This window comes from Elephas maximus, chromosome 2, assembly GCF_024166365.1.
Source record: "Elephas maximus indicus isolate mEleMax1 chromosome 2, mEleMax1 primary haplotype, whole genome shotgun sequence".
Taxonomy (NCBI): domain Eukaryota; kingdom Metazoa; phylum Chordata; class Mammalia; order Proboscidea; family Elephantidae; genus Elephas; species Elephas maximus.
Window position 1 is genome coordinate 165,360,806 of NC_064820.1, and position 207,638 is coordinate 165,568,443.

The 207,638-nt window shown below is 50.3% G+C and overlaps 4 protein-coding genes across 4 annotated transcripts; 2 read left to right on the top strand and 2 right to left on the bottom strand.

Annotated features, from left to right (window-relative positions):
* The first annotated feature begins 1,376 nt into the window (after positions 1 to 1,376).
* On the top strand, positions 1,377 to 20,028 carry CDX1 (caudal type homeobox 1). The gene is made up of 3 exons (XM_049858594.1): positions 1,377 to 1,821; positions 18,572 to 18,717; positions 19,822 to 20,028. The coding sequence occupies exons 1-3, from the start codon at positions 1,377 to 1,379 to the stop codon at positions 20,026 to 20,028; spliced, it is 798 nt and encodes a 265-aa protein (XP_049714551.1).
* An 8,310-nt stretch (positions 20,029 to 28,338) lies between these two features.
* Positions 28,339 to 52,883, top strand: SLC6A7 (solute carrier family 6 member 7). The gene is made up of 14 exons (XM_049858608.1): positions 28,339 to 28,630; positions 37,111 to 37,294; positions 39,127 to 39,258; positions 39,439 to 39,673; positions 41,339 to 41,477; positions 43,167 to 43,301; positions 44,412 to 44,515; positions 44,639 to 44,763; positions 45,670 to 45,782; positions 45,951 to 46,082; positions 46,571 to 46,670; positions 46,859 to 46,959; positions 47,485 to 47,652; positions 52,131 to 52,883. Exons 1-14 carry the CDS (start codon positions 28,598 to 28,600, stop codon positions 52,338 to 52,340), a joined length of 1,911 nt encoding a protein of 636 aa, XP_049714565.1. The 5' UTR covers positions 28,339 to 28,597; the 3' UTR covers positions 52,341 to 52,883.
* An 11,710-nt stretch (positions 52,884 to 64,593) lies between these two features.
* Positions 64,594 to 140,144, bottom strand: CAMK2A (calcium/calmodulin dependent protein kinase II alpha). The gene is made up of 18 exons (XM_049874067.1): positions 139,910 to 140,144; positions 122,899 to 122,993; positions 115,075 to 115,134; positions 108,046 to 108,100; positions 107,253 to 107,318; positions 107,098 to 107,170; positions 103,845 to 103,947; positions 101,882 to 101,965; positions 101,644 to 101,738; positions 100,323 to 100,445; positions 99,876 to 99,959; positions 97,261 to 97,303; positions 93,824 to 93,864; positions 88,304 to 88,352; positions 76,904 to 76,979; positions 74,070 to 74,164; positions 65,816 to 66,044; positions 64,594 to 65,522 (listed from the first exon to the last, which is right to left on the bottom strand). Exons 1-18 carry the CDS (start codon positions 139,969 to 139,971, stop codon positions 65,519 to 65,521), a joined length of 1,437 nt encoding a protein of 478 aa, XP_049730024.1. The 5' UTR covers positions 139,972 to 140,144; the 3' UTR covers positions 64,594 to 65,518.
* A 6,849-nt stretch (positions 140,145 to 146,993) lies between these two features.
* ARSI (arylsulfatase family member I) lies at positions 146,994 to 154,099 on the bottom strand. Its single transcript, XM_049858624.1, has 2 exons — positions 153,193 to 154,099; positions 146,994 to 149,263 (listed from the first exon to the last, which is right to left on the bottom strand). Exons 1-2 carry the CDS (start codon positions 153,507 to 153,509, stop codon positions 147,859 to 147,861), a joined length of 1,722 nt encoding a protein of 573 aa, XP_049714581.1. The 5' UTR covers positions 153,510 to 154,099; the 3' UTR covers positions 146,994 to 147,858.
* Positions 154,100 to 207,638: the final 53,539 nt, after the last annotated feature.

Consider the following 207,638-nt stretch of genomic DNA (forward strand, 5'->3'; position numbering starts at 1 on the left):
AGAGCCCTGTCCTTCAAGAAGGTGTCCCCCAAACCCCTCAACATTACTCCCCCTTCCCTGGTGATTGATTTCCCCTCTTAACAGGTTACCCTTCCACTTGGGTAATTGTGAAATGTTTGGGGGGAAGCAGCACACTGTGTATTTAAGCTATCAAGGGGGCCTCAGGTATAATAAATGGATCAGGGTTTTTGGATGAATTTTAATTCAAATGAACCAATTGTTTAAAAAGACATTTTTGAGTCAATTGGAGTATTCCGAATGCAAACTGTGTGTTAGCTAATATTCAGGAATTTGTGTTGATTTTGTTAGATGTGATAATGGCATGTTAGGTAAGAAAAGGTCTGTGCGTTTTAGAGACGCACACTGCGTAAGCAGGGATAAAACGACATGACTTCTGAAGTTTATTTAAAAATCCTTTAGCAAAAGAAGGAGTAGATGAAACAAGTGTGACAAAGTCTTGACAATTGTAGAAGCTGGGTGATAGGTATACTGAAATTTATTATTCAATTCTACTTTTGTGTAGGTTTGAAACTTCTGATTTAAAAAAAGAGGGTGGGAGTCTGTGAGAATTTGTGTAAAGTTGCCCCAGAACGTTCCCAGAAGATGCTTCTACCCCACGCCTTTCAGAACTTTTCTTCTGGAACCCCCTCGGGCAATCCCTGGGCCCTCCGACTCCATGCAGACTCGTGTATGTGCATATGTACATTTTCCCGGGGAAAAGCAACCACAGCTTTCATCGGAGGCTCCGTTGGGTCGGAACCCGCCCTCTCCTCCAAAAACAAAAAAAGACTAAGGGCTCCACTGCCTTACCACGGAGCCGTGTTTGAAGTCTGCGTTGCCCCCTCACCTCAAGCCGGTCTCTGCGGAGTGCGCCACAGGCCAGGTTTGGCCATGCGACGCTGGCCCGGGGTTCCCCAGCCTCTCGAGCCCGTTTCTCCACTTGCAAAATGAGGTCGAGCGGCGATCCACGCGGCCGCGGGCGGGAAGGGCGAGGTTTTCGGTAGCAAAGTCGCCCGCCTCGCAGGAGATTCCCACTCGTACAGGAGCCTCGACCCTCGCCCAGGACTCACCCTCGCGCCCCCCACCCTCTGCAGACCCCGGTCCATCCACCTCCCGCTTGGGGCGGCAATTTGTCTCCTTTTGAACCCCCCGCCCCCGACGGATTTCCCCCCTTTGATTCGCGGCCCGGAGGCTTCACCCCGCTTTGAAATGCAAACCAGCCTCGGCTGGGGCCGCAGCCCGCCCGGAGCTATAAAAGGTCTGGGTGGGGCTGGCACCGCGGCAGGGCCGGCGAGTTCAGGTGAGCAGTTGCTCGTCGGGGCGGCCGGCGGCGGCGGCTCCCAGGCCCAGTATGCGCGGGGGGCCCCGCAGCCACCATGTACGTGGGCTATGTGCTGGACAAGGATTCTCCTGTGTACCCTGGCCCAGCCAGGCCCGCGGGTCTTGGCATCGGCCCACAAGCCTATGGGCCCCCGCCGCCGCCCTCCGCGCCTCCGCAGTACCCCGACTTCACTGGCTATTCTCACGTGGAGCCGGGCCCGGCACCCCCTACGGCCTGGAGCGCGCCCTTCCATGGGCCCAAGGACGACTGGGCTGCAGCCTATGGCCCGGGTCCCGCGGCCTCCTCCGCCAGCCCAGCCCCGTTGGCATTCGGGCCCCCTCCGGACTTTAGCCCGGTGCCTGCACCGCCTGGGCCCGGCCCGGGCCTCCTGGCGCAGCCCCTCGGCGGACCGGGCGCACCGTCCTCGCCTGGAGCGCAAAGGCGAACACCCTACGAGTGGATGCGGCGCAGCGTGGCGGACGGAGGAGGCAGTGGTGGCGGTAAGGACCCCTCCCTCGCCCTGCTTCTCCAGACGGTTCCTCTAGGCACCAGCAGGTGTTAGGGAGCGGCTCCGGCTGCTTCATGTTTGACCTCTGCCCTGGCCTTGTTTCGGTTCTGGGGAGAGTGCCCCCCTCCCCCCACCACCACGCTTGACCTAGGGGACTGTTCTCTCACCTTCCTTTTTCCCCAGGCCGACTCTCTGCTTTCAGAATCCCAGCTTGAGGGAGCCTTGGTAAGCACAACCCAACCTTCTTTCTTATAGATAGGGAAACTGAGGCCCGCGAAGTGAAGACACGCGCCTTGTGGCTGCATTAGCAGAGCCGGAACTAGAACCGCAAACCCCTAGACTTTCATCCTAGAGTTCTTTTAGCAACACTGGCTCTGGTCTTCCTGCGTTTCTTCCACTCCCTGTCCCAGCCCCAAGCAGAGGCTGAAAACCTAACCCAGTAGGGATGAGCCGCTGACTGTGTGAACATGAGCAGGTCCCGTTCCTTTCCAGGTCTCAGTCTCCGCATCTGTACAGTGAAGAGATTGATGGGTCATATCCTGTGGGCTCAAAAAGAGTTCTCTCTGGTTAGATTGGGGGGCCTTACCTTACCTCCCCAGGGCCTTCCCTGAACTCTTGACCCTGGGGGAGGGGAAAGCAGGAGCAGTTGGGAAGGTGGCTACTGTTTGGCTCCTGAGCCTGTGAACCTCCTGCCCCCAGGCAGGCCTCTGATCCACCCTCTTCAAAGGCAGGAGAGGGGGCAAGACAAAAGCCCAGCTTTAATGAGGGGTGGCCTGACCTTCTTTATGGACCCCCCCCCTTTGTCATGTAATACGCTGCGCCTTGACTCGCTAGTGACTCCTGTTGGCCGGAAAGAACACGACGCCCTATTGTGCCGACCGTGTGCGGCCTGTCCTGACAAAGGCCACCTGGCCTTGGGGGCGGGAAGCTGGCCTGCCCACCCTTTGATGTCCGGCCCCTCCTCCCCTTCCCCCAGCTGGGAGTGAGCCTGGGATTTGCCCCACCTCTTTTCTCCCCCTCCCCCATTTCCCCCTTACACACCCAGCCCACCCCAGGGGCAGATGCTGGGGAGGGGTTGACCAGTAGCTACAGGTCTGGGTGTAATTATATGTCCTTCTTGGGAGTCACAGGGACACAGACCTCCTATTTCCTGCAGGCCTCAGGGAACTGGGGTTTATGCTGCAGCTCTGCCACTTGCTTCTGTGACCTTGGCTACATAATACCAGCTAATGTCTATGGACAAGTCCCTGGGTGGCTCAAGTGGTTAATCGCTCAACTACCAGCCGAAAGGTTGGCAGTTCGAACCCACACAGAGGAGCCTTGGAAGAAAGGCCTGGAGATCTTCTTCCGAAAGCTCACAGCCTTGAAAACCCTAGGGAGTAGTTCTACTCTGCACGCATGGGGTCTCCATGAGTTGGAATCAAGTCATGGCAACCAACAGCAATAACAATGTTCATGGAACACTTGCCAGTGGACCAGGCACTGACCTGGGGTATTGCATGTGTTAACCCATTTAACTCTTGTAACAACCCACTTAGTAGGTACTGTTATCTCCATTTTTAAGATGAAGGAATTATAGCATGGAGAGGTTAAATAATGCCCAAAGCCATGTAACTGGTAAGTGGTGAGCTGAAATTTGAACCCAGGCAGGCTCACCACACACTTCTCTTAAATCAGTCATCTTTTCTGGGTCCCAGTTTTCCTATCTGTGAAATAAGAGGCAAGGGAAGTTATGCAGTGGTTTGTACCCTTGTTTGGGTTGCAAAATTAAGGAGTCCTGGTGGTGCAATGGTTAAGCTCTTGGCTGCTAACCAAAAGGTTGGTGGTTCAAATGCACCAGCTGCTCCGCAGGAGGAAAATGTGACAGCCTGGTTCCATAAAGACTGAAGATTCCAAACCCGTTACCGTTGAGTTGACTCCGACTCATAGAGACCCCACAGGACAGAGTAGAACTGCCTCGTTCAAACTGCCACCCTTTTGGTTAGCAGCTGAGCCCTTAACCACTGTGTCAGCAGGGCTTCCTTAAAGATTACAGCCTTGGAAACCCTATGGGGCAGTTCTACTCTGTCCTATAGCGTCCCTGTGAGTTGGAATCGACTCAACAGCAGTAGATTTGGTTTAGTGGGTTTGGTTTGGGGTTACGAAATGATCCCTTTGCAAAATCTGATGGAAAATACAAATCTCCCTAGGAAAAAAAATGTTGTGTAGTTGGATGGACAATTTCAGGGCCTTTGGAGACCCCCAGAAGCCGTATCCATGAATCCCGAGTTAAGAATACTACATTAGATTACATGAGAGGAGGTGTCTGGGGCCACTGACCCTTGGGATCCTGCAGTTCTGCGTCTGGGAGACGCTGGAGAAGGAAGCTCCCTTTTCCTGCTCCTCAATTCCAGTTGCTGCTTCCAGCTCATCAGACACTTTGGAGACGGATGGGGAGCTTCCCCGTGGACGAGGACTTGGCGAGAAATCACCACTGCATGAGGGGGAAAGGATGGACCGGTGGGAATTAAAGGGCTGGCCTGAGCCCTAGGGAAGCTTCTAGCATGTGTGATGGGCCTCACCTGGTCTCTGTGGGCACAAGAGCTGCTGAGCCAACTCAGTCTCTGGTCTTGAAACTCATTTGTAAGCTGTTGTCCCCAAGCAGATAGAGGGCTCCTGACTGACTCTACCCAAAAGCAAAGCTTTTCCCCCTTTATTCCCAGAGAGTAGAAGGAAGGGTTACGGGAGGTTTGGGAGCTCTGAAGGCTCCAGGAAAGGGACTGCCTGAGCAGCTGGATTAGATCAGTTTTGTGGAGGACGTAGGCGCCTTGGCCTTCTTGAAGCCAGTAGCTCTGCCTGTCTGTTCAGGGCATCTGACTCTAACCAGTGCTCCAGAGGTGGGGGCAGAGTTGGGATGGCGTGCAGACCCTCCCTTGGAGAGAGGCCAAGACCTGCCCTTCCTTGGCCTAGGTTTCTCCATCTGGGCAATGAAGCACAGGTCTCTGAGCGCATTTCCGTGTAATTCTATTGTCTGGGTTGTCTGGGACAGCAGAGGGAAGGTCGGTGCGTGCCCCCCACCCCATCACTGACCACCAAGTCTTAGGTCTTCAGCCTGCCATCCTTCTTGGCCAGCCCCTTCTTCCCCTTTTCTGAGCCGCCAGCATTCTAGAATTTCTGAATTGGACAGCTACAGACCGGTCACGGAGATGGGGAAAATGAGGCCCAGGGCTTGTGAGGACTGTTCAGTTCCACACAAGTGGAGGCTGAGCTGGGATAGATGTCAGATGAGTCCGTTTACAAGTTTCCAATGGTTTCCATCATAAAAACAAGATAAAATCCGTACTCCTTCTTGTGCAGCCCGTGGCCTCTGCCTGCCTCCCTGACCTTCCTCAGGCCACTCTCCCCTTGGCCACGAAGCTCCAGCCACTCCAGCCTTCTTTCACTTCCTCAGGCTTGCCAAGTCCTACTTCAGCTCTTGTGTGTATGCTGATCCCTCTTCCTGGGAAGCTTTTCTCCCTGATTCTTTGCAAGCCTGGCTCCTTCTCACCTTTCAGGTTTTACCTTAATGGTCACCTCCTGAGAGAGGCCCTCCTGTGATTGCCCTAATTAGGCTTCCTCCACAATAAGCAAATAAATAAAGTTGCCATTGAGGCAATTCCGACTCATGGTGACCCCAAGTGTTTCAGAGAAGAACTGTGATCCATAGGATTTTCAATGACTATTTTTTCAGAAGTAGATTGCCAGGCCTTTCTTCTAAGGTACCTCTAGGTGGGTTCGAACTGTTAGCCTTCTGGTTTGTATCTGGTTTGTCTGCTTAACCGTTTGTGCTACCCAGGAACTCATCAATAATCTTTGCCATGTTTCCTTCAGAGAAGTAATCCCAATTTCAGTTTACTCACTTACTTACAAGTGTGTTTGTCCATTGTCTCTTCCCCATCCACCCACTGAGGTAAACTCTTATGAGATTCATTTTACCCACCATTCCTAGCACCCAGCTCAGTGCCTGGCACTTAGTAAGTGCTCAATAAATTTTGTTCAATGAGTGAATGGGGGAAGTGTGGGGGCAGTTAGACCCTGGGAAAAGCAGGGATGGGTGAGGGTCTTGGCTTTGACAGTTTTCTGAGGTCCTGGCTGTGGGATTGGAACACACGACTGTCCAGCCTTCCCTCCTCCTGGCTCAGACAGTGCTCTGGACTCACCTGGAGAGCTGGAGTAGCTGAGGCCCCCGACTAACTCCCTTTTTATTCCAAAGAGGGGGCGATGAAATTGGGGAAGATGAAGGACAGGCTATTAGGTTTTAATCTATAAACAAAATATTAATCAATTCCCGGTGATTAGTAACACTTGACTGTGGCTGGGATTGGAAATAGCTATAAGCAGTTCTACTTTTTTTTTAAATCTTCACTCATTGCATCTATAAATATCAGCATTTTCATTAGGAGAGTTATAAATCATCTTTCTGTCGGAAAAAAAACTAACAGCCCCTAATTCCTTATGAATAAATAAAAAGCCAGTTAATGGCCCATTAGGTGGCTGAGACCCCACACAAAAAGGAGGTGTTCACTCAGGTGATGAAACTGTTGGAGCAATGTTCAGATCTTGATCCAGATCCTTCAGCTTTCAGATGGGTAACCTGAGGCCCACAGAGGGGATGAATCCTTCCCCTACCACATTTTAGGCTCTCTCCCTTGGCCCACGGCCACAGCTACCAACTTCTCATCTTCAGCTTCTCTCTGCTGTCCCATCTGTCTTCTAAACCATTGCCAACTTTGCCTTCTCAAGGCACATCTCTTGCACAAGAGCGTTCCATGGTTCCCCATGGCCATAAAATAAAAACCAGTCTCCTTACTGTGGCATTCAGACCCCTCCCAAGATCTGGCCCCAAACCACTGTTGCAGCCACCACCTACCATCTGTTTTCCCCTCAAGAACCAGCCTTTGTTCTATCCTTCTTACTCTGCCTTGCCTATAATGGGAGTGCATGATAAGGCTAACTGTGGTGTTTGCTGAGTCGTTACCATGTGCCAAGCACCGTGCCAAAGAGCTTTGCATGCCTGATCTCACTTAAGCCTCATGACAACACTAAGAGGTGTAAGGACCTATTATTGGGCTCATTTTACAGATAATGTCAATGAGCCTCAGAGAGGGTAAGGTAGCTTGTCAAGCTCACACAGCTAGGATGTGGCAGCACAGGGCTCAAGCCCAGCCTATCACTTTATACAGCCCCTCAGGTATCTGTCAAATACAGCAACACGCTCAGGAACAGGAGCCTGAGGCCTTCCCCATGAGCCTCCCAGCCCAGGTGGTGGAACAGGAGGCCAGTCAGGAATCAGCTATGAGAGGCTGAGGGGGCGGGGGAGGGGGCGGGTGGTGTGCACAGTGGGGGCCAGGCTGTTTAAAACTGGTTCTCCAGGCAGAAGCCACGTTTGACACCTTGTCTCTCAGATGTAGCTGGGAAGGGGAATGACCCAGTTAGGAGATGGCAGAAGGCTTTTTTTGGTTGAGTGTTTTTTTCCCCCCCTACTTTGGCAGATATTGCTGCTTAGAGCTTGGGGAATAATTCTAAAGGTCCAAAATGGCTTTGTTAGCAGCTCAGTCTAGTTTGTCAGTAGGAAGTTATCTTAATGGGCTGGTTTCACAAGTTCATGTCCTAGAACTTCTGTGATTTGCAAACAATATTGATGTCTGGAGTCAGGTTCATTTTCATGTTAACATGCTAAACCCTCCCCACCCCTGCTGTGCTCACCCCTTAAGCTTATAGGAGGCACCTCAGCATCCACAGAGAAATGGACAAGGCAGTAGTGAAAGCCGAGGTTATCGCTCCGGGCCTAGCAACCCTCCATGACTTCCCCCTTGCTCTCGGGGCAAATTCAAACCCCTGACCCCGGCGCTCAAGGCCCTGCTGAGCTGTCCCACCTCATCTGGTGCATTTCCCATTTGCTCATTCATTCATTCAGGCAGTGATATTCTCTGAGTGTCTCTTCTGTGCCAAATGCTCTTTTAGGTGCTGGAGATACAGCCTGGACACTGCAGCTGGAATCCACCCTTAGGGAGCTGACACTTTCTGCCCATCTCTGTGCACAGGCTGTTCTCTCTCCCAGAATATAATCTCCCCTGGTCTTGACGTGGAAACCTCCTTCTCAACCTTCAGGTCTTGGCTTAAATGTCACCTCCTCCAGGAGACTTCTTCGAAGCTAAGTAAAGAATGGTTTCTCCTCCCTGCTCCCCACTTAGTCTAGCTCCCTGCTCATTTTCCTTCATACAACTGATGACAATCTGTAATGATCTCTTTTGCTGGTTTGTTTTTAATCTGCCCTCCTCCAATGAAAAGGGGGAATGAATGATTTATAAATAAGTACTGAGCATCTACCATAGGAAACCCTGGTGACGTAGTGGTTAAGAGCTACTGCTGCTAACCAAAAGGTCAGCAGTTTGAATCCGCCAGGCGCTCCTTGGAAACTCTATGGGGCAGTTCTACTCTGTCCTATAGGGTTGCTATGAGTCAGAATCAACTCGACGACAATGAGTTTGGAGTGTCTACCATGGTAATAATAATAATATGAACTAACATCTATTGAGCACTCCTCATATGCTCTGCATTTTTTCAAAGGCAGGTATTTCTGACCCCAGGACAGCACATTTCTTCATTAGATTGGTAGCTGGGACTAAGGCTGTAGACACAGTGGAGACGAACAGAGGATGTCTTTTAGAGTTGAGCTGACCAGACCAATGGATTGGATGTGGGAAGTAAGAAAAGAGTTCCTCAGAGGGGCTGCCTAGGCTCTTGGCCTGAATGGCTGGAAGATGGGAGGTGCTACTTACCAAGATGAGGAAGACAAGAAAATAGTAGGTGTGTGTTATATATTCAGCAAGGATTCACCAAGTATTCACTGTGTGCCAGGCACGGTAGTAGGCAAAGGGACTAGTCCCTCCCGATAACATGTCCAATGTATGTGAGACATAGTCTCACCATACTTGCTTCTAAGGAGCATTCTGGCTGTACTTCTTGCTCATTCTTTTGGAAGTCCATTGTATATTCAATATTCTTCGCTAACACCATAATTCAAAGGCATCGATTCTTCTTCAGTCTTCCTTATTCATTGTCCAGCTCTCCCATGCATATGAGGCGATAGAAAACACCATGGCTTGGGTCAGGCATACCTTAGTCTTCAAGGTGACATCTTTGCCTTTAATACTTTAAAGAGATCTTTTGCAGCAGATTTGCTCAATGCAACGCATCTTTTGATTTCTTGACTGCTGCTTCCATGGCTATTGATTGTGGATACAAGTAAAATGAAATCATTGACAACTTCAGCATTTTCTCTGTTTATCATAATGTTGCTTATTGGTCCAATTGTGAGGATTTTTGTTTTCTTTATGTTGAGGCGAAACCCTGGTGGTGTAGTGGTTAAGTGCTACGGCTGCTAACCAAAGGGTCGGCAGTTCGAATCCACCAGGACCTCCTTGGAAACTATGGGACAGTTCTACTCTGTCCTATAGGGTCACTATGAGTCGGAATCGACTCGAAGGCACTGGGTTTGGTTTGGGTTTTGGTTTATGTTGAGGTGTAATCCATACCGAAGGCTGTGGTCTTTGATTGTCATCAGTAAGTGCCTGAAGTCCACTTTCAGCAAGCAAGGTTGTGTTATATGCATAACACAGGTTGTTAATGAGTCTTGCTCCAATCCTGATGCCCGTTCTTCCTCATGTAGTACAGTTTCTTGGATTATTTGTTCAGCATAAAGATTGAATAAGTACGGTGAAAGGATACAATCCCGAGGTACACCCTTCCTGACTTTAAACCTTGTACTCCCCTTTGCTCTGTTCAAACAACTGCCTCTTGATCTATGTGCAGGTTCCTCATGAGCACAATTAAGTGTCCTGGAATTCCCATTCTTCGCAATGTTATCCATAATTTGTTATGACCCACACAGTTGAATGCCTTTGCATAATCAATAAAACACAGGTAAACATCTTTTAGTACATGTGGCTGGGGCTGTCATATTGGACAGTGCAGGAAAATCCTTCTCAAGGGTTCCTGAAATGGTAACCTGTTCCAGATGGGCTCCTTGTTCTCTGTTGAAGAATCTCTCCTGGCTCTTCTGGCTCCTTCGTCTCTGCAGTCATTTTCACCATCATCAGCATATTCATGGTCATCAGTATCACAGCTAGCTTTTATTAATACCCACCTTGTTAAACAGATTATCATATCAATTTAATTATTTAAACTGTACAAAGGAAGCATTCATGTCTTCATTGTATAGATGAATAAATAGACTGAGATTCAAAGAGGTTCAATGATTTGCCCGGGGTCAAACCATGGCTGGGCTGGGTTAGAGCCCTCAGGTCTATCTGTCCTTAAAGTCTCCATCCTCTTCGCTGCTTTCCAAAACCAGGTCAGATAGTTGACCTCATTGGAGAAGATAGGGCAGAGATGATGCAAAGGTGGCCCAGGAGGAGGAGGGTGCAACGCTGACTGAGAACTGAGTAGGAAGGAGCACGACAGTGGGGGAAAGAGGCCTGGCTAAGACTGCAGGGCTCCTGCATGTATTTGGCCTGGCCATTCCCCACTCCTCTCCCTCTCCCGCCAGCCTCATGCCTGCTCCAGGGCTTGAGTGAGGAATCAGGATAGAGTAGCCTGGGGCAGGGCCTAGGAAAGGACCAAACCAGCCAGGGCAAGGCTCCAGTAGGAGGCCCAGCGGAGAGCCTCATGGTCCCAGAAAGGGCTCCAGCACTGGCCCACCATGGAAGTGGGAGGACAGGCTGCCACAGCAGAGGTCCCACCCCCTGGCAGTTGGAATGTGTCCAGGCTGGGATCACATGTCCAGCTGGTGGCCGATCCAGATCACCCCACTCCCAGGCCAGTGTGTTTTTTCCCCTGTGGATCCCCATTAGGTGACATTCCTTCCTTTCCCAAGGGAGCCCTCCAACATCTGCATCCGCAAATAGCTCAGTTCTCCTTTTCGTCTCTGTAGCTCTTTGCCCTTTACAAATTGCTTTCACGTCCATTCTGATCCTCAGGGGGAAGGGAAGCCCAGAGAAATTCAGTGGCTCAGTAATCCTCCAGCTAAGGGTGGCCAGGCTGGATGACACTCAGGCCTCTGGCTCTGGAAAAAGTCTGGGAACTCAGCTGCTGTACCCTGGGCTTTTCCCAAATCTCAGGAGAGTTTAAAACTGCTAGGAAGTCCACCCCCTGCCACCTTTGCAGCCCTCTTACGTATGGTATCTGGATAACACCTCACTGATTTTATATTAAAGTCACTTGCATGCTTAACTCTTTGCAGCTCTTTGCTTATCATCATATACTTTAAAAATGCCTACTATCCTTTCAATGAAGTACATCTCTCATCCCTTCCTCACTCCAGTTTCTGTGCTTTCTTATCTCTCTCACAGCAGGCCAGAACGCAAGTCATGCTCTCCATTGGACAGATGGGGGCACTGAGGCCCACAGCAGGGAATGGGCTCGCCAAGGTCCCACCTGGAGTCAGGGGGCAGGCTGGGACAAGAATTCAAGACTTCCACCTCTAAAGCCCAATGTTTTCCCCTGGGGCACTCCCTCAGTCTCCTTCAGGTTCCGGAGGGAGGCAAGGGCCAGAAGATACCCAGACTCCAGGGGTGCAGGAGGGGAGACCCATCCTCCGGCACCTCCTGAGTGGCTCTTCTGTTTTCCCATTCCTTCTTTTGTCTGTTGGCCCTGCAGCTACCCTCAGCAAGTGACTAACAACTTCTCTGCATCTATTTTCTCATTGCGGAAAAGAAGGACTCAGAGGTAGAAATTTCTGATGACCCTATTCACCTCCCTTCCCTGGGCTCCCAAAGGCCCATAGTTGGCTATTCTCTTTGTCACCCCTAGTCTGACACCACAGACATGGCAAGCACCCTGTCTCCTCCTACTCCACTGATGTGGGTCTCTGGGGCACTGAGCTGGAGGATGCCCTCCCCACGGGTGCTGCCAGAGGTGGTCCTTAGGTGGGTCCAGAGGGCCTCAGAGGGGGCACCCCAACCCTCTCCTGGTGCACAAAGGGAAATTGAGGCCAAGAAAAAGGAAGAGCCCTATTGAAGGCTACACAGCCAAATGACACAGAGCTGGGACCAGAACCTGCTCATGCTAGCTGGGGGTCCAGCATGTCCTGGGAGGAGATTAGGATGCAGCAGACCCTGGGTAAGGCTGAGAACATGTATTTTTAGCACGCTCCTGCTTGCGTGTGAGTGTGCGTGTGCGTGCGTGTGTGTGCTGGAGAGGATTTTGATGCATAGCTGGTAGGGGCTGACCACCCAGTGAGAGGTCAGGGAGGGTTTGGAGCTGGATTTGTGTTCCAGGTTCTGAGGACCAGAGCTGGCTGTGTCATTCCTCAGGGCCACAAACCGAGCAGGAAGAGGGCAAAGGAAGTGCTGACCCAGAGGCCAATTTGTTTTTCCTGTAGCCACTGCCCCACCCTGTCCTTGCCTGGCCCTGGCTGGATGGGAGGCCCTGCGCACTGCAGGCCGCCATGGCCCGGGCCCCATCCTCCCGCTGAGCAGGCAGAGTCTAGACGCTCAGACTGGGAAATCGGTCATAGAATTCTTCAGCAACAATAACAAACACAATCAGAGAATCAACAAACATTGGGAGCTTTAGGTTTCCAAGTTGGAAGGGGCCTTATAAATAAGCGGTCTCGTCCAACACACCGCCAGTTGCTCAGATCCATTTTCTGCTTTCCTGCCAGATGGCCATGGCTCCACTATTGGGAACGAATAAGAGCTGCCCTTGCCTGCACACCTACTACGTGCCAGGTCCCCGTCTCAAGCGATCCCCCATATACCTGAGGGCTAGAGGTAATTAGACCTTGCACAGTGTGATAGGTTTTAGCGCTGTTTCTGAGGTCAGGCAGACTGCTTTTGAATCCTGTCTGCCAAACTTGTGAGCCTCTCTGAGCCTTGGTTTTCTCCTCTGTAAAATAGAGAAAACAGTTGCACAACCTCATGGGTTGTTGAGAGATGTAAATAAAGTCTGGGGCATGCGCTAAGTGCTCAGAACTCATTGGCCATTCTTATACTAACAATTATCCCCATTTTACAGATAGAGAAAATGAGGCTCAGAGAGGTGAGATGGCTGTCATAGGTTGCCCAGCCAACTGAGAAGCTGTACTGCACAACCCCAGAGGTCAGGGTCATCAGGAGAATGTTTCAAACGTCAAATCCCTGAGGCCCGTTCCTGCCCCATTGAATCTGAGTTTCTGGGACCAGAAATCTGTTCTTTTCAAAAGTTCCCCAGGCAGTTCTGAGGCTGCTGGTCAGGCATATGGAGCCAACAGCCTGAGGTTTCCAGAGCTTCTACCACACAGCTTTAGGGGTTGGGGAGGTTGCTATCTCCCATGCAACCTGATCACCGGGATCATCCCACATGTCCCAAAGCCAGAGCAGAGAGAAAGCCTCTCATTTGGGTGAGTTATCCAGAGCTTCCTCACCTGTGCTCACCTCTGACGAGCTGGGGGGTTCCCCCTCCCTCCCACTTGATCACACTGGCATCTGGCCAGGAGGGTTACTCATTAGGTGGCTGGGAGTGGTTGGCCCTTCACCAGACACCTGTTACAAGAGCCTGGACTTCCCCCTTATCCCAGTGTCCCAGGAGCCTGTAAATCATTCATCCCGGGCCCTCTCCCCACCCCTCCGCTCTCACACACCTCCCTGTGCCCTCCCTCCCTGGCTGTAGCCATAGCATGGGTGCTCACGGGAGCGGGGAGGGGAGGATGGCTTGGGAAGGCCAGTGTGCAGTTCTGGCCCAGAGCTGGCACTGGAGCCCAGTGCACCTGACGGTCATTGAAAATGCAGTCATGTCTGCATATGGTAAAAATTTAAACACCCCAAAGTCTCCCTCTTATGTCTGGCCCTTCAGCCAGAGGCAGCCCCTATTTAATGACAGGTGTATCCGTTCAGAAGGAACTCTGGGTGCCTGGGTGCATGCGTGCGTGTGTGTGTGTGTGTGTGTGTGTGTAAGCCTGCCCCCCATTTTAATACAAAAAATGGTAACACTGTTCAATGTCTTGCTTTACTTCACTTAACAGTGTATCCTAGAAATTGCTCCCTCTTGGTACCTATGGAGCTTTATCGTATCTTTTTAATGACTGCATAATACTTCTGTCCGTGGATGTACCCTAGCTCGTTTAACCAGTTCTCCTCCGGTAGACACTTCTATTGTTTTTGTTGTTGTTAAGTGCCATCGCCTCAGTTCCAATTCACAGTGACACTATGTAAAACAGAACGAAATACTGCCGGGTCCTCTGAGCCATCCTCACAATCGTTGCTATGTTTAAGCCCCTTGTTGTAGCCACTGTGTCAGTCCATCTCATTGAGGGTCTTCCTCTTTTTCCCTGACCTTCTACTTTACCAGAAACCCTGGTGGTGTAGTGGTTAAGAGCTACAGCTGCTAACCAAATGGTCAGCAGTTCAAATCCACCAGGTGTTCCTTGGAAACTCTATGGGGCAGTTCTACTCTGTTCCATAGGGTCGCTATGAGTTGGAATTGACTCGATGGCGCTGGGTTTGGTTTTTTTTTTGTTGTTTTCTACTTTACCAAGCATGATGTCCTTCTCCAGGGACTGATCCCTCCAGACAACATGTCCAAAGTACGTGAGATGAAGTCTCGCCATCTTTGCTTTTAAGGAGCGTTCTGGCTCTACTTCTTCCAAGACAGATTTGTTTGTTCTTCTGGCAGTCCATGGTACAGTCAATATTCTTCATCAACACCATAATTCAAAAGTGTTAATTCTTCTTTGGTCTTCCTTATTCATTGTTCAGGTTTTGCACGCACATGAGGCGATTGAAAACACCAAGGCTTGGGTCAGGCGCACCTTAGTCCTTAAAGTGATGTCTTTGCTTTTGAACACTTCAAAGAGGTCTTTTGCAGCAGATTTGCCCAATGCAATGCATCTTTTGATTTCTTGACTGCTGCTTCCATGGCTGTTGATTGTGAATCCAAGTAAAATGAAATCCTTGCTTATTGGTCTAGTTGTGAGGATTTTTGTTTTCTTTATGTTGAGGTGTAATCCATACTGAAGGCTGTGGTCTTTGATCTTCATCAATAAGTGATTCAAGTTCTCTTCACGTTCAGCAAGAAAGGTTGTGTCATCTGCATATTGCAGGTTGTTAATGCGTCTTCCTCCAATCATGATGCCTCGTTCTTCTTCATATAGTCCAGTTTCTTTGATTATTTGTTCAGCATACAGATTGAATAAGTGTGGTAAAAGGACACGTTGCTTTTAGTTTTCTGCTGTTAGAAACAGCTGTGGCTTTGGGCATTTATCTGTGTGCTCAATTTCTGGAAATGGTATTAATGGGTCAAAAGGTATGTGCATCTTACATGAGGCTAGAGAGCACCAAGGTGGGCCCCATGGAGGATGCTCTAGTCATCACTCCTGGCCAGCATGTGGGATTCTCTGGTTCCAGGGCCACACAGTGTGACATCAAGCATTATGTTCTTTGGCAGAGTCATTCTCTTAGCGATAAAACTGTGTACTTCGAGCAGCTCTCCCAGAAAGACGTTGGCCGGTGAGTTCCTAAACCACCAACCCCTCCCCATGGCCCAGAGAGGGTGATGGGACCTGGACTAAACCAGCCGCCACGCAGGACAGAAAGCAACAATTGTGCAGCTAAAGCCCCACTCCCATCTAGTCCCCCAATCCACTGTGGGAAGAACCCGGGCCACAGGTCAGGAGACCTGGGTCCTAGCTCATACCATCATCAGGCAGATGACCCTCAGCAAGTGCCCCTTTCTGAGTCTCACTTCCCTGCCTATGACATGGCTGTAATGGGCTCTGCACTCACTCATCAGAAAGGATGGGATAAAAGCTGGGTGCCGGAGGGAAAGGGTGTCTCCATATCACTGGTTATTACCTCTAAGACTGAGGTTTGGGTAGGCAGGGAGCCTCATCCCTCGTCTCAGGCCCATCCTCCTCCTGGGGGTGGCTTCGAGTCTCCTGGGCATTTTAAAGGACCTCTGCCTGCCCCAGCCCAGCCTTCAGGGGCCTACCCTCCCCATGGCTGGTCCCCCCTTCCCAGAAGTAGAAGTTGGCGGGGGCTGCTATTTGAGCTTCTGTCACCAGTATTTAGCGAGAGCTCCATGGTGGGCTCTGTGGGCCTGATGTAGGGAAGATTTGTGCACTGCAGGAGACAGCAAGAGCTTTAGACCAGGTGGCATAACTGCCTGGGGCTTTGGTGACCTGACTATACAGGGAGGTTGGCATAAATGAATTCACATTGGCAGCTTCTGCTGAGCCACTCCAACTCATGGCAACCCCATGTATGTCAGAGTAGACCTACGCTCCATAGGGTTTCCAGAGGCCGATTTTTTGGAAGTAGATCACCATGCCTGTCTTCTGCAGCATCTCTGGGTAGACTTGAACCTCCAACCTTTCCAGTTAGCAGCAGAGTGCATTAACGGTTTGCATTACCCAAGGACTCCAATGGACTCAACAGCCATCTTTTATTTGGACCTCAGACTGCCGCGTAACCTTCCTGAACTACAATTTCTTCATTTCTAAATTGGGAGGAGACTAAACTGCCAAGACTCCTTATGGCCTCAGCCCAGTGACCCAGTAGGGCTGTGGATTCAGAGTTCTGCTGGGCTCTGCTGGTGGTGGCATTAGGCAGAGCTGTTTTCGAGCCCGACGTTGAATTTTCTAGGCCAAGGAGGGACCCTGTCTGGAGTCAAGGCCTCTGCAGCCACTCCCTTGGCTCATGCCTGGGCTCGGCCTGGCCAAGGACCAAGGCTGTCCTGTGCTGCATCGGGTAGCCGGGCTGAGGTCAGTGGTATGGTCGCGTCCAGTTTGGTTCCGCCGCTTTGGCAGAAAACCCAGGGAAAAGCAGCCCAGGAACATCTGCTGTCTCCTGTTCTCCACAAAACCATTTGGCTCATGGAGAGCCCAGTGGCAGTTCTGCCAAACTGCGTGGGCTTGGTGGAGGGGGCAGAGGTGGGATAGGGGGAGTTAGTGCTGGGGAGCTGAGGGATAAGCAGGGCCAGAGCCGTGACCCAGGGAGGTGGCAGCCAGGCTGTTGTGGTGGTACTTTGATGGTGTGGGATGGGGGTCAGTGGTTATTCAGAGACCCGCACTGCCTGGTGGGATGCGTGTGTGGGTCTGGAAGTGCTTGCGTGTGCCTCTTATTTATAGCCACATGCTCAGCATCTTACAAAGGAAACTGGGTTTAGCCAGGCCCCCACACCAGCCGAGGCCAAGCATGACTCTTAATATTCTCTCCAGACGGACCTCTGATCCCAGCCCCAAAGAGAGCCCTGACATTAACCCTGGATGGTCCTCAAACCCAGCCTTTGTCCTGAGGCTGAGCCCCACCAGTTGGACTAAAAACCCTACCCCTTGCTCACTACCCCCAGCCTCCTCGATGGTCCTCGGACATGGCAGACATGCTCTCACCTCAGGGCCTTTGCACTTGCTGTTCGCTCTGCCTGGGGCTCTCTTCCCCTCCCAGGTCTCTTTTAGATCTTTGCTCAAATGTCCCCTTCCCAGTAAGGCTGTCACTGACTATTTGAAATCACAAGCTCGCCTCTCTAAATTTTCAGTTCTCCTTCCCTGCTTTCTTTTCTCTGAAATACTTATCACCCATGAATGTACCAAATGTTTTCCACATTTATTTTGTTTTTGTCTGCCTCCCTCCACTAAAGCCTAAGCGTCACGAGGGCAAGGAGTTTATTCAGCTCCTGCTGTACCCCAATCCCTGGCTCACAGCAGAGCTCAGTTAATATCTGTAGAGTGAGCTGAGTCACTCCTGCTCTGTGCCTCCCTGGTTCCCATGGGGCACAGATGGGAGTGGATGGCAGGGAGTGGGTGCAGCCCCAGCTCAGGGCCTGGTATCTGGGACTAGGGCCTCTTGCAGTTCCTGATGGGTCCTGGGGGTCTAGCAGCAGCCACCAGCCATTCCACAGGAACTGGGGAGCCTGCACCTCAGAACAGTGCCTGCAGTGGCTCTTCCCTGCTCTCCTTCTCATGCACAGCAGAAGGAGCAGCTATCGGCTCATTGGTCTGAACCTCGCCTTGCCCGCCTGCTGTCCCCTCCACGTCACTGGTATTCAACCCCCAGGTCTGAGAACTCCCAAATCAGAACTACCTTGGGAGCTTGTTGGAGTCCCTGGGTGGTGCGAACAGTTAATGTACTCAGCTGCCAACTGAAAGGCTGGAGGTTCGAGTCCACAACATGGAAAGGCCTGGTGATCTACTTCCGAAACATCAGCCATTGAAAACCCTATGGAGCACAGTTCTACTCTAATACACATGGGGTCACCATGAGTGGCAATTGACTTGATGGCAGCTGGTTGGGGAGCTTGTTAAAATGCAGATTCCAGGCTCCACTCCCAGACTGTCTCCTTCAAATAGTCAGGGATGCCCTGGAGGGAGCCCATTGCACGGCCACCTCTGGGAACCGCTGGTTTAAAGCTGGTGGAGCTGGCCATCAGCTTAGGGCTCTGGGTCAGTGGGCTGAAGCCCCTACTCCATCAGCAACTTGCTGTGTAACCCTGAGCAAGTCGCTTCCCTTCTCCGAGCCTCAGCACCTCCTTCATAAATGGGTGTGAGAGCAGTACTTAACCTCCCAGGTTGTCAGTCTCCAAGCCTGAGCCTGGGGGAGTGAGTCAGAGAGCTGGGGTTTATGTCCCTCCCCACCTTGGGGTCCTCCTTCAGGGGTGCCTGTATTGTTCTTTCTCCTGGGGGTCTTGACCAGGCCATTTGCAGGTCCCTCTCCCCCTCATCTCCCCTCCTTGTCCCCTCTGCTTCTCAGGTAAGACCCGGACCAAGGACAAGTACCGCGTGGTGTACACAGACCACCAGCGCCTGGAGCTGGAGAAAGAGTTTCATTACAGCCGTTACATCACCATCCGGCGGAAGTCAGAGCTGGCTGCCAATCTGGGGCTCACTGAGCGGCAGGTGTGTGGGCCCTCCTACCTCAGCCACAGGAGCAGTGGGGGAGTCTGGCCTCCAGGTTGCTAGACAGATCAGGGAGCTTAGTCAAGGGAGGAGGGCAGAGAGGCTGAGTATCCTAGCCATGGTCACACAGCACAGCAGAAACCTAGCTGATGCCACCCCTCACTCAACCCAGTCCCTGCCCCCAAACGGGTGGATTATCCAATAAGCAAGGTAAGCACAGGCTTATCTGTGCTTACTAACCTGTAGTGAACAATTTCACATTTTTTTTCACCACACCAAAGATTCTGCTTCTAAGTATGGCTGGCATGTCTCTTTCCCAACCCCACAGCACCTTCTTACAGAATCAAAGCCTGTTTTCAAATTTACAGTCCCTGATAGGAACGGATGACTCAGTAAGCAAGGTAAGCATGGGCTTACTTGTGCTTACTTACTAACCTGTACCAAATAATTTCACATGGGTTTCACTTTGATGTGAAATGGTGAAACCATATGAAATTGTTCACTACAGATTAGTAAGTAAGCACAAGTAAGCCCATGCTTACCTAGTTTATTGGATAATCTGCCCCTGCCCCCAAACAGGGGAATCAGGGGATCCAAGTAGCCATAGGCTACCAAAACCAAACCAAACTCATTGATGTTGAGTCGATACCGACAGAGAGGAACTGCTTCATAAGATTTCCAAGGAGCAGCTGGTGGACTCGAACTGCTGACCTTTTGGTTAGCAGCCTGAGTTCTTAACCACTGTGCCACCAGGGCTCCAGCTATAAGCTATAGCAAGCTGTAATAAGTACTGTAAGAGGTAATTGCTGATTAAATCTAGAGGAGGTAGCAGTTATAGGGAGAGCAGGGAAGGCTTTCTGGAGGAGGAGGTATTAGAACATGGTTTAGAAGATGGGAAGGAAGAAGACTACAAAGAAGGGTGGAGGGTAGGGGAGTAGAGAAAGCAAGGTCTAGAGCGGGGAGAGTGTGTTCATCATCCCTGAGATCTGGTGACTGGAGGGAGGCCTCGCATGTCACATTGATGAATATGAGTCTCAACCATCCTCCCTCTTCTCCCCTTTCACTGTCACTGTATCTCACCATTTCTGCTCTCTGTTCCCACAGGTGAAAATCTGGTTCCAAAACCGGCGGGCAAAGGAGCGCAAAGTAAACAAGAAGAAGCAGCAGCAGCAACCCCCACAGCCACCACCACCCACCCTGGAAGTCACCTCCGCCCCAGCCGGGCCACCGTTGGAGGGCCTGTGCTCCGGTTCCACCAGCCTCCTGGGCACCTCCTCCCCCATACCTGTCAAGGAGGAGTATCTGCCATAGCCCCTACCCAGCCTCACCAGCCTGGGGACCTGAGGACTCAGTGCTGGAACTGTGGCTCCAGCTGCGGGCCTAGGAGGTCTGGTCTGAGTCCCAGCCCAGCCCAGCCACCACTGACTGTACAGGTGACCTTGGACCAGTCACCCACCCAGCCCCTGCATCCATTGGCCCATCTGTGCAGTGAGCCTCTGGATAAGGAGCTCTTCCAGCCCCTGGGTTCTAGGCCTTGGGAATAGCGGAGCCCAGGGAGGGGGTCTGTCTCCTGGGGGGCACTCAAGCCCCAAGGGGCTGGTCTCAAGGCCCCAGAGCCCATTTCCTTCTCCATTGGTTCAAGGAGTAGGGTGGGTGGCCAGACTAGGAAGCAAACAGGCCCTGAAGAAAGGGGATGGGGCTGAGAGAAGATGAAATACTTGCAGACCTGACCTGAAGGAGGAGGAAGAGTATGGTCTGCTTACACATGCCTCTTCACCCACCCCGATGGTGAAATGCCCTGAAACCTTTCCAGGTGGGTGCTGAGCATAAAGCCCACAGGAATAGGGCTGAGGAGGAGGCCCTGATTGCCCCTTCTCTGGGCTGTGGCACCATCTCCCCTCCCTCCCGTTCTCAGCGGGGCCTCCAGGTAGGGAAGGAGGAGCCTGGAGGGAGAACAGGGGACAAAATCCACCCTGCCAGGTGCCTGCCACCCCACCAGGTTGACCATCAGGGCCCAGTCTCAGGGATCCCCAGAGAACTTTCTCTGGACCAAGCAGAGCTCACAGCCGGACAAGTGTACATAGAGTGGGATCGCTCGAATGCAGCTCCAAGAATAAATTGTTTTTCTTCTTTTAAAAAATGTATTGCATAAAAATCATTATACGTAGCATTAAAGACAAATTTTAAAGAAGACTAAATCCTCCTCACCCTTCCCTAGAGAACTGCTTATTCCCTTGTAGTCTGTGTAGGCCTACAACAAGGTCATCTTAAAATGCATTTGAAAGATCAAAACAGGACATTGTTAGAGTAAGTCTATTAGACTGAAAAATTATGAGTCTATTTTATGAGTGGAATCATCACACTCAATATATCAGTGCTTTGAATTTTTTGAATACCTTCAGTTCGGGTTTTTCTTTCAACAGACAATATCCACTGGGTATTCCCATGTGCCAGGCACAACTGGGCCTGGGGAGTTCACAGTCCTTGGCCCCCAGAAGTTCCCAGTCCAGTGGGGAGATTGCCTGGTACATAGATGACACTGCTACAACAGGAGAAGGGCCAAGTAGAGCATCAGAGGAGGACAGGGAGGGCTCCTAGCTTATCCTGGAGGGTCTGGAAGTTTCTTGGAGGAGCTGATGCTTGAACTAGGCCCTGAAGGACTAATGAGCCGTGGTCTGGCCAAGAAGGGAAGAAAGGTTAAAAAATATAGGCAATATGAACTTAAGCAATAATTTTTTTTAGAACTTCTGGGGGAAGCTGCTGTCTTCAACTGCTTTTCAGAGGTGTCTGCACCCTGGGTCCTCCTCTCCCTAGAGGGCTCCCCATGCCAGCTGCCTGCCTCTCTGTTTACTGTTCTGGGAGGTGGCCAGGCCATAAAAATTGCACAGCCTGCCTGCCATTGCCCTTTGCCCTTGGGATGACAACACATGAGATGGATCCAATCTTGGCACAAGCGGCGTGGCGCTTCTCTCTCTCCTCCTACCAGTAGCTGGGGGACACCCATGGCTTCTCCTTCACTAAGGCATGGGAACCAGTTGGTACTAGAGAGAGGGACCAGGGGTGTCAAGAGGAGACAGAGAAGGGTTGGTGGAAGGGTATCTGGTAGTGAATGAATATAGTTTTTTAATCTTCAGAAACATTTGCTGTGTGACCCTTGGGTAATTGCTTCCCCTCTCAGGGTCTCTGTTTCCCCATCTGTGAAGCTAGGGAGTAGGTCTATTAAAAAGAAATGGTCTACTGTTGTGGGAACTCTGGAAATGGTTTGGATAGGGAGGGGGGTATTCTTTGATGGTTGTGGGGGCCGGGGGGAGAGAAGCGGAGGGGTGTTCACTGGTTGGGTGGTGGACGGGAGCTGTTTTGGGGGGGAATGGCATGCGGTGCAGGGGAAGTCCTCATGGCTAGGCTAGGCCAGGGGCAGGGGGCTTTCCTGGATGGACTGGGGACTTCAAGGACCAGCGTGGCGGGGACAGGGGTTTGGGGACTGTGGTTTCTGGATACGTCTGGGTCAATTGGCATAAAGGGGTCTGTTGAGATAGTATTCTGCATCCCACTTTGGAGGGTGGCGTTTGGGGTCTTGGGCACTGGCACGCGGCAATCTGGGATGCATTGGTTGGTCTCGGCCCACTTGGAGTGGGGGAGAGTGGGGAGCACCAAAGATACAGGGTAATTGTGGGCCCGGGAGACAGGGGGCTACGTGCACTGGGGACTGCACCAGCCTGAGACCAGAGGGGCTGGATGGTGCCCAGCTGCAGCCAGCTGGTAGCTGCCCTGATGGGGAATGTGGCGGAGGGCCCCTGGGGGAGCAGGGGAGTGGTGGGATGTAGACCTTGGTTTCTCGTAAAGGGACCAGACTTGGTGGCCTGACTGGGACTGGGGGGACCCCAGAGGTCGTGGTCCCCGAACCTTCTGTTGGCCCAGAATAGGTGCCATTCCCAGGGCCAGCTCTTCAGACAGGGATTGGACTGGACTATGGGATGGAGGATGATGCTGGCGGGGAGTGAGCTTCTTGGATTGAGTGGACGTGTGAGACTGTGTGGGCAGCTCCTGTCTGAATGGGAGATGGTGGGGGAGGGGGTTGGGGGCTGGCCAGATGGACACGAAGGTAGGGGGTGGAGGGGGGCAGTGTGCTGTCTCATGTGGGGGAGAGCGGCTAGGAGTGTATAGTGGGGTGTGTATCCGTTTATGTGTGGGAGACTGACTTGATTTATAGACTTTCACTTAAAGCACAATGGAAGTTAAAAAAAAGGAAGAAATGGTCTGGTCAAGTAAGTTTGGGAAGCCCTGCAGATTCAACTCTTCTGGGATAGTCACAGTGGTGCATTAGCACATCGAAGGCTGTGACAAGTCTTGCTGCAAAGAAACTCCTTGAATTTTCTTTAATCCAGCTTTCTCCACACTTCTCTATCCTGGAGTCCCTACTGATGTCTACTAGCATCCAACTGAAATCCACCCACTCCTCAATGCTCTGAGCTAGAGGGCTGTACCTTCAGTGGTGACTCAGTGTTTAGTAGGAGGTTTTGTTGTCAGATGGCCTGGGTTTCTACTTCCAAGCTGTGAGACTTCAGGCAACTTACTTAGCCTCTCTGAGCCTCAGTCTCCTCATTTACAAAATGGAAACAAAATACTCTGAGCTGTGTTCAGGACAGGGCCTAGCACATAGTATTTGCGTTTTACCCACCTGCTCATGGGGCTGTTGTGTCCTAGCGTGGCAATGCTGGCAGGCCCGACTGATATTCTAACTACTCCCCATCCCCAGTGCTGAGGACAGATGGTGCCTGCAAAGATTTGAGGCAGGACCAGGCTGTCCCCAGCCACAGGAAGATCTCCACCTGGCAGGAGGTCAGTGGCCAGGCCTGGCAGGTGAGATGAACGGCAGCCGATGCCCACATGGGAGGTCAGGGGACTGGGAGGGGCCACGGGTTAGTTTGATGATACCTGTCAATTACAGTTTGAGCTCCACAAAAAGAGAATCTACCTAAGAGAACTTCCAAACAGTGCAATGGACTGCCTTGTGAGGTAGTGAGTTCTCTGACATCCAGAGAGTTCTACCAGAGGCTAGGGTATTATAATGGCTCAGAAAAGCAACCCCTCAGGTCCCATCAGACCCTGCAGTGGCTTGAGTATTAAGAGGTGTTCCAGTCCTATCAGGAATGGCCAATGCTGCTTTGCATATAGTGATTTTATTCTTTCCTCTTCTTTTGCCAATAAACATGGTAGAATCAGATAGGAAACAAAGGTGAGAATAAACGAGAGGCCTCCGTTGTTTGAGTTCTGATACAGTAGAGCCAGTATTCCCTGGGCACCAGTTGGGTGCAGGCCCCACACTGGTGCTGGAGATGGGAGATGCAGAAGAAGATCAGATCTGACCTGGCCTGGTCTTCGAAGGCCCACATCCTGGCCATGGCCCTAGCAAAGCAGAAGCTACACATCAGCCCTATGTTTTGCATGCAATTTCAGGCTCCAGAGATGGCCAAAACCCCACTTTGAGAACCCATGGAAGACCCAACCCCATCAGTGCCAAGGATTTGCTGTGGATCAAGCGGAGCAGGCCAATATCAACTCTGGGGATGAGGCTGAGGGTCAAGAGTAGAGTGCTCTCACAGAGCCTCTGTGTGTGTGCGTGTGTGTGTGCGTGTGTGTGTGTGTGTGTGTGTGTGTTGACTGGGCTGTAATGGGGGTGGATGGGAGGACCGTGGAGCTCGAGGAAACCAGTCTGGCCATGGCATGGGTGGCTGAGATGCTCAGAGAGTGGGATGCAGAACTGGGGAGCACAGCTTGGGTGGGGGAGGCTTTGAGCAGGGCGGCTTTGGAGGGTAATCCCCTTCCAGCAAGCTTGCTCCGGAACCACTTTTTCTGAATCGCACCAGATGGACTAGCAGCCTGGAACCTCATTTTTCACAGTCACCACTTGCTGGTGTAGCAAAACACATGCTCCACAGTGACAAAATCTCAGCATTTAAGCAAATTAAAAATGTTTATTTATATGCATCTAAAAATATCTCCCTATATAATAAAAGAAAGTACATTTTCATCTAACACTTCCTTTAAATTATCACGCATCTTCATTTCACTCCTGGTCTGATGTGAGCCCAGGAGAAACAGAGAAGGGGGAAAGGGAGATTGTGCACCGATCTGGATTACTAGTGGTGGTTTCGCCAAGTAGTACCCCAGTTCCCTCTGGGATGGGGCAGAGAGGACGATGTAGCGATTGTCAAACATGCTTGGTAACTGAACTCACGGCCAGTTGTGGGATTGTAAGGGGCTTCAGTGTGTAGATTGCTTTATGCGGGCAGTGTGCTGTGATAAGTAGGTTCTAGAACATCTCGGCGTTTTGTTTGTTTTATGGAAATGCAGACTTTCCCAACAAGATGAGAGAGGGCGGCAGAAAGGTGTGATCTGGAGAGCATAGCTGGGTGGGCTCAGGCTCCTGGATTCCAGGCCAGACCCCGCCTCTTCTTTTTTTTTTAAATAATTTACTTTTTGTTGTTGAGAATATACACAGCAGAACACACGTCAATTGAACAGTTTCTACACCTACAATTCAGTGACACTGATTACACTCTTCAAGTGGTGCAACCATTCTCACCCTCCTTTTCTGAGTTGTTCCTCACCTATTAACACAAACTTACTACCCCTTAAGGTTCCTGTCTAATCTTTCAAGTTGTTGTTGTCAATTTCATCCCATTAAAAGAGCACAGTGCTTAAGGTGGACAGTCTTTACTAGTTAAGCTAAACTATTATTTGATTTTAAGAAGACTTCAGGGAATATTTTTGGTTTAATGTTTAAAGATTATCTCAGGGCAATAGTTTTAGGGGTTCATATAGCCCATGTGGCTCCAGAAAGTCTGGATTCCATGAGAGTATGAGATTCTATTCTACATTTTCCCCCTTTTGATCAGGATTCTTATATAGAATCTTTGATCACCTTGCAAGTTCCACCTCCTCCTCTGGGCCTCAGTTTTCCCATCTAGAAGGCATAGGCCTGGACCCACTTGTACCTCACAGCCCCAGTGACAGCCACTTATGCTCCGTGGTCATTGCATGATGTGTTTGCTCAAGGAAGGCTAAAGTCCCAGCCCTGCTCCCTGCCCCCCCAGGGTTGCACTTTTCCAGGACTGGGTCTTCTAGGTAGAGAGAGCAGGTGCTGCTGGGAGGGGACCATAAAGAGGACAGTCTTCTTGGGCTCCTGGGGCAACTACCTCAACCCTACCCCCTGTTCCTGTGGTTCTCTATGCCTTCCAAAGGGTTTAATAAAGCCCAAGTGCTGTGGGAGGGGGTGGCTCAGAAGGGCAGCCACATCTTCTGTGAGGGATGTGGTGACAGACCCTGTGGCAGCCCTGGGGGAGGGGCAGGGCGGGTATTCAGGAACCCTAGCTTCTGCTTCTCCCCAGGCATGGCCCATAGCCCCTCTTGGCTTCAACACAGAGACTCAGTACTCTGTGTGACCTTGAGCATGTGACTTCATCCCTTTGAGACAGTTTCCTCAGGTGTAAAATGGGGATGCTCATACTTGTCTTCCTGGGCTGTTGGAAAGAATTATGAATTCCACATTGGATGGAAAAGGCCATCACAATGCACACAGTAGGATTCAATAAAAGCTCCTTCCCTTCCTAGCTCCCATATCTAGGTGGAGGAGTCCCTGTGGGGCCAGGCTTAAAAGGAGAAGCAACTGCACAGGACCTTGGGAGAACAGATGAGAACGGAACACCCCAGCCTTTGATTAAAAACCTCGCCACCTCCTCCCAAGCTCCAAGGAGAACCCCGGGACTGAGAAGCAGCAGCCCCTCATCCTCACCACTTCCCAAAGGCCTCATCATGTCTCCTGATGGTACAGTGACTGTCTTAGGCTGGGTTCTCTAGAGAAGCAAAACCAGTAAAGTGTATAAATATATATAGAGAGAGATTTATATCAAGGAAATGGCTCACGCGGTTGTAGAGGCTGAAGCGTTCAAATCTGTGGGTCAGCATAGAGGCTTCTCCTAATTCACGTAGCCGCATAGCCTGGCGAACTCAAGATCTGCAGGTCAGAGAGCAGGGCTCTTGCTCACAGGCTGTGAAGATCTATGAATCCCAAGATCAGCAGGCAAAACCGCAGATAAGCTGCTAGTTCAAGTCCCAAGAACCTGGACAAACAGGAGCCAGCTCCAGGACTCACTGTGAGCAAATGCCCATGAGCCTTGCCAGAATGTCTACATATATTCGATGCAGGCCACACGGCCAAGGAAACTCCCTTTCAACTGATTGGCTACTCACAGCAAATCCCATCATGGAGGTGATCACAGTATAACAAATCTCATCATGGAGGTGATCACAACATCATACAATTGTCAAACCACTGAGAATCATGACCCAGCCAAGTTGACACACAACCTTAACCATCACAGGGACCATATGATTTAATCTCTAGACTGGGGCCCCTTTGAGAGTGAGGGGAACACCAACTTCGATGATGCAGGGTCCACTAACATGCAGTGGTGCCTACAGTCACTCTAGCTAACAATTTCTCATCCTCATCATATGCTCATTGGACCCTCACAACACTCTGAGAGATCAACCAAGCAGGCACTGGCTGTTGGCCCATTTTACAGAAGAGTCACAGTGACTTTCCCAAGGTCACAATGCTGGTGGACAGGAACTCAGGGGCTGACCATCTAAGTTACAGTGGAGCTTGCCCTGTCTTTTCCCCTCACCCAAACATCCTCCCCAATTCGCTATCATCCCTGGTAAAGGAGGGATGTCAAAGACGATCACTAGCCTGAAAGGTCCATCATGTCTGGCTCTGTCACTGGTGTTACTCACGACCTCTGGAACCTTGGATAAGTAGCTTAACCTCTTTCTGCCTTCATTTCCTCATCCGTAAGATGAGATGGATTGACCTAGTGGTTGCAACAATGGGCTCAAGTGTAACAATGATTGTGAGGATGGTGCAGGTCCAGGCAGTATTATGTTCTGTTGTACAAAGTGTCCCTAAGAGTCAGAACTGACTCAATGGCACCTAACAACAACAAAATCAGGTCACTGTATCCAGTAAATAAGACACCTAGCTTGTGATTTGGCACACTTTAAGTGCTCAACAAATATGGACTGAGTGGTTGGATAGGTATCTGACTAATGACCGCTGGTCTTTCCTTGGTGTGTGGGGGCAACCTACGTTTGGCCAATAAATGTTAGCTGAGCACCCACTATGTGCCAGGCCCCTTGCTAAATGCTCTCTATGCACAATGTCCACGAATTCTTCACACCTTTGTGAGGGAAGTTAGATTTTTATCCCTATTTTACAGACTAAGAAGCGGCAGCACAGAGAGCTTAAGTAACTTTGACAAGGTCACACGGCAAGGAAGAGGAGGCGCTGGGATGCCGGGCCGGAGCCCAAGGCCAGGTCCATGAGCGTTGCTTGGCATCCCTTGTCCAGTTAGGGAAAAAGAGGCCTAGAGAGCGCAGGTTACTTGTTCAAGGTCACACAGGAGACGGTGACTAAGGCCAGCAAATCTGAGAAGTTCTCCGCCGCGGACCCCCGCCCCCCTCCTCAGCCCCGGCCTCTCCAATCCGCGGCTCTGCGTGCGGGGGCGCGCTCATCCCCTCGCCGTCCGTCCGTCAGCCAGTCTGTCTGGGTACCTACGCGGGCGCAGCCGTGCACCCCTCCTCAGCCTCCGGCGCTGCGCACGGAGAAGCAGGTCGTCCGCAGCGCCAGCCCGCGCCCCGCTCTAGCAGCCGACAGAAGGCAGTGTCCGCGCCCGCGCCCGCGCCCTTCCCAGCAGGTGTGCGGAGCCCGCCGGGGCAAAGGCGCGGTGGCCGGCCGGCGGCACCATCTCTCGGCGTCGCTCGCTCCCTGCGCTCAGGGGCAGGCAAGCAGGGAAGCCCCAGCAACCGGTCCTCCAAAATGAAGACGCTGCAAGGAGCTCACCTCCGCAAGGTAGGGTCCGAGGGCGGGGGCGCACCTGAGGGGGATCTGGAGAGGCCCGCCTCCATCGAGGCTCCTGCGGAGGGTCCGAGAGGGCACCTGGACCGGCTCAGGGCCCCGGGGAAGGCCGGCTAAACTGGATTACGGACAGGGGCGGGGGTACGACCTGGCTTCCCACCCCACCCCCCATCTAGGGGTCGGGTTGTAGTAGGGTGGGACCCCGGGTTCGCTGGGCCAGGCCCTGCGAACAGGTGTGTGCAGTCCCAGGAGGCGCGGGGCAGGGGCTGGCTGGGGCCAGACCCCAGCCCCTTCCCATTCCCCTGCCTATTTCCTCCAGGGGCTGATTGGGGGTGGTGATGTTAGAATAGCCAAGTGCCAGCCCTGAGCTGGACTAATTTGGGGAGTTAGAGTGTGGACCTGGCTTCCATCTGTGTACTTAACACTGAAGCAGCTCCTTGGGCCTGCAGGGAACCCCCACTCCTGCCTGCCCAGCTCCTGTCCTGCGGGGCCCACCACCTGCTTCCTCGCCGCCCCCTTCATTCTCCTGGCAGCTTTAGCTTCCTCTGCTGGGACCCCAGGCTGCCTCGCAGCAGGGTTGAAGGTGGCACAGGCAGGGAGGGGGAAATGGGAGACCTCAGGGAAATGGGGGGCTGTGCTATAAGCAACCAAACCTACGCGTTCCTGGCGCCCTGGGCCCAGAAGGCAGCCTCTCCCTGCTTTGTTCTGTGGAGACTGGACTTCACAGACAAGTTGTTTGTGTGTTGGGGGGGGGGAGGGGGATATTGGGGAAGTTTTCTGGCTTTTGGTTTAAAAGTCACAGTCCTAGCCAAGGAGTTAGACTCCTGGGTGCAGTTTCTGCTGCTCCTACTTACCCTGTGACTTTTGGGCAAGCCTATTTTCTAATCTGAACTTCCACTGGCCCATCCTCAGAGTGGGGGCACCAAAGCAAGCCCCACTCTCCTGGGGGGTGTTGTGAACTCGAGGGGGTGGTAGATGTGAGAGGACTGTTCCCTGGGGCTGGTGTTAATGGATATCCCCCCTGTCCACCCCCCACCCCACCCCACCCCCCCGCCACACTCATTCAAGCTTTCTGCCCTTGGGCAGCTGAGCGCAGAGGCACTGTGGTGAGTGTGGGTTGTTTTTTATTGGCAGATACGAATGGCTTATTGGGGCCATTTGTGGGTAAATCTCTTGGAGCCTGCCCTCATTCATTCTTTCCCACTCTCTTTCTCTCCGCTTTGCTCTTCTTCCCCATAAAAGCCCTATCCCCTCATTGTCTTAGTCCAAACATTATGTTAATAGCTCTGTCCTGTGAAGAACTGGCTGGATACAGGCTGAGAGTTTAGCAAGCCCCATCTCATTTAATCCTCTGGTAATTCTGGGGCTAGGTCTTATTATCCCCACTTTATAGACAAGGAAGTTGAGGTACGGAGGGGGTGTAGCTCACTGCTTTCCCAAAGATGGGCTAAGCATTCTAGAGCCAATAGGGCAGGGATAGGACCACCTCCCTTCAGGGTCCCCTTCCTTGGCTTTCAAGGAGAAGGGGACAGGGAGTGAGAAAATGCTAGATATCGGCAAAGGGGCAGCATTGTTCAGAGATGAGCACAGACTGGAAGGCAGGGGCTCAACCTGCTGTTTTGACCTTGGGCTCATTCCTTCTCCTGAAACTCAATTTCCCCATCTGCACGATGATAAAGTTGGAGACCAGATTCCTATTGAAGGTTAGAGAGCCTAGGGCTTGGGCAGCCCCTTTCCCAGCCCCTGCCACTGGCGGTGACCTATATCTGCTGGTCCCTAAAAGAGTGACGGCAAGTCTGGCGAGCTCAGGCAAATGTTTCTGTGTGACAGTGGGGTGGGGGATCAGGAGTGGGAGCCTCACACCCAGGCAGAGTGTGAAGCCACTCATTAAGCTTCCAGCCCTGCCTCATTTATTTGGTCACTTCCCTTTATCTCCGAACCAGTCCCATCCTTATTGTGCCAGCCTCTTGGGATTTGTCCTGCAGTGGACTGGGGGGCCCAGGTGGGCTCCTGATTGGCTCAGCTTTGGGAGACCCCATCCCTTGTCCCTGGAGTAGGAACAGGCTTCCGTCTGATTGGGGGAGGAGGGGGATGAGCTGCCAGCATCCTGCTCTTGGAACTCTTGTCACCATGGAAACGGAGAGCCAGGACCCGCTCTGTGAGCATAGAAAGGGCAGCTTCTCTGGAGGGATCAGAGGAGCCTCATTACCAGGCCCCCCTGCCAGCTGGCCTAATGGGGCCAGGTGGGTGTCAGGGTGACAGGCCTGCCTCACCACCCAAAGCCAGGGGCTAGCTAGCATCACCTGGCTGTTCTCCCATTCCCCCTGGATCTTACCTGGGTGGGAGTGGTTCCAGAGGGCTGAAGCTCACGCATCTGGAGAGGAAGTCTTGGGGAAACGGGGCATTAGATGGAGAGGAAGCAGGTTTCAGATAGGTCTCAGAGGTGTAGCTACCCTCACCCCAGCATGTGTGAGATCTCAACTAAAGAACCACCAGGCACATATTTGTTTTAAGCCTTGGAGCTCAGTTACTTTAAAAACAGCTCTATCATGCTCTTCATCTCTGTCACCGTCACTCATAACCATGCCAGGCTGTCCCCATCACCACTGCCCTGTGGCCCTCAGGCAAGATCGCCACCATTGTCATCAGTATCACTGAGTCAACCCAGCACTATTACCCCAATTCTGTCACCCGAGCCCATTGCCCCAACCCTGTCGCCATGCCAGACACTTCAGTCCTGTAACACAATGTCACCCCTCCCCCCCTTTCACCATCATCATCTGGGCTGTGCTCATATGACTAGTCCCAGTGACACCACTTCTGTCACCGCCTGATTTGTGTGTAGACACACACTTGGTCTGGTGCCAGGAAGGGCAACTTTTGGGGAAAGAACAAATCTGGTCAGTAGGTATTTACTGAGTCCCTGTCTTAGGTTCTGACCTAGTCCTCAGCCACCTCAGGTGTCTCCAGTGAAGTCTGTTTGGTGAATCCTGCCTCAGATCATCAGGGCCAGAAGGCTCATTAAAGATGGCTGCGACCTGCATTCCCGGAATGCTTGCTCCTTGAGATGCTTTGCTGAAATAGAATTTGAGAATACTGCCTATTCTAGCCCTTAGTTGGAGGGTCACAATGCATATTAGTCCATTAAAGGATCTGACAAGTCGTGCAGTAAAGAAACCTATTTTACTTTGTTTTAATGCAGTTTTTCCCAAACATTTTTGACCCCACAACCCTTTTCTGCCAAACACCAATGAACATCCCAAAGGATATGCTTTTGGAAACACTGATCTATCCAATGCCCTAATTACCCAGGTGTGAAAACTGAGGCTCCGAAGACACTTTCCTAAAGTCACACAGTAAATTGGCACAGACCTAGAATCAAGGTCTTCTGACTCCCAGCCCAGTGGTATCACTGTTTTCCTACAAGCATTCCTTAGCAGGAAGCAGGAGGTCCTTTCTCCTCTCTGGAAACCACGGACTTTATTTGATAATCAGTTTCCTTCACAGTTCCATCCTTCTCTGACGTAGGGTGTGAATCTCAGAGACAGCCAGAAAGATGCAACTGCTCCTTTCCCCCAACCCATCCCTGGGGCCACTTGTTGGGAACTGCTGTCTGAATTTCAGACAGTTGTCCTGGTATCTTTGGCCTTCCTTCCTAGCCGTAAGCCCAGGTAACTCATGGACACTCTAACTTGTATCCCTCGGGGCTAGGATCCCAAGTGACTGAGGAAGGCCTCCATCTCCCAGCCCCAGCCCAAAGTGAGAGTGCCCAGTGGACCTTCTCCCTCTCCTCGAATCATGGAAAGTGATCTGAGAGACAGCTGGCCTCTGTTCCCCTCCATGCACTCATCTCTTCAACAGTGACAGGAAGATCACAACTTTCTGAAGCAGACTGGGCTTAAGTAGCTTTTCCTGCTGCTGAGCCAAAATTTACCCAGCGCCTGATAAAAAAAAAAAAAAAATAGCGCCTGATAGGCCCCTTTAAGTCACAGAGCATAAATCTAATCCCTCCCTCAGGGCAGCCCGTGTGCCCTCCAAGTCCTCCTCTTTCTATGCTAAGGGCTCCAGCTTCTTCCCCTTGTCCTCCTCTGACCTCTTTTCCTGAACATCCTCCAGCCTGGTCACCTACCCTTTGGACATGTTCCAAATTGCCTAGTCTTTCTTAAAATATGGTGCCTAGAGTGGAGTAACAACACTTGGCACTGGCAGTTGAGGACATGGACTTTAACATCAAGAAGACCTGAGCTCGAGCCCCCATTCTCCGCTAACCAACTTTGTAAAAACCTTAGGTGTGTCATGATACCTCTCTGAGACTAGGTTTTCTCAAAATTACAATGGAGCTAAGAAGAGTATACTCTACCACTCATCTGTTATGTCTGTCAGTTTGTCTTACTGTGGTAGCTTTCATGTAGCTGTGATGCTGGAAGCTATGCTACCGGTATTTCAAATACCAGCAGGCTTACCCATGGTGAACAGGTTTCAGTGGAGAGTCCAGACTAAGACAGGCTAGGAAGAAAGACATGGCACTCTACTTCTAAAAAAATTTGCCAGTGAAAATCTTAGACATAGCAGCGGAACGTTGTGTGATATAATGTGGGAAGATGAGCCCTTTGGGTTTGAAGGCACTCAAAATACAACTAGCTCCTCAAAGTAGAGTCGACCTTAATCATGTGAATGGAGTAATGCATTCCGGACCTGCATTTGCTGATGTGGCATGACTCAAAACAAGAAGAAACAGCTGCAAACATCCATTAAATTGGAACGTGAAACGTAAGAAGTATGAATCTAGGAAAATTGGAAGATGGCAAAAATGAAATGGAATGCTTGAAGATAGATACCCTAGGCATTAGTGAGCTGAAATGGACTGGTATTGGCCATTTTGAATTCGACAATCATAGGGTCTACTATGCCAGGCATGACAAATTGAAGAGGAATGGCATCTCATTCATTGTCAAAAAGAGCATTTTAAGGTATATCCTGAAGTATAATGCTGTCAGTGATAGGATAATATTCAAATGCGTACGAGGAAGATCGGTTAATATAATTATTATTCAAATTTATGCACCAATCACTAAGGCCAAAGATGAAGAAATTGAAGATTTTTATCAACTTCTGCAGTCTGAAATTGATCAAACATGTAATCAAGTTTCATTGATAATTACTGGTGATTGGAAACAAAGAAGAAGTATTTGGAATATGTAGCCTTGGTGATAGAAACAACACAGGAGATCACAAGGTAGAATTTTGTAAGACCAGTGACCCAACAGCAACAACATGCACTCACTGCACTAAACATTTGACTCATGTTCCCGGATTTCATTCTCCAAACAACCATATGACTTAAGTACTCTTGTTGTTGTTGTTGTTAGGTGCCTTTGAGTCGGTTCCGACTCATAGTGATGCTGTGTACAACATAACGAAATGCTGTCCAGTCCTGAGCCATCCTTACAATCATTGCTGTATGTGAGCCCATTTTGCAGCCACTGTGTCAGTTCATCTCATTGAGAGTCTTCCTCTTTTTCACTGACCCTCTACTTTACCAAGCATGGTATCCTTCTCCAGGGACAGGTCCCTCCTGATAACATGGTCAAAGTATGTGAAATGAAGTCTCTCCATCCTCGATTCTAAGGAGCATTCTGGCCATACAAGTCAGATTTGTTCGTTCTTCTGGCAGTCCATAGTATGTTCTGTATTCTTCACCACCACCATAATTGAAATGCATCAGTTCTTCTTCGGTCTGCCTTATTCCTTGTCCAGCTTTCCCGTGCATATGAGGCAATTGAAAATACCATGGCTTGGGTCCCAGGAATGCCTTAATCTTCAAAGTGACATCGTTGCTTTTTAACACTTTAAAGAGGTCTTTTGTAGCAGATTTGCCCAACGCAATAAGTCATTTGATTTCTTGATGCTGCTTCCAAGGGCATTGATTGTACAGCAAAGTAAAAAGAAATCCTTGACAACTTCAATCTTTTCTCCATTTATCATGATGTTGTTTATTGGTCCAGTTCTGAGGGTTTTTGTTTTCTTTATGCTGAGATGTAATCCATACTGAAGGCTGTAGTTTTTGATCATCATCAGTAAGTGCTTCAAGTCCTCTTCACTTTCAGCAAGCAAGGTTGTGTCATCTGCATAATACAGGTTGTTAATGAGTCTTCCTCCAATCCTGATGCCATGTTCTTCTTCATACAGTCCAGCTTCTTGAATTACTTGCCCAGCATACAGATTGAGTACAGGGTTAGTAGAAAAGAGGAAGACCCTCAATGAGATGGATTGACACAGTGGCTGCAACAATGGGCTCAAGCATAACAACTATTGTAAGGATGGCACAGGTCCAGGCAGTGTTTCGTTTTGTGGTACATAAGGTCACTCTGAGTCGGAACTGACTCAATGGCACCTAACAAAAACATACAGATTGAATAAGTATGGTGAAAAGATACAACCTTGACACACACCTTGCCTGATTTTAAACCATGCAGCATCCCCTTGTTCTGTTCGAACAACTCCCTCTTGGTCTGTGTACAGGTTCCTCGTGAGCACAATTAAGTGTTCTGAAATTCCCATTCTTCACAATATTATGCATAATTTGTTAGGATCCACACAGCCAATTGCCTTTGCATAGTCAATAAAACACAAGTAAACATCTTTCTGGTATTTTTTGCTTTCAGCCAAGATCCATCTGACATCAGCAATGATGTCCCTCGCTGTAAGTCCTCTTCTGAATGGGCTTGAATTCCCCTGTCGATGTATTGCTGCAACTGTTTTTGAATTATCTTCAGAAAATTTTTATTTGCATGTGACATTAATGGTATTTTTGGATAATTTCTGCATTTTGTTGGAAATTTCACCTTTATTTAGAATGGAAACCCTGGTGGCGTAGTGGTTAAGTGCTACGGCTGCTAACCAGAGGGTCAACAGTTCGAATCCGCCAGGCGCTCATTGGAAACTTTATGGGGCAGTTCTAATCTGTCCTATAGGGTCGCTATGAGTCAGAATCGACTTGACGGCACTGGATTTGGTTTTTGGTTTTTTTTTTAGAGTGGGCACAAAGACGGATCTCTTCTTGTCAGTTGGCTAGGTAGCTGTCTTCCAAATTTCTTGGCATAGGCAAGTGAGCACTTCCAGCACTGCATCCATTTGTTGAAACATTTCAGTTGGTATTCCATCAGTTCCTGGAGCCTTGTTTTTTGTCAACACCTTCAGTGCAACTTAGACTTCTTCCTTCAGTACCATCGGTTCTTGGCTATATGCTACCTCCTGAAATGGCTGAATGTCAACCAATCCTTTTTGGTACAGTGACTCTATGTATTCTTTTTATCTTCTTTACATTATTACAACTCGAGACTTGAATTTTTCTTCAGTTCTTTCAGTCTGAGAAATGCTGAGCATGTTCTTCCCTTTTGGTTGTCTAACTCCAGGTCTTTGCACATGTCATTATAATACTTTGTCTTCTTGAGCTCTTTTACTTCATCATTACTTCCATTTGCTTTAGCTACTCTACTTTCAACAGCAAGTTTCAGTGAACACAGGGCAAGTGTTTAATAAAGGGTAGCTGTTATTAAGATTGAGGAGCCCTGGTGGTGCAGTAGTTAAGCACATGGCTGCTAACCAAGAGGCCAGTGATTGGAAACCACCAGCCACTAGGAGGGAGAAAGATGTAGAAGTCTGTTTCCTTGAAGATTAACCCTTTGCCATCAAGTCTTTTCCAACTCATTGCAACCCTATAGAACAGAGTAGAACTGCCTCACATGGTTTCCAAGAACTGGGTGGTGGATTCGAACTACTGACCTTTTGGTTAGCAGCCGAACTCTTAATCACTTTGCCACCAGGGCTCCTCTGTAAAGATTGCAGCTTGGAAAGCCTATGGGGGCAGTTCTACTCTGTTTTGTAGGGTCTCTATGAGTCGGAATTGGCTTGATGACAATGCAGTTTCTTTTTTCTTTTTTTGGTTATTAAGACCATTATCATCATCATCACCATCAAAATAGGACCAGCCCTTGATTTGGCCTCTGCATTAGCCAAGCTAAGGTGAAGGTAGCTTTCTCAATTTCTGAACTACCCTGTTGGTCCAGTAATTTTGTAGTCAGTGCAGATGAGAGCAATTGATTATCTGAACCAATACAGTGTCTTTACCTTTAAAAAAAAAAAAAAGAAAGAAAAGAAAAAAACCAAACTTGTTGCCATCAAGTTGATTCCAACTCATGGTGACTCCATGTGTTTCAGAGTAGAACTATACTCCATAGGGCTTTCATTGGCTGATTTTTTGGAAGTAGACCACCAGGCTTTTCTTCTGAGGTGTCTCTAGATGGATCTGAACTGCCAACTTTTTGGTCAGTAGTCAAGCACTAACTGTTTGCACTACCTAGGGACTACTGTCTTTACCATTAGCTCTGCTCGATTTCATACTCTTGTTTTAGGGTTACAGTTCCAGCCTGGTCTCACCCTTCTCCCTCACCTCTCTTGTCTCTCACTGGCAGCCCATCACCCCGGACCTGCTGATGACCCCCAGTGACCAGGGTGATGTAGACCTGGATGTGGACTTTGCTGCTGATCGGGGGAACTGGACGGGCAAGCTGGACTTCCTGCTATCCTGCATCGGCTACTGCGTGGGCCTGGGGAATGTCTGGCGGTTCCCCTATCGAGCCTACACCAACGGGGGAGGTATGGGCCTGAGGTCCTGCCTGAGGGTGACCAGGGTGATGGGCAAGGCTCTGGGAGCGAGGTTTATCTCCTTGCCATGACCTTGGGCAGAATTAGTTGAAAGTGGTTTATAATGACCTGGGGCTGGGAAGAGGGAGCGCACCCTGCCTTGTTTGATTTTATCTCCCAAGCCCCTCCTCCCCCTCTGTCACCCCCGGGATAGACAGCCTGCATAGTTTTCTCCCTAAGGCTAGGTCCAGAAGGGGCTGCCTCTGCTCATGATACAGGGCTGTGTCTGCCTGCCGACGATGACTGTGCTCTTAATGTCCCCCATCCCCCTCCTCTACAGCCTTGTTCATCAATCATTTGGTCTCCCTTTAATCTTCAATCTTTCTTCTTCTCCCGGTTCCTTCCACTTAGACTACAAACGCTACGTCCCTCCCATCTTAACAGAATTCTCTTTTATCCTAATTTCTCCATCCAGCTACAGTTGAGTCTCATTAACAGTAGCTAGGTTTGAGCACTTGCCATATGCCAGGCCCCAGGCTTGGTGCTTTCCATGCCCCTTCTCATTTAACTCTGAAGACAATCCTCCTGGGCAAGTACCTTTATGATGACAGGCCACTGGGGCTTGGAGAGGCCTGATACCTTATCCAAGGTGACACAGTGGCAGACCCAAAATTCCAACCCAGGACTGTCCTCTCCAGAGCCATCGTGCTCTTGCCAGGAAGCGATATCTCCTCTCATCTCTACCAAACACATTAAACAACTCCATACTGGTAAAGTGACAGAAACCCAAATAAAACTAGACTAAACACAGAAAAGGTGAATTTATACGACCAGAAAGTGCAGCCCTGGAGCTGGCCTCTGAAGCTCCAGGAACCCAATAATGGCCACAGTTCTCTCTCGACGCTCTCCCTCCCCATTTCTGAACTCTATTTGTCTGTGTGCTGACCTCATTCTGTCCTGAGACAGCAGCCCTCCTGCTGTGGGGAGGGGCCGTGGCCACAGACAACTTTGGAATGACCTCATCGTCATCCATGCTTAGTAACCCCAGTGGAAGGCCAGAGCTCCTTTCTCTAAATGGATCTATGTATTGCAGGGAAGGTCTCCAGTTGGCCTGGCTTAGGCTCCGTGCCCTCAGGGAGCTGGTTGGTGTGACTGCCAGCCCTTCCAGAGCCATATAGGGTATATGGTGGGCAGTGCACTAAAGGAGGTGGGAGCCAATGTGACAAGAAAAGGGGAAGGGGTGTTGGGCCAGTGAAACCACAAGTAGCGTGGGGAGGGGGTGGAGGACAGGTAGATTGGAGCCAGATTCCGAAGGGCATTGATTTCTATACTGAGGAGTTCGCATTTTCTTCAGTGGAAAATTCACCCATACATTCACTCATTTGTTCATCCCCTCACTCAGTGGGTATTTCTCCAGGGCTCTAAGCTCTACCCTGTTCTGGGCACTGGGGCTACCAAAAAACAAAAAAAAACCACTGCCGTCGAGTCAATTCCGACTCATAGTGACCCTAGAAGACAGAGTAGAACTGCCCCATAGAGTTTCCAAGGAGCACCTGGTGGATTCGAACTGCTGACCTTTTGGTTAGCAGCCATAGCACTTAACCACTACACTACCAGGGTTTCCACTGGGACTACAGAGGTGAGTAAACCTTCCCCACCCTCTTGGGTCCTCAGTGATCTCCAGGTGTAAAAGAGAAGACAGACCTGCATGCACAGTCCCAGTCCAGAGAAGAGGTGTGCCATCAGGGCCCCAGGTGGTCTCTGTGGATCAGGGAAGGGGCAGAGCTTGAGTTGGGGTGTGGGGAGAGCTGACCTGCCTGAGGCCCGCCACCCTTTCTCTGCAGGCGCTTTCCTTGTGCCCTACTTCCTCATGTTGGCCATCTGTGGCATCCCCCTCTTCTTTCTGGAGCTCTCTCTGGGCCAGTTCTCCAGCCTGGGACCCCTGGCTGTCTGGAAAATCAGCCCCCTCTTCAAAGGTGAGGCCTCAGTGCTCCCAGGGTGGGGTTGGACCTGGGGGAGGCTGAAACGTTGCCCCTCACTATCCTCAAGGCGAGAGGGAGACCTAGAAAGATCACCAAGGCTTTCCAGAGGCCACCCAGCCTGGCCCAGAAGAGGGCCTGACCGAGCAGCCCAGTAGCCTCTCTGCCCTCCCCCAGGTGCCGGCGCTGCCATGCTGCTCATTGTAGGCCTGGTGGCCATCTACTACAACATGATCATCGCCTACGTCCTCTTCTACCTCTTCGCCTCCCTCACCAGTAATCTGCCCTGGGAGCACTGCGGCAACTGGTGGAACACAGACCTCTGCCTGGAGCACAGAGGTTCCAAGGGCGGCAACGGGGTCCTGCCCCTCAACCTCACCAGCACCGTCAGCCCCAGCGAGGAGTACTGGAGGTCAGGCCCCAGGCCTTGGTGATAGCGACACCCACCCTCCTGCACTGCTAAGGGTGGGCTAAGGGAAGGAGTGAGTTGGCATCCCAAGGGGCTCACCATGGACCTTGAAGGCCAAGTTCATGTGCTAGTGTTAGGTGGACTCTTGGTTCTAATCCCAGCTCTTCAACTAACCAGCTGTGTGACCTTTAACGATTTATTTGGCTCCCATTGCTCTATCTTTAAAACGGGGGCGGGGGAGATAATAGGAGCTATTTCAGAGGTTGTTGTGTGGATTAAAAGAAAGAATCCATATAAATTATACAGTTCAGCCTGGTGGATACTAAGTGCTCACTAAATGCTAGCTGATGATGATGATGATGACAGCAGTAACAGTAACCTTCCAGAGCTTCAGTTTCCTCCTCTATAAAAGGGCATAGTATTGGTTCCTACATCTTACGATGTTTTTCAACAAGTCACTCACTCACTCATTCGTTCTTTCAGTAAATGTTTATTGGGCACCTTCTATATGAATAGGTAAAGCCCTTAGCATAGGGCCTGAACCATACATAGTAAGGACTATCTCCAATTCATCCACTAGGAGAGATAATGCTGTAACACAGTAATTGATCGTTGTGAGGATTAAACAGGTAATGCAGGTAAAGAGTTTTGCAGTGAACACTGCCAGCCCCCTGACTGTGAGTGTTGGAAGGACATCCCTGACCATCCAACCCATCCTGTCCCCTACTTCACAGCTGAGAAAACAAGGTCCAGAGGCTTGCTTAGTAGCTAGTGGCAGTGGCAGGGACAGGGAGCCTAAGACTCTAGATTCTGATCCTGTTCTAGAATAATCCAGAGTAACCTGGTCCCTAGGTAAGGGCCATTGGCTGTCCACAGGACAAAGACCAGATACCCCCAACCCTTTACCTGCAAAGGGCCGCTGTTAGGAATTTCCCCTCTGTGGGCCCATGTCTTGATCTCCAACCTGCCTTTATTACTTAGTACATTCATTTGTCCATTCAAAATCCATCCGAGTGCCTGCACCTGCTGAAGAGCATGTCTGACCAGAAAGAAGGACCAGCTTAGGTCTGCAGCTTAAAGTCAAAGAACAAGACATGGTCATTGGCAGCTGCTGGAGGCTGCATGGAAATACCATAGCGGACTGCTTCTATCAGGGTGCAGGCAGGAAGCAGATGGCACTCTCAAAGGGTCTAACTAAAGAGAGTTTAATGAAGGACCTTTACAGAAGTTAAGGAGATCAACAAGGAAAGGTGAGGCACCAGGGATTAGCTATTCCCTCCCTTAAACCAAAGAGGCAAGAGTAGGAAACTGTGTTACTGGAACCAGGTGAGAACTGGAGCCTTGGAAGAGGGCCTGCCCAACAGGAGCCATGGCTACAGAAGAATGAAACCATGTCCAGAACTTGGATGGTGTGTGTATACACGTGTGCACGTAAATACCCCAGCCCCTTACTCCTCCCACCCTCCAGTCTCCTGCTGATGCCTGCCATTGGCCAAACCCCCATGGAAGCCAAAGAGGCAGGGAATCTGGGTGGTATAGAGGCCAGCCGCCTGGGCACAGAGCTGGTTGGAGAAGGATAGAGAGGAATCGGGAGGGATGGCACATGGAGAATCGCCAGTACAGCCTCGCAGGCCAGACACAGATTTACTCCACATGTGTCTCCCACAGCCGATACGTCCTCCACATCCAAGGGAGCCAGGGTATCGGGAGACCCGGGGAGATCCGCTGGAACCTCTGCCTCTGCCTGCTGCTCGCCTGGCTCATCGTGTTCCTCTGCATCCTCAAGGGAGTCAAGTCTTCAGGCAAGGTGAAGCCTAGGAGGCCCCAGAGGTCTGGGGTGGGGGCTTCATGGAGGAGGTGGTGCATGAACTGGCCTGAGAGGGTGAACAGATTTCAACTGAAAAGAGGGGAAGGGAGAGGGCATCAAGATTGAAAGGAGGAGTGCTGCCTGAGGAAAGATGTGGAGGTGAGGATGTATGGTGGGCAAGGCTGGTTGACTAGACTAGAAATTTGCCAAGTCCAGGACCCATGTGTTATTCAAGTTTGTTTCCTTACCCAGTGCTTGGCACTTTGGAAAAACCAGAAAAACCAAACCTAGTGCCGTCGAGTCGATTCCAACTCATAGTGACCTTATAGGACAGAGTAGAACTGCCCCATAGAGTTTCCAAGGAGCGCCTGGCGGATTTGAACTGCCGACCTCTTGGTTAGCAGCTGTAGCACTTAACCGCTATGCCACCAGGGTTTCTGGCACTTTGGAGGGGCCTAGCAAATATACATTGAGTGCTTGGAGGGTAGGTATGTGAGTCAGGGCTCTTTGAGATACAAGTGACTGGAACCGAATTGTCACAGTCAATTGGGAAGTCCAAAGGTCGTGCTTCAGGCATAGCTAGCCGTAGGTGTTCAGGGGATATTATTAGGAATTTGACTCTCATAGTCTCTCAGTAATGCTTTCTCTAGGTTGGTTTCTTCTCAGGCTGCATTTCTCCACGTGGTTGGAGAAAAGCCCTTAGATTGCATTTTATCTGCTTAATGAAGAATTCTCTTCCCCCATATTTGAAAATGCCCCAGAGTTGAGTCTCATTGTGTAGACTGGGTCATGTACCCATTCCTGAACCAATCACTGTAGACAGGAGAGTGGAGTGATCTGATTGGCTGGGCCTGGGCCATGTGCCCACCCTTGGAGCTGGAGATAGAGTTAGCCCCATCTAAAGGAAGTTGGGGTACGGTTATTTGAAGAAGGTGAACTAGATGCTGGAAGGGCAAAGCCACAGATGTCCACTTTAGGTTATGAAGGAGCAAGAAAGAGTTAAAACTATTTCTGGAAGGCTTGGGTTTACTCAATCATTTATAAATTAGAACTTGTCCGTCCACAAAGTGCTGAGAAGTGTTATCCAAGAGGAACAGAGCCATTAAAAGGAAGACTGAAAAGACAGAGTAGAAACCATTTAGAGAGGAGAGGTAATCATGGCTGAGCCAAGCGAAGATGTTGAGACTTGATAGTGTCTTTATGGATGGGGAGTGGCTGGAGCTATGGGAAAAGAAGGAGAAGGGGCAGAGGGGAGTTTGGGAATATTGACTGTCTGATGACCATTAGAACTAGGTTTGCAAGGGCTGCGTGGGGGCGGGGAGGGGGGAGAGTAGACATAGGGGAGAGGGACCACAAGAAGGCTCCTATAGTCATTCAGGCAAGTGATGATGGTGGCCTGGACCAGGCCCGCAGGAAGATGGAGTGGAAGGATTTGGGATGGCCTTTGGAAGCAGAGTGACAGGACTTTGCTGATGGGTTGGATATGTGGAAGGAAAGAAGGATGGAGGGCGGGAGGAAGGGAGAGAGGAAGGGAGGGAGGGAGGGATAGAGAAGCATCATGGATGACGGCTGATTCTCAGCTTGGGTGAGACGAAGAGTAGAGAGGTGAATAACCAAGATGTGGATTTCAGGAGGAGGAGCGGGGTAGAAGGAAGGTCACACTGCCCTCGCTCCCACCCATGGTCTCAGGTGGTGTATTTCACGGCCACATTCCCCTACCTCATCCTGCTCATGCTGCTGGTCCGAGGAGTCACCCTTCCAGGAGCCTGGAAGGGCATCCAGTTCTATCTCACCCCCCAGTTCCACCACCTGCTGTCTTCTAAGGTGAGGCCCTTAGGGCTAAGGTGGGGGAGGGAGTGGGAAAGGAGGGAGCAGGTGCAAAGGGTAGGAATTGTTCATGTGGTGAGCACCTAGTGCTAGGCACTTCCTATGTGTCTTTTTCATATATTATTCTTAACACCCCCATGATGTAGACATAATTTTCCCTGTTGTACAGATGAAGGCACTGAGGCCAGCTCAGTTAGTGATAAGGCTAAGGTCACACAGCTAGGGACTGGCAGAGCTGGGATTTCAAACCACATCTCTCTGCTCCAAAACCCCATGAGACCACTAATAGTAATAATGGTAACGATAATGGTAATGACAGCTCACATTTATTATGTATTGACCATGACTCTGTGCCTGACCCTGCTCTACTGGTTTACAGATATGTAGTAACTTAATCCTTACTACCACCCTGTGAGAGGCCCTGGGTGGTACAAATGGTTTCCACGATAGCCACAACTGAAATGTTGGAATTTTGAGTTCACCCAGGGGTGCCTTGGAAGAAAGGCCTGGCAACCTACTTCCAAAAACTCAGCCCTTGAAAACCCTATGGAGCACAGTTCCTGCTCTGACACACATGGGGTTCCTATGAGTCAGAATTGACTTGACAGCAACTGTACCACCCTATGAGGTAGGTACTGGTACTATCCTCCTGCTACAGAGGAGGGACCTGAGGTCCAGAGTGGCAATGCAGCTTGTCTGAGTTATACAGCTAGTGAGTGGTGAAGCTGGGTTCCAAGTCTAGGTCCCTCTGACTCCAGGGAGAAAGTAAAGGGGCTACATGGTATTATGGTCAGTATGAATCTACTGTAAAATTTACATTAAACAATACTTCCTTCAGAACTGGGCCAAGCTTAGAGATCATTCTCTAGACCCTGGATGGGGAAACTGAGGCCTAGAAAGGGGAAGATACTTGTCCAATTCCTGCAGTGTAAGTGTTGGAGCAGGCGCTTGCTCCCAGTGGTGTGACTTGTGAGCCAGACTCTTCCCTTGCCATCTCACATCCACTGTTTCTCACCCTACCCGCTCTCTTTTCTTTCTTTGGCCCCATGGGCACCACTACATACCGACTCATCGTTTGTCCTTCCTCTCCATCCTTCCTCGGCACAGGTGTGGATTGAGGCTGCCCTTCAGATCTTCTACTCCCTGGGTGTGGGCTTTGGGGGTCTCCTCACCTTTGCCTCCTACAACACGTTTCACCAGAACATTTATAGGTCAGTGCCTGCAGCCTCCCAGACCCCAGGGGTGAGAGGGGTAGAGGACCGTGGCTGGGAGGGCCCCATAGGGTGAGGATGGGGCTGGCTCACCCTGGCCTGTGCCTGGACTTCTGCTGGCAGAGACACCTTCATCGTCACGCTGGGCAATGCCATCACCAGCATTCTGGCTGGCTTCGCCATCTTCTCTGTGCTGGGCTACATGTCTCAGGAGCTGGGCGTGCCTGTGGACCAAGTAGCCAAAGCAGGTGGGCAAACTGCCAGGGCCTGGTGGGGTGAAGGTGTGTGTTGGGGCACAGCCAGGGCTGGGCAAGTGAGCATATATGTGTGGACCAGCAAGGTTGTGATGAGCGTGCCATGGTTGTGTGTGTGCATGTGTGCATATTTGCACACACATGCATGTGCAAAACCTAGTGCGTCTCAGCTAGTCTCTGGGTGTCCATGTGCAAAAGGTCTAGATGTGCAAATGAATGTCCATCAGCCTGTGTGAGGGGGTAAACAGTTTGTATATGAGATTGTCTTAAGTTTTTCGCCTTGTTCGTCCAGGTGAGTCCTATCCTGTGTCAGGATGTCTATGTGCAGATCAATGGAGGGTGCAAAGGATCTTGTGAATCAGTGTGTCTCGTGGCTTTGCCCAAGGATGTATATAAGTATACGTGTTAGTGGAATTGTTTGTGCAAATGATTGTGTACATTCAAAAAAAAAAAAGTTGCCTTCGAGTCAATTCTGATTCATAGCGACCCTATAGGACAGAGTAAAACTGCCCCATAGGGTTTCCAAGGAATGACTGGTGGATTCAAACTGCTGACCTTTTGGTTAGCAGCCATAGCTCTTAACCACTGCACCACCAGGGATACTGCATAAATTATTGTGTATGTAAATGGGTTCAAATGAGGTTCTAGATTTGGGTCTTGTGTTTATTCATGTGCTCATTATTAATTCATTTATTCTACCAACCTCTGTTTATCAAGCGCCTACAATCTGCCAGCCTGTGTCCTAGGAGTTAAAGTGTAGAAAGTGTGTGTTGCGTGTACATCTCTGGGTTGGTTAAACGAGTGTGCCCAAGTGGGTGTAAGTGAGTGTGCATGTGTGAGTGTGAATGTGGGGGCCGCCACGTGCCCCAGGCTGCTGACCCCTTGTGCCCTTGGCCCCAGGCCCCGGCCTGGCCTTTGTTGTCTACCCGCAGGCCATGACCATGCTGCCTCTGTCGCCCTTCTGGTCCTTCCTCTTCTTCTTCATGCTTCTGACTCTCGGCTTGGACAGCCAGGTGAGCCTTGTGGGCATCTCGGGGTATATATAGTGTGTTTGCATATGAGTGTGTGTACGTGCAAATGCGAGTCGCTACGTGAAAAAAGTGCACGTGTGAGTGTGCATGTGTGTGTGTGAGTGCGTGTGTGTCTGGCAGAGCTGTGACCCCCAATCCATCCCCCCGTAGTTTGCCTTCCTGGAGACCATCGTGACGGCTGTGACTGACGAGTTCCCTTACTACCTGCGGCCTAAGAAGGCTGTGTTCTCCGGGCTCATCTGTGTGGCCATGTACCTGATGGGGCTGATCCTAACCACGGATGTGAGTGGTGCTGCAGGGGGTGGCCAGCCAGGGCGAGGCTGGGGCAGATGCCTGGAGCAGTGTCTCTGGCCGGGCTGAGCGAACATTGAACCACCTACATCTTCCTGTTTGGGAGACCCCTACCCCACCCCAGGCCCCATCTCCCAAGGAGGGGCTGACAGCCTGGCCTTATGATTACAAGTCTGAGCTTTGCAGTCTGAAAGACTTGGATAGAAACTTTGCTCCTGCACTTGCTGAGTGACTGCAGGACAAGTGACTTAATGTCTCTGAGCCTGTTTTTCCCCATCAATAAAATGAGGATTCAGTGTATAGGTCGTTGTGCAAGTCGAATAAGATGGAGCATGTAAAGCTGTCAGCTGTCATACCGGCATCATCTTGCTCTCCCAGCGGACCTAGCTGCTTGCCTGGTCACTTCCTGCTTGGAGAAGGGGGCTGCAGCAGAGAGTGCGGCCGGGTGAGAGACCCCAGAGCTGTGACTTGTGTTCCAGGGAGGCATGTACTGGCTGGTCCTTCTGGATGACTACAGCGCCAGCTTCGGGCTAATGGTGGTGGTGATCACCACGTGCCTTGCCGTCACCCGGGTGTATGGTGAGAGAGGCTGTGGGAGGTGGTGCCAAGGTTCCCCATAGTAGGGGAGTAGGATTCTCCCCTGGAGTCCCTCTGGAACCGGGTCCCTGAGGCCAGGGTTTCTGGCCGGGGCAACTGGGATGGAAGAGGGGCTGCTGGTGCTTGTGGGGCTGTGGGTGGGGCCATTCCTCCTCCCCTCCCCTGTGCAGGTATCCAGAGATTCTGCCGCGACATCCACATGATGCTGGGCTTCAAGCCCGGCCTCTACTTCAGGGCCTGCTGGCTGTTCCTGTCCCCAGCCACGCTCCTGGTAATTGGGGTGGGAGGGAAGGTTGCTGGCTGGGGCTCCAGGACTAAGAGCAGGGGTTCCCTCTGGGCATTCAGCCTGGTAGGGCTGCCTTGGCGTGAGTGGAGCCTCTTTCAGGGCTGAGGGGTGGGTGGGTGCCAGAATGGTAGCTGTGCTGGGGTTAGCCTCGTGGTTGGCAAAAATGGGTGGGGCTTTCTCAGGCCTCAGGACTGGGACCCTGGGGCTGCACTTTCTTGGATCTTGGGGTGGGAACAGCTCAGGGATAGGATATCTTGGGCATCTAGGTTATTCAGAGCTGGGCCATCTCAAGCCTTGCAAAGGCTCTAGGACCGGACCATCTCAGGTTCTGGTGCAGCCTAGGACTGGGCCTTCTCGGACACTGGGTAGCTCTGGGTTAAGCTCTCTCAGGTCTTGGGATGGTCCTAGGCTGGGCTATTTCAGGCCTTAAGTTAGCTCAGACCTGGGCTATCCCAAGCCCTAGGGCCTGCCTGTGGCCCATCGTGATGCTGTGAGCCCCCCACCCCACAGGCCCTGCTGGTGTATAGCATCGTCAAGTACCAGCCCTCAGAGTATGGCAGCTACCGCTTCCCAGCCTGGGCGGAGCTGCTGGGTATCCTCATGGGCCTGCTGTCCTGTCTCATGATCCCAGCCGGCATGCTGGTGGCTGTGCTTCGAGAGGAGGGCTCCCTCTGGGAGGTGAGTCTGCCCCACCCTCTCTACACCTGGCCTCCCTGACCTGTGGTCCTGCCCTGGGCCCACCCAATGGAACAGAAAACATCTGGACCAACACCTTCCCTGGGCCTTTGCAAACTTCCTTTAGCCCGAACCATTTTTTCTAACCAGTAGCCTGAGCTATCAATCAACTCAGACCTGCTTGGGCTTAGGCAGTCTCAAAGGCTGGAGTCCTGCCCTGTAGTCCCTCACACCACATGGGGCCTCTGAGGGAGGGCACAATTCAAAGACCACTGATGTTAGTCAATCTCCACAAGTCTTGGGGAAACCTGCAAGGACGAAGGACTTGCCCAAGGTCCCACAGTGAGTGGGGTAGGGATCAGGATTCATATTTGGGTCACCAGCCCAGAGTTCCCTTTGGGACTCAACATTGAGGGACCCCAGGGAGTAGGCTGTCACCCTTGTGCTGCCCAGGAGCCCTGCTGTGACCCATGTGTGGCCTGGGATGGTATGATGGTGTAATCCCTGCCTATGGCCAGGGATTTGTGGAGAGACCCAGAAAGCTTAGAGAGCAAGCTGTTTGGCACGGGGATCTGCAGGGCTCAGAAGATGGGCATAGTGACCCTTTGTGAGCCAGCTGACATGCTGCGTGGCCACCTCAAGATCCTGCCCCTATCTGAGCCTCCTGAAAGTGGGGTGAGGGGTGCTCTCTGTACAGTCTTCCACTTCTGCTGCCTTGAGCATAGAGCCCTCTGGTGGCAAGAGGCTGTCATGGTACGCGGTCCTGGAGTAAGCCTCCTGGAACCTGGAGAGAGCTTGGGAAGCCCTAGATGTGGAGCTAACTGATAATTATTCAGGAATGTTGTGAGTAGTTAAACCATGGATAGCATGAAATTGACCACAGTGGGGATATTTACACCATGGACATCGGCAAGTACAAATCAGATCCTCATTTGGCTCACCATTCCTGATACAGCTCCACTGCCCCTCGGCTGTCCCTCTCCCCACCTTCTTGTCCCCACTCAGAGAGAAGCTTAGAGCTCCTCCCTGGCCCTGGCAGAAGTGGCTGTGGCCACGTCTCCCAGTCCACACTCTGAATTCAGCCATTGCCCTGTCTCCAACTGCTGCTTGACGTGGGGAAACCCTTATCTGAGCCTCAGGAGCCCCACCTGTGTTACTTAATGTGGGGTTTGTCTCCTCCCTCGAGAGCCAGGGTGTCCGTAAAGCGAAGGAGGAGAGGGTGTCCTGGTGTCCTGGGGGTGGAGGGAGTTGCCCAGGGAGGAAGGCCCCAGCTCCCAGGAGGCTAATGATCCTCAAGCCTTGCTAGGGAGCTGTCGGGAATGCTGGGCTCCCCAGCAGCCACAGGGCATGTTGATGAGGGTGTGGGGTGAGCACTGCAGTCACTGCCATCTCAGGAGTGCTGCCTTCCCAGCCCAGGGCTGCCAGCACCGACTCACTAGGATCTGCATCCAGGTTCTGCCATTTGCAGCAGCTTGACTCTAGGCAACTTACAGCGCCTCTCTGAACTTCAGTTTCTCCATCTTTAAAATGGGGGCAGTGATATCTACCGATAGAGTTGCTGTGAGAAGAAAATGAGCTCCTCAACGTACCCAGCACTGTGGGAGGTAGAAAAGCAGAATATTTCAAAAGTCCAGGATGAGGTCAGACTGCATGGGTTCAAGTCCCAATGCCACCACTTCCCACTCTGTGTGACCTTGGCCGATTTAACTAAACTCTCTGAGCTTTACTTTTAGATAATATCTGTGGAGGGGGAGGGTAAAAGTAATAATACCCCTAACATAAGGATATAGAGTCCCTGGGTGGTCAAATAGTTAACATGCTTGGCTCCTCAGAAGAAAGGCCTGGCAGTCTACTTCTGAAAAATCAGCCACTAAAAACCCTAAGAAGCACTGTCTGCTCTGACACACATGGGATCACCACGACCCGGAATGAGCTGAATGGCAATTGGTTGCGTAGGGGGCATGTAGAGATTAAATAAGTCAGAGCTTAGCTCAGAATGGAACATGGTGAGGACTCAATTCTAGCCCAGGAGCTCTCGCTGGCGGTGATTCTACCCCCAGAGGACATTTGGCGTTGTCTGGAGACATTTTTAGTTGTCATGGGGAGGGCAGGATGAGGTATGCTACTGACTTCCAGTGCACAAAATAGCCCCCACGACAGAATTATCCAGCCCAAAATGTGAGTGGTGCACAGGTTGAGAAGCCGTGGTCGAGGCTCTAGTGTTCGGTTCAGCTGGAAACAAAGACAAGTGCTTGCTCTTGAGGAGCTTGCATTTTAATGCAGGAGACAGGCAATAAACAAATTAATGCATAAAGGTAGTGGTAAGTGCTATATTAATTAAAAAAAAAAAAAGGCAAAGCAGAGTATAGAAATAGAGTGATGGAGGATGGTATTTCAGCAAAGCTGACCAGGGAAGGCCTCTCTGAGGGAGTGACAGACTTGACTAAATGGACGGGATGATCCATGTGGATATCCAGGAGGAGAGCATTCTAGGCAGGAGGACCAACCTGTGCAAAGGCCCTGAGGCAGGAGGAACTGGCTGCTTGAGAACAGCAAGGAAGCCAGTGTGACTGAAGCAGAGTGAGTGGAGGGAGAGAAGTGGGGGCTGAGGTCAGGGCAGTAGCCATGCGCCAGGCCATGTAGGCCATGTAAGCACTTTGGATTTTATTCCAGGTGAGTTGAGAAGTCCCTGGTGGGTTTCTGAGCAGTGGAGTGGCATGCTGTCAATACATTTTAATAAATACTACCATGCTTTGAGTACAAGCTGCGCTAGACCCTGACTAAGGGCATTACCCACATTATGTCTCTTGCAGCCCGTACCCAGTAGGGCTCCACTTAATGTTAGCTGCCTCCCTAATTTAAGGGTCTGAGAGCTCTCCTCCCTGGCAGGGCAGGCAGTGGGCTTTGGGAATGTGGTTTGAGGTTTCAGAAAGAGGAAATCCTAGAATGTCCAGGATTAGTCGTCATCTTAGTCAGCTCCCTACTTCCATGGAAACTGGGGCTTGGAGACGGGAAGGTCAGACCTCGGAGTCAGAACGAGACAGAATGCCAGGGCTGGAAGGGACCTAGAGGCCAGCTGCTGTCCCCATCTCAGTTCTCCCAGTCCAGGGTTCTTTCCCAAAAGCCCCAGCCCCTTCCAGAAAAACCAAACCCACTGCCGTCAAGTCGATTCTGACTCATAGTGACCCTGCCCCCAAAGAGTTTCCAAGGCTGTAAATCTTTATGGAAGTAGACTGCCACATCTTTCTCCAGTGGAGCAGCTGTTGGGTTTGAAGCAATGACCTTCTGATTAGTAGCCAAGCAGTTAACCACTGCGCCACCAGGGCTCCCTCCCCAGCCCCTTAGGACTCACCATTTAGGAGAAGGGGCCCAGAGTAAGCTCCTGGATTGACCTTCTGATGCTCAGAGAAGTGGTCCACAGTGCAGTCACGACAAAACCCACTCTTTATCAGGCTCCTACCCTGTTCCGAGGCCCTGGTGGCACAGTGGTTAACAGCAATGGATGCTAACCAAAAGGTCAACAGTTCAACTCCAGCAGCCACTTCCGCTCCTTGGAAACCCTGTGGGGCAATTCTACCCTGTCCTATAGAGTTGCTAGGAGTTGGAATCAACTTGATGGCAACGGGTTGGGTAATTTTGGTTGTTCACCACTGTTCCAGTGGGGCAGTGGTGGTTTAGTGGTAGAATTCTTGCCTTCCATGCAGGAGACGCAGGCTCAATTCCCAGTCAGTGCACCGCATGTGCAGCCATCACCTGTTAGTGGAGGTGTGTGTGTTGCTATGATGCTAAACGGGCTGCAGCAGAACTTCCAGAATGAGATGGACCAGGAAGAAAGGCCTAGCAGCCTACTTTCAAAAGTCAGCCAGTGAAAACCCTATGGATCCTAAGAGTCCAATCCCATTGTGCGTGGGTGGTCATGAGTTAGGGACTGACTCGATGGCAGCTAACAACAACAACTCAGGCACTGTGCTGAGTGCATCACCTCATTGTCCTCGCAACAGCCCTGTGTTGTTGTTAGTTGTTGTCAAGTTGATTTGAACTCATGGTGACCCCGTGTGTGCAGAGTAGAACCACATGCCATGGATTTTCAAGCCTGTGACGTTTCAGAAGCAGATTGTCAGGACTTACTTCCAAGGTGCCTCTGGGTGGGTTTGAACTGCCAACCTTTCAATCAGCAGTCAAGTGCTTAACCATCTGTGCCACCCAGGGACTCCTATACGGCCCCATGAGGGGATCATTATTCCCAAGTTAAAGAGGAAGCAGAGCACTGAGGACTTCTGTGTTGTGCCCGAGGGCCATTTAACTTGTAAGTGGCAGAGTAGAATTCACATCAAGGGGTGAGCTCGAATCACTCCCTAGGGAAGTAATAGGGCCGCCTCCAGCCCCCCTGAGTTGCTGTAAGAACTCAATCAGGTGGTCAGGTCTTGGCAGGATGCTTCCAAATGCTGCCGTTCTCACCGCTGTCGTTGCTGTGCCCACAGCGGCTCCAGCAAGCCAGCCGGCCAGCCATGGACTGGGGCCCATCACTGGAGGAGAACCGGACGGGCATGTACGTGGCCACGCTGGCCGGGAGCCAGTCGCCCAAACCGCTGATGGTCCACATGCGCAAGTACGGAGGCATCACCAGCTTTGAGAACACAGCCATCGAGGTGGACCGCGAGATTGCTGAGGAAGAGGAGTCCATGATGTGAGGCGGCAGGCCATTGCCTCCGGGCAGACGAAGGCTCCAGCCGGGCCTGGCAGTCCTGTCCTGGGGCTGCGCGTGGCAGCTGTGCCCTCCGGTGTTTGGAGAGGCCAGAGGCTGTGGGAGGTTGCTGTGTCCCCCAGTGCCAGTTCTTCCTATGGTCTCTGCCTCTCCTCAAATCTCTGTCACCCCTCTCCACACACACACACACACACACACATACACACACACACACACATACACACACTCACCATTCAAAGCCAAGATGATCCAGTCCAACCCTCACCCTACAGATGGGCAAACTGAGGCTGGAGAGAGGGGACTTGCCCAAGGTCACAAGGCAGAGAGGACTTGACGCCAGACCTTTTGCCCAGCCAGCTCCCCTTCCCATGTGGCAGCCAACAACACAACCCATCTCTGTTCAGGGAAGAGCGCACTCTTTTTTCTGGGGAGCCTGTCCCCACACAGGTCAACACAACCAGAGCTGGGGCGGGGAGATTCAGGGCGACCAGAGGCCCTGGCCATCGAGGGTTAGTTAAGTGGGGAGAAAGCACCTGGGGTCCGTGTGCACAGCCCAGGTTGAAGGAGGTGGGGCCTGGCAGGGCCCTGGAAGAGGGGAAGGTTTGGAGAGAGGAGGAGGGTGGGTGGGAAGCCAGGCCCCACAGAAGTGACCTGTCTGGGCAGAGTGGCTGGAGGAGTAGGTGTTACCAGCTTACAAGATTCTTTTCATCTGGTGAAGAATGGGTGGGAGTAGGGACCTGGGGGTGGGCAGGGAGGGTATTTGCATGATCTGGTTGTGTTTTAGGTAGAATGTTGTTCTGGGTCTGTGTGCTGGGTGGATTAGCTGGGGCAGAGGGAAGTGGGAGTTCTGTGGGGGAACAGTAAGAGGTGCTATTGGCCTGAGCTGGGGTATAGGGTGAGGGTGAGGACCCACCTTCACTCACTGGATCACAGCCCTGGGTGGCGGGCAGGGAGCCCTGGGCCATGTTTAGGAAGGGGACAGGTGCCTCGCTGCACAAGCTATGGAGGTGAGAATGAGGGGTCATTGTCAAGTCCCAGGGCCCCTCTCCTCTCTGCTCCCGTGTCCTGGCCCTCGTCCCCGTCCTCGCTCCCTCCTCCAACTCCAGGGCTGCCAGGAAACTGGCTTTGCCTGTAAATGGCAAAGGTGGGCATCTAAGAGACTCTGACATGGTCCCCCCACATGGCTGTCTATCCGATGCTGCCCACCCTGGGCTCATGCATGGAGGTGGAGGCAGAGAGAAGAGGGTAGCCAGCATCCCAGGCCTGTGGCCAGTCCTTGGCACCTTCAACCCCCAGGTGTGTGTGGGGGGGGTCTGCCCTTGGGTACCTTTTTCCCTAAGAGAGGACAGTGAGAGTGGGCCTGGCCAGGCCTCTCACACGAAGCATCCTCCCAGGGGGCAGGGCACCCTCTCAGCTGTGGCCTATGGGTCCTGCCCCGACTCTGCACCTGTCTCTCTCCTTTTGTCTCCCCACCCTCCAACCCCCACATCCGTGCTCTGTTGCTTCACTGTTAATAAACACCAAACAAGGTCATCCTCCTTGCCCTGTCTCCTCGGAGCCTCACCTTGGAGGGCCATGAGGTGGGCAGCATAGGGCTTTCCAGCTCCCACTGGACAAATGAGGAAATGGAGGTTCACCTACCTCCCTTCTCTGCTCTTCTGGCTTCTAATGTTTGTTCTGCAGTTTCCCATGGCAGCGGTGGGTGGGTGGGACTAAGGAAGGAAGACAAACTCTAGGCCCTTAGAGGCCACCTACCAAAAAACCAAACTTGTTGCCATCAAGTTGATTTGGACTCATGGCGACCCCATGTGTTACACAGGAGAACTGTTCCATAGGGTTTTCTTAGCTGTAATCCTTATGAAAGCAGATCACCAGGTCTTTCTTCCTTGGCACCACTGAGTGGTTCAAACTGCCAGCCTATGGGTTAGTAGAAGAGCACAAACCATTCGTGCCACCATACACGTGTGTGTAAACTGAGGTCTAGAGAGAAGAGACTAAATTTACTCTCAGCCAAAGGGGCAGAGCTACGGGGCAACTAGAATACACCAGCATTTTCCTTTCCCCTGCCCTGGGCAACTTTCTTTCCCTCTCCAGCTCCTCCCTCTTCCCCCCTCCCACCCTGAAGGTGAAGGCCAAGTTGGAAGACCAGGGTTGGGAGGAGCCAAGAGTTTCCCAGGCCGGAAGAATTTCCAGGTTCCATCCACCCGCTCCCAGCAGGACCCTATCATATAAAAGAGCTCCAGATCTTTTAAATGCAAGTCCAGGTGTTTGCAAAGGCTTTGATTGGGGTTGGAAATGAAGGGCCCTGCATATTTCGAATATTAATAAATTTCCCCTAACAAAGGACCAGGCTGCCCCTCCCACCCCCCTTTGTTTGGGGCTCTGGGTGGGGGAAGAGAGACAAATTTGCAAATTTGTAGAGGATACAGGAATAGCCTTCAGGATTCAAGGTGCTTCTTCCCATACCCTGGGGGCAGGCTCCAGCCGCTAGCAGGGCCCCTGGCAGCAGTGCTGCTGTCAGGGGAGGAGGCTGACTCGCGGCTATGGACTCTCGAGGGCAGGCCTGGGCACTAGGATCTGGTCCGTATTCCTTACCCAGCCACTCAGCTGCTGCCAGGTGTCCCAGGATTCAGGAATGGAAGGTCCTGGGGTCTATCTAGGGTTCTTTCCTCAGAGTCCACGTCTGACGTTGGAGGGTCCTAAGAGCTCGGCTGCTAACTAAAAGGTCGGCAGTTTGAATCCACCTTGGAAACCCTATGGGGCAATTCCACTGTGTCCTATAGGGTCTCTCTGAGTCGGAATCGACTTGATGGCAATGGTTTAGGAGTCTGAATCCAACAGCTTCACTTATCCCTGCCTCACCTCCCTTTGCCTCATCTCACCTGCCTCGCCTCCGCTGCCTCCTTGCCTCCTCCCCTGCCACTCGGTCTGCGGTTCCTGGGCTGCTCTCCTCCCTGGCCCAGTCTTCCAATCTGCCTGCTTTTCCCATTTCCGCTGCTCCCAGACAGCCCTTCCTGCTACCCCCACCTCCTGCTGCCGCCTGCACCATCTCCCAGCTGCTACCATCCTTCCCATTTCCTTTATTGATCACGGGTCTTCCTTGCTCAGAATAGACTCCAGCCAGGCCCCAATGCAGTGTAAGCTTATTGTGCACCAGCTACCTCAGCTGGGGGAATTCGAGACAGGGCTGTAGGCACCTCGGGATGGGGCGGGGGGGGGGGGGGACATCAGCCCTGTCCAGAGCAGGGAGCAAAGCTTTGGGTGTGAATGGAGGATGAGTGGCAGCTGATACTGAGAAAGCGTTGGAGAGTTAAGAGGGAGTAGTGGGGGACTGTGGCAAACTAGAGAAGAAAGCACACCTAGCTTAGGAGGCTACCCATCAGAAGTGTGGACACATAGCCACCTGACTTTTTAAGAGCAGATGGAAGCCTGGTTTTTTATGAGAAATTTTTCAGTTTTACGCATGGGAAGATGTAAAACAGCGCCGCTCAAACAGGGCCTCCCATTGGCCTCTATGTGCAGGCCTGCCATTCTGCAGTTAGGGGATGAGCAGCCCAAAGCAGCGGGGCTTGCCCGAGGTCCCCCGAGGCGAAAGTGCCGGAGCTGAGGCCAGCCCCAGGGCTCCTGACCCACTCAATCCTCAGCTCCTGGGCACAGCTGATCCATGTGCCCCAGGGAGGCATAGGGCCCCCTAGGGTGTGTTAGAGGGTGTGCTGGGGCATCCACCGCAGCTCTTGGGCCTGGGAAGCAGTGACATGGGGCTCTGGGGCGTCTGCAGTGACCTCCAGCCTATTATTCAGTGGCTCTAAGAGCAAACCTTGGGGTGGGGGCCCCTCATCACACCATCAGGGTCAGCCACATTGCTAAGGTCAAGTGAGGGTCAGCAGACAACTCCAGTGGCCCCAGTGGTTCCCTTGGTGCTGGGTCCTCAGTAAGCTCTGCTGCTGTGCTCCCCTCCACCACCCAAGCAACTTAAACTCCCATCCTATCCCGAGTGGCCCAGGCTGGGCTCCCGACCTTGCTCAGGCAGTGCCTCCCACCCTGATCGCGTGTCTTCCCCACCCTCCTGCCAGAATCCTCTCCATCTTTTTAAGCCAGGTGCCGTCAAGCCAACCCCATGTGAGTCAGAACAGAACTGTGCTCCATAGGGTTTTCAATGGCTGATTTTTCAGAAGTAGATTGCCAGGCCTTTCTTCCGAGGCAACTCTGGGTAGACTTGAACTTCCAACCTTTCGGGTAGCAGCGAAATGTGTTAACCCTTTGCACCACCCAGGGAATCCATCCATTCTTTTAGTTCCCTCTTTGTTTTAAGTCTCCAACCAGGTGTGGACCCTTGGGGTCTGACTCAGTCCTACAACTGGTGTGTGAGCCCTGACAGCCCCGCCCTGCCTTTACGGGGCACTCATGGTCTTCTGAGGCAGCAGTTGAGACTCATAATTTGCTCCATGGACCCCGGAGCTCTTTGGGATGGCAACAGGGCACTAGCGGAGGGCTGGGGTCACTCTGTCACTCAGATCTGGGATTGGTCTCAGCTCTGCCGCTCCCTGGCTGTGTGACCTTGGGGAGTCACCTAACCTCTCTAAGCTTTAGTTTCTTAACCAGCAAAATGTGGCTAAGGACTCCTACAGCAGCAATGTCACCCAGGTTTAAGACGATGTGGGCCCTAGCACAGGGCCTGCTGCTTGGTGGGCAGTGGATATACAGTTGTTGATTGAAGGACTATGTTTGCATCCCCACCTCTTCCCCACCGCCAGCTCCTCTAAGGAAGAGACAGGGCTTCTGACCTGTGGACCTCCCACCCTGACCCCACAGTGCCAGCCCACAGCTCCACACAAAGGAACATCAAACTGAAAGTGGTTGGTTGGCTCTAGGGATATCCAGCCTCTGGCCTCTTCGAATTCCATATGACCCTTGGTTGCTGAGTCTCGGATCTGCGGTGAATGCTGTCCTCCAGATTCATTTTTTGCTGGTGGCTCACGGAAAGTTTGGCTCCTCAAGAACCAGGCCACTCCCTCCAGGCCTGAGACCTCAATGACGCTGGTCCTACTCTGAAAGGGTGTCCAGGGCTGGCTGCCTGCCCCTGGTCCTTGGACAGCCTTGCCCCTCCTGCCCCATCTCTGTCTGACTTCCTGCCACCTTCTCCCCCAGGACAGAGTGACCACCACCCCCTCTGGCCACACAGAGGCCTCCTTCCAGCACCTCGTCCAGGATCACATTTTGTGTGGGAGAAAGAAGGCCTTTCCCACTAAAGTCCACGACATCTGTGAGTTGCAACCCCTAAAGAATTTTAGCAGTAGGAACCAAGGTGGAATTGGACATCTGCTGGCCAGAGCCACACAGCCGTGGCTTACATGCCATGTGACACAGCTGAATCTGCTGCCTCCCCTCTCTGAGCTCCAGCTTCTGCGCATGTAAATTGCAGGGTATTAAATGAGATAACCTGGATGCTCAATGCATACTTTAAAAAATGATCCAAGTGCTTAGCATAAAGTGTGACATGAAGTCCTCTGTGTGGGGTGATTGTCATTAGCCAGCTGACCCTTGCACAGATGAGAAAACTCAGGCCTGGCTCCCACCTCCAACCAGCCCAGGAAGAAGCTGGTCAAGAGGCTGGCGTGCTTGGAGCAGGGGACGGGCTGAGACTGAGGCCCAAGGCTTGCCCACACCACCCAGTCCCATGGTAAGGCATCTTGGGGGCCAGACCCCAGTGTTCTCATCTGTAAAATGAGAGGGTTGAACAGGGTCAGAGTGCTCCATGGAGGTACCTTGAGGGAGAGTGATGGGCAAGAGGGAGCTCTATGCCCCCACCCTCGGTGCCATGCTGGGGAGAGCTATGGAGGGAAGCAGTGGTCCCATTCTTCTGAGATGGACTTGGGGATTGCCTGCACCTGGTGGAAGGAAGTTTTCACTCCTCCTGCAGGATGAGGTTAATGATTAGGGGACCTGATGGTTTCTCCAGCGAGCTGGGACACCCTGTCAAACCAGGGAAAACAAAACAAAACAAAAACAAACCACTTGTCATAGTTACTCCTACTCATGGCAACCCCATGTGTGTCACAGTAGAACTGTGCTCCGCAGGTTTTTCAGTGGCTGATTTTTTGGAAGTAGATCACCAGGCCTTTCTTCTGAGGTGCCTCTGGGTGGACTTGAACCTCCAACCTTTCGGTTAGCAGCCAAGCATATCAACCATTTGTGCCACCTAGGGATTCCTTGCCAAACCAGAAGGCATATGGAAGTGAGAGGTAGGGAGTGGGCACAGCAGTAAAATCCGTGGGCCCCAGGGCTGGCTCGGACCCTGACTTTGCTGACCCAGGGTCAGGATCTCAGAGAACTTGGAGGCTGGAGAGGTGGTGGGGAACTAGAGGCAGGGGAGGGGCCAATGGTCAATATTGATCTAGCTGAGTCAGGGGAGGAGGATGGGGAAGCGGAAGGCTGGGGTGGGGCTTGGCGATAACTCTATCTTCAGGCTCCCAGTCTGACTGTGGGAACTGGGAAAGGGGTGCTCGATGCAGGATCCCAAACTTGGGTGCTTATTAAAACCATTACTCAGCCCTAGTATATCCTATTCTCTAAGGACGGAGCCTGAAAGATCTGCATTTTTGGTAAACTCCCTGGGTGAATCTGCAGCAGCCAGTTCAGCTCAGAATTTTGGGGGACCACAGGTTCAACCCTATTGTTGTAATAATGAGGAAACTGAGGCCCAGAAAGGTGACGATCACTCATCCATAGCCGCACTAGGAGAGAATGGTGATGACCACCTTTTTCTTTAGGAAAGGAATAGACCCCTCTGGATGGCCCTGCCCATTCCATTCCCAGCTGTGACCCTGGTTCCAGGAAGGGATGACTGGGCCAGGCTGCCCTGAGGAAGTGGCTCTGAGACCTTGGCAGGCCCAGGTGGAGAAAACGGGAGGGTGGGGCTGGCCTAGGAGGAAGAAAAAGGAGAGGGGGGCATTCCCATAGGATTGGGCCTGCCCCACCCTGCCTAGTTCAAATACTCCCAGCACCTGCTGGGGATGTTTCCTAAAAAATTTACTACAGCCTGGGTCTGGGAGGGCCACCTCCCATTGCTGGGGGAACCGCCTGTGGCAGACAGAGCTCACCTGGGCCCTGGAAGGGCACGCCCACATCACAGCCCCCTATTGGCCTCCGCCTCCTCTCCTACCTTTTCTCTCCCCACATCTACATGAACCACTGCCCTGGGCCCTCAGGCTTCACCCTTGCCTCCCCCCCTCCCCCCCACCTCAACCTGTTGGGCGCCTCCGCAAACGCTCCCCAGAACCTACAGTCACCACTTCTCTCGCCCCCTCCTTCTGGGCTCCGGCACCCTTGAACTCCAGATCTAGCCCCCATCCCAGCATGCCTGGCTTCTGGTTCTCTGCAGGTCTCTTGCTCTCCTGGGTGATGTCAGGGATTCCTGAGGGGTAGGACACAGGTCTATCTCATCTAGACACACAAACAGGTCTGTGCCCAGGGAAGCAGGCTTGCGGTATGGCAGCCGAAAGTCTAAACCTGGGCTGTCTTGAGCAGGGTCCTCCACCCTCTGCACCCTAGGCTGGTTATTTATAGAATGAAGGGAGTAATAGTGCCCACAGCTTAAGAGAGAGCTCGAATAAAGGAGGTGGGGTGCGCTTGGCATGTGGTCAGTGCCCAGTAAATGTTAGCCACCCTCACAGAGGAAGGTGCTGATATTCATGTCCACAGGGCGCCCACTCCTTCCCCAGGCCAGCAACACTTATTTGCTGGGGGTCTACTGGGCAAGAACAGCGGTACCTGCTGTGTGAGTCCTCAGCATGAGCAAAACACCATCCTGCCTTCAGGGAGCACACAGTTTTGCAGACACTTGCTTGTTGTTGTTAGGGGGTGTCGAGTCAATTCTGGCACACAGCCACCCCATGTGACAGAGTAGAACTGCTCCATAGGGTTTCCTAGGCTGTAATCGTAGGTACAGATCGCCAGGTCTTACTCCCACAGAGCCACTGGGTGGGTTTGAACCCAGGTGACTTCAAACCACAGAATTCGGGTGATGTGGGTAGAGGGTGTTGTGGAAGCCCAGAGAGAGACCCAACTGAGGTTAAGGAGGGAGAGGGCCCTGCTTCCCTGAGGAGGAGGAGGAGGAGGAGGTACCGGGGCTGTGTCCAGAAGGCTGAGGAGGTGTGCTGAGCAGAGACGAGCGGGAAGCAGCCCTCTGCAGTGGGTTTTGGAGAGTGCAGAGGAGATTGCAGGTATAGACGACTGAGAGATGAGCAAGTTGCTGGAAGGGAACGGGGTGGGGGGCTGAAGGAGGAGGGTTTCTAAGAATCTCAGTCACTCTTTGCTGGCCGCCCAGAGACAGGGAAACACAGTTAACATCACCCCAGTCCAGAGTAGGGCAAGGAGGCCCCAGGAAGGGACAGAGCCCTGTCCTCAGAGTTAGAAGGCTGGGCGGATGGGCTTGAGTCCTGGCTCTGAGTCTTGAAAGAAGCCTCTTTGCCTGAGTCTCAGTGTCTTCCTCTTTCTTTTGTAAGGAATAACTGGGATAAGCACTTTGTGTGAAAGCACTTCGTGAACTTAGAAATGGCCTTGCACCTGTGTAATTGTGTTTTAAAATGGAGTTGATAGTTTTTGAGAGTTGAAGCCATTCACAGGGCTCAAGGACCTCCTGTAACTTTCTCCTGTGCTGCCACCAGCTGGCCAGTATCGGCAATAGCAGCCTAAGCCCTCAAGCCCTTCTGAACTGCCCAGGGGAGAGATCCTAGGAAACCACTCATTGAGGTGTGTGAAGGCGGAGCTGGAAGGAGGTTTGGCACTAACCTTTGTGATGTCCAGGGCAAGAGTGCAAATGGAAGCTCCCAGGCTCTCTGCAGCCTGCCCTCTTGTCTTCCCAGCCTTGGCCTTGCTCTCACTGCAAAGGTGTTCATGTGTGTGTGGGGGGCACACTCTCCCTGGACATCCTCACACCAGCAGTGAGGACAGACCCGGAACATGGCAGGTGCAGGCCATGGGCAAGGACCTCTAGAGCCCTGGATGCACACAGCGTGGTCTAGTGTGGGGTGTGGGCTCCGTGGGCACATGCCCTTGGTCTGGGTCTCTTGGGTGGAGCATGGCTTGGGGTTACTGGTTCATCCTGGTTTTAGCACTAAAAGTCCCCTGCGAGCAAACCAGGGCTGTCAGCCACCCTAACACGGCCCAGCGAGGGCCATAGCCTCTGGGCATCACCACTCTCGCCAGGCCTGGTCAGAGGCGAGCAGTTTGGGCTCAGAGAACCAAACTGGCCTCACTTCCACACCTCTTTGTCCAAGCCCAAGACCCCTGCCCCAGGCACTTGATCCACAACTACTTTTATGGGCAAAGAGGCTCTTCCTCTCTTTCCTCTTTCTCCAAACCACTCTCCAGGAGCTGTGAGGCTGAAGGCTTGTCTGTTAGGCTCAATGGCTGAGAGAAGAGAATGGTGGTGGTTGGAGGGATGTTTCTCCTGGAACAACCCCCTCATTGTACAAGGGAAACTGAAGCCTTGAGGAGAAGGACCTTGCCCCAGTGCCCCCAAGGAAGACTTCAGCTGTTGACTGTTTATGGCGACCTGTATTCATTCCCTTTCCTCTTGTTCAGGGCATCCCCAGGTGCCTCCCAGGAAGCTGACCCCATCCCTGGCTCTAAGGTTAGGTCATGTGGTCCCGGTATAATGCCCCTATGATTGGCTAATCCTTGAGCATGTGACCTAAGCTGATCCAATCGAAACGAGGACCAGGTCTTCCATTTTGCAACTGGGGGTGGGGGGTGGTGGGGGTGGTGGAACCTAGAACAGAAAAAAAAAAAAAAAAAAAGCCTCCCAGTGCCCCCTGCAGACAGACACCAAGTACACAGAAGTTTGTAGCTATTTATTGCACTGAAAACACCAAGAATAAAACAGACGCCCCTTCTCCCCCACCCAGCCCCCCAGTAGCAGAAAGTTTGAGCAGTGGTCATTCAAGTTCACAGCCACATATTTAAAAAAAAGGAACTGAAACAAACCCCCAAACAAACAGTAACAAAGAAGCCAGCACGGGAAGTCTGGCAAATACATCCCGCAAAAGGGTCTCCCTTTGAAGGGAGACAGGAGGCCAGGGGTCAGGATGTGCCACACAGTGGGCACAAGCCCAAAAGAATACTTTCCCATAAACGCATTTGCAGGCCCGAGCCTAGGTTTTTGCTTGGGTTTGGATTTTTTGCATCTAAAGGATATTTTGGAGGAGCACAGAGTTTTCAGTTTAGGTGGGCTCTGGGTGGCTTTTTCTGCCAGTGTCACCTGCCTGCTGCCTCCAGGTAATGCCCAGTGCCCTGTGGTCTACACCAGGTGGCTAGTGTGGGGTGTGGGCTCCATGGGCACATGCCCTTGGTCTGGGTCTCTTGGGTGGGGCATGCTTTGGGGTGACCAGTTCATCCTGGTTTTAGCCCAGGAGTGGCCTTCACAGTGGGGCCATCTCAGCCTGGGTAGGGACCTGCCTCCACCTCTCTGGCACTTGGAGAAAAAAGAGGAAGACAGGGACACAGTGGACAGGAGGCGTGTCACCCATTGAGAAGCAGGACCTTGGAGTCCTCCAGCTCAGTTTCCTCTGGTAGGGAAACCGAGGCCCAGAGAGGGGAAAGGACCTAGCCAAGGTCACACAGCTGGAATTCGAAGCCTACTAACCCCCAAACCACTGCTCTTTCCCCTGCAGTCCACTGCTAATAAGCAGTTGACAAGCACCAAAGAGGGGAAACAAGGGGCCGCAGGTGGGAGAGAGGAGGGGATTGGCCAGGCCCAGAGTGAAACAGGACTCCAGGCAGTGGCCAACCTTGTAAGCTCTCACAGCTGTTTTGGGCTTCACACCGTGGGGCCGTCCGATCCCCCACTAGCCCTGCAGTGTAGGCTGGGTAGGAACCTTCAACCCTTTTAGCCAATAGGGAGACTGAGGCTGAAGAGGGGGGACCAGGCCTTGCCATGGTACTTGCAGCATCCCCTGGTGGAGGCCACACCCCACCTTTGGCCTGGGGATGGCTGTGGGAAGTGGAGGGCACACAGGCGAGGCAGGTGGTTGTGGGCTGGGGCACTGTGATGGATGGGCCTTACTGCAAAGCCCTCTGGGCCCAGAGAAGACCAAGTGCTCACCCCTAGCCTGGGCAGCAGGGTCTCTGTCAAGGACAGAGGCTGGTGAGGGTCCAGCTTAGAAACTAGGGGGCCTGGGTGCCTCCTCCTGGCCTGCAGCTCCAGCCCAGCCTGTCTGACCTACCCTCTCACTTCCTTGGCCCAGGCAGCAGGAGTTGAGAAAGTGCCCAGCAGACAGTGCGTGACCAGAGAAAACTCAGCAAGTTCTGGATCAAAGATCCTCATCAGTCCAGCTCTGACCAACACCCCCTGGGGACTCCCTGGAGGGTTGGGGGAACCAGAGCCTCCTCCAAATCACTGGGGATATGACTCTTCCTCCCCTAAAGCCCTCCAGAGGGGACAGTATCTCATGCTGGCAAAACACGGCCACACAGAGGCCAAAAGCACAGAGAGGCAGCAACATAATCCCGAGTCAGACACTGAGAATACAACCTCTATTTTTTTTTTTTTTTGTCCAAAACATAAAGATTGATTTTGTTGAGTGCTTTTTCTTCTTTTTGTTTTTTTCAACATACTGCATATAAAGTCATGCAAAGAAAACAGTGCAGACAGTAGGTCCGGGTGAATGAGCCAAGGCATTCCACACCAGTCAGTCCCAGGGGAGAGGGGACAAGAAAGGAGAAGGGAGAGAATGAGAACCCAAGGCTCAGGATGAGGCATGGAGAGGAGAAATTCCCAGTGTCTGCTTTGGCTGTCAGACCCCAAGGGGAACGCAAGCTTCATGGTCCCCCAGAGGTGGGTGGGGGACATAGTGGACAGATGGATGAAACCTTGGGAAGCTCGGTTTGGGAGGGAAGCAAAGAAAAGTCCAGATAATTCCATCCTGACAACCTCTCCCCTCCCTCTGAGCTGACCAGCTGTTTTTTAACCGGCGCTGACATCTGAGGCTTCCACAATCCCCAAAGGAGCCCCTACTTCAGCTCGCCTTGGGGCCAAGATGTCAGAGAGGACCTTCCCCCTGGAGCTGAGTCCACCTCAGCCCCACATATCCGCTGATGACAAAGTCCACCTCAGAGATGACCAAAAAAATTTAAAACAACAAAAAAAAGGAAATACAGAACAGAAAAGAACTACCCCTCACCCCTCTTCCCACCCCCTCCCCCTTTCCAGCCCAACCCCCCTCACAATAATTGGAGAGGTCTAATTATTACATAAATATCCATTAATGCGAAATCCATTTACGAAATACACAGAAGTTTGGCTATAAAAAGGCATGCGGTCCAAGGAGAAGTGATACCTAAAGGTTGCTTTCTTTTGCCCCCGAGAAACAATCAGCTTCCCTCTCTCAGATTCGATGATGCTGGAATTCTCCACAGATGACGGGATAATGGCAGGGTGGGCTAAGTCTTGGAGGTAAACATCACCCGAAGGAAGGAGGAGGGAGTGGGGGCAACCTGAGAGGATATGCTTCCCACACTGAGGGGAACCGTCATAAAGAAAAACTCCCGGGTCAGTAGAAGGTCAGTAGAAGAGGAAGAGGTCAGGGCAGCAGGGAGAGGAGCTAGTGATGAAGTCTGACGCATGAGGCTCCTGACATCTGGTACTGTGGCGCCGGCTCCCACAGGGGAGGTTGGCTCAGGGGAGTAGGGGTTCATCTGCCCTTAACCCGCAGCCCTCAGAAGAGGAAGGACCCAGGAGAGGGACTGGCAGATGCCACATTCTGCATGACTCCGCCCCTCCTTCTCCCCACCCCTGGTCCTAGCCCATAGCCTGGTGGGGTGGTCCTGGGAGCCAGCCACCTGGTACCCAGGCCTGGGGAAGCCCACCCCACCAGGGGAAGCCACAAGGAAAAGTCGATGGGAGAAGGCCAGCGAGTGAGTGGGAGACATGGGGCGGGGCAGGGTATGGAGCAGGACGTGGCCATTTGCTCTGAAGTCGTGATGGCTTTTGTGAACAGGCAGGTTTTCTTGACCCAGGTACAGCGGTGATTGACAACGTCGTGGAAGGGTGACGCGGTGAGGGGAATTCCAGCAAAATCCAAGTGGGAGAACCAGCAGCCACATTCCACGGACAAAGAGCGGGTCCCCGTGACACAGCAACGCAGTGACCCCCAGCTCGGTCCTTCAACTGTAAGACATGGTGGGGAGGGTGGGCGCTGTGGTTTCCCTTGGGCGACCCTCCCCTCTGTCTTTGGTTGCAGTTCCAGCGGCCTCCTGCAGGTCCCGCCCGCCTCCACGCCCCCCACCTCCGCCCTGTCCCCTACCAGCCCAGCCCAGCCTCCTTCCTGCACTCGCACCTCCACAGCCTTCCAGAAGTCCCCCAGATTTGTCCCGGCTCCAGGCCAACCCCCCCCCCGCCCCATTCCATGGATTTGCCCTGTGGCTGGGGTAGGGGCAGGACAGAGGGGCAAAGGCCCTTACTGCGGGAGGACAGAGGGCGCCCCAGATCTGTGGAAGTGGACAATCTGCCATTTGCCGTCCCGGCGGTGCCAGATGCGGGTCTCCTCGGACTGGGCCGTGCGGGGGATGCCGCCGGCGTCCAGATACTGCGTGATGCGAATGTAGGCGATGCAGGCTGACTCGTCACCCATCAGGTGGATGTGGGGGTTCAGGATGGTGGTGTGCACGGGCTTGCTGTTCCTGGACCACACTGGAGGCGGGGTGGGAGGAGGGGGGCAAGAGGGAGCAGAGGAGATGCAATTGGGGGCCTCCTCCTCACTTTCTTCACCTTCCCCACTTCCAAGGACCCACTCAACTGAGGCACTTCTGAGGTATTCAAAGAAGGGGTCTCTGTGACAGCGCTCAGGTACCAGGCAGCCAAGGCAGAGCTTCTAGGTGATGGAACCACCCCTCCCAGCTTAGATACAATGGATTTCAGACACCCTGAATTCTTCAAACTTAAGCAGTAACCAGTCGCCATACAGTCAACTCCAACTCAGGGTGACCCCATACGTGTCAGAGTAAAACTGTGCTCCACGGGGTTTTCAAGGGCTGAGTTTTTGGAAGTAGGTGGCCAGGCCTTTCTTCCAAGTCACCTCCAATGTTTCTGGTTAGCAGCTGAGCGTGTTAACCCTCTGCGCCTCTTCAATCTTACTGGAATGGAATTTTAGAATCATTTTATCTTACACATAGAAGTACAGGACCAAGATGACTTCAGAAGCAGATGGGCTTAGTTAGACCACAGTCTCAAACACAAATCTTTATAGCAGCCAAGCAGATACATAAACAAGGGAGGTAAACTAGGTATAAGATGCTAAATGACAGCTGACCCTTTGCCTCTGGGTTAGGGAGGCAATAGAGAGTGGTGGGGACTGTGGTGAATAGAGCACCATGTCCCATCTAAAGAGGATGCCTTGTGCACAACCTCGCAGTGGTTACCGTGTGAGTAAGTGGGACTGGTGTTGCCAGATCTTCTGATTTTCAAGAAAATCTGAAAACTTGGATTTTTGTGTGAAACCCCTCATTTTAATTATGGGCATCTAATTTGGATTTACCAGCATCTGTCTGTCCTTTTGTCAAACTGTGGTGGCTTGTGTGTTGCTGTGATACTGGAAGCTATGCCACCAGTATTCCAAATACCAGCAGGGTCATCCATGGTGGATAGGTTTCAGTGGAGCTTCCAGCCTAAGACAGACTAGGAAGAAGGATTGGGCAATCTACTTCTGAAAAAATTGACCAGTGAAAGCTTTATGAATACCAGTGTAATATTGTCTGATATAGTGCCAGAAGATGAGCCCCTCAGGTTGGAAGGCACTCAAAATACAACTGTGGAAGAGCTGCCTCCTGAAAGTAGAGCCAACCAGACGTGGATGGAGTAAAGCTTTCCGGACCTTCATTTGCTGATGTGGCATGACTTAAAATGAGAAGAAACAGCTGCAAACATCCATTAATAACTGGAACGTGGAATGTATGAAGTATAAATCTAGGAAAGCTGGAAGTCATTAAAAATTAAATAGAACACATGAAGATCAATATCCTAGGCATTAGTGAGCTGAAATGGACTGGTATTGGCCATTTTGAATCAAATAATCATATGGTCTACTTGCTGCGAATGACAAATTGAAGAGGAATGGTGTTACATTCATTGTAAAAAGAACATTTCAAGCTCTATCCTAAAGTACAACACTGTCAATAATAGAATAATATCTATACGAGTTCAAGAAAAATCAATTAATACAACTATTATTCAAATTTATCCACCAACCACTAAAGCCAAAGATGAAGACTTTTACCAACCTTTGCAGTTTGAAGTTGATCAAATATGCAATCAAGATGCATTGGTAATTATGGGTGATTGGAATGTGGAAGTTGGAAACAAAGAGGAAGGATTAGTAAAGGGAAAATATAGCCTTGGTGATAGAATTTTGCAAGACCAACTACCTATTCATTGGAAATACCTTTTTTAAACAAGAGAAATGGCGACTGTACATGTGGAGCTCACCAGATGGAATACATAGGAATCACTACATCTGTGGAAAGAGACAATGGAGAAACTCATTATCATCAGTCAGAGCAAGGCCAGGGGTCAACCGCAGAACAGGCCATCAATTGCTCATATGCAAGTTCAAGTTGAAGCTGCAGAAAATCGAAACAAGTCCACGAGAGCCAAAGTACAACCTCGAGTATATCCCACCTGAGTTTAGAGATCATCTCAAGAATGGATTTGATGCATTGAACGCTCATGACCAGAAGACTTGTGGGATGACATCAAGGACATCATACATGAAGAAAGCAGGTCATTAAAAAGATGGGAAAGAAAGAAGAGACCAAAATGAGCATCAGAAGAGACTCTGGAACTTTCTCTTGAGCGTAGAGCAGATAAAGTGAACAGAAGAAATGATGACGAGCTGAACAGAAGATTTCAAAGAGCAGCTCGAGATGGCAAAGTATTATAATGACATATGCAAAGACCTGGAGTTAGAAAACCGAAAGAGAAGAACATGCTCAGCATTTCTCAAACTGAAAGATAAAATTCAAGCCTCGAGTTACAATACTGAAGGATTCCATGGGCTAAATATTGAATGATGAAGGAATCATCAAAAGAACATAGAAGGAATACACAGGGTCTGTACCAAAAAGGATTGGTCGAAGTTCAGCCATTTCAGAAGGTAGCATATAATCAAGAACCAATGGTATTGAAGGAAGAAGTGCAACCTGCAGTGAAGGTACTGGTGAAAAACAAGGCTCCAGGAATTGACAGAATACCAATTGAGATGTTTCAACAAACAGACGCTCCGCTTCACTTATCTATGCCAAGAAATTTGGAAAACAGCTACCTGGCCAACTGACCGGAAGAGAGCCATATATGTGCCCATTCCAAAGAAAGGTGATTCCACAGAATGCGGAAATTATCGAATAATATCATTAATATCACATGCAAGTAAAATCTTGCTGAAGATAATTCAAAAACAGTTGTAGTAATACATTAACAGGGAACTGCCAGAAATTCAAGCCGGATTCAGAAGAGGACTTGGAGCAAGGGAGAGCATTGCTGATATCCGATGGATCTTGGCTAAAAGCAGAGAATACCAGAAAGATGTTTACCTGTGTTTTATTGACTATGCGAAGACATTCGACTGTGTGGATCATAAGAAATTATGGATAACATTGTAATGAGTGAGAATTCCAGAACACTTACTTGTGCTCACACAGAACCTGTACATAGAACAAGAGACCGTTGTTCAAACAGAATAAGGGGATATTGTGTGGTTTAAAATCAGGTAAGGTGTGTGTGAGGGTTGCATCCTTTCACCATATTTATTCAGTCTTTATGCTGAACAAGTAATCTGAGACGCTGGACTATATGAAGAAGAAGAGGGCATCAGGACTGGAGGAAGACTCATTAACAACCTGAGATATGTAGATGACACAGCCTTGCTTACTGAAAGTGAAGGGGACTTGAAACACTCACTGATGAAGATTAAAGACTATAGTCTTCAGTACGGATTATGCCTCAACATAGAGAAAACAAAAATCCTCACAACTAGACCAATAATCAAGATCATGATAAACAAAAAAAGATTGAAGTTGTCAAGGATTTCATTTTACTTGGTTCTACAGTCAACACCCATGGAAGAAGCAGTCAAGAAATCAAATGACGTTTTGCTTTGGGCAGATCTTCTGCCAAAGGACTCTAAAGTGTTAAAAAGCAACGATGTCACTTTAATGACTAAAGTGCTCCTGACCCAAGCCATGGTGTTTTCAATCACCCCATATGCATGTGAAAGCATATAGAGTCGTATAGAGTTACTATGAGTCAGAATCAACTCAATAGCAGTGGGTACAGGTAATTTGAATTTAAAGCATCATGCAGGCCACATGAGCATGTCTACAGTCCAGACAAAGTCTGTGGGCCCCCATTTGTCACCTCTACTGTAGACATAGAATTATGAAAACCTGGGGAATACCAGAACTGCAGAATCTGAGAACCTTGGAATTAGAAGGATGGTATTAGTGGTGGTGGGGTGAGGTCACAGAACTTCCCAGAGTTAGGGGGAGTCATAACAGAACTGACAAAACTATCTGAAATCAGCTCCCCTGATGTAAACTATGGGAAAGCCTGGTGGCTAGTGGTTAAAAGCTACAGTTGCTAACCAAAAGGTCAGTGGTTCGAATCCACCAGGCACTCCATATGGGGCAGCTCTGCTCTGTCCTATAGGGTTGCTATGAGTCGGAATTGACTCAACGGCAACGGGTTTTGGTTTTGGATGTCAATTATGAGCCATCATTTTTGTTCTTGTTGTTGTTCTGAGAAGTTTCCATTTTTCATTAAGATAGAAAACAAAAACACAGAAAGACTATGCCCCAGGAAGGGGCTGAATAGGGGCCACCAGGGTCTCAGGCTCAGGAGAAACCCTCATATCTTCCCTTAATCCATCAACACCGACACAGTTGCCACTCATAGCCACCCACAGGACAGAGTAGAACTGCCCCTTAAGGTTTCCAAGGCTGTAATCTTTACGGAAGCAGACTACCGCATCTTTCTCCCGTGGAGCATCTCGTAAGTTCAAACTGCCAACCTTTCAGTTAGCAGCCAAGTGCTTAACCACTGCACCACCAGGGCCTCCCTTAGTGTAGCCGAAATGTAGATCTAAACCATGTGGAAAGCCGATTTAAAACGCAGATTCTCCAACCCCACCCCTAGAGACTCTAATGCAAGGATCTGTAATATTGGAAAACTCCCTTTCCTTTCTACCCTGATTCTGACATAGTCAGGTCTGTGAGCAGCCAATTTCCTGGAAAATGTAAAAAAAAAATTTTTTTTAGAACTGCCAGAAGTGCCAAATAACACCTGTCCCCTAACGTTATAATCATGTTACACCCAGGCTTTGGATAAAGGACTTAAAATCACCAAGTCTTGGACATGTAGAATAACATACATAGAATTCTGGACTTTCGGATGTATAGACTATAGAGCTTTTGCATCATGGGCCGGGAGTGACCTCAGAGGTCAGAGATCACACAGTGGCCCTCCTCCAAAATGCAGGAAGGGCTTCATTAAGCATTCCCAACAGCGCCTAGGACTGGAAGCACTCAAGACCATCTGTATCAATGTACCCACTTAGCAGATATGGAAACTGAGGCCCAGAGAAGCAATCGGACCCGTTCCAGATCACACACAACACCTGTGCCCATTCCTGAAAGAGATGCAATTGAACCTGAAAGAAACCTGTCTCTAGGTAGAACAGGCTTAGAACAGTCCCAGGAGGAGCAGCCACAGCTCAGCATTGCTGGGGGGTGTCACGGATTGAATTGTGTCCCCCAGAAATATGGGTCAACTTGGTTAGGCCCGGATTCCCGGTATTGTGTGGTTGTCCTACATTTTGTGATTGTAATTTTATGTTGAAGAGGATTAGGATGGGATTGTAACACCCTTATTCAGGTCACCTCCCTGATCCAATGTAAGGGGAGTTTCCTGTGGGCTGCACCACCTTTTATCTCTCAAGAGATAAAAGGAAAGGGAAGGAAGCAGAGAGTTTGGGACCTCACGTCACCAAGAAAGAAGCACCAGGTGCAGAGCGCATCCTTTGGACCCAGGGTTCCTGTGCAGAGAAGCTCCTTGACCAGGGGAAGATTGATGACAAGGACCTTCCTCCAGAGCTGACAGAAACAGAAAGCCTTCCTCTGGAGCTGACACCCTGAATTTGGACTTCTAGCCTACTAGACTGTGAGAGAATAAATTTCTCTTTGTTAAAAACATCACTTGTGGTATTTCTGTTATAGCGGCACTAGATAACTAAGACAGGCGGCCTGGGCCTTGCTGCGGTCAGTGAGGACTGGAGGCCTGAGGGACATTTGTAAAGAAACAACCACCTAATGTGGCCACCTCTTGCACACTTTCAGTAGGATTCTCCTGGTGGATAAGGTGGCAGGAAGAGCCAGGTCCTCAAGCAGGAAAAATTAGAAAGCTGGAAGGTAGGACTTGGAGGAGAGGGCAGTTTACTCTGGGCCTTATTCTTGTGGGTCCTGCCTTTGATGTGACCAGATGGTTGAGTGCAGAGTCCAGGGGGCTGGTGCTAAGACGAGCCCACTGCATGGAGCAGGCCCAGGGCCGGCATGGTCTTCTCTCTGACTTTTCCCTTGTCACCCTAAGTGGAAACCCTGGTGGTGTAGTGGTTAAGTGCTACAGCTGCTAACCAAGAGGTCAGCAGTTCAAATCCGCCAGGCGCTCCTTGGAAGCTCTATGGGGCAGTTCTACTCTGTCCTATAGAGTCGCTACAAGTCGGAATCGACTCGACAGCAGTGGGTTGGTCACCCCGAGCCTGGAGAGCCAGGTCTTAGGCTGGTCTCTGCTACTTGGGGATCAGTGAGTTCCTATTGGGGAGTTAGCACCCCTAGAGGACAGACCAGCATAATGGCGGTCACAGAGTTCAGCAAGGGAGCTCCAGAGTGTTCAGCCAGTTCTCCTCCCAATGAGAATCCAATCCCCATTGCTAAGTTTGGAGAATCAGAGTTTGGTTTATTAAAGGAAGATACAGCTTCCTTCCTCTCAGCTCTTTTGGGCAGGCTCTTCAGCCTCTGTACTCCATAATATTCAGTCAGAGAGCATGAAGGCCAGGGAGGAGGGTCAATCCTACCCCGGGGGGGGGGCTGCTAGTGTGCAGACGAAAGGGGGCCCAGTGGGAAGGGAAGGGACACTGGAGGGAGTCAGGTCCAGGTTCTGCTACCATTTCTCAGGTGCCCTTGCACAAATGCCTGCCTCTCTGGGCCTCAGTTTCCCCTTCTGTATGAATGAAGAGTTGGACTAACTCAACTTCCTCTACTTTAGTCTTGTAAGTTCTACCTTTATGACATTTACCATATATACAAGTGCCACCTATACTAACTTCATTAAAATATTTCCTTAAATTCATTCACTTCATTAATTTATATTAATTCATTTTAATGAAAATTTTCTAGTACCATCATTAATGAACAAGCAGTATCACAGAATAAAAATTTTAATAAGTCCATTGAAAACAAAATAGAATTATGTAATTCTAGCTCCATGCTCTTGCCTTCAAAGGATCTGAGCCCAAGACTTGCTGTCTTGGATAGAGACATTGGGAAGTATCAAACCCGTTGCCGTTGAGTCAATTCTGACTCACAGCGACCCTATAGGACACAGTAGAACTGCCTCATAGGGTTTCCAAGGCTGTAAATCTTTATGGAAGCAGACTGCCACATCTTTCTCCTACAGAGACCTTTTGGTTAGCAGCTGAGCGCTTAACAACTGCATCACCAGGGCTTGGGAAGTGTCAGAGAGGTGTTAAAACTAGGCTAGCACCCAACTGAGCCTTTTTCCTTGATGTAGCCAGAAGTATGGCAAGAGAATAAAAAAGGGAACAATGTTCTGACTCTGCGAACTAATGCTGTTGCATGGGGTGCCTATATATACCCCAGATCATCTTGTGTAGCCTCAGTGGTGCATGTCCTTCACTTTGGGGGACCCTGGATATACCACCAGGGCCTTCTTTCTGTTCCGAGCTCTGTGATTTTAACCTATGTGTGCTTTGGTTGGTTTCTGTCTGACCCATGGCCAAGGTCAGACTCAGATAAAGGCAGAAAGTACCCTAGGTCAGGCCCAGCCTCAGCCCACTGACAGCCCCTGGTTGCAAAGCTGCCAAGGTCTCTCCTGCAGAAGAGAGGCCCAGGAAGGACAGACGTGTAGGACAGAGACCTAGACAAACAGGCAGGGCACAGCAGTGTGAGCTCGGGGGTGCCTCTCCTCTTCCCCCAACCTCCCACCCGCAGGGAACACTTGCATAACAACCCCTGAGCCAGCCTGTGACCAGCTGGGCAGCTGGAGTGGCCCCAGGCGTCAAGAATGACATAACTTGGGTGTATGAGCACGGTGAGAAGGCTCCTTTATCTATAAAATGGGGATAAAGCCCTTCTTCCTCAGGCCCTTCCCAGGGCGGTGGGCAGGAGAGGGCTGGAGGGCTTGTCACACTTATCCCAGGTTTCTGGGGCCCCCTTTGCCCCATCCTCAGCCACAGGAGGGGCAGCTGGCAGCCTAATGGGCCAGAGTTAGGAGAGGGAGCCAAGATGATACCCACCCCTGTCCACACAGGGTCTTCCGCTTCACAGGCTCCTGAGCCGCCCCTGGGGCCCTGCCTGTCACCCTGCTGTGCCATCCAGCAGGACATGGAACGAGAGCAGACAACAGGCACCCCAGAGAGAAGGGATTGCTCACAGTTTTCAAAATAGAATCGATGGAAGTCCAGGCCCTCGACCAGGTTCCCCAGAGCCTCAGGTTCAAAGGCTGTCATTCCAGGGTCGCACATCTTCCTGGGGGAAGGAAAACAGAGAAAGGGGTTGAGGTCGCTCCTAGGGGCACCCTCTGATCTCAGAGGCCTGGAGGGGAGAAGAGCTGGGCCATCCTAGGCTGAGCCTATAGAATGGAATCAGTTGGATCTACCTCACAGGATCGATTAGGTTGGTGGGTGGGAAAGAGCCTACAAACTGTAAAGTGTGGGACATCGCTGACTGGTGGATGCCATTTAGAACCAGAAGACCCAGTTCAGGTCCTGGCTGTGCCACTTATTGGTTAGAAGACCTCAAGCAAGTGGCGTAACATCTCTAAATAAGAGCACCGTGAATGGCTGTGCAAAGCCGTGTAATGCCGAGCGGCCAGGCAGGAATGAAATTCAGCCTGTTTTCTCCTGAGTCTGTTCCCCTGGCTTAGGCTACAGGATACAGAGGGGCTTTCTTCCTAACTTGTCTTCCTAGAGGGGGTGCCTTTTCCTTCACATAAAAGTGACTTTTGCTCATCAAGCCAGGGATATACCCTGAAGGGGTGCCTTTTGCTAATCTGAACAAAGGTGCCCTATTGTTAGCATCAGCCCTGACTGTGAGCCTGTTTCCTCTACTGTAAGATGAGGAAAGAGCTTTGACTGAGATTATGCTGGGAGGAGTGAGCAGGACATGGTCCTGGAGGCACTCCATAATGGAGGTATTGAACTGCTAGCCCATCAGCCTCTTCCAAGTCTCCTTCCAAGTCTTTCAAGTCTGCTGGGAGACGTGCAAGCAGATGCAGGAAGGGGAAAAAGTCTCTGCCTTCCCAAGTCTCTGGGATCTTCTGTGGCACAAGATGGGCCCTTGTGACCATGGCAATGAAGCCATGGACAGGATAGGTCCCAAGGCAAGCAAGGTCCCAATACGGGTGGAGCTGGATATGCTGGGAAGAGGGTGACAGGCCAGCACTATCTGAGCTGGACACTGGGTACGTGAGAGATAAAGAAGGGTGAGACCCTGCTCCATTCTGACTGTGCTTGTGATCCCAGACAACTTGCTTCTCTACTTGGGAACTCAAATTCTCCAGATGGATGAAGCAGTTCAGCGTGTAGAGGGGTAGTTTGTGTGTGTGAGGGCCTATGGTCAGACCATATGGAATTCTCAGGGCCCTCTGGCTCCAGAATCCTCCAGGGCTGGAGGTCCAAGGCAGCCTGAGAGACCTGATTCAAACCTAACCTTGAGAGTCTCAGAGACTGACATTCCCCACCCCACACCACCACTGGAGAAGTCCCACTCCTGGAGGTAGCTGGGTGTCCCTGCCTCCCAAGGTGAAGGGACTTGGAGACCATCTGCTCTAACTCCATTGTCCATATGGGGAAACAGAGGCCCAGAGAGACAAAGGGACTTATCTAGGGTCACACAGGGCCAGACCTAGAGATACCCCAGCACCAGAGGTCATGGCAAAGAGTCAGAACTCAGATTAGGCTGCAGATCCCAGAGGAAGTGACACCACAGAGGTGGAGGGGTTCCCCAGGACCCCTAGAAATGGCTTGAGGTCCACAGGGGCCACCTCTCTCTGTCTTTCACTCCCTGGCTGTGTCCTTCCAGAGCCATCGACAAGATACGCCCTGACTTCACTCTTTCTACAGCTGCTGCGAGACCCTTTTAACAGCCTGTTTGCGTGCATGATGCAACACCCAGGCTCACACGTGCACACACACCTGTGCACAGTCACAAACATGCACATATGTGTACAGGTACATGCACACGCGTGTACAGGTACATGCACACACAGACAGACATGCCGGGCTCAGTTTCATATGTACACCTTCCAAGGTCCTTGTTCCTCAGGAAAGAACCGGTGAATTTCTGGGGGTTTTGCTACCCCTCGCTGCTGCAAAACCTCCTCCCCACTATTAAAACGTACCTGGCCCGCTAAGCCTTCAGAAGACAAACTTCAGCTCCTGGGCACAGCGGAAATGAGGAACAGACTGCCCAAGGAGCAAACCCTGGCCAGGTTATTCCCAACTCATCTGAACCTAACAGGCAAGGGTGGGATCCAGGTGTTCATTTCCAGGGCCAGGCCTTGTCAGCACTGGCCCAAAAAAAAATGTTAAGGCTGAAACCCAGAATACTCACTCTCTTCAGGACCCCCTGAGGGCCCGCTTCCTGGCCACACCATGAAGGATGTAGGTGACCACCAGGGGGTGCTCCAGCTCAGCCTTTGCTCACAGCTCACCTCCAAAGGGTGGTCCAGACGTGATTTTCATGCACGCTGCCTAACTCCTCAGAGGATTTATGGCTCAGTTTTGAGGTATGGTTGCTCACCCCTGCTCACTGCAGTACACACCCTATGGATTCTTGCCCACTTCCAGAGATCCTGCCCATCAGAGGCCAGAGGCCTGAGGAGGTCTCGGGTGAGTACCAGGCCCGTGCAGTGGGACTGAGGACGGATTTACCCCGCTCCATCCCAGCTCACCCTGGGGAGCCCCACGCTGTCATGGAGACCATCCCCATGTCCCCTGGGAAAGCAAAGGAATTTTGTTGGCATTCTGCCTGGGGTGCAAGACATGAGAGGAGGAGGAAGGCAAACCTTTGCGAGCCGAAAACTTAGAGAGAAAAAAAAGCATAAAATCCAAATGCAAAACAGAAAAATACGAGTTTAGTCTGGTCGCCAGCACATGCAGGGTGAGCGAGTGAGGGTCTGAGACGAGGACCTCCAACGTTAACCACTGGCACCCTTGAACCAAGCTCCAGGCACAGGGACATGCAGAATGAGCCCAGCTGACTCACGTGTAGGACTCAAAATCTCCATTGCTTATGGCTTCAATCAGCTGCTCTGTCACTTTTATAATTTCCTGTTTCCGCACTGTAAGGCAGGAGGGGACACAGAGAAATAGTAATAACAATAGCGATGGTCACAAAGCACCAAATACCATTCCCTGAGTCCTTATCATGTGCCAGACCTCAGAGAGATTGTGTCATTTATCCTCACATCAACCCTGGGATGTAAGTATTATTATCCCCATTTCACAGAAGAGGAAACTGAGGTCCAGAAAGATGAAAAAGGCACAAAGTTCCCTCAACTAGAAAAGGTAGAGTCAGTATCTCAGTTGGCAGTCCTTGCCTCCAAAAAGCATACATGGCGGATGTCCTGATTCTAGACTTGGTTTGAACCTAGGTCTTGACTCCAAAATATATGTCCCTACCACCTTGCTTTTTTACCTGAATCCAAACAGGAGTGGCATTTGTCACTGGCAGCTATCAACTAGGTGCTCCCTCATGGCCAAAAGGTATCCTGGGACCACTGAGGAAGATCTTAGGGCTTACTCATTCCTTGAGTCCAGGTGAGCTTTGGGGTCCATTTGGGTGCCTGAGTCAGAATGGACTCAAGAGCAGTGGTTTTCTTTTTTAAGAAACCAGGCACCGAGCTCTGTAGAACTTTCTGCATAATGAATCCAAGTTGCTGAGACTTGACTCTCCTCTGTCTGCCACTAAAACACCACAAACAACTGGTCTGTCCAGAGCAGGGCTAGACATCAGGGGACCTGGATTCATGCCTTCTTACTAGATGGGTGACATTCTGTGCCCAGTTTTTCCATCTGTGAAATGGGGACACTCCCACCTTCATATTCAGTACGAAACATGTAGTGCAAAGAACCCAGGCTTCAGTACCAGACAGATCTTCATCTAAATTCCAGCCCAGGCCCTTACAAGCTGTGCAATTGTGGGCCATGAAGTGAAGCTTCCTGGTCTGTCAAAGGGGATAGCAGTGTCCTACTCACAGGGATGTTACAGGGTAGGATGAGATGATGAACTTGAAGCACTTGGCCCAAAGCCTGGCACACAGTAGGTGCATGTTGTTAGCACTGGAATCGCCTGTACCCTCCCATACAGCTTGCCTCATCTGCTCCTCACAAATACCCTATAAGGCCGGCAGGTCTGGGTCCCCCAATTTTACACACAAAGAGAGTGGGCCCTTAGTGATGAAGGCATTCCAAGTCAAGTGTCCTGGCTCCCAGCAGAGCCTGGCAGGAGCCTCACCCGGTTTCCCAGGAGCAGGTCCTTCTCCACCCCTCCCCAGCCTCATGCCTAGCTTCAAACCTGGTCAGCCACCTGGAGCAGTCTCAGGTGCGGTAGTTGGACACATTGCTCAGAGCGTGAATTCAGTCCGGGCCTCAGCATTTTTCGGTCTAGGAGCCTGGGAGGGAGACTGAGCCTGGCTGAGGCCTACACCTGCCCCTTCCCTCACCAGCTGCCTGTGGCCACGCCCTCCACCCCAGGGGTGGAGACACAGAATCACAAAGCATCAAGGCTAGAAGAACGCTTAAACATCAGGAACTCCAGACCCCTTGTCAAACTGGTGGGGAAACTGAGGCCCAGTGAGAGTTGTGATTTGCCCAAGGACCTAGAACGTACTAGGTACAGAGCCTAGCTCCCAGCCCAGGGCCTTTCCCATAGGATCCTGGTACCCCCTCATGCTTCCTGTCATAGCACGAACCCCGCGCTTTTGTTTGGGACAGCTTACGTGTCTCGTTCCCCAACTCAAATATCAGCTCCAGGAGGCTGGCCTGCAGCTGCCCTTGCCCTGCTGTACCCCTGGAGCCTAGAACAGACCTGGGCCCCAGAGGCATTCGTTATTGAATGAATGTATGAGCGTGCCTGGCATTGTGCTGTGTGTTCGATCTACAAAATCTGAAAGGCTTACAGCAAAACTTCACTGTGGTTATCCTTCCACATCACAGATGAGTGAATGGAAGGTGAGAGAGGTTAAATAATTTGCTCCTGGGGAGCTGGGACTCAACCAGCGTTTGAAGCTTCAAAGCCCCTCATGTTCTTCTCCATATTACGTGCCTCCCAGGGGCAGGAGCCCCCATGCTGGCACAGCACTTGGCACATGGTGCGTTCTCAGCAGATGCAGCGATGATCATCTTCATCAGTGAATAATCGGAGTCCCTGGGTGGTGCAAATGGTTAACGCACTCGGCTGCTAACCAAAAGGTTAGAAGTTTGAGTTCACCCAGAGGCACCTCGGAAGAAAGCCCTGGCGATCGACTTCTGAAAAATCAGCCATTGAAAACCCTATAGAGCACAGTTCTGCTCTGACACACATGGGTCGTCTTGAGTCAGAATCAATTCGATGGCAACTGGTTTTCTCTCATGGCTCCAATCAGAATCGCCTGAGCAGAGAATGAGTCCATATTTAGCCCAAGAACTCCACAGTGCCACACGGGATGATAGCATGTCTATCTCAGGGGCCTTGCCTGGGGCTGGGCAGAGGTGGGACTCAGTATATTTATGCCTGAGTGGATGGATGAATAGATGGGTGGATGGATAAATGGATGAATGGATGGCTCCAATCCAATCTGCGGCTGCTCTCTTTGCCCTGTTCCCTGGAATTGCCCAAGTTGCCTGGTAATCTCTGCCCCTAGTTGCTGCAGAGAACCTGACCCCTGCTCAATTTTGCCTTCCATCATGGGAGCCAGAGGCTCAGGATGGGAAAAAAAACAGAAAAATTTGTCCAAGGGCCATCCTTCTCCCCACCCCTGCTAGGAGCCACCTCATTCCAGCTGCTCCCATGTGGAATCGAGCCCAGAGCAAATCCACATGCTACTGATGGATGGGACCTGTGCCAACCCAAGTGCCTTCTTCTCTGCCTGGATCTAAGAACCCTCCCACACTGACATTCCATGAGCCTGTGCTTAAAGAAGTTTAGCAAAGCAGTCAAGGGATTCTGGAGCCAGTCTCCCTGGGTTTGGATCCTGGCTCTGTGTGACCTTGGGCAAGAGATTCCCTGTGCCTCAGTTTCCCAATGTGTACAATGGAGATGCTAAAAATACTTACCAATCATAGGGTTGTTTTAAGAGCTAAGTTTAGAATATCTCAATAGAAATAGCTAACACACTCACCGAGAGCCAGGTACTGCTCCGAGCCCTTTATAGCAACACATTTATGTAAATAATGATGCATTATGTAAAGCAATCACAGCAGTGTCTGGCACTCCATAGAAGAGAGCTGTGATTATTATCGTGTGGCAATCTCTGTGAGCCAGCGGAAGGTCTCCAGCCTGCAGCCTTACCCACAGATTTGGGACATGCCAGGCCCCACAATTCTGGAGCCAGATCCTCACAATTGCATGAGCCATTTCCTTGAAGTCAATCTCTCTATATAGTTATAGAGACATTTCACCGGTTTTGCTCCTCTAGAGAACTCACACTGAGGTATGTGGTGGCTCAGCCTTGGCTGAAACCCTGGGGCTTATGGTCTGTCGGGCAGTTCACTGCACTGTTGGATGTTGTTACTGTTGTTAGCTGCCATCAAGTCGGCCCCCCCACTCACGGTGACAACAGAACAAAATACTACCCAGCCCTGCACCATCCCCATGATTGGTTGCAGACCAGACTATTGTGATCCACAGGGTTTTTTCATCTTTGGAAGTAGATCATCAGGCCTTTCTTCCTAGCCCATCTTAGCCTGGAAGCTCTGCGGAAACTTGTTCAGCATCATAGCAACACAGAAGTGCTCACTGACAGATGGGTAGTGGCTGCACTTGAGGTACATGGGCTGGGAATCCGACCCAGGTCTCCCCCATGAGAGGCGAGAATTCTCCCATCGAACCACCACTGCCCCCACACTGTTGGATAACTCTTGCCAACTGAGCCTTCTTCCTTCAAGTTGAAATCTGTCCCCATGAAAGCTCCCAGTTACAGTTCTGGTCCTCGTCTTGCCTTCCAGGGCCCTGCGTGGAGAGCATGGTCCCCCAGCCTCCATGCCCTCCTCTAATCAGTCTTCCCATCCTTCAGGATGTCATTTCTAGGTCCTGACTCAAGGACCCTCCCTGAGGATCCTTGAGCTGTCTGGCTGCCTTTCTGAGTATGGGCATACCACCTCAGGTCTAACCTGAATACTGCAGAATATCAATTCTGTGGTGGCACTCTCTTTCCCCTCCTCAATTCTGGACACTATACCTCTATTAATGCATCCGAGACAGTGCTAAGATAGTAAAAATACATTATTCTAAAGAATATTTCCCTGTCAGGGTAAAGACAACATTCTAAGCCCTACAAGTATGACCTTGCCTCTGTGGATTCCAACTCCACAGATCTGTGCTTCCAGCTACTCAAGAAGCCAACGCCTGGTGGGCAGAAATTTCCCAAAGTCTTCCTAGATCCTTGGACAGAAGATCTGGAGGTCTGGTGCTCCTCAGCTTTGGAGGAAGCTACTCTGGTCTGGGCTCCTCCCATGTCCTCAGCAGCCCTGGGGCTATGTGAGGGGTTCATCTAGAAGCTGCTGGGTAGCAACCTTTGGCATTGTCAGAGAACATCTGCCAGGCGTTCTCCCAGACAAATCCAGGAGTGCTCCCTACAGATGGAAAAGCAGAGGCCCCAGAGAGGTTAAGCTACTCTCTCAAGGTCACACAGCACGCCAAGGCCAAGATGGGATCTGAATTCCTGGCTGATGTTTCCCAGAATGTCTCTGCCCAGAGTCTGAGGCAGCTCTTTGGGCTAGAGGGGAAATTAATCTTTCATGGTCAGATCAGGAGGAGGTAGGGAATGGGGAGGAAGCCTGGCAGAGTGCTGGGCAGCTCAGAGGGTGAGAGGCCTGTGCATTAAGCCTGAGGTGCTCTGAAATATTAATGCCCCTTTCTTCGCTTGGGGGGAAATGTTCCCTGGAGGATGACATCTCTAATTAACTTTAACTTTAGGTCAGAGTCCATCCCACCAGCGGCTATTCTCACTTAGTATGAAGACTTAACAAATTAACACCAGAAGATGGTTCTCTGGAAAATTTCTCTGAGGCCTGGAGAGGTTGGGGAAGGCACAAAGATCTTCTCTCCTGCCAAGCTCAAGGAGGAATTCCTGGCTGAGTAGGCATCTCTTCCACCACACCTGGCCTCTGGGGCTTTTTGTTGCTGTTGTTAGTTGCTGTCGAGCCGGTTCCCACTCATAGTGACCTCATGTGACAGAGAAGAGCTGCCCCATAGGGTTTTCTAGGCTGTAATTTTTACAGGAGCAGATCGCCAGGTCTTTCTTCCACAAATCTGCTGGGTGGGTTCAAACTGCCAGTCTTTCAGTTAGCAGCCTAGCGCTTAACTATTTGCACCAATAGGGCTCCTTCCTGGGGCTTTTTGCTGGTGGGGAAACTGAGGCAGGGAACACGGTCCCAGTTCTGCCATAAATAACTTGGACATGGCCTTTTCTCCTCTCTGGGCGTCAGATTACACTCTGTAAAAGGAGCATGTTGTTGTTGGTGGGTACTTCTGAGTCCATTCCAACTTGTAGCAACCCCATGTAACAGAGTAGAACTGCCCTAAAGAGTTTTTTTAGGTTGTCATCAAGGGAACAGATCGTCAGGTCTTTCTCCCATAGAGCTGCCGGGTGAGTTCGAACCGGCAATCTTTCAGTTAGCAGCCAAAAGGGGCATAGATGAACTACAATGCAATACTTTGCAAATTTTTCCATCCAGATCCCTCTAAAGCAGAGAATAAGGATTGCAAATGCTGGGGCCTCATGTATACAGTCAAAACCCACTACCCCCCGTGGAAAATATCTTCGACGTCTCATATTTTGCATTAACAACACATACAAATTTTGCCGCAGTGGTTAAGAGCTCAGTCGCTAACCAAAAGGCCAGCAGTTCGAATTCACCAGCCGCTCCTTGGAAACCCTATGGGGCAGTTCTACTCTGTCCTATAGGGTCACTGTAAGTGGTAATCAACTCAACAGCAACGGGTATTCCATAATGTCTCCCTGCTTAACAAATAAATCACTGCCTTAAAATAATCTTTGAGTGACACCGATGCTCAAAGAGGATGTCATTCAACCACAAACTCCAGGTTGAAATAAAGAAATGAAGATTTATTAAGCAATTACTATGCACCAAACATTGTGTGAGCACTTTGTATGCATCCTCTCATTTCATTTGCACAGCTATCCTGAGGTTGGGACTTTATTATCACCTCTTTACCGTTAAGGAAATGGAGGCTCAGAGAGGTTGAGTAACTTGTCCATGAACCAAAAAAACTAAACCTGTTGCCGTTGAGTCAACGAGTATGGGCATTGTGGATTTGAACTGCCAACCTTTTGGTTAGCAGCTGTAGCTCTTAACCACTACGCCACCAGGGTTTCCAACTTGTCCAAGGTCACCCAGCAAATGGACTCCAGTGGGGAGACACAAAGCCAGATCAACCCCACAGTCCCTGTCTGCTCAAAGACTAGGATTCTGAGGCTATGTCAAGTCTCCTCAGAACCCCAGCACCCATCTCTTACCGTTGGGGCAGCGAGCCTCAAATATGAGAAATGTCTTAGAAATGCCATGCCTCAGTTCATTACAGACCTATGGAGTTGGGATCCACAGGGGCAGAGCCAGGAATGTGGTTAAGCAGACCGTACTTATGGGACTCAGAATGCTGACTTGACCCTAATAGAAAATTCTTCTTCAGGATAATGTGTTTTTAAAATATTTCATGTATTTTTGGTGGTAATACACACAGTCAAACATACAAGCATTTACAATTTCTATATGAACAGTTCAATGACACCGGTTACCTGCTTCACATTGTGTCACCATTATCATGATCTCCACCCCTATTGTTGCAGCCCCACTGATTTAAGCCGTCTGCCTCTTAAAGTTCTCATCTGTGCTTTAGATAACTATTGTCAGTTTAAATTCACATATTGTTGTTGTTAGGTGCCATTGAGTCAGCTCTGACTCATAGTGATTCTGTGTACAAAAGAGCAAAACACTGCTGGGTCCTGTACCATCCTCACAGTCTTTGTTATGCTTGGGCCCATTGTTGCAGCCACTGTGCAAACCAACTTATTAAGAGTCTTCCTCTCTTTTGCTGACCCTCTACTTTACCAAATACGACATCCTTCTCCAGGGATTGATCCCTCATGATAACATGTCCAAAGTATGTGAGATGAAGTCTTGCCATCCTTGCTCCTAAGGAGCATTCTGGCTGTACTTCTTCCAAGACAGATTTGTTCATTCTTCTGGAAGTCCGTGGTATATTCAATATTCTTTGCCAACACCATAATTCAAAGGTATCAATTCTTTTTTGGTCTTTCTTATTCATTGTCCAGATTTCATATGCATATGAGGTGATTGAAAACACCATGGCTTGGGTCAGGCACAATTTAGTCCTTAAAGTGACATCTTTGCTTGCAGCAGATTTGCTCAATGCAATGCAAGGTTTGATTTTTTGACTGCTGCTTCCATGGGTGTTGATTGTGGAGCCAGGTAAAACGAAATCCTTGACAACTTCAATCTTTTCTCTACTTATCATAGTGTTGCTTATTGGTTCAGTTGTGAGGGTTTTTGTTTTCTTTATGTTGAGGTGTAATCCACACTGAAGGCTGTAGTCTTAATCTTCATCAGTAAGGTTTCAAGTCCTCTTCACTTTCAGCAAGCAAGGCTGTGTCATCTGCATATAGCAGGTTGTTAAAGAGTCTTCCTCCAAACCTGGAGCTGCATACTTCATACAGCCGAGCTTCTCAGATTATTTCCTCAGCCTACAGGTTGAATAACTATAATGAAAGGATACAACCCTGACGCACACCTCTCCTGACTTTAAACTACGCGGTATTCCCTTGTTCTGTTGGGATGACTGCCTCTTGGTCTGTATACAGGTTCCTCATGAGCACAGTTAAGTGTCCTGCAATTCCCATTCTTCGCAATGTTATCCATAATTTGTTACGATCCACACAGCCTAATGCGTTTGCATAGTCCATAAAACACAGGTAAACATCTTTCTGGTATTTTCTGCATTCAGCCAGGATCCATCTGACATCAGCAATGATATCCCTTGCTCCGTGTCATCTTCTAATTTCGGCTTGAATTTAATGTCAATGTACTGCTGCAACTGCTTCTGAGTGATCTTCAGCAAAATTTTACTTGTGTGTGATATTAACGATCTTGCTCAATAATTTCCGCATTCTGTTGGATCACCTTTCTGTAGAATGAGTACAAATATGGATCTCTTCCAGTTGGTTGGCCAGGTAGCTGGCTTCCAAATTTCTTGGCGTAGACAAGTGAGAGCTTCCAGCATAGCATCTCTTTGTTGAAACATCTCCACTGGTGTTCTGTCAATTCTTGGAGCCTTGTTTTTCACCAATGCCTTCAGTGCAGCTTAGACCTCTTCCTTCAGTACCATCAGTTCTTGATCATATGCTACCTGTCATGGTATCAAATTCGGGTATCAATTTGGCTAGGCCATGATTCCCAGTACTGTGTGATTGTCCATCACTTTGTCACCTGATGTGATTTTCCTATGGGTTGTAAATCCTATGTCTATGATGTTAATGAGGCAGAACTCAATCTACAAGATAAGATTGTGTCTTAAACCTATCTCTTTTGAGATATAAAAGAGAGAAGTGAGCAGAGAGACAAGGGGACCGCATACCACCAAAAAACAAGAACCATGAGAATGGCACGTCATTTGGGCCCAGGGTCCCTGCACTGAGAAGTTCCATCTTCCAGGGGAAGATTGATGGCAAGGACCTTCCTCCAGAGCCGACAGAGAGAGAAAGCCTTCCGCTGGAGCTAATGCCCTGAATTTGGACTTCTAGCCTACTAGACTGTGAGAGAATAAACTTCTGTTTGTTGATGCCATCCACTTGTGGTATTTCTGCTGTAGCAGCACTAGATAACTAAGACACTACCTCCTAAAATGGTTGAACGTTGACCAATTCCTTTTGGTACAGTGACTCTGTGTATCCCTCCCATCTTCTTTTGATGCTTCCTTCATTGTTTAATACTTCCCCTGTAGAATCCTTCAATATTGCAACTCTAGACTTGGATTTTTAATTCAGATCTTTCAGCTTGAGAAATGCTGAGCATGTTCTAAACTCACATAGATAATTCTTTATAAAAACACTATGCCCAAGGCAAAATTCTTTATTAATTGGGCTAAACTGTTATTTAGTTTGGGGCTCTGGTGGCACAGTGTTAAAAGCTTAGCTGCTAACCCAAAGCTCAGCAGTTCGAATCTACAAGCAGCTGCTTAGAAACCCTATAGGGCAGTTCTACTCTGTCCTATAGGGTCGCTATGAGTCAGAATCACCTTGACGGCAACGGGTTTGGTTGTTAAGTTTAACAATGGCTTCATGGGATAGTTTTTGCTCAAGGTTTAAAGATTATTTCTGGGCATTAGATTTGGGGGTTCTCCCAGCCTCAGTGTTGTTGTTGTTGCATGGCAATTGAGTTGGTTCCAATTCATAGTGAACCTATGTACAACAGAACAAAACACTGCCTGGTCCTGTGCCATCCTCACAATCATTGTTATGTTTTAAGCCAGTTTTGCAACCATGGTGTCAACCCTTCTCACTGAGGGTCTTCGTCTTCCCCTTTTTAACTAACCTTCTACTTTACCAAGCATGAAGTCCTTCTCCAGGGACTGATCTTTCCTGATAACATGTCCAAAGTACATGAGATGAAGCCTCGCCGTTCTCGCTTCCAAGGAGCATTCTGGCTGTATTTCTTCCAAGACAGATTTGTTCGTTTTTCTGGTAGTCTATGGTATATTCAATTCTTCTTCAGTCTTCCTTGTTCATTGTCCAGCTTTCGCATGCGTATGAGGCAACTGAAAATATCATGGCACGGGTCAGGCGCACCTTAGTCTTGAAGGTGACCTCTTTGCTTTTCAACACTTGAAAGAGGTCTTTTGCAGCAGATTTGCCCAATGCAATACAGCGTTTGATTTCCTGACTACTGCTTCCATGGGCATTGATTGTGGATCCAAGTAAAATTAGATCTTTGGCAATAGATTTCAGTCTCAATAGGATAATGTATTTTTAAATGTTGTCCCTAGTGCCATCATAGAGTGATTTGCTTAGTGCCAAGCTATGGTAATGAAGTGGCCCCTGTCCCCAAATGGGAGTAGCTAGAGAGGTTAGACTGACCCAAACAAGGGGCAGGCACAGGGTGAGGCCAATCTTCCAGTATATTTTGGCAGAGTCAGGAGGCAGTCATGGTTTTGGGAATGTCAAATGGCTTTAAAGCCTGGATTGCAATTGTGCCAAAATACTTATTACATGATAAAATGTTCTGTTTCCAATCATTGTGATCCTTTCGAGGTAAAATATCTAAACTCCTGAAAAATGTCTAAACTGGTATAGCTGAGCTCCCGGGGGGTCCAGGTAGACACCCTTTTTCTATATTTCAAACAAGGAGTCTCTGGCACACCCAAATGTGAGACCCCACGTTTGCCCATCCCTGCCCTTGGAGAGTGAGGAGGGCTGGGTGTGGCAAAACCAACAAGGCCTTGCTAACCCATCTGAGGAGAATCCAGCACTCCTTCTCCCTCCTCTATGCTCCAAGTGCACGTTCTACACCTGAGGACCCCAGAGTGGGGGTTATGAGCCAGGCTCTGGAACCAGGTTCAAATCCTGACTCCATTCTCCTGAGCCACAGGACCTTGGGTGAATTTACTCAACCTCTATAAGCTCTTTTTCCTGGGCTATAGAATGGGGTTAGTAACAGTGCCTACCTCATCAGGTTGCTGGAAAAATTAACTGAACATATATAGAGTGCTTGGCACAGTATCTGGTACAAAGCACATGCTCCACAAATGGCAGCCATCACTACTACTGTTATTGTTATCATTTACCCCCTTACTTTTTTATCTGGTCAGTTATCCAGGAGTTTACTCCCTTGTCCATCTGAGAGCTTTTAAGTGCTGTTAACCTCCAGCTACAATAGCCATTGCATTTCTGGTTGACTTTAAACAGTGTTTCCCATACTCCAGTCAATTGAACTTTCTAAATTTTGCTATCCCATTCTTTACAACGATTATTGGGTTGTGTGTGTGTGTGTGTGTGTGTACGCATGTGTGTGTGTGTGTTTTAATCAACTTACTTAAAAAAACAAACTTACACTTTTTTCAGAAAGAAATTTTATACCACTACCATAAATTTATGACTTGGATATATTAAGTTAAATTTGTTTCTACTGTGTATCAAAATAAACACAGAACCTGTAAAATACCACCAGCGATCCAAATATCCCACATGGGGAAGCAATACCCTGCAAACTATCCATCTGTAAAGAGGCAAAGCTGGGGCTCCTTGCAGAGAGCAGGAAACGAGATTAGCATTGGGGCCCTTTCAGGCCAGAAGCTGTCAGTGAAGGTGTTGGCCCAGCTAGTTCCAGGAAGCCCAGGGGCCCAGACACCAAAGCCAAGGCCCCTCCCTACCTTTGGTGTCTTCATCCTCAATGGTGGTGTTGGTGCTCTCCGAAGATTCCTGCCAAAGAGAACATAGGAGGTGGTGAGGCACACCTGGGAAGTAGGGAGAGGTGCAGCCAGTTGGGGGCTGCCGCAGCTGCCTGATGATGCAGCCCGATCCCTGTGAGCCTCCTGTGGTCTGTCATCCAAATGCTGAGCTGAAAACCCTGCCAGACTTTCAAGCCTAAGGAGCAGGAGGGCCCAGCTAAGCAGGTGGCTGGTGGTGGGGGTAGGGATGAAGGGATGGATGCAAGGAGAACCCTGGCCTTTCTGGAAGGGGTGGGATGGGGTATCCGGGTCCTGTCTGCTCGAGGGAGCAAAGGGCAGTTGGTATGTGGAGGAGCAGAGAGATACCATGGTGGTCATAGAATGGGGGAAAGAATGTACACGCTGGCAGGAGAGGAAGAGAGAGAGAGAGAGAGGGAGGGCCAGTGTGAGAGAGGGTGGGCTTTTCAGATGAGAGAAAAACCACACAACAGAGTGAGAAAGCAATGGAATCAGAAGAAGAGGGATGTGGGCCACCATGCCACCACTGGAACCCCTAGACAGAGCAGGGGCTGGTGGCTCCTTTGCCCCCGGCAGGCCCTGGGCAGCTGTGTAGAAACTCAAGAAGGGCCTCCACGGTGCCCACCATTTTGTCAAACCAAGCCACACCCTTCGCCACAACTGCAAAAACCAAGCCCTGAGATGAATTTAGAGCAGAGGGGAAGGTGAAGCGAGAAGCCAAGGGCTGGACATGGGATTGGGTTCAAATCCACCTTCATACAAGAGAGAGCTCTCAGTTCTACTGTCAGGCTGCTGGTCAGGGCCATGAAGTTGGAGGTGTTAACAAAAACACGCAAACAACACACACACACACATATTGTCACACAACACACACATACCAGGCACACCCTGAGCACCCTCTCCCCGCCCCAAGTTCCCAGTGCAGCCTGCAGGAGCGAGGCAGGAGCAAGTGTTTGAGGCCCAGCATTTACCGGCATTTAGGAGACGGCAGACACTCACCATTAACTGAACGCTGGAACTGGACTTTCTTTTCTGGAAAAACAAGGAGAAGAGATGGGACAGGAAGAGACACAGCGTGAAAACGGCAGGGAGCAGCGGAACAACAAGGAAGGTTTGGAAGGAGGATGGGCCTCAGGGTCATCCTCTGTGGTCCTTTGCCAGCTTGGCTTTGGGGCAAGGAGTCAGGGCCACCAGCCACAGCTGACCTGGCAGGGCTGGTCCTCTCTCAGCCTGAAGTTCAAGGGCTTCATCGACACCTAACTAGCTCTCACCAATTTAAAGAACACGCTCCAGGCCAAGTCTCCCTTGGACCAAAGCCGCCCACTATGCCAAGCTCTGATGGGGAGAACGAATCTTGGACATCTTGGATGCCAGTTGCCTAAGGCCACCAGAATCCAGTGCTCTTGGAGGACAAAAGGGCTCTCAGATCAGGAAATGAGGCCCAACGGTTCCTCCTAGGCTGCCCCCAACATCTTTACTGAGAGGACCCCACTCCTGATTTAGAATAACAGTCACTTTGGAAACTTGTCAAAAATATACAGAACCAGACCCCCTCCATGGGGTGGGGCTGGGGCATCTCCATTATAAGCAATGCCAGGTGATTCCAAAGCAGGGCCAGTCTTTTAAGTGGACTTTGAAATCCTGCTTGCATTCATAGCTTTCCAGTGACTGGCCTATATGCTGACTTTCCTTTATGCTGGTAGAGAAACCAAGCATAGAAGTGAAGCTGAGCCTAGCATTTGGGTCTTTTGGCCCTGCCATTTGGTCTGCTCTACCTTTGGGCATTTGTAGCTTCCCATGTATTGTCTGTTGAACCAAGAGAAGCAGAAAGAGGACAAATGTAGACTATCTTTTCCTTCTCTTAGCTGTCTGAGCTAGGAGCCTTAAAGACTCACATTCATAGAAGATTGCAAGTCGAGGCTGACCCTTCCACTGCACACCGGAGAGACTGAGGCCCAGAGAGGGGAAGTGACCTGTCCAAGGTCTCTCTGTAATCCACTAGCAGAGCTGAGCCTGGAACCCAGGACCTGAGTACAGGACTCATTCCTTTGTCCAGTCTCCGGGCACCTGTAGCCTTGCCCCTCTCCAAAAAATTGACCCTACCCTGGATGCACTCACATCTGAGAGGCCAGAAGGCCTCTCTCTCTGCTACACGGTACCTCTCCTCTCCTCTCCCACAGTGTCAGCCTCACTCCCTGGCTGGAGTCCAGCCAGGTACAGTGTTTCTGGGTAAGGGGACAGCCCACACAGCTGGGCTGTCAGCAGAAACTTGAGGAGCTGCACGGGGGCCAGGAAGTTCCAGGCGGGACACGAGAAGGAAACACAGAGCAGAGACTGCATCAGATTCAGACGCACAGTGACAGGATGGGACATGGGTGAGAGGTCACGACGGCACGGATGGGACACCAACAGGGGCAGTGAGTGGGGTTAAAGGGTGGGAGGAGTCATGCCCTCCTCATAAAAGTAGGGGCCTAGGGATCTGAGTTGACTCGTTGGCAATGGGTTTGGTTTTTTTTTTAGGGGTGGCGGAGGGAATTGCTTCTTGGTGATGAGAAGACTCAATTTCCCTGAATCACAAATGATGATGATATTAAGAATCTCACACTGGCCACTTCAGAGTTTAGTTCACGAGGGGCTTTCACAGAACGCAGAGTCACGTCTCAGAACTACACGAATGCGTGGTTCTAAAGTTAGCAAGGATGGTAGAAACAGAGTAAGGTCAAAATTAGCCTTGAAAAGCCCTTAAAAGTCCATGAAGTACAATATTCTGTCACATCTTCATAATTCCAACTGGACCAGTTTTCCTGCAGTGTCGGAACCAATCACAATTTTTCAGCTAAACCCCAGGTGAAATTGCTGGTTTGTCTCTAGGACCAAGTCGCAGAAAGAACGTGCATTTTCTCGCCTTTGGCTGAATTTCTATCAGTTAGAGAAGTATATGCCAGGACTCCACCAGGTCCCGCAGAAACTTCCACTCTCCCCTCCCACAGGTGATGGGACCGATCCCAGGTCTTGGAGGGAGGGAGTGTTGGTACCCACGCTCAGACCTGCAGCTTTCCTTCCCACTGGTGGTGAATGCCGACTGGACCCCACACCCAGCTGCTCAACCTGCTCCTTCAGGGGAGCACGTATTGCAGGCTGGGCTCTCTGAATCCTGGGCAATGTCCCCGTCTTCCAGCTGGACTTCCTCTCTCTTCCATGCAAGGAAGGGAAGCAGTCTGAGCCAAAGAGACGAACTGGCTTGGAACACCCTTTGCGTTTCTCCTCCTTTGCACCCCAGTTCACCCTGAGAAGTCACTCCATCTGTCCTGGCTACAGGAAGCCATGGCACTTTACTCAGCGAGGCCCATCTGAGAGCCTGCAGGCCAGCCCAGTCTCACCATGCCATGAGACCCCTTCTCTCTGACACCTCCTGTCCTTGCCACAAGAGAAACCAGACTAGAGCTTTGTCCCAAGACCCACCTGAGGGAGGCTCCTGACCTCACCCCCAGTGGTTCTTCTATCAGCTTTGCCAGGCCCCATATCCAAGGGCCAGCAGACTAGAACAGCCTCTTCCTCTACCCCTTTCTCCTCCACTGACTTGGACCATAGCCCCTCAATGCCTGTGGTCTATGCCCTGACACTCCCAAATCAGGGTCAGGGAGACGGCTTTCCCTAAGGAGCTCAGCTCTGCATCTGCACACCAGGGAGCAGAGAGCCCCAGCTGCTCAAAACTCACAGAGTGCTGTACAGCCATCCTAGCATTACCCTTCCAAAGTGGGGGTGCAAGAGGGTGATTCATAGGTAATCCAAAACAGCAGGTAAGCCAGGACTCAATTCAGGATTCCATTCCAGGGTTTGGTGTGGGTGCATGTTAACTTTGTAAACTGGGTTGGCTTTCCAAATGTTTTCTTGAGCAAACTTTGTTTTCAAGAGAAATCTTACCCAAAAGTCTGATACACAAAAACAGATAAAAGATAATAATATTGATGGGCATCGAATGAGCATGTATCACACGCCAGCACTCTGCTAAGCCTTCAGTATACACAGTGTCTTTGTTAATCTCCAGACAGCTCTATGAGCTGGGAACCCTTTTAACTTCACTGCACGAATGAGGAGACGCAGGCTCAGGGAATTTCAGTAACCGCCCAAGGTCTCGCCACTGCTCAGCCCACCCAGGCTCTCTTAACCACCACGATGACCATTATACAGACCTGTTCTGGCTGATGTGGGCATGAGAAGTCCAGACTCTTATCCCCTCAGCCTGCCCCTTTCTCATCCCATGCACCCCCATGTGCTAAAGGAGGCATCTCCTCAGAGTCTTTGGGCTCGCTTTCAGTTTGAATGCCACTTAGGCTAATAACCAAATAAGTACGTATCCCTCAAAGACCCAAGATGAGAAGGGAGAATGACTAGACAGGGCTTTCGTTGCTCTTTTTGTTTGTCTGCTTTTAAAGCCAAAACCTTGGAAATTATCGAGTCCATACCCCTCCTACTCCTGCCTATTGTACCTATGGGAAAACTCAAACGGAGAGACAGCTCAGGGCAGTGGGGAGCCCCCATTATGGCCTCTGACATCCAGCTCAGAACCCCTCCCACTTGCCCCCCAACTGAGCGAAGCCAGCAGCCTGAGACTATAAATGCTACCAGGGATGAAGCCACCAGCACACCTGGGTAGCTGTGTTTGGGGAGCTTCCCACACCTCCCAGGGTCCCAGGCACAGCCCAGCCCTAGGACCCTGGCCAGGCAGGGGTCTGAGCCCAGAAAAAGGTAGGGTCTCAAGAGAAGAGAACCCACAAGGTGATCCAGTGGCAAGGGAGGGTGGGGAGCTGCAGAGAGCGGGGGGCCAGGCCCCTGAGAGTAGAGGGAGAAGACAGATGAGGCAGGAAGGAGGGCTCAGCAAGAGTGGAGGGAAGTAGCTCGGGCATCGGGCATTGGGGTGGGGACAGAGGGCAGGCCTGGGTCTCCCCCAGCCCCTAGGGCTTGGCAGGTGGAGGGAGGAGGGTTTTTTGGCACTGAACTGGCAGGCCTTTGAGATGGGCAAACCTCTAGGTCCCTGAGCTGAGAGGAATGGCTGTCTGTCCTCCATGGGCTTTGTGGTCTGGGCCAGGGTGGGCATAAGGTCAGGGGCCCATTCTGGGCAGAAGAGGCCATCCCTCAGCACCATCTTTGTCCCCTCTTGCACTCTCTCACTCACCAGGTCTCCAACCCCAAAGAACCTTGGGACCTGCCCCTTCCCTTGCACCCTCTCTAACCCCAGCCCACCTGCCCCGCCCACTCTCCTTCAGCCCCCCTCCCCCACCTGCCCCACCAAGTCCCAGCTCTCATGGTAAGAGGGCAGGCACTCAAAGTTCAGGTGTCTGGGTCTGGTGACGGCCTGGCCACAGGTGTGTCACGTCTACCCAGAACATCATTAGCAGGGCCTGGTTGCACCGCCCTGACAGCCAGTCCCTGTTGGTGGAAACGCTGCTGGAGGCAGGCCCTGAGAGCTCCCAGGGAGCTTACCTTCACACCATCGTTCTTCTTGTTTCCTCCACTCTTCCCTCCTGTGGAGGAGAGAAAGTAGAGGGTTAACAACACCAGGCAGGGCACCAGGGCCCACAGGGTGAGAAACAGCAGCATCCACGGGCGGCCAGCGGGCAGGCAGTGTGAGGAACAGAGCCGCGTCAGCAACGCTGAGGGAGACCTCCTTCTCCTCCTTCTCTTCCTCCTCCTCTTCCCTCCTCAGCGGCCCAGGGCAGCCAGTGGCCACGGGGTGGGCCTGGGCTCCCCAGATTCTCAGCAACCGTGAGCGTGGCCCTCTGGCCCCATGGGTCAAGGGAGGTGTCCAGCACGTCCTGGGCGGTGGGGGTGCTGCCTCAGCCTGGGGATTCCCTCTGGATCCCGGTCACCACCCATGCTAGTGGTGGCCAACCAGAGGCCTGGCTGCCTGGCCCGGGGCTGGATGCTCCTCCCGCCCCAGCCTTCTCTAATTTTAGCCCCATGCTGCTGCGGGGTCATATGTCAGCCCTGCCTACTCACTCTGGACAGCTGCAGGCCGAGTTTTGCTGGTGACAAGAAGCAGATGCCCCCCTCTGGGGCCTACCCCTGCCAGAGCACCCACCCCCAGCCTTTCTCCTGGGCAGCAGTTGCAGGCTCCCGAGCTCCACGCTGGGGCTGGCTGTCTTCCTGGTGGCCGGTAAAGCGGGACTATAGCTCTCAGGGAGGCCTCGGCCTCTGTCATTTCCCTTTCCCTCCCTCCTTGTCTTCTAGCCAGAGTTCTCGGAGAGGCCACCAGCCAGGAAATGGCACGGAATGCCCAGCCCTACCCAGCCTGGCATCCAGCTGCTTTAGGCCTTAAGCAAATGCCTTGAGTTAAACAAGGCTGGGTATATATAAAGCGCTTAGCACAGCACTTGACCCCTGCACAGTAGATACTCGGTAAACAGTAGCCATTATAATTTTTTTTTCCTGGTGGCCTGGAGAGGATGAAATGGTGGGGGGGGGGCGGGGGGCGGGGGGCCAGGGGTAGGTGTGCAGACATCAACACCCCAGGGGCCCTTGCCGGTCATCCCTCACATTCCACCTATGACCCCTTCCAGGCTCCATTCCAAAGTTTCCTTCTTGCAAAGCAAGGGTGTGGGGGTCCCCTTCTGATCCTTCACATTCCCAAGCCTCTCTCTCACTTTCCTCAAGCTCCCTCCAGCCCACTGGCCCCACTTCTAACTCTAGGTTTGCTTTCTCTATGTGTCCTCATCCTGTCTATGAAAGCTCCCACTTCTGAGCTGCCCGGTGGAGCCAGGGACCCCTAACTTGTCCAGACTAACCTTTCCACCTCGTCCACCACCACTCACCCACATCTTTTGGAGCCTTAAAATGAAAATACAAGAGGTGAGCTGACCTCAGAGCAGTCCCTCCCACATGCCACAGCTGATGAAGTCCTTTCACCAGCACATGTCTCCTTAGAGCATCGTTACGATGAGCAACACTCAGCAGGCCCATTTTTCAGATAAGGAAATTGAGGTCCAAAGAGGGAACAGGTGAAGCAGTGAGTTGACCTCAGGTCAGGACTGGAGCCCAGGGCTCTTCTTGTATTTTGAGGCTAACCTCAGGACCTTGGTTCTTCTTGAAAGATAGAGGCAGAGAGGCTTCCCAGGACCCTGCCCTTGAGTTGAAGACCTCAGCCAAAGCAGAGGCTGGAGGGGAAAGCCTGTTCAGGCCCTGGCTCTGTCAGTAAATTAGTTACTTCCATCTTTGGGACTCAATTTCTTCATCTGTAAAATGGGAAATTCAGAGGGCTGGGAAGGGAGGTGGACTAGAATGGGATCTCAAACTCAAATACTTACAGTGGCCAGGCAGATAATGGAAATGACAGTAAGAGGGCTAGCCAACGGCAAGAACCTTATTTCCTCAAATATGTATTCTCTCCCCTTTATCTTAAAACACACAGCTCTCTCAGGCTGTCTTTCATTTTCCTACTTTTGATAGAATCTGGTACAAGAAATACGCCCTTTCCTCTCATATCTATGAGATACGCAAAAATCACAGGCAGCTTACACAGCGTCAGGGTCAAGTAGATGGGCAGCTGTGGCTGTGGAGAGCAGAAGTGCGCCCCCTGCAGGAGGACACCCGCTCAACCCCAGCCCAAGCTGCTGGCAGCATTGCAGGTCCAGTCATGCCAGGTACTCTGATTTTCAAGAGAAGCCAGAAATTTTGTGTCTTATCTGAAATCTCTTGATTTTTAAGTGCTGAGAGCCAATTCCAAAATTTTTAAAATCATCAATGGCCCCATAGAGCACATCTAGGGAGATTGGATCTGACCACAGGCCACCATTTTGTGAGCTCTGGGCTGGAGTTCTCAAGAGGCGATTCAGTTGTTAAAAAAAGACGCTGACTGTGTAGGCAGCTCATCTTTCAGTTAAAGGAACTGCAGGATCCTTGTGTGGGGAGAGGGTGGGAAGCAGTCCAGTGTGGTAGGGAAAGCTGAAGGCTGAGTTCCAGTGCCCTTCTCACCTCTGGGTCTATCTCTTCCTACCTGGTTAACCGGGCAGGTGGACCTTCTCAGCAAAGCCAGGGCTGTACCCTTCTCAGAGCTGAGCCCTTGCTGTGGTGCTGGCCACACGCCTGCTGCAGTCTACTCCTCTGGCCAGGCCTCAGCCAAAGGGCCCCTCAGGTGAGCTTTCCTATATTGGCTCAGTTGCCCTGCCAGCCCTTCCGGGCTCTGGAGAGAAGCCTCTGTCAGGCGCTTGCCCCACCACTCACTGACATGCCAAGCAGAGTTTCTTGCTAAGCCCTGATGCTAATTCCTTCCCCTGCTGTCTTTGGGGCCACATGCCACAGGTAATTGGGTACTCCCCACCTTAACCAGCTTGGCTTTGGCCAAGAACCTGGGAGGCTCCTCTGATGGACTCCCTGGTGACCCAGCCTGCTTAAGGGCACTTGCTCTGGGTTTGGTCAAATGTGTGTTGAATCTGGGCTCTGCTTATCTCTAGCAGTGGCAACTGGGGTAAGTCAGGCAGAGCTCAGCTCCCTGAGCTTCAGTTTCCTCATCCGGAAAACAGGGATAGCAATAGCCCCCTCACTTCCTTGTCATGGAAGCCACCTGAGGGGATGCGTGAGAACTGTTTAGCATAGTGCTCCAATAATGGTGAGGGGTATTGTTACTCCCTGGGCCTGGGTCAGTCCAATCCGGACCTGTACCCCAACATTCAGGAAGATTTCCCCTGTGATTGGCCCAGTCTGAGAACTCCAGCCCTGCTGTGAAGGGGGGGACAACTTTTGACCTCTCCCCATTTCTGGGTGCTGGTATGTGACAGGTGAGGTAAACCCCTAGCCACAGGGTCCTCTATAGCACCCACTGTCAACAGGCCCTCTGGCCTGAAGGTACCCAAACATCCAATAGGGCACTACCCCCAGCAGACCAGTTCAGGGTGTGTTGGGGACTCTGTGGTCCCACCACCTACCCGAAAAGTTCCTGGTGGCCAGCATGGTGGTGAGGATGGCTCCCTGGAACAGAGAAGAGGAGGAGGACATGGGGGAGAGGGGGGGGGTGAGGGGTCAGAGGAGAGACAGAGAAAGGAGAGGGGCAGTGGGGAAGGAGAGGCAGGTGCTGCCTTCAGAGACAAAGCCTTCTGCCCCTGATCCTCCATTTGTTCCCCTACACACACCCCAGAGACTGCCCCCAACCAAATACTTCCAGCTAGGGCCAAGAGCCCCCCACCCATGAAGAAGTCAGGGGCTAGCGGGCCTTAGCTGGCTCAGCTCCTAGGAACAGATATTAATAGGTCCCACTGGCCCAGGCAAGGCTGGTGGATGGACTCCAAGGACGCCTGCCAGTGGGGGCTCCAAAAGGCCATGGAAGTTTCCTGCCTGGGTAAGGACAGTAAACCCTTTGCGTGCCAGCCCTCCACCTCTCTGCCCTCTGCCGGCACTCAGCACCTCACTCCAGCACTTTTGTCCCTGTGTGGCCCTGGGCTCAGAATCTGGAGGGTTCTTAGCATGAAGAACTCCTCTCTGTCAGTCAGGGGCAGGGGCTATGGCCCTGTGGTCAGGCCTTCCAAGGTTCTAACCCTGTCCAAGTCTGACCTGATTTGGACAACCCCTGAGTCAATAGTCTACGATTTTTAGAATCCCTGATTGCAACATTTGAGACTTCCTCCACGACACCGATCCCACTGGGGTGGGGCTAGGACTCAGTTCTCCTGGCATCAACCAGCCACCACCCTCTCAGCCCATGGCCCCGTCCTGAGCCCTCGTTCCAGGCCCAGGAGTAGTTGATGAGGAGGTTCCGAATGACCCTGGCCTCAGCATCCGTTACTCATCATCTCCCAACGTTCTGATGGCTTCTCTGCCCCAACTGGCCGGGGCAGGGAGGGGGGCACCCCTTGTTCCCTGCACCTACCAGCTCATGGGGTCCCTGACAAGAGCTAGGTCAGGAGCTGTCACGACCCTGAGCACACAGTTTAGGGCCCTCCTGGGTCCTACTGTTGCTTCCTTGGGGCCATGGTCACTGTCTGAGTCTCTCAGCCACCCTCCCCACCCCCCAGCGCTTCAAAGCCAGGACCACGCACCCCCTACCCATGGTCTCCCACCCAGTCACAACTGACCCATACACCGTTGCCCTAAGGGTTCATGCTCACGCTTCCAGCTGTTCCCTGTCTGGGACACTCTTCCCCACTCTGATCCTACATTTGGCTGATACCTGCTTATTTTTCAGGGTCTCAGCTTAAACGCCATTTGCTGCAGCAAGGTTTTTCGGGATCTTTCCAGACCTGGCTCATGGTGGTGCTTTGCGTTCCCACAGCCTCAGTCACAGCACTCATCACGGCCCTGAGGGTTCCTGGTCACTCATCTGTCCTCCCACTAGACTGAGAGCTCGGTCAGGTGGCCATGGGGCAAATTCACTGCAAACTCCCTGTGATGGCTATGGGTCAACTTGACTAGGCTATGGTGCCCAGTTGTTTGGTCAAACACCTGGATGTTGCTATGAAGGTATTTACTTATAATTAACATTTAAATCAGCTGGCCTCAAGTAAAGCAGATTACCCTCAATAATGTGGGTGGGCCTCATCCAACCAGTTGAAGGCCTTAGGGACAAAAACTGAAGTTTTCAAGGGAGGATTCTGCCTGAAGACTATAACATAGTCTTCTATGTTATAGCATAGACATTCTGCTCAAGTTTCCAGCCCACTGCCTGACCTACAGATTTTAGATTTGCCATTGCTCACAATCCTCTAAGCCAATTCCTTAAAATAAATCCCTCTTTCTGTCTTCATATATGTGTTTTATAGATGAATATGTATATAGCCAAAAAAAAAAAAAAACAAAGACTGTTGCTGTCAAGCCAATTCTGATTCATGGTGACCTCCTGTGTTACAGAGTAGAACTACTCTGCAAGGTTTACAGAGGAAACCCTCATGGCATAGTGGTTAAGAGCTACAGCTGCTAACCAAGAGGTCAGTGGTTCAAATCCGCCAGGCGCTCCTTGGAAACTCTCTGGGGCAGTTCTACTCTGTCCTATAGGGTCTCTATGAGTCGGAATCAACTCGACGGCAGTGGGTTTTTTTTGCGTATATGTATATATGTGTGTATAAAAAGAAATTTTTTTTCTGTATACGTATGTATATATATATTCATCTATCATATATATATTGTCATGTGCCCGTCAAGTCAATTCGAACTCATAGCAACCCTATAGGACAGAGTGGAACTGCCCCATAGGATTTCCTAGGCTGTAATCTTTATGGGGGCTGATCGCCAGGTCTTTTCTCCCTCAGAGCTGCTGGTAGTTTCAAACCATTGACCTTTCAGTTAGCAGCCGAGCACTTAAGCATTGTGCCACCAGGGCTCCTTACTATATGTAAACATATACGTCTAATCTTATTGGTTCTGTTTCTCTGAAGAACCCTGACTAATATACTCCCCAAAGCCTAGCCCACTTTCCAGCATACAGTAGGTGTTCAATAAATGGCTTGTTGAAGGAATGAACTGAAGTACTAGCGAGTGAGTCTCTTGGCTTCTGTAGAGACCCAGGCACGCTACTCCCACACCCGGGGTCATGGCCGGGGGGACCTGTTACCTTCAGTTTTCTCCTGGCGTTGAACTTCTTCAGGCAGTCCACGGTCTCCTGTCTGTGCATGCAGGAGGCCACAGTGGACCGGTGCTGGAGGGGAGAGGGAAGAGGTCTGTGAGCAGAAGGCAGGCTGGAGGAAAGGCCTCCCCAAGGTCCCCTCAGCAGGACATCTTAATGGAAGTGTGGTCGACATTTGGGGCAGGGGACAATTCTTTGTTCTAGGGGGTGTCATAAACACAGCAGGATGTTTAGCACCCAGGATGTTTAGCCCACTGGCAGTTTCAGTAGCACCCCCAGTCATGACGCCAGCCCGAAATACTTCCCATTGCCAAATCCCCCCGGGGACCATGCAGGTCTGAGTTTGTGAACTAAGGCCTCCTTGGCCCCATTCTGGGGGTCTGGGCCCTGAGGCTTGGCGGGGCTCTGTGGAGGGCCCTGCTGAGAAAGGCTCACCGAGATCCAGGGGTGTTTGAGGGCCTCGGCAGCCGTGATACGTTTGGACGGGTTAATGGTCAGCATCTTATTGATCAGGTCCTTAGCTTCCGGAGTGACGGTGTCCCACTCGGGTGATGGGAACTGGAAGGGGCAGAGAGGCCAGGTTTGCCCAGCCTGCCCCAGGCCACCCCTGCGATCCCCCAGCCCCTGACTGGCAGGGGAGCAGGCAGGGGTCCCACTGCCTACCCACTCAGGCGTCTGTAACCAAGGGAAGTTGGAAGCTCCTAAATGCAGGGATCCATCTGGGATCAGGGGTGGGACAGGTCACCTGACCCTAGGACAATTGGAAGAGGGACAGAGGGAAAGGTACCCCCCCCCCGCATTATTCTGAAGCTATGCCTCACCTGGAGAGAAGCAGGCCAGTGGTTATAGCCCAGGCTTCAGAATTAGAAGACCTGGGTTCAAGTCCTGCCCCTGCCTCTCCCTGGCTCTGAGACCTTGGGCAAGTCATGAGGATTGCATAGGCTATAAAGCACGTGGGTCATAGTTTGGTAGATAACAGCTATGCAGAAAAGCAGGATAGCTTGGTAAAAGCGTGGACGCTGGAGCCAGACTGCCTGGGTTCAAATATCAGTTCTATCATTTCTTTGCTGTGTGACTTAGGCAGTTACTTAACCTCTCTGTGCCTCTGTGGGGATAATAATAGTACCTATGTTATAGAGTGGAGTGAGGTGTAAATGTAGTGATACATGTAAAACATTTAGAAGAGTGTGAAAGAAATGTTAAACCAGAACCAGGTGCCATTGAGTCAGCTCTGACTCATGGTGGCCCAGTGTGAGTCAGAGGAGAATTGAACTCCATAGGGTTTTCAATGGCTGATTTTTCAGAAGTAGATCACCAGGCCTTTCTTCTGTGATGCCTCCGGGAGAACTTTGGTTAGCAGCTGAGCTCATTAGCCATTTGCACCACCCAGGGAAATAAGTGTTAAAAGTGTTAGCTATTATTATTATTTTACATATATAGAGAGAAAGATAAAAGCCTGGCTTCTGGGGTCTGCTCCCCCACTTCTGAGCCAACTTTGGTTCTCTTTCTGCCATCTTGGACCCTACAGGATAAATCCTGTCACTTTGGGCTCCCAGTCATTAGGTGTGTTGTGCTCAATACTGGGCCCTGGTCAGTCCTCAAGCTCCATCTGTGCACTTGAGAGTGAGAGGGGCCCTGAGTGGGTGGGAGGGCAAGGGGGAGGTGTCCTCTGGTCTCTGGTCTCCCTGGGCATCGACTTTCACTGGAAGGGGACCCAGGGATGGGGGTGGGGGGGCAGAGGAGGAGCAACACTCACATCATAGGCGCCAGCTTTGATCTGCTGGTACAGGCGATGCTGGTCCTCATCCCAGAATGGAGGGTACCCAACCAGCAGGATATACAGGATGACCCCTGGGGAGAGGATGGGAGAACCTTCAACCCTCTGTGGGCAGGAGAGATGAAGGGTAGGGGGGTAATGAAGAAAGGAGAGAGGGGGCACCAGAGGAGGGGGCAGCTGAGGAGTAAAAGGGTCTTCTAGCTCCCAGGACACTCACCACAGGCCCACAGGTCCACGGGCTTTCCATAAGGGTCCTTCCGCAGCACTTCTGGGGAGAGGTATCCAGGTGTCCCTGCAAACCCTGCTCCCCAGATACAGACAGGCAGACACACACACAAAGGTTGGCACTTAAGTAACTCAGAGCAAGGCCCTGCCGGAAGAGGGGACGAGGGCTGCCCTGGAGATGGGAAGACACCCCCACCCCCCAGACCTTAGTGTTACACCATGCAACTCCATGTTGCACCAGACTGAGGTCAGTAAACCTCTGGACCAGGGTCAGCAAATACATAGTACACATGTCCCCACTCCAGAGCCTATGGAAGAAACCATTAATCAGAACTCCTTCCCGCAGGTCCTGACTCAGCTTCATAAGCTTCTCAACACAACCCTCTCTGCAGCCAGTACCAGTTGATTGCTGGTGGCACTTGAGATGAAATCTACATGCCATGGCAGTTCCAGGATGAGAGCTGAACCTTTGCCCACTCCCAATCCCCTCCTAGGAGCTGATGATGGGACTTCTGGGGACCTGTTCCTAACTCCGGCTCTGTCCCCTAAATCCTTGGGTAGGTCTCTTTATCTTCTGGGCCTCGGTTTCCTCATCTGCCAAATGGGGAACTAGGGACTCCTATCTCAAATACTGAGAGAAAGAGAGTATTTAAGTACTGGAAACCCTGGTGGTGTAGTGGTTAAGTGCTACAGCTGCTAACCAAAAAGTCAGCAGTTTGAATCCAACAGGTGCTCCTTGGAAACTCTATGGGGCAGTTCTACTCTGTCCTATAGGGTTGCTAGGAGTCGGAATCCACTCAAAGGAAATGGGTTTTAGTTTTTTCTTTATCTTAAATACTGGAGTTCCTGGGTGGTGCAAACGGTTAACATGCTTGGCTGATAACCAAAAGGTGGGCAGTTGGAGCCACCCAGACATGCCTCAGAAGAAAAGCCTGGCGATCTACTTCTGAAAAATCAGCCAGCGAACATCTTATGGAGCGCAGCTGTACTCTGGCAAACATGGGGTCACCATGAGTCAGAGTCAACTCTGCGGTAACTGGTGGTATCTTAAACACCTCCCAGCATCACCGGAAGGGCTAACTGAAATAGTGGACAAAAATAGTTTAACGATTAATTATAAGAATACCCACTGTTTATCAAGTGTATGCTAAACACGGAGCTGAGCATTCTACATGCCTGATATCATTTAATTCTCACAGCTCCATTTCACAGGTGAGGAAATGAAGCCTTGGAGAGGGGAAATGATTTGCCCTGAGTCACACAGCTGGTAAGTGGCAGAGTCAGGATTTAAATCCAGAGCTCTGGCTCTTAACCATTGATCCATGTTGCTTACTAAGAAAACATTCCAGATAGCTAAAAGAGACTAAAATTACACCAAAATCTCAAAGAGTACTGGGTCATCTGAGTTACACTCCTGACTATACTCCTTTCAGGAAACCCTGGTGGCGTAGTGGTTGAGACCTTCGGCTGCTAGACCTTTTAGTTAGACCTTTTACAACTCTATGGGGCAGTTCTGCTCTGTCCTATAGGGGTGCTATGTTAGGTCAGAATCGACTCCACGACAATGGGTTTTATACTCCTTTGAAGTGTCCTTAACCTTGCCCAAGTTTGTCAGCCTCCATTTCCTTACCTGTAAAATCAGGATAAAGCTTTCTAGCACCCAGGCTGCTAGGGGAAATCCTTAGCCAACAGTGAAGGTGAGTGCTCATGAAACTGTTTTAGTGATAACCATGCCCCTGAGCCTGGCCCCCAGAAAGACAGGATACGCAAAGCCCACTGATCTAGAGAGGCTGGGTGGGGTGGGCCCTGCACCCTGAGGGCTGGCTTGACCATAGAGATGGTCCAACAGCCATCCCCAACCCACCCTTGCTCTGCAGAGAGTTCCTATAGGTCATGTGTCAACAGCAAGGCTGGCCCCCCAAATCCTTGCCACCTCCCACCCACCCCCCACTCACCGAACCACGCCTGTTGTTCTCCTTCCACCTCTATGGCCAGGCCAAAATCCGCCAGCTTCACCGCAGCACCCTTGAGCTTGGAGGCCAGCAGCAGATTCTCAGGCTTTGCAGGACCAGAGAGGAGGGAGAAAGAGGAGGAAAGGGCCAAGAGGACCATCAGCAGATTCAGAACCTCACCTCTGGGGGGCCTGGGTTTACAGGAGAAGTAGCTGGATAATCCAGGGGCTCCCTTCTCCCACCTCCAGCCCCCACCACAGGGCCTTGAGTGTCAGTCCTTAGAGAGGGGTCTGCCCTATGCCAAGGCCTCCGTTCTGTAACGGGAAGACCCTTCCTTCATCTTCCCTTCCCTCTCCTCCCCTCCCCTCAGGGTCTGGAGCTAGGGCTGATGTGAGGAAAAGAGACACCACCACCACAACAAAGAAGAAAAAATAATATCCCTACTATGTGCCCAAACTGGGCCATATATGCAGTATACATTGTCTCCTGTATTCATCCCAACAACACCTTGGGGTAGATATTAGTATTGTCATTTTCCACAGTGGTCTTCTTACAACCCCTGAAATGGTCCTACCTCAGGGCCTTTGCACCTCCTGTTCCTCCTACCTGGATAACTCTCCCTAACCAAGCTTCACAGGACTGGCCCCTTCTCCCCAACCAGCCCTCACCTCAGGTCACCACCTCAAAGAGGTCCCCCATGACTACTCCACTGAAATGAGGAGCCCCCAGGTGGCCTCTGGCTTGACTCCTTTTTGTCACCTTCGGAAATCTCATCGCAATTTCTAATGATTTTTCTCATCTGTCTATGTGCGTGTTCACTATCTGCCACCCCCAGTAGAATGCGAGTTCCTTATCTGTCCTGTCCATTGTATCATCAGCACCTAGGACAGTGGGTGGCATATAAGTATTTGTCCTGTGTATAAAGATGAGGAAACCAAGGCTCAGAGAGGTAAATAACTTGAGCAAGATCATACAGCTGGTAAGTGAGAACCAAAATTGAGGCAAAGTCTGATTCCAGAGCTGTGATCTTAACCACTCTAGGCTGACAGATAGTTGGAGCTGGTACATGGGACCAGCAACAGCCCTGAAAAAGGCCCCACACCTGGTTTTTTGGGTATCAAGTCTGCTGCCCTCTGGTGGCTCAGGCCCCCAGAAATCCTGTACCTCCTGCTGGGTCTGGACATTCCCCTCCACCTTGGGACTCAGTACAGAGGGGAGCTAAGATCATGGACTCTACAGTTGGAAGGTCCAGCTTCTAATCCCAGCACTGTCCCTTCTACACTGTAGAACTTGGGCAGATTATTTCACGTCTCTGAGCTTGAGTTTCCACCTCAGAAAAATGGAATAATGCCTACCTCATGAAGAAAAAAAAAAAAAAATTTTTTTTTTTTTTTTCATGAGCTGGTATAGGGATTAACTGAGGTGATCCATGGAAAGCACTTAACAGTGGCCTACAGTAAGTGTTGATAAACATTAGGATTCACAGTTTCCACTTGGGGAGGGGTTCAGAGGCCCTGAAGACAGCCAATCTCCTTCTGTCCTCCAATTCTCTTCCCCACGGGGACTTCCAAGGGGTCCCACATCTGATCCTTCACTGCCCAAAGCTAGGCAGGACCCAAGCAAATATAGCTCCTGTCTGCCCAGCTCGTTCAGGCCTCTTTTGTCCTCTGGGGCAGCATTTCCAACGTGTCCTGGGTCGTGGTAGCCGTCCTGCCCTGATTTGATGAATGTGCTACTAATTAATCTACCCAGTGTGGTCTAAATTTGGGCTGCCTCTCCTCCCTCCTCCCTGAGCAGGGGTTGGAGCCATAATGGGAACAGGCCCTCTGGGAGAACGGTCCTGTTGTCTGGCCTAAGACCCTCTCCATGTGCACACTCGACTATGGTCTACACCAAGTCCCAAGGAGCTCACTTGGGGCTCCAATGAGAAACCATGAACTGCCCATGACAGCCAGAGGTGGGTACCCCAAGAGGGTCCTGGGCCAACAGGAGCATGCCGAGGGAGGGAGCCAAGGATGACGAGGGTCTGGAAAGCACATTCCAGCAAGAATGGGGACTGTAGCCTGCAGAAGACCTAGGAGCTGCAACATCACTGCTCCCAGTCCCTCCAGGGCTGCTCCGAGCTGGAGGCTGCTCTCTGTGACCCCAGAGGGCAGAACTGGGCTCATGAGTGAAACCTCAGCATCAGGAAAGATTGAAGGAGCATTGTCTATTCAAGGGACTACCCAGTGGGGAATGACTTTGTCATCACTGAAAAGCAGAGGTTTTATGGATGCCTGGCAGGGTCACCCTAAAGCGGCTACAACAGGAACAGGAACTGGATTGAGTGGGTATTGGCACCAGACTACTGAGGGCACAGGATCCAGGACCAGAAGACCAGGCTCCAGGCCTAGTTCCTCCACAAATGAACTGCATGTCGTTGGGCAAACCCCTTAAACTCTTTAGGCCTTAATTTCCTGCTCTGAAAAATGGGGGCAATGTCATAAGCTACCAGACACTGATGCCATGAGGCCCCACAGAGTAATCCATGAACCCTGTGCTAACGGGGCAGGGCTGGGTGACCGGGGCCAATCCTAGACTCCACGCTTGTTTAGTCCTGCCAGTCTCTTTAGGAGGATACTACAAGAGCCCCACGTCCTATTGGTCTCTTCCTCCAGCCTGCCAGACACCCCAAGAACAAGAAAAATAACATATCTGCTATGGCTGCTAACCAAAATGTCAGCAGTTCGAATCTACCAGCCACTCCTTGGAAACTCTATGGGGCAGTTCTACTGTGTCCTATAGGGTCGTTATGAGTTGAAATCGACTTGACAGCAGCAGGTTTGGTTTGGTTTCTCTCATTTGACATCCTCATTGACCCCTTGCAGAGGTTGCTACGGCAACCTGCTGGCAAAGAAGCTGAGACTCAGAGAGGTTGAGATACTCCAGGCCATGCAGCTAGGAAGTGGGCCTAGTTGGGATTTGAACCGAGCCTGTCTTCTCACCCTATGCCCTGTAGTCAATGTTGGCAGTCTACCGGTGTGCCTCCTGGCCTGGCACAAAGCATGTGGGGCTGAGAGTCAGAAGAATTCAGTCCCAAGCCTAGATGCTCTCCCTCCCTGAGCCCAGCTTCCTCATCCAGACAGTGGGGAAGACTCCCTGCCCAGCCTAACTCAGGGAAACTAGAAGAGTGTGATAAGGCCCTTGGCTGGAGGAAGGGAAGGCAGGGCTGGGGGCAGGCTCCCCCCTGAATGGCACTCAGGGGTGGGCCACTCACCTTCAGGTCCCGGTGCACCACCCCCATCTGATGGCAGTGCAGCACTGCCTCCAAGATCTGCTGGATACAGTGGCTGGAAGAAAGGGGTCCTGGTATGAGAGCGGGCAAGAGTGGCCCACCCCTGCATGCCCTCTGCAAGGCTGTCTGGCACTCACCTAGCATCAGCTTCACTGTAATACTCCCGGGCCACTATGTCTTCAAACAGCTCCCCACCAGTGACCCTGGGGAAACAGGCAAGAATCACTCTCCCACAGAGGCCATGGTACAGCCTCATCTACAAGAGCCTCCAGGAAGCTAAGAACTGTCCCCCCAGGGACATGAGAACCTCAGCCCCAAAAGGAGGGGACTAGGGCTGAAGGCCTGGGGGCCACCAGGGGCGCCCCTGTTATAACAGCCTTGCTAGGTTCCAGCATAGCCTCCCACTGGCCCCCCTTCGCCCTTACCCCTCTGTTGCCTGCCTTTCTGCTGCCCTGGGCTCCAGGCTGGTGTTAGACCTGGGCTGGGATATTTGGAACACATCGCTCAGGTTCATCAGGCTTCTAGAAACCCAAGGCTGTTTATTACAGATGAGACCAGCGTCGCTGAGTTTTCTTGCCAATCCAGGAACCACCAAAGCCTATCTTTTCATTATTGCTTTTCCTTAAATTGACTGGCTTTAAAACATAAACATATTCCAAAAGGAAACTTTATATGGCCACTGTAAGTGGGAAACCGGCATCACTGGCCATAAATAGAAGAGAAATGGAAATAAATACGTAACCATGAAGGTCAAAAGTGTTTGTTGGTGTAGCAGGAAAACCAATTTGCACTGCTTGGGAGACTTGGGACCAGAAGAGGGAATCCAGCCCAACCCAGCCCAGCCCAGGGACATTTGGGACTCCTCAGCCCCAGGGACCCTGCTCAGGCTGCCCCCAGTACTGATCCATGCCAGGGTGGGGCCAAACTCACAGGTCGAAGATCAGGTAATGGTGTCCCTCCTCAGAGATGCTGTCATGGAGTCGGACTGTGGGAGGGGCCGAGGTAACAGTTACATCCAAGGCTCCCACCCCCGCCCTCCCTCTCGTCCCTCGTATAGCCAGCATTCCAATTGCTGAGATGGTCACTGAGCACAAATTAGATACCAGGTGCTTTGACAAACAGATGAGCAAGTGCTCAGGGCACTGAGCGCTCTGACGTCAAAAAGAGAGGCCTGGGTTTAGAGACAGTGGACTCTTGTTCTGGTCAAAGTTTGGTCCCCTCTCCTTTCCAAGGCCTTAGTTTCCTTACTGGGCAGGCCAGCTACATGCAAAGAGCCTGTGGCTCACATCTCTGCCTCTTATGAGCTGTGTGACTCTGGGCAAGTTGCTCCGCCTTTCTGAGCTTCGGTTTCCTTGCCCAACAATGAAAATGAAACTCCTAGACTTGCAGGGTTGTTGCAAGAGTTCCATGAGGCACACAGTCGGTGCTCACTCAGTGCTGGCCCTGAGCTAATGTCCCTGCTCCGCTTCCAGGTCGGAGGAGATAATAAAGCCAGGTGGAGGGGGCAGTGACGGTGTTCTCTGAGTTCCGGTGCGCTGAGAAACTCATCTCTCCACACCTCATTTACCAAGAGCAGAGGCAAGGCTCCCTGGAGCCCAGAGCTCTCAGAATCACCCTCTGGGCTTCTAGAAGTGGTACCTGACGCCTGAGATGACTCTGGGGCCCACGCACGTCCAGCCAAGTGCAAGTGCTCCCAGGACAAGTGCCCTACACCACAAACTGAAAATGTCCATAGAGGGGGCGTGGCTCAGTGAATACAGCCACATGATAAAAATTACACAGCTATTAAAGTGATGTAGCAGTTACGTATTCCCTGGTTCAGAAAAAAAATTCAGAGTCATTGCCAAATTACACCTTTTGATGAAAGGCAAGGTGCTAAACAGTGTGCACAGTACTTTTTCAAAAGGATGTATTTAAGCTTGCATAGGACATACTTCTCTCTGGAAGGAAACGGAGAAGCTGGCATTGGGGGTGCCTTTGGAGGGAGGAAATGGGAAGAAGTGGTCACAGGTGGTGGGAGACTTATTTTTCACTGTAAACCCCAGTGCCGTTTGAATTTTGGCCATGTGCGTACATTTCCGACGCAATATTGAATTTCCTGGATCACTTATGGGCTCCCATATCTACACATAAGGTCTGGGGAGTGGACTGAGGACAGGCATCAAGTACCCAGAGTGGGTGCCTACGGGCGAGGGGAGGTGGGGGCCAGGGATGGAGGATGAAGGGGACACAAATTAAAAAAAATTTTTAAATTCTTAAATGGTAACACGTATTTAAAAATAATTGCTGAAAGATGTTTTAAATATATTTTACAGCAAAGAAAGGCAGGTTGCCTAACAGTGCCTGTGTTGTTATTGTATACTGTCGAGTCGATTCCAACTCAGAGCAACCCTATGTGGCAAAGTAGAACTGCCCGTAGGGTTTTCTTGGCTATAATCTTTACGGAAGCAGATCACCAGGTCTTTCTCCCGTGGAGTTCAAACTGCCAACCATTCCGTTAGCAGCGGAGTATTTAACTATTGCACCGCCAGGGCTCCTTAACATCACCTGTAACACTGCTTTGGTTTCTTATCAACATTTTATTATAAAAATTTGCAAATGTACAGTCAAGTGGACACTCGTATACCCACCACCTAGATTCTATCATTAATATTTTTCTACACTTGCATTATCACATATCTGTTCACTCCTCTATTCATCCACTAATCCATCTTATTTTTTTTAAATGCATTTCAAGGTAAACTGCCTGCTTAATTTTTACAATTTTATGTGTATCTGTGTAGTAGATGCCATTGGGGTAGGGTTGCCAGAAAAAAAAAAAAAAAATGCTCAGTTAAATTTGATTTTCAGATAAATGATAAATATTTTTGGTGGCACCCTGGTTAAAGCACTCGGCTGCTAACCAAAAGGTCAGCAGTTTGAATCTACCAGTCACTCTACAGGAGAAAGATATGGAAATCTGCCTCTGAAAAGATTTATAGCCTTGGAAACCCAATGAGGGCGCCTCTACTCTGTCCTATAGGGTTACTATGAGTCAGAACCAACTCCACACCAATGGGTTTTGGGTTTTTTAAGTATGACCTACATATTGCATATGTGGGTATACTTATACTAAACATTTTTTGCTGTTTATATGAAATTCAAATTTAAATGGGCATCCTTGTATATTTTTGGTATGGAATCTGGCAAGCCTGTATATGTGCCCTGTCCAGATCTCCTTGAGAAGGTTGATGCACCCACGCCCCAGCTGCTGGGAGTAGTGGCTGCTAACAGGTGCCCGCTTGCCTTTTTCTGGAGAATTGCCCTTGGCTGAGGGCAGTCACCTTGCCCACAAGGTTACCTGGAGCCTTCAGCCAAAGATTGCCTAATGGAGGTGTGGGCGAGGGGACGGTAAGGTGGTACAAAGGGCTGGTCCCCTTGTCCCAAGGAGGAATAACACTGCCATGTGATTTATGCCCCAGAGGTCCCCCTTCACCACCTGGGATCAGGTCAAATTTAGATTTGACTTGAGACAACATCCTTGCTCGGCTCCTTCCCCCTCTTTATCCTGCTTTACCCCACCCCTTACAGATCTCCTCTGGGAGCGCACCTCAATAAACCATGACCACCCAAATGCCTACCTCAGGCTCTGCTTCTAGGGAACCTGACCTGAGAGAATACGTATAAGTGTACTTGAGAAAAATCTGGAAGCATATATCAAAAAATGTTAGCTCTAGGTGGTGGGGTTATAGGAGATACTTCTAAAATGATCTGTTCTCATTTATCTGTAATAAACTTGTATTATTTGTGTATCAAGGTAAAGTTTTGGAAAAGTACTCTCCTCTCCCAGTCTTCCTCTAAGTGGACTCTTGGTGAGCATGCCCCAGGCAGCTGCGTGAGTCTTCCTTTCTTGAGTGTGAGAAGCTCTGAGAAGCCAGCCGCAGCCAGAATCATCTCAGAAAGGACTTTTAGAATGGGGCCAGTGACTTTTGGAAGGAGCTTTCCCTCCCCTGAAGGCTGGAGTCCCAGATCCACCCCGTGACCAGGAGCCTCAACCCCTACAGAGAAGGTCCTTAGAGCTCAGGGAAATGGACATAATTGGGGCAGGGGTGGTGTGGGTATTTGCTGTCTCTAGCTCAGATGGTACCTTTGTGCTGAGTGGTTAAGAGAACAGCTGCTAACCAAAAGGTCAGTGGTGTGAATCCACCAGCCGCTCCCTGGAAAACCCTATAGGGCAGTTCTACCCTGTCCTGTAGGGTCCTATGAGTCAGAATCGACTTAACAGCAATGGGTCCCTCTGAGAAGACACTTTAGGGGGACAGGAGCTGTATTTGAATCCCCACTGGGCAGTCCACAACCTGTAGCAACTGCACTGGAGTCTGCTTCTGTCCTTGAGAGATGGCTGAATCAGACCTCTGAGCCTAGGAGACAGGACTCCTCGTTTCAATGCTATTTTCACACACAAACTCCCCTTTCATTGGTGGAGGCTGCCTAGAGGAATAACTCAGCCAGAGTTCTAGAGAAACAGCAGGTTTCAAGGGCCACAGGCTCTTGGGTGGCGTAGTCATGATCCCAGGTCCAGGTGGAGTGATTGGCTTGTCTATGTCAATTGAGTTAGGTTGTCGGTTTATGCCTTTAAAAATATTGTCACAGAACAAACAAATCTGTTCATTTATGAAGGATTTATGAAGTTTCTGACATGCCTGTCCTATTTCCAACAGTTGCAATTTTTTCCTTGGAAGTTGAAGGAAAGGACTTGCTCCCCTCCCTATGTGTGTCCCTGACACCACACTCCTGACATCCACTTGGGAGGCTAAAAAGAAGGACTAAGAACATGGACTCTGGAGTCGGACTTGCTGGCTGTATGACTTTGGGCAAATGACTTAGCCTTTCTGAGCCTCCATTCCTAACAATAGTGCTAATACTGCTGGGCTGTTGTGAGGAATTAGTGAGATATTGCTCATAAAGCACATAGCACAATGCTTGGCACCAGGAAGAACTTAATAAATGAGGACGTTATCATCTTCATCATCAACCAACCACATTTCCCTTCCCCACCTCAAATCATCTTCTGGATTTTCAAGTTGTTCCTGGCACAGTCCAAGATTCCTGCTCCCTGGGGTGGCCTTCTGGAGTCTGCCCCATATGTAGATGGTAGGTGGTAATAGCCCAGAAAGCAGAGTACTGTCCTCCCCCAAGCAGGATTGGGGAAATAAAGATGCTATAGGGTTGCTACAAGTTGGAAATCGACTCAAGAGCAACAGGTTTGGTTTTGGGTTTTGGTCCATGGCACAGCTGGACCAAGCTGTGCGTGTCAGGGACTTCCTTGACCTATTGTCCCTGGGGCTAGGCAACAGCCACATATAGGCAGCAACCAGTAACCTTGGCTGGATTCTCTAAGCATGTGGGCTAGTTCTCTGTCTACGTTTCTCAGGCTCTACGCCCGTGGCTGTACCTCTTTGCACTTCTTTGGGCTGAAATTACAACCTACTTTAAAGCGAGATGCTTAAAGGATCAGGAAGGGGCACCCTCCAAGGATCCTTCCAGCCCTGATAGTAGCTGAAGGCTCTTTGAGGGTTTTCCTGTTCTGGGATGCTCTGCTCTGCTCCCAGCAAGCTGTGCATCAGCCACCTCCCCCTCAGCTCTCACCCCCGGAGCCTCAATCCTTCCACACATCCTCAGTGTCTAGCAAAGACCTCAGATCTTGGGAACACTTGACATCAGGTGAATGGAGGAAAGGAATGAATGACTTGATGAGAATTATAATAATGAAGATGATAGTTAACATTTCTGAGCATTTACCATGTACCAGGCTTGTACTGGAGACATGGTGGTGCAGTGGTTAAGAACTCGGCTGCTAACCAAGAGGTCAGCAGTTCAAACCTACCAGCTGCTCTTTGGAAACCCCATAGGGCAGTTCTGCTCTGTCCTATAGGGTTGCTATAAGTTGGAATTGACTTGACAGCAGTGGGTTTGGTTTTTTGGTTTAGGCTTGGACTGAGGGCTTTACTTGCGATATCTCATTTAACCCTCCCAACAATCCTAGAAGGTGGGCACGTGATTATTTCCATTTCACAGAGGATACTGGGGCTCAGAAAGGGTCATACCCTGCCTAAGCTCAAACACCTAGTAAATGGCAGAGCTGGGATTTGAACCCAGGTGTGCTTGACTCCAAAACCCGTTCTCTTAACCACAATGTTGTCTCCAATGATGACCAAAAATCTTGATGACTCAGGGAAATGATAACCCTATGGTGGTGTTTCAGGCAAGAGAATATGTCTTACTTAAGTCAAGTTATTCTATAGGAAGGTGTAGGTTGGGGAAAAGGAGGGCAGCTTAATGATAACAAAGCACTTACCTCAGGACAGGCATTATGCTATGCTTTAATCATCACAATACTATGAGATAGGTATCATTCCCGTATTCCAGATGAGAAAACTGTACATCAGAGTGGTTAAACAACATGCCTAGGGTCACACAGCAATTAAGCAGCAAACCCATAATCTGAGCTGCAGCCTGTCAGCCCCAGAACCCCTAACTTACTGCTCCATTATAGCTGGGAATGAGAGGGAGAAGAGGGTGCAAGTGGGGAGGGGCAGCATTGACCTGAGACAGCTGCAATCCGGTAGCAACACACACACACACACTCCCTCCTCCTTTCTCCAGAGCAGACAGCCTTTAAAAGAACCTTGGAATTTTATAGTCAAGGATAACTCACACGCTCCCTTCATCATACAGATGGGGAGTTAGAGGCTGGGAGAGGGCAGGAATAGCCCAGGGCCACCCAGTGAGGAAGTAAGCAGGCCAGGGACCAGGCTCCAACCAGGGATCCTCCCTGCAAGCCTCCCGGCTGCCTCCTCTCTGATTCTGGCCCTGGAGCCTCTGGCTGCTCTTGTGCAGCTTTGCTCCCCTTCCCAGGCAGGCGCAGCTAAGGGGAGGTGCCGTCTGGGTATAAATAGCAGATGGAGATGCTTCGCTTGAGCAAGAGAGTTAACCCTTAGGGCCCTGGGCACTGAGAGGTGCTTCTCTCCTGAGGGAGATGGCATGGTGGCTGTCAGAGTTAGAGTATCCCTTAGAGAGCACATAGGCCTTGTTTTCAAAGCACAGCCTATGAACCAGCAGCCTTGGCATCAGCTGGGAGCGTGTTAGACACGCAGAATCTCAGGCCCCAGCCCACTGAACCAGAATCTGCCTTTTAACACAATGCCCAGGTGATTAAAAAAGGAGAAGCACTGATCTGAACAGCCCTCTCCTTGTGAAGATAGAGAAAAGTGGCTCAGAGAGGGTAGTACTCCTGCCCAAGGTCACACAGCCATTCCCTGGCAGAACTAGATCTAAAATCTGCACTTCCTCTTGTCACGACTCAGAATCCTGGCGGGCAGGGGTGCAGCCTCCCACCCCCACCCCACCCAAGGTGCAGGGGTGGAGATGGGGAGGTCAGGCAGTAACCTGCTGTTTTAGTGCCCTTTCAGCTGGCCCTGCTGCCCTGGCTCTGCCCACTTCATCCAGATCCAACCCGGCTGGCCTCTCCACGTAGCCTCAGCCTGCATCCGGTTGACCCCTGAGGCCTGGGCCAACGGAGCTTGCCTCTTGGTGGCGAGTGGCAGGGCTAGGGAGGCGGCAGGGCCAGGGTGCCAGACTGACTCAGCATGGGGGTGGGCTTGGGGAGTGGGCTGTGCAGGCCAAGGCCAAGTGTTTTCCCTCCTGGCCTATTTTTGTCTCTCTCAGAGCTCCAAGAGTTTTCCTGAAACAGCTTTTCCGAAGGAGGCTGCCGGCAGCGTGGGCAGGGAGGAAGGGCCCCCTTTTCACTCTCCCCCAACCAAGCTGGTCTCTGAGGAAGGTGGAAACTATTAAAGACGCCCCCTTCCTCATCTCTACTGTTGCTGTGCCCAGAGAAGAGAGCACCCACTCCACAAACACTCACGTACCCCGTCCCCTCCAGCCCCCCCTCAGACTCCTCACTCATTCCCCAGGGCTCACCAATGTTGGGGTGCTTCAGGAGGCGGCAGATGCGGGCTTCACGCTCCAGCTTCTGATGGTCTGAAACACAGATGACCAGGTGAGGTCCAGGTGAGGGAGGACCCTCCACCACCCCATCTCTCCCTCCTCACAGCCTCTCATCTCCACTTCCCAGGGCAGCCCATGGGGATTGGAAAAACTTGCCTTTTAGCCAGGGCCTATGGGTTCTCCAGGAAGGCAGGGGGGTGCGGTGGGAAGAGGGAGAGGCCCGGGTTGCAAGTCCCTTCCCATCTCTAGTCCTCAATTTCCAGAGCTCTCAAATGAGGGGCTTCCCTAAGCCCCTTCCTGTATGAAGCCCAAGCTCCTTCCACCAGCCTATAACACCCTTTGAGGCCTGACTCCTGCTGCCACATCCTCCAGCTCGGCCCGTCAGGCTCTACACTGTGCCCAGGCTGAAAATCATTTCTCTGAGCCTACCCCAGCCAGCCTTTTCACTTTGGGGCCCTTGCATGTGTGGTTCTCTCAGCCTAGAACACTCTCTCAACTTCCCATACCGTCATGCACTGGCCATCATTCATTCCTACTCATCCTTAGATGTCATCACCTCCGAGAAGCCTGCCCTGATTGCCAGGTGGGTAGGGGGCCTCTTCTCTGTGCTCTCACAGCCCCTGACAGCATGCTCCACACTGTCTTACAGACGCCTGTATCCTTGAGGGCAGGGACTTGGTCTCTGTGCACCCCTGGCATTCAGCTGCATGCCTGGCACATAGTAGGTGCTCAAGAAATAACTGAATGAAAGAACGAGCGATTGAATGAATGAACACGTTTCCAAGGGAGTAGATATCCTCTCCAGGAGAAGAGTTGTACTAATTCAAAGCAGCTACCTGCCTTTCAGAGGCCTCAGAGATGAAGGTAGCCCCAAAGAATCTATAGAACCTCCCTGTGGCAGCCTCATGGTGTACCCAGGATGTTCAAACCTCCTTTTCAGGGCTTCCGTCTAAATCTTCTGGGCCTTCCCACCCACTAGGGAGAGAGGCCTTGCTCAGGATTTGCTACCTGTGACCTCTGACTCTGAGGCCGCTGGGTACAGTCCTATCTATGACCCCATTCAGTCCACCCAACAACCCTGGGCTGAGGGCATCATTATCCCCATTTTATAGACCTGGAACTGCTGTTTGACTTAAGGCGAGGCCTCAGTAGTAGCCAATTCCCTTTCTGGTGCTTTTCTCACAATTTGGCAGTTAATGCCTTAATTAAAAAAAAAAAAAAAGGCAATAAAAAAGGAACTGCTAACAAAAGCTGAGTATTTTCTGTTGCCAGGCACTGTGCAGAGCTCTTTATATGCATTTCTAGCCCTCACAGTAACCTTTGAGGGAGGTTCTATCATTATTCTAGTTTTACAGATGAGGGCACAGAGGTTCAGAGGAGTAACTGGCCAATGTCACACCCATGGTGAATGGAGGAGCCGTGTGTTGTACCTAGGCAGTCAGACCCCAGAGCCTGGGCTTTAAAACCCTGTGTTATACTGCTCTCCATGCACTGAAACATAACCACTACCTCCACCTGCCCCCAATTCCCAGATGGGAAAACCAAGTCCTACAGAAAGGAAGTGATGTACCTGAACTCACATGGACACTCAGAGACCAAGCATGCACTAGAACCCCAGTCTCCTCATGGCTCTGCGAGAGCAGGCAGGCACTAGAGAGGGTGGTGAGGATGGAGAAAGGGCCCCCCTCCCAGCCTTAGCCCTTGTTCCTGGGCTGCCAGCTCCCCTTCCCCCCACTCCTCCATTAGAGCAATCACTGGCCATCCTCCAAGGGCCGCAGAAGCCAAGATCAATACTGAAATGTGGCTTTTCCATCCATAAAGCAATTAAGTCCAATTCTGTTTCCATAGGCTCAACTCCCCAGCTGAAGACAAGCTGCAGGATGGAGAAGGGGAGGTGGGGCCAGGCTGTGGGGGTGCACCCCTGGCTCCCCTCCCTCCCTGGCCTCCTTCCATAACCTCCAGGGAAGGCAGGAGACACTGATTCCTGGACAGAGGACAGGGAGCCCCCTCAGGGCTGGCCAAGGGCTGAGGAAGGCTGGACATCACCCCCTCCACACCCTGCCTCCCACCCACCCTATACACAGCAGAACCAGAAATCAAACAGGTCTCTGAGAGGGGGTTGGGGTCCCTCTGACTCAGGCTACACGTTTGGGGGAGGGGGCTTAATCCAGAATTTTGATGTTTTCTCCACATGAGGTTATAATCCAAGGAGCAGGGTTACACTGACAGGATTGAAAACAGCAAATGCTGGTCACGCGGCTCAAAACTTGTGTCTGGTTACCAGGCCTCACTGCTGGAAACGCTAGGAATTAACTGTTTTTATAAATCTTGCCGACATTTTGTGAATAGTACAATCAGACGGCATTGCAACGTTCAACATTAAAAGCATTAATTTGTTGGATGTAAACATATACATTATGTCATCATTTTTATAAGCCTATTTGAAATGTCTTCGTTTTCTAATACAGAGGAAACCTCAAGCAATGATAGGGACCGTGCTGCTCTTGACCTATGAGGCCTTGTTTTGTTATGCGGATGGGGAAACTGAGGCCCAGAGAAGAGAGGTCCCTTTATCAAAATCACTCATCAGATGGTCAAGCCTTATTAGAACCGGAGATCCGAGGACCCACTCCTGGACTCCTCTTCTCTCCTGCCAATTGTTCACGGCAGCCAGGGAGCTCTTTTGAAAATATAAATTAGATCGTTACTCTCTGGCTTTAAACTCTCCAGCAGCTTCCCAAGGTACTTATAATACAATCCAAACTCCTCACCTCAGCCATCAAGGCCCAGCCTCATCTCAGGCCACCCTCCTCTCAGCCAGGAAGTTCCAGCCACACTTGCCTCAGGCGCATCAAGCTCCTTCCTACCTCAGGCCCTTTGCACGTGCTAAGCTGTCTGCCTGCAATGTTCTTCCTGTGGCTGCCTCATTTCATCAGACAGGTGCCAGCACTGTATCACCACTCCTCCGCTACCCCAGAGAGTGCTTCCTTGGCTGCTTTATCTAAAAGTATCCCCCCACCATTCCATCACTACTGGTTACCCTGTCTTATTTTCTTTACAGCACTCATTGCTACCTGAAATCGACCAGTTTATTTACATGTTTCGTGTTCCTTTTAGTCTCTGTCCCTAGAAGAGGCTCAATAAGAACAAGACCTCGTCTCTTGATCACTGCCACGTTCCCGAGGCCTAAGGTCCATAGCTAATAACAGGCAGAGCTGGGATTTGAATCCATGTTTGAAATGACTATACTATACTGCCTCCCACTCTAATAATGCATTAATTGATCAATCAATCCATCTAGCTCAATAGAGTTCCATAATGGTGAGGGGGCAGAGAGAAGCTGGGGGTCTCCAGACTCTTACCTCGGTACCTGGAAGGGTTGTCCCCCAATGCCCACTCTGATGCTTTCTGAACCTTTTCACTCCCTCCCTGGAAATAGGCCTCCTGGTGTTGAGGGTGAGGAGGCCAGCCCTGCCCACAACTCAGCAGGCAGGGATGGATGGAAACACTGGGGTAAGGCCCTTGGGGCCAGACAGACCCAGTGGGACAGGGGTGCTGTGGGAGAGGAAACGCAATCATACAGATGGACAGGATTGTGCCCGCAGAGAGGAGCGGGCTTCAGCAGGCATGTGGGCATCAGAATTCTGGCAGGAAGCACATGAGCCAGGGAGAAAAGAGGCCTTGAGTCTGGGAACAGGAAGGGCACCCCACTCCTCCATAGGGCAATAACAGGGTTTCCAATCCTGGGAAGTTGGAGAAATAATCCCAAGAACCAAGAGAACCAGGGAAGGGGTGGGGAGGAGACAGGGAAGACCCCCCAGAGCCTCCCTTGCATGCACCTGAAGTTCAAGGGCAACCTGAATGAGCTCGTGACATGTTTCCCACCTGGTGCCCTGAGACTGGTACCAGGGGACCAAGGAAGTGACCCCTCAACACTCGGGGTGGACACTGGGGCCTGTGGAGGTCATAGTACTGAGGCCAGTCACCTCTGGCTGCACCAGACCAGTAAAAACAGTGGCAACCCCACATGCGTCAGAGTAGACCTGCACTCCATAGGGTTTTCAATGGCTGTGATCTTTTGGAAATGGATCACCAGGGCTTTCTTCCACAATACCTCTGAGTGGGTTCGAACCGCCAACATTTTGGTTAGCAGTCAAGCACTTAACCATTTGTGCCAATCCTAAAATGTTGCCTGGGGTGTGCCAGGGTGAGGAAAAAGCTAGGAGGTGTGTGGAGCACGTGGCAGGGAGTCGTCCCTCCATGTACATTAACTAACCATTGAGAACAGGATTTAAACAGGATGGGAGCTTGGGCCCCACCCTCAGGGTGGAACTCAGGCAGTTACCTTTTTTTACGGGATTTGGAGGGAGCTTGGGAAAAAAATATTTTTGGGGGGGAAAGGACTAATTTTTACTTTTCACTTCATCTCCTTATGGTTTCTTTGCACTGTTTATTCTATGAGCACTTAAAAAAAAAAGAGCTTAGTTTAAGAATAAACCAAAAAACTAAACTCATTGCCACGAAGTTGATTCTGACTCACAGAGACCCTATAGGACAGAGTAGAACAGCTCCACAGAGTTTCCAAGGAGTGGCTGGTGGATTTGAACTGCCAACATTTTGGTTCACCATTGTTCTTAACCACTGCACCACCAGGGTATCTCCTGGGTTTGGAAACCCCTTGCTAGAAGATGCCAGGCTGGGTGGGGAAGCGGAAGCACAGCTCCCTGGGAGGGGCAGACGGAGACCGCGGGTGGGCGCAGCCCCTCTTGGGAGCTGCCGGAAGTCATCCAGGAGTGCCAGCAGGAGCGGCTTAGAGCATGTTGCCAAATAGTCAGCACCCAGACCCCCCGGGGGCACCTTGAGCAGCAAACAAAGAAATCTGCTAAAAGAAGCTTGCTCCGCTTCTGCTGTTGGGAGAACACGGGCTGGCAGCTGGCACACTTCTTGGAGGAGGTTGCCCTGATAACCTCCCCACCCCATGCTGCTCTCCCACCTAGTCCCAGACCACCTTCCTCCCAGGAAGTCAAGTATTTGTCCGCCATAGCCCAGAGTCTGCCTACGCTGCTCAGAAATGCTTAGTCACAGTCCACACAGGGACGATGCCCCTCCCACGCTCCCCATATACTTTTGTCTCTCTCTGTGAAAGGGTGCTGAAGGAGCAGGGCGTGTGTGTGTGTGTGTATGTGTGTATGCACGCGCGTTTGCGTGTGTGCGTGTTTCTGAATATATGGTGAACTAACCTAAGATCCCCAGCATAGAGGGAGGACCTCGTTTCCTGACTCTCCGTCCTCTTGGGGGCAACCTCAACATGTCACCCCAAGTCGTGGCACTAGCCCTGTCCCCAGTGTATCTCAGGGATTGCGCCATCTCCCTTGATCACTGGAGACAAAGAACAGAGAGGGTGCCAGCCTGCCACTGGTCACATACCAACAGCAAGGCCAGTCCACATATCTGGGCACATGGCAGCCCTACTGCCAGCCTCCCTGTCCTCGCTGAGCTCCCTGCCCCTGGCCCTGGCTCTGTACCTTCCACAGGTCTCACCCTTCCATGCCAGCCTTTCACTTGCTCCCCAAGCACCCTCTGGAGGTTGAGCGTGCATCACACTAGGGCCCCGGGCTTTCAAAGACCCTTTCCTCCTCGGCCCCCTCTGCTGAGTCTCTTCTCCCTGCGGGGAGTGTGGTAACCAGGAGAGAGTGCTGAGCTCCCAGCAAGACGGAGCCAGAGAGATGAAGAGCAGCAACGAGGTGCCTGTGGGGAGGCCTATGGGAACAGTGTGAACACTTTGTCCCAGCCACAGCGCAGGGCCTTTGTGAACCCCACACCTGCTGGGCCCTGGGCCAGACACAGCTGCAGTCTGTGCCAGGCAGGGCTCAGCATGGGGTCATCAAACACCTGGCCACGATGCCAGTCTCTCACACAACATCTCCCACACTGCATAGGCCACGGGCTGCAGGGTCCCACACCTGTACCCACCTCACATAACAGAATCCCCTCCACTACCAGGCAGTCCCCAAGACTGCTTATACACCATTAAGGGCACGGGATCGGGATCAGTAAGGAGAGCTCCCTCCAACACACTGGTGTGCCCACCACCATTACCACCCTAAGCCAAAACCAAACGAGTTGCCTTCGTGTCGACTCCACCTTATGAAGACCCCAAATGTGGCAGAGTTGAACTGTGCTCCACAGGGTTTTCAGGGGCTGAATTTCCAGAAGTAGACTATCAGGACTTTCTTTTGAGGCCCCCCTGTGTGGACTCAAACCCCTTCCCTTTTGGTTAGCAGCTGAGGGTGCTAACTGTTTGCACTACCCAGGGACTTGGGACACTCCTTTACCATGCTAACCACACGCGAATGGCAAAAAGCAAGTCACAGAGCAGGCTTCCCAAACTCTAATGTGTATATGAATCACCTGGCCTCTTGTTACAAAACAGATTCTGATTCCTTCAATCTGGAGTGGGGCTCAAGAATTTGTGTTTCCAACAATCTTTCCCAAGGCTGCTGGTCACTTCCAACATTTCCAACACCTGAGGACAGTAATCGTCCCGCTTTTCTGCATATTAGAATTACTTGGGGATCTTTTCCAAAACCCAGGTCATAACTCAGACTAATTAAATCATCATCTTTTGGAATAGGACACAGGGATCCGTAGTTTGTGAAGCTCCCCAGGCGATTCCAGTGGGCAGACAGGTTTGGGACCACTGTCCTAGGAGGTATTTAGGGGCCAGAGGATGGACTGCCACAGTCGAAGCACAGCCCACCTGGAACTTATTGAACACTTATTGAGCACTTGGTATGTGCCAGAAGTCCCTGGGTGGCACAAAGAGTTTACACTTGGCTGGTAACCAAAAGGTTGACAGTTCATACCCACCCAGCAGCACCACAGAAGAAAAGTCCTGGTGATCTGCTTCCATAAAGATTATAGCCAAGAAAGCCTTATGGAGCAGTTCTACCCTGTAACACGTGGGGTCGCCATAGTCCAAACCAGTTTCACAGCACAAGACAACAACAACAATGGATTGAATTTTGTCCCCTAAAAAGACATATTTAAGTCCCAGCTCCTAGGACCTGTGAACCCAACAGTACCATGGAAGAAAGGCCTGGCAACCTGCTTCCATAAAGATTACAGCCAAGAAAACCCAATGGAGCAGTTCTACTCTGTAACACATGGGGTTGCCATGAGTCCGAATCAACTCTACACAATGGGTTTGGCTTTGTTGGTTCGGGTATGTGTTGGGCGCTGTCCTGGGTCCTGGAGTTAACAGTGAATGAGACAGCCTACCCTCTTGGAGCTTATAATCAAGAGGGCAGATAGATGTTAAACAAGTAACCAAATCAGTAAATAGGACTGAGTCTAGATTGGGGGAAAGCCGTGAAGGAAATAAACACAGTAATGAGAGAGAGAAAATGGGGGAGTCCACCTCAGATTGGGGAGGCTCAGGAAAGGCCTCTCAAAGGATGTGACATTTGAGCTGAGACCTGAAGGTTGGTAAAGAGCCAGCCGTGTAAAGAACCAGGTAGAGGCATTCCAGCAGAGAAATGGCACGTGCGGAGGTCTAGAGGTGAGAGATGAAGGAGAGTACCAGAAGAGCGGGGAAAGGAAGTCCCTTCTTGCACCTTAGCCTTCACCTGGGTGGGCCAGAGAGCTTGGCCTGCCTGGGGGAGGCTGTGGCCTCCAGCCTAGATCCCCTGAGAAAGGAAAAGGAAGGGGTTTGTTCTCAAAGTATCCCACAGGGTGGAGAAAGGGGTGAAGGGAAGGAGAGCCAGACAGTGCGTGGGGCATGGTTCAGCCACCTACCTCTGGCTGAGAGCTTCTTGGTGTTGATGATCTTGGCAGCATACTCCTGGCCGGCCAGCACCTTCACACACCTGCGAACCACCGAGAAGGCGCCCCTAGGAGACAGAGAAGATGACAAAGGTAAGGGAGGGACCAAAAGCTTCGTCCCTGGGAGATGCCAGAGTTCACGCAGCTGCACCCTGCTAGAGGACCTCCATCAGGGCTGCTCAAGCTCAGGGCTTGCTCAACTCATGGAGACGCAGGAGAGCCCCAGAAGAACCACTGGTAGTGGGAGAAGCCTGGCCTCACGTGAGATGAGTCTTTCAGAGTTGTAACAAGTTAGGCTCACCAGGTTGTGAAATATTAGAATCATGCAGTGTTAGAACCACATAATCTAGGTTCCTGAAAGTTTTTAGTTTTTCACTTTTTGAAGAAGCAACACATCGCCACGGTCCAAAATTCAAAAGATCCAAAAGTGTAGATGGTGAAAAGATGTCCTCCCTCTTGCGTCAGTGCCCCAGTCTCCCAGTTCCCCTCCCCAGAGACAGCCCCTATTACCAGTTCCTTGAGCATCTCTCCAGATATTCCCCACACACAAATGGGACCGGATCTTTGCACCTTCCTTTCTTCAGTGAATCATGTATCTTGGAGATCCTCCTTCCATATCATGATACAAGAGCTCCTCATTATATAGTATTTAACTGTACAGCTATCCTATAATTTACCTAGCCAGTCCCCTACTGATGGGCAATTAAAACACATTGCCATTGAGTTGATCCTGACTGATAATGATCCTATAAGAAGAGTAGAGCTGCCCCATAGGAGTTTCAAGGCTGTAAATCTTTACCGAAGCAGGCTACCACATCTTTCTTCTGAGGCTAGTGAGTTCAAACCGCTGACACTTTGGTTAGCAGCCGAGCACTTCACCACTGCACCAGCGGGGCTCCTTTGATGGGCAATTAGGTTAGTTCAAATCTGTAGCTATTACAGTGCTGCAATAACTAACCTCACCCTATACACGTGTCATTTCCCAGGTGTGTGAGTATCTATGAGATAAATTTCTAGAGCTGAGGTTGTTTGGCCCAAAGTTAAGTAACTTTAACAGATACTACGAGATCGTCCACCTCAGAGTTTATACCAACATGCATCCCCATTCATATGTGAAGGGACCTATTTCCTCTACCCTTGTCAACGCAATGTGCTATCAGACCTTTTTATTTTGCCAGTGAGATAGGTGGAAATGAAAACTCAGTGCAGATTTAACTTGTAATCCTCATGTTAAGAGTCAGGCTGAGTGTCCTTCAGATGTTTCAGGGACTCCTGGAATTTTATCCTTAAAGTACTCGTGCCTGGAACAGAACTTGGAGCGAGGGCTGTGAGTTTAAATGCTGACAGGAGAAACATATTGTTGCCATGTAGAATGTGCCCCATTTGCCAGATCATTCAATTTGTCAAGAGAAGCCAGAAATTTGGATATTTATGTGAAAGTTATCAATTTTTAAATAAAAATACTGACCCTTTATTCCCAAAAAGCTTCCATATGGTATCAGGCCAAGCAAAACTGGTCTGAGGGCTAGGTCTGGAGTCTAGGCATCATTTCGTACCCTTTATCACAAACGTCCTGTGGTCCAACCCCTTCACTCCACAGAGGGGATCCCTGAGGGGCCAGAAGCTGGCCATACTCCCCAACATTACCACCCTTGTTGTCCTTAGCTGCCATCAAGTCAATTCTGACTCACGGTGGCCCCATGGCAGGTTTTCAAGGCTGTGACTTTTTGGAAGAAGATCAGCAGGCTTGTCTTCTGAGACTCCTCTGGGTGGGTTTAAACCACCAACCTTTCCGCTAGCAGTTGAGTGCTTAACCGTTTGCCATTTGTACCACCCAGGGACTTATTGGAGCCTGGTGCATAATGGCAAAGAGCTTGGCTGCTAACCAAAAGGTTGGCAAGTTCAAATCCACCAGCCGCTCTCTTCCCCTATGGGGAAGTTCTACTGTCTCCTACAGGGTCACTGTGAGTTGGATTCAGTTCAATGGCAATGAGTTTGGTTTGGGTCTAGGGACTCATTACCGCCTTAACCATATGCTAAAGTATCCACTCGATGGCAATGGGTTCTGGATAGTCTCCCGAGCAGGCTTCCTAAACTTTAGTGAGCATGCAAATTACCTGAGTATCTTGTTACAAAGCAGATTCTAATTAGTTAGGTATGGAGTGGAGCCGAAGATCATCAACTCAAGTGTAGCTCAGTGTAGATTGCTCAAGGTCACACAGCAAGCTGCAAACAGAACTGTCTCTAGAACTCAGATCGCCTCACTCCCAGCTTCCTGACCTGGGAGCCTACCACTTCCTGGCATGCTAGGCCACGCCCAGGTTCTTGATGTGGCCACATCCCATCCTATTCTCTAAATTTGGATCCCCACCCTAAGTTTACGGGTAGGTTCAAGCCACAGAAATCAAGGTGACAGGAGCAAAGGAGTGAGGGGAAGGTGCTGGCACCAGGGAAGGCTGCAGGCTGGCACTGATGCCTGCTCTGCATACACCCCTGGGCATATCACCAGCTTCATGTCTGGGCAGTACAAAGTGAGCGGCCAGGAAGCTGTGGAGAAGGATGAGGAAGAAAGAGCCAGGATGGGGATTTTCAGAGGGAGGCAGGAGTCTAGCCTTGTGTGCCATCAAGTATATTCCAACTCATAGCAACAGCATGTGACAGAGTGGAACTGACCCATAGGGTTTCCTAATCTATAATCTTTATGGGAGCAGGTTGCCAGGGCTTTTATCCCTCAGAGCCACTGGTGGGTTTGAATCACTAACTTTCTGGTTAGCTGCCAAGTACTTAACTATTGCACCACCAGGGCTCCTTGGAATGTGGGCAAAAGACCAGGAATATGATCCACTAGGAAAGGTGGAGTCAGCTGGAATTCATTTTAACACTCTCCAGGTGAGTTTTTCGTAGCCAGCTCGGCACTGTCCTGTCTGCCTCCTGGGGAACTCCTGCTAGAGTCCTGCCTCCCGCTGGAAATCATCACTGAGGGGGCTATCCCTTGGGGCTCTATCCTGGAGGGCTCAGCAGGTCCCACAAACCTGGGCTCTGCCCCCAGGGAGCTGAGGGCCTAAGAGCCAGATCTCTAAAACAAGAGAAGCCTAACTTGCTGAACTTCCTCCTGAGAACACAGCACTGAGCTTTTGTGAAAAGCAGTTTCTTAAGTAGGGGCCCATGCAAGAGGTGGTGGGGCTACAGGTGTCCCTGAACCCTGAATGAATCTGGGCACCTGAGTGAGGTATGCACATTGTTTCCCAGATGAGGATGCACAGCTTTTATCAGACTCTCCAGGAGGCGGGGGTGGGGGGTGGGGGGTGGGGGTGGCTTTGACAGAAATCATTTCAGAACTGTCGATCCAGAGGGTGTCAGCCCCTTGCATCCCCAAAGGCTTTCTCCCCCCAAATACACATTCACACTGAGCTTCTTCTTGAACTTCAAAGCATCCCTGAGATGTTGGAATGATGAGCTCCCATCTAACAGATCAGGAAACTGAGGCCTCAAGTGAGCAGGTACACAACTAGTGAGGCCAAGAAGAGAATCCAGGTCGCCTGCACTTTTTCTTCTGACTCTACCAAAGGCAGGAGACTGTGGTCCTCAAAAGCAAGGGCTCTGGTGTCACAAAGACCTGCGTCTGATCCTTGCCAGCCCCTTACTAGCTATGTGACATTGAACAAGGTGCTTTGCCTCTCTGAACCTGTTTCTTCCCATGTAAAAATGGGGCGATAATGACATCTACCTCCTGGGTTTGTTGGGAGATTAAGTAAGGTGATGAATGCAGAATGCTTGGCACAGTGCCAGGCTCATAGTCAAAGCATAAGAGGACACGGTGGGGTGGGGTGGAGTAGGAGTGGGGCCGGATGGGGCAAGGAAATGGCTAGGCCAGGGAGTGCCTCTTTCTCCCTGTGCAGCCTCAGGTTAGGTTGCTGCCTCTCTCTGGGCCTCCGCCCACAAGTGGGAAGATTCATCCCTGCCTGCCACAGGTGGTAGGGTAGGGAGATCGGGGCAGAGGAGAGGCAGATGGCAAAAACAGGAGTGGGGGCAGCAGAGCTTGCAGCCCTAACTTCCTCTCTTTTTTTATCTTCTGTTTTAAAAAGGCCTATTTTTGCACACTTGTCCTGTGTGAGCGAGTGGCCACAGCCCAGGAGCCTTGGCAAACAAGACCCAGCCCACCCCTCCTGTGGCCCTGAGCTTAGCAGGTGGCCAGCAGATAGGTGGGCAGGTGAGAATTTGGGAACAGGACAGGGCAGTGGCATGAGGAAGTGTCCAGGGGCCACGGAAAGGAAGGGGTGAGGCCTGGGCGTGAGGGCTCTGTGTGAGGAGGGATGCCTGTGGGCAGGTCCTGGGAGTATCCTTGGGTGTGATAGTAGGGGCCTTGTGTCTGTCCGTAGGTGTGTTGGCCGCCTGGTATGTGACACTGTGAGGCTTGGGGGGTGACGAAGCACATGTGCGTCACCCTGGGTAGGAAGTGCACATCCATGTGAGCCAGAGGGTCAGAGAATGTGGACAGTGAGAGGCGTGTGTGTGGAGAGACAGACAGACAGACACTGGAGGGGCTGAATCTGAGATCTCAGCCCTGCTGGGAGGCCTGGGCAGGGATCTACCCCAAAGTAGGCCTCAGTTTCTTCATCTGCAATGTGGGGACTAGGAAAGAGGCTTAATAGTATAGAGGTTTTCCTAGCTTACTGTTGGATATCAGCGCTGTCCAATAGAACTTTCTGCGACGATGGAAATATTCTCTGTGTTGTCCAACATGGCAGCCACTAGCCACATTTGACTATTAAAAAACAACAACAAAAAACTCCAGTTGCCCGTTGAGTTGATTCTAACTCATGGAAACCCCATGTGTTACGGAGTAGAACTGCACCATAGGGTTTTCATGGGTGTGACCTTTCAAAAGCAGATCACAAAGCCTTTCTTCTGTGGCACCTCTGGATGGATTTGAACGGCCAACCTTTTGATTAGCAGCTGAGTGCTTGACCATTTGCACCACCCAGGGGCTCCACACAAGGCTACAGAGCACTCAAAATGCAGCTGGTGGAACTGAAGACCTGAGTGATTGACTTTATTTGATTTAAATTTAAAGAGCTGTTTGTGGCTCCAAAAAAAAAAAAAAAAAAGAGCCAAACCGATTGCGATAGAGTCAATTCTGACTCATAGTGACCCTATAGGACAGAGTAAAACAGCCCCATAGGGTTTCCAAGGAGCGGCTGGTGGACTCGAACCACCGACCTCTTGGTTAGCAGCCAAACTCTTAACCAACCACTAAACCACCAAGGTATGGGATAGCGCAATTCTACGTGCATAATGGAACAAGCACTCCTACATCAGACTAGCGTTCAGATCCTGGTTCAGCCACTTGCTACAAGTTACCCCAGGAAGCCTGTTTCCTCGCCTGTAAAATACAGATAATAATAGTACCCACCTGGTGCAGTCGTTTCAGGGATTCAAAGAGATAATAAGGTACGCGAGGGGTTCTGCACAGCCCCTGGAGCGTAGTAAATGCTCGCGAAACGACGCCTTTTGTAGGCATCGTTGTCTACGACTCAATGTGAACAGCTGGCATCCTCAGAAACAAAATGGACCTGGTTTGCCAAGCTCAGGAATGAGGCAAGCCAGGAGAGAGGGTGCGCCGTGCCATGGAGAAGAGAGGAGGGGGCTGCTCCCCGGCTGGGCAGCCTACCCCTGAGGTGTGAGCCGGCATGAGTGTGAGCACCAAGTGTGAACTTGCAGTTCGAGGCCAAGCCCAGAACTCTAACAGCCAGAGAGGGCAGGGTGATAGTGGGTCTAGGTGGCTGAGAATGTGGAAACGTGCTAATGGCCCGTGAAAAGCAAGATTCACGCTGGGAAATTGCTTTCTGGCTGCCTGGCAGGTTTGGTGTCCTAGGAGTTGCTGGCTGCCAGCCCACAGGGGGCCACCATCCTCTCTAGCCTGGCACACCTTGTGGTACTGACACACAGCCTGGTGCTTCACACAGAGCACAGCATGGGGAGTCAGAAGACCTGGGTGCTCACCCAGCTTGGCTGTTGGCTTGCTTATCCTCCTGGGCCTCAGTTTCCCCATTTGAAAGATGACTCGAGGAGCGCTAGCCCCATTTCCGCCTGAGGCCATTTGTGAGAGATCCCTGCTGAGTAAGAATGAGAAGAGATTCCTGCTATCCAAGATCAGTTACAGCCAACTGCCTTTTTTCCACTAGGAAAAGCCCCCCCACCCTGACCCTGAGCAGCGAAGAGCCCAGGGCATGCCTATGAGTGCCAGTAGACAAAGCATGGTTTACTGTGACCTTCTGGAGATAGCAAGTTCACTGAACCCTCCCTCTCCTCCTTGGGGGTCTGATGCTCTGGGATCCCCACAGTTCTCCACAGGCTTTAGGGTTTTCCCTTATTGGCTGCTTCCTCCAACACACCCAGGTTTTCCTCACTCTGGAAAAATAAAAACCCCTCCCCACCAAAAGAAAAACAACCAAGAACCTTTCTTTCTTTCGACCCAGCAGCCTGGGCTCCTTTCTCCCTCCTTCCTTCTTTGCTGCCAAACTTCTAGAACAAGTGTCCGACATCCCCTGCCTCCTCTTCTCACCTCCCACACTCCATGAACCCGCTACAATCTGGCTTCCGCCCCCGGGGCTCCATGGAATTGTTTGTGCCTGCTCCGCCACCTCCACCTCCCTGGGGCCTAATCTGCCTTGCTAGCCCCAAACCAGGTGGCATTTGGCCCCAATGACCACCCAGCCTTGAGATTCATCCTCCCTTTGGTTTCTGGGCCCTCCCTGCCATCCCCGCCTTGCTGACAGTGCTTTTACTGTCTCATCTGCCTCCACAAATATCACTGCTCCCTCAGCTCCTGTCAGCCTTGTTCTTTGTCTACACATTCTTCTGCCACTTCCTCCTCATCCCGTTTACCAGGAGCCATTAACTGGGATCTCTGGAAGACCCTGGACATTCATATACCCACCTAAAATTTTATTAAAATTACTCTGGGCAGAGGGTACATCTTTTTCACCAGCCTCAGAAAGGAGTCTGTGACCCTTGAAGTGTCAAAGCCATTGACCATCACCAACAACATTGAAATCTTGATCTACGGCCCCTCCTCTCTTCAGAACTCCAGTCCCTCATTTCTAGCAACTCACAGACTATCTTTCCTTGATGCTACATAGCAGGCACCTCATCACGAAAGCCCAGTCTCCTCCCAAATAGCTCCCACCTGGGTTAAGATACCTAAACATTCTGCCATTATCACCTCTAAGATGAGCCAGTGATTTTAGAAAGTTCCATGTCAAATGCAGATCTGTTACCTGGTCCATAATTCATCAGCCCAGGTTAGTTTATGAGATAACTCAACACAGAGCAAGACCCAGGGGAGAGTGGAGACCACGGCAGACAGGGTTAGAGCCGTGGTACCCAACATGGCTTTATGCGACTGTCCAGTCAACTGGCCTAATAACTGTTTTTAGAGTTACTGTTCCCCTCCCTAATTCAGTGGATAGTGCCTGAAGTCTTAAAAGCTTGTGAGAGGCCATCCGAGATACAATTGGTCTCTATTTGCCTGGAGCAGCAGAGGAAGAAGGAGGCCCAGGAAACAGAGATGGAAATACACTACAGGTCTAACTGCTGCCATGAAGTACTGTCTCCTTAGCCATGAGACCAGAAGAACTGGATGGTGCCTGGCTACCATTACTGAACGTTTTGATGAAGGAATCAGTAGCTGAATCCTGATTGAAAGGGGAAAAAACATGGTACAGAATTTCAAATTCTTACAGAATCCAGACTAACTAGATCTATTGAGAATGGAGGAACCCCTGAATCTATCACTCTGAGAAAACCTTCAAACCATGAACAGAAATATCCCCTGAAGCCATCTTTAAACAACTGTTTAGCTAAATTAATAAAGAATGTTTGCCATCACTATTGAATTCTTTCAAAGAATTATCTATATGAGGTCAAGTTGTCAACAGTAACTCCAAAGCATAGATGAGAAGTTTAGGGGGTAGTGAGTCCAAGTAAATGGTGGTAAAACAATGTGGGTAGAAATGGGGAGAATGGCAATACAACATGAAGAATGTAACCAATGTTATTGAATTGTTCATGTAGAAATTGATGAATGGATGTGTTCTGTTGTATGTATTTTTACCAAAAATTAAAAAAAAAAAAATTGTCAGCACCTAAGCAGCTTCACCTGAGAGGCCAAGTGGGGGTTACACATGGTTGCGTCAGAAGCTGGTATACCCAGTAATTTCTTACAGTTGAGGCCCACCCTCTCCCCATTCCACTGATAAAGAAATGGAGGCCAAGAGAGGGAGCTGGTTCAAAACTTAGAATCCAGGACTCCTGACTGTATCAATTGCTCTTTCCAATATCCCACATTCTCAGATCTGAGGGGACCCTAACTTGGGGTACACAGATGGGCCTTAGGGTAGGGGGATTGTTGGGAAATAATGTACCACATTCTGTGTGGTGAGGTGGGCGTGCGTTTTTCTGGGACAGTGGCCGTAGCTTACACGAAATGCTCTGAAGGGTCCTAGATTTCCCAAACATTTAAAAAGCTGGGGTCAGATTCGTTCAGAAACAAAAGAAAGAGCCTGCACTGGGTGTTTCTACAACACCCACCTCTGTTCACCATTTGGAGCCTAGCTTCCCCATCTATGAAATCAACTGATGAACCAGGTCAGGAATTTTCAAGCTCTCTCATTTTATTTACGTTTTCTGTTAAAGCAGTCAGGCCCTTTCTTTAAAACAAACAAAAAACAGCTATGCAGGTCCCCAAATAGCAAATAAATCAAAGGAGATAGGGGCTGGGGGCTGAGGAGCCCCTGTGCTTGGCTTTCCGCTCTTCCTCTCTGGCTCACCACAGCAGCTTGGCCCAGAGCGCGACAAACCACAGGATTTTACTGCCAGAAAGTTCGAGGACTTATTAGTGAACCCATACCTCCTCCCACCTGCGGCTGCAGCCACCCACTCCCAGACTCCAGAAGTTGTGCAGGGACGCAGTGTCTTCGAGCTGTCCCGCACACCCCTCCCTGCACCCCTCAAGCCTGTCCCATGCCAAGCCAGCAGAAGTCTCGTGGGGTACACAGAAGGCCTGGGAACCAGAAGATTCTGTTTGCCGTAGGGAACATTGAACCAACAGAAGTTCCAACATATTCCTTGTTTTGGCTGCGTATGGGTTGTCTTGAATGGTTGACAAAAAGAAAATTCTTCACAGCATTTGGAGACAGGGCCAGAGCATGGCAAAGCAGGGAAGACGCTTGAGGGGCAACTTTCTCCCTAGCCTCTGATGGACTTCTGGCCTGGCCCTGTCTAAAGGCTTTCAGGAGTCCCTGGGTGGTACAAACGATCACCTTGGAAGAGAGGCCTGGCAACCTGCTCCCAAAAGGTCACAGCATTGAAAACCCCACAGAGCGCAGTTCTACTCTGCACACGTGGACTCACCATGAGTCGGAATCAACTCGTCAGCAACTAGTTTGGATTTTTTCAGGTGTGTCAGGGAGAGAGACCCTAAGGAGTAAGACAGCCAAGCACTCAAGCAGAAAGAGGCTGGAGCACTCAGTTCACGTGTGTCACTGACTCATGGGACCATAGGCAAGGCCCTTACCTCTCTGGGCCTTATTCCCCAGACACAGCACTCTTTGCACTGATATTCTGAATCATATCCTGGCCCCTAAACCATTTCCCTGGAGCTCTAGTGGCACAGTGGTTAAGCACTCAGGCTGCTAACCAAAAGGATGGCAGTTTGAATCCACCAGCTACTCTTTGGAAACCCCGTGGGGGCAGTCCTATTCTACCCCATAGGGTTGGAATGACTCTATAATGGTAACGGTGTTTTTTTTTTTTTTTTTTTAAACCGTTTCCCACTTCATTCTTGCAGCAAAGTACCTTACTAGGCTGGGGGGAGGGGGGGTGCGTGCCAGGGAGGCCAATGGGTGGGACAAGGAGTGTGGATTTGCATCTCTGCTACCAGGGAGCTCGCTGTCTGTCTCCGGAGGCAGCATCAGTCCACGGGACAGGGGAGCCTTTCTGACTGTTAGGAAGTTCTTCCTTAAGAGCAGAAATCCACCTCCCCAGTAACTTTATGCATTCCCCCCAGCTCCGCCCTCCAGGGCCACACGGAGCAGTCTGTTCTCTGCTTTCCAGCCCCAGGATTTCCCTGCAGAGACGATGGGAGAGGGTACAGGCCCCCAGGTATCTTAACTCCTTGCTAAAATGCCCAGTTCCCCAGCCTCCCCTCACTTGATTTGGCTTCCAGACCTTTCCCACTGCATCCAGCCCCTCTCCTCTGGACAAGCTACAGGTTTTCGATATTCCTTCTAGGTCCCAGGCCTTCAGAACAGAGCAGGACAGAGAAGACTGGGACCCAGACCCCCTGGGGCTGGCATACTCCATCAAAATACACACCTCAGAGCCTCTGCCTGTGCTGTTCCCACTCTGAAAAACACTATTCCACCCTCTTCCCTCTGGTTAACTCTTATTTGGCCTCCAGTTCCTGATGTCACATCTTCAGGAAAGCCTTCCCTGCTACCTCCTCCACCCCAACTAGTCGAGGCCTCCTTGCAGTTCATAGCTCTATCTTTGTGGTTATGACTCTTATCCAGTTGCATTTAAATAATTTCTGAAGTGATTTAATTAATGCCTGCTTCCCCACTAGACCATGAGCCCCACGAGGGCAGTGACTACATAGGTCTTGCCTGTGGTACATGCTGGGCTCAGCCCAGGGCTGGGAACAAAGTATGTGCTCAGGAAATACTTGTTGAATGAGGCGAGAATCAAAGACATGCTTCTCCTTTGCATTATCTTAAGACACTAAGGCCCTCATCTTTCTCCAGCACAGAAAATCCCACTGGACTTTTAGTTCCTCCTGACACCTTGATGGACAGTCAGGCCCAATAAGGATCTAGTGCCTGGGCTGGGCCTCAGCAAGTTGGGACATACTTGCCTGGCATGACAGGTTCCCTACAGTCCCACAGAGAAGCTCTGAGAAGAATGTACCATGGGCAGCACGCATGCAGGAGAAGGTGCTCTGTGGCAAAAAGGGTTGCGCAGAGAGAGAGGAGAGACAGATGGACAGAGATAGAGACACACGGGGAGAAAGAAACAAAGAGAGACAGAGAGGGGCCAGAGAGACATAGAGAGGGAGAGAGACAGAGACCAGAGAGACAGAGAGCGCACAGCCAGAAGCCCCGCCTGCACCATACTGCTATCCTTGCCCTGGGAGGGTGGACTTGCGCTCTGTGTCCTGCCGGGGCCAACATGGGTGTGTGTCCACGTGCATGTGTGGGCCTGTGAGCTTGTGTGAGTGTGCATGTGTGTGCACACATATGTACATGTGCACTAGTAACTGGACGCAGGCATTGCATTTCAGGGCTCTGCCCCCGCCTGACTGAGAGGGCAGTGGGGTAGGGGGAGGCCTGGGTGGAGGTCGAGGCCCAGACTGCAGGGGTGCTGGAGCAGTGACTATCGCTGCCTGCTTGTGCTGGGAGCAGGAGGGAGGTAGGGAGGAAGGCTCTGGGAGTGTCAGAGTGTCTCAGCCTGTGTGGGGGCGGCTGCGTGGGGGCGGAGGGCTGCAGTGTGCACCAGAACATTTGCGCCTGCTGCTCCGGTAGCTCAGAGGAGGGAGGAAAGGCTGTCCTTCCCTGTCCCTGCCACCCCCTTCTTGAGAATCTGCCTCCCGCCCCCTCCCTTCCTATCCTTTGGTCCCAGGCCCAGCTTTGCCACCGACTCTCCCTATGACCTTGGGCAAATCACTTCTCTCTGGGCATTGTTTCTGCCATCTATGCAATGAGTACAGTCTCCCTGGGCCTTCCAGTTCTCATGTTCTGGGGTCTATAATTGCCCATGTGTGCCTTCCACAGAGGGAGGCTAGAAAGGGCAGCAACTCTAATGAGGCATTTCAAGCATCCACAAAAATACATGGTCCCCATTTTACAGATGTAAAGTTGAGGCACACAAAGAACACCCAGAGTGGCCCAGTTAATTAGAGCCAAAATCACGATTGGAAAAGAAACTCAGCTCAGAATACCCCAGCCACAAGGCCCCTGCCCGTCTGCCTTTGAAGTGAGCAAGAGAGATGTTCCCCGGGTACAGCTCCAGGAGTGCTGGATCTTCCAAACAATGCCTTCCCCCATACACTGCGGGACCTGGAGGCTTGGACCCGAATCTAAGTGCCACCATCCCCTGAGCTGGGCCCTCCACCTCTCCAAGCCTCAGTTTCAGCAGCAAGATGGGTGAGTAAGCCCTGCTTGTCTCCCCAAGAGGTGCGTTAATGGGTAGCAAAGTGCCTCGCAGGCCCCAGAGTGCCAGGTGGTTGTGAGAGGTTATTAGAAACGGAATAAACACTCATCACTGGGCTTTGGGGGGTGCAGTTACCCCCAAGTGTTCTCTCTCTCCAAGATGACATTGCCCTATCCTCCTAACAGCTCTGCCAGGGAGGGCCCGGATGGTTAAACCCATTTTACAGATGGTTAGGCTTGGGTCCTAAGCACCCAGGACCCTCTACCCCCAGAACAGGGAATGCCTCTGGGCCCAGAGCCCTCGCTAATCACCCAGTCCAGCCTGATGCAGAGCTGTGGAGGTAAGGGGGGCACGGGGCTCAGGGAGAGGGCATCCTTGAAGGAGCCAACTGTCTCTGCTCCCTCTGTCAACCTCTGGACCAACCAGGCCCCTGACACCCCTTCCCCCAGCCCGAGCCCCGCCTTCGAGCCAATTTCAGAACCCTGCCCCGCCTTCGAGCCAATTTCAGAACCCTGTTTCTAGAGAAAAAATAGTGGGCTGTGCTCTCTCCAGGCTCTCTCCCTCCTCTCAAGTAAAACCTTCTTCTGAGGCTCTTCCTTTAAGGTGCCAGTGATTACACAGGCTGCAGGCTGATTCTCTGCCTCCCTGACTGCCCCTGGGGTGGGATCCAAAGCCCAGAGAGAGTTGAAGGCTGGAGGAGGCCTCCTACTCCACCTTCTTGCCCCTGACCCTTTTCCCTGGGCCCTCCGGCACCTCCCCTGTCCCCCACCAGCATGCCTGCCTTTCTCAGAGATCCCACACTTCAGAGAAGGCCGGCTCTGGGCTGGGAGCTCTGCCTGGTGCCCAGGCCCATCCTGACCCCTGGAGCTGGTGGCACTGCAGCTGTCACCGAATAGGGCTCCTAGGGTTGGGTTCCCCTCCCATTCCCTAGGAGGGAGAAGGATAAGAATCAAGTGAGGAAGGAGTGAGCTAGTCTCTGAGTCCCAGGAGACAGCTCCACCCTAACCTGCTTGTTCCTGTTTTTGTTGTTATTACCCGCCTTCAAGTTGGCCCAACCCATGGCGACCTCAAGAACACAGAACAAAACATTGCCCGGTATTACACCAACCCCATGATTGGTTGTGGATCAAACCATTGTGCTCCATAGGGTTTTCGCGGGCTGATTTTCGGAAGTAGACTGCCAGACCTTTCTTCCTAGTCTGTTTTAGTTTGGAAACTTCTCTGAAGCTCAGCCTCATAGCAACACATAAGCCTCTGCTGACAGGCAAGTGGTGGCTATGCATGAGGTACACTGGCTGGGAACCAAACCAGTGTCTCCCACACGGAAGGCAGCATTCTACCGCTGACCCACCAGTGCCCCAAACCCTAACTCTCTAGGGCACCTGGAATCTGAAATCAAATTCCTGGTGTATTTGAATTCATACATCTCAGTGGGACTGGCAGTTCTTTTACCTTTAATTTAGTAGCACCTAGAGGCCCCATGAGCCCCCTGCCCAGGGCCCTGACTCTCGCCCATACCCACCACCTGGATGCCCGCCTGGGGGAGGAGAAGGAGAGCTCCTCTTACATCCATAGCCTACCCTGGGCTCCTTGAGGGCCTGAAGTCACAGGGCCAGGACTTGCTGGGCAGGGGGCCAAGAATCCCCTGAGAGGCATTGCCCCTCCTCTGCAGCTGAGCAGGGGGCCTGCTGAAGAAGGTCTAAAGGCTCCCGTGCCCCGTTTTAGGGCCAACCCAGCCGCCTCTGCCAGTCACCTGCCAGCCATCTGAAGTGGGCTTCTAAAACAGCTTCTGGGTGGTAACTGCAATGGCCTGGCTGGTAGGGACTATGGACCATCCGTGGAAGGATAGGACCCTATAGGCATCTTCATCATATGCCACAGAACAGGAGCCAGGCAACCCTGCCAGCCCAGGTGGACAGGGTTTGGTCAGCCTCCCTCTCCCAAGCTGGGCAAGCTGCAGATAAAAGGTAAACATCAGGCAGGCCCCATCTTCCCTCTTCAGTGCTGCCTAGCCTTTGAGGACAGCCACCATTACCCCAGCAGTGGTCCTTTAGTGAAGTCCCTCTGTCTGCCAGGCCTGACGCGACGTTTTCACATGCATCATCTCATTTAATCCTCACATGCGACCCTTTATTTGCTCCAGATTACAGCTGTAGGGAAACTGAGGGTCAGAGAAATGTGTGGTCTGCCCAGTGTCTCAGAGTTTATGGCTCATTAAGATGAACTCAAAGCCTGGCTTCAGAGCCGGTGTCCCTCATGCCATGCTGGATTTCTGCCCCTAACTGCCACCCTGGATGCTTGGACTGAAGCTGTTGTGCAGAGCAGGAGTCCATGGCCTCATCAGTGATGTGCCCTGGCCTTTTAAACCCGAACAACGAGAGGCGTGGAGCCTGGCCACCCACATCCCCTTTTCTCCAGTGTATGCATCCTTAACAGCCTTCTCGGTGTCCTGCAAGCTCCTGGCATTGCATACAGTATTTGGAGGCTTGTGCATTTTCCTGGGGAACATGGACTTAGACTTTTGTTGGATTCTTGGAGGAATATGTGACCTAAAAACAGTTAAGAGCACAGATTGTTCTGGAAGGACGAGATCTGCAATTGATTAGACAAGGCCCGGCCACGCCTGCCGTCCTTGGTTTTCCTGCCAGGGCCACGCCGGGGCTCCCTGTCCCCTGGAATTCTGCCCTTGCCTGGGTCCCTCAAGGAGCCCAGACAGGTAGTGGGGCTGAGAAGGCTCACAGGGCATCTTCCCTGCCGTGTCGCCCCCACAGAACCCTGTCTTCAATGATATCCCTCTCCTCTTGGGGCAAAACATTACTTTTCTTTTCACTTGGAGCGCCTGAGTCACATCTCAACTCCATTTCACTGTCTGTGTGACGCAGTCCTGCTGGAGCCAAGACTTGGCTGTACCCAAGAAAGGAGCTCCTGGTTAACCAGGGAATTCTTGGGTTCCATGTGGGCATTGAAAAGCAGCTGAAGAAGGGGTCCCTGACCTGGCCTATGGTTCAGGGAGCAGCCTCAGTCCTCCAAAGCAGCCCTAAACACTTTGTTCCTGTCTACCCCTCCCCAGCATAAAAACATACTCAGAAAGGCCGGAAGTCTGCAGACATGAGGGAACAGACATCTGCACACGGGTGTGTGTCCACATGAGGGAGCTTGTAGGTGTCAGGGTACTATGTGTGTGTATGCGTGTGTGTGTGTGTGTGTGCAGGCAGCCTACTTGTACACAGCCACAGACCCACCTCCCACACATATGCAGACACCCAGCATGAGCTCACACATGCCCACAACACCCACACTCCCACACAAGCCTGTGGTCCCAGGCCTCATACATGTGCATGCAAGTGCGTGCACACACACACATACACGTATGCCTTCCTGTGTGTGCACACCAGTCCTTACATGCACACACACGCATGTCCATTCCTGACAGGAACACAACTGTGCCCAAGCCTCACATCCACACAGACATGCACACCCTTACACAGATATATATTTGCATACCACCAAACCTCACACACATTTACCTACTGACATGCACACCTCCCCAACCTGCCATCCATGTGCACACACAGTGATGCGTGTTCACACTTTCGCTCCATGCAAACCAGCCAATGGCACCCCTTGTGACATGTGTACACATACCCGGGCAGGACACACTTGCGTTTCCAGGTCTTAGACATGAAGCACGCACTAGCACCTTCTACTGGTGCCCATGCACAAACACTTGCACACCCTCTCAGTGCACTCAATTACACCCCACAGCCAGTCCTTACACAACACCACACATCGACCCCCCTCAAAACACATGCTGTAGAGTTTACACCAGCACACACCTGCTGACAAGGTCCCTCTCTCCTGCACACCTGCTGCTACAGCAGGAACCAACCAGAGCATTGGAGCTCCTTTGCCCACAGGGCAAACTCCTCCTCTAAACTGCACCCCAGCCGTTGATCCATCCCAGGAACCTCCACAAAACTAGCTAGGGCATCCAGGATCCCTTCCCTGACACTCCACAGCCTACTGGGCTACCCCAAGGGGTTTCCTTCTGTCCTGGTCCTCCCACCCTTCTCTCTACCACCAGTCCTCAGCTCCAGGGCTGGCAACTTTGCCGAGGGACCAGAAATGATTCTACCTTTGTACCACTAGCCCCCTACAACAGCGGTGGCTCTCTAATTTGCCTGATGGTCCCCCTCCCCCCGCCACTGCTCCCACCACTAGGGAAACCTGGCCAGTCACTCAAATATTAACCCCTGCTGTACCCGTGCCCTCACTTCTAAAGGGTGGGAAGGGAGGGAGGGAGAGAAGGTGCTTACAGGGAGAGGTTGGTCACTCTGCACAGTCAGTGCAGGTGTGAAGTCAGGAAGCACTACCTGGGAGGTGGTGAACTTTCTGTCACTGGAGGTATCCAAGTTGAGGCCAGATGGCTACCTCAAGAGAAACGGGAGAAGGGATTCCAGCTTTGGATGCAGTTGACTGGTAAAACCCTTTCAACTCTGAGTTTCTAAGAGTCTGTGCGTGCCCAGGTCGCAAGTACTTGTAGGTTATATGCACCCGCATGCACGTCAACCCCTCACGCCGGCACACACAACCGCCTGGCTGGCCTTGGCACATCTGTTCACCCGCAAACGTGCCTGCGCGGGCTCTGGGCACTCTATGCACATGCAAGTGCCAGAGCGCAGGCATGCACGTGCACCGGGCACTGCAGGCACGCGCTCCCCTCCCGCGGCCCTGACCCCCTGCGCCCTCCAGGACTCCTGGAGGCGCAACTCACTTTCCCAGTTCCTCGAAGAGCTGGTACTCTTCCGTGAATCGGGTGCAGGTGATGGTGGCCATCCTGGTGCTGGGCGGGCAGGCGAGGTTCGGGGCCAGGCAACCAGGACTGAAGCACTGCCGCTCTGCTTCCGGAACTGGGAGCCACTCGCCTGCCCGTGCTGCCGAGTGCGAACTGAGAACGGGCTTGACTGACGAGCCCGGGGCTTCTGAGCAGGGCACTGTGGCTGCATGCAGCCTCGCGAGCCTTCGTCAGCATCCAGGTCCCCATGGCAACCCCCTCCGAAACGCCCTGTTCCCGTTGCCCCGGTAACTGCCTCCCCAACACCTGCCTGCCTTCCACTGTGAAACCTGCTCCCTGATCGCCCTGGCCCTACCGCGTGCAATACTGCAGGCCTGTGTGGGCCCGGGGGCGGGCGGACCCAGTACCCCCGAGGGTGATCGGCCAGGGGAAGGGTGGGGGGAGGAACAGAGAACAAACTTAGTCCACAAGTGATCGTCTCTCTTTCCACCTCCCCAGCCCCCAACTGTGGGGCCCTTGTAGCAGACTGGATGGGATTAAGTGGGGCAAAAAAGCAGTTGTCATGGCAACGGCCGGTGGGTGCCACATTCTGGGATGGTCCCCGGGAAAGACAGGATGCAGTTACCCTGGCAATTTCATCCCTGCTGGAGAGACAGGTATTGCCCCGTTGCCCTGGCAACAGCTAGGTTCTGAGGTTTACAGGGAAACGATGGTTAATTCATCGGGATGCCTCTGTCTCTCTGTGGATCACTGTAGTCTCTGTAACCGTCTTTCCGTTCCTCTCTGCATTTTTTTTTTTTTTTTTTTTTTGCTCTGCCTCTGTCTTTCCTATTTCACTCTTTCTCTCTGCTCTTCTACCACCTTGCCCATCATGCTGGCACTCTAGATTGGGGGAGAAGTGCAAAGGAGACACCAAGATTCTGGAGGGAAGAGCCCTGGTTGCCTGCTACCCCACCCCTCATTGCTGTGACAGTTGTCCCCTCCTGAGGCCTCTCCCGTAACCTCTCCCCCATCCCATGCCCCCAAAAGAACCATGGAGATCTAGTCTCCTGGGGCTTGTGTCCCAGTTTCTGCTTGTACTTCAAGTCAAGGTAAAAGCGGCGGGAGGCAGCGGCGGGGAGGGGAGCACGGCCTGGCATACCAGGGGCTGGGCCAGTGGACATGGACCTGCCCTGAAATCATTCCCAGATTTTGTGGGTACCTTCCTTGCCAACTTCAACTCTTCAGGGCAGCGGCCATAGCTACGGCCCCAAGATTGCACTCCCAGACCCAGGGGGTTAAGAAAGAAAGGGACTGGAATTTAAGGATCTGAGTTCAAGCTCCAGTACTGACATTATTAGCTGTGTGACCCTGGGCAAGTCACTGACCCTTTCTGAGCCTCCAGCTCCTTTTCGACAGGCAGAGGAACAAAACTGCCACTGCAGAGGAAGGCTGTGAAGTGGAGGAAGCTGAAAGGCCTTTGGGAAGTATGTACCCATGAGGCCTCTTTTTAGTTTCTAGGAGAGGGAAAGGCAGGTCTAAAAGGGGATCATGACTACCCCCAAAACTCCAGGTCAGACTTAGAGTCTCAGACCTTTCATACCCACCCCCTTCACTCAGGACAAAGGGTACCTTAGCTCACTTCACTCGGAGGGCTGAGGCATCCTGTCAGCATTTGCCCTCAGGGAGTACGGGTCGAGGGGTAGGATGGGACACAGAGATTCAAGCCTTCTGGGTTTCTAGGCCACCCCTCCAGACCTTCACACTCCCTTCCTAGTCACCTCACTTTCTGGACACATCATCAACCCCAGCTCACTACCCTAGGCCCAGGGTCCCCTGGACACAGCTGGGTACCCACTATTTCTGCCCCTCTTCCTGAGAGGCGGGATGGGGGGAATGATGGGGTGAGCTCTGCAATTCAGCCACCTCTTCCCATGAGAGAAAAGGGAGGGAGGCAGAGGGGAAGGAGGAGAGGCGAGCAAGGGGGGCGGGTAATGGCTTAGCCACTAATTGCACCATTACCACCTCCAGAAAAAGGAAAAACCTCTCGGTTTTGTTTCTGTGCTCAATATACTTCCCGCTTCTGCCGCCAACGTCGCAATTCAGAGGCAGAGAGGAGAGGCCTGCACTCGGGGGCTGCACAGCCGGTGGGCAGCGGCAGGGCAAGAACACCATGGCAGGGCTGGAGGCACAGGTGGGGAAGTGGGGGAAGAAGGGCTGGGCGCCATCCGGCCGTGCCCCAGACCCTGGAGCCTACACCCAAGAGTGAATGGCTTGCACACAAGAAAGCCCTGAAACAGCCCTTAGTGGCCACTGAGACCACCTCGTCATTGCCCAGGGGAGAGGCAGTGTTGTAGAGTGGTTAGAGCAGGGGTGGGTTTCAGGCCAGGGTATGAGTCATGCAATTTTGGATAGGTATGCTAACTTCTCTGTACCTCAGTTTCTTCATCTGTAAAATAGGGTGACTGATATCCCCTCCCTCCAGAGCTGTTCTATGGATTCAGTGAAACATGGCACAGTGACTGTTACACTGTGAATGCTCAATAAATGGGAAACTATCATTATCGAGACTCAAACATGCCTTCCCATCACACCCCTCTCTCTGAATCATGGAAGAGCACATCACCATCTTCAAGTCCTGGAGCCCTGTTCTCTGAGCCTCCACTGGAATTTCGCTGATGGTTTGGGTATCCTGTCTTCTAGGCCTGTCTTGCAGCAATCCCTATAGAACAAAGCACAGGGCCTGGGAGGAGAGGAGGCCACAGGACCTCCAGATCATCAGGTCCCAGCAGAATGATAATGCTGCTTAAAAAAAACAAATAAAAGCAAATGTGCTGTGAGGCCCTATTAATGAAGTATAATGTTCTGAACAAAGGAGGTGATTGTCCTCCTGGCCTCAGTACAACCCCATTCACCTTCCTGCCGCACCATAGGCACTAATGAAATGGAGTACACAAGAGGTGGCCTATGAGGCTGCACCTCAGCCCCACCCACCCTGTCACCTTGTTTGTCCATCCTTTCCTACTTTCATCTCTCTTCTGTTTCAACTCTCCTTTCTTCTCTCTGCTTTTTTCTCTCTCACCATTTTTCCTCCACCCATCCCTTGCATCCTTCCTTCTCAGTTCTCCCTATCTTTCTTATTCCTTGTCACTTCTTTTCTTCTTTCTATCTTGCTTCCTCTTTCTCTCTGTCCCTGTCACTTTTCTCTCCCTCCCTGTGGTGGCCTGGACCCTGTGCACCTGTCTTGGGGGCTGAGCAGGCCCCAGGCTGCAGAATACTGAGGGGGAAGAGATGGCCAGAGAAGAGGGTTGGGGGGGAGGGAGGAAGGGGCCTCACTGGCAACTCTCTCATGCACACACACAGCACACACATATACACACACACACTTCTGGAGAACTCATCTCGGGGGTGTAGGCACTGCTGAAGCATGGGGCAGGGTAGCTGTCACTGGCCCATCACACTGCCACTACTGAGTATAAAAAAAAAAGCAGCTGATAATTCCCTGTGTCCCCTGTACCCGAAGGACTGGCAGCTGTACCCGGCGGTGGTGGGCAGCAAGGAGCCAGCCTTGTCTCCGTGGTGCTGAGAAAATGAGTGGATGATTGCATCAGGAGGATTGCTCCTGCCAGACTCACTGCTCCCTGGGGCCATCGCAGGCAGGCAGGCAGGCCGGCACATGTGCCCCATCTGGAACTCGTGTGTGGTGCTCTAGAGCAGGCCTGCATGCCACGGGTCTGTGGCCAGGGGTGGGAGTCCTGGAGGCCACTGAGCACAGCTCTGACACACCAGCACAGGGGCCGGCACGTGAATACAGGCCATACTCCATGTAGATGGGGACACAAGGGGGTCAGGCGAGTACCCAGGCCACACAGGGATGGGTGGGTGTCCTCAGCCCTGGTGGCACTGGGACAGTAGACTCAAATCCCACTTCCGGCCCCCATACACGTGCTCTCATGCACACACGTGCTCACATGCACGTGCCCAAGTGCCCAGGGTCCTCCAGGGCTAGGCAGACACCACAGAAAGTGTACAGTCCAAAGGGTCCCCACAGGACCTGTCCCACTAAGGGCAGCGGGTGTGGGGCAGAATCGGTGGAAAGTGGGCCAGGAGACAGGATCCTGCAGAGGGTCTGAGTGGAGGACGATGTGATTGATGACTCACAGCAAGTAGCCAGGCCTGCCTTCAGAAGGGAGGGCAGGAAGTCAGGGGTCAGGGGTCAGGGAGCAGCCAGCAGCAGGGAGCAGCCAGCAGTATGGAGCATCACTGTGCCCCCATGTGTCCCCCAGGGAACGCATGCCCTTGCAGGGAGCCAAGGGACAGAGGCAACAGCTGCTGGAGGCTGAGGGCTGCATGGCGTGATTTGCAGCAAGAGGACTTGAGTTCAAGTACTGCCGTTGGCTTTGAGCCCTATGGCAGGTCTTTTCCCTGTTGGAGCCTCCACATCTTCCTGAGAAACACGGGAACAAAATGTTTGTTCACTGCCTCCAAGGACATGAAAAAGAGTTATTCTCATTGGAGAGCCAGTCCCTGTGCTAAGCACTTTACATATTGCACTATTTAAATTTCACGACCAACACCCATTGAGATGGATACGATTCTTGTCCATTTTGCAGAGATGTGACGTGACTTACTCAACCAAGGCTATCTAGTTGGGGCTCACGTGCAGGTCTCTGTGACTCCACTCCCCACCCTGTGTTATTTGGCCTCCATTAGCATGGGGAGGGCCCTTAGGGAGACCACACCCCTAACAGACAGAGTAGCAAGGCCCAGAGAGGAGACCTGATCCTCCTGCAGTTGCACAAGTCAGAAGCAGAGTCCAGGTGACAGTCAGGAACTCCCAACTCCCAGAACAGTGCTCCTTCCCTACCCAGCTCTGCCTAACCTCTCCTGGTACTAATAGGCCTGCTTGTCAATTTCCCAAGGGAGCCAGCAGGCCCCACGCAAGGGGTGGAAATGGTGCCAAGGCCTTGGGTGGGGCTCAGAGCCCTGCTCCTCCAGCTGAGTCTGGGTACTCTCCACTTCCTAGGGGACTGGTCATCAGAGCCCAGGAATCCATAGGCAGGCCCAGCTTGGACAGGGCTGCCTCCTAACTCTAGCCCCTCTGGCTGGCAGATCTCCTGCCATCTGGGACTGGTCCAGCCAATGGGGAAGCAGGGGGCCCCACCAGGCATCTCTGGGCTCTACCTCCCAGATCTGTGACCCAAGGGGCCAGGGCTTCCTCTGGTTTGCCCTCAGTCCCAGCCCTCCTCACCACAGAGGCCTGAGTGATACAAGCATCTGCCTGGCACAGGGGCACAGAGTCCAGACTGAGGATCCTTGGCTGGGGGATCTCAGGGAGCCACAGGAGGCAGGAGGGGAGGAGCTGGGAGCCAGGCTGATTTCCAGGCAGAGCAGACACCCCAGCAGGCTGCATTTCTCATCAAAATGCCTGAGTCCTACTCTCCCCTTGTTGCAAGACCCCCCACTAATCTCAGGCCCTGGCCACCTACCAGCTCCCTCCTGTTAGCAGGTTTGGAGATACTGAGCTCTGGACTGGGTTTTGGCTACAGATTGATTGGCTACAGCAATGTGTGAGTCCCGAATAGATGGGCTCTGAGCTAGGCAAGCTCTGAGCTGGGACTGAAATTGAACTGAGACCTAGGCCGAGCCTCCTTCCTTCCAGCAGGTGCCAGCCTCCCTCCCCAGCTGGGCTCTCTTGGTTTGGGGCAAGGTTGGTCTCAGGGAGTAGGCCTTGATGCCTGGTGGTGGGGAGTAGAAAGGGCCTTCTATGGTCCTGCACTTGTGACCTCAAAGGTCAGGGGCCCCAGGAAGAGAAGCTGGAGCTGGAGCTGGAACTGGCGGCTGGGCCAGGCCATCTCGGGCAGGGTCAACTCTGAGCAGGTGCAGAGAAGGCCTGCACACTCACACAAGGCCAGAGCCACAAGAGAGCCCTGGAGCCTTGCCACACTGGAAGGGTTCCATCCACACAGCTGGGACCAGCACCCAGCAAAGCTAGAGTATCCTGGGTAATGGACAGACTATGAACAGCCTGTCCCCTGGGGTACACTGGGCCTGGGACAATGTCCCAATGGGCCAATTCTTCAAAGCCTCCCTCATGGGCAGACAGAAACACTGGGGGTTGCTGGAATCCAGAGATCTCAGCCAGTCCTGGACTCCGCCCCACCACGGTTTGAGGAGCAACATCCTGGAGTCAGAGAAAAGTTTCAGGTTGGGGAGGTAATAAGAAGCGAAAAGAGCAGGACCAGGAAGAAGGGCTCTGGGACACAGAGGGTTGCCTCCATCCTGCACCCCAGGCCGGACCCTCACTGCAGGGCTCAGCTCCCTCTGCAGCCAGGATGCAGCTCTGTAACCAAAACCCAAGCCCGCCACCCACCCCACCGCCCCGCCCCACCCCACCCCACCCATCCCACTCATCCACAAGCTGATGAGTCCTAACGGGCCTCCTTTGCCAACGACAAAAATAACTATTTTCAAAATTCACAGCAGGGCTTTCGCCTACACACGCTGCATCGACTGGAACCTGAAGGGAGATCTGCAGAACGCACTGTGCGGGGTGCAGGCACGGCTATGCAGCAGGCTGGCTTTTAACCCCCACACCCCCCCTCCCCACCACTCAGCCTGGGCACGCGCACACACACACACACCAGGGTGTCCAGGCTGGCCAGGTGGGAAGAACTTTCAGATCATTCACTGTACCCAGGTGGACGTTGAGGCCCAGAGAGGGCCAGGGATCTCTCTGAGGTCACACAGCTGCCCTCTCACAGTTGCACAAGTCAGAGGCAGAGTCAGGAACACAATCCAGAACTCCTGACTCCCAGAACAGAGCTCCTTCCTTTCCCTGCTCTGCTCTCCTGCTCTGTCCTCCTGGCACTGTCAGGCCTGCTTGCCTATGTCCCAAGGTAGCCAGCAGGCACCTGTCTATGGCAGGAACGGACTAGGACCCATCTGGCCTGCCTCCTAGCCAGGCTACCCATCCCTCTCCCACTCATTTGGCCAGGCCAGGAGCTCACTCCAGCCCCCAGCACGCACATGCACACGCCCACCAGTGCCCACAGACACAACGGCACCCTCAGTTCATGTTCTGGCATTTTAATCAAGTTCACAGGCTCCTTCACGGCCATTCCCTCAGCCAGTCCTCAACAGCCCAGTGAGGTAGGCAGAGCCAGGGCTGGCACCCCCGTTCGCAGATAGAGAAATAGAGGGGAGGGCTGTGCCCACTGTCCGAGGAGAGCTTGGGGTCCTGATTGTTCATTCAGGGGCTCGTTTTCCAGCTTCCCAGCTGTTTCGACCATCCTTGGCCCTGCAGTGGCTAACAGTTCCTCTGGGTTCTGGGGGCAGGAAGGATCAGTCTGGCCCCGGGACTGGCCCTGGCCATGTGAAGACCCAAAAAGGTCACCTTCCCCCTGATCCCTGCACCTCCACCCTCAGCACTCAACAGAACCCTTCAGAGAGCCACCAGATTGCTCATTCCTCGGCTAGGGTCTCTTCACATCACCCCCTCCCCAGGCCTGGAGTTGCCTCCAAGTGGCCCCTCACCCAAGCAGCACCACAGAATTCAAAGTTCAAGGGCGAGGCCTTAAATGAGCCAAGAGGAGGTAGGGTCAGGCAGGAACTCTATCATGGCCCTGAGCACCAGGTCCACCACCGTAGAGTCACAAAGTCATTACAGCCCATCTTACAGGTGAGGAAACTGAGGCCCAGGGAGCTTGAACAGGCCACCCAAGGTCTCAGAGCATGTCAGTAGAAAAGCAGGACTGGAACCCAGGCAACCCAGTCTGGTTTATTTTCCTCTCTACCACGGAGCCAGCTGAGCTCTCCACCTTGTTCAACCAAGGGGCTTTATTCCCTGGGCAGAGCAGGCTTGACCTCAGGCTCCTCCCTGAGAAGAAACAGGACCAGGCTTGAGTGGGGAAGTACATCTAGGGTGACTGAGACCCCTGTTCCCCCAATCAGATCCGTTGGGACATGAGCCTGGTGTTGAGTTTTCGGAAAAAGGATCGCAGCTTGCAAATCTTGCATTTTTTCTTGCGGCGACCCCGGGGGAAGCCCCGAGCCCTGCCTTCCTCTTCTTCTCCCTCTTCTTCCTCATCACTGGCCCAGGGGCCCCAAGCACCCCCATTAAAGTCAGGGTGGGCCCGGGGATTCTCTGCCGGGTAGCGCACTGGGATGGCTGTGCGGTTATAGTATGCCAGGCGGGCCAACAGGGCACGGACCACATCAGGCCGCTGGCCAGCGAGGTCCTCCCGCTCATAGGGGTCGGCACTGATGTTGAAGAGCCACACGGCCTGGCGGGCACTGGCCATCCGCTCCAGGTTCCACCAACTGCCAGGGAAGGCAGCCAGCGTCTGCGGTGGGATCCAGTCCCCATAGCCAGGGTCTCCCGTCAGCAGCTTCCACTCGCCCACGCGGATGGCGGCCTGCACAGCTGTATTCCAGATGCCAAAGCCGCCCTCCAGCGAGCCGTGCCGAGCGTGGTTGTAGAGGGGATCAATGTTGTGCAGGATCTCTGTGCGCGGCGAGGCCCGGCCCTCACTGATGGCTGGCCACACATCATAGCCATCCAGCCCATCAGCCGCTGAGGCAGTGCCACCTGCCAGACCCACTAGGGTTGGGTACCAGTCAGTGATGTGCACCAGTGCCCGGCTTGTCCTTCGCTTTCGCTTGAGCAGGGGGCTGTGGACGAAGCCAAGGCCCCGCACACCACCTTCCCAGTAAGTGCCCTTGCGTCCTCGGAGCGGCCAGTTGCTGCCCCCTGAGAAAGTCTGGCCACCATTATCGCTGGAGAAGATGATGATGCTGTTGTTGTAGAAGCCATACCGCTTGAGGGCCCAGGTGATGTTGCGCACAGCCTCGTCCATGCAGGTCACCATGGCTGCATACTTCCGCCGGGCCACGTTGCCCATGGTACGGTAGCGGTACAGGTACTCACGTGGGGACTGCAGGGGTGTGTGTACCGCCTGGAAGGCCACGTAGAGGAAGAGGGGCCTCCGGGGGCTGTGGCTGGCCAGGATGTGGCTGGCACGCTGGGCATACAGCAGAGTGGAGTACTGACCACTGAGCCCCCAGGCCACACTCTCACCCTCATGCAGGTCAAAGCCGCACACCCCTGGGCCATCACAGTTGTCGTAGGTGTAGTAGTCCACATTGCCTGTGAGCGAGCCCAGGAAGGTGTCGAAGCCCCGGCGGGTGGGCAGACACTCCTTCCTGTAGAAGCCCAGGTGCCACTTGCCCACCATGTGGGTGGAGTAACCTGCCTCCTGCAGCTTCTGGGGCAGCGTCACCTGGTCCAGGGGCAGGCAGTTAGGCTGCCGTGGGCGGATGATGGAATGCTGGAGTCCTGTGTGGATCTGGTACCTGGCAGGGAGAGTGGAAGGCATAGAAGGTACAGGTGAGCGACAGACCACACCCTCCCAATACCCACTTGGATGTGGGCTCTGATTCCAGCACTACCAGCAAAAGGCATAACAGTGACCACCATGAATTACCTAACGTGCTAAGCGCTTTGCATGTGTTATCTCATTGAACGTTCGAAATTAATTGAAGCTGATGTTATTATCATTCCTAGTTTGCAGATGCAGAGATTGAAGCTCAGAATGGTTAAGCCATTAGCATACGATCACACACAGCTACAAAGCTGGGGAGTTAAGAGCTGAACCCAACAATAGCAATAACAATAATAATAACAACTAACACCGAGCACTCACTGTGTGCTAAACATAGTGCTGAGCCCCTTACATGGATTATCTCACTAAATACTCACCATAGCCTAGGAGGTATACATCATTATCATTCCCAGTTCCCAAACTGGAAAACTGAGTCTTGGTAAATTATATCACTTGCCCAGGAATTTACATGGCTGGTAGTTGGAGTTGGGATTTGTATCCCAGGCAGTCTGACTCCTGACCTCAGAGTCCCTAAGCTCCACGCCACTAACTTACTATGGAGTCTGGAGCAAATCCTGCTCCTCTCCCAGGCAAACTCCTATTAACTCTTCAAACCCCAGTCCAAATGTTACCCCAACGTGAAGTCTCTCACAATCCTCCTAAGGAAGGAATTGCTTTTGATTCTGAGTTCCCCCAGCATTTAGTACTCACCATCATTGTTCTAAAGGAGCCCTGGTGGCACAGTGGTTAAAGCGCTTGGTGTCGAATCCACCAGCCAGAGAAAGATGTGGCAGTCTGCTTCTGTAAAGATCACAGCCTTGGAAACCCTATGGGGGAGTTCTACTCTGTCCAATAAAGTTGCTATGAGTTCAAATCGACTAGATGGCAACAGGTTTTTGGTTTATCATTGTCCTAAATGAGCCCTGGTGGCACAATGGTTAAGTGCTTAGCTGCTAACCACAAGGTTGGAGGTTCAAACCCACCAGCAGCTCCATGGGAGAAAAGATCTGGCAATTTGCTCCCATTAAAGATTACAGCCTAGGAGATCCTATGAGGCAGTTCTACTCTGTCCTATAGGGTTGCTCTGAATTGGATTCTACTCGATGGCACACAACAACGACATCATTGTTCTACTTGGCCATGGAATTATATTCAGTTGTATGTGGGTCCTGGGACCAATCATATATAATGGAACTATTCCTTACTCAAACTTGTATTTCCAGCACTCAATTGAAGTTTAAAGGGCATCCAATTACTTATGGTATGAATGCATGAAGAATGATGCTCAGAGGGTTTTAGAGACAGAAGGGACACAAGTCATTGTCATTCTATCAAGAAACTGAGGTCCAGAGGAGGGGAAGGGCCTTGCCCAAGGTCACTCAGTGATCAGCGGCAGAGCCAGGAATTGAACCTAAGTCCAAGCAAAGTCCAAACAGAGACCCTTTGCCAGCAAACGCAGTCACTTCTTTTCCTCCAAGGGGTGTCAGATTGCTTGTGTGTGGAAGCGAGTTGATTGGAATAGATCTCTCAGGCCCTTCCAGTTCCTGAGTTTTATGAGACTGGCTCCCATGAGTTCATGTGGCCCCTTGATCCAGGTCTTCCCACAGGCCAACACCCCGAGGCAGGAGGGAATGGTTAGCAGAATCCTGCTTTCCTTGTTTACTCATTCATATCCCACTCACTCTCCTGTGGTCAAGGCCTCCGAGTGATCTGCACATGGTGTCTTGCCTTTACTCAAGTCTTAAAAGTCCCAGAGTAAATAAGAAGCCTGAAACTTCACAAGTATGTTAGAATCCCACACCTTTCTTCTCACCCCCAGGCATCCAAGTTAAGCCAAGACCTCAACGTTGGACACCTTTAACAGGGGCACTGAGATGGGTTTCTCTGTTTTGGTTTTCTCTTTCTAAAGCTATTACTGATGCTAGTTATTATCAGCTACTACTGCCGTTTTTAACACTATGTGTCACACATTTATTTTCTCATTTAATCCTCATAAAAAGACTAGAGAGAAGAATATTATTATCCCCACTCTATAGCCGGAGTCAGAATCAACTCTATGGCAACTGATTTTCTAGATAATGAAACTGAGGCTCCCAAAACTGCAGCAAGTGATCCAAAGTCCGACGGGTGGCGAGCAGTGGAGCTGAGATTTGAACCCAGGTCCATCCAACTCATGCACAAAATCTCTTGGTAATACAGCCTCTCCAGGCCTCAGTCAAGCTTATAAACGATTGAGCTTGACATGAGAAGCACCCAAGAGCGCCGAGTTCTAGCCAGGCCTCTCTTCCTAGGGGTGGGGCATGGAACACTGATTTGTATAGTGAGGCAGGCCAGCTAAGCGTCATCAAAGCCTGTCTTCAAGTGAGTAATATGAGAAACTTTGGCTCTCTCCAGCTTCCCCCAACACCACTGGATGCTTTAACAACCACTAATAAGAGCAATAAGCATCAGTCAGATGGAGCCAGCTGCAGGGGCTGAGGGCAGAACGGCTGCCGGCCACGCTTACCTAACTTCACAGATCAGAGAGCTGGAGTGCTGCCCCCGCTGGCTGCTCTGCTCATTCTGTGGCTTAAACCAAAAGTCACCCCTTGGGAGAGAAATGCTAATGTGTGTGTCGCCTGGGGAATGCAGAGTCCTCCTCCCTCTTCTGGATTCATCAATGCTTGGTCTTCACACACACACTCCCTCCCTTTCTTCCTCTTCCTCCTGCACTCTTGCTCCATCTTTCTATCTAAACACTGTGTGCCAGATCCAAGGAAGTAAATGCACCATGGACTTCCAGCTCCAGGACTCTTATCAAGTAAGCACCTGGCCTGTCAGCCTCAACTCCTAGAAAACCTGATGTTGGGCACAGGCATTGAGTTGGGCCTTTCCTGACTCCTGCTTCAGTTTCTCTCATCCAGGAACAGGGAGAATAAGGCTCTGGTTTCTGAGATCACACTAGTGGCTATTGGGTGGAAGTTGGGAGAAAGCGAGTCTTGGACTCCACCCAAGAAGGATTAGCTTCAGCCCCGCCAAAGGATTTTCTCCTAAGTGGCCAGAGTTTGCCTTCCACACCCCCATCTCCTGTTTCCCTGTTCCTTTAATTCCATAATACTGCTGCCTCGCCAGTGGACGACTCCGTACGAAGAAAGCAGCACGTCTCCTTATGGCTCCTAGCCAACTTGGGAGGATTTCACAGATGAAAAAGCAGACGCTCAGAGAAGTGAAGTAACCAGCCCAAGGCTACACAGACCTTGTGTGTGCCTTTCCCGTCTACCTATCAATTCCCTGGTTTTCTTCCAATGTTGTCATTGAACAGTTTGGGGACCTTAATCCTTCCAGTGATTTAAAAAAAAACAAAACAAAACTGTTGCCATGGAGTTTATTCTGACTCATAGCAACCCAGTGATATAGACACTGTCGTTTACTGATAGCCAAGCAGAATACGCACAACTCAGTCTATCCTCACCACTCCCCAAAAACTATTCTTCACCCTCTTTTATAGACAAGAAAACTGAGGCTTAGAGAAGTTAAGCGAATTGCCCAGGGTCTCAGGGTCTGTAAATAGAAGCAGCAGCAGTCAAAATCAAGCACAGATCTTCAGAGACTGCCATGTTCCTCTAACAAAGAGATGACCAGATGTCTTCTGCACATCCTGTGGAGTGTGAATGCCCCAGAATATCAGAGCTGGAAGATCTCAAAGATAATCCAACCCATTCAGCATACTGGCAGGGAAACTGAGGCCCAGAGAGGGAAGGCAAGGGAATTACTAATTACTAATTAGAGGCAGAAGTGACCTTGGTTTCCCAGGTTTCCCAGGTCCCAGCACCGGGGTTGTAGGTGCAGGGGAAATCTAGGGACTGGGCTTAGTTGGGGCTTGGACACCCAGCGCCAGTGACCTCGGCTATCCATCCCTACCTGCCGGTGAGGAGTTGGCTCCGCGAAGGCGTGCAGATGGGCTGGATATAATAGTTCTCCAGTTTGACGCCCTCAGCCGCCAGCCGGTCCAGCGTAGGGGTCTCGATATCTGAGCCATGGTAGCCCACGTCGTGATAGCCCTGATCGTCGGTGAGAATGAAGATGATGTGGGGAGGCTGGGGCGGAGCAGCAGAGGGCTGCTCGCTGACCTCCCCGGGCCCGTCGGCCACCAGGCTGGGCTTGGTCCAGTCCCAGGACAAGTAGCCAAAGCCTAGCAGGCTGACCAGCGAGAAGCCGGTGAGGGCGTGCATCGCCATACTGGTCCGCGCGTCACGGCGGCAGGGCTCCTAGGGCCTCAGCGCCTCGCGCGCCCAGGGCGCACGTCCCGCCTGCCCGCCGGCCGGCCGGCTTGGACGCTGCGAGAGCGCTCAGTGCCCCGGGGGGCGGCTCAATGGCAGATCCCGGACTGGCTGCCAGACGGCGGGGCCGGATCTGCGCGGCCGCTGCGGGGCGCTCTGGGGAGGTCAGGCCCGCGCCGAGCTGCCTCCCGCTGCCCAAAAGCCCGCCTTGCGCCCCTCTCGTTCCTTTTGCCCCAGCTCAGCCGGGCCAGCCTGAGACGCGGCTTGGCGGCTTCCAAAAAGTGCTCTCCACCATCCTCTGACTCTCCTCTTCCTTTTAACCCTCTATTTCTCCCGCCTCCTAATTTCTCTCGCCTCGGCTTTCCCTTTCTCCTCCCCCGACCCTCCAGGCCCCCAGCCCGGCCTCTCGCCCCTCCCGGAGTCCTTAAAACAGGGTGGACTCCCTCAGGGAGGCGGGCAGGACCCCAGCAGAGAAGGGGAGGGAGGCATGGGTTGGGCGGGTCTAGGGTGAGATGGTAGGGGGACACCGCGGGAGAGAATGCGAGAAAGTTGTAACATCTGCCCGGCTGAGCCCAGGTGGAAGGGCGGGACGCCGAGTGGCGGCTCCGCCCCCGGGCGGGAAGCCCAGGCCCTCTCGGCCGCTGGCTCCAGTCCCCGCCCTGGCCGAGAATGGGGAAGGAGGGAGGGGCGCTGCTTGGAATTAGATGAACTGCCCCGGTAAAGCCGGGTCAGAGATTCCTCGATTATGCAGTTTTAGCATTCCCGAGTGCTAACCCACCCAGCAGCTCAGCGGGAGAAAGACCTGGCGATTTGCTCCCATAAAGATTACAGCCTAGAAAACCCTACGGGACAGTTCTACTCTGGCTCATGGGGTCTCTATGAGTCAAACTCGGCTCCACCGCACACAAGTAATGGAAGGGACCAGCGGAATTTTCAACCGGGCCATTCTGCAGATGGAGAAACAGAGACCCTGAGATGGGTAGGAGCTGTTCAAGTCACAGAGCAAATTAGTGGCTTCTCCCCTTGGGTTCACAGTGGCTGTTTGGTTGATGACTCCCTTCTGTGGGCCAGTAAAGGCAATGAGGAGAATGGAGACGACTTTGTCAAGCACCAAACCAAAAAACCAAACCAATTGCCCTCAAGTCAGTTCTGATTCGTAGTTACCCTATGATGTTGTCAAGCACCAGGGCCTGGAAATCCAGAAGCTGGGACTTGCCAGCTCCCCTCTTCTCAAACCCAGTCCCCACCTCCTTCAATAATTCACTACTTTAATAAAAAAAAAAAAAAAAAACCCTTGCTGTTGAGTCCATTCCAACTCATATGTCAGGGCTGGAATCTAGAAAGCAGGGGCTGTTTTGCACATCCTGTATCGATAGGATCCAACCCAAACCCAGTGCCGTGGAGTCGATTCCGACTCATAGCAACCCTATAGGACAGGGTAGAACTGCCCCAGTTTCCAAGGAGCACCTGGCAGATTCGAACTGCCATTTGATTAGCAGCCGTAGCACTTAAGCACTACGCCACCAGGGTTTCCCCAAAGGGTCCAGCCCACAGTGAAAGCTCAATCAATACGTGTTGCATGAATGGATGGCTGAATGGGCTTCGGGTGCCATCCCGGCCAACTCCCACCCAAGGAAACCTCCAGGCCAGAGAAAGCAAGCTTGGAGGCCTAGGACCAGGCAAGTATCATAAATGGGTAACGGGGGAGGGTGGGAGGGCAGCTCTATTGGCGTAGGGAGGTGCAGGGCTGCAGTGAACTAAAGACCATAAGCCTTGTTCCCAACTGACGGTTGCCATGCAGAATGTGGATCTTCTGATTTTTTTCAAGAAGAATCCCAATCCAGATTATTTTTAAGTGTTAGTGACTAATTTAAAACAAAATTTAAACACTATGCAGGCCAAATCAAACTTGAGAAATATGTGAGGCTGTTGGGTGCCGGTTTGCAACCTCTGTTCTGTCTCACTGTTGTCCAGAATTTTACTAGGCTGCACTTTTAAATGGAGGGCAGTGGAGGTTCAGTGGTAGAATTCTCACCTTCCGTGTCAGAGACCCAGGCTGGGTACCCGGCCAATGCACCTCGTGCACAGCCATCAGCTGACAGTGGAGGCTTGTGTGTTGCTATGATGCTGAACAGGTTTCAGCAGAGCTTCCAGAATAAGGCAGACTAGGAACAAAGGCCTGGTAATCTACTTCCAAAAATTAGCCATTTAAAAAAAAACAGTAGGGTGCACAATGGTCCAATCTGCCGATTATGGGGTGGCGCAGGATCAGCCGTGTTTCATTCTGTTGTGCGTGGGGTTGCCGTGAATCCAGGGCTGACTAGACAGCAGCTAACAACAACCAACACTTTTAAACAGGAAAACTGTGTTAAAGAAAATCAGTTAGGTTTCTTTGCTACTAGGATTTCATCAAGTGTTTAACCAATGCACACTGTTGACCTCCAGGAGGGAGGCTGGTAAAGCTGAACTTCCCAATTTCACGTGGCCAAAGACTCTCTTTCACAGAGCCTCTTGAAGGGCCAGTGTTTGGGGAACTTTGGGAAACATTTCTACCCATGGTGGTGAGCAGGTGTGTCTTCTTTCCTAGCATCTCCCCCTGCCAGTATTCTGCAGTAATCCCTTCCCTCTGACTCCAAGCCACTGTGTGTGGGGAAAGAAACCAGGTCTCCAAAATAGCAGCCCTTGTGAAACTGCATTTTGAAATGAGGGCTGCGTGGGGCCAACCACTCCTGTTTGCTCAAAACCTCGTATATAGGATGACCAGATTTATCAGAAGGCAAAATTGAGCCTGTTGTTCTGGCAAAAGAATGTTGAGGACAGGCAGGTAAAATACAACCTCCTGAGGGGAATGCTGCTAAAATGGTGTTTACAGATGCCTCAGCAGGAGGCTGTCCTGAGATCAAAGAGGGACAAGTCACCGGAGGTCAGATGGACTTGGGTTTTGCATTCTTTGCATTGAGACATTGGTCCGGAGGAATTAGACAGGGCTGCCAGGCATGCGGGTGGGAGTCAAGAGGCTGTGTCACAGCGGAAATAGCCAGGGGACTGGGTGAGGATTCAGCCAGGATGAGAAAAGGTCGAGGGAGTCAGAACCACAGGCTGCAGGTCTCTGGAGCTATCACGGAAACAAGACAGACAGACAGCATTTCTGAGTGCTCAAGCTGTGGGCTCTGGCGTCAGACTGCGTGAGTTCCAATCTTGCCATTTATTTGGAATTTGGCCTTGGGCAAATTATTTTACCTCTCTCACCTTCAGTTTCTTCATCTGTAAAACGGGGTAATAATATAAACAAGATGCAGTCCAGTGCCCAGCACATAGTAAGAACTCAGTAAATGTGAACTGTTATTATGGTTGTTCTTTATGGAAAAGGAAGGACTAAGACCTGTGGATGAAAATTGTTGGGAGACAGATTTAAGGGATTACTTTTGTAGGAAATCGGGCAGCTTGCTTAATGAAAGGATGGCAGTGATGGGTGAATCACCATATGGAGAAGAGTGGGTGGGCCTCTTAGGCCCAACTCTTGTTCCCCAAAGTTCACATTTTTTTAAGAGTCCCTTGTTAGCCACCAAAATCAAGCCCATAGTGGTCTCAGAGGGCACCATTCCCACTCTAAGCTCCTCAGGAAATAAACATTGACCCTCACCTCTTCTATAATGCCCTTGTACAGCTGGGCCAGGCTGGACCATTCAAACCAGACATTTCCAAAGGGTCAGGGAAGACAAGGGGGAAACCAACATAAAGAATAATGTAAGTCCAGGTCATATCGCTTTCAAGACGTGGCTCACTTATCTTTCCTTTGAGTTCTCTACAGGATGTTTACCTGCCTTCTTCACTGTGACAATGTCCATTGGCCCCTCCACCACCCAGGTAGACTCTCAGGAACTCCTAGATGTCTCAAATTCAGACCCAAGGAGCAAGACTCAGAGAAGCACAAGTTTCTTCTCCAGACAGGCTAAGCTAGCCTTTGCAGTTTCTCTCAGGACTCTGCGTTAGCAGGTAGCATTAGTATTTACAGAAGTTTCATTGATGATGAGGGAGCTGCCTTGCTGTGATCCTGGCGATCAGTCTCAGCAACCCAACAAGACCATTCTCCCCAGTGACAGGCCCTGCCTTACCCACCTCCTGCCTCCTCTTCCCAGTCCACAGATGCTAGCGTTATGGCGCTTATTCTTCAAGACAATTGGCATCAGGAATGAGAGATCTATCCCCTATCCATATAGGTGTGTTCTCATTCCATAGGCCCCAAAGTGCAACCACCTTAAGACATAATAAGAAACCTCACATCTGCACATGAAATACAGATCAGATATGGCAGGGGTGTTGTTTTGCTACTTCCTAACAGTCATAGATTTTCATTGATGAAATTAGACTTCAAAAAGTATTGAGCTCCTCCTTATGGAACTATGCAAGAAGGAGATAAAGTGCCCATCTGTCCAGGAGGTAATAGAAGAGAAAAATTAAAGGATTTTAAGGGTCCTTCGAATTCAGAAATGTGGAATTCTAATTATTTATCCCCAGAATGCTTCTTAGGAAATGGAGATATAAAAGTGAAAAACTGGGTGAGTCTGTTTTGTGACTTTGTCTTTCACTGCTCTATGTGCATGTGTGTGTGTACGAGTGAGTAGGTGGGTGTGTATGTATTTTTGGTCCTGTTTGAATTAAAATTACCTTGGTACAGATATTATTTCTGAATTATCGCCTTTGGCAAAGATCTTTGCACAGACTACATATACCATGGGGGCAGAGGTGGTTCAGTGGTAAAATTCTCGCCTTTCCTGCAGGAGATTCGGCTTCAATTCCTAGCCAACGCACCTCAAGCACAGCCCCCACCCCTTCTGTCTGTGGAAGCTTGCATGTTGCCATAATACTGAGCAAGTTCCAGTGAAGCTTCCAGACTAAGATGGACTAGGAAGAAAAGCCTGGCATTCTACTTCTGAAAATCAGCCAGTGAAATCCCTGTGAAGCACAACATCACAACAGGGATGGTGAAGAACTGGGCAGTGTTTCGTTCCATTGTGCATGGGGCCGCCATTAAGTTAATTTGTCTAGGCTGGACGAAATCAAGGACCTAAAAGAAAACATATAAGTCTTTGGAACAGTCGAAAAATGTCGTGAAATTCAAGCCCTTAACTCAGAGGAAAGCTCCTCAGGCCTTCCTTGCTCACAGCCTACTGACTCTTACTCTGTACACAATTCTTACGAAGCTAATTATTTAGTTTCCCAGCCCAGGGATATTCAGTGCAGCTCAGAGAGAATATATAAGAAGGTGGCTTGAGGCAATTGCCCATTTTATAGCAATACCATTTCACAGTGAAATCATTATGGAAAAACAAAAGAATAAACATAAAACTCAGACTGATGGCCTGGGAGTTCCGGGGTCATTTAGTGCAGGAACAAAGAGCTATATCCACCTGAATAGACCCCAAGGGCATCACCAAATCACAGCCAAGCAAGGAAGTGGATGGTGGGTCACCTTCCAGAGTTTAAATCCTGTTCAGGAGTCTCTTTTTAAGAAATCAGGGAAAGGCATCATCTATTTTTAAAAGTTTCCATCCAAAATGGTGAATGCAAAAAGCTCACGTTGTCAGCTCAGCTTCAGTAAAAAACATCCTCCCTGCAGATGCAGGCTCAGGGTGGCATTAGCATTTGCATAAGGTTCATTGGTGATGAGGGAGCTGCCTTGCTGTGATCCTGGCGGCCAGTCTCAGCAACCCAGCAAGAGCCTTCTCCCTAGTGGCAGGCCCCATTTTACCCACCTCCTGCCTCCTCTTCCCAGCCCACAGATGCCAGAGTTGTGGCGCCTACACTTCAAGCCCCGTAGAGCCTCTGTGGCTGGAGAGGGCATGTGGCCCTCGGGAAAGAAACGCACTGAGTAGGTGCACAGAATTCCAGTGTGGATGCCTTCTCCAACGGTTAGGCCATATCCTCCTAGTTAGCAACACCTCTATTTGAAAAAAAGCCTTTGCAAGAGAAAGTTCCATAGGCTCCCTCAGCCACCTAGGCTAGTGACCCCTGATTCTTGCTCTAGCTCCCACGTTCTTTACTAAAGCATCGTTACTTATAATTAATTAATGATTGATGGAAGGGTCACAGGTGTTTAAGAAAGCCAGATCGGTTATCTGGTGGCGAATGGGTTGCAGGGGTTCCAGTTAAGGGTCCACATAGGAAGTCTTGCATTGAAGCACTCGGCTGCTAACCAAAAGGTTAAATAAAGGTTCAAGTCCACCCAGAGGCACGTCAGAAGAGAGGCCTGGCATTCTGTTTCCAAAAAATCAGCCATAGAAAACTCTGTGGAGCACAGTTACACTCTGACACACGTGGAGGCACCATGAGTTGGAGTTGACTCAATGGCAATTGGTGGGGGGGGGGGGGGTAGGAAGTCCAGGTAGAAACATACCTGCCCAGATGAGTTGTTCTCCCCAGTAGGCAGGTTGAGGGGGCATCTAAGGCCCAGTTTTTGCTGGATGTTACTTGGGCAACATAGCTCTGGGAGGAAGGAAGTCTTCCTCCTTGATGTTGCAGCATTTCGAGGGGAGACCTACGTCCCCCTTTGGCCCTTGCTTCCAGCCATTTCAGCGGTCTCACCGAGTGTCCCTTGTCTTGGTGGTCAGAATCCCCATATCGGGCATCTGAGTCAGGACTGGCTAAGGCCTGGGCACCCATAGCCTCCTTGCCTTTAACCCTTCATGGGGCCCGGCCCCAGGCAATTCAATGGCTTCTTTCTCTGGCTCTCAATGAAACATTCTTCCAAGCAGATTATTGAAAGCAGAACTCCAGGTGCACAATGGGCGCTCTGTGCTCACAGCCGCTGCCCAATCTGTTTGCCCAGTCCGACTGCAGCCTCGCCTCTCCGCACACTCCCCACCCTCCACCCACTGACCCCGACCCCACCCAGAGGCCAGCTCAAAGGGAGGCCATATGAAAGGACTTGTTCTCTGCACTTTCAGAAGTTCCCGCCATGGCCTCTGCCAGGCTTGGGAGGAGTTAGTTTAACGCGACCCAGGCCTGCTTCCAGCCCATCCATTCAGTGCTCTGCTCCTGCCCTCTTTGATGTCTAGAGGCTTCCACCTTCAGCTGAAGTTTCTCTCACTCTTGCACACACACTCACATGCACCCCCCCAAAAAAGAAGTGAATTCCCAGGGACTCACATGGGGAATGGGGAAGCTGAGATCCAGGCAAATGGAGGGCCCCCAAACGGATGGCAGGCTGCCCATGTCCACCCTCAACAAGGGCCCCAAGTTCCCTCATAGGTTCAGTGAAGGCAAAAGAGGGTCCTGGTGAGGTGTGAGACCTCTGGAGCCAGACTGCCTGGATTCCAGCCTGGCTTGGCCACTTGCTAACTCTGTGCCTTAGCTATGTCACTTAACCTCTCTGAGCCTCAGTTTTCTTATCTGTAAAGTGGGAATAATAGTACCAACCTCGTAAGGTGAGTACTGTTGTTGTGATGATTGAAGCAGACAAGACGTGAAGCTCTTAGCACTGTGCCTGATACATGATAAGCTCTCATGAAATGATAGCTATTGTTATTATTGTTACATTACTTAGATTCTGTGGTCATTCTTGACTTATATTCTAGTACTACAAGTGAATAGCCTCAGGGAACAAAAATTTGCATTCACCTGGTCAAGTTATCTCTCTCCTCCAAAACTTTCAATGGCTACTGTCTTAGTCATCTAGCACTGCTTTAACAGAAATACCACAAGTTGATAGCTTTAACAGAGAGAAATTTATTCTCTCACAATCTAGGAGGCTAGAAGTCCAAATTCAGGGTGCCAGCTCCAGGGCTGGGCTCTCTTTCTTTGTCAGCTCTGGGCAAGGTCCTTGTCATTCAATCTTCCCTGGTCAAGGAGCTCCTCAGTGCAGGGACCCTGGGTCCAAAGGATGCGCTATTCTCCTGGCTCTTGTTTCTTAGTAGTATGAGGTCCCCATGTCTCTCTGCTCACTTCTCTCTTTTATACGTCAAAAGAGATTGGTTTAAGACACAACCTAATCTTGTACGTTGAGTCCTGTCTCATTAACTTAACTGCCACTAATCCCGCCTCCTTAACATCACAGAGGTAGGATTTACAACACAAGGAAATCACATCGGATGACAAAAGGGTGGACAATCACACAATACTGGGAATCATGGCCTAGCCAAGTTGACACACAGTTTGCAGGGGAGACCAGTTCAATCGGTAACAGCTACCAACTGCCTGCAGTAGAAGCCCAAGCTCCTTGGTGGGCAGTCAGGGTCGGAACTTTGCCTTCCTCTCTTCGTCATAACAGTCACTGGATATGTGGAAGGTAGAAACGTTGGTGGCGTAGTGGTTAAGGGCTCTGGCTGCTAACCAAAGGGTCAGCAGTTTGAATCTACCAGGCGCTCCTTGTAAACTGTATGGGACAGTTCTACTGTGTCCTATAGGGTCGCTATGGGGTCACAATGAGTCGGAATCAACTCGACAGCACTGGGTTTGTTTTGGTTTTTGTTTATGTGGAAGGTAAATGGGCCCCATCACTGCTGTTACTACTGTCATTGTCATCATCTACTGCATTTGGAGAAATGGACCTTTAGCACAAACTGTAAGGAGACTCTGCCTGGGGGAAAACCCTGAATCAACACCAAATTGAAATTTGGCAGTAAAAATAACAACACAAGAGCTTTCATTTATTGAACATCTACTATGTGCCAGGAGCCTCTGGGTGGCACAAACGGCTAAGCTCTCAGCTGCTAACTGGAAAGTTGAAGGTTCAAGTCCATGCAGTGGTGCCTTGGAAGAAAGACCTGGCAATCTACTTCCAAAAAATCAGCCACTGAAAACTCTATGGAGCACAGTTCTGCTCTGACACACTTGAGGTTGCCGTGAGTCAGAGTCTAGTCCACTGACATTGTGGGTGGAACTACCTCCCACTTTGCTCCACCCACAGGTTGTTGTTTATTTTTGTTATTGTCATCGTGTGCCGTTGAGTCAATTCCAACTTGTGGCAGCCCTATAGGACAGAGTAAAACTGCCCCATAGGGTTTCTTAAGCTGTAATCTTTATGGGAGCAGATTGCCAGGTCTTGTCTTCTGCAGAGCCCCTAGGTGGGTTTGAACTGCTGTCCTTTTGGTTAGCAGCAGCTGAGCACTTGACCATTGCACCACCAGGGCTCCTTCCACCCGCAGATTCCAGGTGGGAATGGAGCCATCTTGGAAACCTGCTCTCAGGCCCTTCCTTGCGCTTTGCACTGCCTCCCTGAGGCCCTGTTGCCTGCTTCAGTAGCTTCTGGATATCCCAAAGCCCTCTAAGGCAGAGGCTTCTCCTGGCTGTCTATCTTCTCAGACCTATGTCACCTGTCAGCTCTGCCTCCCAATGAAACAAGAGTCATTCTCCCAGGGCAGCAATCTTGCTAAGCTTTTTTTCTAAGGGACAGCACAACCCAGCCCCCGCTGGCTCCTGGCCCTGGCTAGACAGCACACGAAGCCAGGGATACTCACTAATGACAGGGATGAGGCTTGCCTCCGTTCCCATGGCAACTGCTGTGCTCTACTTAGTCCATCACTTCTGAAGCTCCTGCTGGTGTGAAAGTTATTTTGCATAGAAGTGCTTAACCCTTATCCAGGAATGCTGCTCTGGGTCTTTAGAGCCTTCCAAGTCCCTTATAAAGTTGATTTTCTGTTTTCCCCCTTTGTTAAAACCCTTTGATTCTCTAAAGCCCAGCTCAAACCTCACTTCTTCCAAGAGACTTTTCCAGATCCCCTTTCCCCTCCCTCCCCACGTGGAGTAAATCTCCTGCTCCCCCATGTTCCCCAGGGGCATGTTTATGGTTCTCTTAGATCACAGTCTGCCTGTTTCACAGTTATTTATATGTCTCCTTCTGAGCCCCTGGTGAGTGATCAGCCCATAGTAGGTGCTAAACAAACATTTGTTTGAATTTATTTGAATTTCCCTTTCAAGGTTTTTAAAAATTGCTATTATTAACAGTACCGACCATTACTAATAATCCCTTATGCTTGTAAAATTATTTACAGTTTATATATAGCTCCATGCTTGAGGGCGCTGCTTTAAACACCAGCTCCACCCTCTCTAGCTGGGGGACAGCGTGCAAGCCATGTAGCCTCTCTCAACCTGCTTCTCATCAGTAAAATGAATTGTTGTAAATATTAAAATAAATGTGGAAAGGCTTTACTCAGCACAGGGCCAGATGCCTAGTGATGCCTCAATAAATGTCAGCTATTATTAGAACTCATGGTCTCATTTGGACCTCATAAAGGCTTGATGATGCAAAGAAGGGCGGGGATTTTGTTAGTGTTGTCATTGCCGTTGTTGACAGATGAAGAGACTGAGGTTCAGAGAGGGGGCGGGCTGTTTAGACTTTAATGGATACCTGTTGTCGGCTTTACAGCCATTTACCCTTTCCTGGTAACAGAGCCCAGATTTCCTTTGCAGAACTAGCCCTCCCCACGGAAGGGTCAACTCTAGGAGAAGGCTTGGACACTCACAACATTAAATGTCCCTGGAAACAGTGATTAGGTCAGGGAGGGACAGGTGACCCAAGTCTGTCCAAAAAGAAAAAGCCGGTTGCCACTGAGTCGATACCAACTCATGCAACCCCATGTGTGTCCAAATGAGGCTCACTTCTGAGGTTTTTTTTTTTTAATTTTTGTGAACGAGATTCTCTCCTTTCTGCTGAATTTAGAGCAAGACAATACAACACAGCCTGCCTGCAACTAACTCTATTGTTGTTAGTCGCTGTGGAGTAAATTCTGACTCATGATGGCTCTGAGGTCCCCGGGTTCTGCAAATGGTTAAGCACTCAACTACTAGCTGAGAGGTTGGTGGTTCAAACTTACCTAGATGTGCCTTGGAAGACAGGCCTGGCAATCTGCTTCCAAATGGTCACAGTCTTAAAAATCCTGTGAAGCAGTTCTACTCTGCACACTTGGGGTTGCCATGGGGCTAAATCTAACAGACAGGAAAACAAAGTGCATCAACAAGACAGGAAGATTCCCAATAGTATCATTTGAGCACTTGAATCCTTTCTAGTCACACCTGAAGCTAGAACTACCTTCTGGACTTTATCCTGCAACCCAACCCTTTCTTTCTCAGTCAGTTTGTGTTGGTGTCTGTCATTTGCAAAAGAAAAAGTATCAACCATTGCAAACATACTCTCCCTCCACCACAGAAGTCAAGGATCTCTCTATTCTGTTCACTCACTTGATAAATACTTGTTGAGCACCTACTATGTGCCATCCACTTCCCTGGGATGAGGCTGCAGCGATGGACAAGACAAACCATCCAGCTCTCTTGGAGTTTGTATTCCATTGTCACCCAACTTGACACATGAGGACACTGAGGCTCAGAGAGAGTGTGTCCTTCAAATGGTAAAGAGGATCAAGGACCCAAATGAGACTGGGCAGGAGTGAGGGAGGCGGCTAGGACTGTCCGTCACTGGCAGGCAGGCTAGTTTGAGGACTAGTGAGTTTCCACTCATCCCAGCTCATAGCAGGGAGGTTCTTGGCCAAGGCCAGAGGTTGCGCCAGAAGGCTGAGGCTCCAGTCCCCTGGGTCAGAGAACTACAGGCAGGGGATAGTTTCCTGGGAGCGGTGTGACTCTGAGGTCTCATTTGAGGGTGTTCACTCCCACGTGCCTGGCTGACTTAATAGCCTCAATCTTTGTGCTGAAACTCTGTTAAAGAGCTCTCTGGCAGCAAGATTACCTTGCGAGGAAGCCTCTTCTCACAGGAATTTTCAATATACTATCAAGAGGAAAGATCATATTTTCTTTTTTCCATTTTTTTTATTGTACTTCAGATGAAGTTTTACAGAACAAACTAGCTTCTCATTAAACAATTAGTATACACACTGTTTTGTGACATTGGTTACCAACCCCATGACATGTCAGCACTCTCCCCTTCTCAGCATTGGGTTCCCTATTACCAATTTCCTGTCTCCTTGATCTAGTCCTTGCCCCTGGGCTGCTGCGCCCCTGTAGTCTCATTTTGTTTTTTGGGACTGCCTAATCTTTGGCTAAGGGGTGACCCTCAGGAATGGCTTCATTACTGAGCTATGAGAGTGTCCAGGGGCCATACTCTCGGGTTTCTCCAGTCTCATTCGGGCCAGTAAGTCTGGTGAAGTATCCCATTTTCTAACCTATGCTGAGGCTAATTTTTTCCTCTTTATCCAACAACTCATCCTGCGGAGAACCCAGCCTCTCTGGGGCCAGGCCCTTCCTAGAGACTGTGATATAGAGAAGTTGGATCTGTTCTCCTCTTGCTTTGCTTGTCTCCGCAGCACCAGTACCTAGCACAGCGTCTGGCATACAGTTGTTGGTGCTCTTAGGAGCCATTGAGTCGATTTTCAACTCAGAGTGACTGCACGTGACAGAGTAGAACTGCCCCATACAGTTTTCTAGGCTGTAATCTTAATGGAAGCAGATCAACAGGTCTTTCTCCTACAGAGCCACTGGGTGGGTTCGAACCACCAACCTTTCGGTTAGCAGCCGAGTGCTTCACCATTGTGCCACCAGGGCCCCTTGACATGTGATAGATGCTGAATAAATTTCTCTTGGATCAGTGTTTGCGGGATTTTTTAATGGCAAGAGGCACTCACCCTGAGGCAGACTGTCCATGAAATTAATACAGTTTAAGCTTCGGGACCCCTCACGTGCACAAGCCTCCCTCTAAGCCCTGGCAGTGGCCCGAGGAATGTGTTTACGTGGTCAGATTTGTGCACACAAGTCATTTTAACCACAATCACTTTGACTTCCTCACTGTCATATCTTCCCTTATGCCAGACAGCTTTAGAACGACTATGGCATTTTAGGTGTCTGGTTAAGTGGAAGTTGAGTTTGAGGGTCATTATGGATTGAATGACATCCCCCAAAAAAGATACGCTGAAATCCTAAAAAAAAAAAAAAAAAACCCCTAGAACCTATAAATATGACCTTGTTTGGAAATAGGGACTTTAGAAGATGTTATCAGTTAACATGAGGTCATATAGGAAGAGCCCGGGTCCTAACCCCATCTGGGAGTCCCCAGGTTGGTGCAAACAGTTTATATGCTAGGTTGCTAACCTCTGCTAACTGAAAGGTTGGAGGTTTGAATCCACCCAGAGGCATCTTGGAAGAAAGGTGGCAACCTACTTCTGAAAACTCAGCTACTGAAAACCCTATGGGCACACATTGGGTCACTGTAAGTTGGAGTCTACTCAGTGGCGCCTGGTAAGCCAATCTGAGTGCTACCCTTCTAAAAGAGAAGAGACACAGAGGAAAGAGGACCATGGGAAGACACATCTATACCTGGGTCTACCAGGAACTGAGACAAGAAAGGATCTCCCCCTAGAGCCTTCAAAGGGAACGTAGTTCTACAGACACCCCGAATTTGGACTCCCAGCCTCCAGAACTATGAAACAATAAATTTCTGCTCTTATGAGCCACCCACTTTGTGGTTCTTTGTTACAGCAGCCTTAGGAAACTGAGGCAGGGACACGTTTGGTCTGGGTTTGGTGGAACTCTAGGTTCCATGCGTAATTAAATTGGCTGTCTTACTGTAGAACTAGCTTCCTCAACTGTCTTACTGCCCACTGAGCTCCCTCATCTGGCAAAAAGACACAAAGGTGCAGGCCCAGAGGTTGTATGGTGATGTGAATGTGCCTTACAGAACCTGGAAATAGAAGTATATGGGTTAGAGAAGATGCGAAGTTTGAAATCTAGGGAGTCAGAAGGTAAGTCGTGGAAAATTCTTCCCATTATCAAACCTGTGAGATTGTAACCAGAGGATTCCATGCTCAGAGATGCATAGACAGAATGGAAATTATTTCCTGTCAGGGATATTCTCTATAATACAGTATGTAGAATTATAAATGCACCATAACCTTTTTTTTTTTTTTTTTGCATGGGAACCATGTGAAATAGCATATATCAGCCTGAGATGATCAGAATAATCACTATTTAGCACACCTGTAGCAGTACTACAAACAGCAAGTTCATCCATATGTGAAATCCCATGGTTGATGCATCTGAACTATCAAAACTTAAAAAGTTCAATTAACCTTGTGAGAGGGAAGGCTGGATCCTCTTTCTCTTCTCTCTAGAGAAAGTGATTGCATTTCTTTCTATGAAGAGGCACTCAAGAGTGTACTAAGGTAGCACCTGTGGCCTGCCCTCTTTCCCCAAATGCTGTGTGGCTCCTGCGGTGAGCCTTTCTCCCATTGTCTGCTGCAGGACTTCCCTACCTTCACTCCCAGGGCCCTTATCTTGGTGCCTGGGTCTGCTTTCCAGATTCTACTTAAGGAAACAATGATCAGGCTCTGCAGCTGTGGGCCCAAATCTCAGATTTGGGATTCTAGAGAATTAAGGGGTCAGAGTGGCCTGGATCTTATCGCCAAAACTGCCCTACCTTTCCCCCACCCAGAGAATGAAATGGGAGTTATTTCTGCTCTGAACCTGAAGGAATGTTGCCTTCATATTTGGCTACTTACAAGCTGTCTCAATTACCCTCAAAGTTGCCTCTGTGAAAAGCCATCTAAACATTGGCAATCCTGCTGGGTTTTTCTTTCCACCTTTTCCTCCTCCTCCTCCCTAGCATGGCTTCCAGCCTCCACTTCCATTTCCCTGCCCCACAGTGTCCTCAGAGGAACCCCGGTCCTCTTTACACCTACAGCCCTACCTCCCACCTGCTTTTACCACCAACTTCCTAGGCTGCCTCTCTAATGAGATGATTGGCCAAGGAACAACAGAGAGAACTAAAGAGTGATTCAGCTGCAGGATACAGGCTGGGATTTAGTGGCCAACGTTGTAAATGGGACAATCTAAAGTGCCCTCAAACACAACTTGAGCCAGTCAGATTCTGAACTCAGTACAGAGAAGAGGGTATCAGTCTGTACTCTTTGCGTTGCAAGCGACAGAAACGCAACTCACTGGCTTAGGCAAGAATGATGAATTCCCTGACTCCATAACCACAAGGAAATACTTGAGCGAGAGTTTGACTTGAACGCTTTTATTCTTTTGCCTTTACCCCTCTCTGAGTGTCATTTTCACTCTTTCAAACAAGCAGCCCTCAGGTTTATCACCCACCCAGACCCAGTGCCATCAGGTCGATTCCAACTCATAGTGACCCTATAGAACAGAGTAGAACTGCCCCATAGAGTTTCCAAGGAGCACCTGGTGGAGTCGAACTGCTGACCCTTTGGTTACCAGCCGTAGCACTTAACCACTGTGCCACAGGGTTTGGTTCAGGCTTATCACAGAGGGACTAAAAGCCACTCTCTTTAGTTCCAATTTCAAAGTCCAAGAGAAAAACTCTCATTGTCCTAGCTTGAATTCAGGCACCCACTCTAGCCAATCAACAGGGTCTAAAGGTGGGATCTGCAAAAAGATAGCAGCTCCTATTAGACTCCCATGGTTGCTGCTGGGGGAAGTTAAGTTTCTGGAAGAAGTGGGAGATAGGGTATTTCTCTGGGAAAAATGAAACTTTGATAAAACGTGACCTAATTGAAGGACCATTAAACATAAGAACTAATAGAGAATTTAGAACAACACCTGCCATCAATATCGTGGTCACTAGCTACATGTGGCTATTTATGTTTAAATTAATTTAGTTCCTAAGTTGCACTAGCCACCTTTCAAGAACTAGTGGCTACCACATTGGACAGGAATGATATAGAATGTTTCTATCATTGCAGAACTCATATAGGGTCGCTATGAGTCGGAATCGACTCAACGGCAGTGGGTTTGGTTTTGGTTTTTTTATCACTGCAGAAAGTTCTATCAGAGAGCACCAATTTAGAGATTCCAGGGTCCAGCCCGTTCATTCTACAGGTGAGGAAAATGAGGTCTAGAGAGAAGAAGGGACTTACATAAACATGCTCAACAATTCAGGGCCAGAATCAACACTCCAAGGCCAATGTTTAGATGGCCTTTCAAAGAGGCACTTTTGAGGGTAATTGAGACAGCTTGTAGGTGGCCAAACATGAAGGCAATATTCCTATTCCAATGCTTTTTCCTCTATATTAGCATATCCTAAAAGGTTTTCTCTGCATCAATGATCTTGCACGATGTTCCACAAGGAAATGGCTCTGTGTTTAAATAAGTTCATGAAACCATGCCTATTCTATTCTCCTATTTATAGGACTATCAGCATATCAAAGGCTCTGAGAAGTCCTGTAGTACAGATCACTTTGGTTACCCAGTATTCCAAACGTATTTGACCATGGAACTCATTTCTTGTCTGTATATCATCCATTTATAGCAGAATTGGGGTTCCACTGAACACAGTTTAGGAAATGTGGTGCCATGTGATGCTGCCTCTCTTCGGGGAGCTCTCAGTCTCACAGGAGAGGGGACACGCCCGCAAGAATGGCAGGGCTGTCTCTTCAGTTCCATCACAAATATTATTGAGAGCCTGCGGTGGACTAGGCACCAGGCCAGGCCAGGCAAAGCCGGCTACACCACAGAGAGGGTGACTGACAAAAGACCACACAAGCTCAGGAAAAGCGGAGATGAAGTTTTTAATTGAAAAGAAGCTTTATTGTCTTCCTGTTTATAAAAGCAACATGTTTGTTGCATGCAGTTTAGAAAACCCCCTAAAATATTGAGAAACAAAATTAAGAGCACCATAATTTAGAGAATGGTTAACATTTTTATATATAGTGACTAGTCTTTTTTTTTTTTTTTTTCCCCAACACATTTCCCCTTGAATACATACACATATCCAGATACAGGAAGCCCTGGTGTCGTAGTGGTTAAGAGCTACGGCTACTAACCAAAAGGTTGGCAGTTCAAATCTACCAGGTGTGCTATGGAAATCCTATGGGGCAGTTCCACCCTGTTTTACAGGGTCACCATGAGTTGGAATCGACTCGACGGCAATGAGTTTACAGGTTTTATCTGGATACAAATGCATCTTATGTACTGTATTCTGTCTCCTGCTTTTTTTTTTTCCACTGAATATATTGTAGACTTTTTTATGTCATCAAATATAGATCCATGCCCTCGTTTCAGCATCATGAGGCATTAATTTTGAGTGGAAGATCCTGGAAGGCTCTGTTGATGAAGTGGCATTTGAACAGGGCCTTAAAGGATCGGGAGGCAGAGATGGCAGCCAGGGCGTCCTCAGCAAAGGGAGCATTATGCACAAAAGCCAAGTTGGTGACAGTCCTTTCTGCTCATTAGATAGACGAGGGAACTGGGGCCCAGAGATGGGAGGCAGTTTTCCCAAGGACACGCAATGAGTTAGTGTCGAGAGTAGGACTTGAGCCCAGACTCCCAGTCCTTAGCTTTGGCCACCTTGAAGCCTAGTCCAGATTCTTCACACTGGCATTGTAGGTCTTGCATCACCTTGTTCTCATCCACTTTCATTATCCTAATCACAGATGACATCCTGTCATAAATTGTCTCCAGTATCTACTTCATTCACAGACAGGGAAATCAAAGCCCATTGAGGGGAAGGGCTGCCCAAGGTCAGTGAGCTTGATACCAACAATCGCTCACATGGAGCAAGCTCTCACAGCATGTTAGGCCAAGGGCTGCAGCCAGGCTTGGATTCTCCCATGAGACCCTCTTGTCTTCTCCAGAGGCTTGTGCTTCCCTGGCCCCTGAGTCACAGTCAGCTTGGCCCCTGAGTCACAGTCTGCCCGCCTGCCTGCGGTGAGTCAGCAGCATTTTTGGAGGTTGAGAACACCAAAGCTTAGCCTCAAGGCCCTTCCCGTGTACCTTGGTGCTCCTGGCACATCCTCCAGCTATGCCAGACACAAGAGAGCCTGCGGATGAATGGCCTGAGGTCATGGCCAGACAGCCTGGGAGCTGACCTGTAGGGCTCAGGAATCTGGATGACTCAGAGAAAGCCCCGTTGCCTCTGCGATGTCAAGAGCGGGATTCTGACCCCAAGTGCTCTCTGTGAAGAAGTACAGAGTAAAGGCAATTGATGTGGGGGCTGTGAGAAGGTTTCTCTGACACACCCTCTAGCTCTCTTTGGGCAAGTCACTCCCCATCTCTGGGCTGCAGAGGAAGCATTAAGAGCATAGGCTTTGCCACAAAGCAAATCTGGGTTGGGGTTTGAGACCCAGCTCTGCTTCTTACTCGCAGTGTGACCTTGGCAAGTTCCTTAACTTCCCTGGGCCTCTGAATATGGGAAAGCCAGTAAGTACCTCACAGGGCTGCTGCAGGACTAAATGAGGTGATAATGTAATGTACTTAGCACAGTGCAGAGTGAGCTCATAAATACCAGTAGCTATCATCCAGATGGAAACCCTGGTTAAGAGCTACAGCTGCTAACCAAAAGGCTGGAAGTTCAAATCCACCAGGAGCTCCTTGGAAACCCTATGGGGTAGTTGTACTCTGTCCTATAGGCTTGCTATGAGTCTGAATTCACTCGATGGCAGTGGGTTTGGTTCTTTTTTTCTATTATTCAGATAGCTTTGTTGCTATTGTTGTACACCATCGAGTGGATTCCTACTCATAGTGACCCTATAGGACAAAGTATAACTGCCCCATAGGATTTCCAAGAGACAGCTGGTGGATTCAAACTGCTGACCTTTTGGTTAGCAACCTGAGCTCTTAAGCATTCAGATAATAGTCAATATTATTCAGGGTGTCTTCTGACATTCTCCTCTCATTCACTCACCCATTCAAGCATTCCTTCATTTAAGAAATATTACTGAGTGCCTACTAGGTATTGCCTACGAGGTATCTGTCAGTTTGTCATACGTGGGAGCTTGCATGTTGCTGTATGGCTGGAAGCTATGCTACCGGTATTCAGATACCAGCAGGGCCACCCATGGAGGACAGGTTTCAGCTGAGCTTCCAGACTAAGACAGCCTAGGAAGAAGGACCCGGCAGTCTACTTCTGAAAAACATTAGCCAGTGAAAACCTTATGAATAGCAGCAGAACATTGTCTGATATAGTGCTAGAAGATGAGCCCCTCAGCTTGGAAGGCACTCAAAAGACAACTGGGGAAGAGCTGCCTCCTCAAAGTAGAGTCGACCTTAACGACGTGGATGCAGTAAAGCTTTCGGGACCTTCATTTGCTGATGTGGCACGACTCAAAATAAGATGAAACAGCTGCAAGCATCCATTAATAATCAGAACCTGGAAAGTACGAAGCATGAATCTAGGGAAATTGGAAACTGTCAAAAATGGGATGGAATGCATAAACATTGATATCCCAGGCATTAGTGAGCTGAAATGGACTGGTATTGACCATTTTGAATTGGATAATCATATGGTCTACTATGCCAGTAATGACAACTTGAAGAGGAATGGCATTGCATTCATCGTCAAAAAGAGCATTTCAAGATCTATCCTGAAATACAACATTGTCAGTGATCGGATAATACCCATACGCCTACAGGGAAGACCAGTTACTACGACAATCATTTAAATTTATGCACCAATCACTAAGGCCAAAGATGAAGAAATTGAAGGTTTTTATCAGCTTCTGCAGTCTGAAATTGATTGAACATGCAATCAGTATACATTGATAATTACTGGTGATTGGAACATGAAAGTTGGAAACAAATAAGAAGGATCGGTGGTTGAAAATATGGCCTTGGTGATACAAACAATGCCAGAGATTGAATGATAGAATTTTGCAAGACCAACGCCTTCTTCATTTCAAACACCTTTTTTCACCAACGTAAACGGCGACCTGACACGTGGACCTTGCCCGATGGAATGCACAGGAATCAAAACGGCTACATCTGTGGAAAAAGACAATGGAAAAGCTCAATATTATCAGTCAGTACAAGGCCATGGGGCTGACTGTGGAAAAAAAAGAAAATTGCTCATATGCAAGTTCAAGTTGAAACTGAAGAAAATCAGAGTAAGTCCATGAGAGCCAAAGTACAACCTCGAGTATATCCCACCTGAACTTAGAGACCATCTCAAGAACAGATTTGATGCATTGAACACTAGTGACCAAAGACCAGACAAGTTGTGGAATGACATCAAGGACATCATACATGAAGAAAGCCAGAGGTCATTGAAAAAACAGGAAAGAAAGAAAAGCCCAAGATGGATGTCAGAGGAAACTCTGAAACTTGCTCACAAACGTGGAGCAGCTGAACCACAAGGAAGAAATGAGGAAGTAAAAGAACCGAACGAAAGACTTCAAAGGGTGGCTCGAGAAGACAAAGTAAAATATTATGATGACATGTGCAAAGACCTGGAGATAGAAAAACAAAAGGGAAGAATGCACTCAGAGTTTCTCAAGCTGAAAGAACTGAAGAAAAAATTCAAGCCTCTAGTTCCAATAGTGAAGGGTTCTGGGGGAAAAATTAACAACATAGGAAGCATGCAAAGAAGATGGAAGGAATACACAGAGTATTATACCAAAAAGAATTAGTCGAGGTTCAACCATTTCAAGAGGTGGCATATGATCAGGAACCGACGGTACTGAAGGAAGAAGTCCAAGCTGCTCTGAAGGCACTGGCTAAAAACAAGGCTCCAGGAATTGATGAAATATCGATTGAGATGTTTCAACAAACAGATGCAGCACTGGAAGTACTCATTTGTCCATGCCAAGAAATTTGGAAGACAGCTACCGACTGGAAAAGATCCATATTTATGCCTATTCCCAAGAAAGGTGATCCAACCAAATTGCGGAAATTATCGAACAATATCATCAATATCACACTCAAGCAAAATTTTGCTGAAGATCGTACAAAAGCGGCTGCAGCAGTGTATCGACAGGGAACTGCCAGAAATTCAGACTGCCTTCAGAAGAGGATATAGTACCAGGGATATCATTGCTGATGTCAGATGGATCCTGGCTGAAAGCAGAGAATACCAGAAGGATATTTACCTGTGTTTTATTGACTATGCAAAGGCATTCAACTGTGTGGATCAAAACAAATTATAGAGAACATTGTGAAGAATGGGAATTCCAGAACACTTAATTGTGCTCATGAGGAATCTGTACATAGATCAAGAGGCCGTTGTTCAGACAGAACAAGGGGCTACTGAGTAGTTTAAAGTCAGGAAAGGTGTGCGTCAGGGTTATATCCTTTCACCATACCTATTCAATCTGTATGCTGAGCAAATAATCTGAGAAGCTGGACTATATGAAGAACAGGGCATCAGGATTGGAGGAAGACTCACCAACAACCTGCGTTATGCAGATGACACAACCTTGCTTGCTGAAAGTGAAGAGGACTTGAAGCACTTACTGAGGAAGATCAAAGACCACAGCCTTCAATATGGATTATACCTCAACATAAAGAAAAGAAAAATCCTCACAACTGGACCAATAAGCCACTTCATGATAAACAGAGAAAAGATTGAAGTTGTTAAGGATTTCATTTTACTTGGATCCACAATCAACAGCCATGGAAGCAGCAGTCAAGAAATCAAAAGACGCATCTCATTGGGCAAATCTGCCGCAAAAGACCTCTTTAAAGTGTTGAAAAGCAAAGATGTCACCTTAAAGACTAAGGTGGGCCTGATCCTAGCCATGGTGTTTTCAATCACATCATATGCATATGAAAGCTGGACAATGAATAAGGAAGCCCGAAGAAGAATTGATGCCTTTGAATTGTGGTGTTGGCGAAGAATATTGAATATACCATGGACTGCCAAAAGAATGAACAAATCTGTCTTGGAGGAAGTACGAACAGAATGCTCCTTAGAAGCAAGGATGGCGAGACTGTGTCTTACATACTTTGGACATGTTGTCAAGAGGGATCAGTCCCTGGAGAAGGACATCATGCTTGGCAGAGTACAGGATCAACGGAAAAGAGGAAGACCCACTACAAGATGAATTGACACAGTGGCTGCAACAATGGGCTCAAGCATAAAACCGATTGTGAGGATGGCGCAGGTCTGGGCAGTGTTTCAATCTGTGGTATGTAGGGTCACTATGAGTCGGAACCAACTTGGCGGCACCTAACAACAACAACACCAAGTAGGTGGGGACAGGGATGGGAACAAGCTGACATGACATGGTCTCCGCCATCATGGAACTCAACCTTCTTGTGGAGAAACTGAGACATTCGACAGGTAAGTGGATAATAAGCAAGAAAAGCACAGATATGGTTGAAAGTGATGGAAGAGGACACTTGAGACGAAGTGGCTAGGGCAGGCCCTATGAGGAGGTGATGCTTATGCTGAGATGTCCACCTGAACCATGAGAAGAAGCCGGCCTTGTGAAGAGGAAGAGTGTTTCAGGCTAGAGCAAGAGCCAGTGCGAAGCACCAGTGCCAGGAGAAGGCTTGGCTGTGGGAGGAACAGGAAGGAAATTGATGGGGCTGGAGCGGACAGTGTGGGAAGGGGAGCAGTGGGAGGTGAAGGTGGGGAGTGGCTGGTTGTTTTAGGCCATGTAAGAACTGTTCAGAGTTCCTGGGTGGTGTGAACAGTTAACACACTCAGCTAATAACTGAAAGGATGGAGGTTCGAGTCCACCCAGAGGCACCTCAGAAGAAAGACCTGGTGCTCTACTTCCAAAAAATCATTCATTGAAAACCATATGGAGCACAGTACTACTCTGACACACATGGGGCCACCATGGGTCAGTATCAGCTCGACAGCAACGAGTTTAATGGGCTAAGAAGTGTTCATTTATTTCTAAATGCATCCTGTGCCTCTGTAGGGAGGGATTCCAGAGTGAGGCCCCCAAAAGCCCAGATCAGAGCTAAGCTGGGATGAATTCGACCCTTTTCCCAAGGGCAGCCTGTGTCCTGTCTAGGCTCCCAGCACCAGCAGGGCCCTTGGAGGCAAGCCCCTCCCTGGCGTGAGAAGACCACAGCAAAGCCACCCGGCGCCCAGCTATTTCTGGAGGAGTGCCAGGCCCTCCAGCCACATTCCAGGGGCAGATCTGCCCAAATGGTTGGACCTGAGGAATGCAGAACCCACCCCTACCGCGGACACAAGGGGCCTTTTCTCACCCAGGCGCTGGGGTGGGGCTTTCCAGGGGTGGGGGGGGGGGGTCACCTGATTTCTGCTGTTTATGGTTAAGGCCTTTGGTGAGCAGAGAAAACACAGCTGTCAGCCAGAGGCCGGCACAACACCTGTAGGGAGAGGGATGGGGCAGGGGAAAGGAGGGGCTGCCCAGGCCCACCGGGTCCTTCCTGCAAAGGTCAATCTAGAGAGGAAGGGATGGGGAGAGAAAAACACTAAAAAGACAATAGATAAGTGACAGCTTTGGTAACGGGTAACCAGTACACAACACTGGGCAAGCCAGCACAACTTGATGGAGGCAAGGTCATGGAAGCTCCGTAGATACATCTAGACTCCCTGAGGGACCAAATAACTGGGCTGAGGGCTGTGGGGCCCATGGTCTCAGGGAACATCTAGCTCAATCGGCACAGCATGGCTTATAAAGAAAATGTTCTACATTCTACTTTGGTGAGTAGTCCCTGGGGTCCTAAAAGCTTGTGAGTGGCCATCTAAAATATTCCACTGGTCTCACCCCATCTGGAGCAAGGGAGAATGAGGAAAACCAAAGACACAAGGCAAACATCAGTCCAAAGGACTAATGGACCACAAATACCAGAGCCTCCGCCAGAATGAGTCTAGCACAACTAGATGGTGCCCAGCTACCACCACTGACTGCTCTGACAGGGATCACAATAGAGAGTCCCGGACAGAGCTGGAGAAAAGTGTAGAACAATATTGTAACTAAAAAAAAAGACCAGACTTACTGGTCTGACAGAGACTGGAGAAACACCAAGGGTATGGCCCCTGGACTCCCTTATAGCTCAGTAATGAAGTTACTCCTGAGGTTCACCGTGGTTCAGGTCAGATGCTGTGTTCATGTCACTATTGCCTCCAGCTACCTACCACCATGCTGTTCAGGGGGCCTACATAGCTCCTGCGGCTTCTGCTCTGCTACTGGGCCTCACTGCCTTCTGTAAGACCTCTACACAGATTCTCCCAAGCCTCTGTCACTGGGCCCTTCTAAGCCTCTGCTGCCAGCTCCCACCATGCTACCTAAGCCCCCAGTGCCTGGGGTGGGGGGCGGGGGGGAGGTATGCAACTCTTACACAGGGCACACTCAGGCCTCTTTTGCCCTGCACAAGCTTTACAGCTCTTTTAGCTCTGCCACCAAACCTCCTGCCCGAAGGTGCTCAGCTCTCACTCTGTGGGCTGGGCAGGCTCATCACAGCTCTCTCTCGCCATCCTCAGCATTTGCTTTTTCTTCTGGGCCTAGGCGGTTCTTAGTGCGGGGACCCTCTGTCCTTTGTCCAAAGGATGTGCTCTGCTCCAGACTCTTCTTGATGATAGTAAAGTCACCCTCGACCTCTGTGGGATTAGCCCTTTTAAGCCTAGCAGGATGGCAAAACCAATCAATCCCTTTCGTAGGCCACAGTTACCTGCTTTGTATAGTCATCCTAAACTGTCCAATACCTGCAAGGGTTTTACACACCTTATTTGCATAGTCTCCGCCAATCATTTTGTGGGTTTCACATGACCATGGCTTCCCACTGCTGTGGAGTCGATTCCGATTCATAGTCACCCTATAGCACGGAGTAGAACTGCCCCATAGAGTTTCCAAGGAGCACCTGGTGGATTTGAACTGCCGACCTCTTGTTTGTTAGGGAAGTGACAGTTACAATTCAGGTTAAGGAGCACTGGGGACACAGTTCTTCCATCAGGACAGCCTCTTTTCAGCTGTGCTTGCAGGCAGGGCTCTCTCTGGCCCCTTGGCTTCTGCCCTGCTTGGGCTAGTGTTACAAAGCCCTTTTAGCTCTGCCAATAAAGTGTCCCGAGGTACCCCACTCCTCCAGTAAGCCTTGGCCCGAAGGCGCTCAGCTCTAGCTCCATGGGTCAGCAAATTTAGCTCCACCAAGTGGCCAAAGGCACTGTACTCTTCCAGCAAGCCTCCCGTCTGAAGGCACTCAGCTTTTTCATTCTGTGGGGCAGGAAGCCTACCATGCCATCTCCTGCCTGCCTCTCCTGCTGCAGTTTCTCTCCCACCACTTCTCACAGTCTTCAGTGTCACAGCTCTCTCTCTCTGTCTCCTGGTTCCAGGAACTTCTCAGCATAGGGATCCTAGGTCCAAAGGACATACTCCACTTCTGGCTGTTCTTCCCTTGCTGGTGATGGGATCCTTTCTTTGCTCTGGAATCAGCCCTCTTTTAAGCCTAGCGGGATGGCAAAACTGACCAATCTACTTGGTGAGCCACAATTACCCTATTTGCACATTCCCACCCAATCACTTGGGTAGGAGTTACAAAACCACAGCGGGAAAGGCCACACAAAAGCAATTCATCACGCTGCATCATCTATCCTTTCAAGTTGTGGTTGCCAATTTAATTACCTATAGACAGTTCTTTAAAAGAGTATAATACTTAATGTACACATTCTTTTCTAATTAGGATAAACTATTACTTGGTTCAAAGATGACTTCAGGGGGACAGTTTTGGTTCAATGTTTAGAGATCACCTGAGGGTAATAGTTTTGGGGGGATCATCTGGCCTCATTGGCTCCAGAAAGTCTGGATTCCATGAGAATTTGAAATTCTGTTCTATATTTTTCCCCTTCTGATCAGGTTTATTCTATAGAATCATTGATAGAAATGTTCAGTAATGATAGTTGGGCACCGCCTAGTCCTTCTGGTCTCATGGTAAAGGAAGCTGTTGTTCATGAGGCAATTGGACACATATTCCATTTTCTCCACCTATTCCTGACCCTCTTTCTGGAAAGACATGAAATTTCCTTTTTTACATGGCCTCATTAATTACACACGTTCAAGACTGCATCCTAGAAAACATATCCTCTGCCTTCTCCATCCGCTTGGTTCTGTCTGTGAGCACATTCCCTCTCCTGCCTTCCTTAGTTTGGTTGCTTGGCTCCTCAAGACTCAGTCTCCTCTGTAAAGTGGGAAGAGTCATTTCGAATTCACATGTTTGTTGTTGTTAGGTGCCATCAAGTCAGTTCCAACTCACGGCAACCCTATAGGAGAGAGTAGAATGGCCCCATAGGGTTTCCAAGCAGTGCTTGGTGGATTCAAGCTGCCGACCTTTTGGTTAGTAGCCAAGATCTTAACCACTTCTCAACCAGGGCTCCCATATGGTCGTAGTAAGGATTAAACTTAGAAAAAACACAGTTAAACAGTTCAGCACAGTGCCTGACTCATGATAAACCTGAACAAATATTGATTAATACTAATTTGTTACTCAAAGCCAGCACCGTCACAGCAGGAAACAGCACACACAACACACAGACAGGCAGTCATCGTGGCCCTGCCTCTCCCCATAGCCTGTGGCCTTCCCGTATGCTTTCATTCGGCAGCCTTTCACTCAGTCCCCTACTCAGTGCCTGGCCAGGCCTCTGGGAAGACAGGCCCAGATGATTTGGAAATCCATCGTTCCACTCACTCTGTAGCTTGAGGAATGGCCCTACCCTCTCTGGTCCTTAGTCTTGTCATCTGCACAACTAGGGCTTTAGGCCAAACAATCTTTGAGAGGCCCCACCAGCTTTCTTGTCCCATGATTCTAACTTGTGGTGGTTCCTCAGGGCACCTGTGACCCAGTTCAGGCACAGGTCGACACCAGGAGGGCTGAGGACGGGCACAGTGGCTGGAGCTCTGGACAGAGGCCAGGACTCCTGGTTCTGTTTCCTACTCTACCACTACGTGCTTGAGCACTCCTTTCCTTTCCTGGGGCTGTTTTCTCCTTCATCACAGAAGAGATTGACCTTTCCATTTGCTTTCTGTGGTTCAACGATTAACTCCCCTTTGGAACACGCCCAGGTTGCCCCCACCACCCGACATTATCACCTACTGTGCCCTAACCAGGAGCACCACCCTCCAGGTCCACTTGGTGCATTTCTTCACTTCGCTCAGGTCTTCAACATTCAGCAAAGCCTTCCCTTTCCACCCTACCTAAAGCGACACGTGTGTATGCTGCCTGGACACTCCCTTTGTTTTTCACTAAAACATTTATCACTACCTGATATCAGTTGCTGTCAAGTCGACTCTGACTCATGGGAACTCCATGTATGTCAGAAGAGAACTGCTCCATAGGGTTTTCAAAGGCTGATTGTTAGGAAGTAGATTGCCAGGCCTTTCTTCTGAGGCACCTCTGGGTGGACTTGAACCACCAACCTTTCAGTTAGCAGCTGAGCACATTAACCATTTGCACCACCCGGGGACTCCACCTTATATCATAAAAAAAACAAACCTAACCCATTGCCATCACCAGAGAGCCAATTCGGACTCATAGCAACCCCATAGGACAGAGTAGAACTGCCCTCTAGGGTTTCCAAGGAATGGCTGGTGAATTTGAACTGACGGCCTTTCGATTAGCAGCCAAATGCTTAACCACCACACCACCAGGGCTCCCCTTACATCATACTAACACATTTATTTGTAACTTATTTTTTGCCAGGCTCCTCCACTAGAATATAAATTGTATGATGACAGGTCCTTTCTATCTTATTCAACACAATATCTTCCGTGCTTATAACATAGGGATAAGCACATAGTAGGTGGAGGTATGTTGTGAAAGGAAGAGGAGGGGGAGGACAAAAGGAAGAAAAGAGGGAGGGAGGGAGAGAGGGAATTTTTACTTGCACCCATGAATTTAATCTAAGATCACCTGAAACGTCTTTTCTTCTCACCATTGCTATTGCTAAGCTTTGTTTCTTTTCATTTATTTGTACCTATTCAATGATATTTATTGCCAGCCTGCTCTGTCCCACGCACAGTGCTGAGCCCAGGGAGAAGGAGGTGAACCTGAGGACCCAGGCCCTCTCCTCCAGGTCTCCCATCTTCTGAGGAAGAGACAAGTTAACATTTAACCCCAATAATAAATGAGGATAGTGGGAAGCACAGTGAAAGAGGACAGGGTACAATGTGACTAGGAGACAGAGGACAGGTGGGGAGAGGGAGGAGTAATGGGAAAGCTTCTTAGAGGAAGGAGAACCTGAGAGGTTAGTCAGGGGAACGGGAGGGTGGTTGGGTGGTACTGGTGAGCTGGCTCCCCAGTGTGGACCATGGCAATAAAGGGACAGGGCTCAGCAATCCCCCAAGCCTGGAGCCTCCTTTGCCTGTTTCCTTAAGAAATTTTTTTCCATAGTTATCCCCTCAGATCCCCCAACCAAGCCAAGATTCTCTCTCCATGCTCCTGGACATTCAAGTGGCCAGATCCTTTCTCTCTGAGGTGTCCGTGTCTTGCTGTGGACTTGGGGCTGCCCGACCTCTCCACAGAGCATCCTCTCCCACTTCACCCCCTGACACACACTGGGGTCAGGCTCTGAGAGACCCTCCCTGAGCTCTGCTTTGCTGCAGCTTCCAGACTGGGCCTTCCCTCTCCAGCCTTACCCAGGGGCACCGCCTTCCTGACTCCTTCCATTCTTTTCTCTTCTTACTCAACATTTTCCCTTCCCCTGAGGCTGGGGAGCAAGCCCATGCTTCTCTCTCAGTCAGGTGGTGGCCGAGCCCAAGATGATGTTGGAGGACACCCAAGGTGGCCATTTCCAGACAGGGTCCATTTAATAATAATCAGGGACTTTCCGTGCACCAGGCCCTTTACATGCTTCATCTCATTGCATCCTCAGCAACCCTATCATTAGTCCCATTTTATAGACGAAGGCTTAGAACACTTGCCTTAGTAAGTGATTGAGTTGGGACGCCAATCCGGGTGGGCAGATACCAAAGCCCTTCTGTGCAACCTCCCAACTCCCAACTGCCTGGTCCAGACCCCGATAGTGGAATAGTTGTCTAGTGCTGCTGTAACAGAAATACCACAAATGGGTGGCTTTAACAAAGACAAATCTATTTTCTCACAGTTTCAGAGGCTAGAAGTCCGAATACAGAGGGCCAGCTCTAGGGGAAGGCTTTCTCTCTCTGTTGGCTCTGGAGGACGGCCTTTGTCACTTCAGCTTCTGCTTCTTGGTTCCTTGGAGATCTCCATGTGTCTTGGCATCTGTCTTCCCCCATCTCTGTTTCTTTCAATAGCTTGTTTAATCTCTTTCATATCTCAAAAGCGATTGGTTTCAGACACACTCTATACTAATCCTGCCCATTAACATAACAAAGACAACCCATTCCCAAATAGGATTATAACCACAGACATACAGGTTGAGATTTACAACATGCACTTTGGTGGGGGCACAATTCAGTCCATAACACAGGACTTGCCTGTGGTCCAGAGCGAGCCAAGGACCTGCTCCTTTTCCAGGGAATCCAGCTGTTTCCCCTAATGAGGGGGTGAGGTAGGATTGGGAGGGGATCAGAATCATAGAACTTTTCAAGCAGGGACAAGACCTTGGAGAAGGGAATTAGATAGAGATCCTATCCTCTAGACAGTTTAATAAATAATAATAATTACAAGTCCAGTAACCATTTGCCATCAAGTCAACTCTGACTCACCCATGGCGAACCCATGTGTAGCAGAGCAGAACTGTGCTCCATAGGGTTTCAATGGCTGATGCCTCAGAAATAGATCACCAAGCCTTTCTTCCGAGGTGCCTTCTGGATGGACTCAACCCTCCAATTTTCCAGTTAGTAGCCTAGCACTTAGCCATTTGCACTAGCCAGGAACTCCTAAAAATTACGATACCTAATATTTACATGGTGACTCCATGTATGTCGGAGTAGGACTGTGCTCCATAGGATTTCAGTGGTTAGATTTATCAGAAGGAGATCATCAAGACTTTTTTCCAAGGGGTTTCTAGATGAAGTCAAACTGCCAACCTTTCAGTTAGCAGCCAATCACCTAACCATTTGCACCACCCAGGGACTCCTAATAATTATATTAGCTAATACTTACATAGTGCTTACCGTGTGCCAGGCACTGTTCTAAGCAATTATATATGTATTAACTGGTTTAATCCTCATGAAAACTGCCATGGCTTGAATTATGGCCCCCGAAAAATGTGTATCAACTTGGTTAGGCCATGATTCCCGGTATTCTGTGGTTGTCTTCCGTCTTGTGACTGTAATTTTATGTTAAAGAAGATTAGGATGGGCTTGTTAAATCCCTTACCAGGTCACATCCCTGACCCAACGTAAAGGGAATTTCCCTAGGGTGTGGCCTACGCCACCTTTTATCTCTCAAGAGATAAAAGGAAAGGGAAGCTAGCAGAGAATGGGGACCTCATACCACCAAGAAAGCAATGTTGGGAGCAGAGCAGGCCCTTTGGACCTAGGGTCCCTGCGCCTGAGAAGCTCATTGACCAGGGGAAGATTGAGGACAAGGACCTTCCTCTGGAGCTAACAGAGAGAGAAAGCCCTCCCCTGGAGCTGATGTCCTTAATTTGGTCTTTGAGCCTACTTTACCATGAGGAAATAAATTTCTCTTTGTTAAAGCCATCCATTTGTGGTATTGCTGTTATAGCAGCACTAGATAACCAAGGCAAAAACTATCATCCCCCACTTTACAGATGAGGGAAACTAGGCATGGAAACATTAGTCCACACTGCAACTAAGTCACTAAACGGGGATTGAACTCAGGCAGGCTCGTCAGGCTCTCAAGCACCGATGAAGCATTTCTCAGACCATCATTAACACAGCCCTTGTCTGCAGAATCAGCCAAGCTCACCTTGCCTTGGAACAGACAAGGGCAAGGAACTAGTCATGACACCCTACATCCAGCCCCAGCCTTCATCCCTGACCTTCTGAACATTCGTCTTCCAGACCAGGGGGCCATTTCCATGGTGATGGGCCTGGATCCCATTCAGAAGAAAAATGCAATTATCCTTTCCATTCAAAAAGCCCATGTTCTCTCCCCAGCCTCCAGCCTCAATGTTTATTTCAGCAAGGAATGGCCTTTGAAGGTTTTCACTTTTTGAAAGCCAAGAGGGAGAGGGAGGCACTAAAAACATTCCAAAACATGTCCACATTTTGGTTGAAACATGGAATTTTTTGAGGATTAATAATGGTTTTGGGAATCCATGGGCCCTGTTGCTCTTTCAAGGTGAAAACAAAACAAACCCTGAATATTCTAGCTGCTGAGGTTATCAAGAGGAGTAAATGAGACTGTCTTCTGGGGAAGCTCTTGGACCAGCAGTTGGTTTTAGGAATGGTTCTGTTTTCCCCTCCACATCTTTGCTCATTTCATTCTCTCTTTCTGGAGCTCCCCCTTGGCTCTGGGTGTGAGATGGTACTTAGCCTTCAGCCTAGGGAGGTGTCCCTTCTCTGAGAAGTCTTCTCTGGGATATGTGTATCATCCAGGGTTCTACCAGAGAAACAGAACCAGGAGGATACAAATACAGGCAGTCCCCGGGTAACAAACATCCAACTTACATACAAACCGTAGTTATGAACCACATTCATGATAACCCACGAGGAAAGAACTTCAATTATCCCCATCTGACAGACAAGGAAACTGAGGCACAGCAAAGTTAAAGGACATGTTCAATGTCACACAGCTGGGATTCTTAGGCCATCCGGCAAGACAAGCTACGTACATAATTTGCAGCCCAGTGCAAACTGAAAATGCAGGGCACCTTGTTCATAAATAAGAAATTAGAAAGAGCAACAGCAGAGCATTCAACCGTGTACACAACCCTTCTGAGTGTGGAGCTCTGTTTGACAGCTCTGCCACCCAGACCAAAAGTCCAGCTTATTCCTTTATCTGCTGCTGCTTTCATCAGATGATGGAGTTAAGTTAGACAGAAAAAGCAAACCTGAAATTATCTATTCAGAGTAATAAACAATATATACCTCTTCGGTCTAATATAATATACAATATACCAAATTATTCACCAATGACTATGTTTGGAGCATAAGCATGAATTTCTTTAAAATGGAAACATAATGAGTTTTTGCTGTTTTGCTTTGTTTTATTTTAGTGGTTTTGTCCATAGGACAGGGAAGGATTATGGGGTTTCCTTGCCATTCTCCCACTTCCCTTTCAGGTCTTCTTGGTTCCTCTTTGTGTGTCATTCCTGCTGATTCTGGACCCCTACCCCCTGTTCCCAGACTCCAGCCTGGCCCTGGTCTATGGCTGTCAGGACCAGAGCGTGCTGTGATAACCCAGAGCATGTGGCTCAGTGGGGAAAGAGAAACTGCGTCTAGTCCCCACTGTGTCATGAATGTGCTGTGTGGCCTTGGGCAAGCCCCTTTCCCTCTCTGGGCCTAAGGAGGTGAGTGTCTATGTCACAGTAGGACCCTTTCAAAGAGCGGTCAACAACTCAATTATTGCAACACTAAAGGAAGCAACTCTACCCCATCAAGATACTTTCTTGGTTTCTCTTTTTCTTCGAAGGACAGAGAAGGAGTAAAGGAGGGACTGAGAGAAGCAGTGTGATATAGTGAAAAGAGCTCTGGGCCTGCCAATAGGAATGCTAAGTCAAGTACACTCCAGGTGAGCAAGGGAGAATGAAGAAAACCAGACACAAGGGAAAGATTAGTCCCAAGGACTAATGGGCCACAAGTACCACGGCCTCCACCAGACTCAGTCCAGCACAGCTAGATAGAGCCCACTACCACCACCGACTGCTCTGACAGGGATCACAACAGAGGGTCCCAGACAGAGCTGAGGAAAAATGTAGAACAAAATCCTAACTCACAAAAAAAGGCCAGACTTACTTGTCTGGCAGAGACTGGAGAAACCCTGAGAGTATGGCCCCTAGACACCCTTTTAACTCAGTACTGAAGTCACTCCTGAGGTTTTAGCCTTCAGCCAAAGATTAGACAGACCCATAAAACAAAAGGAGACTAGATGGGCATACCAGCTCAGGGGCAGGGGCGAGAAGGCAGGGGGGAACAGAAAAGCTGGTCGAAAGGGAGAGAGTGTTGACACATGTCGTGGGGTTGGCAACCAATGTCACAAAACAATGTGTATTAATTGTTTAATAAGGAACTAACTTGCTCTGTAAAGAAAGATACTCCAGGTGAGCAATATTTTCTCCTTTTTGGGCCTCTGTCCTCCCTGCTCCAAATCTTCCATGTCTTCCAACTGCCCTCAGAATAATCCCTAAATTCCTTACCTTGGTCTCACAGGATCCATCTCACCAGCTCCGTCTGCTTCCACCCCTGCCTCCCCCCACACTAGCCTCCTTGCTTTCCCTCCTTCTCTTCTGTTATGGACTGAATTGTGTCCCCCCAGAATATGTGTTGGAATCCTGACCCCTATACCTGTGGATGTAACCCCTTTGGGAATAGGGTCTTCCTTGTTAAGTTAATGAGGCCACCATACCAGTGTAGGGTGTGTCTTAAACCTACTCACTTTTGAGCCATAAAAAGAGCAGATTAGGCACAGAGAAGCAAGCACAAACAGAGGGGAAGCTACCTGTCACGTGGAGATCATCAAGGAATTGAGGAAGGTTGGATCTACGGAAACTGAAAGAGATCTTCCTTCAGAAGTGACAGCCTTCCCCTACAGCTAGTGCCCTGAACTTAGACTTCTAGCCTCCTGAACTGTGAGAAAATTAATTTCTGTCCTTTCAAGCCATCCACTTGTGGTATTTCTGTTACAGCAGCACTGGGAAGCTAAGGCACCTTCCCTCCATTCTCTGCTGGGAACACGTTTCTTCCAGATCTTCCCATGGCTTCTTTTTTCTTGAATTCTGAGCCCCAGCGGAAATGTCACTTCCTCAGAGAGGTTTCCCCACTCACCCAACCCCCTATCCCATGAGCCTAGGTCAGCGTCTTCACAGCCGTCATCATCATCTACAATTTTCCTGTGTATCTATTCGCATGTTGATGGTCTGTGTGCGTCCCCCACTTCCCTGCCCCATGACAGTCAGAACCATGCCATCTGGGACCTTCCTGTCTGGCCCCCCACTGTGGCCCCGTGCTTAGGCACTCAATAAAGATTTGATTAACAAAAGGATGAATGAATGAATGAATGGGTCTCAGTTTGCCTATCAATACAATGAGAGAGTAAATATAACTCAGTAGTTCTGGTCACAGGTGCTTTTTAAAACCTCATGAAATGTAGGGATCCTCTCCCCAAGAAAACACAGACACACAACATTTTGCACAGTTTGGAGAGGAGGTCTCCAGCCTCTTGGGAGCCTCCCCTAGCATTCCAGGTCTTGCTCTGAGCCTCTCAGATTTGAAAACAGGAAACGATGAGGATCGTTGCCACGATGATTGATAGCGTTGTTCTTTTGATTGCAAAAGTGCTCAGGATTTGGGGTCTTGAAAGCTTTGTGGGTTATGTGTTTCCTTATTTGGAGCAAGGTGTCCCATGTTGCCCTGTCCCCCTTTCCTGCCCTAACTGAGCAGACCCCTCAGCCCCTCGGGGCTCTGTTATTCTTGCTCCCTGGTTGGCCTCGCTGTTTTCCTTCTGGCAGTCTTCCCTCCTCTTTCTGCTGCTAGGAACTTAAAACAGCCAATTCAGGCCCCCAGAGAAATGGTCTCCCTTAACACCAATATGGTGTCCCATCTATAAAGTCTTTCAACTTTATAAACTTGTAACTGCAGAAATCTGTCCAAACATTCCGGGGTGGTTGTAACTATTGGTGTTGGCTTGTAGACCTGAGCTGAGCTGCCAGGGCTTTAATGAGGAAATACTTAACAGTCCCAGCCCAGGGTAATGGCCAGGGAGGGTGGGGAGCCTGCCATTGGGTGCCAAGGAGCCTCAAGCTGGCCTCTGCTGGGCATCAGTGGACAAGACAGGCTATCAGAAAAGTGATACTGACTTAATCCTGTTACCCTTTGGGGGTGTGGGTGGAAGAGGACACCATGGGTCAGAGACAGCAAGATAGCTGTGAAGAGTGAGAGTTTAGCCAAGACCCTCTGTGTTGAGACCCATGTAGCCAGACAGAAGAAAAAGGTGCTTTCTCCCAGGCTGGGGCGTCTTTTCCATGATTAATGTGGAGAGAATGGCTTAGAAGGTTTGAAGGCCAGGGAGGAGAAGTGGTCCTTTTCTCCCTCCTCCCCAGGCGCCTGTCTGGAGGATGGTGGGCAGGGAGGTGTCAATCGTGTGGGTGGGGGAGGCTGCTGGGCTCCCTGGAACTTGCAAGGACATCCACATGACTGGACAGCCAGGCTCCCTGGCACCTGGAAGGTGGGCTGCGGGTGGCCTCAGGAAGAGGGGGCTGCTGCAAGCACAGCCAGACAGCTACCGAGAGGCGAGGGAGGGAGGTATCGATGTGGGCAGCTGCCCATGGCATTTCCCCTCCAGCAGGCCACATGAAACAGCTCTTGAGGGAGAGGGAGAGAGAAGGCACTTTAGAAGTGGGTGTGAAATTTTGGGCCTGGCAAACAAGGTGCCCTCCATGAGAAAGGGCAACCCCATGGCCTCGGTCTTCCTGGAAATTTAGGCCAAAGGAGTTCCCTTAGGTGTGGTAGTCGGGAGAAAGAACCCATTGGCTGTAAGGCCGGACAAAATTGCGATCCCACCCGGCCCCTCTCCCTAGTTGAATGAGGTGCTGAGACCTGGCTGGGCTGCACTTTGTGCTTGCCCCTAGGGGCAATGCTAAATAAAAGCGATGTACCCAGATGTTCCAAGACAGAACAGCACATCTGGCCTCCCTACATGGTCCAGGCTCTCACCAGATTTTTGATTCCCAATTTTCAGGGCAGCTAGACTCCATCAAGGGCAACCCATAATCTCCAGACACAGAAGAAATAAAGTTCACTCTTACAGGAGGTAGGGGGTGGGGTGTTCCCAGTGAGGGATGGGTGTCTTTTCCCCTCATCACATCAAAGGCTCTGGTGACCTCATCTTACCTAATGTTCTAGTCCCTGCTGAGATCCTCCAAGATTCCTGGGGGTAGGCAAAAGGAAATCATTAAGCTGACATCTGAAAAATGGTTGGGTTGGAGCTCTACTCTCTTTACAAATATGGCCCTGGGAATCGGGCTTCTGGCCCTAGGGGACAGGACAAGAGTTGGTTAGGTGCCTAACTATTGGACAGAAAGATACACAGAGGTCCCAGGAGGAAGTTGCATTAGAATCATGCAGTGGACTTTCCCTTGGAGGCCACTTGGCAACTCGCTGGTTTCGTAGGTGGGAAATCTAAGCTGAGAGAAGAGAGAGGACCTAATGCGCCCCGAACCCCCTCCACATATCCCTGCATGATTCTCTCACCCAGGACCCCTGAACCTGGTGGCCCCTACCTCTGCTCCTGTTTCTGGAGGTGACCCAGCATGCCACACCTCAGCAGATTTCCCACCAACTCCTAACAGAAACCGGGCCCTGCTCAGAGGAGCCTCAAGAACTTCCTCACAGCTGAGGGGGCCCAAGAAAGCACCAAATTCAGGGCTAGGTGTCAAGAAATCTGATTTCATCCCAGGTCTCCTCTAGAGAGCCTGTGACTTTTGGGGGGTTAGGGGGAGTTCTTATCCTTTTACAAATATCCCTAATATTTGAAGAACACATCACATTTTGCAAGGCTCTTTCAGATATGTTATTTCATTCTATCCTTAATCTCTTGGGGCCTCTGTTTCCCCACATCAAAATAGGGAGATTGAACCAACAGATAGCTTCAAGGCTTTCTTCCCTGCGTGCTAATATTTTGTGAGTGACTGTGTTTCATAGTATCTCGCGTATTATATTGTATAGTTTTAGGACTTATGGTGCTAAATTTCTGTGTCCTGGGATTCTAGAATTCTAGGCTTCTAAAAGTCAATGGTCTTTGGTTCTGAGACTATATAATTTCTTTGTTCCATGATTGCATATGCCAATGGTTCCCAAATTTGCCATTCTCGTACCAGCTTCACCACGTATGCCATGTCTGCATACCACCTGTATTATTATTCATTTAGCATTTTTCTTTAAATAGGCTCTTTTTAACTTAAATAAATGTTTTTAAAATGGAAACTTTATATCACTACTGTGAATGGAAAACCAGTCTCACCTGCCATAAATAGGAGCTAAAAGTAAAAATAAATACAATAAAAACAATGTTATTAAATTCTAACTAGATACTGTTGCCTGCCAAAGGCTCCAAGCCCAAGGCCTGTTCTTTAAAAAAAATTATATATTTATATATGTATATACATACCATAGTCAGGCTTGGAGAGTATTAACCACACGTTAGCATCAGATCGAAACATTCTCAATGGCACAGTAATGAGGACTGAAAATAAAAGTGAACTTTTCATCTCTGCTCATTAAATGATACTGTGTTGTCTAGTCCTATACCTGGACGTTACCCAGGGGCACATCCTTCACCCTATAAACGCCGTGCTCTGCTATGTAGGTGAAAGAACCTAGACCTCTTGTCTCCCAGGCCATATGCACATGGTCCAGAGAGTCTGGTTGGTTTCTTCTCTCTAGAGCTTTGAACTGGGTCCTCTTTGCATTATTGCTAAACCAGTTCCTCAGATTTAGGCCTGGGGCTTCCCTCTGTTCATCTCCCTCTGGATAAGAAGAGGGAGACTAGAAACTGTAGAAGATGATCACCTGGAGATGCTTGGAGACATCATCGGCCCTGGAGTCCCAGAGGGAATCAGTCAGGCAAAAATGCACTTGCTTCAGCGGAGGTGTGGTGATAGCTGGGCCCTCAGGTGGTGCTTTGCCTGTGGGGCAAACAGCAGGCACAGCCCCGGTAGTGCTGGCACCCCAAAGAGTGGCTGCAGGAGGAGCTAGGCATGACCCAGCACACCCCTGGAGGTTCAGGGCTGCACTCACCCTCTTTGGGGCTGGCTGCAGAGCCAGGGCGGTATCAGAACAGGCCCTGAGCTATGGGCAGGTGACCCCACATTCTAATCCTGTTCTTGCTTCTGACCCATTGTGTGACCTTGAGCTAGTCTTTCTCCTCTGCAGCACCACTTCCTCACTGTAAAATCGAGATGAACACACAGACTGTGATCGTGCCTGTGAGAAACAATCTGTCTGATTGTCTGCTGGCTCACAGCTCTATCTTCAGCACATGTTTGCTCTCAACTAAACGGCTGCTGCTATTATTGGTATAACAATAATAATTATTATCTGATCCTCACGATTCTTTGAGGAAGGGTGGGATGGTCAGCAGTTTTCTCATTGGCAGGGTCAATATCTACAAATGTTTTTGGTACACAGAAGTACTCCGTAAATTTGATGACACTAATTCTTTTTCCTTCCTGCCAGGCCACTTGGTACCTGAGGGACTAGGTTCAGTTTCTGGAGCTGGCTGGGTGACAACCTCTCCATGATAGTGACTTTGGCCTCACATCCAGGACAGCCTCTCCTTGTCTGACTCCAGACAATATCTGAAGCACAAGGCTGCCTTCCTCCCTGCTCTCTTCAACTCACACCTATTCCTACCTCTCGGCCTTTGCACTTGCTCTCTCCTTTGCGTCGAATGCCCTATTCTCTCTCCCTTGTTTGACCAGTCTCCCAAGATCAACCTCAGAGACCCAGGTGATGGTCCTGGCTGGGCCCCTGAGTTTTTGATTACTTTGGGTAAGTCCCCTGGCTACACTGAGCCTCAGTTTCCCCATATTGAACTACATGATTTCCAAGTTCCTTCCAGTCCTGGGTTTGGAAATGGCAGAGGTGGTACTCACCATGAGAAGGAAGTGATCCTGGCTATGTGGACTCCCTGGACTCAGTGAAGACCCTGGCAAACTTGCAGTCAGGAGAATGGGGACAACTGGCTGTATGGCTTCCGATGAGGTTTACAGCCACAGTCTCATAGATGCAGGCACCAGGAGGACAGAGGCAACATCTATATTTACTGACCCTCACAGCCCCAGCCAGCAAGGTGCTCAATAACTGTTAAATGAGTACATGCATGTTTGAATGATGGTTTGATCGGTATCTTTAGAAAATTGAGATTGGACCCCAGACACCCTTTTAACTCAGGACCGAAGTCACTTTTGAGGTTCACCCTTCAGCCAAAGATTAGAAAGGCCCAATAAAACAAAACGAGACTAAATGGGCACAGTGGAAGCAACCAAGGTGCCCATCAATGGGTAAATAAATTATGGTATATTCACACAATGGGATACTACACATTGATAAAGAACAGTGATGAATCTGTGAAACATTTCATAACATGGAGGAACCTGGAAGGCATTATGCTGAGTGAAATTAGTCAGTTGCAAGAGGACAAATATTGTATAAGATCACTATTATAAGAACTCAAGAAATATTTTAAACAGAGAAGAAAATATTCTTTGATGGTTACAAGATGGGGGAGGGAGGGCGAGAGAGTGGGAGAGGGGTATTCACTAACTAGATAGTAGATTACAACTACTTTAGGTGAAGGGAAAGACAACACACAATACAGGAGAGGTCAGCACAACTGGACTAAACCAAAAACAAAGAAGTTTCCTGAATAAACTGAATGCTTTGAAGGCCAGTGTAGCAGGGGCAGGGGTTTGGAGACCATGGTTTCAGGGAACATCTAAGTCAATTGGCATAATAAAATCTATTAAGAAAACATTCTGCATCCCACTTTGGAGAGTGGCATCTGGAGTCTTAAACACTAGCAAGTGGCCATCTAAGATGCATCAATTGGTCTCAATCCACCTGGACCAAAGGAGAATGAAGAATACCAAGGACACAAGGTAATTATGAGCCCAAGAGACAGAAAGGACCACATAAACCAGAGACTACATCAGCCTGAGACCAGAAGAACGAGATGGTGCCTGGCCACAACCAATGACTGCTCTGACAGGGAACACAACAGAGAACCCCTGAAGGAGCAGGAGAGCAGTGGGATGCAGACCCCAAATTCTCATAAAAAGACCAGAGTTAATGGTCTGACTGAGACTAGAAGGACCCCAGTGGTCATGGCCCCCAGACCTTCTGTTGGCCCAGGACAGGAACCATTCCCAAAGCCAACTCTTCAGACATGGATTGGACTGGACAAGGGTTTGGAGAGGGATGCTGGTGAGGAGTGAGCTTCTTGGATCAGGCGGACACTTGAGACTATGTTGGTATTTCCTGCCTGGAGGGGAGATGAGATGGTAGAAGGGATTAGAAGCTAGCGAAATGAACATGAAAAGAGAGAGTGGAGGGAGGGAGCAGGCTCTCTCATTAGGGGGAGAACAATTGGGAGTATGTAGCAAGGTGATATAAGTTTTTGTGTGAGAGACTGACTTGATTTGTAAACTTTCTCTTAAAGCACAATAAAAATTGAAAAACAAAAAAAAGACTAAATGGGCACACCAACCCAGGGGCAAGGACAAGAAAACAAGAGGGGACAGGAAAGATGGTGATAGGGAACCCAAAGTATGGAGAAGGAGAGAGTGTTGACACGTCATGGGGTTGGCAACCAATGTCACAAAATAATATGTGTATTAATTGTTTAATGAGAAACTAATTTGCTCTGTAAACCTTCATCTAAAGTACAATTAAAAAAGAAAGCAAGAAAATTGAGTTTGGAGTCAAATGCAGTCAAGTTAAAGCTCTGTAACCTTAACAGCCCCCAAGGGGAGAAGCCCCCTCAGTCTTTTCCTCCAAGCTGAAACTGCAGCATTGGCCCAGTCTAGGCACATGGGAGGTGTGAGAGAGAGACACACAGAGATGGATAATAACACACCATTAACTCATTTTAGCTCACTAGAGACAACTTCACATCTATAGGCATCTCTGGGCTTTGTAGCAGCTGTTTATCCTGCCTGATATTCATTCATTTATTTCACAAACATTTCTCGAGAACTGTTGTATACCAATAGGTCTGATACCTGAAGATGGGCTACAGAGAGGGAATGGGGACCAGGCGTGTAATTTGGGGTCAGAACACTTTGTTTCTAACCCTGGCTCTGAAGAGAACTCTTTGTGTGACCTTGGGCAAGTTACTTCTCTTCTCTGGGCCTTAGTGTCCTCAGCTGTAAAATGAGGGAATTGGGTTTGATAATATCTAAGGCGGTTTACTAACCAAAAAGGTCGGCAGTTCGAATCTGCCAGGCACTCCTTGGAAACTCTATGGGGCTGTTCTACTCTGTCCTATAGGGTTGCTAGGAGTCGGAATCCACTCCATGGCAGTGGAGTGGGGTCAAGATCTAAGGATCTTTCCAGCCGAAACCTTTCTATTACCTACGATCAAAGTCTCAACTTGTGGGCCGCAGATTCCTAAAGTGGGGGCCAGAGTTGTTAAAAGAGGTCTGGGAAGGAATCCACGCGCTAAGCATCATCTGTGAGCTAAATGCTCGAAATTACAACTCCTTTCTTGTGGGTTGGAGTGAGGAGGCTAATGCACTTTACAAAAGGGTCTCATACTTTAAAAGGTGGACGCTCTGGTGTGAACAGCATTGGCTACAGTGCTGGCTTGCACAGCGCTTACAGTATAGCAGAGAAGATACACAGATAGTCCCTGACTGACTCCGTTCTAAGTTGGTTGTTTCTGTAAATTGGTTCTGACGTAAGTCAAATACCTCTTTTTTTTTTTTAGTTTTCATTATTTTTGCCTTTTATTGTCGGTATCTTTATAAATGTGATCTTTGAATGCCTGCGAGCGAACACCTGAGAATGATAACATCAGCAGATTATGCATTGCAACGTTGTACGTAGTGCTTTTGCTAATGGTAAAATGTACAAAAAAAAAAAAAGAGTCCCAAGTGCAGTACGTTGTAACTCAAATACATCATAAATCAGGGCTACCTGTAATTCATGCAACTCAACTGCAGTGAGAGAAACAGATGTGGCACCTGAACATTCAGAGGTGGGACAGACCAAATGTCTTTCAGGGGTTACAGACTCTGCTGAGATTCTGAGAAAATGATAGACCCTCTTCCATAAAAACACACACACGCACCAAATTTTACTTAAAATTTCAGGGTGATCCCAGGTCTCCAAGTTCATCTCACAGACCTCAGGTTAAGAGCTTTGGATTAAGATAAACCCATCAGCGGAAGTCAGGTGAGTCTGGAGCAAATCCCTAACTTGAATTCTTGAACAAGGGCACACAAGTTACTTGGAGAGGCTAGAGGTATGAGGCCGATGGACTAGAGGCAAATCCCCAGTTTCCAGGTCCCTTGGGGCCGCGGTCAGACAGAGAGAGAGAGAGGAGCTTGGGTAAAATCATGAGCCATCTTCTCCATTCCTTCTTGTGCTAGACAAAGCAATTCTTTAAGCTGTTTTGAAAGACTAAACTCATATGCTTCAAAACATAAACAAGCAGAGCCTCTTAAATCACTGGGGAATTGTTTATGAGTGTAATTACTGGATTAAATTGTCTGTTCATAATAAGCAGAGACCTGGGCTGAGAATTTACAACCTCCTTGATTGGATGCAGGAGAGCAGAGAATCAGGAAGGGCCATTGTTGGGAAGAGATCCCATCTGGGATGGCCCTGTTCAGATCAAGACCACCAGCTAGAAAACTCTGCCTCCATTCCCATAAACATGTTCCTGGAGGTGGTAGAAAACTGATAGACATGTAAGATTTAAAAGGGGAAAATATGCTTTTGATTCTTAAGTGGTAACAGTTTTAAAGGTCACAGCCAAAGCTGCCAGCACTACAATTACACCCAGCAGTCTCATGGCAAAGGACAAAGGAACTGATGGCCAAGTATAGTTTGATTGAGGCTGCTTGACAGCCAAGGGTGTAGTAGATCCCTCAAGTGACTGTGGGAGTGGACTGCCTCAGGGCGGGCCAGGGGTGGGGGGCGGGTGGGAGGAAGAGCCACCTAAAACAGTGCTTCTCACACTTGAATTTAGATCCAAATCACCTGGGCATATTGTCACAATGCAAATCCTGATTCAATAGCTCTGGAATGGGGCTGAGACTCTGTAGTTCCAACAAGCTCCCAGGTGGTACTGATTGATGACACTGGTTCTTAAGCCACACTTTGATAGCAAGGCCCAAGACAGCAGTGCATGGCTAAGCCTGGGAATTACGAAATGAGACAGACCTGGGTTCAAATCCTGACTACTAGCTGAATAACCTTGGTTACTTAACCTGTTTAAGACTCAGATCCTTATTTGCAGAATAGGGATAATATGCAAGATTTTGTGTTCATTATACAAATATAGATTAAGCATATTCTATGTGTCATGCTTGTGCTAGGCCTTGGGGATGCAATAGGGAGCCCAAACAGACCCAGTTCCTGTTCTCATGGGTCTGAGAGTCTTTGAGATGATGGATGTATTTAGCACATTGCCTGGTCCATGTAAGAGCTCAACAAAAGATATCTATTATTGTAGTAGTGGTTCAAGTGGCCCCCAATTCATGGCAACCCTGTGCACACGGAATGAAACACTGCCTGGTCCTGCGCCATCCCCATGATGGGTTGGGGTCCAGACCACAGCATACCATAGGATTTTCATTAGCTGATGCTCAGAAGCGGATCATCTGGCCTTTCTTCCTAGTCTGTCTTAGTCTGGAAGCGCCACTAAAACCTGTTCAGCATCAGAGCAACACGCAAGCCTCCACTGCCAGACGGGCAGTGGCTTCACATGAGGTGCCTTAGCTGGGAATCGAACTCAGGTCTCCTGCATGAAAGACGAGAGTTCTACCACTGAACCATCAATGCCTCAGTAGTAGTAGCAGTATTAATATCAAGTGTCCAGGGGATTTCTGTTAAATGTTTGTTGACTACATGAGATGATATGAGGCTTGTTCGGCAATACAGGGCATACGGATTACACAGTCTCTGCCCTTGTAGAGCTCCTGGTTTCATGGGAAGGTGCATATTTAGCCTGAGTGGCCCCTCTAAGCTGCCCTGCTCTCCCCAACAATACAAGTTAGATGCAGAGCTCACTCTCCATTCACAGACTTGGTCCTGAACCACTCCCAGCTTCGACTCACTTCTCAAAGTTGGTCTTGATTCTCTCTTGACTGTCCTTCCACCAACTTTAATTTTATTACTCAGCCTCCCCTTTCTACCCTCTCCATACTCCTATGACATGAAAAATGCTGCCACCCCTCAGTCATGATTCTGACCCAGGCCTGAGATGCCAGCCCTACATCTGGAGACCCATCACTCAGAGCCATGCACCCTCTCATGGGATCCCTGCCTCAACTACCACAGCCTCCACCAGACTGAGTCCAGCACAACTAGATGGTGCCAAGCTACCACCACCGACTGCTCTGACAGAGATCATAATAGAGGGTCCCAGACACAGCTGGAGAAAAATATGGGACAAAATTCAAACTTACAAAAAAAAAAAAAAAAAAACCAGACTTACTGATCTGACAGAGACTGGAGAAACCCCAAGAGTATGGCCCCAGACACCCTTTTAACTCAGTACTGAAGTCACTCCTGAGGTTCACCCTTCAGCCAAAGATTAGACAGGCCCATAAAATAAACAATAACACGTGTAACTTAACCATGTATATGAGACTAAATGGACACACCAGCCCAGGGACAAGGATAAGAAGGCAGGAGAGGACAGGAAAGCTGGACAATGGAAATGACGAACCCAAGTTCCAGAAGGGGAGAGTGTTGACACGTCGTGGGGTTGGCAACCAATGTCAACAACATGTGTATTAACAGTTTAGTGCGAAACTAATTTGCTCTGTAAACCTTCATCTAAAGCACAACATAAAAAAAAAAAAAAAGGACTGGTCAGGATTGAGAATTAGAAGTGGTTCCACCTGGTCAAAGTGACCAGCGTGAGACCTGGGCATGGTGAGGAACGAGGCCAAGGGCGGGCGTTGGAAGTTTGACCATTCTAAGGAACTTGGACACTCTCCCGAATATCAGTGGCACCAAATTGTCTGAGGGCAACGTGGCACCATTGAAGGGCTCTATGGTATAACCCAGTGGCACAATTATTAGCCCTATTTTTCACATGCGGAAACTGAGGCACTGAAGAGTGGGTAGGTTACTGGCCCAAGGTCATGCTAGTAGAAAGAGCTGAGGCCAGGATTCAATCGCAGCAGTCTGAGGTCAGAGCCTATACACTCAAGCATTTGTCAAGCACATACACAGGTACAAATGTATGCGCATAAAAAATAAAAATAAAAAACCTACGGCAAGGGTGAGGCTCAGCCAGAGGCCTTACAGGCAAACTTTGCTTAAACCCATTTAACAAGGAGCCTCTTAATGATCTCATTAGCCCAGACAGGGCCCTTAGGAAACCTGAGGAGAGGCCCTGCTTTAAAATGGGGACTCTTTGAAGTGGCCACCACCTGAAGCAGCCACCTGAGAGGGCTGGTAACAAAGCAAGCCTGTGAGCCCCGCGCCCGCATGGGCAGGCACCACAGGCCTCTTTTCTTGAAGCAGACCCTGGCCTCGGTGTGCCAGGGCACCCTGTTGGGTTTCTGTTAGCTTGCTCCCAGCCACTTTCTCCACATGCTTATTCAGATGGGTGATCTGGCTGGCCACAAATGAGGTCATCCGTCATGATGGCGGCAGCCAGAAAAAGCCTGTGGCCTTCCCTGCACCTCACTCTCTCAGATCTGGACTTCCAGGCTCCCCTCAGCCCTGGTCTGGCTTAGGACTGGAGATGCCCCATGGCTCTTCCTGACTCCAGGCTCAATCTCCACTCCCTGTCTCCCCCAGTTCCTTTCATCAGCCCTCCTGCCTCTAAACCAGCCCCCTCCCTTCTGGCCAACCAGCTCTGATTTCTCCATGACCTCTTTAAGGGCATTGGCCGGTCTTCCATGAGAGCAGCTGTGAAGACCCCAACTGGGCATCTCCCGCCCCACCTTTGTCCCCATGGGTACCTGCTTCTCTGGTCACTTCTGGGCTCCCTCCCCACTCGGGCTGGGTCCAGCATGAGTGGGAAGGGCCAATATCCCAGCAGGATCATGACAAACACTTCCCAAGCTGCCCACGCGAAGGGGGTGGCAATCTTCTGAGAAATAAGCACCTGGCCAATTGTCCCACCACAGGGTACAAAATCCACATGGGCAGAGGAACCGATTCACCTTTCCAGAACTGCATTCTGAGGCCCTCCCAGCAGGCTGTGGCTGAGGCCCCTGCCTATTAATAGTCAAGCAGCTGTTTGCCTCCCTGAATGAGACTCTTTATTGCAAGCTGCGTTGACAAAACAGATCCTGTTCCTTCCTGCCCAGAACATTTGGTGGAGGGGCCGCAGTGAGATGTTCCTTCCTTCCAGGGAAGTTGAGAAGGTCAGCACTGGGAGAGACCTTAGCTGGGGTGCCCTCTTCGTTAAGGAGGCCAAAGCCAAGTTCATTATCATCACACTTTTCCTGTTCACTAGCAACTCCTCCCATGTTCCCAGCTTCAGCCAACAGCCCTACGATTCCCTCCGTACATCCTCTACAGTCTCATCCCTGCTTTGTCCCAACCCCAATCTAAACCCCAATCTAGGAGCCTCAAAATTCAGCCTTGAGTGACTGTCCCTTGCTGACCTACAGCCTCATGACTCATGCTCCCACCCTCTTAATCAACTATGCTTGTGGCTTTGATGCTCTCTCTTAGCTCCCAGCCTTCTTCCCACATCCATTCCCTTTGCCTAGTGCTGTTTTTTCTGACCCTCTTCACATGGTTTGGCATTTCAAACCCACCCAGAGGCACCTTGGAAGAAAGGCCTGGCAGTTTGCTTCCAAAAACCACAGCCTTGAAAACTTTATGAAGCACAGTTTTACTTTGACGTACACGGGGTCACCAAGATTCACAGTCAACTTCATGGCAACTGGTTTAGTTTTTGGTTTTCCATGGTTAGTGGTCCCTTAAGGAGTCCCTGAGTGGTGCAAACATTTAAACACTCAACTACTAGACAAAAGGTTGGCAGTTCAAACCCACCCAGAGGCACCTTGGTAGACAAGTCTGGCTATCTGCCTCCAAAAGGTCACAGCCTTGAAAACCCTATGGAGCAGTTCTACTCTGCCACATGGGTTCACCAGGAGTCAAAATTGACTCAACGGCACCCAGTAGGAACAACAAATGGTCCCTTAAGGCTTGGGTGGAAAGACCAATCCAGGAAGACTTGACTGCCTATAGCCCTGTTCTGCAGAAATGACCTCTTTACTGAAGTTCTGGAAAAGTAGGAATGGGGCCTTTTTCTTCTTTGCATTCCCCCACCAGCTGCCAGGACAGTGTCTGACACTAGCTGAATGAATGAAAGAGTACACGAACTTTTCATTGTCTGTCCCTAGGCCCCCACAATCTGATCATCTGATCAGTCACCGAGTCCTATTAACTCAACCTGGACAGGAGATCTAGAATCAGGTTGCCCGGGTTTGGACCATGACTCTGCCACTTACCGGTTAAGGAACATTGGGTAAGTCATTTAAGCTTGCAAAGCCTTACTTTCCTCATCTGTAAAATGGAGCCAGTAAAAGTCTACTATGCCTTATAAGTTTCTTGTGAGAAGTCGGTGAGATAATGCATTTAAAATGCCTAGCCCAGCGCCTGGCACATTCTGCAAATGTTATCTGCTAAAATAATTTAACTTGATGTTTCTACCTGACCACAGAACCTTCTCTTCCTTCATTATCCACCTGCTAGATCAGCGTTACACAGCACAGACTTTGGGAACTGCCCATCTAGGCCTATTCTCAGGCCATTTGACTGGTAGGAATCTGGCCAGAAGGAACAGAGGAGAGGAGCCACAATTATGTCAGGCCCTATTACTTGGCTGCATCTCTGCATCTTGGCCTGGGCAGCAAAGCCTGTGGCATCCTACTGGCCCAGCAGCCGGCAGGGGCAGGCCTCCCAGGGAAGGCTCAGGCACCAAGAAGCCAACCATCTTCACGTTGGAGCAACCTGGGCATGAGTTTTGGTTTCCAAAGACCCTAGCGTTTGTGCCAGGAGTAAACGGAGTTTGCACCTTTGCCTGATGGGATAGAGGTCCCTGGAGGAGGGGCAGGCAAAGGAAGGCTACATTCAAGCCTTGGAGCTGGTGTTCTCTGATTCCAGGAGGTTCTCTGGCTGCTCCTGTTCCCCTGGGCGTCAAAGCTTTCTTAAATTGTCTTCAAAGAGGAAACAATAACCCCTGCCTGGTACAATATTTTTGAGTCCCCAAAGCACATTTACTTCTATGATCTCATTTGATCCCTCAGCTGCCCTCCCTGTGAGCAGAGGAAGGATCTCCCCTACTTGGCTGATGTAAAACTGAGGCTCAGAAAAGGCAAGTGACTTAAGGCCAGAATAAGTGTGTGACCACGCGAGGCTGGAACCCAGGTCTCCTGGCTCCCCTTCCAGTACTCTTATCACTCGACCTGGCTGCCATTTGAGGCATGAAGTGAAATGTTCTCTTTGGTGTGAAGGACCCAGGTCTTTTAAGTAAACAGCTCTAGGTCCATAACATATGGGAAGATACTCAACCTCATTAGGATTCAGACAAATGCAAATTAAGACCAGCGTGAAATATCACTTTATACCCACTAGATTAGCAAAAAGGAGCCCTGGTTGCGCAGTGGTTAAGCACTCGGCTGTTAACCAAAAGGTTGATGGTTCAAACCCATCAGCTGTTCAAAGGGAGAAAGATGTGGTGGTCTGCTTCCAAAAAAATTACAGCTTTGGAAACCCTATGGGGCAGTTTTACTCTGTCCTATAGGGTCGCTATGAGTCAGAATTGACTCGATGGCAAGGGGCTAAATTAGCAAAAAATTAAGGAGCCTGACAATACGAAGTGTTGGCAAGGATGTAGATCAATGGGATGCTTATAGATTGCTGGGGGGAATGTTTATGAGGATAACCGATTTGGAAAACAGTTGGCATTATCTTGTAAAGTCATTCACTGTCCTGACAACCTAACAATTCCACTCCTACTAGTATATACTTCCAGGCATATACATACCAGTGCGTGCATTTTGACCACGTTATTGTTGTTAACTGCCGTCAGGCTGGCCCCTGACTCATGACGACCCCATGTTTACAGAGTAGAACGGCTCATAGGGTTTTCTTGGCTGTAATCTTTATGGAAGCAGTTCACCAGGCCTTTCTGTCATAGAGCCACTGGATAGATTCAAACCACCAACCTTTAGGTTAGCAGCAAATTGCAAACTACTTGCAACATTCAGGCTCCTATTTTGACCATACCAGTTGTCAAACTTTTAAAAATTTTTTAAATTTAAAATTCTATTGTTGTTATTTTCCCTCAAGTCGAGTCGATTCTGACTCATGGTGACCCCATGTGTAAAGAGTAGAACTGTTCCGTAGGGTTTTCAAGGCTGTGACCTTTTGGAAGCAGATCACCAGGCCAGTCTTTTGAGGTACCTCTGGGTGGGTTTGAGCCATCAAACTTTTGGCTAATAGTCAAGCGCTTAACTGTTTGCACCAGCTAAGGTCTTCATTGAAATACTTCATGCCAGTTGGTAAATAGCTACCACTCTGAGCCCTCATGTGGCCCCCTCTGCTCTGGCTGCCCAGCCCTTCCTCTGGAGATCTTTCTCCCTAATGGCCAGCAATTAAAAGGTTAATACCTGGGCCCTCAGAGTACCTTCAGGACCATGATCCAGCTCCCCAGCATTCATTCTGATTGGTCATTGCCTTGCCTTTCAAGTTGTTTACTATTATGCACACCCAAGAGAAACTCTCACTCACAAGCACCAAGAAAAATGCACAAATTTATTCATAGCACCCATGTTCTTAACAGAAACCACCACAACAACCACAATAATAAAATGACTATAAATAACCTCAAGTCCACGGACAGGAGATTCTCAACTGAGCTGCTTCCTCCGTCCTGTCAAAGAAGATCCTCCGAGGTCCAGGGCAGATAGAGGAGGCGGGACCCATCTTTCAGTTGGGCCCAGGCCAGAGTCAGCTCACCATGGTGGATAACAGCTACTGAGTGCTCACTCTGTGCCAGGCATGGCGCTATGCACCTCATTCACAGTGGTTGTATCTTATACACCCGCCTAGGGATCCCTGGTTAGTGCAAACGTTTAACACACGTGCCTGCTAACCGAAAGGTTGGAGGTTCAAGGCTGCCCAGAGGTGCCTGCTTCTGTAATGATTAAAGCCAAGAAAACCCTGTGGAGGACAGTTCTGCTCTAACACACATGGGGCCACCAGGGGTCTGAGTCTACTCAATGGCAACTGATTTTTAAGAGGCGGTTACTATTCTTAGTTTCCAGGTAAGGAAACTGACACCTAGAGAGGCAATGTGACTTGCCCAAGGTCACACACTGTGGAGCTGGAGTTTGAGATCACATCCACCTGATTCCAAAGCCCGACCTCTTCTCCACCACTCTGGGCATATTACCACACACTGGGAGTTTCTGGGGTGCAGAACTTTCTCCTCTCAGTATCCCCAGTATCTGGCACAGTGCCTAACACCTAGAAGATGCTCAGTAAACAGAGAATTTGAGGAAACACATCAGACAAACAATCCAAGCTTCCGGACAGGGCCTTGTTCCCTGCTTGTCTTCTTCCTGGTCCCTGAAATCCAGGCCCCACAGTTATTTCTGCCCTGAGTCTCCTTGCTTCCTGACCTCCTGATTTTGAACCAGATTTGTGAGACATCTTCTCTGAGAAGCCCCTCCACACCTTTCAACACAAAGGAGACTCCACTGCTTTTAGTCATTCACTCCTTCTTCATACCTTTATGAAGCACCTACTATGTGCAAGGCACTGAGTGGCGTTTGGGAGAAACAGCAGTGACCAGACATGTCCTCATATTTGGAGCTCACGGCCTGCCCTGGGTGACCCCAACCCTAAAACTGGATTCCCCAGAGCAGTCAGGTGCTGAAATGAAGCCCAAGTGCCTGGCTCAGTGGCCTTTCAGAGCAAGGTAGTAAATCAAGGTAGCTGGGGCTGTAGCCACCCGGGTAGGTGTTTTGTCCCGCTATGCCTCCCGTCACCTTTTGCCCAAGGAAGAATTTGTTTTTGCCCCTGGAAAAGAGGTATAGCTAAGGGGAGTTCAAGGTGCCATTTATTTGTTTGGTTTCCTTAATTTAATCTCTTTAACAAATAAAAACAAAGATGGTATGTTTGCCTAAAGAGTGACAGGCCCCTCCTGAGACATTATTATTACACTTTCCAGAATTAGAATCACACAGCTACTGCTTAGTGGCTTCCGTGCCTGAGGCAGGTTAGGGGGGAGGAGGGGCACTAAGTGGGATTACAAGCCTGAGTTTCCACCCCAACTCTGCCAATGACTAACTATGTGATATTGGAAAAGTCATTTCACCTCTTCAGGCCTCCTTTCCCTCCTTTATAAAATGGGAGGGTTAAACACACTTACAAAGACACAATTCTCACAGTCGTTGTCTTATTTTGCCTTCATAATACCTTCGTTGTTGTTGTTAGTTGCCATCAAGCTGACCCCCCACTCATGGCAACCCCATGTGTTATGGAATAGAACTGAGCTACATGGGGTTTTCTTGGCTGTAATTATTACAGAAGCAGTTTACTAGAGCTTTCTTCCATGGAGCTGTTGGGTGAGTTCAAACTGGCAACCCTTAGGGTAGCAGCAGATCGAAAACAGCTTCCATCACCCAGGCTCCTTCAATACCCTGCAAGGAAGGCATTCTGATCCTATTTTACAGATGGGGAAATCAAAGTAGAAGAGACAGAAGAGTCCAGATGACTCAACCGAGGGGCAGAATAAGGCCTGAACCCAGGCTCCCAGCCCTCGCCTAGTGTCCTTTGGCTTCACCAGGGTTTCCATACCAGTATGGTAATACACGGATACCTTTAAAAAATTCTCACTCATCTGAAAAATATGTCCAGGAATCTTAGGGGTCTACAGATTCAAATCTAAGACTCTGCTCAGTTTGACCTACAGCACAATCTTGGCTCCTTCAGGGTGCTGTGAAGTCATTGACTTTGCCCTGGACCAATGTGATCATAAATACAAACACCAACATGGGTGCAGAAGTCGTGCGGCCCTGCTATCAGGCAGATATCAAGATGATCCAAAAACAAAATTTTTAATGTTTTTTGGATTATCATTGAAACTGAAAATAAAAAAAAATAAAGTCTTAAAGAGCTTATAGGGAAACTCCCTCCACCCTCCAATTTGAGATTCTTTCATGCTGCCTTCTCATTGCCTGGAAGTCCCTCCCAGTTCAAACATTCTTTGAGTTTCCCTGGTAACCATCTGCTGGTGGAAATGACAATTAAGCTGTTCAGCTGCCTGATTCACTTAGTTCCCCATTACAGCTCTGCGGCAGGGTCAAGAAGACCTGAATTTACCCACCTGCAGCAATGTGCCGAAGAAAGAAACTCCCAAGGCTGGGGACGAGTCTCAAAAACAGAGTAGAAAAGGCATAAACCTGGATGAGCATCATTCATCCATCCACCACCCCCATTCACTAATCTATCCATTTCTTTGAATATTTACTCCTGCCTGTTATATTCCAGGTCCTGAATTTGGGGGAGAGAAGATGGGGTTAAAAGAGAAAAAAAGCAAGGTTTGCCATAGTGTGTATGGTTGAAACAACAGACTCAAACATACCAACAGTCAAGAAGAATGGCGCAGGACAGTGTTCCATTATGTTATAATAGGGTTGCCATGAGACAGAGCTGACTCAACGGTAACTAACAACCACCACCATAGTATGTCTAATGTGCTACTACCAATGATAAGAAGTCCCTGGTTGATGCAAATAGTTAACGCTTTCAGCTGCCAACTGAAAGGTTGGAAGTTCAAGTCCATCCAGAGGCACCTTGGAAGAAAGCCCTGGCAATCTACTTCCAAAAAATCAGCCATTGAAAACTATGGAGCACAGCTCTACTTTGACACACATGGGGGTTGCCTGAGTTGGCAACTGGTGGTGGATCAATGATAAGCAAGGCAGTCCTGCTTCCTCCTGAGAAGAGAACTGGTAAGTGGGGGATGGGGTGGGAGGTAAGCAGACTTACTTTTCTCTGTATCCTTTTTGTACCTTTATAATTTTGCGTCATGCCTATGTGTCACATATGTATCATCTGCTTCAAAATCAGTCTCCATTTCACACAGCACTCCAGATTGCCATCCAGTGCTCTGGCCACTCAAGCAGACTGACCTCTCAGTGCTGGCAGTGGGGGGTTTGGGGCTGTAAGTGGTGTGATACTAGGAAAGGACATTATGTTTAGTAAAGCAGAGGGTCAGCGAAAGAGAGAGAAACCCTCGATGAGGCGGATTGACATAATGGCCTCAACAATGGACTCAGGCATAGCAACAATCATGAAGGTGGCAGAGGCTCAGGCGACACTTCCTTCTGTTGTGCATAATAAGGTTAGCATGAGTTGGCGTCGACTTGACGGCAACTAACAATGGCAACAATAAATGTGGTGAAGAAGGAGTCATCTTTCGGTCCTGTTGACCATGGGCTTGTGGCCTAGTCCAAGAGGCTGCTGACCCTAGATACCTCCGCCCACGCCCCACTGGGGGGCTGTGCCCAGGATGAACTGCTTGGAGGTGACAGGGGTCACCCCCTTGCTATGGCCTTGAGAGACCTGTTTGTGTGGGCTGATGTGTGGTCACATAGGAGTGAAAATGACCGGGCAAGTGTCCCCTTTTCTTTCCCCAGACAAATATTTCCCTTGGAGCTGTCGGGTGCTCACCCGAGCCTGCTGCACGGGCGAATGGGCGGCTTTCAGCAGCTGTGGTGTGTAGGGGGCGTGGGGCACATCCTCCATCCTCTCCTGACACTCTTGGGAAATCACAAACACCACTCTACACGTAGAAGTCCGAGCGTGGGCTCAGGATCCAGGGCAATGGGTGGAAGGAGGGGTGGACCTGGATTCCTCCAGAGACCCAGCCCTATTCTAGGAGCAGCTTCTCCTCAGACTGTTCTCAGAGAATCTCCCCTCCCCTTGGGGCATCAGTACTTCCTACCACACACTGGGGGCTTCCTTCCAGCTTCACAGCATCCCTGAGGGCTTGTCCTGTCACTATCCCTATTTTACAGGTGAAGAAGCTGAAACCCGGAGGTGAAGTAACTGAGCCTTAAATTCATCCAGCCTATCGATCACTCCGCCTGAGTTTCAGCCCACATGGGCCTAGCTCTAGAGCTGGTGATCCAAACACTACACTGTCAGGCCTCCTGAGGAGGGCGCTACACCAACAAAACAGCCTCAGTGTGCTCAGGACTGGAATCCCTGGGTGGTGCAAACAGTTAGAATGCTTGGCTGCTAACCAAAACGTTGGAGGTTTGAGTTAACCCGAGGTGCCTTGGAAGAAAATCCTGGAGGTATACTTCCAAAAATCAGCCACCGAAAACCCTAAGGAGCACAATTCTTTCTCCCACGGAGTCGCTGGGTGGGTGTAAACGGCCTGCCTTTCAGTTAGTAGCCAAGTGCTCAGTCGTTGTGCCACCAGGGCACCTACCCTGACACACACGGGGTCCTTATGAACAGGAATCGATTTGGCAGCAACTGGTGGTACTGAAGACTGCAGAAGCGCAACCACAGAGTAAGAGATTGATGCTGTTAGTTCTGTTAAAATGCAAAACCTTTGTGCATCAGAAGACTCCATAAATAAAGTGAAAAGACAAGCCACACTGGCAGACGTTAGCAGCAACGAAGGATTCAAGCGCCTACAAATCAATAAGAAAGACACAAACAACCC

What these genes read in the sequence shown, in the direction of transcription:
- SLC6A7 (XM_049858608.1), top strand. Translation starts at nt 28,598, where the DNA reads ATGAAGACGCTGCAAGGAGCTCACCTCCGCAAG. An exon ending in AATCAGCCCCCTCTTCAAAG is followed by an intron (nt 39,259 to 39,438) that starts GTGAGGCCTCAG and finishes GCCCTCCCCCAG; the next exon opens with GTGCCGGCGCTGCCATGCTG. An exon ending in GAGTCAAGTCTTCAGGCAAG is followed by an intron (nt 41,478 to 43,166) that starts GTGAAGCCTAGG and finishes CCATGGTCTCAG; the next exon opens with GTGGTGTATTTCACGGCCAC.
- ARSI (XM_049858624.1), bottom strand. Translation starts at nt 153,509, where the DNA reads ATGGCGATGCACGCCCTCACCGGCTTCTCGCTGGTCAGCCTGCTAGGC. An exon ending in AGCCAACTCCTCACCGGCAG is followed by an intron (nt 149,264 to 153,192) that starts GTAGGGATGGAT and finishes TCTCCCTGCCAG; the next exon opens with GTACCAGATCCACACAGGAC.
- CDX1 (XM_049858594.1), top strand. Translation starts at nt 1,377, where the DNA reads ATGTACGTGGGCTATGTGCTGGACAAGGATTCTCCTGTGTACCCTGGC. An exon ending in CGGAGGAGGCAGTGGTGGCG is followed by an intron (nt 1,822 to 18,571) that starts GTAAGGACCCCT and finishes TCTGCTTCTCAG; the next exon opens with GTAAGACCCGGACCAAGGAC. An exon ending in TGGGGCTCACTGAGCGGCAG is followed by an intron (nt 18,718 to 19,821) that starts GTGTGTGGGCCC and finishes CTGTTCCCACAG; the next exon opens with GTGAAAATCTGGTTCCAAAA.
- CAMK2A (XM_049874067.1), bottom strand. Translation starts at nt 139,971, where the DNA reads ATGGCCACCATCACCTGCACCCGATTCACGGAAGAGTACCAGCTCTTC. An exon ending in AGAACAACAGGCGTGGTTCG is followed by an intron (nt 101,966 to 103,844) that starts GTGAGTGGGGGG and finishes TCTGGGGAGCAG; the next exon opens with GGTTTGCAGGGACACCTGGA. An exon ending in CGTGGACCTGTGGGCCTGTG is followed by an intron (nt 101,739 to 101,881) that starts GTGAGTGTCCTG and finishes TCCTCTCCCCAG; the next exon opens with GGGTCATCCTGTATATCCTG.